General features: G+C 38.0%; 1 protein-coding gene and 1 pseudogene across 3 annotated transcripts; both read right to left on the bottom strand.

Annotated features, from left to right (window-relative positions):
- Positions 1-47,312: 47,312 nt before the first annotated feature.
- Positions 47,313-56,849, bottom strand: STEAP1 (STEAP family member 1). 3 transcript variants are annotated; one of them, XM_037837480.1, is made up of 5 exons: positions 56,598-56,849; positions 52,883-52,997; positions 50,567-51,079; positions 49,809-49,973; positions 47,313-47,675 (listed from the first exon to the last, which is right to left on the bottom strand). In XM_037837480.1, the coding sequence occupies exons 2-5, from the start codon at positions 52,964-52,966 to the stop codon at positions 47,418-47,420; spliced, it is 1,020 nt and encodes a 339-aa protein (XP_037693408.1). In that variant the 5' UTR covers positions 52,967-52,997; positions 56,598-56,849; the 3' UTR covers positions 47,313-47,417. The 3 variants fall into 3 exon arrangements, with proteins under 3 accessions (XP_037693408.1, XP_037693409.1, XP_037693410.1); XM_037837481.1 differs by lacking the exon at positions 56,598-56,849 and adding an exon at positions 51,890-51,923 and having other exon boundaries at positions 52,883-52,974; XM_037837482.1 differs by lacking the exons at positions 52,883-52,997; positions 56,598-56,849 and adding an exon at positions 51,890-52,147.
- LOC119535401 lies at positions 56,428-206,922 on the bottom strand (annotated as a pseudogene).
- Positions 206,923-288,358: the final 81,436 nt, after the last annotated feature.

Here is a 288,358-nt window from a genome sequence, read left to right as displayed (position 1 = left end):
TTCTTCAAAAGAAACAGAAGATATAAGTGAAAAAAGAAGCAGGATGTGGAACTGAGAGAGGATTAAGAAGGGAAATTTGGGAAAAGAAGAAAAGGCATGAAGAAAATGGGGCAAACAGAAAGCACATGACAAGAAGGTGGAAATAAATTTAAATATGTCATTTATTTATTCCATTTATGAATGGAATAAACTCTCCACTTAAAAGGCAAAATTTTCAGGCCAGATTAAGACACATACAGATTTTGCTATTTACAAGAATCAGATCTAAAACTCAAGGAAACAGAAAAACTGAAAATCAAGGTACAGAAGAGGTACTAGGAAAATTCCAACTGGAAGAAACGTGGTGTAAGTATATTACTATCAAATAAAATATCATTATTGGAGCTAAAGAGGGCAACCAGATAAGGATAAAATATTTAGTCCACCAAAAAGATAAAATAATTCTAAATTTGCATGCATCTGATAACACAGTCTCAAAATGTTTGAAATAAAATATGATGGAACAATAAGTAGATTAAAAATATCTACCACTAAGTAGGCGATTTTAACAAATTTTTTGACATTGATATGTTAAACAGACCCAAAATCAGTGAAGATTTTGAACTGCATTATTTATGAACTTAAACAACGGATAGATAGAGCACATCAAACCCTTAAATTAGAAAATACATATTCTATTCACATTTACAGGGAACATTTACAAAAATTAAAGGTAGGATGAAGTATTGGTATCTTATAGTCCACATTCTCTGAATAAACCAATTTAAATTAAAAATCAATATAAAAAATATAAAAAATTTCCATTGTGTCTAGAAATTAAAAATAACAAACAAATCAAATCATACTTATAATACCCCTGTATCAGAGAAGAAATGATGATGGAAAACAGAGAATATCTAGAATTGAACAATATGGAAAATAATAAAAATTTGTGAATTGTATTTCAAGAGACATTTATAGCCTTATATTCTTAAACTAAAAATTAATGACCTAAACCTCCAAACTTAAGAAGTAAAAAAATGAAAAGAACAGCAAAATAAACCTAAAGAAGAGAGAAGATTAAAAATAATAAACATAAAAGCAAAAATAAATGAAATGGATAGAGGATTTAAAAAAAAGGAAAACCAGATATCATTCTTGGAAAGACTAGTGTGCTGGTTTGGGTGTATTGTGTCCCCAAAATGCCATGTTCTTTAGTGCAATCTTGTGGGGGCAGACGTATTAGTGTTCATTAGGTTGGAATTGTTGGATTAGGTTGTTTCCAAGGAAATGTGACCCACCCAACTGTGGGTAATACCTTTGATTAGATTGTTGCTATGGAGGTGTGGCTCCACCCATTCAACATGGGTCTTGATTTAATCACTGGAATACTTTAAAAGAGAGCTACACAGGCCCAGACCAGACACTCGCTGACACTGTTGCTTAGACATGCTTGGAGTTGGGGATCCCTGATGTTGGCTGCAGCAAAGAGAGACATTTTGGAGATGATCATTGGAAGCAGACTTTTGCTACTCCAGAGTTTGCCTGGGAGAAACTTAGAGAACACCCCCAGACACCTAGATAGAAATGTCCTGGGAGAAAGCCATTTTGAAACCAGAACCCTGGAGAAGATGCCAGCCACATGCCTGTGCCTTCCCAGATGACAGAGGTTTTCTGGATGCCATAGGTATTCTTCAGTGAAGGTACCCTCTGTTGATGCCTTAACTTGGACACTTTATGGCCTTAAGACTGTAACTTTGTAACCAAATAAATCCCCTGTATAAAAACCAATCAATTTCTGGTATTTTGCATAACGGCAGCATTAGCAAACTGGAACAACTAGTAAAATAGATGAAACTTTAGCAAGTTTAATCAAGAAAAAAGAAAGTCAAAGAAAATTTTTGTAATAAAACAGTGGATATAAGTATAGATATTGTATGGGTTAAATCAACAAAAAGAAAATATTAAGAATAACATTTGGTCCACAAATTTGAAAACATGGATAAAGTAGATTAAACTCAAGAAAAGCATAATTTACCAAAGTTGACTCAAGGAAAAAAGAAAAAAACAACAAAAACCTGAGTAATTAAAATCATTCCCAGAAGGAAAAATAAAAACAACAAACAAAATAAGGGCCAGGTGGCTTTACTGGTGAGTTACACCAAACATTCAAGGAACAGAGCAATCCAATATAGTACACAGTCTTCCAGAAAACAGAATGAGAGAGAATGTTCCTTTACTCATTTTATGAGGCCAGCATAACCTTGCCTACAAAATAAGACAAAATACTATAGTTTTATTTTTTGAACATAGATGTAGAAATCCAAAACCAAATGTTAGAAAATGAAATCTAGCAAAGTAATATAAAACAGCAATACATAATGGGTAAATTAGGAGTATTCCAGGAATGCTAGATGATTTAACATTAGAAAGTCTATTAGTATAATTCATTACACTAACAGTTTAAAGGAGAAAATCATATGATTGTCTTAACAGACACAGAAAAGCATGTGATGAAATTCTATTTCTGTTCATGATAAAAACTAGTAAACTAGGAATTAAAGGGAACTTTCTTAATCTACTATTGTATCTGAAAAAATTCCTATAACAGACTTCACACTTCCTGATGTAATGTTGAAAGCTTGTCCTTAAATAAGGAACAGGACTAGGATACCCTTTATCATCATCACTCTTCAACATTTTACGTGAAGTCCTAGCTAGTATAGTAAGAAAAGGAAAAGACATAAAAGGTAAAATGATTGAAAACTCAGTAACAAAATTGTCATTATTCATAGATGAAATGATGTTACACAGAAAATCTGATAGTCCACAGATAAATTATTATATTTGATAAAAAAGTTTATCAAAATTGCTGGATAGAAACATCAAAATATAAAAGTCAATTGCATATAGCAGCAAGGAGCAGTTTAATAATGCAATTAAAAAATACCATTCATCATAGCAACCAAAAGTACCCAGCACCCACTAATAGCACTAACTAAAGATTTGTAAGCTCTTTATGGAGAAAAGTATAAACCATATTGAAAAAAAAACCACTGAAGAATATCCAAATGCATGTTGGATAGAAAGACTAGGTATTGTAAAGAAGTGATTTTCTCCCAATATATCCGTAATTCAGTTCAGTTCCAATCAAAATCCCAACAGAATTTTTTTGTGGGACTAGACACATTAATTTTAAAATTGATAATGGAAAGAAAGAAATCAAGAGTAGTCATGACATTCCCAGAGAAAAATAATATAGGGTGATTTATCCTCCCAGATATCAAGGCTAATTATAAAGCTGTAAGAATTGTATAGCACAGGGTTACATGAATAGATGAAGGGAATAGAATAGAAGGGCACAAAAACTGACCCAGGCATAGAGAGGAAAAAAAAAATGATTTATGACAGGGCAGGCCTTATAGGTCAGTGGGAAGGAAGAACTATTATTTGTCTCTGTGGAAAAAAAATAAAATTGTACTTTACTCCAAAAATTCAATTCCAGGAAAATGAAAGTCATGAATCTAAAAAGGAAAATGTTACAACTTTTAGAAGAAAATTTTAAAGAGGAAAACAGAAAAATATTTCTGTGACATTTGAGTAAGGATAGATCTGTTAAATAAGAGATACACAAATGTGAACCAGAAAAGGAAAATTTTATCCACTTGATATTAAAACTTTTTATAATCAAAAGAAACCATAAACAGATTGAAAAGACTAGTAGCTGCAAACTGGGAAAAGATATTGTCTACATATATACACAAAAGATTAGTATCCAGAAGTAAAAAGTCCTATTTTAATTAGAAAAAAACAATAACTCGAGGGAAAAGACGTGTGTACTATGCAGCCTAGCAATACGATTCCTGTTATGTGCCTCAACTATTTCTGTCTCAGGACCTCTTTACACTCTTAAAATGATTGGACATCCCCAAAGAGCTTGGGTTTATGTGGGTTATATCTCATTATTTATTTTAGAAATTAAAACTGAGAAATTGAAAAAATACTTATTTCGTTTCAAAATGACAAAATTGTCCAATTACATGTAAACATAGATAACGTATTTTTGAAAAATATCTGATTTTTCAGAATGATTGGAAAGGTTGGGGCAGCCACTCCAGCAGGCCTGGAAGACAAGGCATTGTTCCACAGATGACTCCTAGACCTGGAATCTAAATCTAATGGTGTTTGCCTTGCTGGGTTTTGGACTTGGTTGAAACCGGTGACTCCTTTTTTCCCTTCCAAATTCCCTCTTCTGAAATGGAAATGTCTATCCCCTGCCTGTCCCACCACTGTATTTTGGAATCAGATAATTTGTTTTTTAGGTTTCACAGGATATAGATGGAGAGGTATTTTACCCAGGATGGCTCACACCCATAACTGATTTTGATGAGACCTTGGACTTAGAGTAGTTACTGAAATGATTTAAGGCTTTTGGATATTGGGATGTGGTGAATGTATTTTACATGTAAGAACATGTCTTTTGGAGGTCCAAAGGGCAGACTATGGTAGATGGAATTATGTACCCCAACAAAAGACATGTTCTTAATCTTAATCCACATTCCTTTGGGTATGAACCCATTTCTAAATAGGACTCTTTGAAGATGGACTGATTTGTCCATAAAGTCTTCTAAGATCCTATATAGGAGTGGCCCAACTGAATCAAAGTGGGCCTGGATTCTTTATAAGCAAAAGGAATTGGGGCCCAGTCAGTCATAAAAAGCTACAGGAAAAATGCCAGAAGTCAGCAGAAACCAGAAGTGCAGACAAAATGAGAGAGAGCTCACCATGTGACAGAAGGCAGAGATCCAATCCAAGGAACCCCTAAAATTGAGGCAAGCTAGCACCAGACACTACAGGCTTCAGGGAGAAAGCTTGGTCTTGCTGAGGTCTTGAATTTGGACTTCTAGCCTCTAAAATCACCATAAAAATTCCTGACATTAAGCCAATCAGTGTGTGGTATTTGTCATAGCAGCCTGGAAATAAGATTAAAAAGTGAAGAGGGACTTGTTTTATATTTTTGCAAATTTTTAAAATGTCTGACTTAATAGAACATATCCAAATTCACGTCTCTTTCTACATTCAATCTGTTGCAAATTACATCACATAGCTTTTGGAAAACTTTCACTGTAAATTTGTAAGAGAATGTAAGTGAAAATTGCAAATAATATCTTAGTATTATTTTGAGAAGAGTTTTGACTTCACAGATCCCCTGAAAGGGTTTCCCAGGAGTCCTCAGGGGTTCCAGTATCATACATTGAGAACCATTGACCTAGAAAACTACCTACTTTTGTGCAGCAGGAAACATGTACAAGCATGTTCATAACTTCATTATCTGTAATATAAAAAAAAAAAACAAAACTCACAAATCTAATTCAGGGATTTCTAGCTGGAATGAAATTTATTAAGTACATATTGATTTTATTATACCCCCCAATTATTTTGTACCCATCACATTCCAAATTGTACTTTAACTTTTTGCTGGAAAGACATTCAAATTCAATAATAATCAATACCTTTTAAGTATTGTTGAACACTTGATAAAATAATGATTTCTATGCCTGTGTCCATATATTCCAGAAAGTGATATTTTATAATTTGGGTTGTATTGACTTAATATAATTACAATTTTTTTTTTATTATTTACTGTACTCTTTCATATTTTTCCCCAATTCTAAAGATGTCATTATAATGTACAACTTTCTGAAGCTAATTTTGATGATCAGTTTATAATTTATTTATAATAATCATAAAACTATTTGGATAATTGAAATTTTCCCTCTTAAGTTCAAAAGATTTTGAAAATTATTCTTGATGGTAGTACTCTAAAGTTAATGACATATTTCCAAGGCCTTCTTAAATAGATTAAATGATACATAATTTTATATTTTATCCATGGGGTAAAATATAAGAGTTATTATGAATGTAAATTACTTTATTATAATTACAGTAAATTTAGATACAAGTAGCTGTTTACTTCTCACAAAAGGCGAGTAAAGAGTTGGTGAGTGTAAAGTTTTCATGGTCTTCTGCCTTTATTCTCAGCATCAGCTTTAACTTTCCACTGCGAACAATTATACCAGCATCTAGTATCAAAACCCTTTGGAGTTGCTGTATCTAACATGCTATTAAAAGATAAACTAGTTAAAAGTTTGAAAGAACCATCAGTAATATCTGTAAATAGATTCTGTATGCAGTTCTCACTAAAAATAAAGGCATTTTAGTGCAAAGATTTTTTATATCCTTTTAATATCGCAATAACTTTTATGTTTCTATTTTTTTTAAACTCAGTTTCTGTTTATATTTTCTCAGTTAAAACCTGTAAATTAGTTTTCTAAACAACAAATATGGATTTCTTTATAATCAGGAAAAAGCACTAAGTGTTAATAAAACTGCTGAATTATTTCAGTTACGTGGTATGATTGATTAGTTTTTTTTACATGTCATATGATTTTATTTATATGAAATATCCAGTAGTATGATTAGTTTTTAATCGTCCAGACAACATTCAAGTGTTTGAATTCTATACTTCCTACTCATGATATTGACTTCCTTCTTTATTAATTCCTTTCTAAGCTGTGATTTTTATTCAAAGGGATTCTGTTTTTAATCTTCTCTTTTACTTTAAAATCAATTTAGTGATTTAATTATTTTTAACTTGATATCAAACACTGTTTTGCTAGTACTTGAAAACTTTCAAAACTTCCTGTTATCCCTAGGATAAAGATGGAATGTTAAAATTCTTCTCTGCCGTATTTTCAAATTACCTAACTTATCTTTTTACTCATAATGCCCTTTTTAAGCCCTCTTTTTACATCATTCTGTCCTAGAATATGTGGGTTGTAGTCCTATTTCCCTGTGGAATCTACTAAGTGATCTACATCTCAGTGATCTTCTGGTTAGAGTCTTCTCTTTTATGAGAACTTTCTTGAGTTTCCCAGCCCACACAAAACTCTCCCTACTCAAATGGATTATGACATTTATTATCCTTATTACTGACTTAGAACATACATGCTATTTTGTTTTGCCACCTTTTCTAGAGTAATCCCTAGATGATTTTGTATACACACAACACCTAGCATGGTGTTTTAGTAGATACTCAGTAAGAATGTAATGATGTGTGGGTTCTTTTCATTTCAAGTACATGCCAATAGTCCACCTGAGGCCATTCCATCTTTTCGTGATGAAATAGTGTAGGTTTCTGTGGTAGATTGAATTATATACCATAATTTATTCATGTTCTTAATCTTAATCCATATTCTTGTGGGTGTGAACCCATTATAAATAGGATCTTTTGAAGATGTTATTTTTAGCTCTGATATGGCTCAACTGATTAAAGTTAATCTTAATCTGGGTTAATGGAGTCCTTTATAAGCAGAAAAAGTTCAGACATAAAAAAAGAAATTCATGGTGAGGAGCCAGAAGCTGGAAGTCAGCAGAAACTTGGAAGAGACAGAAGACATTGCCATGGGCATTGCCATGTGGTGGGAAAGCCAAAAAACTGAGGATGGCAGGCAGCCAGTGCCAGAACACCAGTATTTGGCAGAAAGCATTGCCTTATTGATGTCTCAATTTTGGACTTCACCTAACCTCAAAACCATGAGCCAGTAAATCCCCGTTGTTTAAGCCAACCCACTGTGTTGTTGGTATTTGTCATAGCAGCATGGGAAATTAATTGTTTTTGTTTTTTTGGCGAGGCATCCTTGCAGGCAATAGTCTGTGAATACACTTTCTATCAGAAAAGCAAAATAGAGACTGGAAGCCAAATGTTTAAGTAATTTGGCCAAAGACAAAAATAGCCAAATTTTCTCGGAAATTGTTTCCTAGAAGCAATTTGCATTGATTGTTCTTTGGTCCAAACAAGCTCCATTAAAAGCGATAGAGCAGTGTATGGTAAATCTAATCATCATAGATAGCTAGCTTGGCTAAAATCATATGGATTATTACCTCAGCAATCTAATACATTCTGAAAAGTCACAATTCATTTTATTCAGATATGTAGTAGAATGTGCACATTGTTTTAGAACTGGAGTATCTTTCTAATTCCTGGATAGCTCCTCTTCTGGTGTGGCCTTCAATTGAAGCTAGTGTATTGAGGGATTTTTAAAAAATGTGTGTCACTTCTATAGTGACTAAAGCATGAAGTCAGTGGAAAGTTGTCATTTATCCTTAATGTTTACATTGGTCACAAAATAAGATTAGCTAAGCAGAGTCAAAAATATTCATATCTATTATTGTATAATTGTACAACCAAGATCAAATATATAAATGTTTATTAATTGTAAGCTAGGCCTTTCATTAGGGATGAAAAGAAATATAAGCCATAATCCTTGCCTTTAAGAAGTGTACAGTTTAGATAGTGTGCCAGTTTGGATGTATTATGTCCCCTAAAATGCCATTATCAATTTTTTTTTCAACAAATATTTATTTAGCATCCATCTCATGTGAGAATCTGAAGATACAGAATAAGACACAGCCCATGGCCTCAGAGAGTGCACAAGTCCAGTGGTGGGGACAGGCACAGTAAATATAAAAAGATTAAAATAAAACATGGTGAAGGGAATGATAGATAAATTCACAGGGTGTCATTAAAGGGAGGATGCTATTATCTTTGATGCAGCCTTATGGGGGCAGATATATTAGTGTTGATTAGGTTGGAACGTATTGTTTCAGCGTTTCCATGGAGATGTGACTCAATCAACTGTGAGTGAAATGTTTGGATAATTTCCATGGAGGTGTTACCCCACCCATTCAGCGTGAGTGTTAATTGGATTGCTAGAGTCGTATAAAGGAATTCACAGACAGAAGGACTTCAGAGCAACTGAGAGTAACATTTTGAAGAGGACCTGCAGCTTACAGAGACATTTTGAAGATGGCCATTGAAAGCTGACATTTTGGAGAAAGCCATTTTGAAACATAATCTGGGAGCAAAGGAAGAAGACGCCAGCCACATGCCTTCCCAGATAACAGAGGTGTTCCAGATAACATTGACCATCCTTCATTGAAGGTACTCTATTGTTTATGCCTTACCTTGGACACTTTATGGCCTTAAGATGGCAACTCTGTAACCAAATAAATCTCCTTTATGAAAGCCAATCCATTTCTGGTGTTTTGCAAAAAAGCAGCAAATGTTGTAAACACACACACACACACACACACACACACACACATATGCATGCATACACACTGACATACCTGAGACAGGGGGTACTAAAAGAAAATGGAGGCAATAGCCACAATCTCCCCTACCATGGAGCTCCTAAACTGTCTTCTTCTTGTTTCTCACTTGTTGCTTCAGATGAATTCTAATCTTTTTTGGTGCATTCCCAGTTAGGTGGACAGGCCAGAATCAGTATCAGAGGACTCCTGGTCACACCCATTGGGAATTACTTCAGTTCCCTTGTTATTTGATTCTGTGTTGTGTAATCTGGCTGTTTCACAAACTACTCAGAAAAACATAGAAAATGAATATAACCTTCTCTCCATTAGAAATGATCTTGTATCACGTAGATATTGTTCTGTATTACCCAGTAAACTTTAATTTTTTTCATTTAATTTTCTTTTTTTTGTTATTATCATCTATTCCTTATTTCAGAAGAAAATTTCTGCTTTTCTTTAATGAAATATGTTGCTTAGAGAAAATAAGGCAAAAATGTAGAATGAAGAAGTTGGATTAGACAATTGCCAAGATGCCTTTTAGTTCATAAACTTAAATAGCAAATTCTAAGTATTTTATATTTAGCATTACTGAACTTCTTGAGTGATAGTTAACACAATTTTTTAAAAATTCAGTGTTATTGAGATATATTCACATACCATACAATCATCAACACAATTTTTAACGATATAACTATATAAGCTATATTTTTTATGCTTTTTCAATAAATTATTGTAAAATTCTGTGTACATTTGAAAGGCATTTATAATCTTGGAAAAGCTAAATGTGCTTCTCTATTAAGTACCTGATTCATAAGAGGCTAAATCTTGATATTCAATAGGGTTTGTGCAACACAGCAAACAAGGAATAGGGACAGTACAAAGAAAACAGGTCCATTAGACTCTTTCCTCATTCTGCTGCTTCCCTCCCCCGACTTTGGATTTCCTGGGTACGTTTTTCTTTCAAGTCTGAAGAAATCTACTCTGCATGATTTGGTAGGTTCCTGACCTAGAGACTTGCCATTTACTTTCCATGCTCCCAGTTGAATGTTTTAATGAAAAATAGAGCCTTTCTTAGAAAATGTTTGTTTTAGCAAGTGTGAAATGATCTAGCAGAACTATAGATGATTGTAGTGATTCTCTAAAATCACACAGCAGAGTTTTTCATCACTGAAAATACACTCAACTTTTCAAGTTTTTCTTATGCCATGTAGCAATGTCAAGATGAAGCTGTTGTAATATTCACTCATCACCTGTTTGATGAAGGCAGGGGGATTTCCCATCAGCCATCTCTAACTTCTTGTACCTAACTAAAGGGACTGTTTGATTTTTTAATTCTGTTTGCATAAATAAATGCAAACAAGAGAGTATCATGGGTCAATTGGCTTCATAATTTCCCTTTCATGATGTTGTTCTTTTCCTCTCACTCTCACTCCAATTTCCCTCCTCAGTTGACAGTTCATCTTATGATAAATTATTATAATATAGAAGATACGACCTTTCAGGGTAAAGGCAAAATGCCAAAGTGGGAGGTAAAATTTTGGCAGTATTCTGGATTTTCTTAAAGACAATGTGCATTCTTCTTCCTTTGCCTAGAAATGAGAAATAAAAAGTATCACCGTCTATGGAACAAATTTAGCTCAATCCTTAGTTGATGAACTGTTCTCTTTTTCTATAGCCAACACAGGGAGAAGATTCCTGAATGCACTTTTTCCAAGAATGGTTTTTTAAAATATTTTGTTCTTTCTTTTAGAATTAATCATGAAATATACCAATGCAATTTAATAATAATGTTCCATTTTTTGTGTTGCAAATACGGTTGCTTTAGTTTAAAATTATACATTAAATTATGAAAATCAAACATTTGGTTGCCAAGGAGAGAAAATTCTATCTTGGAATTGCTCAACTCTATGGGCTTGATGTATTCCCCACTCATATTTTCCTTCCAAAACATTGTCTGGAAATCCATCCCTCTAGTAGTGATATTGTGTAAGTGTAATAAAAACCTGAAATAATTTTGTTTTTGACTGATGTCTGCTATTGAATTAGTCACACTCTCTGTCTCATTCTCTGAAAAGAAGAAAAAGATTGATTTTGTAAAGGACTATTGAAAGCAAGGAATCATGGTTTGGAATTGACTAATAGGCATTCATATGAAAAGAGTGTAAAATACTGCTGGCCCTTATTGAAACAAGTTGGTTTTAATTCAGAGGGACTATATTGCCTATAGAGATAAAGAGAATATATCATTTCTCTAGTCCATGTAATAGAAATTAAAAAAACATAGAGATTAATAGACTAGTTTGCATTTGAATTTCATACTTTTAAGACATTTTTCAATAAATTTCAAATTTAATTTGCTTAAAAAATTTTTTTTCATGGAGGAAATGGTAGCTCTTGATTTGAAAGCATGTCTCACTCTCCTGACTAGTACATGGGAGTTTTAATAATTATTCTGTGGTTGCTTTTGAAGAGGAACCACTGCTAGAGTAATTGCTTACATTTTATCTACAAGGCCTGGGACTCTGAAAACTTGAGGTGATGTTCAGAGATGAGAGAGGAAGTCATAGTGGTGACTAATCAGGATGTCAGACTCTTCGTGGCCTTCTTTCCCAATAGCAGGAAGAATTTTCCCACAAAATATTTATTAGCATCATTGAACAATGCCTGGACATGGATTTCGAAATGGCTCTTTACTCAGTACTATTGCACATCCCACCCCTCTGGTAACCTGATGCAACCTCAGAATTTACTGCCTCTGACCAGTGAGCGACTTGAGCCTGGGTTGAGGATCTCTGCAAAGGATCCATGCTCTATTTTGAGCCCATGTATTCTCTTTCAACACTATCAATGGCACAAATGCAAATCCTTCATCACAAAAGAGACTGAAGACAAGGGTTTAGGAGGATCAGTGCTCACATCTTACAAAGTCAGGAGCCCTGGGTCCTAGCCCTTGTTTTGCACTCACGAACGTGTGACTCTGTGAAAGTCTCCCCTTCCTGGCTTTGGTGTCACCTGTAAAATGACACTTCATGGAGGATTTTTTAATTTGAAATTATACTACTTAGTTCAATGTACAATTATTTTGGATTATGGATGTGTAGACATTAGGATGAGATCTGGTAAATTCTACCACTTATGAAAGATGGATGTTAGACTGGTTTTATGAGAATAGTAGGGTGATGGCATATTGATGTTTTGGCACCAGTGCATTTATAGTGGGACCAGAATTATAATGACATTATTCCTGCCAGAACGTGAGGCTTTATGAAAAAAGCGATAATTTTAATATCCTTGGTTCATTATTAATGACATCCCTTCTAGCAATGCCATCTACTGCCTAGCTTTTTTCTAGAGCCAAGCTTTTGGAATGCAAATAACCACCCAATCCCTTCTCAGTTACTTGGAATCGATATTGTTTTCTCTAAGTGAGTAGTCTTTTTTTTTCTCTTTGGAAGTTTTTAGGGGTTTTCTCTTTATCCTTGGTGGTCTGAAATTTCTGGATTTTATAGGTATGGATCTTCCTAACCCCCCCACCCCCCCCCACCACACACACACACACACACACACACACACACACACACAGAAACTAGAAAACCGGATCCACATGAATTTTAGGCACCAAGCTAACCAATCTAAAGTGTGGGGCTCTGTTATGGAAAAATCATTGGTGAATCATTAAAAGATGACAGCCAGAAAAGCTGGCCAGTGACCCTTCTGCTCAAAGACCTGAACAAGTGGCTGAAGACTTTGCTTATAAACAAAGCAAAAAATCATTGTGGAAAGGCTCTTGGCTTCTGTGATGGGGCCTGAGAAGCAGAGTTTAACAAGACAGTCACAGCAGAGGCACAGAAAGAAAAGGGATCCTGACTCAAGCTTTAGCCCCCATGAAAAAAGTGTCACATACAGGTCTCTAAGGTGGGAGCTCTAGAATAGGAGACTCCCGGAGTTTATCCGAAGTGTAGTGACTTTTCACAACTCCAGAAAGTATTTTTACTGTTTATTTATTTTCTCCTTTTATTGCTTCTATTCATCTCATCTGAAACATTTAAGCAGTATTTGAAATCATCTGGTCTCTCCCACATACCCCTCAACTTTTCTTTAACTGTTTCCACTTTATGAATTTTGCTTTGCATTCTGGGAGAATCTCTCAGTATTTTAGTTCAATAAATTAATTTTCAGCTATATTCATTCTTGGTTCATCTATTCATATTTTAATTTTTCCTTTTTTTTTCTTTTTGAAACCTGGGTAAAAAGAGTTGATTTAATCATAATAAATCATAATAAATAATAAATCATAATCATAATAAATCATAGAACAATGTTATCATTTGTCCATATAAGTACCTTGTTTCATTCATCTATTATTTTAATCTTCATCCCTGATTTGCACTCCCATTCTCCCCACGACTGCTTCTATTTAAGATATTTGATACATGTCTTTATATATGTGTGTTTTGTCATTTTCTCTGTGTGTGTTTTTCTTAGCTTAATAAACAGCATTGTATTGTACACCATATATATTTTTAAATTTTGGCAATAATAGTTTTAATTCCCAAGAACTCTTAAGTGTTTCTTTTTTCATAGAAGTATTATACTTTTGCTAATGAATGCAATATCATCTCAAATTTTCCCAAATGTATTAATTATACTTATTTTTAAATCTTACTCTGTTATTTCCTTTAACAGTCCATGTAAGCATTAATTCTGTTATTTGAATCTGATGATCCTTTTGAATGGTGTTAATTTCCCTCAAGTATTTGGTGATAATTTGGTTGTCTGTTCTTATTGCTGGTGAAGGTCTATTTCCTTGGCCATACAAAAATCTGTTTCCTTGCCTGTTATGCAGACTCCACTTTTGGTGATAAAGGTGGAGCAGTGGAATGTGTTGTCCACGATGGTAAGTAGCCTGTTCATTAGGTAAAGATGATCTTCTCATCTTTACTTTGTACAATGTCTTGCTTCTCTAGTCCCAGAAGCTACTCCAGGAGGCTCCTATTCTAGAGCTCCCACCTTAGAGACCTGTATGTGACACTTTTTTCATGGGGGCTAAAGATTGAGTCAGGATCCCTTTTCTTTCTGTGCCTCTGCTGTGACTGTCTTGCTAAACTCTGCTTCTCAGGCCTCAGCACAGAAGCCAAGAGACTTTCCATCATTTTTTTTGCTTTGTTTATAAGCAGTCTTCAGCCAGTTGTTCAGGTGTGTGGGTGGAAGGGTCACTGGCCAGCTTTTCTGGCTGTCATCCTTTAATGATTCACCAATGATTTTTCCAGGACAGCGCCGCACACTTTAGATTGGTTAGCTTGGGGCCTAAAATTCATGTGGATGCTGTGTTGCAGTTTCTCTATACTCATTTCTCTGTTAACTTGATACCATCTTCTTCTTCCCCCCAAAATAATTTTTTGTCATTCCAGAAATTCTTCAAATTTTCTGTTCCACTAATGCTACTCCATCTTGTTTTTCAGTCTGTTATGGATCCGTCTTGAACCATATATTTTATTTAATCTCAGTTGTATTTGGGTGGAAAGGGAGATAGATGTGTGTGTTTACTCTGTCATAATTGCATGGCATAAGGGGTTTATCTAAAACAGGGGTTGTTCAATTCTTTTTACAAAGAGACAGATAGTAAATATGATAGGATTTGCAGCCTATAAGGTCTCTGTAGCAACTGCTCAACACCACTGAAGCACAAAAGCAGCCAAAAGACAATATGTAAATGAGTGGGCATAATTGTGTCCCAATAAAACTTTATTTGCAAAAACAGGCATCAGGCTGGGTATAGTCTGTGGGCTGTTTTGCCACCTCTGACACCAGTGGTTCTTAAACTTATCATGCAGTAGAATCATCTGAAGGATTTGTTAAAACAGATAGCTCTCCTCATTTCCAGTTTCTGACTCAGTAGATTTGGAGTGGGGCCCCAAAATTTGCATTTGTAGTGACTCCTAGGTGATGCTGATACTTCTAGTATGTGGACCACCACACTGAGAACCACTGACCTAAACCATTTTTGTTTCTCAAACACCACTGTCTCAATCATTTGTAGAATAATACAACTACATTCCTCATTCATTCATTCAGCAAGTGTTTGTTGAATTTCTATGTGCCAAGCTTTGTTTTAGATTATGAAAATACTGTCATGAACAAGACAAACTCCCTCTTCTCATGAGGGAAACCAGACAAACACAAGTACACCCAGAAAAGATGTAATATTGAATAGTAATAAATACCATAAAAATAAAGGAAAAGGCTAGAGAGTGATAGAGGAAGAGAACTATTTTAGATAGGGTAGTCATGGGAGGTGACATCTCAGCATAGCCCAGAATGATGTGAAAATGGAAGGAGAGAGCATTCCAGGAAGATGAAGTAGAAAGTATGAAGGCCCTAAGGTAGGAACTAGCTTGCGATTGAGGGGAAGCAAGAGCAGTGTAACGGGGGCAGCTTAAGAGAAGTAGGAGATGAGTTGGGAGTGGCAGGAGATGAGTTTAGAAAAGCAGGTGGCGTCTAGATCTTTTAGAGATTTGTAGGCTACCATAGAAGGTGGTGTTTTATTTAAATTTTTATGGAAAGACATTGGAGGATTTTGTACAGAGGAGTGCCATGATAGCATTTACATTTTTGATGTTACCACACTGGTTGCTGGGTGGAAAATTGTGTGTGTGTGTGTTGCGGGGGTGGGGGTGGGGGAGTGATGTTGGAGGCAGGAGTTGGGGACAGGAGAGAAAAAAAGTAGGGAGAGGAAAAAAAAAGAATGGAAAATATAAAGAGAGAATTGTAAAAATAGGAGATAGAGTGAGAAGTTCTATTGTGAGTAATTAGAATTCTAGAAGAAGTGGAGAGAGAGAGAGAGAGAGAGAGAGAGAGAGAGAATGGATATAGCAATATTTGAAAGAAAACGGCTGAGAATTTTCCAAAACTGATGATGAATCTCAAACCAAATTCAAGAAGCCCTACGAACCCAACTAAGAGAAGAAAAAGGAAAACCAGACTTAGGCTTATTATAACAAAATTACTGAAAAGTAGAACAAATAGAAAAAACCTAAGCAGCAGAGGAGCCTCCTGGGAGCAAAAATCAGAATGAGGTTTGTCTTCTCTAATCAGAAACAACAGAACATTCTACAAAGTTCTGAAAGAAAATGACTGACAACCTTGATTTCTAAACTCAGCAAATGTGTTCTTCAATAATGAAGGTGAAACAAAGTCATTTTCAGACCACAAAATTTTGAAAATATTTGTTACCAGCAGGCAGGCATTATGCACTAAAAGAAATATTAAAGATTATTATTTTTTTCTGGTACTAAGAAAATGAAATGAGACAGAGGCTTGGAGATGCAAAAAATAAGGAAGAGCCACTGAAAGGGAAGAGGTATATATAAATATAAATGAATAATGACTGTATAAGAAAACAATAATAATTCTTTTCAAGTTTAAATATATATAAAATTAAAATACACAACAGCAATGGTCTATTTGTCCAGAGAGGGTAATGGAGTTAAAAGGATCTAAGGTTCTTGCATGATACAAAAAGAAGTAGAAATACCGATGGATATTAGACTTTGCTAAGTCAATGGTGATGGAATCTCTAGACTAACTTCTAAAAATAGTAAAAAAAATATACAACTGTTTAGAGGGGAAACTGGAATAATAAATGATTTCAATCAAACTGAATGCAGTACTGTATAGGAAAGAAGAAACAGGAAGCAAACAGTATGATGACAGATTTAAATTGAAGTGTATCAATAAATATAGAAAATACACATGGCCTAAATGGTCTCTTTAAAAGCAAATATTGCCAGATTGAATTGGAAAAAAAAAACTCAGCTATATGCTGCTATCAAAAAGCACAACTAAAAATATTGGCAAACAGAAAGGTTGAAAGTGAAGGGATGGGAAAATTTGTACACACAAATACTAACAACAACAAAAAAATCTGTGTAGTTAAAGTAATTCCAAAGTAGGCAAATCTTTTGAGGCATTTTATTTTAAAGATTAGCAGAGAAAAGGGTCAGAAATTGGAGGGTAATGTTTGTTCAAACTATCTTTTTATTTTATTTTTTAATGCTTGTGTAATGATGCAGGAGAGGCAAATTGAAGGGTATAATTTAGGAACAAAGCTTTTTGAGTAGAAAAGGTGTTTGGATCCAGTGTGTTAAGTGGAAGAGTTAACCCTAGACAGGTACAGAGATAGTTTTTCTGTTGCAATAAGCAGAGGATATGGGTACCAGATGCATGTATGTTGGTAGACAGATTTGTTGCTGAGATGAGATAGTTTTCTTCTGACTGCATCTGTTTTCTCTGTAAAACATACAAGTTGAGAGGGAAGAGGAGGATGTGTGGGTTTAAACAGAAGGGAGGTGTGTAATGGCTTTAGCAAGAGGAAAACCAAATTTACTATGGAAATATATGAGGCTTAGTGTTGAGAGCCTACTTAACATTTGTGGTTGTATGGTTTTTTTGTTTTTTGTTTTTCCAGTCAAGATCATCTTTAGTGAGGGTACGGAGTAGTGGAGAGTTCAATATGTACTGCTTGCCTTGTCATATGTTGTTACCAGGGTATGTTTGGTGGTTTGAAGCTGTATGTACCCTAGGAAAATATGTTCTTGAAGTTAATACATTCCTGTGGGTGTGAACCCATTGTAAGTAGGACCTTTTGATGAGGCTACCCTAGTTAAGGTGTTACCCACCTTAATCAAGATGGGTCTGAATCTTATTACTCGAGTTCTTTATAAGACAATGAAATTCAGACAAAGAGAGAAAAGCCACAGAAACAAGAAGCTGAAATCGACAAAACCTGGAAGAGAAGGGAGAGACCAGCAGACACTGCCAAGTGCTTTGTCATGTGACAGAGGAACCTAGGATCACTGACAGCTGGGCTTGGGGAAGAAACCTATGCCTTGATTTGGACATTTTCCTGGCCTCAAAACCGTCAGCAAATAAATTTCCAATGTTTAATCTGACCCATTTCATGGTTTTTGCTTTGAGCAGCCTAGGAAACTAAAAGCAGGCTGTGGCTGAGCTAGCTATTCTCTTCCTTTAATATGCATTCATTTATTCAGCATATATTTGTTGAGCTTCTGTTATGTACCATGTATTCTAAGTCCTGAGAATATAGCAGTGAACAAAGTCTCTGTCCTCTTGGAGCTAATATGTCTGTATGTCTATTCTCAGAGCATGGGTACACAGTTTTAATTATAATAAATATATAATAATTTTTAAAGGTGTAGGGGCAACTTTCTCTCAAATGACCACTATTTTGAAAAACTCTTAATGATTATCATGAGTTCCTTCTTCCAGATGAAATTTAAAATTATTTCTTAAGCTTTTCCAAAGAATCCCATTATTACTTTGATCAGTCAACTTAAATAAATAATATCTTTTCTAATTCAATATCATCATATGTCTTTCCAATTATTCAAATGGTCTTGTATAGTTTTCTGCAAAGATTACTTTTCTTCCTATATATTTTTTAATATTAAGATTATGCCTTGGTTTTTGTTATTTTTTTCTGAACTTACCCTCCATCCTCTCTTAAATTGCTGATTTATGAGACAGCAATAGTTTATTACAATTATTATTATGTTTAATCTGATATTTGGCAATATGCATGACTTCCTCATTAACTTAAATGTTCTTTCAGTTGATTCTATGAAGTCTTCAATGCCAACAGTCATTTTGAATGGTTTTATTCAGGAGGTCTGGTATTAGAATTATGTTTTGTGAAAATCACTCTGATTTATTTTTTTGTGGAGAAAAGTAAAAACAATCTAAATCTCTCAAGTGGGGATTATATGATGGATTATTATCCATCCTTTCAGATGATGTTTTTGAAGAATCTCTGATGCCATGGGAAAATGTTTATGATATAGTATTAATTGGAAAAAAGATTATGATGTACAACCATATAAATATTATGTTTTATATATACAAGAAAAAATATTCTGAAAAATCCAGAAAGTGACCCAGAACACCAGTTCCAGTGATGCACCAGCTGGGCAAGGTCTGCTAAATCCACAGGGACTGTGCACTTGGTGAAACTGGGAGTCTGCATTCTGGAATGAGTGAGTAAGTCGGCTGAATGTTTGGCAGCCACGCTGTGGTGTGGGGAAACCGGGTTGGCATTTGGAGGTGGATGAGTACTTTTTTTTTTTTTTTTTTTTTAATCATCATTTTATTGAGATATATTCACATACCACACAGTCATACAAAACAAATTGTACTTTCGATTGTTTACAGTACCATTACATAGTTGTACATTCATCACCTAAATCAATCCCTGACACCTTCATTAGCACACACACAAAAATAACAAGAATAATAATTAGAGTGAAAAAGAGCAATTGAAGTAAAAAAGAACACTAGGTACCTTTGTCTGTTTGTTTGCTTCCCCTACTTTTCTACACATCCATCCATAAACTAGACAAAGTGGAGTTTGGTCCTTATGGCATTCCCAATCCCACTGTCACCCCTCATAAGCTACATTTTTATACAACTGTCTTCGAGATTCATGGGTTCTGGGTTGTAGTTTAATAGTTTCAGGTATCCACCACCAGCTACCCCAATTCTTTAGAACCTAAAAAAGGTTGTCTAAAGTGTGCGTAAGAGTGCCCACCAGAGTGATCTCTCGGCTCGTTTTGGAATCTCTCTGCCACTGAAGCTTATTTCATTTCCTTTCACATCCCCCTTTTGGTCAAGAAGATGTTCTCCATCCCACGATGCCGGGTCTACATTCCTCCCCGGGAGTCATATTCCACGTTGCCAGGGAGATTCACTTCCCTGGGTGTCTGATCCCACGTAGGGGGGAGGGCAGTGATTTCACTTTTCAAGTTGGCTTAGCCAGAGAGAGAGGGCCACATCTGAGCAACAAAGAGGCATTCAGGAGGAGACTCTTAGGCACAAATACAGGGAGGCCTAGCCTCTCCTTTGCAGCAACCGTCTTCCCAAGGGTAAAACTTATGGTAGAGGGCTCAACCCATCAAACCACCAGTCCCCTATGTCTGTGGTCATGTTAGCAACCATGGAGGTGGGGTAGGCGAATACCCCTGCATTCTCCACAGGCTCCTCAAGGGGGCACTACATCTTTTTTTTTTTTTTTCCTTGTTTGTCTTTTTTCTTTTCTTTTTTTTTTTTTTTAACTTTCCCTTCTTTTTTCAAATCAACTTTATGAAAAAAAAAGTTAAAAAGAAAACAAACATACAAAAAAAGAACATTTCAAAGAGACCATAGCAAGGGAGTAAGAAAAAGACAACTAACCTAAGATAACTGCTTAACTTCCAACATGTTCCTACTTTACCCCAAGAAAGTTACATAATATAGCAACATTTCAGTGAACTTGTTCCTACTACATCCATCAGAAATTAACAGACCATAGTCATTTCTGGGCATCCCCAGAACGTTAAATAGCTTATCTGTTCTTGGATTATTGTTCCCCCCTTCCTTAATTGCTCTCTACTGCTAGTTCCCCTACATTCTACATTATAAACCATTTGTTTTACATTTTTCAAAGTTCACATTAGTGGTAGCATATAATATTTCTCTTTTTGTGCCTGGCTTATTTCGCTCAGCATTATGTCTTCAAGGTTCATCCATGTTGTCATATGTTTCACCAGATCGTTCCTTCTTACTGCCGCGTAGTATTCCATTGTGTGTATATACCACATTTTATTTATCCACTCATCTGTTGAAGGACATTTGGGTTGTTTCCATCTCTTGGCAATTGTGAATAATGCTGCTATGAACATTGGCGTGCAGATATCTGTTCGTGTCACTGCTTTCCGATCTTCCGGGTATATACCGAGAAGTGCAATCGCTGGATCGAATGGTAGCTCTATATCTAGTTTTCTAAGGAACTGCCAGACTGACTTCCAGAGTGGCTGAACCATTATACAGTCCCACCAACAATGAATAAGAGTTCCAACTTCTCCACATCCCCTCCAGCATTTGTAGTTTCCTGTTTGTTTAATGGCAGCCATTCTAACCGGTGTTAGATGGTATCTCATTGTGGTCTTAATTTGCATCTCTCTAATAGCTAGTGAAGCTGAACATTTTTTCATGTGTTTCTTGGCCATTTGTATTTCCTCTTCAGAGAACTGTCTTTTCATATCTTTTGCCCATTTTATAATTGGGCTGTCTGTACTATTGTCATTGAGTTGTAGGATTTCTTTGTATATGCAAGATATCAGTCTTTTGTCAGATACATAGTTTCCAAAAATTTTTTCCCATTGAGTTGGCTGCCTCTTTACCTTTTTGAGAAATTCCTTTGAGGTGCAGAAACTTCTAAGCTTGAGGAGTTCCCATTTATCTATTTTCTCTTTTGTTGCTTGTGCTTTGGGTGTAAAGTCTAGGAAGTGGCCTCCTAATACAAGGTCTTGAAGATGTTTTCCTACATTATCTTCTAGGAGTTTTATGGTACTTTCTTTTATATTGAGATCTTTGGTCCATTTTGAGTTAATTTTTGTGTAGGGGGTGAGGTAGGGGTCCTCTTTCATTCTTTTGGATATGGATATCCAACTCTCCCAGCCCCATTTGTTGAAAAGACCATTATGGCTCAGTTCGGTCACTTTGGGGGCCTTATCAAAGATCAGTCGGCCATAGATCTGAGGGTCTATCTCTGAATTCTCAATTCGATTCCATTGATCTATATGTCTATCTTTGTGCCAGTACCATGCTGTTTTGGCAACTGTGGCTTTATAATAAGCTTCAAAGTCAGGGAGTGTAAGTCCTCCCACTTCGTTTTTCTTTTTTAGAGTGTCTTTAGCAATTCGAGGCATCTTCCCTTTCCAAATAAATTTGATAACTAGCTTTTCCAAGTCTGCAAAGTAGGTTGTTGGAATTTTGATTGGGATTGCATTGAATCTGTAGATGAGTTTGGGTAGAATTGACATCTTAATGACATTTAGCCTTCCTATCCATGAACATGGAATATTTTTCCATCTTTTAAGGTCCCCTTCTATTTCTTTTAGTAGAGTTATGTAGTTTTCTTTGTATAGGTCTTTTACATCTTTGGTTAAGTTTATTCCTAGGTACTTGATTTTTTTAGTTGCTATTGAAAATGGTATCTTTTTCTTGAGTGTCTCTTCAGTTTGTTCATTTCTAGCATATAGAAACATTACTGACTTATGTGCATTAATCTTGTATCCCGCTACTTTGCTAAATTTGTTTATTAGCTCTAGTAGGTGTATCGTTGATTTCTCAGGGTTTTCTAGATATAAGATCATATCATCTGCAAACAATGACAGTTTTACTTCTTCTTTTCCAATTTGGATGCCTTTTATTTCTTTGTCTTGCCGGATTGCCCTGGCTAGCACTTCCAGCACAATGTTGAATAACAGTGGTGACAGCGGGCATCCTTGTCTTGTTCCTGATCTTAGAGGGAAGGCTTTCAGTCTCTCACCATTGAGTACTATGCTGGCTGTGGGTTTTTCATATATGCTCTTTATCATGTTGAGGAAGTTTCCTTCAATTCCTACCTTTTGAAGTGTTTTTATCAAAAAGGGATGTTGGATTTTGTCAAATGCTTTTTCAGCATCTATTGAGATGATCAATTGATTTTTCCCTTTCGAGTTTTTAATGTGTTGTAATACATTGATTGTTTTTCTTATGTTGAACCATCCTTGCATGCCTGGAATGAACCCCACTTGGTCGTGGTGTATGATTTTTTTAATGTGTCTTTGGATTCGATTTGCAAGTATTTTGTTGAGGATTTTTGCATCTATATTCATTAGGGAGATTGGCCGGTAGTTTTCCTTTTTTGTAGCATCTTTGCCTGGTTTTGGTATTAGGTTGATGTTAGCTTCATAAAATGAGTTAGGTAGTGTTCCATTTTTTTCAATGTTTTGAAAGAGTTTGAGTAAGATTGGTGTCAGTTCTTTCTGGAAAGTTTGGTAGAATTCCCCTGTGAAGCCATCTGGCCCTGGGCATTTATTTGTGGGAAGATTTTTGATGACTGATTGGATCTCTTTGCTTGTGATGGGTTGGTTGAGGTCTTCTATTTCTTCTCTGGTCAGTCTAGGTTGTTCATATGTTTCCAGGAAATTGTCCATTTCTTCTACATTATCCAGTTTGTTGCCATACAGTTGTTCATAATATCCTCTTATAATTTTTTAAATTTCTTCAGGATCTGCATTTATGTCACCTTTTTCCTTCATTATTTTGTTTATATGGGTCTTCTCTCTTTTTGATTTTGTCAGTCTAGCTAGGGGCTTGTCAATCTTGTTGATCTTCTCAAAGAACCAACTTTTGGTGATATTTATCCTTTCTATTGTTTTTTTGTTCTCTATGTCATTTATTTCTGCTTTAATCCTTGTTATTTCTTTTCTTGTACTTGGTTTAGGATTGGTTTGCTGTTCATTTTCTAGCTTCTTCAGTTGATCCATTAGTTCTTTGATTTTGGCTCTTTCTTCCTTTTTAATATATGCGTTTAGTGCTATAAATTTCCCCCTTAGCACTGCTTTTGCTGCATCCCATAGGTTTTGGTATGTTGTGTTCTCATTTTCATTTGTCTCTATATATTTAGCAATTTCTCTTGCTATTTCTTCTTTAACCCACTGATTGTTTAGGAGTGTGTTGTTTAACCTCCAGGTATTTGTGAATTTTCTAAGTCTCTGATGGTTATTGACTTCTAATTGTATTCCATTGTGGTCAGAGAATGTGCTTTGAATAATTTCAATCTTTTTAAATTTATTGAGGCTTGTTTTATGTCCCAGCATATGATCTATTCTGGAGAAAGTTCCGTGAGCAGTAGAAAAGTATGTGTATCCTGGTGATTTGGGATGTAATGTCCTGTAGATGTCTGTTAAATCTAATTCATTTATCAGATTGTTTAGGTTTTCAATTTCCTTATTGGTCTTCTGTCTGGTTGATCTATCTATAGGAGAGAGTGATGTGTTGAAGTCTCCCACAATTATTGTGGAAACATCAATTGCTTCCTTTAGTTTTGCCAATGTTTCTCTCATGTATTTTGTGGCACCTTGATTGGGTGCATAGACATTTACGGTTGTTATTTCTTCTTGCTGTATTGCCCCTTTTATTAGTATGTAGTGGCCTTCTTTGTCTCTCAAAACATCCCTGCATTTGAAGTCTATTTTATCTGAGATTAATATTGCTACACCTGCTTTCTTTTGGCTGTAGCTTGCATGAAATATTTTTTTCCATCCTTTCACTTTCAGTTTCTTTGTGTCCCTGTGTCTAAGATGAGTCTCTTGTATGCAACATATTGATGGTTCATTTTTTTTGATCCATTCTGCGAATCTATATCTTTTAATTGGGGAGTTTAATCCATTTACATTCAACGTTAAAACCGTGAAGGCATTTCTTGAATCGGCCATCTTATCCTTTGGATTATGTTTGCCATATTTTTCCCTCTCTCTATTAATATCCTTTATTGTACCCATACCGAATCTCTTTAGTACTGAACCTTTCTCCAAGTCTCTCTGTCCTGTCTTTGTTTCTCTGTCTGTAGGGCTCCCTTTAGTATCTCCAGTAGGGCAGGTCTCTTGTTAGCAAATTCTCTCAGCATTTCTTTGTCTGTGAAAAATTTAAGCTCTCCCTCAAATTTGAAGGAGAGCTTTGCTGGATAAAGTATTCTTGGCTGGAAATTCCTCTCACTCAGAATTTTAAATATATCGTGCCACTGCCTTCTTGCCTCCATGGTGGCTGCTGAGTAGTTACTACTTAGTCTTATGCTGTTTCCTTTGTATGTGGTGAATTGCTTTTCTCTTGCTGCTTTCAGAACTTGCTCCTTCTCTTCTATGTTTGACAGTGTGATCAGTATATGTCTCGGAGTGGGTTTTTTTTGGATTTATTCTATTTGGAGTTCGCTGAGCATTTATGATTTGTGTATTTATGTTGTTTAGAAGATTTGGGAAGTTTTCCCCAACAATTTCTTTGAATACTCTTCCTAGACCTTTACCCTTTTCTTCCCATTCTGGGACACCAATGAGTCTTATATTCGGACGTTTCATATTATCTATCATATCCCTGAGGTCCATTTCGAGTTTTTCAATTTTTTTCCCCATTCTTTCTTTTATGCTTTCATTTTCCATTCTGTCATCTTCCAGGTCACTGATTCGTTGTTCAACTTCCTCTAGTCTTGTACTATGAGTGTCCAGAATCTTTTTAATTTGGTCAACAGTTTCTTTAATTTCCATAAGATCATCCATTTTTTTATTTAGTCTTGCAATGTCTTCTTTATGCTCTTCTAGGGTCTTCTTGATTTCCTTCATATCCCGTACTATGGTCTCATTGTTCATCTTTAGTTCTTTGAGTAGCTGCTCTAGGTGTGTCTCTTCTGGTCTTTTGATTTGGGTGCTTGGGCTTGGGTTATCCATATCGTCTGGTTTTTTCATATGCTTTATAATTTTCTGTTGTTTTTGGCCTCGTGGCATTTGCTGACCTTGATAGGGTTCTTTTAGGGTTTGTAGACCAGTTGAAGTCCTTATCTCTAATTTATCAGATCTACAGCTTCGTGGAGTACACTTTCTCTAACTAACCAGCAGGTGGCGTCCACAAGCCACCTGTTCTCCACAAGCCAGATCTCCCCTGCTTAGCCTTTTTGGTGAGTGGGGGAGTGAGTCTTGTGGGGCCCAATTGGTGTCCCAAGCTTGCGTGTGTAGTTGGTGTTGCCTGCCCTGTATGTGGGGCGTGTTTCTGGGCAGTCGAGGAGGGGGGGTGGCCCTAACAATCAAATCTCCCTGATGATCCTAGAGTTTTAAAGCTACTGCAATAGTCTAATCCTTCAGTTCAGTCCTGCCACAGTTTGTCTCTGCCACTGACCCACAAGTCTTTGGTATTGGCGTATGGCTCCTGAGACTTGCAAGTGGGCCCCTCTTCCAGGCTGTGCACCCCGGGTCCTCTGTTGAGGGATGACTGTGCTATGTCACAGGTGAGTGCCGTCCCCCCAGGGCAGTTCTGGGCTGCTGGGCTGTGTTGGGAGGCTCCCAGTCTGCTCAAATGATGGCTGAATGGGGCTCTGTTAATTCACACTGCTCCCCCTTCCCAGCTCTGGGACATTCAGCTGAGGTTGCAGGGAAGGCTAATGTCCACGCCCAGTTTTGTGGTGTGTGCCTGTTATTTGAAGCACTTCCGTCACACTGGGTTGTCTGGGGCAGCTCTGGGCTATGGGGCTGGCGATGGGCAGGAGTGTTTCCTGTCCACCAGGATGGTGGCTGTGAGCGGACACCCCCCTTTTCTTGGGAAGTTGTGTTGTTTAGTGAATTTTCTCAGCCACTGGATTATTGCCTTTTGTCTCAGAGCTCTCTTAGTTCTGCTCTTGACTTGACGTGCCCAAATTTCAATTCTTTGAAGCTTTCTGTATTGAGCTTCTTAGAGTAATTGTTTTAGAAAAAGCAAAAAGGATTTAAAAAAAAAAAAAACAAACAAAAAAAAAACGGCCCTCCTCAGAGATCTAATGGGTTATTGAAATGCTAATAGACAAAGCAACCAGGGCCATTAAGGAAAGGTGCACAGGGCAGAGAGATCAGCCTTGCTTTGGGATTTGCATATGCGCCTCAAGGCCTGATCTCCGCCCTTCCCCTTTCTGTGTTCACCAGAACTCCAAAAATCCTCTGCTTTTATTTTGGAGTTTTTCGTGTTGTTTTTTTTCTATGCCTGTCTCCTCTCTGCTGGGCTGACTGCTCTCAGAGTCTCTGGTGTCTGGTCTCAGTCTATCTATGGTTGGAGTTTGAATCAGTAGAATGAGTTTCCGATAAGAGCAGCCACTGCAATTCTCCCTTCTCCTTCCCGGAGCTGACAGCCCCTCCTCCCCGGGACTGAGCCTGGCAGGGAGGGGCGCGGGTCCCCTGGCCGCAAAAACTTACAGATTTCGCTGATCTCAGCAGTTCCACGTTTTCATGAGTGTTGTATGAAGTATGCCCAAAGACAGATTGCTCTGTGGTGTCCAGTCCACGCAGTTCCTGGCTTTTTACCTACTTTCCTGGAGGAGTAACTAAAACATACAGCTCACCAGTCCGCCATCTTGCCCCGCCTCGGATGAGTACTTTTAAAAAGCACCCAAAAGCGGCTGCAGATATGGCAGAGAAAACCACACAGTGAAGAGCGGCAGGAACGGGCTGTGCGAAAATCTCAATATTTGGCATGGAAGATAGCGTTTCATGCACCCACTGCTAATTGTCTCAGAGTGAGGAAGGCAGAGGTGAGCTGAAAGGGGACAATAACAATGCTCCTTGCAGCCATCTTCCTGGTGGGCTGGGAACGCTCCTGCCCAGTGCAGGCACCACAGCCCAGAACCTCAGCAAAAAACCAAGTGTGACAAGAAGTGCTTCCAGCATCATGGCACATGCCACAATATCAGGCATGGACAATAGCCTTTCATGCACCCACAGCTAATTGTCCTGGAGCTGGGAAGGCAGAGCTGTGCGAAAAGGGGGAAATTAACATGCCCCATTCACCCATCTTTACAGCAGGCTGGGAATGCCCCTACATGGCCCAGTGGCCCAGAACCTCCCTGGAGGGATGGAATGCACTGGTGATGTAGCACAACTTTCTCTCAGCAGAGGCCTTAGAAGGGCAAGGCTTGGAAGAGGGACCCACTCGCAAGTCCCAGGGACCATACGCCAATACCAAGAACTTGTGGGTCAGTGGCAGAGACAATCTGTGGTGAGACTGAAATGAACGTTTAGACTTGCAACAGCTTTAAATCTCCAGGAACACCTGAGAGGTTTGATTATTAAAGCTGTCCTTCCTCCCTAACTGCTCAGACACACACCCCACATTCAGGGCGGACAGCACCAACAACACACCCAAACTTGGTGCACCAACTGGACCCCACAAGAATCAGACCCCCACACACCACAAAGACAAAGTTAGGGAGAACTGACTTGATGGAATAGGTGACTCGTGGATGCCATCTGCTGGTTAGTTAGGGAAAGTGTACTCCACCAAGCTGTAGATCTGACAAGTTAGAGATTAGTCGTTGAATAATCCTACATTTCTTTTAGTAAAGCAAATGCCAAGAGGCCAAAAACAACAGAAAATTTTAAAGCATATGAAGAAGCCAGACAATATGGACAAACCAAACCCAAACATCCAAATCAAAAGATCAGAGGAGACACAGAACTTGGAGCAATTAATCAAAGAACTAAAGACAAACAATGAGAGCATGGCATAGGATATAAAGGAAATGAAGAAGACACTAGAAGAACAAAGAGAAGCAATTGCAAGAGTAAATAAAAAAATAGACGATCTTATGGAAATAAAAGAAACTGTTGACCAAATTAAAAAGATTCTGGATACTCACAGTACAAGACTAGAAGAAGCTGAACAATGAATCAGTGACCTAGAGGGCTACAGAATGGAAAATGGAAGAACAAAAGAAAGAATGGGGAAAAAACTGAAAAAATCAAAATGGGCCTCAGGAATACGATAGATAAAATAAAACATCCAAATTTAAGACTCATTGGTGTCCCAGAAGGGGAAGAGAAGGGTAAAGGTCTAGAAAGAATATTCAAAGAAATTGTTGGGGAAAACTTCCCAAACCTTCTACACAATATAAATACACAAAGCATAAATGCCCAGCGAACTCCAAATAGAATAAATCAAAATAAACCCACTCCAAGACATATTCTGATCAGACTGTCAAATACTGTAGAGAAGGAGCAAGTTCTGGAAGCAGCAAGAGAAAAGCAATTCACCACATACAAAAGAAACAACATATGACTAAATAGTGACTACTCAGCGGCCACCATGGAGGCAAGAAGGCAGTGGCATGACATATTTAAAATTCTGAAAGAGAAAAATTTCCAACCAAGAATACTTTATCCAGCAAAACTCTCCTTCAAATTTGAGGGAGAGCTTAAATTTTTCACAGACAAACAAATGCTGAGAGATTTTACTAATGAAAGACCTGCCCTACTGGAGATGCTAAAGGAAGCCCTACTGACAGAGAACCAAAGAAAGGAGAGAGAGATATAGAGAAATTTAACAGACATATATAGAACATTACATCCCAAATCACCAGGACACACATTCTTCTCTAGTGATCACAGATTTTTCCCCAGAGTAGACCATAGACTGGGACATAAAACAAGCCTCAATAAATTAAAAAAAAAAAATTTGAATTTATTGAAAGCACATTGTCTGACCACAATGGAATACAAATAGAAGTCAATAACCATCAGAGACTTAGAAAATTCACAATCACCTGGAGGTTAAAAATGAGGGGGAGATGAAAACATTCCCGGATAGTCAAAAGCTGAGGGACTTCATCACCAGTAGATCAGTCCTATAAGAAATGCTAAAGGGAATTGAGCAGGCTGAATAGAAGGGACACTAAGCAATTGACTGAAACCACAAGAACAAATAAAGATTTCCAGTAAAGATCACATGGTAAGAGAGGCGGGGCAAGATGGCGGACTGGTGAGCTGTATGTTTTAGTTACTCCTCCAGGAAAGTAGGTAGAAAGCCAGGAACTGCGTGGACTGGACACCACAGAGCAATCTGACTTTGGGCATACTTCATACAACACTCATGAAAATGTTGAACTGCTGAGATCAGCGAAATCTGTAAGTTTTTTTGGCCAGGGGACCCGCGCCCCTCCCTGCCAGGCTCAGTCCTGTGGGAGGAGGGTCTGTCAGCTCCGGGAAGGAGAAGGGAGAAGTGCAGTGGCAGCCCTTATCGGAAACTCATTCTACTGATCCAAACTCCAACGATAGATAGACTGAGACCAGACACCAGAGAATCTGAGAGCAGCCAGCCCAGCAGAGAGGAGACAGGCATAGAAAAAAAACAACACGAAAAACTCCAAAATAAAAGCGGAGGATTTTTGGAGTTCTGGTGAACATAGAAAGGGGAAGGGCGGAGCTCAGGCCCTGAGGCGCATATGCAAATCCCGAAGAAAAGCTGATCTCTCTGCCCTGTGGACCTTTCCTTAATAGCCTTGGTTGCTTTGTCTCTTAGCATTTCAATAACCCATTAGATCTCTGAGGAGGGCCCCTTTTTTTTTTTTTTTTTTATTCCTTTTTTCTTTTTCTAAAACAATTACTCTAAGAAGCCCAATACAGAAAGCTTCAAAGACTTGCAATTTGGGCAGGTCAAGAGAAGAGCAGAACTAAGAGAGCTCTGAGACAAAAGGCAGTAATCCAGTGGCTGAGAAAATTCACTAAACACCACAACTTCCCAAGAAAAGGGGGGTGTCCGCTCACAGCCATCATCCTGGTGGACAGGAAACACTCCTGCCCATCGCCAGCCCCATAGCCCAGAGCTGCCCCAGACAACCCAGTGTGATGACAGTGCTTCAAATAACAGGCACAAACTACAAAACTGGGCGTGGACATTAGCCTTCTCTGCAACCTCAGCTGATTGTCCCAGAGTTGGGAAGGTGGAGCAGTGTGAATTAACAAAGCCCCATTCAGCCATCATTTTAGCAGACTGGGAGCCTCCCTACACAGCCCAGCAGCCCAGAACTGCCCTGGGGGGATGGCACTCACCTGTGACATAGCACAGTCATCCCTCAACAGAGGACCCGGGGTGCACGGCCTGGAAGAGGGGCCCACTTGCAAGTCTCAGGAGCCATACGCCAATACCAAGGACTTGTGGGTCAGTGGCAGAGACAAACTGTGGCAGGACTGAACTGAAGGATTAGACTATTGCAGCAGCTTTAAAACTCTAGGATCACCAGGGACATTTGATTGTTAGAGCCACCCCCCCTCCCTGACTGCCCAGAAACACGCCCCATATACAGGGCAGGCAACACCAACTACACACGCAAGCTGGTACACCAATTGGACCACACAAGACTCACTCCCCCACTCACCAAAAAGGCTAAGCATGGGAGAACTGGCTTGTGGAGAACAGGTGGCTTGTGGACGCCACCTGCTGGTTAGTTAGAGAAAGTGTACTCCACGAAGCTGTAGATCTGATAAATTAGAGATAAGGACTTCAATTCGTCTACAAATCCTAAAAGAACCCTATCAAGGTCAGCAAATGCCACGAGGCCAAAAACAACAGAAAATTATAAAGCATATGAAAAAACCAGACGATATGGATAACCCAAGCCCAAGCACCCAAATCAAAATATCAGAAGAGACACAGCACCTAGAGCACCTACTCAAAGAACTAAAGATGAACAATGAGACCATAGTACGGGAGACAAAGGAAATCAAGAAGACCCTAGAAGAGCATAAAGAAGACATTGCAAGACTAAATAAAAAAATGGATGATCTTATGGAAATTAAAGAAACTGTTGACCAAATTAAAAAGATTCTGGACACTCATAGTACAAGACTAGAGGAAGTTGAACAATGAATCAGTGACCTCAAAGATGACAGAATGGAAAATGAAAGCATAAAAGAAAGAATGGGGACAAAAATTGAAAAAATCGAAACGGACCTCAGGGATATGATAGATAATATGAAACGTCCGAATATAAGACTCCTGGGTGTCCCAGAAGGGGAAGAAAAGGGTAAAGGTGTAGGAAGAGTATTCAAAGAAATTGTTGGGGAAAATTTCCAAAATCTTCTAAACAACATAAATACACAAATCATAAATGCTCAGCGAACCCCAAATAGAATAAATCCAAATAAACCCACTCCGAGACATATACTGATCACACTGTCAAATACAGAAGAGAAGGAGCAAGTTCTGAAAGCAGCAAGAGAAAAGCAATTCACCACATACAAAGGAAACAGCATAAGACTAAGTAGTGACTACTCAGCAGCCACCATGGAGGCAAGAAGGCAGTGGCACGATATATTTAAAATTCTGAGTGAGAAAAATTTCCAACCAAGAATACTTTATCCAGCAAAGCTCTCCTTCAAATTTGAGGGAGAGCTTAAATTTTTCACAGACAAACAAATGCTGAGAGAATTTGCTAACAAGAGACCTGCCCTACTGGAGATACTAAAGGGAGCCCTACAGACAGAGAAACAAAGACAGGACAGAGAGACTTGGAGAAAGCTTCAGTACTAAAGAGATTCGGTATGGATACAATAAAGGATAGTAATAGAGAGAGGGAAAAATATGACAAACATAAACCAAAGGAAAAGATGGCTGATTCACGAAATGCCTTCACGGTTATAACGTTGAATGTAAATGGATTAAACTCACCAATTAAATGATATAGATTCACAGAATGGATCAAAAAAAATGAACCATCAATATGTTGCATACAAGAGACTCATCTTAGACACAGGGACACAAAGAAACTGAAAGTGAAAGGATGGAAAAAAATATTTCATGCAAGCTACAGCCAAAAGAAAGTAGGTGTAGCAATATTAATCTCAGATAAAATAGACTTCAAATGCAGGGACGTTTTGAGAGACAAAGAAGGCCACTACATACTAATAAAAGGGGCAATACAGCAAGAAGAAATAACAACCGTAAATGTCTATGCACCCAATCAAGGTGCCACAAAATACATGAGAGAAACACTGGCAAAACTAAAGGAAGCAATTGATGTTTCCACAATAATTGTGGGAGACTTCAACACATCACTCTCTCCTATAGATAGATCAACCAGACAGAAGACCAATAAGGAAATTGAAAACCTAAACAATCTGATAAATGAATTAGATTTAACAGACATATACAGGACATTACATCCCAAATCACCAGGATACACATACTTTTCTAGTGCTCATGGAACTTTCTCCAGAATAGATCATATGCTGGGACATAAAACAAGCCTCAATAAATTTAAAAAGATTGAAATTATTCAAAGCACATTCTCTGACCACAATGGAATACAATTAGAAGTCAATAACCATCAGAGACTTAGAAAATTCACAAATACCTGGAGGTTAAACAACACACTCCTAAACAATCAGTGGGTTAAAGAAGAAATAGCAAGAGAAATTGCTAAATATATAGAGACGAATGAAAATGAGAACACAACATACCAAAACCTATGGGATGCAGCAAAAGCAGTGCTAAGGGGGAAATTTATAGCACTAAACGCATATATTAAAAAGGAAGAAAGAGCCAAAATCAAAGAACTAATGGATCAACTGAAGAAGCTAGAAAATGAACAGCAAACCAATCCTCAACCAAGTAGAAGAAAAGAAATAACAAGGATTAAAGCAGAAATAAATGACATAGAGAACAAAAAAACAATAGAGAGGATAAATATCACCAAAAGTTGGTTCTTTGAGAAGATCAACAAGATTGACAAACCCCTAGCTAGACTGACAAAATCAAAAAAAGAGAAGACCCATATAAACAAAATAATGAATGAAAAAGGTGACATAAGTGCAGATTTTGAAGAAATTAAAAAAATTATAAGAGGATACTATGAACAACTGTATGGCAACAAACTGGATAATGTAGAAGAAATGGACAATTTCCTGGAAACATATGAACAACCTAGACTGACCAGAGAAGAAATAGAAGACCTCAACCAACCCATCACAAGCAAAGAGATCCAATCAGTCATCAAAAATCTTCCCGCAAATAAATGCCCAGGGCCAGATGGCTTCACAGGGGAATTCTACCAAACTTTCCAGAAAGAACTGACACCGATCTTACTCAAACTCTTCCAAAACATTGAAGAAAATGGAACACTACCTAACTCATTATTTGAAGCTAACATCAATCTAATACCAAAACCAGGCAAAGATGTTACAAAAAAGGAAAACTACCGGCCAATCTCCCTAATGAATATAGATGCAAAAATCCTCAACAAAGTACTTGCAAATCGAATCCAAAGACACATTAAAAAAATCATACACCATGACCAAGTGGGGTTTACTCCAGGCATGCAAGGATGGTTCAACATAAGAAAATCAATCAATGTATTACAACACATTAACAAGTCAAAAGGGAAAAATCAATTGATCATCTCAATAGATGCTGAAAAAGCATTTGACAAAATCCAACATCCATTTTTGATAAAAACACTTCAAAAGTTAGGAATTGAAGGAAACTTCCTCAACATGATAAAGAGCATATATGAAAAACCCACAGCCAGCATAGTACTCAATGGTGAGAGACTGAAAGCCTTCCCTCTAAGATCAGGAACAAGACAAGGATTTCCGCTGTCACCACTGTTATTCAACATTGTGCTGGAAGTGCTAGCCAGGGCAATCCAGCAAGACAAAGAAATAAAAGGCATCCAAATTGGAAAAGAAGAAGTAAAACTGTCATTGTTTGCAGATGGTATGATCTTATATCTAGAAAACCCTGAGAAATCGACGATACAGCTACTAGAGCTAATAAACAAATTTAGCAAAGTAGCGTGATACAAGGTTAATGCACATAAGTCAGTAATGTTTCTATATGCTAGAAATGAACAAACTGAAGAGACACTCAAGAAAAAGATACCATTTTCAATAGCAACTAAAAAAATCAAGTACCTAGGAATCAACTTAACCAAAGATGTAAAAGACCTATACAAAGAAAACTACATAACTCTACTAAAAGAAATAGAAGGGGACCTTAAAAGATGGAATAATATTCCATGTTCATGGATAGGAAGGCTAAATGTCATTAAGATGTCAATTCTACCCAAACTCATCTACAGATTCAATGCAATCCCAATCAAAATTCCAACAACCTACTTTGCAGACTTGGAAAAGCTAGTTATCAAATTTATTTGGAAAGGGAAGATGCCTCGAATTGCCAAAGACACTCTAAAAAAGAAAAACGAAGTGGGAGGACTTACACTCCCTGACTTTGAAGCTTATTATAAAGCCACAGTTGCCAAAACAGCATGGTACTGGCACAAAGATAGACATATAGATCAATGGAATCGAATTGAGAATTCAGAGATAGACCCTCAGATCTATGGCCGACTGATCTTTGATAAGGCCCCCAAAGTCACTGAACTGAGTCATAATGGTCTTTTCAACAAATGGGGCTGGGAGAGTTGGATATCCATATCCAAAAGAATGAAAGAGGACCCCTACCTTACCCCCTACACAAAAATTAACTCAAAATGGACCAAAGATCTCAATATAAAAGAAAGTACCATAAAACTCCTAGAAGATAATGTAGGAAAACATCTTCAAGACCTTGTATTAGGCGGCCACTTCCTAGACTTTACACCCAAAGCACAAGCAACAAAAGAGAAAATAGATAAATGGGAACTCCTCAAGCTTAGAAGTTTCTGCACCTCAAAGGAATTTCTCAAAAAGGTAAAGAGGCAGCCAACTCAATGGGAAAAAATTTTTGGAAACCATGTATCTGACAAAAGACTGATATCTTGCATATACAAAGAAATCCTACAACTCAATGACAATAGTACAGACAGCCCAATTATAAAATGGGCAAAAGATATGAAAAGACAGTTCTCTGAAGAGGAAATACAAATGGCCAAGAAACACATGAAAAAATGTTCAGCTTCACTTGCTATTAGAGAGATGCAAATTAAGACCACAATGAGATACCATCTAACACTGATTAGAATGGCTGCCATTAAACAAACAGGAAACTACAAATGCTGGAGGGGATGTGGAGAAATTGGAACTCTTATTCATTGTTGGTGGGACTGTATAATGGTTCAGCCACTCTGGAAGTCATTCTGGCAGTTCCGTAGGAAACTAGATATAGAGTTACCATTCGATCCAGCGATTGCACTTTTCGGTATATACCTGGAAGATCGGAAAGCAGTGACACGAACAGATATCTGCACGCCAGTGTTCATAGCAGCATTATTCACAATTGCCAAGAGATGGAAACAACCCAAATGTCCTTCAACAGATGAGTGGATAAATAAAATGTGGTATATACACACGATGGAATACTACGCGGCAGTAAGAAGGAACGATCTCGTGAAACATATGACAACATGGATGAATCTTGAAGACATAATGCTGAGCGAAATAAGCCAGGCACAAAAAGAGAAATATTATATGCTACCACTAATGTGAACTTTGAAAAATGTAAAACAAATGGTTTATAATGTAGAATGTAGGGGAACTAGCAGTAGAGAGCAATTAAGGAAGGGGGAACAATAATCCAAGAAGAACAGATAAGCTATTTAACGTTCTGGGGATGCCCAGGAATGACTATGGTCTGTTAATTTCTGATGGATATAGTAGGAACAAGTTCACAGAAATGTTGCTATATTATGTAACTTTCTTGGGGTAAAGTAGGAACATGTTGGAAGTTAAGCAGTTATCTTAGGTTAGTTGTCTTTTTCTTACTCCCTTGTTATGGTCTCTTTGAAATGTTCTTTTATTGTATGTTTGTTTTCTTTTTAACTTTTTTTTTTCATACAGTTGATTTAAAAAAGAAGGGAAAGTTAAAAAAAAAAAAGAAAGAAAAACAAGGAAAAAAAAAGATGTAGTGCCCCCTTTAGGAGCCTGTGGAGAATGCAGGGGTATTCGCCTACCCCACCTCCATGGTTGCTACCATGACCACAGACATAGGGGACTGGTGGTTTGATGGGTTGAGCCCTCTACCATAAGTTTTACCCTTGGGAAGACGGTTGCTGCAAAGGAGAGGCTAGGCCTCCCTATGGTTGTGCCTAAGAGCCTCCTCCCGAATGCCTCTTTGTTGCTCAGATGTGGCCCTCTCTCTCTGGCTAAGCCAACTTGAAAGGTGAAATCACTGCCCTCCCCCCTACGTGGGATCAGACACCCAGGGGAGTGAATCTCCCTGGCAACGTGGAATATGACTCCCGGGGAGGAATGTAGACCCGGCATCGTGGGATGGAGAACATCTTCTTGACCAAAAGGGGGATGTGAAAAGAAATGAAATAAGCTTCAGTGGCAGAGAGATTCCAAAAGGAGCCGAGAGGTCACTCTGGTGGGCACTCTTACGCACACTTTAGACAACCCTTTTTAGGTTCCAAAGAATTGGGGTAGCTGGTGGTGGATACCTGAAACTATCAAACTACAACCCAGAACCCATGAATCTCAAAGACAGTTGTATAAAAATGTAGCTTATGAGGGGTGACAATGGGATTGGGAAAGCCATAAGGACCACACTCCACTTTGTGTAGTTTATGGATGGATGAGTAGAAAAATAGGGGAAGGAAACAAACAGACAAAGGTACGCAGTGTTCTTTTTTACTTCAATTGCTCTTTTTCACTCTAATTATTATTCTTGTTATTTTTGTGTGTGTGTGCTAGTGAAGGTGTCAGGGATTGATTTAGGTGATGAATGTACAACTATGTAATGGTACTGTAAACAATCGAAAGTACGATTTGTTTTGTATGACTGCGTGGTATGTGAATATATCTCAATAAAATGAAGATAAAAAAAATTAAGGGCAGGAGAGTCCCCTTGAGAAACAAACAAACAAACAAAAAAACAAACAAACAAACAAAAAGATCACATAGTAAATATAAATAGCAATACGACTGTATTTTTGATTTGTAACTCCACTATTTACTTCCTACAGGATCGAAAATACATAAAGTGTAATGATAAAAAAAAATTCTGAAAGGTGTGAAATTTAGGACGATTTTCATTTTCTGTATTTCTCAAGAATTTTAGGATGAATGCTTGTATTTCTTTTATAACCCAGAATAAAACTTATAAATATTATTTTCAAAAATAAATGTTAAAATGAAGTATGATTGTAAAGTTACTCTGAGTGATGTGTAGAGAGTGAGTTGGACTCAAGACCACACTGAAAGCTGAGTGACCAGTTCAAAGATTATTGCATTAATTTACATCAGTGAACACCTACAGTCATGATAACAAAATTGTGGTCCCCTCTCTGATCTAGCTCATTGTTTACACACTTGGTTTGGAAGTTAGGAGCCCCAACAGACCCCACTGTCATGGGACTTAATCTAAAGTGAATCCCCTAGGCACTGGGGCTGGACAGGCTTGGCTCTATCACCCAACTCACCTCACCTGGCAACTTCACATGGCAGTCATCTGATGCATGTGGTTTTTTGCCCCATCTCATGAGGTCCTAGTCTAGTCTGTTCTCCAATCCTATCTACCCTCCTTTCTTCAGTTCTGGTGGCTGTGGGCATGGAGACCCATCTTTCATATATTGGGGAACTGTGGATATCAAGGGGTGGTCCTTTTCTTCTTTCTTCTTGACCATACTACCCCACCATCTCTCCACAATCCTCTTTGGCCCATTCCAGGAGCATCATAGAAGGTTCACCAACTAATGTGGCACTTTCACTATTGATAAGTCTTGTCAATCTGGAGAAGCCCACAAACTTTTTAAGCTATTCTCTTGGGGGTTTCCCACATTGGTTCAGATTGGAGCACCATTCAGGGCTCCCCCCCTTCACGGATGAAGTAGGGAAAGATGTAAGCATAATTTCTGTTCATAAACCCTACACTTCCCAGACCAAAGGAGACCTTCTCCCCTCCTAAGTCCTATGCTATATGTATTGGTGGTGAAGTGGTTAGTGGTTGTAGGGCTGACTCTGTTGAAAAGCACTTCTTAGCAAACGCCATTGCAACCCTCAGCTGGTTGGTCTCTGTAGTTAGAATGAGGACTACTTAGTACCTTTCATTCTCAGCTATGGGCCTAGGCCCCAAATTTGAGAAAAGAGGAAAGATCCCACTTTGAACTTTACAGTGTCATGTTACATCTGTCTGAAAAGACAGAACAAGCAGATGCATTTAGATTCTGTCTTACAGGGCCTGAGTGGTTAAGCCATTCATTTTACCTGAGAGTTATTAACATTCTGTTTTGTTTTATCATAGCTTCCTCTCTTCTTGAGCAAGTTTTAGTAGGTTTCTGTGCCTTGGAAATAAGCAATCCTTGACCGAAAGAGATGGCTAATCAAAATTACTCTATTTTATGGGGTTTGCTGTTGTACATTTACCAATTATTAATGGAGAAACTTGGGGTAATGTAAGTCACTCTGGGCCTCACTCTCCTTTTCTATATAAATGAGGAGGGGTTTTCAAACTGTGCATTGTGGAGCCCAGGTTGTCAGGGGGGATTTTGGAAAGGATGGAAGAAGGAAAGAAAAGGCACAACTTCTAGCCCCACCAGCCCACTTCCTTCTGACCTCTATTTACATGTTGGAGTTTTGTTAGCAGTTTCATTCACAGAAAGGGCTATTTAATAAGAAAGAAAAGAAAACCCATTATTTTCCATCTCTCACATGGTTTAACTCCATTGTGTAAATCCATTACTATTTTGCTTTTTGTGTATTACAACTTCAAGCCCAAAATCATTTCACAGTTTGTTTGCCAGAGGGTCACATGCCCAGGCACTTGTCAATCACTACAGCATGGTCATCATTACCACCTGACATTTTCACCTAGTTCTCTGACTCTCAGAAGATTGTTTCCAGTCAGGTATTCCCTGGGCTAGCCAGCTAAGGTGCAGGAGGGAGTATTGATTCTAAGAAGATGAACACGTTCCTGACCATTACAATTCTGGCAGCTATGTTCCTTTCTCTGTCCTCTCCCTTCAATGTTGTTCAGAAATACAAAAATCTTGCCAAGAGAGGCCTCATTTTAGTGGGGTCTTGCCTCTGGGGAAAGGATTAGAGAGTACAGGTGACATCATCAGTCTCTTCCAGTTCAATAATTTTATAGCTGCATGAACTAGCAACTTGTTCTTGAAACAGTTAAAATGGGCATCCATTAACCATTCCAGGAATGTCACATACTCACTAGCAGTAAATGGGAGGAAGCCCTGACCAGCTGAAGAAGCAGAATTAGCTGAGAAGAAGAAGGTACTGGACTTTAGCCTCAGGTGATGTGTAATGGTCACGAGTTAGTGATTTATTAATTTATTCAAGCACGGGATTCTTTTCAACAAATAAGAGATTGAATAATTTATTTTTATTACCTCTTCAAAGGGCCCTTTGGAAACACCTGGAAAAATTGGCAGGAAGGAAGAGAATTTCTAATAAACCAAGTAAAATTTCAGAGTCCATTCAAACTGAAAAATTTCTTACTAAGTTTTACAAAGATAGACTTCAGAAAAAGGAGCTACTACGTCTTGTTCATTTTCTTTGAAGAAAATTCTAGATGTAATATCACCAATGAAAGTTAGATATATATATATATATATTTTTAATTTGTATATTTAATTTTGCAGATTCCATGCTCAATAGGCCATAATTTCTTAGAGGATTCCTCAGGCAGGTAGTTTATGTTCTGAAAAGCAGATCAGAATCATAAGTTTCTTTTTTATTGGCTGAAGTGACATTAAGTGTAGCTCATTATTAAAATAGTAAAGACATTTTAACAGTTTTTCTTTTTTTTAAACCAATGGTTATAAGATTCCCATAGGTCAAATGTTTAAGGAAAATAAACCCCAGGTAAAATCATGTTGAGCAGGAAAGGGCACTCTCCTTGGGGAAGGAAGGAGTTGGGTTCCTGGCCAGCAGCTTTTCTAGGTGCTCTTGCTTGCACTCCAGGGAGACCCCATGTGACTGACCTCCATGACTACTAACTGTATCAGAAGTTTTCTAGATAAATTACATTTCTCAGAAGTTCAGGGTAAGACCTTTATTTTCCTTCCCACTGTGCCAAACTGTGTGCCTTCCATAGTTATGATTTTAGAAAACTGCCAACTGCATCCCTTTGCAACTGAGATTATTATTGTACAGCATACAATTTATGAGACCCCTCAGCTCTGCCAACTAACACAGGCTCCAAAGCAGGGGCCAAATATTTTTGTGTCTCTATCTTGAGTAATTAGCAAAATGTCTGCTAAATGAATATTATGAAATGGATTGGTATTTTAAAAAATGTCTTTTTAAGGCAATTGTGGGTTTACAGAAAAATCATGCAGAAAGTACAGAGCTCCCATACATGCCTCTCACCATTCCAGTTTTCCCTGTTATTAACAGTTTGCATTAGTGGCAGCTTTGTTACAATTGATGAAACAATATTATTATAATTATACAATTAATTATAGTCCATAGTTTACATTAGGGTTTACTCTTTGTGTTATATGATTCTATGTTGTTTTTTTAATTTTTATTCTGGTAGTATCTATAAAACCTATAATATCCACTTTCAAATAAATAATTCAGTGGTTAATTACATCACATTATCAACATTTTCCATTACCTCAAACAGAAACTCTGTACCAATTAAACATTAACACCCCACACCCCACTCCCACCTGGCCCTTGGTAACTGGTATTCTAGTTTCTGATTCTATGAATTTACTTATTCTAATTATTTCATGTCAGTGAGATCATACAATATTTGTCCATTTGTATCTGTCTTATTCACTCAACATGGTGTCTTCAAGGTTCATTCCTGTTGTCACATGTATCAGAACTTCATGCCTTTTTATGGATGAATAAGATTCCATTGTATGTATATACTGCATTTTGTTTATCCATTCATCTGTTGATGAACACTTGGGTTGCTTTCACCTTTTGGCAATTATAAATAAAGCTACTATTGACATGGGTATGCAAATGTTTGTTCAAGTCCCTGCTTTCAATTCTTTTGAGTACATACCTAGAAGTGGGATTGCTGGGTTATATAGCAATTCTATACTTAAATTTCTGAGGAACTGCCAAATTGTAGTTGTACCATTTTCATTCCTAACAACAATGTAAGAAGTTTTCCTATTTCTCTACATCCTTTCCATCAACTTATTTTCCACTTTTTGAACGGTAGCATTTTAGTGAGATGTGAAGTGCTATCTCATTGTTGTTTTGATTTACATTTCCCTAACGGCTAATGATATTAAGCATCTTTTGATGTACTTACTGACCTTTACAAATCTTCTTTGGGAAAATGTCTATTCAAGAGTTTCAAAATTGGGTTACTTTTTGTTGTTGAGCACACTTACTTGTTTTTAAAAACTGCTCCTCCTGTAGAATCCCCTATTCTGTTTCATGACCTCACCCTTTAAGTCATGCAAACTAAAGGAATCCTGGAAGTCACCATAAATGCCTTCTCCATCACTCTTCATGTTCTATTGGTTACACATTCCTAGGAATTCTATCATCCTACATGTCTCAGTAGCTCTCCTCTTTTATCCATTCTCTCTGTACTGACTTACATTTGGGAACTTCTCTCTGTCCTGGGATCTTGTAGTTACATCCTTAACTGTTTTTCCAGCCTCCCAACTTGCCTTTACCTTTTACCCCCCCCACCAATCAGATCCATCTCCTGGATCCTCTACAGATAGCTCTTTCTAAAATGCAAATCTCATGTTAAGCCCCTGCTTACATTTATTCAGTATGTATTCCCTGAGTTCACTGCTTTTCCTCTCTCTCTTCCTTCCCCAATATAGCACCTATTATATTATATGTAATATATTTTTTTATTGTGGTGTAATTTATACAAAATAAAATGCATAGTTCTTGGGTGTTCAGTTTGATGAGTTTATACACCTGTGCAATCACTACCCAAAACAAGATATAAAACATCTCTATCACCCCAGAAAGTTCCCATGTTCTCCATTCCAGCCACATTTCACTGTATTTTAGTTGCTTGCATACTTGTTTGCCCTGACTGTAGTAAGCTCTATTATTTCAGGAACAATGTCTGATTTTTCACAGGTGTATACCTAACCTAGGATAGTGCACGGTACATCATAACCATTTAATTTTGGCTAAATGAATATATTTTGATTACTGCTTCATGAGATCAGCCCTTTGCTTTCCATAAATGTTGTTGGTTGAGATAGTTATAATCAACTCAAGTCCTTCATTTAAAACTCTTAAAAAAAAACTCACCTTCCGAGGTAGATCTGAGTGTTCTCTGCCTTTCCCTATTTTTCAGAGACCATTCTTCATGGGTCTCTCACGTTTCTGCATATCTTACGATCACAAACACTGATTGTCTTTTCTCTGGACTATTTTTCTAGGATGTTGTTGAAGCAAATGGACTTAGCAAATAGAGACAGTATCTCTCTCTATAGCAAAGGGCAGATTTGCTTAAAGCCTTGGATGATACAGTGTTTTCCTTTAATGCAAAGATCAGACACAGTTCCTGTTAAGTATAATAAAGATAATTTTCCCTTTGAGCAAAGGGCAGGCATACTTACTGCCCCTTATAAAAGATTTGAATTTCCTACCTTCAGGATTCCTCTCATGTAATATAACGCACTGAATGTGCAGTTGTTAACTGCCCTTCTTCTCATCACCCTGTAGAAATTTGGGCTGGGGAGTCAACCGGAGAAAATGCTGATACTCAACCGCAAATGCTGTGAGTAATAAATTCCTTTAACTTTGACTGAGCAGCTCCCTTAGGTTCACATGACATGTTGGGAGATGTGAACAGATAGGAAGACTTCACTGCTGATCAATATAGCCTCCCTGATCTACATATGGGATTGAAGATGAGACTTCTGTTACACCATAAGTCCTTTGCAAATAGTGATGATAATGATGAAATGATGATATTTATTGGGCATTTACTGTATGCTAGGCACTGTGCCAACCACTTTACACGGATTATTCACAACAACCTATGGGGTAAATTTTATTTTTATCTTCCATTTAGAGGCAATAAAAGTGAGGCACAGGGAAGCTAAATAACTTTCCGGTAGAGTAAGCTTGTTAACAGTCGGCACTGAGCCAATTCCAGATCTATCTGACTCAAGAGTTGTCTTAGTTTGCTAATGCTGCAGAATGCAAAACACCAGAGATGGATAGGCTTTTATAAAACGGGGGTTTATTTCACTACACAGTTACAGTCTTAAGGCCACAAAACATCCAAGGTAACACATTAGCAATCAGGTACCTTCACCGGAGGATGGCCAATGGCGTCCGGAAAACCTCTGCTAGCTAGGAAGGCAGCTGGCATCTGCTCCAAAGCTCCGGCCTCAAAACGGCTTTCTCCCAGGACGTTCCTCTCTAGCAAGCTTGCTCCTCTTCAAAACATCACTCCCAGCTGCACTCAGTTCCCTCCCCACGAGTCAGCTCATTTATATAGCTCCACCGATCAAGGCCCACCCTGAATGGGCGGGGCCACACCTCCATGGGAACATCTCATCAAAATCATCACTCACAGCTGGGTGGGGCACATTCCAAGCAAATCTAACCAGCATCAAAACTTCTGCCCCACAAAACTACAAAGATAATGGCATTTGGGGAACACAATACATTCAAACCAGCACAAGAGTCCAAGCTCTTACCCACTATTTATATTGCTTCTCTTCTGATGATTGCTGGAGGTTCTGGAAATACATTCAGTAATATATCATTGAGTTTTTATTTTATTATATTTTAAATTTAAATTTAATTTTTATTTTTTAAATTTTTATTATCACTGTGTTTTGCCTATACAGGTATGTTTCTAGCAGAAGATACATTGAATTCCCTCTCCTTCTCTTTTCATTGATTGATATTTACTCTTCATATATATATATATATACTTATATATGTATATATACATATATATGGGCGGACTATTTCCACGTTGTGCTCTGAATTGGCCGCCATTCAGAGCAGCTCCTGAATCCATCCAGAGAAGCTCCTGGTTTCAGGGCAATGAGGCTTGACTTCTCCACCCTGTAGGTAAGTCCTATAATAAAATCTCATGTCTCAGAACATGTCCGGTACTTTCTTTAGTCCTTTGGCTACAAAAGCCCCCTTGAGCTGTGACAGTTGGTGAGCCAGCCTGGAGACTAAAGAAATCCCAGCCACTGATGACATGAACTTGGGGAAGGGAAAGGGGAAGTCCCTGGGTGGGATATCGGGGTGGCCTGTGACACTCATGTGGGGAGGGGTGGTGTTCTAGTTTGCTAATGCTGCGGAATGCAAAACACTAGAGATGGATTGGCTTTTATAAAAAGGGGGTTTATTTGGCTACACAGTTACAGTCTTAAGGCCATAAAGTGTCCAAGGTAACACATCAGTAATCGGGTACCTTCACTGGAGGATGGCCAATGGCGTCCGGAAAACCTCTGTTAGCTGGGAAGGCATGTGGCTGGCATCTGCTCCAAAGTTCTGGTTTCAAAATGGCTTTCTCCCAGGACATTCCTCTCTAGCAAGCTTGCTCCTCTTCAAAACGTCACTCACAGCTGCACTCCATCCAGTCTCTTTGAGTCAGCATGTTTTATATGGCCCCACTGATCAAGGCCCACCCTGAATGGGTGGGGTCACACCTCCATGGGAGTATCCCACCAAAGTCACCACCCACAGCTGGGTGGGGCACATTCCAAACAAATCTAACCAGCACCAAAACATCTGTCCCACAAGACCACAAAGATAATGGCATTTGGGGGACACAATACATTCAAACCGGCACAGGTGGCTACCCTCCTAGATGAATGGGGTCTGCTGAGGGAGTGTGGAGATGCATATAACTCCCTGGCTGGACTAATCACCCTCCTGCTACAGGCCACAGAATGAGTAGGATTTCATGAGAAAAAGGAAAGCTGGCAGCCTGGCCTCTCTTGGAGGCTGTGTGTGCAGCTACAGAAAAGGCCTTAACGGCTGATGTGGCAGTCTGCCGCTTAGAAGAGGAATTGAAGTTAAAAAGGGATATGCAATTGACCCACGCTGAATTGAAAGACACTCTGGATAAAAGTTTAGAAATACTGGTATGCCAGTACACTAGAGTAAGAGGGCATAAGCTGCCCAAAGGGCAAGTTAGGCTTAACCTAGCTCCCCTGACTGGGACCCTAAAGTGTGGGACTCTGTTGATTCCTCATCAAAAGACGATGAGCCCATCTGACCGGGAAATTAAAACTGAGGAAAGTCAGCATGCGCATCCTCTGATCCAACAAAGGTGCCTTCCCCCAGATGTTCTGTGGCAATAAATCAATATAAATTACCAGGGTCATTTAATAGCCCTGTCTGGCCTATAGAAAAAACTAATGGTACCTGGCAAATGACTATTAATTACATTGAACTTAATTTAATAACTTCTTTGTTTGCAGCTGTCGAATACAGCTAACTTGTTGCAGGATATGAGTACTCGATTAAGCCAATTTGACTTTGTGTTAAACTTCGTCAAAGCTTATTTTAGTATTTTAGATCCCTCCAGCCAGACTGTAGCCGCCTTCATGTGGGAAAACCAACAATGGACATTTGCTGTGCTTCCATGAGGACACCTCCACAGTCCCATCTGCCATGGACTGGTAGCACAAGATTTAAAGAAAAGGACACCCCCTATTTTTCACTATAATGATGATATCATGCTAACCAGTAATTCTTTTCCAGAACTAGAAATTGCCGCTAGCACAGTGGTGACCCACCTTGAAAGTTAAGGAGGGTGATAAATCAAAGCAAATTACAAGAGCCTGGACATTCTATCAAGTTTCTTGGGTATTGTCTGGTTGGGTAAAACTAAAGCTATTCCTTTAGCTGTTGTTGTTAAAATACATGTATATGAAGAGTATGTATGTGTGTACATTTGCATGTATATATGAACAAAAATATACACATATACATACTTATATTTGAAGACTATTATTGAAATACACGTGTATATGTGTCAGTCTCATACTTATGTCACTGTTAAAGGCAAAGGAATAACAGAAGAGCTCAGTGATCAAATTCATTATGTATCTATGTATACTTTCATTTGTTCTAATATTTTCTTTGATCTGGATCCATATTTTATTATATTTTCAATGTCTTTTTTCTCATCAATAAAGGGAAATACGCTGTGTCAATTTTATGAGAGTAAACAAGGCTTATTCAAATTTTCTCATGTCAGTAATCACAGGAGCACATGACATAAATGAGGCTAATGAATAATTGTCCTTCATAATAGAAAAATTAAAAATAACTAGAATGTCTTAACTGTTATTAGCATCATTAGCATTAACTCTCTTGTGCTTAATAATAAATCATAAATGGTTTACCTATGTAAAAGATAAAGTTTGGGTTTCCTTTTGCAAATTACAACAGCCAGTGTATAGTCTGAAAAATGGTTTAGGATGCTTTCTCTAATGTATTAATATAAGTTCAACTGAGCTGTACACAACTCAGACAGAAACAACAATTGAACTTATTTTTCTCCTTGATAGCTTGAATTTTGATTTGCTTAGATGTGTATTTGATGTTACTCTGTTGCTTTACTTATGTAGACACAGTCTGTGTGTTTTTCGAGATACGTGTTCCATGAATAAAATTTGGTTACAGGAAAATGAAAGTTCTTTAGCAATAATCACAAATACTGGATATACTTGTGTGGTAGATTCAGATAATATTTTTTCATGTTCTATGATATTCTGTGGGACAGGTAATGAGGACTAGTATTTCAAAGATTCTCATAATTTATAATGTCATGGCATCAGATAAACCAGGTGAGATTGTTTTGTAATGTCTGGCTAGAAAAATGTGCTAAAGATTCGTATTTTAATTTCTTTGAATCAAATCTGCAAGGAAATACACATATTTCAAACTCATCACTCATAAACAAAGAGATAAATTAAGACACTCAAATGGTCATTTTATTAAACAAATACAAATTTGAAATGTTTCATGATAAAATGTATCAATATTGAACAAAAATGTATTTAAATAGTACTTTTAAAACTGGGTAGATACCTCCGTTTTATTAATTTTGGTGACATCTTCCCAACCATGTCTAATCTTCAATATCTTCCTCCTGAAGCATGGCAGGAATAGTATGGCTTTACATACCAGGACAACAGTTGGAAGGAAAACTGCTATCATAAAGGTTGGAGGTGTATGCCACCCAAATTGTTTTATATCTACCCATTTATTCCAGGCAAAAATCAATGCATGTATTGTGGCCAGTAGAAGGGAAACAATTCCTAGTTTGCTCTGCAAAAGAAAAAGAGAGAATAATTAAGTTGGTGAAGGTTAGTTCAATAAGAATTTATTCTACCCTGCCTCATCTGGATCTGTTTTCATAATTATGTTTTCAAACTCATTTGTTTGGGAATCCCTTCATTCATCTGTGGTTGTTTTCTTATCACATTTATCAATAATGTTCATTCACGACTTTCTACTCTTTTTACATGTCTCTACCTCATTCCTTTACTTTTGGTTATGTCCTTGTCTCCAGGCTAAGTTGAGGAAATTCTCAACCCTCTTCCTTTCAGTCTCCAGCTGACTGACAACCCATTTCCTTCCTTTCTCCACCACTTTGCTCACCTTACCTGTGACATCTATTTTACTTTGTGCTTTAATTCTTGTGCATTTGCCTTAATTCAATCTATCAGGAGACATCTAAAGTCAGTGACTGTCTTACTCATCAGACGATCCCTGAAGAATCAACATAATGATTTGCACATCTAGGTGCTCAATAATTATTTGTTGGATTGAATGAAGATCATTGCAATAATCAATTTGGCTGCAGTGATCTTTATCACTTGTGAAGGCAGCTAAAGAGACTGACTCCGATTTTGGTAGATGAGTACTGAAGCAAGTAACCTTGGCCTCTGTTGAAGAAAAATGACACGACCCAACAAAATAGAAAAATGCCAACAAATATTTCAATGTTTGAACAAAATAGAGAAATTTGGACATGTGAAGAAATATTTCAGCTTGAATTGGGGTGCTTGGCACTATACAGATAATATTCCATAAAAATAGCACCTATGTAATTTTATGGCATTCTGACGAGGTAACATATATAGCTATTCTGGATGACTTTTGATATCTGTTCACTTTACTGGAAATGGTCATTAGCATGCCAGAATGAATCCAACTAACAATGATTCAGGAATACTCCTAAGCCCTAATGAACAATCAAATAATTACATTTAGCTTTTCAGATATGAATCTGCAGGGTAAATCATAGTGTAACCTATTCTTAGATTCCAAATGAAAAGTTTCTAGATTAGTAACTGAAAATACATGTGGATGGTTGAAAATTAATTTTACCAAATGCTTATCATGTTCTTATTATGTGTTAGAATGGACCCAGTTGTCAAGATGCAGTGCTTGAATTCCTCATTAAATCTTTCAAGTGGTAGTCAATATGTGTATGCAGAGCAAGGTAAGAAGAAAGCCATTTCATGAAGAACAAAGAATTCCAGTGGTTATCAGGCTAAACCTACAAAATTGGCAAATAGTGTGCTTAGAGAATGTGGCACCATCATTAAGTTGTGTAGGAATAGTTCCTACAGAGACATACTTTCCAGCCTAATCAGATTTTCTGATAAAATGTCTGTTGGAGTATTTGTGTGGGCATGTAGAATGGATAATGGGAAATGTCTGGCTCTGTGGGACTTTCCAAAGATGTCCATTCATATTACCTAAATCTGGTAATTAAAAAAAATCTTGGCAGTGATTCGTATGATTAAATTTAGTTCTTTGAATCTTGTTAGACATGGATCACCTTGTGAATTCTGGGAGCTCCTTCCTTAGTGTGTAAGATTAACCTCAGTAAATCTGAGACAGTTTTTGAATTCCAAGGATATCTAGAAACTTCAAGTGAGTAAACTACATAAAATAAAACTTGAAGAAAGAAGGCTTTAACATTAGATTTTAGAGTGCCTCGGGTGGCTTAAACTCCATATTTCAAGGAGAGATTTTTTTTCTGGATAGAAACCTGTCAAACTTCAAAGGAACAAATAAAATTATGTAGGAGGTAAGAGTATTTTTATTTTTTGGAAACTAACAAACGATAGATATTGGATTCCTAAATTATTAAATTTGTAGTTATTAGGGGACAGCAAATATTGCATGAAAAAAACTAACAAGTTTCAAATGTTAGAGGAATATTTTTATTTGTGTAATGCCTTTTATTCATGTCTAGAAAACCTTTTTCCTATTTAGAAGCAATAGGGAAAAATAGCAGATCAAATTATTAATTGGAAGAAGTGTGGGATCTTTGCGATCAGAAAACATTTGCTGTGTTTTGTGGGGTAAAGTCAATACACTGCAGATATCATAAGCACTGAAAGAAGCTTACCTCTCTGAGGGGCCAGCTATTTTACATATCATTACCTGAATATAGTGAAATTCTCTCCATGTCAAAGAGTTGCTCACAGAGGGAATAGATGTAACAGCCAACAGAGCCAGTATCGCAAGTCCCACAATTCCCAGAGACACATAAATTTCCATTCTCCAAACATCATGTTCAATCCAAGCATCTTCTTTATTTTGCTGGACCTATAGGTAAAAAAGAAAAGAAGGAATGCAAATCACACTTGTTTCTCTGAACATTAAACTCCTATATTCCCTCCATCTACTATGGAGGCCCTAATAACTAGGGGCCTCCACAAATTTATGACTTATCTTTGCATTCTTCCAAGAGAAATGAAATAGGGGCTATTATACTCTTTATTTGAATGTAGCATTTATATAAAGTTTAATTAATTTTTATAATAATTATTTGCTGGTTTTATTGGTTAGAATTGTAACGTACATGTTATGTGTGGTAAAGATGCAGAAAATATGAACAATTAACATTAAAAAGTATCTTATGAAGGTAGCAGAAGATTGAAATGTGGCCCTGGCCATGAATAAAATATTTGTTTATGTTGTTAAATTTGTACTTTACTATTTTAAGACTAAAAAAAAATTCCTCAGTGGAAAACTGTAAAAACAAACCCCAGTGAAGAGTTTTTAACGAAATTTTGAAAGTGCAGATTACTTTATGTAGATTTTCAACAGGGGTTTGAGAGAATGATATTAAAATAAGAAAGGATTAATTTGTTAGGTGACATAGACTTTTAATGGTATTGTCAACACTGTCATCTTACCTGTTGGTATGCCCAGTTTAGCAACTTGTATCTGTAGGATCTCCTCATTGGATAGGACAGACTATAAATTGCATGCAGTACAGCAAAAAAGAAACTGAGAAGCCCAAATTGCTTTCTTGTTAACAACCAGCTATCCAGCCAATTTGGAAATTTCTTATACTTGGTTCCATTATGAAGCTGTACTATTGCTGCTATCACACCTGGCAAATAAACTAATGCCAAGAGTGTGATGGAAACCATGGGCAACACTTTGTTGATGACTAGGATTGGAATTTTATAAAAATATTGTTGATGGGTAGTTACAAGAGGGTGAATTATTTCCCTCAAAAGAGTATAGAGAAAAGTCAGAAACGCTATGATAGAAGCTATTTTAACTGGCAAACGCCATTTTGGAAAGAGTTCTTGTTCATGTTTAAGTTCTGGGGGGCAATCAAATTCATCAAAAGGGGTTGTTTGGTGCAAATGCAAAAGCACAGGTCTTTTCAGCATGCTGGTATCTCCCAAGTCCTTATTCTACAAAGGAAAGAAAAAAAAATCTTAAAACAAAATTGAGCAAAACAATGGAATTTTTCTGAAACTATTTATAGCTCAATCATCATGCTTATCAGTGAAGAAGGGCACTTAGAACCTTGTTTTGGATACTGGTTATAAGAAGATGGATGTAGCTCTGACAAAAGGTGCACTTAGCTAGTTGGGGTTCTCTGTTAATTTTTGTTCATTTTTCGTTAACTCAAAAGAAGTACATGCTTCAAATACCTCCACCAAAGCTTACACCACTGTGTTTCTATTTTGAAGGCATGAAAGAATGGGATGATGCAACTGGGAAACCAAAATAGAAGATAAGCCCTTGGTAAAAATGATTAAAACTTGTAGCTTGTGACAGTTGTGTTTGTTTTATGATCTTTTTATTGGTACTGGACAACTCTCCCTAAAGCTCTGAAGAGTGACTTGTTCATTAATTCAAATAGTAAGGATCAGGAATAATATAATAATTACTATTAGATATAAATATGTAATTTCCATCAGTAGTCTTGTACTTTGATTTTATATTGCTAAAATAACTCATCTGTGTAACTACTGATAGACAGATATTCTATTAGGAAGTACAAAATCTATGAGTAGTCAAATCCCACAGGGATGCTCTATTAACTGAGAAAGTTCTACTTCTGATTGCATTTCTAGGTAGTCAACAATTGTAAAGAAGGTTGCATTGAATAATCTGTCATTTCCCCAACTGACTGATAAACCACCAAAGTAAAATAACTCAAAAAGAGATCTTATATTAGAGTGCTTCACACTGTGTTACTTTATGACTATACTTACTCACTCAGTATGGTATTCCTGACTTCTTAGAGCCCTATAAGAGGAACCATAACATTTTAATGCTTGAAATTATAATAGTGATTACTTGTTCATCTCATTTTATGCACAGTAACTTTAATTCACATAGTTCTCTTTTTTTTGTGCTTTAAAATGGTCTGTCTTGCCATTTGAATTTTAATATATCACTGTTATCTCCAATGCTTTTCCCAATAACTATTTAAAAGAAGTTGATGAGCATGATATAACTTCAGTCACCTCTGCATGTTAAAACAGGCTATAATCAACTGAGATCAATTTTCTGATTTAGGGTGAAGAATTATACGATAGCAAGTTAGACAGTAAACTTTTATTTTATTCACACTTAGCTTTTACAGTATGTGCTTATAATTTCTTAATTTTCCTAATAAAATAATTAGGATAAAACAAATAATTTCTGTTAAAACTACTGTTGAGATACTTTAGAGAGGTAAAAAGAGTTTGGTACCAAAAGTTTCCACCACTTTCCAGTAAAATAATATACAAAGAAACATTTAATCCTGCAGGAGGGCAAAAGTGGGAGAGATGATTCTTATCCCACGAATGAATTTACTTGATGATCTCTTGGTAAGATGCCATGGTACCTATGGAAAAAAAGCCTGCTTCTGTTATATGGGCATTGCTGCTGGTTTTTCTTTTTTTAAACTTAGAACCTTAGAATGTTAGAAAGAATTGGAAGGGACTTGGAGATCAACTGGTCCAATGCTCTCACTTTATAGATTAAACCAAGACCCTGGATTTTCAGTGATTTATTCAAGTTCATTCAGCTAAGCCCTTGACAGTCAGTCCACTACTATTTCTCTCATATACCACACTGCTCTTCGCCCATCACAGTATCAGCGATAGGAATCAGGGGAAACAACAGCACACTGGGGTGAAAAATCACTTTTACAACACTAGGAAACATAGAATGGCATTTGAATTATATTTATAGAATTTAATTAGTAATTATTTTACCAAATGAACATCTTCTTCTAGGTTTCTCCTAGGCTTCATTTTCCAGAGTTCTTCTTGATTTGTGATATCTTTTCTGCTCTCCATTAATTCTACAAAATGGTATGGCTTCAGCCACCTATGAAAATAAAAATAATTATCTTCTTTAAGTCTATTCTATTAATGTTATTAACATTTGATGAGACAATATGGAAAATTTCCTCATTTAAAGAATAGAGTGGCAGATCAAGATAGTGACTGATTTCCATATTTAACCTCATATTATTATCTGTTAGAGTCTCAAACCAGTGCCCTCAGGCAATAGTATTTGCTTTTCTTTGTTTATCTGGCCAATGAGTCACTTAGATGTCGATATGGAATTTGAAGGGTCGGATGTTGCCTTTTATTTAAGTAGAATTTAACTCCAGGTGCTCCTCAGGAGAAAACCTAACTCCCCCCCACCCCCCAAAGTAAACAGAATTAGGAATGCATTTTTTTTCAAGAGTATTAATGTTATCAGTAGAGGTTAGAGGTAGCTGATATATATTATACTTCAGGAAGTTATGTGTTTAATAGTCTTTTGTGGTTGGCACTGGAATCTGAAACAATAATTAATTGATTTTAGAGGCAAATGTATTCTGAATTTTAGACAATGAACGGAACGGACACTGTGGGTAGGGTGAATCATGATAATCACCAAAAGGTCATATTTTCAGAGTGCCATTTTCCTATCGGAGTAATGGGCTGTGATATGTCATGAACAATTAGTACAGTTCCAGTGGGGGCTGTTGTGTTGTCCTCAGTTATTGACATGTCTACTCTCCTGGTCAACCCCGTAGAAAATTATTTTATCAAATGTCTTACCCAAGAAAGGAATCTTTTCCTTAATACCCTTCACAGATCCTCGTCCAGACTTAGTGTAACATTTTTTTCAGGAAGGGAAACATACAATGTCACAATAATATTCATTTTTTCTATTAGTTCTAAATTTATTTCCAGAAGAACACATCTCCAATTAGTACTTTATGAAATTCAATGAAAAAAACAGATTAGATATTTAAAAATTTGATTGGCAGAAAACATTTCAAATGTTTCTGAATTTTAGACCACCTGTAATACTTTATTAAGTGGAAAGTTGCATGCAGGAACAGTTTTAAAATACTTAAAACATTCTCCAGCTTTTAAAGGTTTGATATCCACAAAGAGTAAAGAGGGGCCGTCTTTACAGAATGTCACCATTTTCCTTTGTTGAGGTGCTCTTAGAACATTTTTCAGATATTTATTTCAAAATTTCAGAATATTCATGCTGAGTATATTTATTGTTTTTGTCTGCCCTCATTCTTTCCCATATGTTTTTGTAATTTAAAACATCTTCTTGATTTGAAGAAATTCCTCTCCTCCATCCTATTCAATTTGGGAGGCTGCCAATTACAATAACATCCACCTTCTTACCACAGAGGTGAGCATGTACGTCATGCTTGGTCATTCATAGTCTCCTATTACCCTGATCACACTGATTGGTTTAGGGATGGGCACACAATCCAAGTTGAGCCAATTAGAGTCCTTCTCTGATATTTATATATGGAAGTGGGAGAAAGGAGATGTCTTTAAGATTTTGTTAGGTTAGGATGATATGATCCTGTCATGCGTCTCTTTCCCTACCTTGTAAGGAGGAAGATACTTTCAACAGAAAAGGAGAAAAGTAAGACAGAGAAGCAGAGCCAAGAAACGTTGACTCTTCTGTATCCCAGTGGCATACTTGGAGTTTTTAGAGTCCTGAGACCAGAACCTGAATTCTCAGTTACACAAGCCAATACATGCCCCTTTTTTTGCTTAAGCTAGAGTTGGGTGTTCATCAGTGGCACTAAAAGAGTTCTGACTGAAGCATACGCCAATCATCAAGCATTTAGGAACCCAACACTATGTTAGACACCAGGAGGAAAGAGACTTTATGTCTGCCTCCGAGGAGCTTATGGTCCCTTTCCTCAAGAAGCATTATTATTCTAAGTCATTTGGTGATTTACCCAACATTATAAATAGAGTAGCTCAGCAGGCTAGGAATAGAAGTATCATCCACAATAATCAAATCACAAGAAATAACTCACTATGTCTTACAGGATATTTTAACTCAGTGAGTTGCAGGATGGCAAAGATGTTAAGATACAAGAACATCTATATTTGGTCATTATGAACTCATTAACTGCATTGTGAACAATGTCAGGCAGCTGGAATATAAAGTAAAATGAGATGGAGCCTCCATTCTGAAAAGCCTCATAGTCTAGGAGAGAAGGCAGGCATTTCAACAAGTAACTGCATGCTAGTGCAATAAATTTATAGGAAGATCAAGTTTTATAGACAGATGGTGGTATGGGAGGGAAGGCAGAGAAAAAGGGTGAGAGATTCTCTTCAAGACCTAGTTCTGGGGTATCTAGCAAGTCAGCATGTTTGCTGACTGAGGGCCACTATGTACAGAAGCTAGGTGGAAAGCTGGAGTGGCCCTGGAGAAGTACCTAGACTTTCATCTGTATGACTTTACAGAAGAGCAATGCTAAGGAAAAGCCCAGGGTGCAAGGGAGCATGCTGACTCTGTAGCCCACCGTCAACTTTGTGTCCAGAAGGCAGGTAATAAAATAACAGCCAAGTAAAATATGTTTGCTTTCATCAGACATTAATCAAATATATAATTTAAGTTCTACAGTAAAATCTTTTCATGACAAAACATAGCAGGAAAGAGCGCAGTGTTCAGAGCTTAGGAAATGCAAAATTTGATCAGAAGTTCTCTAACTTTAAAGCCCCATTAAAAAGCCAAGTATGTTTCTGATGTTCCATTTTCCTGTAGTAGGATAGCTGGCCCCATATTCCTGCTAAATATTGACACAGTCCAAGTGACTCATGTTGCTGTCCAAGAGTCTAGAATATGAGGAAACCCAATGACTGGGATACATTGTGAGTTGCATTGCATTTCCAAACCTTCTATACTTTCAAGTGCAGGGCTGCTTTACGAAAACATTTAAAACTATGTTTAAGGGAGATGTTTTTCTTCACAGTGCTTTTTTTTTTTTTTTTTTTTTTAACCCTTGCTTCCCACTTGTGCTTAACATTCTTGCAAAATGAATAATCTTTTATTAAATGTCAGGATGTGAAGGGAATTTTTTTTTTTAATAAAAAGAACAAGTAAGGGATTTAAACGTGTACTTCGTTTATAAACCCTTCCAGTGGATTTGGTCCATGAAATATCTAAAGACTTGATTGACTATTTGTAGGGAATTTGGACCCCAACCAGATCCTGAAAAAGTGAACCAATGTTCCAAGGACTTAAAATGAAAATTTCCTGTTACTAGGAAACCAAAAGACCAAGCTGTACGATTTTAAGTACTGTGAACCAATTATTCATCAATGCGATGCAAACTGGTAGCGACTTTGCCAAGTAGGAAAATTTGCCATCAGAACCCAACCTGAAGACAAACAATCCCTTAAATCCCCCAGCTTAAAGGCTACCTTGTGAGTCACTGGATCCTAACCTCAAACCCGGACCACAACCGAGCCCTGTGCTCTGCCGAGAGCTCCGCTCAAGGGAGCTGGCCCTGGAGCTGGGATAAGGGGCGAACTGAGCCGCGCTGGTCCCAGTCCCAGGCAGACGTGCAACGCTCCTTTCGAGGCTGAGAGGCGGCGCCGCGGCCGCGCAGGGACGCACGGAGGCGAGGGAAACCCGCGAGCGTGAACCATTCAAAGGACTCACCCGCTCCTCGGCGTGACTTGACTGTAAGTTGAGGTGGCAGCGGCTGCCGGGAGGGACCAGTTCCACGCGGGGCCTTCTCGCGGGCAGCAGACTCTGCCTCCTCGATTGTCGGGAAAGCGCCGCCTGTCTGCGCGCAGCGTCCGCTTGCTTCCTGCTCCGGCTGCCTCACCGGGATAAAACGGCTTTGGAGGCCTCAGACGCCGAGCCTAAACTTTCTCCACTTGGCAACCTGGCCCCTCCCAGTTTCCTTAAAAATAGCCCAGCCTTCCGCCTAAGGTCGGCTCAGCGCCCTCCCACTCCTTGCCTTTTCTTTATCCCCACAAATAACAAACCTTTGTGCAATTCTGTAGGAGGAGTGGCTCTCAAACTTCAGCGTGTATCAGAATCACCTTAAAGCCCGATTGCTGGGCCCCAGCCCAAGAGTTTGTACTTAATAGGGCCACGTGGGGCCTGAGATTCTGTCTAAGTTCCTAGGTGATGCCGAAGCATTCCCAGATCACACTTTGAGTCTAACTGCTTTAGAACTTACACAGCTGTTCCACATGTGAGCTCGTTTTGAACCTCACAGCAAGTCTGTGAAGGGGTTCTTGCAGTTGAGAAATCTAAATCTGAATCTCTGAGACGCTAAGTGACTTGCCTCCTGAATTGTCCAAATTTTGGACCCTACACCTCACAAACGCTGCCCCCCACCTAAAGAAGCTCTTAAACTCTGGTTTACCCCTTCCCTTCCTCATTCGAGATATTACATGCAATATCCATCTCCTAGCCCAATCAAGTATTTCAAACCAAAAGCATTGTCAACTTTGAAAAGTTCTAGGTTTTTTTTTCTTTCTTTTCTTTTCTTTTCTTTTTTCTTTTCTTTTCTTTTCTTTTCTTTTCTTTTCTTTCTTTCTTTCTTTCTTTCTTTCTTTCTTTCTTTCTTTCTTTCTTTCTTTCTTTATTTTTTGGTTGTTTTTAAAATATGAGGGAGATGAGGAAGAGGAATTTGCTCTTTGTTGTTGGAAATAGCCTCAGAGTAGAATGTTTGGGATATGAATTGTAACATCTGGGGATTTGGTGTACATTCCCAAGTCTAGTTTGATTAGAAAATGCAGAGGAAAATAAATGCTCAGCCGCATTTTCTATGATTATCCATTATTCGTAGCTAGGGTGCCTAGGACTTTTCATGTTTATTATATATTTATTGTAGTCATTGACTTTACAAAGTAGTGGTAGAGCCCGTTGAAGATTAAATTACCATGGGCTGACACCTTGTGGTAGAAATACAATCTTACACTTTGTATTTCTACTGAAACTAAATAATGATAATTTAAAAGTTTTAGAAAAAAATATCTTTTTATGACACTGACTATAAAGGATTAAGACAAATTGTTGAATGTGTTTAAGAACTGTTGAAGTTTTAAAATTATCATGGGTGTTAAATGGACAAGAAAGCAATATGCTTCCATACCTTAAGATTTGGCAAAGGTCATTCCCATTTTTATAATCTGTTTTCCATATGAAAGGGGCAATGAAGTTATTATCATATTAATATAAAATGGGATGATTATAGCAAGCCCCATTTAAGCCTTCCTGGCTTCTTTTAATTAAAACATTTAAAATCAAGCCACAACTATTTTCATTTTCTAATTCAACTCTTAACAATTTTATATCTTAGCTGCTTCTTATGAAAATTTTTTGTTCAATATTTTAGTGTGATGAATAAATATAGTCTGTTCCCAAGAAAAATGATGGAAAATATTGTGTTTACTAATAAGATTGTAAATATTATGAAAGCAACACAAAACTGGCATCAGAAAAGAAATATGGTATTAAGGAACTTTGGTGAGTTGTCAGGAGTTTATATTATAGATGCAGTTTCTGCAGTTTTTTTGAATACAATTAACCTGTGATTTGGGTGTAAAATAAAGACTTTTTTTTGAGAAAGAGAAATAAAAAATGTCTGAGAGGGATCTGAGTCAGCATCTCTAGCACATACTTTCAAAAGCAGTTTGACTTGTGAAAACAATGTGATGTTATTAAAAATGTTGAAAAGCAAATTGTTAGTTTTGGTATGACTCATAAAAACTAGAGATTTACAAATGGAAATTCAACTGTGAGTTACAAACAAATGTGGATCATTCAGCTATAATAAACTTAAACTACAGTAAAAGAGTACATTAACAAAACAGTCTTTTAATGTATTTGGTGTCAAATATGACCTAGTGATTTCAGACTAAGTTGTTGTGGGGAAAAATATAATTACTTGGAATCCATGAGTATTTTTACCTGACTAATCAGAACCTGATCTTGTTCTTTAGAATTAAATGGAGTACAGTGGTGTAAAAGATTTTTTAAAAAATTGTGCAACTAAAGATAAGCACAGTGACCATAGACAGTAAATTGTAAGTGGATGACAGGAACTATATTTTGTTTAGTTTTTCTTCTTTGGAAATAAAACTGTCTCCTAAGGGGATAGTGAGTCAAATAACAATCAACACTATTTTCAAGACTGCCTTTTGTGGTGTTTAGTAAGAATTAGGCTGTTATTTTCAGGTAAAGTCCAAAGTTGCCTAAAGTTCATGGAGAAATATTTTGTCAGAATTATTTTAGCACAGATGTAGTAATGCTCTACTGGCCAAATTTTCTGATTCCATTAGCCTCATATAATAAATTCTCTTCACTAGTTCAAGGTCTGCTGGTAATGTGGTCACTTTGGCCCCTTTGTGTATAAAAATGATAGGGGGGCCTTTCTCACTCCCCGGCCATCTTGGCGGCTGCTCTTGGTTGGGGGCCATCCTGCACCTAAGGCAGGAAGATGGTGGCCGCAACGAAGACGAAGAAGTCCCTGGAGTCTATCAACTCTAGGCTCCAACTCATTATGAAAAGTGGAAAGTATGTGCTGGGATACAAGCAGACTCTGAAGATGATCAGGCAAGGCAAAGCAAAACTGATCATCCTCGCCAACAACTGCCCAACTTTGAGGAAATCTGAAATAGAGTACTATGCCATGTTGGCCAAAACCGGTGTCCATCACTACAGTGGCAATAATATTGAATTGGGCACAGCATGCAGAAAATACTACAAGTATGCACACTGGCTATCATTGATCCAGGTGATTCTGATATCATTAAGTAAATCATGTAAAAATTTTCTTTAATAAAACAGCCAGAGCTTATTTTAAAAATATTGTATCCATTTGTTATTTTCCTTTATTTCAGCACTCTTTTCTGAAGGTAGGTTTAGAGAGGGTGAGGCAGCTAGATGTGGTTGCGACTTTGAGGTTAAGAGGTATACATCTCAATTTCAGGTTTTTTGTTTTGTAAAGGGGAGTGCACTGAGTTCCTTTCCAGTACTAGATTTTTAGGAGACTTGATTTTCTTAATTCTTGTCTTGGGACGTTGTTAACATTTTTATGCTTCTGAGGCAACAAGTTTAAATAATACCAAAAGTGGCAATTGGCAGTCTAGTTTAAATCTACCAAATGAAATATATTCCCCCACCCCTGGAAAGTTGTCATAGACTAAGAAAAGCTCTAATGAACTTTAATGAAGAAGGAACTTTCATATGGGTAGGCAGTGGTAGGGGTAAATGAAATGTGCTTGGATAACTTCAGAATAATCCCAGGTATTCAATAAATGTTAAATAAAAAAAAAAAAATAGGGGGGAAATGGCAGTTCTAGTCTTGGGACTGGAGATTTACAAAATTCTTCCATATAGTTTCTCCTAACACAAAGACCTATATTGTTCATTCACTAAGAGAATCAACATCTGTTCAAGGTGGATTTTAAGAATACGTAATTTATTTTGAGGTTTGCGGATCCATCTCTGCCCCGGATACTACTCAGTGATGCTCAGAATTCTATGACAATTTATATTGTTGGCTTTAAATCTGTGGTCATCTATCAAAAGGCACTTGTTTCTGGAAATGGGATCACATTAAGCCTTACCAGTTATTTATATCTTACTCTGAATGAATATTTATATCCTTTCCTGAGAATATATTATGGCAAAGGGAATGAAATATCAAGCTATTGAAGATTTACACTGGGTTGTTATGAAGGGGTTATACCTTAGCAAAAAAAAAGCATCAGGATGGAAAGGATAGATTTTCTCACCTTCATGATGTTACTTATACTATGTAATTTCTCCTTTCCTCACATGTCCATAACATGGTTGATACTGTATTATAGTACTTTTCAGAGGCTTCCTGTATTAGAGATTTTCATATGTGTTTCTGTTTCCCTCTTTAAGTTGTGATCTCTAGGAGAGCAGTGACCTTGCCATTTTTATCTTTGTATCTCTTGTAACTTAAATATTTGATGGGCAGATTCATTGTAAATGTTTGTGGAATGTGATTTTGGTCTGGGTCTTAGTAAGTTTGGATAAGGCACACGAATGTCTAGATGTCATGTAAACCACAAGCATTTGGTATGTATTTTATAGGGAACATTCTCTTCGTGACCTTTCTTAGCACATACCTTTCTTTTTGCTTCCTGCTCCAGGAAGATGTGGGTCCAGGAATGCCACTGTTAGAGGAACTACAGGCCTTAGAAGCTGAGAGGTAGAGCTGGTTTTTAGTAATTGACCCTGCTTCATGAAGTTAGAAACATGCCTATCAATACCTAGATTTGAGTTTCCAGAAGGAAGAAGTAGAGGAAAAGATACTATCTTTATGAAACACATACTATTTGCCAGGACTGTTGTAGGTGGCTTTATAGAGTGTCTCATTTAATTCTCTCAGTGTCTTTGCTATCTAATTATTATTATCCTCAGTATATAGGTGAACTGAGGTGTAGAAACTCGATCAAGTAACTTGATCAAGTGAAGTAACTTGATCAAGATTATACAGGTGTTTTTTAAAAAAATTTTATTCTTTTCCCATATATACAACTTAACATTTCACCTTTTAACCACATTCAGATATGTATTTCAGTGGTTTGATTATGTTCACAATGTTGTGCTACCATCACCACCATCCATTAGCAAAATATTTCCATCGTCTAAATAGGGACTCTTAAATTTTGAGCCTTAACTCCCTATTCACTATCTCCACTCTGTCCCCAGTAGCCTATATTCTGGATTCTGACTCTATCAGTTTGCTTATTCTAATTATTTTGTATTAGTGAGATCACACAATATTAGTCCTTTTTTGCCTGACTTATTTTACTCAATATGATATCTTTAAGATTCATCCATGTTGTTACATGTATCAGGACCTCATTCCTTTTTAGGACTGAATAATATTCCATTGTACATATAAATTAGATTTTGTTTATCCATTCATTTGTTGACGTTAGGGTTGCTTCCATCTTTTGGCAATTGTGAATACTGCTGCTATGAACATTGGTGTAAAAATATCAGTCTGAGTCCCAGCTTTTAATTCTGTTGGGTATAAACCTAGAAGTGGGATTGCCAAGGTTGTACAGATTTTAGAAGTCAAGCTGGAACTTCAACCAAAGTCTGTTTGACCCCAACCTCAGTGCTTTTTCTATAGTATGACATTGCTTCTATTACCAAATATAATTGGTCAAAATTTCCCCAGTCTATACCAGATTGGGGGGATCAAGGAAGGTAATGGTTAACAGAAAGCATCGTATGATCCATTCAATTTTCTCTTTGCATTAGTTAAGGTATGGGATAACCTATCATTTCAAACAGGACTGAGAGAGAGTGATTTAAAGAAGATAGTTTATTCACGTGAAAGTTCTACATTGAGCACTCCAAATTGGTGGGGCATTTCTGCTCCATGAGGTCATTCAGAGACCCAAGTTCCTTCCATCTTGCTGCTCTGCTGTCTCCCATTTCACTGTCTTTGACAGTGTGATTGAAGCTATGTACTGGGCACATCATTTTCCAGCCTGCAGGAAAGGGAAAGAGTACAAGACCAGTGCAAATTATTTACTCATAAGAACCAAGATAGAAGTACACATCACTTTCCCTCGCTTTCCATTGATGATAATTTAGTCACATGGCTATCTAGCTGCAAGGCAGGCAGGGAAATGTCATCTCTAGCTAGATGGCCAGCTTCTAAGATCTCTGAATATGGAAGAGAGGATAACAAATTTTGGTGGAGAACTAGAAGTCTCCACCACACTCTCATCTCCTATCGTGATATCTATGTTCACACCAAATTTGGGTACTTTGATTTCTTCCTTCATTAGAAGGAATGCATTCTACATTCTGAAGCCTGCCTGAGAGTCTAGATACAAAACTTCTTATTCAGCAGCTCAATCTTAGACTGGAGGCTATTAGCACCAAAGCAGATTCTTATATGTTCTGAAAAGGAACATCCTCATGTAAGAGATCCTCTTACTTGACCTTCTTTCTGGCCCTCCAGATATGCCAGGACTTGAGTAATACACAGTGGGAACCCACCTTGTCTCCACCATGGAATTCCCTATTGTCACAGAATCTGCTTTTACATGTATTTAAAAACGAAATAGGCAGGTGCCACAACTGAAAACCAATATTAGGGGCATTAAGAGGATAAATCTTCTATATTTGTTCTCTCTTATTTTGATAAATTACCTGCAACAATAGTCTCTTTCAGGATCCATTCTGCATTAGGATGGCACCCATCGAGTTCCAAGCATTTCTGCCTGTCCAGGGAGAATTTCTGAACACTCTTCCAGTTTCTCACAGCACCTTGGATTCCTAAATCTTCCTGAGGACCTGAAATATGCTTTATCTTTTCTTAGCACAGAAGATACCTTAGCCCTGATTTGTATTACTTCAACAGATAAATTAGCCTTATATTAGCCAGGACACTCCAGAAAAGGAGAATCAATAGGAGGGATATGTATATGAAGAGATCAATTTTAAGTGATTGGCTCATGGGATTGTGGGCCTGGGAAGTCTGAAATCTGTACGGTGGGCCAGCAGTCTGGAAACTCAGGCAGAGGCTGGTTCTGCAGTCTTGAGACAATTTCTTCTTTTCCAGGAAAACTCAATTTTTGCTTTAAAAACCTTTAGCTGATTGGATGAGGCACACCCATATTATCAAGGGTAATCCCTTTACAAGAAAGTCACCTTACTCAAAGTCCACCCCTTAAAGTTAATGACATCTACAAAATACTTTCACAGCAACATCCAGACTAATGTTTAATTAAATAACTGGGTACTATAGCCTAGCCAAGTTAACACATAAAACTATTGCAAATACTTATTAAATGACTTGGCTCTACACAGCATTGTGCTAAATCCTGTAAGATAAGTTCAGTTTAAACAGTTACTTAACAGATCTCTGCAAGAATATTACAGTTTGAAAAAATATATCCATAATGAAAGTATAAGAAAACAAAAAGAAAGTGGCAGCATTGGCATTCTTCTTATTCCAAGTTTAATCTCTTTATTAGCTTCATTATAAAGTAATTTTTTGGATGCCATCAAGAAAATTATTTGAAATATGGATTTCTGTCCAGCATAGCTAATGACAAATCTCATCTCACTGTCTTGAGATATTACCTAATGATAGTAGTATGTGTATGTTTTTGTTAATTATGTTGGGAATGCATACATGGATAGGGTGTAAGACAAAAAATTTGAGAGACCTTTGTTGTAGAGAAAGGGGAACATGGAAAGCATCTGTAAGAGAATCAAGAGACACAGATCCTTTTTTCTCTGCCCTCTTCTTACTGTGTACTCAGCCTTCCATGATAGACTGAAAACTATTGAGAAGCAGGTACCACTTCTTTCTTTTTGGATCTTCAAATAGAAAGGTATGGGCCTTAGTATGGGCCATGTCCTAAAGTGAGAGTTGATAAATACTTATTGAATGAAGGGTACCTTGGAGAGAGTTTCAAGTAGGAACAAGTGGTCAACAGTATCAAATGCAATAAAAAGGTCTAATGAAATAGAGGACAAAAAGGGTTTGATTGATTTGACATTTAAGAGGGCTCTGCTAAGAACAGTTATTGAGGGTGGAAGCTAGTCTGCCATGCATCAAAGAGAAATTGAGGAAGAAGAGATTGGAGACAATGACTACAGAATATGCTTCCAATAATACTGAATGAGAAAGGAAAGTGAGAGAATTGGGGCTGCAATGGAGTGAAAGGAAGAGAAGATATTATGAAAAAGAGAATAATTGATGGAGTTAGGTTCTGGAGAAAAATCAACAGAGATGGAATCCAGAACATAGAGGAAAGATTATCTTTGAGCTTCTGCTCAAAGGCACCTCTTTCTCAGGACTTGGAGGGAAGAAGAAAAGTGTTGAGTTTAGATGACCACAACTTTGTGGACAATGAGTGAGTTAATGACTGATGGGATTCAAGATTCACTGACTTGGGATGGAGAGTAGGGGTTTTGAAACAGCAAAAATTGAAGTCTTGTTTCCTGCTTTTAAGGTGTGAACATTTATTAGGGGGAAATGAGGAAACAAGAAACATGAGTAATTGAATTGACTGGCAAAGAAGGCAGGGCCTTTTGGAACAAAAGGGTAGGTAATAAGATAAGGACTAGGGTGCCTAGAATTCATAGACGCAATGGAGCAATGACTTGGGATTTGTTTGGTTTGAGAAGATGTAATGGAAGAGTGGATGCTTTGAACTTGGCCACAGTGAAGGATTTTTCACTGGGGACAAGAAAGAGAAGGGTTTTATTTTCTTTCCAAAACTGGAAGTAATATTTATGGATTAAATTTTCCTTTGGCCTAGCAACATGTTTATGTACCGGAATTGGTTTTACAGACTTGGTAGTGTTCCTCCCCTAGATCTCCCACTAGTGTGGACTAACCAGGTGATTTCTGACATAGTACACTGATTGTGATTCTCCCAGGTGAGCTTCTTAAGGTGTTAGCCATTTTACTATCTCTAGCAGAGAGCCTGACTCATGGTAGCTGGTGCTCAAAACCCTTGTTATAGCCCTGTCGTTAATTCTGCTTTTTTTTTTTTTGTTCCAGTTAGCTTCTCTGAAAGCTCTTATTCTGTCCCCTTCCTTTATATGCACCTCTTTTATAGCTCTTTTCTGATAGTGTGCTAAACAGTCATGTAACATGCTTATCACTCTTATTATACTGGCAGCTGCGGAATCCTTAAGAACCCATCAGCTGTTCATGAACTTCACAGGGAGGGTGATTATATGGGTTAATTCAATAAAAAACAGAAATAGGTGAAATCCCAGATGGACAATAAGAGTGAGCTTTATGTATGTTTTCTACCGAGACAGGATGGGATTCTTCTTCCAATTACCAATCAAGGATACTATCCCAGTTTCAGACTTAACAGCTTCCTAGGAGTTTGATTTGGTAGTGGGTAGTTGTGCTATGTGGCCACAAGGTGGCTCCAGAGCCTTTTGCAGTAAAAACAAGAGCAGTAAATCAAGAGCTTCTGGTGCTGCTACTTTCTGCTTACATTGCTTTCTTTGGCTTTGTCAAACCCAATAGAGAGAAAGAAAGATGGCCATCGTTGTGTTTGGGCTGGTATTATGGTATTTGAGCATATTACAGGGTCTAGTTTTCCTGAGGTTTAGAGTAAGCACCATGCCCTGTACCTTTAGGTTCATTTCTATGGGTCTCTCTCTCTCTCTCTCTCCCCCTCTCTCCCCCTCCCTCCCTCCCTCCCTACCTACCAACCTACCTACCTTCTACCTATCTTATCTATCTATATCATCTGTGTGGTATATATATATATGTATGTGTTATCTTTACCTAATTATTATTCTTTATTACCTGTATCTGCTTTTGTATTAACATTTATTGCATGCCTAGCATGTCAAGCAATTCACCTAAAATTCACCTAAATTACCTTATTTAATCTCACAAAACCCCTGAAAATAGGTACTTTTAACCATTTTACAGATGAGAAAACTGTGACTTAGAGAGGTTAAGTAACTTACTCAAGGACACAAAATCTTTACTCTTTACCACTACAATATAATGATTCTCATAGTTCCTTTAACTTGCACAACATCTTTGTGAGTTTAAAATATATGCATGAATAACAGGAGCAGTTTATAGTCAATAGATTAGAAATGGAAGAAAGCCACTGTGACTAAAATGTTTATCTCTGGTTCCTGATCCGTTATTATCACTCTTCATGGGTGTAGAAGTATTGTCCTTGATCAAGCTAGACATTTCACACCCAAACTCTAGCCATTGCTGAAACTCCCTAATCTGTGATCTATACAGGTTATTATAGGGAGGCAGCTGCAGAAATTGCTCTCTTCCCCAAGCAGCTAAAGAATCATGAATAGCAGCAGTGAGTTGAGGCATTGTGAGAAGATCACTAATTTGATCATTTTATTCTTTGTCATCATGGCCAAGGACTTCATTCACCCTTCTTAATGACTATTATATTGTATACACTGGAAAATAGAATCTATAGGTAGAGTGAAGGCAAAACTGTGTAAGTCTTAGATTCCCAACTTGTAAAATGAGAAAATAATATTACCCTATTTCATCAGGTGGTAGGGAGGATTAACTGAGATAATGAATATAAAATGCTTGGCACAGTATCTGGCACATAGAATGTGTTCTAGGAATGTTCTTATTATTCCTATTATTCCTAGAGAATAATGTTTCTAGAGAATAATATATTGTAGTGTTGAATGAAGACAGATCATCAGTATCAGGAGAAAGGAAAGGGCAGTGAAAGGTGAAGGAAGATCAGGCAGGTGTACTGAGGGACTGAGGGGCAGAGGAGAAGAGAGTGTTTATTGCATGGATAGGCTGAAAAAGCTGCTAATTCCTTTTCTTGATTACAGCTAGCTACAAAGACATAGCGTTTCCAACAGGAGACTTAGAGGTCTTCTAATTTCATTACGTTGTAGGAAAGCAAAACAAGGTCTGGGACTTACCAAAGGTCAGCTAGTGGCAGCTCTGGGTCTGGAATCCAGCCGTCTTGATTTTAATATTGGTGCTTCTTACAACTATACACATTGCTTTATGTTAATCAAGATATTTGCAATTAGGAGGCCAAGATAGTTATTTCTGTATTATATGAGCTCACTTTAATGCTTTGAGTTGCTGAAATATAATGCCATATGGAATTGAGGGAGAGCAAGGTATTATAATTTTAAGTCAAAAGGACAACTTACATAAAGACTTAGTTCTCCTTGGCATAGTATCTTCAGGTTCACTCAATATATATCTTACTAGAAAGGCTACATGCAATGTGATTTTTTCACCGTTATGAGAGAATTATGGCTTCATTTGTGTGTGACCTCTCTAAGATGCTTTCTATTATCTTTACTTATGATACAACTTTAGAGAGACTTATTTCTCAGTTAAGTTCCCAAATAAGAATAGCAGTAACTTGATTTTATGGGCTAATATATCTTCAGTGGAGTCATGCCTTCTGAGCCTTCCTTGGAAAAGGACTTACTTGTATTAGTATATTAGCCTGTATCTATTATATACATGGGTATTGTTTAAAAGCAAGTAAAGAGTAGTTTATTGAATGGTTTCTCAAGTCTTAGGGGGTCTGTGCTGGTTTGTATATATTATGTCCCCCAGAAAAAGCCATATTCTTCAATGCAATCTTGTGGGGGCAGATGTATTAGTGTGGATTATGTTGGAACCTATTGGTTCAGTATTTCCGTGGAGGTGTGGCCACACCCATTCAGCTTGGGCCTTGATTAGTTCACTGGAGCTCTATAAAAGCTCAGACAGAAGGAGTGAGCTTGCTACAGCCAGCGAAGAGGGACACTTTGAAGAACACACAGGGGCTGAGAGAGGAGCTGGAGCTGAGACAGACATTTTGAAGACAGCCATTGGAAGCTGATGCAGACATTTTGGAGAACACCATTTTGAAGCACAACCTGGGAGCAAGCAGACACCAGCTACGTGCCTTCCCAGCTAACAGAGGTTTTCCGGATGCCAATGACCTTTCTCCAGTGAAGGTACCCTTTGTTGATGGACACTTTATGGCCTTAAGACTGTAACTGTGTAACCAAATAAACCCCCTTTATAAAAGCCAGTCCATTTTTGGTGTTTTGCATTCTGGCAGCATTAGCAAACCAGAACAGAGTCCAAAATGGAAGGATTGTTTTCTTTAAAAATTACATTAAAAATTCATTTATAGTCTTAGATATATAGGAGCTTTACCATTTTCTTGGTTCATTTTTATGTGTTGCAAATGGGATTGATTTTTCATTTCATTCTTCAAATAGTTATATTTTTAAAAAAGATTATCTCTTTTCTCCCATTCTCATAAACACACATCAATATAGGTAGAGAAGGATAATGGAATTGTAAAAATGCTATTTAAAAATACATGTATTGTGGCTTCTAATTACAAACTTACATGTTTATTGAATGAAATGTGGAAATTGTAGAACACAAAGAAGAAAATAAGAATGAGTGGTGATTCCACCGACCAAATAGAGTTAATCTGTTGAGAAATTGGTGTATATTTTTCTAGAGAATATTGACAGATATTGTTAAATGTGACTGGGATTATACCAGATATTACTACTTTTTAGCCATAAATCATCACTCAATTTCCTGGAATTTCAAAGCAATATCTTATTAAAAGGAGGTGTGGTCTAATGGGAAACAATAGATCCATACAGAATAGTGGTAAGTGTAGAAAACAGAAATAGAGTGATTTCTTTCTGATAAAAAGCTTTGGGCATGTGACTGTCTCTTGCGTGCCAGGGCTTTTAATGTCAAGGAGTTCTGTGATTTTAAAGTGCTTGAGATGAATGAAACCAAGAGACAGGGTGTAAAGAAGAAAGAGGAATGAAAATACTAGCTTTCCTGACAAATCAAAGACAGTTGTTTAAGGAACTGACTGTGTTGATTCAGTCTTTGTGGTTTAACCTACTGAAACAGTGATTTTCATCAGTATTGCCATTAAAAAACTCTCTAGGTTGCCAGTTTTTGCCACTTCAAACAATGTTGCAATAAACACCCTTGAACGGGTATCTTTACTCATTGGTGCTTTTATTTCTATGTGATAGATAGCTAGGCATGAGTTGGCTGGGTCTGAAGCTATATGAATTTTTAAAAAGTGATTTATAAAACCAGATTGCTTAAAAATTTTTTTTATTATATACAACACACAATTTCCATTTTAACCACGTTCAAGTGTGAAATTCAGTGATATTAATTACATTCCCATTTGTGCTACCCTCACCACCATCCATTACCAAAACTTCTTTTACCACCCCAAATATTCTATAGCCATTAAGCAATAACTCCCCATTCTCTACTCCCTTCTTGCCCTGATTGCTTTTTAAAAACACTTTTAGTAGCTCACATATCTGTTAGCAATGACTTCTCCAGCCTTCCACACCCGTAATAGGCTTTATAAAATAAGAAAGTTGCCAATCTGATGGATATATAATCTTATAATATGGCTCCTTTAATTTGCTTTTCTCTGATGACCCAAAAAATCAAGGATATCTTCAGAGGTTTATTGGCTATTTGGAATTGCCCTTATGTGAATTATCATTTTCTAACATTACCTCATATTTTCTGTTGGGTTATGTGTGTTTTTGTTTCAATTTTGAGAATTTCTGGTAATGGCAAGATTAACAGTTTATCTGACATATGTCATAAATATTTTTTCCCTACTTGTTATTTTTTATTATTATTTTTTAAAATTCATTTTTATTGAGGTATATTCACATACCATACAGTCATACAAAGCATACATTCAGTTGTTCACAGTACCATTATATAGTTGTGTATTCATCACCAAAATTAATTTTTGAACATTTCCATTACCACACATGCAAAAATAATAATAAAAATTAAAGTGAAAAAGAACAATTAAAGTAAAAAAGAATACTGGGTGCCTTTTTTTTTGCCCCCATTTTTCTACTCATCCATCCATACACTGGACAAAGGGGAGTGTGATCCACATGGCTTTCCCAATCACATTGTCACCCCTCATAAGCTACATTTTTTATACAATAGTCTTCAAGATTCTTGGGTTCTGGGTTGTAGTTTGATAGTTTCAGGTATTTACTGCTAGCTATTCCAATTCATTAGAACCTAAAAAGGGTTGTCTATATTGTGCATAAGAGTGCCCACCAGAGTGACCTCTCGGCTCCTTTTGGGATCTCTCTGCCACTGAAGCTTATTTTGTTTCCTTTCACATCCCCCTTTTGGTCAAGAAGAAATTCTCCATTCCATGATGCCAGGTCTAAATTCCTCCCCGAGAGTCATATTTCACTTTGCCAGGGAGATTCACTCCCCTGGGTGTCAGATCCCACGTAGAGGGGAGGACAGTGATTTCACCTGCCAAGTTGGCTTAGCTAGAGAGAGAGGGCCACATCTGAGCAACAAAGAGGCATTAGGGAGGAAGCTCTTAGGCACAATTATAGGCAGACCTAGCCTCTCCTTTGCAGCAACAGTCTTGCCAAGGGCAAGACCCATGGTAGAGGGCTCAGCCCATGAAACCACCAGTCCCCTATGTCTGTGAGCATATCAGCAACCATCGAAGTGGGGAAACCCAACACCCCTGCATTCTCCACCAGCTCCTCGGTAGGGCTCTGCATATTTTTTCATTTTTTTTTTTTAAAGTTAACTCTTTTTTTTTGAAATTAACTATATTAAAAAAATACAATAAAAAAACATTTCAAACAAACCATAACAAGGGAGTAAAAAAAAAGACAGCTAAGCTAAAATAACTACTTTGCTTCCAACATGTTCCTACTCTATCCCAAGAAAATAACCTATATAGCAACATTTCTGTGAACTTGTTCCTACCATACGAATCAGAAATTAACAAACCATAGTCATTCCTGGGCATTCCCAGAACATTAAATTTACTCATAATAGCTTGTCTGTTCTTATTGGGTTATCTTTCCCCCTTCATTAATTGTTCTCTATCGCTAGTTCCCCTACATTCTACATTATAAACCATTTATTTTACATTTTTCAACGTTCACATTAGTGGTAGCATATAATATTTATCTTTTTCTGCCTGGCTTATTTCACTCAGCATTATGTCTTCAAGGTTTATCCATGTTGTCATATGTTTCACAACATCGTTCCTTCTCACTGCCGTGTAGTATTCCATCGTGTGTATATACCACATTTTATTTATCCACTCATCTATTGAAGGACATTTGGGTTGTTTCCATCTCTTGGCAATTGTGAATAATGCTGCTATGAACATTGGCATGCAGATATCTGTTCACGTGACTGCTTTCAGATCTTCCGGGTGTATACCTAGAAGTGCAATTGCTGGATCGAAGGATAAATCTATATCTAGTTTTCTAAGAAATTGCAAGACTGACTTCCAGAGTGGCAGAACCATTATTCAGTCCCAACAACACTGAATAAGAGTTCCAATTTCTCCACATCCTCTCCAGCATTTGTAGTTACCTGTTTGTTATAATGGCAGCCATTCTAATTGGTGTGAGATGGTATCTCATTGTGGTCTTAATTTGCGTCTCTCTAATAGCTAGTGAAGCTGAGCATTTTTTCATGTGTTTCTTTGCCATTTGTATTTCCTCTTCAGAGAACTGTCTTTTCATATCTTTTGCCCATTTTATAATTGGGTTGTCTGTACTACTGTCATTGAGTTGTAGGATTTCTTTATATATGCAAGATAACAGTCTTTAGTCAGATACATGGTTTCCAAAATTTTCCCCATTGAGTTGGCTGCCTCTTCACCTTTTTGAGAAATTCCTTTGAGGTACAGAAACATCTAAGCTTGAGGAGTTCCCATTTATCTATTTTTTCTTTTGTTGCTTGTGCTTTGGGTGTAAAGTCTAGGAAGTGGCCGCCTAATACAAGGTCTTAAAGGTGTTTCCCTACATTATCTTCTAGGAGTTTTATGGTGCTGTCTTTTATATTGAGATCTTTGATCCACTTTGAGTTAATTTTTGTGTAGGATGTGAGGTAGGGGTCCCCCTTCATTCTTTTGGATATGGATATCCAACTCTCCCAGCCCCATTTGTTGAAAAGACTATGTCCCAGTTCAGTGGCTTTGGGGGCCTTATGAAAGATCAGTTGGCTGTAGATTTGGGGGTCTATCCCTGAATTATCAATTCATTTCCAATGATCAATATGTCTATCTTTGTGCCAGTACCATGCTGTTTTTACCACTGTGGCTTTATAAGAAGCTGCAAAGTCAGGGAGTGTAATTCCTCCCACTTCATTTTTCTTTTTTAGAGTGTTTTTAGCAATTCGAGGTATCTTCCTTTTCCAAATAAATTTGGTAACTAGCTTTTCCAAGTCTGCAAAGTAGGTTGTTGGAATTTTGATTGGGATTGCATTGAATCTGTAGATGAGTTTGGGTAGAATTGACATCTTAATGACATTTAGCCTTCCTATCCATAAACATGGAATACTTTTCCATTTTTTAAGGTCCCTTTCTATTTCTTTTAGTAGAGTTGGGTAGTTTTCTTTGTATAGGTCTTTTACATCTTTGGTTAAGTTTATTCCTAGGTACTTGATTTTTTTAGTTGCTATTGAAAATGGTATCTTTTTCTTGAGCGTCTCTTCAGTTTGTTCATTTCTAGCATATAGAAACATTACTGACTTGGTGCATTAATCTTGTATCCTGCTACTTCGTTAAATTTATTTATTAGCTCTAGTAGCTGTATCATTGATTTCTCAGGGTTTTCCAGATATAAGATCATATCATCTACAAACAATGACAGTATTACTTCCTTCTTTCCAATTTGGATGCCTTTTATTTCTTTGTCTTGCCGGATTGCCCTGCTAGCACCCCAGCACAATGTTGAATAACGGTGACAGCGGGCATCCTTGTCTCATTCCTGATCTTAGAGGGAAGGCTTTCAGTCTCTCACCATTGAGTACTATTCTGGCTGTGGTTTTTTCATATATGCTCTTTATCATATTGAGGAAGTTTCCTTCAGTTCCTACCTTTTGAAGTGTTTTTATCAAAAAGGGATGTTGGATTTTGTCGAATGCTTTTTCAGCATCTATTGAGATGATCATTTGATTTTTCTCTTTTGATTTGTTAATATGCTGTAATACATTGATTTTCTTATGTTGAACCATCCTTGCATGCCTGGAATGAACCCCACTTGGTCATGGTGTATGATTTTTTAAATGTGTCTTTGGATTCGATTTGCAAGTATCTTGTTGAGAATTTTTGCATCTATATTCATTAGGGAGATAGGCCTGTAGTTTTCCTTTTCTGTAGCATCTTTGCCTGGTTTTGGTATTAGATTGATGTTAGCTTCATAAAATGTGTTAGATAGTGTTCCATTTTTTTTGATGTTTTGAAAGAATTTAAATAACATTGGTGTCAGTTCTTTTCGGAAAGTTTGGTAGAATTCCCCTGTGAAGCCATCTGGCCCTGGGCATTTATTTGTGGGAAGCTTTTTGATGACTGATTGGATCTCTTTGCTTGTGATTGGTTGGTTGAGGTCTTCTGTTTCTTCCCTGGTCAGTCTAGGTTGTTCATATGTTTCCAGGAAATTGTCCATTTCCTCTACATTATCCAGTTTGTTGGCATACAGTTGTTCATAGTCTCCTCTTATAATTTTTTTAAATTTCTTCGGGATCCACAGTAATGTCACCTTTCTCATTCATTATTTTGTTTATATGGGTCTTCTCTCTTTTTGATTTTTTCAGTCTATCTAAGGGCTTGTCAATCTTGTTGATCTTCTCAAAGAACCAACTTTTGGTATTATTTATTCTCTCTATTGTTTTTTTGTTCTCTATGTCATTTATTTCTGCTTTAATCCTTGTTATTTCTTTTATTCTACTTGGTTTAGGATTGATTTGCTGTTCATTTTCTAGCTCCATTAGTTCTTTGATTTTGGCTCTTTCTTCCTTTTTAATGTATGCATTTAGTGCTATAAATTTTCCCCTCAGTACCACTTTTGCTGCATCCCATAGGTTTTTATATGTTGTGTTCTCATTTTCATTCATCTCTCTATATTTAGCAATTTCTCTTGCTATTTCTTCTTTAACCCACTGATTGTATATGAGCGTCTTATTTCACCTCCAGGTATTTGTGAATTTTCTAAGTCTCTGATGGTTATTGACTTCTAATTGCATTCCGCTGTGGTCAGAGAATGTGTTTTGACTAATTTCAATTTTTTTAAAATTTATTGAGGCTTGTTTTCTGTCCCAGCATATGATCTATTCTGGAGAAAGTTCCATGAACACTAGAGAAGAATGTGTATCCTGGTGATTTGGGATGTAATGTTCTATATATGTCTGTTAAATCCAGTTAATTTATCAGATTGTTTAGGTTTTCAGTTTCCTTATTGGTCCTCTGTCTGGTTGATCTATCTACAGGAGAGAGTGATGTGTTGAAGTCTCCCACAATTATTGTGGAAATATCCATTGCTTCCTTTAGTTTTGCCAGTGTTTGTCTCATGTATTTTGTGGCACCTTGATTAGGTGCATAAACATTTATGATTGTTATTTCTTCTTGTTGAATTGCCCCTTTTATTAGTATGTAGTGGCCTTCTTTGTCTCTCATAACATCCTTGCATTTAAAGTCTATTTTATCTGAGATTAATATTGCTACTCGTACTTTCTTCTGGATGTAGCGTGCATGAAATATTTTTTTTCATCTTTTCACTTTCAATTTCTTTGTGTCCCTGTGTCTAAGATGAGTCTCTTGTATGCAACATATTGATGTTTCATTTTTTTTTCATCCATTCTGCCAATCTATATCTTTTAATTGGGGAGTTTAATCCATTTACGTTCAACGTTATTATGTGAAGGCATTTCTTGAATCAGCCATTCTATTCCTTTGGTTTATGTTTGTCAGATATATTTTTTTACCTCTCTGTCTTAATGTCCTTTAACATACCCATACTGTATGTCTTTAGTACTGAATCCTTCTCCATCTGTCTCTCTCCTTTCTTTGTTTCTCTGTCTGTAGGGCTCCCTTTAGTATCTCAAGTAGGGCACGTCTCCTGTTAGCAAATTCTCTCAGCATTTGTTTGTGAAAAATTTAAGATCTCCCTCAAATTTGAAGGAGAGCTTTGCTGGATAAAGAATTTTCAGTTGGCAATTTTTCTTGCTCAGAATTTTAAATATGTCATGCCACTGCCTTCTTGCCTCCATGGTGGCTGCTAGGTAGTCACTACTTAGTCTTCTGCTGTTTCCTTTGTAAGTGATGAATTGCTTTTCTCTTGCTGCTTTCAGAAGTTGCTCCTTCTCTTCAGTATTTGACAATCTGATCAGAATATGCCTCAGAGTGGGTTTATTTGGATTTATTCCATTTGGAGTTCACTGGGAACTTATGATTTGTGTATTTATGGTGTTTAGAAGATTTGGGACAATTTCTTTGAGTACTCTTCCTAGACCTTTACCCTTCTCTTCCCCTTCTGGGACACCAATGAGTCTTATATTTAGACGTTTTATATAATCTATCATATCCCTGAGGTCCATTTTGATTTTTTTGATTTTTCCCCATTCTTTCTTTTGTTCTTTCATTTTCCATTCTGTCATCCTTGAGGTCACCAATTTGCTGTTCAGCTTCCTCTAGTCTTGTACTATGAGTATCCAGAATCTTTTTAATTTGGTCGACAGTTTCTTTTGTTTCCATAAGAGCATCTATTTTTTTTTATTTACTCTTGCAATTTCTTCTTTATGCTCTTCTAGGGTCTTCATGTCCCTTATATCCTGTGCAGTGCTCTTGTTTGTCTTTAGTTGTTTGATTAATTGCTCCAAGTGTTGTGTCTTCTCTGATCTTTTGATTTGGGTTTTTGGGTTTGGGTTATCCATATTGTCTGGTTTTTTCATATGCTTTAAAACTTTCTGTTGTTTTTGGGCTCTTGGTATTTGCTTAACTTGATAGAATTCTTTTAGGATATGAAAGATTATTCAGACACCAATCTCTAATTTATCAGATCTACAGCTCAGTGGCGTACACTTTCTCTAACTAACCAGCAGGTGGCATCCATGAGCCACCTATTCCCCTCATGCCAGTTCTCCCCAACTTTGTGGTGAGTGGGGGTGTGAGTATTGTGGGGGCCAATTGGTGCACCAAATTTGTGTGTGTAGTTGGTGGTGCCTGCCCTGAATGTGGGGTGTATGTCTGAGTGGTTAGGGAGGGAGGGTGGCTTTAATAATCAAGTCTCCCAGGTATTCCTGGAGATTTAAAGCTGTGGCAATATTCTAATCCTTCAGTTCAGTCTCACCACAGCTTGTCTCTGCCGTTGACCCACAGTCCTTGGTATTGGTATATGGTCCCTGGGACTTACGAGTGGGCCCCTCTTCCAAGCTGTGCCTTCCCAGGTCCTCTGCTGAGGGATGACTGTGCTACATCACAGGTGAGCACCACCCCCCACAGGAAGTTCTGGGCTACAGGGCTGTGTAGGGGCATTACCAGTCGGCTGAAATGATAGCTGAATGGGGCATGTTAATTTCCCTCTTTTCACACAGCTCTGCCTTCCCAGCTCTGGGACAATTAGCTCTAGGTGCGGGATAGGCTATTGTCCATGCCCGATATTGCGGTGTGTGCGCATGTTGTTGGAAATATTTCCCATCACAGTGGGTTGTTTGGGGCAGCTCTGGGCTGTGGCACTGGTGCCGGGCAGGAGCGTTCCCAGCCCTCTGGGAAGATGGCTGTAAGGGGAAGCCCCCTTTTCTTGGGAAGTTGTGGTGTTTATTATATTTTCTCAGCCACTAGACTTATTGCTTTGTCTCTCAGAGCTATCTTAGCTCTGCTCTTGCCTGGGCCCAAATTGCAAGTCTTTGAGGCTTTCTGTAATGGGCTTCTTCAAGTAATTGTTTGAGAAAAAGAGAAAAAGATTAAAAAAAAAAGAAAGAAAAGAAAGAAAGAAAAAGAAGGGCCCTCCTTGCAGATCTAGTGGGCTATTGAAATGCTAAGAGACAAGGAGATTAGGTCTATTATGGAACAATCAAGAAAGCAGAGAAACAGGCTCTTCAGACAAGGGACCTTGCGCTCTGGATTTGCATATGAGCCTGATTCTGTTTGAACCCTGCCCTTCTCCATTTTATGTTCACCAGAACTCCAAAATGTCTCTGTTTTTATTTTTTGGTTTTTTTTTTTTTTTGCTATGTCTGCTAGCCCTATCTCCTCTCCCTGGGCTGACTGCTCCCAGATTCTCCAGTGTCTGTTCTCAGTCTATTTGTTTGGAGTTTAGATCAGCAGTCTGAGTTTTCAATCAGAGCTGCATCTGCAGTTCTCCCTCCTCGTTCCCAGCACTGACAGCCCCTCCTCCCACGGGACTGTGCCTGGCAGGGAGGGGCACAGGTCCCCTGGCCACGAGAACTTACAGATTTTGCTGATCTCAGCTGTTCCACACATTCGTGAGTGTTGCATGAAGTATGCCCAAAGCCAAATTGCTCTGCAGTGTCTGGTCCACACAGCTCCTGGCTTTCTACCTACTGCCCTGGAGGAGTAACTAAAACCTACACCTCACCACACTGCCCTCTTGCCCTGCCTCCCCTACTTATTATTTCTTTACTGATTTTGTTAGGGTGTATTTTTCCATATAAAATTTTGTTTTTATTAAGTCAAATAGGTTTACTTAAAAAAAAAAAGCTTATTTATAGTTATGCATGTAGTTTTGACAATCTGCTTTTTGTTTTCCTTGCTCAGTTTTAATGTATTTCCATCAAATCATTTCCAAACTTATCACCAATTGTCTAAATCTACCCCCAAGATGTTCTGATATATCAGGTCTTCTGTTAATTTCATTATCTTAGAGAAGTCTGTGTGTTTTCTGATGAGCTCCAGCCTGGCCTGGTTGCACCCTATGCCTACTGCACATCTATCTTGTCATCACCTGGAGAAACTTCTTTCTTTACTCCCATATTTAATCTCCTCTTCCTGTATCCCAAAGGTTTGTCTTTCTTGGTTAACTACTTTGTTGAGCTTGAGACTTTGCCTGCATGAAAATCTTTATTCTAGCCTTATACTTGACTGATGGTTTGACAGCATGGAGAATTCTAGCTTGGTTATTGTTTTCCATTAGAATTTTGAAAGCATTGCTCCATTATTTTCTAGCTTCAGTGTTGTTTTAAGAGATCCAAAGCCATCCACATTTACTTCTGTTTTGTGTGTGACTTGCTTTTTTCTGTTTAGAACCTTGTCGATCTTCTCTTAATCCCAGTATTCTGAAATTGCACAATCATATGTCTTGCTGTGGGCTTATTTCATCCAGTATTCTGTGAATTTGTTGGGTATTTGCAATATAGGAGTTCATATCCTTTGGTTCTAGAAAATTTTCTTAACTCTTGGTTGATGGTCCTTTCTTCTTCATTTTCATCCTTCTCCTTTCATGGTCATATATGGGCCTAGGCTCTTGCTCTTTGTTGCTATTGTTGTTTGTTTCTTTGTTTGATCTGTGGCTCTGCCATTTCCCTTGGGCATTGGAGTTCTCATCTGGATCTCTGCATCTGGCCAACAGACAGGAATATAGAGGGAGGATCACCTATGGGAGGTTTTTATGGAACAGGCATAGAACACATATACATCAATATATTCATTTCCTATTAGCCAAACTCAGTTATATATGGTCACACCTATATGAAAGGCAGATTGGGAAAATAGTTCAGCATGTGCCTAGGAAGAGAGAAAAAGAGGGCTTTGATGAACATTATGCATTCTCTGCCACTTTTTGCCCTGTTCGTCTTTTAGGATCTGCCTCACATTTCTCCTACACATATCACATAGAATGTATCATCCCTACTCCAAGGCAGATAATCTGTCAAGTCACTACATCCAGTTCTAAGTTTGTGATCTTTGATCACAGTCTCCTCTATGAGGGATGGATATGACTACCTGTGAATCATTGACATATGAGCCAGAAGACAGATTGTCTGCTCTCCTGACCCCTCAGGGATGATAGACCAGGGACAGGATAAAACTAGGAAACCTCCTATTCAGAAAAGAGAAGGATGGGAGGCATACAGTAATCTCAGGTCCATAGAATTCTGAAATTATGTTAAGTAAGCACTATCAAGGCTTCTTAATCTGCGGGTGGGAAAAATTCCTTTCTTGGCCCTGATTTTGCCCTCTGAGAGGAACTCTCTTCATCATTGTTCTTCATGTAACTGGCTTTCCTTTTAGGCATTCTTTCCTTGGCTATTATCCTTTATGCTCACATCAGAAGTAGGCTTTGGGGAGTATGTCTTCCTTGGGAGTGTGTGTAGCTTTCATTGTATCATTTTTCCTGAGAGTTGTAGTAAGGCTTTTTCTAAAGTATGATGTTTTTAAACTAGCTTCATGATTTCTTTGGCATTTCCAGCGAAAGTTTGATAGTTTTTGATTTGCTTTCTGTTAGTTCCATAGCTATTAGCTATCCCCAGGCATTTTTTCCTAGACATAATTCTTAAGCCTTCCCTATTTATTGCTTCATCCTCATATCTCTCAGGTTAAGAGTGGCTATTTTGAGTCTTGACTTGGTTAGGAAGGTGCACCCTTATTCTTATATCTGCTGTGAGGCCAAGTCACTTTGCTTACCTGAAAAGTCTTACTGGGCCTTTGTTGCTTCAGGCCTTTAAAAATCTTATTTCTTGGTATTTGGGGAAAGAAGAGACAGAATTTTCAACCCTGTAAAGCATATGGACTTTGTGTTTACTCTGTTACCTTCTTTATTGCTTGGGAACCAGTCAATTCTTGCCTGATCTCATCTCTTTCTATGATACCTTGCTCTAAAGGATAGCAATAGCCAATATACATTTTCTCTCTAACACTTTCAAGCTGCTTCCCCTAGAGCAACATACTTTGTAGGCAGTGATCTGCCTTTCATGTTATCACAGAGAGAAGTTTTATCAAATGTTTTACCTGGCATTATAGGGGTTTCCTCATTTTTGTTTATTTGAACCCTAAGTAAACTCCACATATTTTTGTTGTTGTAGTAGTAATAATTACCATTTCAGGATGATAGGTTCTATATATGTTAGGATAAGAAACATTAGTTGTTATAACAAAAAAATCCCAAATTATACTGGCTTAACGCAGGAAAAGTTTTTACCTCGCTTACCTAAAATCCAGTGCGATGTTCAGCAGGCAGCCTTTGGTATGGTCATTTAGAGGACCAGGTTCTTTCGTTCTTTCAATCTATGCAACTGGTTGTCTGAAAGGAGAAAAACGTAGGTTTATCCATGGAAGGGTTTGTGGATCAGAGAAACAAATCACTCCCATGCACATTCCAATGGCTGGAATTCAGTCACATAGCCACAGCTCATTGCAAGATGCCCAGAAGGGAAAGGAAACTGGTTTCAATGAACACATGGTAACTGCCACATCTTTTGTTTTGCCTTCTTCAGAGACTAAACCTCGAGTCTTCTGCCAGTGTGGAAGAAGGGCAGTTTTCAGCCTTTTCAGAGTGGAGGTGAGATTCAGAATTTGTTTCCTAAACAGACTTTCAATCAATCCATTTTACTCTAGATTCCCATTCAACCCTTTTTTACAGAGGCATTTGATAACAAACTCCTCATCCTTTTCTGGAATTTACAGTGTAAACTGCTTTGTTCTTGGCTTCCCTCAATATTGACTAAGGATTTAGTTTTCTCAGGTCTGATGAAGGATTTACAAAGCATCCATATGCTTTCTGGCTTCCAAAATTTTGTTACTATTGTGACCTCTTCCATTCTTCCTGCCATTGTGGCTTTGTGACTTACAAAAAATTCCCTCTGAAGTCATTTTAGTCAGCTTTCAGAAGCAGGCTTTGGGGAGTATGCCTTCCTTAGGAGTGTGTATAGCTTTCTTCCTGAGAATTGTAGTGAGGCTACAAGAGCAGGAGTGGATGCATGTGTTTAACCCACTGTCTTTTTGTCCCATCAGTACTCTCCCTTTCACAATTTTCTTGGATATCACTTTCCATCTTTAGAGGGAATGCTTAATTATATTTTGAGATATTAATAGCATAGAATATACATTCAAATAAAGGAATATTAGCTCTTTTCCATGTGACTTAGTGGGATTTCCAATATAATATTAAGTGAGAAAATAAAGAGGTTTATGTGTGTGTGACTGTGTGTGTATCTGTGTCTCTGTGGAAAAATATGATTCATTATATGGCTGCAGAAAAGGATACAGTCTAATTTGTTAATATTGGCTACCTATCTAGGAAGAAGAGGGATGTGTTTGGGAGAAAGGGTGATATGGAGGGAGGAGGCAAGCAAAATGAAAGTAACTGTATTTTAAGAGAGGAGTCCACAAAAATAACATTTGTCACATAATTCCGTTGATTTAAAATTTATTTATGCATATACTATAGGGCTAAAGCCTAAGGACATACCTGAAAGGATGACTAAAATATATTAATTATGGTGTAGCAGATTAAAGGAAGCTACAAATTCCTTGACACCTGTTCTGGTTTGCTAATGCTGCCAGAATGCAAAACACCAGAGATGGATCGGCTTTTATGAAAGGGGGTTTATTTGGTTACACAGTTACAGTCTTAAGGCCATAAAGTGTCCAAGGTAACACATCAGCAATCAGGTACCTTCACTAGAGGATGGCCAATGGTGTCTGGAAAACCTCTGTTAGCTAGGAAGGCACGTGGCTGGTGTCTGCTCCAAAGTTCTGGTTTCAAAATGTCTTTCTCCCAGAACATTCCTCTCTAGGCTGCAGTTCCTCAAAAATGTCACTCTTAGTTGCACTTGGAATATTTGTCCTCTCTTAGCTTTTCTGGAGCAAGAGTCTGCTATCAATGGCCCTCTTCAAACTGTCTCTCATCTGCAGCTCCTGTGCTTTCTTCAAAATGTCCCTCTTGGCTGTAGCTCCTCTTCAGAACGTCACTCACAGCTGCACTGAATTCCTTCTGTTTGTCAGCTCATTTATATGGCTCCACTGATCAAGGCCCACCCTGAATGGGTGGGGCCATACCTCCATGGAAATTATCTCATCAGAGATATTGCCTACAGTTGGGTGGGTCACATCTCATGGAAATCTAATCAGCACCAAAATGTGTGCCCCACAAGACTGCATCAAAGAATATGGCTTTCTCTGGGGGACATAATACATTCAAAACAGCACATTCCACCCCCTGGACCCCAGAAAAACATATTCTTTCCAAATACAAAGTACATTCATCCCATCACAATATCACAAAAACTGAAATCATTTTAGTAACAATAGTTAAGTACAAGATCCCATCAAAATCAATTATAGCTGTGGTCAGTCCTAATGCATAATTTTCCTTTAGCTGTGGATCTGTGAACTTAGAACAAGTTATGTGCTTCCAATATACAAAGGAGGGACATTCATAGGATAAACATTCCCATTGACATAAGGAGAAACTGAAAGGAAAACAGGGTTCACAGGACCAAAACAGTTCCTAAAAACTGCAGGACGAACTCCATGAGATTTCAAAGTCTGAGAGTCATTTACAGAATGACGTTGCATCCTTGGGGCTTGAGAGAGTGGGAGTCTAACCCTTCCTAAGGGACTTTGTGGCAGCCCTTTCCTCTCCAAACACTGGGGGTGAGTTCTCCAACATATCCACATATTGGGGAGACAACCTTCTTGGCTCCACCCTCCTCAAACATCGGGGCAGCACCTAGATTCCCTTCCATCTCCGGGGCACTTGCTCAACCCCTTCAGAACAGTGTGGTGGCAGCCAGGCTCTCCCCAATTCCCTGGGAATGTGCTGTACCCTCTTTGGGACCTGGGGTGGCAAAACTCTTCCAGAGCATTGAGGCAGAATGCCCACCCTCGACCTCCAGGGCAAACTCACCCTTTCCGTGCGTGTGGGCCACTCAGCTCTCCCAGCCCAAGGCCTCTTGATTCCAGACCTCAACCTCCATGGCTCTGTCTTTGAAGACATTTTTCCTTCAATTTGTTCCTTGTCTGTCTCCTTCAGTCCAGATTGGCAATGGCTCTGTCTATAAAGATCTTGCAAAAATTCTGTTGGCTTCGCATGAAGCACACAGGGGTCAAAGCCATCCGACAATAGGACTTTCCACAAATCCTTTCTGCTAACTCCTTTTCCAATCTTGGCTTGTACTGAACTGGTGGCTGGGTTCCATGTTTGGTTAAATCCTCATGTTGGGCTGTAGCTTCTGGGATCCCACCCCCTGGAAGCCTGTAATTTTCCAAGCCATCAGCTTCTGGTTTCTTTGAACCCAAGAGATCAGTTCTAAGTTTATCTCTCTCTGCTCGCATTTTACTATAAGCTGCAAGGAGAAGCCAGGGTACATCCTCCACACGTAGTCTGGAGATCTCCTCAGCTAAGTATTCCAGGTTGTTGCTTTCAAATTCTTCCTTCCATCTGACACCAGGACTCAATTTTGCCAAATTCTCTGCCACTTTAAAACAAGGATCACCTTTCTTCCAGTTTGCAACATCACATTCATCATTTCTCCTCAAGACCTCATCAAAAATATCTTTAGAGTCCATATTTCCACAAACAGTCTCTTCAAAGCAGCTTAGACCTTTTCTATCAAGCTCCTGACAATTCTTCCAGAATCTTCCCCTTATCCATTTAAAAAGCCATTCCAATATGTTTGGTATTTGCAAACTCAGCAGCAAAAGCACCCCACTTCTCTGGTACCAAAATCTGTTCTAGTTTTCTAATGCTGCCAGAATGCAAAACACCGGAGACGGATCAGCTTTTATAAAAGGGGGTTTATTTGGTTACACAGTTACAGTCTTAAGGCCATAAAGTGTCCAATGTAACACATGAGCAATCGGGTACCTTCACTGGAGGATGGCCAATGGTGTCCGGAAAACCTCTGTTAGCTGGGAAGGCACATGGCTGGCATCTGCTCCAAAGTTCTGGTTTCAAAATGTCTTTCTCCCAGGAAGTTCCTCTCTAGGCTGCAGTTCCTCAAAAATGTCACTCTTAGTTGCACTTGGGATATTTGTCCTCTCTCAGCTTCTCCAGAGCAAGAGTCTGCTTTCAACGGCCGTCTCCAAACTGTCTCTCATCTGCAGCTCCTGTGCTTTCTTCAAAGTGTCCCTCTTGGCTGTAGCTCCTCTTCAAAATGTCACTCACAGCTGCACTGAATTCCTTCTGTTTGTCAGCTCATTTATATGGCTCCACTGATCAAGGCCCACCCTGAATGGGCAGGGCCGCACCTCCATGGAAATTATCTCATCAGAGTTATCACCTACAGTTGGGTGGGTCATGTCTCCATGGAAATCTAATCAAAAAGTCTGCCCCACAAGACTGCATCAAAGAATATGGCTTTCTCTGGGGGACATAATACATTCAAACTAGCACAACACACCTCCTATCATGAGGTGTGCATCTGTGAACCCACTCCTTGGATCTGGGCAGACTCTGACTGTTTTGACTGATAGAATAAAGCAGAAGTGATGCTGTGCTAGTTTCCGGGCCTAGGCCTACAGAGGCTAGCAACTTTCACTTTCTTCTCTTGGAACACTTGCTCTGAAGCCCTGAACCACTATGTAAGAAGCCTAACAACCTTGAGACCCTGGAGGATGAGAAGCCAAATGGGGAAAGAGGCTAAGGATCACCAAGGGGCCAGATATGTGAGTGAGGAAGCCATCTTGGAAGTGCAAGTATTTCTAAAGAAATGCTTGAAAGAATGCTTAACAGAATATTAAGTATGTTATTTCTAAATGCTGGGATTTCAGGTGATTTTTGCTTTCTTGTGCACTGTTTTTCTTTTTTTCAAATTCATTTTTATTGAGATATATTCATATACCATACAATCATCCAAAGTGTGCAATCAGTTGTTCACAGTACCATCATATAGTTGTACATTCATCACCCCAGTCTACCCTTTGAACATTTATCCTTGTACCAGAAAAAGTGAAAAAAAAAAGAATAAAAAATGAAAGTAAAAAAGAACACCCAAATCACCCCCCACCCTATTTTTCATTTAATTTTTTTGTCCCCACTTTTCTACTTATCCATCCATACACTGGATAAAAGGACTGCGATCCACAAGGCTTTCACAGTCACACTGTTGCCCCTTGTAAGCTGTACCACTATACAATCATCTTCAAGAGTCAAGGCTACTGGGTTGTAGTTTGATAGTTTCAGGTATTTATTTCTAGCTATTTCACTGCACTAAAACCTAAAAAATGTTATCTATATAGTGTTAAGAATGCCCACCAGAGTGACCTCTTGACTCCATTTGGAATCTCAGCCACTGAAACTTTGTTTTGTTTCAGTTCGCATCCCCCGTTTGGTCAAGAAGATGTTCTCAATCCCATGGTGTCGGGTCCAGATTCATCCCTGGGAATCATATCCCACATTGCCAGGGAGATTTACACCCCTGGGAGTCAGATATCACATAGTGGGGAGGGCAGTGAGTTCACTCACCGAGTTGGCTTAGCTAGAGAGAGAAGGCCATCTGAGCAACAAAGAGGTACTCAGGGGGAGGAGACTCTTAGGCACAATTATAGGCAGGTTTAGCCTCTCCTTTGCAGTAAGGAGCCTCATAAGGGCAAGTCCGATGATAGAGGGCTCGGCACATCATACCATCATTCCTCTATGTTTGTGAGAACATCAGCAACAATCCAGGTGAAAAAGCCCAACACCTCTGCATTTTCCCCCAGCTCCCCAGGAGAGCACTGCATATATATATATATTTATTCTCTGCCCAAATTACTTTGGGATGTGTCGCTATTTCACACTAACCTATGCAAACCTGCCAGGTCTCACTTCCTATTAAAAGTTCCATATAATTATGGTATTCGAACAAACTGTGTGAGTCAAATTGTTTAGGAAATACAGCTCTTGCACCAACTAACCATCTCTTCCCTTGGTCCCACATGGAATTTGAGGTTTTAAAACACAGTCAGTATTGTCCTTTACCCTTTGGCCTGATTTGCCCTAGTCTCTTTTGCACTGTTTTTTTTTTTTTTAAGACTGATATAGTGTAATGTTGAAAGCATGGATTCTGGAGCCTGACTACCTGGGTCCAAATACCGTATTTGTCACTTGCTAGCTGTTTAATCTGGGACAAGTTAACTAACTTTATGTGCTTCAATTTTCTCATCTGTAAAATAGGGGTAATAATAGTACCTGCCTGATGAGATTGTTGTGAGAGTTAAATGAACTAATCTATGTAAAGAACTTACAATGGTACCTAATGAACATTAACTACCATTAAAATGAATGAATTGTTCAAATTATTTTCCCTGAGCCTGTGGAAAAAAGACATCAAGGATGACAATATGGCTATACACTACCTTTCACTCTCAGTAAATTCTTTGTTAATGAACTTAGTATATAGAATTAAGGAAGTAGGAATAAAATCTTACAAACAAGGAATTTTGAGTTTTTAAAATATTATTCCTTAAATATAAAGTACAAAATTGGCACCTATGAGAGACTAAAATGTAGCTTAGTTCTAAAATACCTAATAAATATTTGGGCAAAAACAGGGAGGAGCCACTATTTTAGGAGCTGCCAGGGTGCATTAAGGAATTCCCATGGACTGGAGAACTTGCTGGGGCCTAGAGGTTGTGTTCAACAATGGAAGGGAATTAAAAGGTGAAAGTCTTCAAAAATTTAGGAGAGCTTTCCAGTTCCTAGTATTTCTGTTTGTGGGAAGGCTCTAGGGTTTAATAAGCTCTTTGGTTTGATCCCATCTCACCAAAGTTTTTATTCCAGTTTACTGAGAAATATTTTTCCTGTGATGGAACTTAAAACAGTAGAGGTAACATATGAGAAATACAGAATTCCCTCTATGGCTCAATTTAAAGTAAAGCATTATCTGTAGATTCATTTCCCTAAAACTGTGGCAGTGCAAGTGAACTAAGTGAAGAGGAAATTCTTCTGATGATACAGGCCAATAAAACCCACTCTTAATGTATTTTGGGTTTGAATTATGCACACTGACTCTGTACATTTATTTGAATGCATTTGTTAGCTGTACTACAATCTTCCCTGGCTGTACTGAAATGCACAAATTATGTGGTAATAAGATGCATATTACCTAGTTCTCAGAAATCATTAGAAGATGGAACTTTCTCCATGATATTTTAATGTCAAAGGGTAAAACATGTTGTCTAATCTTTCTCCCTTAAAAAAGCTCTATCTAGTAAGTGTAGGTCCAGATGGGGTTGGGGAAGGGTAAAGGGAAAATACAAAATGAACATGACTTTCTCTTTCCTAGAGTAGATTGAAATAATCTGCCTCAATTCTGGGTCATCATTTAATTCAAATAGGAAGATATTTGAGTGTCTACTGTATTTAAAATATTCTGAAGAATTTAATGGAAGATTTAAAGATTAAAGAGAAGTTTAAACAGTTTTGTAGGCAAATTATGTATAATTATGATAGAAGGAAATATGACATCAGGGCTATATTATTTTATTTAATACTTGTATGTATCCTCTGATTCCAATAAGAGAAATTCAGGAGACAAATAAAGCCTGTAATAGAGATAAAATCTCACAGTATTGTGGTATGAAATAATTAATTGTACCCAGGAGGATCAGAGAAAGTATTTTAGCTGGGTTCTGTGAATGACTAGGATTTGATTAATGCAGAAGGGATCATGTAAAAAAAAATGCAAGTACTTGGCACAATCAGTTAATGGCATAGAGTCTTTGAGCTACAATATATGAAGATGGATGGGGGACCCAAAGTGTGATAGCTCTCTGGGAGTTCAGGTCACTCAAAGACATGGCCCTAGGTTTTCAGGTATACCCTATGATTAGCCTAGATTAACAGTGTCCAAATTATCTTATTTGGAAAGCTAGTTCAGCAAAAAGTTTAACGGTATTACAAGAAAAAAAAAAGGGGGGTGGTGGTGGTGGTGGTTTCCAGGATTAAAGAAGTTTTGGAAATCCTGGGCTAAAACTATCTAGACAGATTTCTTTATTGTAGGACTCTTCAGAGACTTTCATATGTGAATATACAGAGTTACTCTTTCATTGTGAGTTCAGAATTATGGTGTTCTGGGTGTTTTAGAAATATTGATTTAGCTTGTTTTAAGTACCTGCTTTAATACTGGGTCCATTTAATCAATGTCATTCAAATTTTTGTTCCTTCTTTCTTTTTTTCATGTCTTTCCTTCTCCCTTCGTTCCTCCCTCCCTCCCTCTTAGTCTTCATTACTCTTCTCTGTAAATAAAGCTCACCCAAAAGGGAACATCTATGTGTTCATAACTTGCTATAGCAAGGGGGTCAGCATCATTACTTGCTTTTGGCAGAGACTCAAATTCAGGCAGAGGAGTGCGAAAGCTTTACGGGGCAGCTGGAGGTGGGTTCACTAGAAGCAGAGCATCCGATGTGATTGGTTAAGGGAACATATTTGACTTTCTCTGGTTGATACAAAGTTGGAAGTGGAGGCAAAAATTAGAGATGCTTTTGGTTACTGATCAAGTCTTCACTATTTTGGGATTGTGGTTTAGCTTCCTGGACAGGTTGTTTTATGTAGATAGTGGCCAGCTTTCTGGAATGAATGATACAGGTAGTGGGCTAGAGTTTCCTGGCCTGGCTACTGCCGATAGTGGGTCTGAGTTTCCTGGTCAATTTCTATTTGTACTTTTGGTCTCTCATTTCTAAACTATTATTCTAAGAAATTTGCAGTTAAATTATAATTTTAAAAAAATCTGTGACCCAAAAAGCTGAGTTTATTTAAAAGTGAAGTTTTTTGTGCACCTCTTTAAAGAAATTGATTCTTAAAACACTGATGAAAAATAAATATTCTCCACTGTTGAAATTACATAATTTCAGTTGTTACACTACCGTCCCTCTAGCAATGGAACAGAGCTACTCTTATCCCTTGATGTAAAAGTAGTTCTTTCTAATCTGGGAATATCTTTTTATTATTTCTTTTAGTTTTAACCTGAATGCAGCTTTTGAGTGGTGAAGAAATGGAATACTTGCCTACAACCCAGATCAGCTGAATCAACTTTGCAGGTCAGTGGATTGTCTTAGTTGAAAACCCTAAACAATTTCTTATTCACTACAGGCATACCTCAGAGATATTGCAGGTATCTCCAGAATAAAGATAAATTGAGTCACAAAAACAATGTACATACCTTAATTAAAAGATACTTTATTGCTAAAAATGCTATCATCTGAGCCTTTAGTTAATTGTAGCCATTTTGCTGGTGGAGGGTCTTGCCTCAGTGTTGATGGCTGCTGCTGCTAAGAGTGATTGTTGCTAAAGGTTGAGATGGTTGTGGCAATTTCTTAAAATGTGCCAGCAATGCAGTTTGCCACGTCAATTGACTCTTCCTTTCATGAAAAATTTCTCTGTACCATGTGATGCTGTTTGGTAGCATTTTACCCATAGTAGAACTTCTTTCAAAATTGGAATCAATCCTTTTAAACCCTTCTGCTGCTTTATCAACTAAGTTGATGGAATATTCTAAATCCTTTGTTGTCATTTCAACAATGTTCACATCTTCACTAGTAGATTCCATTTGAAGAAACTACTTTCTTTGCTTATCCATAAGAAGCAACTCCTCATCTGTTGAAGTTTTATCATGAGATTGTAGCAATACAGTCGTATCTTCAGGTTCCACTTCTAATTCCTGTTCCCTTGCTATTTCCACCACATCTGCAGTTACTCCACTGAAGTCTTGAACCCTTCAAAGTCCTCCATGAGGGTTGGAATCATCTTCTTCCAAACTCCTTTTTTACTGTTGATATTTTGACCTCTTCTCATGAATCATGAATGTTATTCAAGGAATCTAGAATGGTGAATCCTTTCCGGAAGATTTTTCAATTTACTTTGTTCAGATCCATCAGAGAAATCACTATCTATGGCAGCTATAGTATATATTTAAGAAATATAAATGTATTTCTTAAATGATAAGATGTGAAAGTCAAAATTACTCCCTAATCCATGGGCTGCAGAATGGATTTTGTGTTAGCAGGCATGAAAACAACATTACTCTCATTGCACATCTCCATCAGAACTCTTTGGTGACTAGGTGAATTGTCAATGAGAAGTAATATTTTGAAAGGTTTATTTTTTTCTGAGCAATATTTATCAACAGTGGGTTTAAATTGTACAGTAAAGCATGTCGTTTCATTTATAGAGCACAGGCAGAGTAGATTTGGCATAATTCCTAAGGACCCTAGGATTTTTAGAATAATAACCAAACATTGACTCAACTTAAAGTCACCAGCTGCCTTAGCCCCTAACAAGTGTTTCAGCCTGTCCTTTGAAGCTTTGAAGCCAGGCATTGACTTCTCTTCTCTAGCTAATGAAAGTCCTAGGTGGCATCTTCTTCCAATAAAAGGTCGTTTTGCCTACATTGAAAAATCTGTTGTTTAGCATAGCCTACCCTCATCAATTATCTTAGCTAATCTTCTGGATAACTTGCTGCAGCTTATACATCAGCATTTGGTGCTTCATCCTTGCACTTTTATGTTATTGGAAAGCTTCTTTCCTTAAACCTCATGAACCAACTTCTGCTAGCTTCCAGCTTTTCTTCTGCAGCTTCCTCACCTCTCTCAGCCTTCCTAGAATTGAAGAGAGTTAGGGCCTTGCTCTGGATTATGCTTTGACTTAAGGGAATGTTGTGGTTGGTTTGATCTTCTATCCAGGCCACTAAAACTTTCTCCATATCAGCAATAAAGCTGTTTCATTTTCTTATCATTTGTGTGTTCACTAGAGTAGCACTTTTTTAAAAAAAAGCAATTTTAATGAGATATGTTCATGCACCCATACAATCCATCCAAATATAATCAGTGGCTCACAGTATCATCAAATAGTTGTGCATTCATCACCACAATTTTATAACATTTTCATTACTCCTGGAAAAAAAGAAAAAGAAGAAGAAGAAAAAAACTGAGAAAACCCAAAACATCCCATACCCCTATTCCCACCCCCATCATTGATCGCCAGCATTGGTGTGGTACATTTGTTACCATTGAGGAAAGAATATTAAGATATTACTGTTAACTATAGTCCATAGTTTGCAATAGATGCATTTTCCCCCCCATATGCCACTCTGTTAACTCCTTGTAATAGTTTTGTCTTGGAAGAAATTTTTTATATTGGTACTGTTAATCTCAGTCATTGTCCACCACGAGATTTACCGAGTTAAACACTCCCATGCTTTAACCTCTGGCTTTCCTTCTGGTGACATTTTTGACCCTAAACTTCCCCTATCAACCACATTCACACACAATTCAGCACTGCTAGTTATACTCACAATAATGTGCTACCATCACCTCTATCCATTTCCACTCATTTAAATTCAACCTAGTTAAAAATGCTGTACATCTTAAGCAACAGCTCCCCATTTTCTAGCCTCATTCAATCTTCTGGTAACCTATATTCTACATTCTATGTCTGAGTTTACATGTTATAATCAGTTCATATTAGTGTGATCCTACGATAGTTGTCCTTTTGTGTCTGACTTATTTCATTCCACATAGCATCCTCAGGGTTCATCCATGTTGTTGCATGCTTCAGGACTTCATTCCATCTTACTGCTGAATAATATTCCACCATATGTATATACCACATTTTGTTTATCCATTCATCAGTTAATGGACACTTGGATTGTTTCCATCTTTTGGTAATTATGAATAATGTCACTATTAACATCCATGTGCAAATATCTGTTCGTGTCCCTGCTTTCAGATCTTCAGGCTCTTTTGACCACTGTGGCTTTACAGTATGCTTTAAAGTCAGGAAGCATGAGTCCTCCTACTTCATTCTTCTTTTTCAAGATCTTTTTGGCTATTTGAGGCCCCTTTCCCTTCCAAATAAATTTGATAATTAGCTTTTCCATTTCAGTAAATAGTCTGTTGGAATTTTGATTGGCATTGCATTGAATCTGTAGATCACTTTTGGCAGAATTGATATCTTAATGACATTTAGCCTTCCAACATATGAACATGGGATGTCTTTCCATTTGTTTAGATGTTCTCTGATTTCTTTTAGCAAAGTTTTGTAGTTTTCTATGTACAGGTCCTTTACATCCTTGGTTAAGTTTTTTCCTTGATTTTTATTCTTTTAGTTGCTGTTGTGAATGGAATTTTTTTCTTGATTACCTCTTTGGATCATTACTATTGTAGAGAAAAACTATTCATTTTTGTATGTTGATTTTAAATCCTGCCACTTTGATGAACTCGTTTATTAGTTCTAGTAGCTCTGTCACCACTTTGCTGAACTCTTATTAGCTCTAGTAGCTTTGTTGTATTTTTTCTAAACATATGATCATGTTGTCTGCAAATACTGAAAGTTTTACTTCTACCTTTCCAATTTGGATGACTTTTATTTCTTTTTCTTGCCTGATTGCTCTAGCTAGAACTTCAAGTACAATGTTGAATAACAGTGGTGACAGTGGGCATCCTTGTCTTGTTCCTGATCTTAGAGGGAAAGCTTTCAATCTCTTACCATTGAGTACAATGTGAGCTGTGGGTTTTTTCATATATGCCATTTATCATGTTGAGGAAGTTTCCTTCTATTTCTATCTTTCAAAGTTTTTAATTTTTTTTTAATCAAGAAAGCTCAGGTGTGATTATGGTTCATTAATTTTCTTTTGGTATGGTAGGAGTACATGGGAGGAATGAAATTATGTCAGGATATTTGTTTTTCCTACTGCTTTGCTTTATTTTGTTTGGAAATGTTTTTCTATTTGATAAATAAAGTAATTTGAAAAAAAGAAAGGATGATGGATTTTGTCAAATGCCTTTTCTGCATCAAACAAGATGCTCATGTGGTTTTCCATTTCAATTTGTTAATATGGTATATTACATTAATTGATTTTCTTTTGTTGAACTACCCTTGCATACCTGGAATAAAACTCACTTTGTCATGGCATATAATTATTTTAGTGTGCTGTTGGATTTGATTTGCAAATATTTTGTTGAGGATTTTTGCGTCTATATTCATTAGAGATATTGATGTGTAGTTGTCTTTTCTTATAATATCTTTATCAGGCTTTGGTATTAGAGTGATGTTGGCTTCTTAGAATGAGTTAGGTAGTGTTCCCTCTTCAATATTTTGGGAAGAATTTGAGGATTGGTATTAATTCTTCTTGGAATGCTTGATAAAATTTACCTGTGAAGCCATTTGGTCTCGGGCCTTTCTTTTTGGGGAAGTTTTTGACAACTGATTCAACTCCTTTACTTGTGATTGGTTTGTTGAGGTCTTCTATTTCTTCTCAAGTCAGCATAGGTTGTTCATGTGTTTCTTGCAAATTGTCTATTTCATCTAAGTTGTGTAGTTTGTTGGTGTACAGTTGTTCATAGTATCCTCTTATGATATTTTTTATTTCTCCATGATCCATGTTAATGACCCCTCTCTCATTTCTGATTTTATTTATTGCATCTTCTCTTTTTTTTTTTTGTTAGTCTAGCCCATGGTTTGTCAATTTTATTGATCTTTTCAAAGAACCAACTATTAGTTTTATTGATTCTCTCTATTGTTTTTTTAATGAAATTTTATTGAGATATATTCACATAAGATACAATCCTCCAGGAGCTAAGATGGCTGCTTTAGAGAGGAGTGGAAAACTGTTAGTGCCCCCCAGAACAATTCATAAATGACCAAAAAACTAGTAAATAACCTGGAATAACTGCGGGGAGACAAACGTGACTGTCCACTCATCATCCACCAACCTGAATAGGGAAGAATGCCCGAGATCGCAGCATAAAATCTGTAAGTAAAAACTGTGTACCCGCACTGAGAGCCGAGAGCTGAGAGCTCCTCCCTCACGGAAGCCTTGCAGTGCTAGAGAGCAGCACTCTCTAAACAAGTGAGTGGATGTCAGCCCAGATCCAACTGGGGTTTTAACATTAACTGCTCAATACAGACAGCGAATCCCCAACAAGTATACAGAGGCTTTTGGTGACAGCTGACCTTGGGAGAGTCGGGAGACATATCTGTCTCAGGACGGGGAGCCCAGAGGATTGTGTGCTATCTCTGGCTGACGGGTGAATCTGGGAGCTTTCTGTCCCTTTCTCTCTCTGTGGAGAAAACCTCAGCCATTTTCAGCCTGCAGTGCTTTGCAGTAAAGAAAGCCTCAGCCATTTTAAAATCAAAACACTTTGATCAGCAGAGTCAGAGAAACAAAGAACTTATTGATATACAGATGACATCTCTGGAGGGGGCATAGCTTCTCAAGAGGAAAGGGAGGGGCCCAGCTCTACTTCCTGCCTTACTGGAACCAGACCCCAAAGCCTGGGGGAGGAGAGCCACAGGCCACACCCTCTTACACCAGCTGGTGACAGGCTGACAGGTGCACCTGCCGGGCAGAAAAGCACAGGTTCATCAATCCTCTAAGAAAAACCATCAGGGAAACTGGATACTGAATATTTTCTTCTTATGTGACCGGAGCCTGTTCTCATCTGGGAAAACCTAGTTGGGGTGGCCTAGGAGGTCAGATGCCTAGACAACAGAAAACTACAACCTATACTAAGAAAAATGATGTTATGGCCCAGTCAAAGGAACAAATGTACACTTCAACTGAGATACAAGAATTTAAACAACTAATGATAAATCAATTCAAAAAGTTTAGAGAAGATTTTGCAAAAGAGATAGAGGCTGTAAAGAAAACACTGGACATACATAAGGCAGAAATCGGAAGTTCAAAAAACAACTTGTAGAATCTATGGAAACGAAAGGCACAATGCAAGAGATGAAAGACACAATGGAAACTTACACCAGCAGATCTCAAGAGGCAGAAGAAAACACTCAGGAACTGGAGAACAAAACACCTGAAAGCCTACACGCAAAGGAGCAGATGGAGAAAAGAATGAAAAAATATGAGCAACGTCTCCAGGAACTTAAGGATGAAACAAAGTACAAGAATGTACATATCATTGATGTTCCAGAAGGAGAAGAGAAGGGAAAAGGGGCAGAAACAATAATAGAGGAAATAATCAATGAAAATTTCCCATCTCTTATGAAAGACATAAAATTACAGATCCAAGAAGCGCAGCATATGCCAAACAGAACAGGTCTGAATAGGCCTATGCCAAGACACTTAATAATCAGATTATCAAATGTCAAAGATAAAGAGAGAATCCTGAAAGCAGCAAGAGAAAAGCAATCCATCACATACAAAGGAAGCTTAATAAGGCTATGTGTGGATCTCTCAGCAGAAACCATGGAGGCAAGAAGGAAGTGGTGTAATATATTTAAGATACTGAAAGAGAAAAACCACCAACCAAGAATCCTATATCCAGCAAAGCTGTCCTTAAATATGAGGGAGAGCTCAAAATATTTTCTGACAAACAGACAATGAGAGACTTTGTGAACAAGACACCTGCCCTACAGGAAATACTAAAGGGAGCACTACAGAGTGATAGGAGAAGACAGGAGTGCGTGGTTTGGAACACAATTTTGGGAGATGGTAGCACAGCAATGTAAGTACATTGAACAAAGATAGGTATGAATACGGTTGAGAGAGGAAGGTTGGGAGCATGTGAGACACCAGAAGAAAGGAGGAAAGATAAAGAATGGGACTGTGTAAGTTGGTGAAATCTAGAGTGTTCAACAATTGTGATAAAATGTACAAATATGTTCTTTTACGAGGGAGAACAAGCAAATGTCAACCTTGCAAAGGTGTTAAAAATGGAGAGGCATTGGGGGAGGGATGCAATCAACGTAAACTAGAGACTGTAACTAACAGAATATTGCATCGTGCTTCCTTTAATGTAACAAAAGCAATATACCAAGGTAAATGCAGAGAAGAGGGGGGAATAGGGGAGGCATGTTAGACACTTGACATTGGTGGTGTTGGCTGACTCTTTACTCTACTTTGATTTAATATTATTTTTCCTTTTGCTGCTTCCTAGCTGTCATTTTTTTTCCTCTTTCTTTTGCTTCTACCTTCTTTGACTCTCCCTCCTGCCTTGTGGAAGAAATGTAGATGCCCTTATATAGATAGTGGTGAAGGTGGTGAACACATAAATATGTGACCATATAGAGAACCATTGATTGTTTACTTAGGATGGAATGTATGGTGTGTGAACAAAACCATCTTAAAAAAAATGGGTTGATGACAAAACCTTGAGGGCAATATACTGAGTGAAATAAGCCAGACACATAAGGACAAATATTGCAGGGTCTCACTGATAGGAACTAATTATAATATGTAAACTCATAGACATGGAATATAAGGTATCAGGATATAGGACGAGGCTTAAGAATGGGGAGTGATTGCTTAGTATGAGCAGAATGTTCAACTAGGATGAACTTAAATGTTTGGAAATGAACAGAGGTGTCAGTAGCAAGATGTGAGAATAACTAACAGTGCCGAATGGTGTGTGAATGAGGTGGAAAGGGGAAGCTCAGAGTCATATATGTCACCAGAAGGAAAGTTGGAGGTCAAAAGACGGGAATGTATAAAACTGAATCCTATGGTGGGCAATGTCCATGATTAACTGTACAAATATTAGAAATCTCTTCCATGAACCAGAACAAATGTATGACAGTACAATTAGAAGTTAATAATAGAGGGGCATATAGGGAAGAAATATATACCTATTGCAAACTGTATACTACAGTTAGTAGTATATCAACATTCTTTCATAAACAGTAGCAAATGTACTATACCAAAACTATGAGTCAACAATTGAGGGGGGTTGGTTAGGGATATGGGAGGACTTGAGTTTCCTTTTCTTTGTCTCTTTTTTTTTTCCCCTTTTTTCATCTTTCACTTTATTTCTTGTCTGGAGTAATGAAAAGGTTCTAAAAATTGGACAAAAATTAAGTGTGGTGATGGATGCACAGCTGTGTGAGGGTGCCGGGGGCAACTGATTGTGCACTTTGGATCTTTGGATGATTGTATGGTATCTGAACAATCCCAATAAAAATTAAAAAGGAAAAAAAAAGAGATACAATCCTCCGAAGTATACAATATTTTGTTCATAGTATCATCATATAGATGTGCATTCATCATCACAATCAATCTTTGAACATTCTCATTACTCCAAAAAATAAAATAAAAATTAAAATAAAAAGAAGGGGAAAGGAATGTTTTGGATGTTCTTTTTCTATTGCTTTTTTTATTCTTCATTTCATTTATTTCCACTCTAATCTTTGTTATTTCTTTCCTTCTGCTTGCTGGGATTAGTTTTTGCTTTTCTTTCTCTAGGTTCCCCAGGTGTTCAGTTAGGTCTTTGAGTTTAGCTCTTTCTTCCTTTTTAAGGTAGGTGTTTAGGGCAATAAATTTCCCTCCCATTAGTGCCTTTGCTGCATCTCATAAATTCTGATATATTGTGTTCTCATTTTCATTCATCTTGAGATATTTAATGATTTCTTTTGCAGTTTCTTCTTTGACCCACTGATTGTTTAAGAGCATGTTGTTTAACTTCCATATATTTTTGAATTTTCTAGTTCACCAGTTATTGCTTTCCAGCTTCATTCCATTATGATCAGAGAAAGTGCTTTGTGTAATTTCAATCTTTTTAAATTTATCAAGGCCTGTATTTTGCCCCAGCATGTGGTGTATCCCAGAAAATGTTTATGAGCACTTGAGAAGAATTTGTGTCCTGCTCTTTTGGGGTACAATGTGCTATATATATATATCTGTTAGGTCTGGTTCATTTATCATATCATTTAGGTTCTCTATTTCCTTATTGACCCTCTGTTTAGATGTTCTATCTATTGAAGAGAGTGGTGTGTTGAAGTCTACTACTATTTTTGTAGACATCTATTACTTCCTTAAGTTTTGCCAGTGTTTGCCCTATGTACTTTGGAGCACCTTGATTAGGTACATAAATATTTATGATTGTTGTTTCTTCTTGGTGCATTGACCCTTTTATTAATACATTGTCCTTCTTTGTCTTGTAGTGGTTTTGCCTTTAAAGTCTATTTTTTCTGATTTTAATATAGGTACCTCAGCTTTTTTTTTTTTTTTTTTTGATGCTGCTTGCGTGGACTGTCTATTTCCATCCTTTAACTTTCAACCTATTTGTATGTTGGGTCTAAAATGAGTCTCTTGTAAATAGCATATGGATGAATCATATTTTAAAAACCCATCTGCCAATATGTATCTTTTGATTGAGGAGTTTAATCCGTTAACATTAAGCGTTATTACTGTAAAAGCAGTCCTTACCTCAACCATTATCCTTTGGTTTTTATATGTCAGATCTACTTTTCCTCTCTGTTTATCCTTTTAGTTACTCTTACTGATAATCTTCATTTCTATACCCTTTTCTAAGCCTCTCTCTCCTGTTTTTTTTTTTTTTTTCCCAAGCTGGCAGAACTCCATTTAGTATTTCTTGTAAGGGGGTATGTGTGTGTCTCTTGTTAATGAACTCTCTCAGCTTCTATTTATCAGTGAATATTTTAAGCTCTCCCTTATTTTTGAAGGACTGCTTTGCTGCATAAAGAATTCTTGCCTGGAAAATTTTCTCTTTCAGTATCTTAAATATATTGTACCACTGCCTTCTTGTCTCTGTGGTGTCTGATGAAAATCCAGCCCTTAGTCTTATATGGCTTCCCTTGTATTGGTGAATTGCTTTTCTCTTGCTGCTTTCAGGACTCTCTCCTCTTTGGTATTTGACAGTCTGATTCATATGTACCTTGGAGTGGGTCTCCAACTTTATTCTATTTGGAATACAGTTAGCTTCTTTAATTTGCATATTTTTGTCTTTTATAAGGGTTGGGAAATTTTCAGCCATTATTTCCTTGAATATTCTTCCTGGTCCTTTTCCCTTTTCTTTTCTTTCTGGGACAGCCATAATGTGTATATTTTTGTGGTTTGGGTTGTCAATCATTTCCCTAAGATCCTGTTCAAATTTTCCCAGTTTTTTTCTCCATTTGTTCTTTTCTTTTTCTGAATTTAGCTGCTTTGTATTCTAGCTTGCTGATCCTTTCTTCTGATTCTTGAAATCTTCTGTTGTGTTTGTCTCCAGTATATTTTTAATTTCCTCTGCAATCTCTTTCATTTCTGCAAGATCAGTTATTTTTCTTTGCATTCTGTTTTTTTAAATTCAGTTTTATTGAGCTATATTCATGTACCATACAATCATCCTTGGTGTACAATCAACTGTTCACAGGACCATCATATAGTTGTGCAGTTATCACCCCAAACTATTTTTGAACATTTTCCTTACACCAGAAAGAATAAAAATAAGAATAAAAAATAAAAGTAAGAAAGAACAACCAAATCATCCCCCCATCCCACCCTATTTTTCATTTAGTTTTTGTCCCCATTTTTCTACTCATCCATCCATACACTGGATAAAGGGAGTGTGATCCATATGGCTTTCCCAATCACATCGTCACCCCTCATAAGCTCATGGTTGTACAATCGCCTTCAAGATTCAACGGTTCTGAGTTTTAGTTTGATAGTTTCAGGTATTTGCTGCTAGCTATTCCAATTCATTAAAACCTAAAAAAAGTTATCTATATTGTGCATAAGAGTGCCCATCAGAGTGACCTCTTTGCTCCTTTTGGAATCTCTCAGCCACAGAAACTTATTTCATTTCCTTTCACATCCCCCCTTTTGGTCAAGAAGATGTTCTCCATCCCACGATGCCAGGTTTAGATTCATCCCCAGGAGTCATATCCTGCATTGCCAGGGAGATTTACACCCCTGGGAGTCAGGTTTCACATGGGGGGAGGGCAGTGAGTTCACTTGCCGAGGTGGCTTAGGTAGAGAGAGAGGGCCACATCTGAGCAACATAGAGGCACTCAGGGGGAGACTCTTAGGCACAATTATAAGCAGGTTTAGACTCTCCTTTTCCATGTATTCTTTTTTTTTTTTAATCTTCATTTTATTGAGATATATTCACATACCATGCAGTCATACAAAACAAATCGTACATTCTATTGTTCACAGTACCATTACATAGTTGTACATTCATCACCTAAATCAATCCCTGACACCTTCATTAGCATACACACAAAAATAACAAGAATAATAATTAAAGTGAAAAAGAGCAATTGAAGTAAAAAAGAACACTGGGTACCTTTGTCTGTTTGTTTATTTGTTTCCTTCCCCTATTTTTCTACTCATCCATCCATAAACTAGACAAAATGGAGTGTGGTCCTTATGGCTTTCCCAATCCCATTGTCACCCCTCATAAGCTACATTTTTATACAATTGTCTTCGAGATTCATGGGTTCTGGGTTGTAGTTTGATAGTTTCAGGTATCCACCACCAGCTACTCCAATTCTTTAGAACCTAAAAAGGGTTGTCTAAAGTGTGCTTAAGAGTGCCCACCAGAGTGACCTCTTGGCTCGTTTTGGAATCTCTCTGCCACTGAAGCTTATTTCATTTCCTTTCACATCCCCCTTTTGGTCAAGAAGATGTTCTCCGTCCCATGATGCCAGGTCTACATTCCTCCCCGGGAGTCATATTCCACGTTGCCAGGGAGATTCACTCCCCTGGGTGTCTGATCCCACGTAGGGGGGAGGGCAGTGATGTCACCTTTCAAGTTGGCTTAGCCAGAGAGAGAGGGCCACATCTGAGCAACAAAGAGGCATTCGGGAGGAGGCTCTTAGGCACAATTATAGGGAGGCCTAGCCTCTCCTTTGCAGCAACCGTCTTCCCAAGGGTAAAACCTATGGTAGAGGGCTCAACCCATCAAACCACCAGTCCCCTATGTCTATGGTCATGTTAGCAACCATGGAGGTGGGGTAGGCAAATACCCCTGCATTCTCCACAGGCTCCTCAAGGGGGCACTACATATTTTTTTCCTTGTTTTTCATTTCTTTTTTTTAACTTTCCTTTCTCTTTTAAATCAACTGTATGAAAAAAATTAAAAAAAAAAAAACATACAATAAAAGAACATTTCAAAGAGACCATAACAAGGGAGTAAGAAAAAGACAACTAACCTAAGATAACTGCTTTACTTCCAACTTGTTCCTACTTTACCCCAAGAAAGTTACCTAATATAGCAACATTTCTGTGAACTTGCTCCTACTATATCCATCAGAAATTAACAGACCATAGTCATTCCTGGGCATCCCCAGAACGTTAAATAGCTTAGCTTATCTGTTCTTCTTGGATTATTGTTCCCCCTTCCTTAATTGCTCTCTATTGCTAGTTCCCCTACATTCTACATTATAAACCATTTGTTTTACATTTTTCAAAGTTCACATTAGTGGTAGCATATAATATTTCTCTTTTTGTGCCTGGCTTATTTCGCTCAGCATTATGTCTTCAAGGTTCATCCATGTTGTCATATGTTTCACGAGATAGTTCCTTCTTACTGCCGCGTAGTATTCCATCGTGTGTATATACCACATTTTATTTATCCACTCATCTGTTGTAGGACATTTGGGTTGTTTCCATCTCTTGGCAATTGTGAATAATGCTGCTATGAACATTGGCGTGCAGATATCTGTTTGTGTCACTGCTTTCCGATCTTCTGGGTATATACCGAGAAGTGCAATTGCTGGATCGAACGGTAACTCTATATCTAGTTTTCTAAGGAACTGCCAGACTGACTTCCAGAGTGGCTGAACCATTATACAGTCCCACCAACAATGAATAAGAGTTCCAATTTCTCCACATCCCCTCCAGCATTTGTAGCTTCCTGTTTGTTTAATGGCAGCCATTCTAATCGATGTTAGATGGTATCTCATTGTGGTCTTAATTTGCATCTCTCTAATAGCTAGTGAAGCTGAACATTTTTTTCATGTGTTTCTTGGCCATTTGTATTTCCTCTTCAGAGAACTGTCTTTTCATATCTTTTGCCCATTTTATAATTGGGCTGTCTGTACTATTGTCATTGAGTTGTAGGATTTCTTTATATATGCAAGATATCAGTCTTTTGTCAGATACATGGTTTCCAAAAATTTTTTCCCATTGAGTTGGCTGCCTCTTTACCTTTTTGACAAATTCCTTTGAGGTGCAGAAACTTCTAAGCTTGAGGAGTTCCCATTTATCTATTTTTTCTTTTGTTGCTTGTGCTTTGGGTGTAAAGTCTAGGAAGTGGCCTCCTAATACAAGGTCTTGAAGATGTTTTCCTACATTATCTTCTAGGAGTTTTATGGTACTTTCTTTTATATTGAGATCTTTGGTCCATTTTGAGTTAATTTTTGTGTAGGGGGTGAGGTAGGGGTCCTCTTTCATTCTTTTGGATATGGATATCCAACTCTCCCAGCCCCGTTTGTTGAAAAGACCATTATGACTCAGTTCAGTGACTTTGGGGGCCTTATCAAAGATCAGTCGGCCATAGATCTGAGGGTCTATCTCTGAATTCTCAATTCGATTCCATTGTTCTATATGTCTATCTTTGTGCCAGTACCATGCTGTTTTGACAACTGTGGCCTTATACTAAGCTTCAAAGTCAGGGAGTGTAAGTCTTCCCACTTGGTTTTTCTTTTTTAGAGTGTCTTTAGCAATTCGAGGCATCTTCTCTTTCCAAATAAATTTGATAACTAGCTTTTCCAAGTCTGCAAAGTAGGTTGTTGGAATTTTGATTGGGATTGCATTGAATCTGTAGATGAGTTTGGGTAGAATTGACATCTTAATGACATTTAGCCTTCCTATCCATGAACATGGAATATTTTTCCATCTTTTAAGATCCCCTTCCATTTCTTTTAGTAGAGTTGTGTAGTTTTCTTTTTATAGGTCTTTTACATCTTCCATGTATTCTTTTGAATTCTTCTTTGTGCTTCCTAGTATTTCTTAATATTTTATCTCTCTAGCTATCTTATTGAAATATTTAGGAGATTTGTTTGAACATCTTTGATTAGTTGTTCCAAATTCTGTATCTTCTCTGACTTTTTAATTTGTTCATTTGACTTGGCCATATCTTCTTGTTTCTTAGTGTGTCTTGTAATTTTTTGTTGTTATCTGGGCATCTGATTATCTTGATAAGATTGTGTTGGAAGCTGGTTTCCCTAACTATCTATGAATTTGTTGTTGATTGGGTTCAGGTTAAAGGTCTTCTTTGGTACTTGGTTTGCCAGTATTTTCCAGCCAAAGCAGGGCCAGGGTTCCATGCAGGAGGTGCAGAACTGTTGCAAAGGGCCCTGGGGAGAGGGTCAGGAATGCATCTTCCCAAGACTGCACTTTCCCAACCTTGCCACCAGATGGTGCCCTTTGGCAACCTATTCCCCACAGCCCAATGCAGGTACGTGTTTTTTTTGTTTGTTGGTTGGTTTTTTTTTTTAGCCCTCTGTCCCCTCTGTTTCTGAGGTGGGTGGAAATAATGGCAGTGTGGTGCTGTGGACACCTGTCCAGAAAGTACCAAGGTGGTGGGACCCCACTGTCCAATTTTGCCCATGAACTGTTGGATCAGAGCACACCCCCCTCTTTTCCCCAGTGGGAGGCATTACCTGACTCTCCTGGTCTGCAGTAGCCAACTAGACAGGGTCTGGGCTGACCAGAAGCTGTTGGCCTTGATGGTGTGGGATGGGCACCAGGAAAACTGCAGTGGAATTCAGTCACTCACCATAGTTTCTCTGTATGTGGAAACAGTGATGCTGAGGGCACCCCAGCCTCCTGCTTGGAAGAGATTATGGCTTGTGGGACCTAGAGGGTCAACTTCACCAGCCAGTAGTTGGATCACAGCGGTGCCACATCCCCGTCTTTTCCCAGGGGGAGAGCCTACCTGTCTCTCCCAGACCACAGCAGGCAGCTGGACAAGAACCAGGCTGACCCAAAGCTGCTGGCCTCTGGGGTGGAGGATGGGTGCCAGGAGTCACAGAGGAGTTCTGTGCCTCACCACAGTTTCTCTGTGTCTGAAGAAAATGGAGCTGTGAGTGTCCTGGGTTCCTGAGTGGAAAGATTCAAGACTGTGGGACCCCAAGGGTCATCTTTGCTGGCCAACAGTTGGATCAGGACTGTATCATGTTCCCTTCTTTCCTTGAGGGGAGGGACTTCCTGTCTCTCCCAGTCCATAGCAGCCAGCCAGTTAAGAAACAGGCCAACCTGAAGCTGCTGGTCTCAGAGACTGAGAATAGTTGTCAGGAGCTGCAGTTGAGTTCAATTACTCACTACAATTTCTCCGTCGCAGTTTTTCCTTTTTTCATCCATCTCTTCCTTGTGTGTTGCAGTGGTCCTTCCCTGGTCTCCTGAGCCCCAGCTCTGCTGCTTTTGACAGTTTCTATCTGTTCTCTAGGTGTTTTTGGTGGAGGAATGAGTTCTGTGGCTCCTTTTTCCACCATCTTCCCAGAAGTCTGGAGTAGCACTTTTAATTTCCTTCAAAAACTTTTCCTTTGCATTCACAAGATGGCTAGCTGTTTTGCACAAAAGGCCTAGCTTTCAGCCTGTCTCAGCTTTTGACATGCCTTCCTGACTAATCTTAGTCAGTTTTAGCTTTTGATTTAAATTGAGAGACATGCAACCCTTCCTTTCACTTGAACACTTAGAAAGGCCATTGTAGGATTATTAACTGGCTAATTTCAATATTGTTATGTCTCAGGGAATAGGGAGGCCCAAGGGGAGGAAGAGAGTTGGGCAATAGCTGGTTGGTAGAGAAGTCAGAATATATACAACCTTTATGGATTAAGTTCGCCTGCCTTTTTGGGCATGGTTTGTGGCAGCCCCTAAACAATTACAGTAGTAACTTCAGCCAATCACAGACCACCACAAGAGATATAACAGTAACAAAAAAGTTTTAAATATTGCAAGAATTACCAAAATGTGACACAGAGACATGAAGTGAGCACATGTGCCAATAGACTTACTTGACACAGAGTTGCCACAAACCTTCAATTAATAAAAAATGCAATATTTGCAAAGTGCAATAAAGTGAGGTACATTAAAGTGAGGTATACCTGTACTGGGCTTGCTACATGCCACTGGAAATTAATCATTTTTCTTATTGTCATTCAACTTGTATAAGAGGTAGAGCTAGAATTAGAACCCAGTATCGTTGATTTCAAAACTTTCACCTTTCATTGCTTGCTGCTTTGCAAATTAGAATTTATCAGTAAAATCACCAAAGAGAGTCTCCTATTCCTTATTTTTATTCTGATAACCTATAAAATCCAAGAAAAATGTGTCAGGCTCCTATCCAGCATTTCTCAATTATTTGTTTAGAGGTAGCAATTAGCAAATAACAAATAAACAGAAAACACAGAAGCAAAATAAAATAATGGAAAAATGTAGCTTTAAATATTGTAAATAAATTCTGTCTTTGGGGCATATGAATGACAGAAACATCATAAAGTTTCATTTTCATATTTGGATTAAATAAAGTCCTTTACTGATTAACATACCCTCCAAAGAATTTAGGAGAGTAAATTGTTTAGAGATTGTAATGAATATAAAGACTATTAATAGAGAACTTTATGAAATTAGAAGATATTTTTCAGAAATGAATATTGTAGAAGTCTAATTAAGTATGTGGTAACAAAATTAAAAGTAGAAATTAATAACATTCATTTGTGAGAGGAAAAGAACACACCAGCTATAAAGTAATATAACAATGAAGAGAAATCTTTAACTGGAGCACTGGAAGACATTAAGCTGTCTCTGATGGAAGTTCAGTTGATAGCAGTGATTCCTATGTGTACTCTCCTGATTCTGTGTTGGGACTGGAAGGGTGAATAAGAAACCAGCTGACATGAAGAATTGGCTTTTTGAAAAATGTGAAAACACTTGAGGTTGACATTTTTAAAAACTTTATTCCAATAAAATGATATAACTTTTAATAAATACACAAGAACCTGAATTTCAAAAGATGAATCAATCTTCTCTTTTAAGATCTTTTGGAGCTGTGCTGTTCTCACCCATATAAGTGACTTTTTCACTCAGAAATTATTCACAACAAAAGGCCAAAGCTCTCATTTTTGTGGCAATAATGGGAAGGGAAAGTTGCTACTTGAATTATAAAAGTACTTTTATTTCATGCTTACATTATAATAAAGATGATATTTTAATCTGCAGAACAATTCCTTTTTGCATTTGGTACCTAATACACTGCACAGTTTCAATTGATCATCTTGATGACTTTAATTATTAAATATGAAATAAATTGCCCTCTTCTCCATTAGCCTATTTAACTTTAATTTTCATAATGTGATGGAGTAGAAAGGTCAAGGGCTCCCTTCCTAAAACCCAAGTGGAAAATTTCATTCTTCTCGGTAAAGTGGCCTGAACAAAAGAGCAAGTTATATAGGTGTTCAAGGAAATAGGTTCCAGAGGGCAGCAAATTGGACCTAAGGCCTTTTGGAAAGGTTTTCTAAGAATTAAATATTTTTCACACTTATTCTTGATTTCATTTCCCTTGGCAAATACTAACCCTCCTTCCAATGAGGAGACATTTTGCTACTGTGTTGGAGGGGTGGCAGGAGTCTACCATTCATTCTTGAAGCATACCATGTGTAGATAGGAGAGGTGATCAGAGTTGGTCCTGTATCAGGGTCTCATGTCTCTATCATTAAAACGGCAAGATTAATAAAAAATAATACACTCAATAGAGGGAACACACTTTGAGAACTACTGCAGATTTCTGATAGGTGGGCTATGACTTATTAATATTTCTCACCTGGGTTTCAAATGAGCTGGAATAACAACCACCTTATCTTTGGGGTAGCAAGTGGTTTCCAGGGAGGCCAGAGCCATAAGCTATTGCTTCCAGCTGAGATCAGCCTTGCCTGTTTATCCCAGCGTGCCATAGAGATACTTTCATTTTCTAAATGTGCTATGACATGAAAAAGTTGGTGATGCATGGAATTCTACAGAACTCTAAGGTTTCTAGTGATTAAATTCTATTGGGAAAAATACCAATAGATACAATTTTTAAATATTTAAAATGAGAGAAATGATTCCTGAATCACTCCCCGAACAGTTATTCTTTGCAACAAGAGAGAGGGATGAGAATATTTGTTGAACAATTTCTTTGTGGAAGGCACATGCTATGCACTTAACATGTTTTTAGGTTTAGTTCTCACAACAATGTAATGAGGTGGATATTATTTCCCCTCCCCTCCCCTTCCCTTCCCTTCCCTACCCTTCTAGCAGATCACTTAATTGAGATTTAGAGTATGTAACTTGTTCAAGGTCACAGAGCTGATAAGTGGAACCATAGTTAAATCCAGCATTCTTCTACTCAAAATTCTACGCTATATTACTTGGCCTCAAGGCCAAGCAAATGCAGGGGCCCTTTCCTCACATCATCTGAAATTGGATTGGCTTCAGAAAAGTTTAGCCAGGTTGAGGCAGAGTCTAAATTCCCAGTGAAGAGGCAATCAAGGCAAGTATTGCTTTATTGGCTTACCCAACTTCTAGTTTTAGGCTTGAAAGGGATTATTTAGCTAGTGGTTTTTAGCATGTGCTCATGCTTCCTATGTGTGTGTGTGTTTCTTCTAATGTTTAGCTGCAGGTGATACCTGTAGTGTTTTATAATTTCTAGTTGTATTATGTAGGTAAAGTGAAGTGATCAGTTGGGCAATGCTAAGATAATAATTGAGTTTGCTCAATAGTAGGTGTGGGGGACCCAAGTTTCTCAAGTAGTTTTCTTCTGTTTTCCACATCACTTTGTGGAGACTCTGTCTAGAGACTCTTGTCTAGCAGCTGTATCTCTCACTGTCACTGTTGCCAGTCTTCTCTGGGTTTTGGACTCTTCCATCATCTCATTTTTGCATACATTGCCTTTGTTGCCACCTTAATTTCTAACTCATAAACACTTGTAACATTAAATTTGTTTTTCTATTTTCCTTGAGCTTAAATTCATTACTTGTAATGCTAAAAGGGCTCATTAATTTATTTTATTGCAGTTCCCTTTATATTTATCCCATTTGAAATGTGCCCCACTCCCAATGGGGCACCTAAATAAGTGTTTTAATTGGATGCTTTATTAATTACTTTAGCTGGTTTCCCTCAATTACTTTAATTGGTGTTGTATTATTTTTATGTCTTGACTCTTCAAATTAAAAGTTGATCTTTTAATTTATTGAATACATATACAGAAAAGAAAATCCTTTGAGTGAATCAAGGTTTGTATTCTGAGATGTACTGCTAAAAAAACATGTGGGATCTTAAAAGTTTGCCATTCAGTAAGAGGTGACAGACTAACATCCAGAGAGGTTCAGAGATTGGATGACAGAACTGCTAGTGGAAACAAATTTGAAATTGGCCAGACTAGGGTCTGTATCCTGGATTTTAATTTACCAGTAACACATTTAAATAGTTTCGAACATGTCTCCTCATTTAAAAAGTAGGATTGGTAACAATAAAAAATTGGAAAAATCAGAACTAAAATATTGGCATTAGTATAGTGTTTGGTACACAGTAGGCTTTCAAGAAATGTAGCTATTATGATTTCTGGCACATGATTCAGTTTAGTTAAAATATATATCCCACTTAATGTCTTTTATTTTCATAAATTCTAGGTTCATAGTAATAAAGTTTAATTTTCAAAAAGGTAAAATCATGACTTTCATAGAAATATAAAATTAACACCTGTCAAAAGATTTAATTTAACTCTTTAATTAGTGAGAGAACAGTAAGATCTTAAAACTGATTCAAAAGAGAATTTGACTTACACAGATTTATATTCTCTACCTGACAAAATTCATTTCATTTCTATGAGAGGGATCATTTAAATTGCTACAGGCTGGAAGCATTTGCCTTAATATCAATTTTCTACAAATGAACCTCTTTCTTTATGAACTTGTAAAATGACCTAGTCAGTCAAAAAAAATCAAAGGTGCACATCCCTATGGAATCAGATATCCCAAGAGGTCTACTGGACAAATTCCAGCATTCCACTGAAAGGACACCCTTTTGCCCTTTTCCAAGTCTGGCAATTTTCCTGATAGTCTTGCCCTCCCCAACTTGTGATGGTAAAAAAATCTCCAAATATTATTTGAATACACAAAAGCCAATATTATTGGGTTTAACCTGATTATTAACATAAGTTATAGCAAGACTATTACTTAACCAGTTAAGTTTCCAAGAATTTGCTTTGCAAATCTAGAGCCAAGCAGTATTGTGAAACTACTAAGGCCACAAATTTAACCTTGGTCTTGAAGTTTTCGTAACTTTGGACTTTTAAAAGCTTCTGTTATTTGTTCTTTTATCCCAAAACTAGGAAACCAAGTCCAAGAATTTCTCTCCATAAGATTTTACCTGTAGTGCCTATAAATTTGGGTGAATTTCTCTCCTCTTGAAGTCTCTAAAATATACTGTGGTTCTTGACCGGCCAGCAAATGGCTCTCCTTTTTAACCTCTGATGCCCATTTCCTGGATTCATGTATAAAGCCAAGCTTGTTCCTTAGTAATGGCTTGTCATGCCTGATTAAATAAGGGTCATTCTTAGATATGATACTGTAGATGTGACCTTGATTTGTCTAATTATGCCCCTGGCAAAAAGGAGATATTTTTATCAAATCTATGCAAATAACCATATTGTCATAAATAGTAAGGAGGCTCAGGAAAAGCAGTTGTGAAATTGGTGTGGGGCAGGTGGTCAGTACAAATAATATTCCACTTAAAAATATTTCATTTCAGTTTTGAAAAGCAGAGTTTACTAAATCAAGGGCTAGAGATTGCTTAATCAAAAGAGAAAGGATTTCCTCATATATATATGTAGACCATTAAAACAGCATCAACAATATCCCAGACAAATATCCATAATTAAATTTCCTCATCATTTCATTCTTATGTAATTAACTCATATTCCTCTGCTCCTTGGGTCAGCTGAATGTTTTCATTAAGTCCTCTGCTTCTGGCCTGAAAACTAGCCCTGGAAATACTGACCAGGACCTTCTAAATGATGTCAGCTTGAAACACTGCATACAAAAATTTATTCTTTGAGGTATCAATATTTTATAGTACCTTGTACAGTCCTTTCCCTGAGGCTCTGGGACTGTCCTTGGTTGAAGACAAAAACTTCAGCCTAGAGCTTATAGCAGAGCTTATAAACACTGGAGTAAAACAAACTCTCTGTGGATGCCTCAAACTGAATAGCTATGATTAATCTATTCCCCATGTAATCAGTAAAATTTGGATGTAGGAGAGCAAAATTCTCTATTTTTTTAAAAATTCATTTTTATTGAGATATATTCACATACCATGCAGTCATACAAAGCATACATTCAGTTGTTCACAGTACCATTATATAGTTGTGCATTCATCATCAAAATTAATTTTTGAATATTTTCATTATCACACACACAAATATAATAAGAATAAAAATTAAAGTGAAAAAGAACAATTAAAGTAAAAAGGAACACTGGGTGCCTTTTTTTTTTTTTGACCCCGTTTTTCTACTCATGTGTCCATACACTGGACAAAAGGGAGTGTGGTCCATATGGCTTTCCCAAACACACTGTCACCCTTCATAAGCTACATTTTCATACAATCATCTTCAAGATTCATGGGTTCTGGGTTGTAATTTGATAGTTTCAGGTATTTACTTCTAGCTATTCCAATTCATTAGAACCTAAGAAGGGTTGTCTGTATTGTGCGTAAGAGTGCCCACCAGAGTGACCTCTTGGCTCCTTTTGGAATCTCTCTGCCACTGAAGCTTATTTCATTTCCTTTCACATCCCCCTTTTGGTCAAGAAGATGTTCTCCATCCCACGATGCCAGGTCTAGATTCCTCCCCGGGAGTCACACTCCATGTTGCCAGGGAGACCCACTCCCCTGGGTGCCAGATCCCACATGGGGGGGAAGGCAGTGAAGCAAAATTCTCTATTTATGTATAGAACATACAATTTTATAAGAGTTTCATCATTGTTTCCCCTGAGGTTAAAAACAAATTATGGAAAGTGAGGGCATTGGCAAATCTATGTCTTTTCCATAAAATCTAAAATTTCTGAAATATTTATATTAAAAATAGCATTTTATCTATACAAATTTACTCTAGTGAAGGCTGAATTTCTCTTCTGATTTGAAGTGATTCCTCTGCAGCTCTTCCTATAGTGTATCTAATTAAGAAATATGGAACAAATCAAACAAACCTAATTATTAATAGCATCTCTCTTTTTATCAGATGAAAGAACACATTTTTTTCAGTGATTTTCTGGCCCTATGGGAAATGTCAAATGTAGTTTTATTTTGGGAAATATATCTTGTAAGTTTTATTTATTTTTTCTTAATATAGGACATAATCTTTGAAGGCAAAACTTAAAGTTGTCAGAGGAGAGTTTGTGCATTTTTAAAGATAAGATCATGGGTGTCTGAGAAACAATACTTAGTTATCTATTTAACCAAAATGACAACAAACTATATTAAAATAAACATAAAAGAAAGCAGCATGAGTATAAGGAAACAGGTTTCCCACAAGTTGAGGAAACCTTGTTCCTAGGTTTCCTTTTCTTTTCTCTTTTAGTAAACAAAGTATACAAGTTAACATAAAACATTCTTGTAAAACACAGAATCTCTGCTATCTAGACAGATTGCATAAAGGGTAAAGAATAAGTTTTCAAATTTTAGGTGAAGGTTCAATCAGAAAAACAAGGCAACAAGTCCATCAAAAGAGAACTAAATTTGCCAAAAGTTAAATGTATTTCATAGTTTTCTTTTCAGACTCAAGTATTATAAACCAAGGCAAATAAAATTCACTTTTTTCACCTTTTGTTTTTTTACTATGTTCTTTCATAATCTGGGATGAATTGACAATCTACTTCAGCAAAACACTACTCTCTTGTTTTCTCTCTTGCAAACAAAAACAAAACCCAGTTTTATTTCTCTGTCACAATTAATAGTCTAAACCACTCATAATATTATGACTTTTATTTAAAGTATTTAATTTCTGTGTACAGAGAAAACTGACAAGTAGGTAGCTGAAAGCTTTCATATACAGTATTTTAAAATATGAATCCATGGACTTCAGGGAAGACGGGAGCTCCAGGAAACAGTTCTCCCACTGAAACAACTATTAAAAAAGCAGTAACTGTCTGACACAAATATTCCAGAGACCAGAAGAAAATGTACAGCATCCAGGGAAGAGTGGGAGGAAGAGGCTGGTAAATAATGGTGAAGAACGATAAATTGCTTTCTCTGTATAGCAGCTACTGGCTTCCACTCGCAATTCTTATGGCAGGCCACCACAGGTTCCAGTCCCTGGCTAGCTGCTACTAACAGAAAGGGACATAACAGTCCTTTTCCCCAAGAACAGGGTTGCATGGCTGATCAATTATCATGGCTTTAGATTAGTGAATTCAATTGCTGGGTCCAGCTCTGAGGGCAATCATTACTTCAACCCTCCCTGGACAGGGGCAGAGGTGGTGGGGATTTTAAGGATGCAGGGCTTCCTCAGGGCTGTAGGAGAAACTTAGCAAAAAGGCTGCATTTGCTGAGCAGACCAGGAAAGCTCAGCTTTGGGGAGCTGTCATAGAAGGGTTTGGTGCCCTTCCTGACACCCTCCACAGTACACTTTGGACCCCTTTTGTGGGTCCCTGGCCCTGTTTTGGCTGGGAAAGACCAAATTGGGAAATTCCTTCAGAGGGTGACCCTCCTACCAGATTTTCCCACCAGGCAAAAGTAGCATGAGATGATGAAAGGAGTGTAAAAAAAACTGTAGAGGCAGAGGGTCTGGAACAAAGGCCTGCCAGCTTCGGATACCTGGGGGAGGGAGGTTTGTCTCCAGGGAAACAGAGGGGCCAAACTCCTGTAGACAGGGGAACTCCAAAACAACTAACAAGCAAAAGCCCAGGACAAGACAGAGGCCCAATAAGACGGGAAATCCTACACAGTGAATTGCCTTGGGCAGACCTTCCTGATAGGAGAGATGAAGCTCAAGAAAATCTCTGGCTTATCACTAGCTTGTTGCAAAACCAGGAAACAGACATCCCAGGGAGTAAATCACAGACTGAACATTTTAAAATATTGAAATGTACAGAGTGGAACAAAAAAGTACAAGACAGAAAAAGAAAGAAAACAGGAAATGATGGCCCATCCAAGGGAAGAGGATAAAAATACAGAAAACACTGTTGAAGAAGATGAGAATGTGGACATACTGAACAAAACTTTAAAAAAAAGATCTTAAAAATGCTTAAAGAGATGAAGGGAACTACAGAAGGAAAGTACAGGCTATCAAGAAACAATGAACATATGAGAATCCAAGTAAAGTGAGAGAGATTTAAAAAGGAACTAAACTGTGGATGGATGAGTGGAAAGGTGGGGGAAGGAAACAAACAAACAAACAGACAAGGGCGCCCAGTGTTCTTTTTTACTTTAGTTGCTCTTTTTCACTTTAATTATTATTCTGGTTATTTTTGTGTGTGTGGTAATGAGGGTGTTGGAGATTGATTTTGGTAATGAATGACTATGTAATGGTACTGTGAACAATCAAATGTACGATTTGTATGACTGCATGGTATGTGAATATATCTCAATAAAATGAATTTTTTTTTAAAAAGGAAAATAAACAACTACTGGAGCTGAAGGCCTCAATAACTGAAATGAAAAAATGCCCAGGAGGGTTTCAAGAGAAGAATGGCACTGGCAGAAGAAAGAATCAGTGAACTTGAAGACAAGACAATTGAAATGAGTCAAGGCTGAGGAGCAGAAAGAAAAAAGAAATTTTAAAAGCAAAAAAAGGTTAAGAGCTCTAGTACACTATCAAGTGCATCAATATGTGCATTATGGGAGTCCCAGAAGGAGAAGAAAGAAAGGGGAGAAGGTATAGTTAAAGAAATAATGATGGAGAACTCCCCAAAGTTAGCAGAAGACATGAATATGAACATCCAAGAAGTCCAGAGAACACCAAACAGGTTAAACATAAAAAAATACAATGTGCCATATATTGATCACACTATTGAATGTAATGGATGAGGAGAGAGTTCTGAAAGGTGCAAGAGAAAAGAAACATGCTATGTACAAGGGAGTCCCAGTTAGACTGAGTGCTGATTTCTCATTAGAAACCATAGAGGCAAGAAGGCAGTGGGTTGAAATACTTAAAGTGCTGAAGGAAAACAACTGCCAACCAGAATTTATATCTAGTGAGACTTCTTTCAGAAATAAAGGAGATTCCCACCTGGGGAATTCCTGCTATTCTCTTAGTAATAGGGGGCTCCAACTCAATAAGCTAAGCCCTCAATCTAGAGGCTTGTCCTTATGAAACTTATTTCTCCAATGATGAAGCTAAGCCTACTTATAACTATGGCCTAAGAGTCACCCCCAGAGAATCTCTGTTGCTCAAATGTGGCCTGTATCCCTAGGCCAATGCCAGAAATTAACTCACTACTCTCCCCTCTATGTGGGGCCTGACTCCCAAGGGTGTAAGTCTCCCTGGAAACGTGGAACATGACTCCTAGGGATAAGCCTGGCCCTGGCATCATGGGATTGACAATGCCTTCTTGACCAAAATGGGGAAAAGAAATGAAACAAAATAAAGTTTGAGTAGCTAAGAGATTTCAAATATAGTTGAGAGGTCATTCTGGAGGTTATTCTTATGCATTATATAGCTATTCCTTTAAGTTTCTAGTGTATTAGAATAGCTAGAAGGAAATACCTGAAACTGTTGAACTGTAATGCAATAGCCTTGATTCTTGATGATTCATAACTATATAGCTTTTATTGTGTGACTGTGTGATTGTGAAAACCTAGTGACTGACACTCCCTGGATCCAGTATATAAAATAAAGACAAATAAATAAATAAATAATGGGGGTGATGGAATAAGGGTATTGGATGTTTTGGGGTACTCTTTTTTATTTTAATTTTTTTATATTTAAAAAATTCTTGTTATATTTTTGAATAATGAAATTGTTCTAAAATTGATTGTGGTGATGAATGCACAACTATATGATGATACTGTGAGCCACTGATTGTATACTTTGGATGGATTATATGGTGTTTGACTATATCTCAAAATTGCATTAAAAAACCTTAGTGATTTAAAACAATGATAAAAAAAAGTAAAGGAGAGATTAAGACATTCTAAAATAAACAAAAGCTGAGGGAGTACATCACCACTAGACCTGCATTATATGTAATGCTAAAAAGAATTCTTCACACTGAAATGAAAGGACACCAGACAGTGAGTCAAAACTGTAAAGAAATAAAGACCTGCAGTAAAGGTAATCATTTGGGTAATAAATGCCAGTGTTATTTTATTATACTGTTTGGTATGTAACTCCACTTTTTACTTACTATAGATGCTAAAATGTAAATGCATAAAATGTAATGATATGTATAGGTTTTTGGACTTACATTGTACAAAGATATGAGTGGTAACAAGTAAAACAAATGGCTGGGGACAGAGGGGTATAGGAAAAGTATATGTGCATGCTATTGAAGTTAAGTCTGTACAAATCAAATATAGTTGTTATGTACTTAGGATGTTAAATTTTAACCTTATGATAACCACAATGAAAACATGAAAAATTTATCCAGATATAAATCAGAAGGCACTTAATATGGTACAATACAAGAAAGCAAAAAAATATAAAAGTAGGTTTTAATAGAAGTGAGGGACAAAATGGTATAACACTTACAAAGGCTAAATACCAAAATGGTACAAGAAAGACCTCTATTATCAGATGTGACTTTAAATGTAAATGGATTAAACTCTCTAGTCAAAAGGCAGAGATTGGCAGAATAGATAAAAAGGCATGACCCAATTGTATGCTGTCTGCATGAGACCTACCTTAAAGTCAAAGATACAAGTAGGTTGAAGGTGAATGGATGGAAAAAATACCATGTAAGTAGTAACCAGAAGAGAGCTGGGGTGGCTTTACTAATATTGGATAAAATAGGCTTTAAGTAAACAACAGTTACAAGAGACAAAAGTGGTCCTTATATACTGATAAAGGGGACAATTCAGCCAGGAAGATGTAACAAATATAAATGCATATGCACCTAACAGCAGAGCTCCAAAATATATGAAGCAAATATAATTTGAAGGGAGAAATTGATAGTTCTACATTAATAGTTAGGAGACTTTAACACACCACTCTCAATAATGGATAGAACATCTGGTCAGAATATCAATAAGGAAATACAGGACTTGAATGAAACACTAAACCAACAAGACCTAACAGACATATATAGAATACTGCACCCAACAACAATAATACACACATTCTTCTTGAGTACACATGGATCACTTGCCAGGATAGACCATATGTTGGGTCACAGAACTATTCCCAATAAATTAAAAATATTAAAATCATAAAATATGTATTCTCCAACCACAATAGAATGAAGCTAGAAGTCAAAAACTGAGGGAGAAAGGGAAAGTTCACACAGATATGGAAATTGAGCACATGCTGTTAAACAACTAATGGGTTAAAGAGGAAATCACAAGCAAAAATAGGAAATATCTTGAGGCAAATGAAAATGAAAAGACAACATAACAAAACTTATAGGATACAATGAAGGCAGTGCTGAGAGAGAAATCTATAGCTCTAAATGCTTACATTAAAAAAGAAGAAAGACTTCAAATCAGAGACCTAACCTCAGAACTGGAAGAAATACAAAGAAAAGAAAAGTAAACCCAACATGAGCAATAGGAAAGAAATAACGAAGATTGGAGTGGAGATAAATGAAATAGAAAACAAACAAAAAATGGAGAGAATGAACGAAATCAAAAGTTGGTTCTTTGAGCATATCAATTAAACTGACAAACCATTAGTTAAGCTGACAAAGAGAAAAGAGAGGATACAACTAAAATCAGAAATGAAAAGGGGAACATTACTATTGACCCCAGTGATATATAAAGGACTATGTTTGGATACTATGAACAAATGTATGCCAATAAATTAGGTAACCTAGTTGAAGTGGACAAATTCTTAGAAACACAAATTATCTACATTGCCTCAAGAAGAAATAGAAGATCTCAACAAACCAGTTGCTAGTAAAGAGATTGAATCAGTAATCACAAATCCTCCCAATGAAGATAATTCCAAGGCCAGATGGTTTCACAGGGGAATCCTTCCAAACATTCCAAGAAGGCTTAACTCCAATTCTATTCAAACTCATCACAGAAATTAAAGAGGAGGGAACACACCCAAACTCATTCTGTGAGGCCAACATCACCTTCATACCAAAGCCAAATAAAGATACCACAAGAAAAGAAAACTACAGACCAATATCTCTAATGAATATAAATGCAAAAATCCTCCAAAGATATTAGCAAATGAAATCTAAAAGCATATTAAAAGAATTATATACTGTGATCAAGTGGGATTTATTCCTTGTATGCAAGGTTGGTTCAACATAACAAAATGCATTAATCTAACACACCACATTAATAGAATGAAGGAAAAAAACATATGGTCATCTCAATCAATGCAGATAAGGCATTTGACAAGATCCAGCACCCTTTCTTGATAAAAACACATAGAACACTAGGAATAGAAGGAAGCTTTCTCAGAATGATAAAAGGCATGTATGAAAGGCCCACAGCACACATCCTACTTAATGGTGAAAGACGGAAAGCTTTCCCTCAAAGATCAGGAAGAAGAAAAAGATGCCCATTGCCACCACTGCTATTCATTATTTTTCCTCTGTCTGGTTGATCTATCTATAGGAGACAGTGATGTATTGAAGTCTCCCAAAATTATTGTGGAAACATCTGTTGCCTCCTTCAGTTTTGCCAATGTTTGTCTCATGTACTTTGGGTCACCTTGATTGGGTGCATAGACATTTATGATTGTTATTTCTTCTTGTTGAAGTGTCCCTTTTATTAGTATATAGTGTCATTCTTTGTCTCTTATGACATTCTTACATTTAAAGTCTGTTTTATCTGAGATTAATATTGCTACTCCTGCTTTCTTTTGGCTGTAGCTTGCATGGAGTGTTTTTTTTCCCCATCCTTTCACTTTCAATTTCTTTGTGTCTCTGTGTCTAAGATGAGTCTCTTGTAAGCAATATAGTGATGGTTCATATTTTTTAGTCCATTCTGCCCATCTATTATCTTTTAATTGGGGAGTTTAATCCATTCACATTCAATGTTATTACTGTGAAGGCAGTTCTTGAATCAGCCATCCTATACTTTGTTTTCTGTTTGTCAGATATATTCTTTCCCCTATTTCCTTTAACATAACCTTACTAAATCTCTTCAGTTTTGTGCCCTTCTCCATACCTCTCTCTCCTTTCTTTTTTTCTCAACTGGTAGGGCTCCCTTTAGTATTTCTTTTGGGCAGGTCTCTTATTAGCAAATTCTCTCAGCATTTGTTTGTCTGTGAAGATTTTACACTCTCCCTCAAATTTGAAGGAGAGCTTTGCTTGTTAAAGAATTCTTGGTTGACAATTTTTCTCTTTCAGAATTTTAACTATGTCATGGCACTGCCTTCTCGCCTCCATGGTGGCTGCTGAGTAGTCACTACTTAGTCTTATGTTGTTTCCCTTGTAAGTGGTGAATTGCTTCCCTCTTGCTGCTTTCAGAACTTGCTTCTTCTTTTCAGCATTTGACAATCTGATCAGAATATGTCTCAGAGTGGGCTTATTTGGATTTATTCTGTTTGGAGTTTGTTGGGAATCTATGATTTGCATATTTATGTCATTTAGAAGGGTTGGGAAGTTCTCTTCAACAATGTCTTTGAATACTATTCCTAGTCCTTTACCATTCTCTTCCCCTTTGGGAACATCAATGATTTTTCTTTTTTTTTTTAATGCAATTTTATTGAGATATATTCACATAACATACAACCCTTCAAAGTTTATAATCACTTGTTCATAGTTGTGCATTGATCACCACAATCAATCTTTGAAAATTTTCATTACTCCAAAAACTAAAATAAAAATTAGAATTAAAAAAATCCAAAGCATTCCATTCACCTCCCCCATTGTTCATTTATTTTTTTCACACTCATTCATTGTTTTTAACTTTATCAAAAAATTAAAAAACAAACAATAAAAAACAAAATTTCATACAAAACCAAAACAAAGGAATAAGAAAAAACAAATAACCTAAAATAACTACATTGCTTCAACATGTTTCTACCCCACCCCAAGAAAATGAACAGACTATAACCCAACAAAGGAAAAAGAAAAACAAATAACCTAAAATAACTACATTTCTGCACACTTGTTTCTACCATGCCCTCCAGAAATTAACAAATCATAGTCATTCCTGAGCATTCCCAGAACATTAATTTTACCCTCCATAACTTACCTGTTCTTATTAGATTATCATTTCCCCTTTACTATTTGCTGTTTATTGCTAGGTCCCCTACATTCTACAATAAAAACAATTTCTTTTACATTTTTCACAGTGCTCATGTTAGTGGTAACATACAATATTTCTCTTTTTGTGTCTGGCTTATTTTGCTCAGCATTATGTCTTCAAGGTTCATCCACGTTATGTTTCATGACATCATTCCTTCTTACTGCCTTGTAGTATTCCATCTTGTGTATAGACCACATTTTATTTATCCACTCATCTGTTGAAGGACATTTGGGTCATTTCCATCTCTTGGCAAATGTGAATATTGCTGCTGTGAATATTGGTGTTCAGATATCTGTTTGTGTCACTGCTTTCAGATCTTCCGGATATATACCAAGAAGTGCAATTGCTAGATCAAAGGGTAACTCTATATCTGGTTTTCTGAGGAACCACCAGACTGTCTTCCTGAGTGGCTGTACCATTATACAGTCCCACCAACAATGAATAAGTGTCCAATTTCTCCACATTCTCTCCAGCATTTGTAGTTTCCTGTGTGTTTAATGGCAGCCAATCAAATTGGTGTGAGATAATATCTCATTGTGGTCTTAATTTGCATCTCCCTAATAGCTAATGATGCTGAACACTTTTTTCATGTGTTTTTGGCCACTTGTAATTTCTCTTAAGAGAACTGTCTTTTCATATCTTTTGCCCATTTTATAATTGAACTGTCTGTACTATTGTCATTGAGTTGTAGGATTTCTTTATATATACAAGATATCAGTCTTTTGTCAGATACATGTTTCCAAAAATTTTTTCCCATAGAGTTGGCTGTCTCTTCACTCTGGAATGTATCAGGCTATTACAGTAACCTGTACAGAATAACAAGATCTCATTCTCTATTCTAGGTTCCATGTAATTATGTTTAAATAAACTGACCAGACAGGTTAAATTAGATGATAGTATGCTACAGAGAATTTACATTTTGGATAAAATAAACATCTCTTCCTTTGGTCTCACACAGATGTTGAAGTTTTAACATACAGACAAAATCATAGACCATACAATATGTGTCCTTTCGTTTCTGACTTACTTTGCTCAACATAATGTCCTCAAGCTTCATTCACCTTGTTGCATGCCTCACAATTTCATTCCTTTCTGTGGCCACACAATATTCCATCATATGTATACACCAATTTTGCTCTTCCACTCATTAGTCAATGTACCCTTGGGCCACCTCCATCCATTGGCAATCATGAATAATTTCTCCATAAACACCAGTGTACAAATGTCTATTCATCTCCCTGCTTCCAGTTATTCCAAGAATTTACCTAGTAATGGGATTGCCAAATAACATGGCAACTCCATACTCAACTTCCTGAGGAACTGCCATAGTGCCCTCCAGAAGGGCTGCACAATTTGATTTCCCCACCAACACTGAATAGATATACCTCTTTCTCCACATCTCCCCCAGCACTTGTAGTGTTCTATTTATTTTTTTAAATGGTTTTATTCACACACCATAGAATTCACTCTAAGTGTACAATCAATGCCTCCTGGTATAAACACATAGTTATGCATTCACCACCACAGTCTATATGAGAACATTCCCATTTCTTCCAAGAAGAAAGATGGAAAAAAAAGGAAAGAAAAAAAATCCCTTACCCCTCCCTTATTCCCCCCTCTTATTTACTCTTTAGCTTTGGTATGTTGCCTTTGCTACAATTAATGAAAGAATGTTACCGTGAACTATAGACTTTAGTATGCCTTAATCGTATTTTTTTACATATACTTTCCCATTTTTAACACCATGTAATAGTGACATATGTTATTGTTTTTCATGTAAAAACTTTCTTATATTTGTACAATTAACTATCATCATGTCCACTCTAGGTTTTGCTAAGTTATACAGTCCCAGTTTTTATCCTCTAGTTTGCCTTCTGTTAACATACATGACTGTAGTCTTGCTGTTTTCAACCATACTCACACTCAGCTTTGTTAATTACACTTACAGAATTGTGCTATCATCACACAGCATTGTTCTGTCCATTACTGAATCTTTACAATCAACCCTATTGAACATTCTGTACTCCTTAAGCATTGATTGCCCAATCTCTGCCCTCTTTCTATCTCTTGATAACCTGTGCTAATTTAACTCTCAGAGTTTAGCTCATTGTAGTTAGTTCATATTAGTGAGAACATACACTTTTCATATTTTTGTTTCTGGCTTATTTTGCTCAACATAATGTTGTCCTCAAGATTCATCCACATTGTTGCATGCATCTTGATTTTATTCTTTTTTACAGCTGCATAATATTCCATCATATATATATATATATATATATATATATATATATATATATATATACATATATATATGCACACACACACAATTTTTTTATCCACTCATCAGTTGATGGACATTTGGGCTGTTTCCAACTATTGGCAATCATGAATAATGCTGCTATAAACACCAGTGTGCAAATGTCTGTTTGTGTCCCTGCTTTCAGTTTTTCTGAGTATATAACTAGGAATGGGATTGCTGGGTCATATGCAATTTTGTACTTCCCAAGGAACTGCCAAACTGCCTTCCAGAGTGGCTGCAACATTCTACATCCCCACCAACAGTGAATAGTGTACCTATTTCTTTCTCCATATCCTCTCCAGCACTTACAGATTTCTGTTTCATTGTGGTTTTGGTTTGCATTTCCCTGATAGCTAGTGAAGTTGAGCATTTGAAAATATGCTTTTGAGCCATTTGTAGTTCCTCTTCAGAAAAGTGTCTATCCATGTGTTTTGCCCATTTTTAAATTGAGTTGTTTGTCTTTTTGTTGTTGAGCTATAGGATCTCTAGATATTTTGGATGTTAAACTCTTTTCTGATATCTGGTTTCCAAATATTGTCTCCCATTGAGTAGGCTGCCTTTTTACTTTCCTAACAAAGTCTTTTGAGGCACAAAAGTATTCAATTTTGAGGAGATCCATTTAGTTCTTTCTTCTTTCATTGATTGTGCTTTGGGTTTAAAGTCTAGGAAACCACCACCTACCACAAGATCTTTAATATAGTTCCCTACATTTTCTTCTAAAAGCTTTATGATCTTAGCTCCAATGTTTATGTCTTTGATCCATTTTGAGTTAGTTTTTGTATAAGGTGTGAGATAGTGGTCTTCTTTCATTCTTTTGGATATGGATATCCAGTTCTCCAAGCACCATTTGTTGAAGAGGCTGTTCTGTGCCAGTTCAGTGGAGTTGGCTGCCTTATTAAAAATGAATTGTCCACAGATGAGAGAGTCTATTTCTGAACTCTCAATTCAATTCCTTTGGTCAGTGTATCTATCTTTATGCTAGTACCATGCTGTTTTGACCACTGTGGCTTTGTAGTATTCTTTAAAGTCAGGTAGTGTGAGACCTCTCACTTCATTTTTCTTTCTCAATATATTTTTAGCTATTTTCAGCAAACTGTCCTTCCAAATAAAGTTGATTATTGATTTTTTCTATTTCTACCAAGTAAGTTGTTGGGATTTTGATTGGCATTGCATTGAATCTATAAATAAATTTGGGTAGAATTGACATATTAATGTATTTAGTCTTCCAATCCATGAACATGGTATGTCTTTCCATTTATTTAGATCTTTCTTGACTTCTTTTATCAGTGTTTTGTAGTTTTCTTGTATAGGTGTTTCATGTTTGGTTAAATTTATTCCTAAAACTTTGATTCTTTTGGTTGCTATTGTAAATGGGTTTGTTTCCTTGATTTCCTCCTCAGATTGCTCCTTACTAGTGTATAGAAACACTACTGATTTTTGCATGTTGGTCTCGTATTCTGCCACTTTGTTGTACTTGTTTATTAACTCTGGTAGCTTTCCTATAGATTTTTTGGAATTTTCTACATATATGATTGTTCCAGTTTGCTAATGCTGTCCTTTTGCAAAACACTAGAAATGGATTGGCTTTTACAAAGGAGGTTTATTTGGTTACAAAGTTACAGTCTTAAGGCTGTACAGTATCAAAGGTAAGGCATCAACAAAGGGTACTTTCACTGGAAAAAGGCCATTGGCAACCAGAAAACCTCTGTTAGCTGGGAAGGCATGTGGCTGGCATCTGCTTGCTCCCAGGTTGCATTTCAGAATGGCATCCCTCAAAGTGTTGTTCTTGGGGCATTTTGTCCTTTCTTAGCTGCAGCTCCTCTTCAAAATGTCACTCTCAGTTGCTCTGAGTCTGGGCCTGTGTGGCTCTTTTAAAAGTACTCCAGTGATCCAATAAAGACCCACTCTGAATGGGTGGGGCAATACCACCATAGAAATAACCCAATGAAAGTTCTTGCCCACAGATGATTGAGTCACATCACCATGGGAACACTCAATCAAAGATTCCAACCTATTCAACACCAATATTTATGCCTGTGCCAGTCTGAATGTATTATGTCCCCCAGAAAAAGCCATATTCTTTGATGCAATCTTGTGGGGCAGAATGATTAATCTTTTTGATTAGGGTGTGACCTTTTGATTGGAAGTTTCCATGGAGATGTGACCCACCCAAGTGTGGGTGATCACTTTGATTGGATAATTTCCATGGAGGTGTTACCCTACCCATTCAGGGTGGGTCTGAATTAAATCTTTGGAGCCATATAAATGAGCTGACAAACAGAAGGAATGGAGTGCAGCTGAGAGTGACATTTTGAAGAGGAGCTACAGCCAAGAGGGACACTGAAGAATGCCCAGGAGCTGAGAGAGAAGCTGCAGATGAGAGACAGTTTGCCCCGGAGAAGCTAAGAGAGGAAAAACACCCCAAGAGCAACTGAGAGACATTTTTGAGGAACTGCAGCCTAGAGAGTAATGTCCTGGGAGAAAGCCATTTTGAAATCAGAACTTTGGAGCGACACCAGCCATGTGCTTTCCCAGCTAACAGAGATTTTCCAGACACCATTGGCCATCCTCCAGTGAAGATACCAGATTGCTGATGTGATTCCTTGGACACTTTATAGCCTTAAGACTGTAACTTTGTAACCAAGTAAACCCCCTTTATAAAAGCCGATCCATTTCTGGTGTTTTGCATCCTGGCAGCATTAGCAAAGTAGACAAATGCTCCACAAAGTTACATCAAATAATATGGCTTTTGGCAGGACATAATATATCCAAACTAGTACAACAATCTCATCTGTAAGCAGTGAAAGTTTTATTTCTTCCTTTCCAATTTGGATGAACATAGATGAATCTTGAAGACATCATGTTGAGTGATATAAGCCAGACACAAAAGGGCAAATATTGTATGATATCACTGTTTTGAAACAATTAGAATAAACAAACTTCTTATAGAGTCAGAATCTAGAATATAGGTACCAGGGGATGTTATAGGGTTAGGGAATGGGAAGTTAAGGCTTAAAATGTACAGGGTTCCTATTTAGAATGATAGAAATATTTTGCTAATGGTTAGTGATGATGGTAGCACAACACTGTGAGTGCAATTGACAGCACTGAAATATATATCTGAATATGATTAAAATGGGAAATGTTATATTTTATGTATAGTAATAGAATAAAAATTTTAAAAATATCCATGTAACTACACTACACAAATACTGAACCCTAACTAAAACCATGGACTTAATTAATAGTACAATTATAAAACTATTCCATCATCAATTGTAGCCAAAGTTTCACACCAATGCAAGTTGGTGGTGGAGTGGTGTATGGAAATCCTGTATTTTATGCATGAATGTTCTATAAACTTCTCTAATAAAATAAAATATGAATAAACATTTCACAACTTACTTCATCCATGCACAATACATTTACATGTTAGAGCCAAAAATTAACATGTTCTTTAACTTTATTCAAAGATATAGCCAAAATAACATATAAAAAGAAGAATTAAAACTATATGGGGCTTCCTGTCAACCAAGATGTTAGTGTAAGTCACTCTAGGATGCCATTACCCCACAGAATCTTTGAATAACTAGTGAAAAAGAGCAGAAATATCTTCCTCAAAACTTTGGAAAACAGTTAAAGGATTGTAGTATCTGGGTGAGGGCCATACAATAAATTGCATATGAAAAACCATAGTTGAAACTCACAGTGCCATTGCTAGCTCCTCCCCCACACCTTTCCTAGTGTGGTGTGGAGCCAATCTTTTCTCTCACTGTTGGTCTTTGGCCCTATTCTGGAGGGAGCAGAGTAACACCTATGTTCATACTGGGTTGCTTGTGTATTGGTGCTAATCTATCAGGTGGAAGCCTGAAAGGCTGAGTGAGGAAACTCATCTCAGGCTTGCCTTCCCATAACTTTTCCTGCAGAAAGAAGCAGCTATCATACAGCTAAAGCTGTGTAAGAAATAATTAAGTCAAAGTGATCTGGAACAAAGGATTAACTGCATTAAGTCATACAGCCAGGAGGGGGTAAAATTCTATTTCTTAAAGAGTAAAAGAGGCATATGAATTCCTGTAAATTGGGGAGTCCCTAAGGCCACAGACAAGTACAAGCCCAGTATAAGAAGCAGGCTCCATGCAGGCTCAGATAAGTCAGAGAGGGCCTGGAACTTTGCATTTGCCTCAGGCTGACCTTTTTGATAGGAGTACTAAGCTCTGAAGGAAACCACTTGCCAGAGAATATCCAATTTGCAAAATCTGTGAAAGGTGCTTTTTGGGTTGGTTTGTTTGTTTTTGTTAACTCCTGGTATTCACAGAAATCCCTGTCATATAGCAAGATGGATACAGACTTAAGGAACTGACAGCTCAGGGACTAAATCCCAGACTTCACACTTAAATGTAGGATGTTCAACAAAAGATTACAAGATAAATAAAGAAGCAGAAAATGATGGCCCACTAAAAGGAACAAGATAAAAACCCAGAAATTGTCAATGAAGAGGACTAGACTTTGGACACACTGGATGGAATTAAAAAAAAAATGATCCACAACATGCTCAAAAGAACTAGAGGGTATCAGGAAAACAGTTATGAATGAACAATATGAGAATCTCAATAAAGAGAAAAAAATTTTAAAAAGATAACAAACATAATTACTGGAGTTGAAGACCAAAATAACTGAAATGAAAAATTCCCTAGAGGGTTCCAATAGCACATTTGGAGCTGGCAGAAGAAAGAATCAGTGATCTCAAAGACAAGACTATTGAAATGATTCAAGCTGAGGAGCAGAAAGATGAAAAAATTTTAAAAAAGTAAACAGAGTCTAAGAGACCTGTGGGACACCATCAAGCATGCCAATATATGCATTACGAAGCCCAAGAAGGAGAATAAAGAGAGAAGAAGCAGAAGAATATTCAAAGAAATAATGGCCTAAAGTTTCCCAATTTAGTGAATATACACATTCAAGAAGACCAATGAACCTGAAACAGGATAAACTTTAAGAGAACCACACAGAGACTCATAGGAATTAAACTGTCAAATATCAATCAAAGACAAGGAGAAGTTCTGAAAGCTGCAGAGAAAAGCAATATATTATGTACAAGGAGGTTCCAATAAGATTAAGTGCTGGTTTCTTATCAGAAACCATGGAACAGAAAGGCAGTGGAGTGAAATAGTTAAAGTGCTGAAAGAAAGCAATTGCCAATCCAGATTTTTATATCCAATCAGACTTTTTTTTTTAAATGAGGGAGATATTAAGACATTACCAGATATACAAAAGGTGAGAGAATTCATCAACTACTAGACATACCCTATAAGCAATGCTAAAGTGAATTATTCATATTGAAAAGAAAGGACACTAGACAGTGTATTGAAGTAGAATAAAGAAATAAAGACCTCTAGTAAAGATAACCATATGGTTATTATAAATGCATTCTTAAGTAACCAATATGTCAAAGACGAAATCACAAGTGAAATTAGAGATTACTTGTGGCAAATGAAAATGAAAAGACAGTATACCAAAATTTATGGCATGCAGCAATCACAGTGCTGAGAGGAAAGTTTATAGCTCTAATTGCTTACATTAAAAAATAAGAAAGCTCTCAAATCAGAGACCTAACCTCACAACTGGAGGATCTAGAAAAAGAAGAACAAACTTAAACCAAAAAGAGCAGAAGGAAGGAAATAGGAAAGATTTGGCAGAGATAAATGAAATAGAGAATGGAAAAAAAAAATAAAGAAAATTAACAAAACCCAAAATTGGTTATTTGAAAAGTCAATAAAAATGAGAAACCTTTAGAAAGACTGGCAAAGAAAAAAAGAGAGAGGACACAGCTAACTAAAATCAGAAATGAAAGAGAAGACATTACTACTGACCCTATAGAAATAAAGTCTGATAAGAGGATACTATGAGCAACTAATGCTAACAAATTGGATAACCTGGAGGAAATTAAAGAATTACTAGAAACACACAAACTACCTACACTCATTCAAGAAGAAATAGATCACAACAGACCAATAACTGGTAAAGAGATTGAATCAGTAATCAGAAACCTCCTAATTAGGGAAAGCCCAGGACCAGATGGTTTCACTGGAGCATTTTACCAAACATTCCAAGAAGATCAACACCAATCATGCTCAAACTCTTCCAAAAATTTGAAGAGCAGGGAACACTTCCTACTAATTCTGAGGCTAACCTCATTCTCATACCAAAGCAAGATAAGGATACCACAAAAAAATTACAGATCAATATCCCTTATGAATACAGATGCAGAAATGCTCAACAAAATATTAGCAAACCAAATCCAACAGCAGTTTAAAAGAATTATACACTATGATCAAATGGATTTATCCCAGGTATGCAAGGGGTGGTTCAACATAAGAAAATCAATTAACATAATACATCATATTAACAGAATGAAGGAAAAAACCCCATATGATCAACTCAACCCAGAAAAGGCATTTGGCAAAATCTAGCATCCCTTCTTTAGATTAACACTTAGAAAACTTGGAATAGAAGAAAACTTCCTCAATGTGATAAAGTGTATATATAAAAAATCCATTGCTAACATCATATTCATTGCTGAAAGACTGAAAACTTTCCCTCTAAGATCAGGAACAAGACAAGATGCCTATTGCCACCACTGTTATACAACATTGTACTGGAAGTTCTAGCCAGAACATTTAGGCAAGAAAAAGAGAATAAAAGGCATCCAAATTGGAAAGGAAGAAGTAAAAATTTCCCTATTTGCTGAAGACATGGATATATATATATATATATATATATATATATATATATATATATATATTATGGGTATAAAAATCCAAAAGAAATCTACTACAGCTAATAAGCAAATTCAACAAAGTGGCAGGGTACAAGATCAACATGCAAGAACCAGTGGTATATCTATACTCTCTATATACTACTAGTGAACAGTCCGAAGAAATCAAGAAAAAATATCCATGTACTGTATCAACTGAAGGAGTCAAATATCTAGGAATAAAGCTAACCAAGATGTAAAGAACTTGTACACAGAATATGGCAAAACATGGCTAAAATAAATCAAAGAAGACCTAAATAAATGAAAGACATGGCTCATATTGTTCATGGATTAGAAGACTAAATATTGTTAAGGTGTCAATTCTGTTAAAAGTGGTTTACAAATTCAATGCAATCCCAGTTTAAATCCAACAGTCTTTGCTGAAATGGAGAAGCCAATCAACAAATTTATGTGAAACGGTAAGGGGCCCCAAATAGCCAAAGCCATCTTGAAAAAGAATGAAGTTGGAGGACTCACATTTTCTGATTGTAAAACTTATTACAAAACCACAGTAATAAAAACAGCATGGTACTGGCACAAGGATGAACATATAGACCATTGATTCTTAGACTTTACACCAAAAGCATGAGCAACAAAAGAAAAAGTTGATATATGGGACTTCATCAACATTAAAAACTTCTGAGCATCAAAGGGCTTCTTCATCATGAAAGTAAATAGACAACTTACACAATGGGAGAAAATCTTTGGAAACCACATATCTGATAAAGCTTTAATATCCAGAATATATAAAGAAATTCTATGATTCAACAACAAAAAGAAAAACAACTCAATTTAAAAATGGGCAAAATACTTGAATAGACCAAAGAAGAAATACAAATGGCCAAAAAGCACATAAGAAGATGCTCAACATCTTTAGCCATTAGGGAAATACAAATCAAGCCATAATGAGATACTATTTCTCACCCTCTAGAATGACTTCTGATTAGAAAACAGAAAATAACAAGTGTTGGAGAAGATTTGGAGAAATAGGAACACTCATTTATTGTTGGTGGGAATGTAAAATGGTGCAACCATTGTGGAAAACAGTTTGGTAGTTCCTCAGAAAGTCAAACATAGAATTGCCATATGACCTGGCAAGCCAACTTCTAGGTATATATCCCAAAGAATTGAAAGCAGGGTCTTGAACAGATATTTGCACAGTAATGTTCGTAGTAGCATTATTCACGATTGCCAAAAATGGAAGCAATTCAAGTGTCCATTAACCACTCAGTCAATAAGCTAGATGTGATATTCACACACCAGTGAAGTTGTGATACATACTACTACATGGATGAACCTTGAAGGCATCACGTTGTGTGAAATAAGCCAGGTAAAAAAGGGTAAATATTGTATGATCTCACTGATATGAAATAATTAGATTAAGGAAATTCATAGACTCAGAATCGAGAGTAGGAATCAGGGGCAGTGTGGGAGTGTGGAATGGGGAGTTCATTCTTAATTGATACAGAATTTCTATTTGGGTTGTTGGAAAATTTTGGTTAATGGACTCTAGTGATGGTAGCACAACGCTGTAAGCCTAATTAACAGCACTGAATTATATATTTGAATGTGGTTAAAGGGAGAAATTTTAGGTTGTATATATGTTACTAGAATAAAAGTTAAAAAATCATAGGACTATACAACATAAAAAGTGAACTCTACTGTAAAGTGTGGACTAAAGTTAACAGTACAATTATAATAACATTCTTTCTTCACTTGCATCAAAGGTACCACACTATGCAAAGTGTTAATAACAAGGGGGCAGGTGTAAGGGAACTCTGTGTTTTCTGCATTTTTCTGTAAACCTACAACTTCTCTAATAAATTTGCATTAAAAATATATGAACTTAAAAATTATGCTTAGTAAGCAATGTTCAGTACTCTATCTTACTAAGAAATTATATGGGTATCCAAGTGTTATTTATTAATTAGGTTAATTTAATATTAAGGCTTTATGTTACCTAAAGATCTTATAAATAATGTTTAAACTGTCACATTATAATTATTATATATGATTATCATAATTATTGATATAAAAAGTTTGTAGAATTATTCAAATTAATTGAATACAAATTTACATTTTTCATAATCTTAAATATTATGCAGGAGTAATGTTAGGGAGGTCAGATTAACTAGTTTCTTTATAAGGAAACAGCTTAAGTATGTAAAGAATAAAATGTACACTTTTATTATACTTAATTCTAATAAATTAGAGAAGAGATACAGCTTTTTTTAAACTCCCAAATTATTAAACCTAAGAAATTAAACCTTAATTCTGTGACCTTGGATGCCTTGAATATTTACGAGCTAGCAGTTTCCATACAAAGAATTTTTTTTCCTTCAACATATCGCACATTTAATAACTTAGAAGTTAGGGTGATGGTGGCTAAAACTATCTTGTAGCTATCTCTATAAACCTCATTGAAGGGAACTAATTTAAGAGACATTATAATATAAATTATTAATGCTTTCTGGGATTAGGAAAACATTTCCTACTCACACAAGAGGTCAAGACCCTTTTCAATTACAGACCCACAGGCATATATTCACACATTCATATAGAGATCCCATAGCTTAACTTGTACAATTTCATGCACAGGTCAGAAGAACACAGAAACTCAAAAACACGTGGTCCAGACCTCAAAGAGCTTTCTCCTTCTCATTGGGGATGAATTCTTAATTGATTTGGACTTACAAATAGACAAAGAGATAAGCAAACAAAAACAACTAACAAACTATATTTTCTATCTCTCACCTAATAGAGAATAGATTTCCATCATCCTCTGAGACAACAGAATTCACCAAATGATGAGACTATAAACTGAATTCCCAAAAAACAACTAACAAACTATATTCTCTCTCTCTCACCTAATAGAGAATAGATTTCCATCATCATCTGAGACAACAGAATTCACCAAATGATGAGACTATAAACTGAATTCCCAATTCTTGCTGTCACCAATGGGGAATAGTTTTTTGGTTGTGCACAAATCAGAAACAAAAACAAAACACAAGTTCAGTAGAGAGGAAACAAAAATCTTAGAGAAACAGGGTCAGCAAAGTTCTGTTGCCAATTAGGATTCACTATGGAAGCCAAGAAAAGATGTTCTGGGTTTAAGTAGCCCATGAACTACACTTCTCTGGCAACACAGTCAACCTGACTCCATAAGGTTGTCTAAGGAATCTTAGTGGATCATCTCCAAAAGTGCTAAAGAACACTTTTTCAAAAAAGTAAAAACATGACATTTTAGAAATACGAAATGTCACATTTTATTTAACTCCTTAATTAATGATGGAACCAATGTGATCTACTAAACATATTCATTTCCGTTGCTGTGAACAAGAGTCATTTGCATTACCCTGGAGAGGCAACACAGACATGACTGTCAGTTCCTTACAATTTAACTTCTGTCCCTACAGAATCAAGCAAAGACAATTGGAGGTGCATACCTCTGTGGAATCTGAAAATCCCTGGAGGGTCTGCTAGACAACATCCAGCATTCCACTCAAAGGACACCCAATAATATCTTGCCATTTTCCAATTATTTAACAAGTTTTCCTGACATTAGGAAACATCAGTAAACAAAATGACAGATTTATGCCTCATGGAACTTGCATTTTAGTTTGAGAAAATAGACAACACACAGTGAATCTAATAAATACATAAATTTTATGATACTTGAGAAGTTTTTAAGTGCTATGGAAAAAAGAAAAAGTAAAGCAGGATAAGAGGAATTGGGTTCTGACTAGGGGAATGCAGATTGGAAATGGAGTAGTCCAGATGAGGTCCTTGTGACAGTGACATTTGAGCAAAGACTTGAAGGCGATGAGGGAATTAGTGAGTAGATATATGGAGCAGGGGTGTTCAGGTAGAGAGAGTAGTTAAAACAAAGAACCTAATGTGGGGATTGTACAAAGGACAGCAAGAATGGAGGGAGTAAGGTGAAGAGGAATGCTTGGGATTTTTCCTGTGACATAGTAAGCACTCAATAAATGTTAGCCATTATTTATTATTATCTGCAGGCAAGTGAGTGTTCTAATATTGAACCCAAGAAAGAGGTACACATCTAACCTACAGTCATGAGCAGACTGGAGAATCACATGATTCTTCTGTGGGAAGGCCCTTTTCTTCACCCTAGTGGTTCACAACTCAGGGAAATGCTTCTCTGTAGGATGTACTTGGAAATGTGTGTAGACAATATTGTTTGTCCCAATAACTGGGAAGTACATCTGGTATTCAGTGTGGAGCATGGTTTATAGTCCTATAACTTGATCCATGGTTGACAGTTATTGAGATCTCATATCCTTTGTAGTTAGGCAGCTCCCAAGAATAATGGAAAAAATGAAGGAGCTGGAATGTGATGTCTAGATTCTAATTCTATTACGTTAATAATAAGTTAAGGCATGTATGCTGGTTGGATTTATTATGTCCCCCAAAACGCCATTATCTTTGATGCAGTCTTGTGTGGGCAGGAAGTGTATTGGTGTTGATTGGTTTGGAGACTTTTGATTGGATGTTTCTGTGGAGATGTGATCACTCAACTATGGGCGAAATCTTTCACTGGGTAATTTTCATGGAGGTGTGGCCCCCCCATTCAGCATGGGCCTTGATTAGTTTGCTGGAGCACTATATAAGCTCAGAGAGAAGGAGCGAGCTTGCTACAGCCAAGAGGGACACTTTGAAGAACGCATAGGAGCTGAGAGAGGAGCTTCAGCTTACAGAGACATTTTGGAGACAGCCTTTGAAAGCAGACTTTTGCTCTGGAGAAGCTAAGGGAGGACAAATGCCCCAAGAGCAACTAAGAGTGACATTTTTTGTGGAGCTGAAGCCTAGGGAGGAATGTCCTGGGAGAAAGCCATTTTGAAACCAGAACTCCGGAGCAGACACTAGCCACGTGCCTTCCCAGCTAACAGAGGTTTTCTGGACGCCATTGGACATCCTCCAGTGAAGGTACCTGATTGTTGATGTGTTACCTTTCTGGCCTTAAGACTGTAACTGTGTAACAAAATAAACCCCCTTTTATAAAAGCCAATCCATTTCTGGTATTTTGCAAAAAGGCAGCATTAGCAAACTGGAACAGCATGTTTTAGGAGAGATTGAGGAGGCTGATAGAGGACAGTATTATACTAATGGAGGTCTCACCACATAGGGAGAATTTTGAAGGGATCTGAGATTTTTCTCCATGTTAAAAATTGGTTGAAATCTGCCTTTATATTCAAACAAACTTTTGACTGTGTTCACACTCTTGAATTACAATCTTTAAAATAATTGCCCCATTGCCTTGTTAAATTTTGAGCCCAGACTTCTTTTACCTCTTTGAGTGACTTGGTTTTTTCCTTCTGTATTCTCAAACTATCTTTTTTATTTTACTAAGCTATGCATTGATGTTGACTGGTCTGAGTCTATTTTACCCTTGGAAAATAGCCTATCATTTAATGTATAGATTCAGAACTCTTGTATTTTTTTCTTGCATTGTATCTTTTAATGATGGCAATATTCCATTATTTCGGTTTGCTTTAAGGGAATTTTATTTATTTTTAGGTGGGTTCTTCTTAACTTTTTACCATATTTAAAACTTTTCTCTCTATTAGTAAATCTTTCTACATTTCTGTTTAATATTTTTAACTGAACTCTGTGCACTTGCATTTTATTTTTTCATTCTTGACTTTTTTCCTTGACCTCCTTTATCTCTGCATTGTGTGCTCTTGCTTCATACAGGCAATTGCTTCAGCAAGTATTTTAGCATGTTTGTGAAATTTTGATTAAGTTTTTCATCTGCTCCACAGCAATATTTTTCTGAGAGTGTTCTTCATTTGCTATTTGTTTTCCTATTTTTTCTTTCTCTTTATTTGTAGTATGTTTATGTGGATCCTATATTAGGTTCTCTTGGATTTTTAATCTTTGTATATTTGGATTATTTTCTGATCGTTATTTGCAAGATTTGGTTTTGAAATCTTATAATTTTGTAATTTTTGTAAACAAAAAACTTTTGTAATTCCTCATTACAGGAATTACAGGTGTGCTGGAATTTTCATTACAACTTTAGGTTTTGTGCATGGCTTTATTCGATTTCTGTTTCTCACTAGGCAATGGAAGTGGGTAGCTAAGGGACTACTTGCAGTCCAAAGTCTCTTTCTATTTTACTGCCACAGTGATATATTGATTTCTGAAGATATTTTTTCTATATGATTCCCCATTATAGCCCCACTTTCTCTACTTTTGGAAGTCAGATTTGGTCTAGAGATGTTCTTGTGCATTCTGTTCCTACTATGAGATTAAGGGATTAAGTTTTGAATTTTTGTGTGTGGCTGTATTAGTCTCCTATTGCTGCTGTAAAAAATTGCCACCATTTTGGTGGCTTAAAACAATATGAATTTATTCTTTCACAGTTCTGGAGGCCAGAAGTCCAAAATCAAGGTGTTGGCAGGGTTGTGCTGCCTCTGGAGGCTCTGGGGGGAGAAAGTGCTCCTTGCCTCTTCCAGCTTCTGGTGGTTGCTAGCATTCCTTAGCTTGTGGAAGTCAATTTCTGCCTCATTGCCACATCTCTTTCTCCTCTGTGTGTGCACAATATCCCTCTGCTTCTCTCTCTCTTTTTTTTTTTTAAATTCAGTTTTATTGAGATATATTCACATCCGTGGTGTACAATCAACTGTTCACAGTACCATCATATAGTTGTGCATTCAGCACCCCAGTCTATTTTTTGAACATTTGCCTTATACTAGAAAAAGTAAAAATAAGAATAAAAAAGAAAAGTAAAAAAGAACACCCAAATCATCCCCCCATTCCCACCCTATTTTTCATTTTGTTTTTGTCCACATTTTTCTATTCGTCCATCCATACACTGGATAAAGGGAGTATGAGCCACAGGCTTTCACAATCATACTGTCACCCCTTGTAAGTTACACTGTTATACAATCGTCTTCAAGAATCAGGGCTATTGGGTTGCAGTTTGAGAGTTTCATGTATTTACTTCTAGCTATTCCAGTACATTAAAACCTAAAAAGAGTTACCTATATAGTGCGTAAGAGGGCCCACCAGAGTGACCTTTCTTTTTTTTTTTTATCATCATTTTATTGAGATATATTCACATACCACGCAGTCATACAAAACAAATCGTACTTTCGATTGTTTACAGTACCATTACATAGTTGTACATTAGTCACCTAAATCAATCCCTGACACCTTCATTAGCACACACACAAAAATAACAAGAATAATAATTAGAGTGAAAAAGAGCAATTGAAGTAAAAAAGAACACTGGGTACCTTTGTCTGTTTGTTTCCTTCCCCTATTTTTCTACTCATCCATCCCTAAACTAGACAAAGTGGAGTGTGGTCCTTATGGCTTTCCCAATCCCATTGTCACCCCTCATAAGCTACATTTTTATACAACTGTCTTCGAGATTCATGGGTTCTGGGTTGTAGTTTGATAGTTTCAGGTATCCACCACCAGCTACCCCAATTCTTTAGAACCTAAAAAGGGTTGTCTAAAGTGTGCATAAGAGTGCCCACCAGAGTGACCTCTCGGCTCGTTTTGGAATCTCTCTGCCACTGAAGCTTATTTCATTTCCTTTCACATCCCCCTTTTGGTCAAGAAGATGTTCTCCGTCCCACGATGCCGGGTCTACATTCCTCCCTGGGAGTCATATTCCACGTTGCCAGGGAGATTCACTTCCCTGGGTGTCTGATCCCACGTAGGGGGGAGGGCAGTGATTTCACCTTTCAAGTTGGCTTAGCCAGAGAGAGAGGGCCACATCTGAGCAACAAAGAGGCATTCAGGAGGAGACTCTTAGGCACAAATATAGGGAGGCCTAGCCTCTCCTTTGCAGCAACCGTCTTCCCAAGGGTAAAACTTATGGTAGAGGGCTCAACCCATCAAACCACAAGTCCCCTATGTCTGTGGTCATGTTAGCAACCATGGAGGTGGGGTAGGCGAATACCCCTGCATTCTCCACAGGCTCCTCAAGGGGGCACTACATCTTTTTTTTTCCTTGTTTTTCTTTTTTTTTTTTTTTTAACTTTCCCTTCTTTTTTAGATCAACTGTATGAAAAAAAAAAGTTAAAAAGAAAACAAACATACAATAAAAGAACATTTCAAAGAGACCATAACAAGGGAGTAAGAAAAAGACAACTAACCTAAGATAACTGCTTAACTTCCAACATGTTCCTACTTTACCCCAAGAAAGTTACATAATATAGGAACATTTCTGTGAACTTGTTCCTACTATATCCATCAGAAATTAATAGACCATAGTCATTCCTGGGCATCCCCAGAACGTTAAATAGCTTATCTGTTCTTCTTGGATTATTGTTCCCCCTTCCTTAATTGCTCTCTACTGCTAGTTCCCCTACATTCTACATTATAAACCATTTGTTTTACATTTTTCAAAGTTCACATTAGTGGTAGCGTATAATATTTCTCTTTTTGTGCCTGGCTTATTTCGCTCAGCATTATGTCTTCAAGGTTCATCCATGTTGTCATATGTTTCACGAGATCGTTCCTTCTTACTGCCGCATAGTATTCCATCGTGTGTATATACCACATTTTATTTATCCACTCATCTGTTGAAGGACATTTGGGTTGTTTCCATCTCTTGGCAATTGTGAATAATGCTGCTATGAACATTGGCGTGCAGATATCTGTTCGTGTCACTGCTTTCCGATCTTCCGGGTATATACCGAGAAGTGCAATCGCTGGATCGAATGGTAGCTCTATATCTAGTTTTCTAAGGAACTGCCAGACTGACTTCCAGAGTGGCTGAACCATCATACAGTCCCACCAACAATGAATAAGAGTTCCAATTTCTCCACATCCCCTCCAGCATTTGTAGTTTCCTGGTTGTTTAATGGCAGCCATTCTAACCGGTGTTAGATGGTATCTCATTGTGGTCTTAATTTGCATCTCTCTAATAGCTAGAGAAGCTGAACATTTTTTCATGTGTTTCTTGGCCATTTGTATTTCCTCTTCAGAGAACTGTCTTTTCATATCTTTTGCCCATTTTATAATTGGGCTGTCTGTACTATTGTCATTGAGTTGTAGGATTTCTTTGTATATGCAAGATATCAGTCTTTTGTCAGATACATGGTTTCCAAAGATTTTTTCCCATTGAGTTGGCTGCCTCTTTACCTTTTTGAGAAATTCCTTTGAGGTGCAGAAACTTCTAAGCTTGAGGAGTTCCCATTTATCTATTTTTTCTTTTGTTGCTTGTGCTTTGGGTGTAAAGTCTAGGAAGTGGCCGCCTAATACAAGGTCTTGAAGATGTTTTCCTACATTATCTTCTAGGAGTTTTATGGTACTTTCTTTTATATTGAGATCTTTGGTCCATTTTGAGTTAATTTTTGTGTAGGGGGTGAGGTAGGGGTCCTCTTTCATTCTTTTGGATATGGATATCCAACTCTCCCAGCCCCATTTGTTGAAAAGACCATTATGGCTCAGTTCAGTGACTTTGGGGGCCTTATCAAAGATCAGTCGGCCATAGATCTGAGGGTCTATCTCTGAATTCTCAATTCGATTCCATTGATCTATATGTCTATCTTTGTGCCAGTACCATGCTGTTTTGGCAACTGTGGCTTTATAATAAGCTTCAAAGTCAGGGAGTGTAAGTCCTCCCACTTCGTTTTTCTTTTTTAGAGTGTCTTTAGCAATTCGAGGCATCTTCCCTTTCCAAATAAATTTGATAAGTAGCTTTTCCAAGTCTGCGAAGTAGGTTGATGGAATTTTGATTGGGATTGCATTGAATCTGTAGATGAGTTTGGGTAGAATTGACATCTTAATGACATTTAGCCTTCCTATCCATGAACATGGAATATTTTTCCATCTTTTAAGGTCCCCTTCTATTTCTTTTAGTAGAGTTATGTAGTTTTCTTTGTATAGGTCTTTTACATCTTTGGTTAAGTTTATTCCTAGGTACTTGATTTTTTTAGTTGCTATTGAAAATGGTATCTTTTTCTTGAGTGTCTCTTCAGTTTGTTCATTTCTAGCATATAGAACCATTACTGACTTATGTGCATTAATCTTGTATCCCGCTACTTTGCTAAATTTGTTTATTAGCTCTAGTAGGTGCATCGTCGATTTCTCAGGGTTTTCTAGATATAAGATCATATCATCTGCAAACAATGACAGTTTTACTTCTTCTTTTCCAATTTGGATGCCTTTTATTTCTTTGTCTTGCCGGATTGCCCTGGCTAGCACTTCCAGCACAATGTTGAATAACAGTGGTGACAGCGGGCATCCTTGTCTTGTTCCTGATCTTAGAGGGAAGGCTTTCAGTCTCTCACCATTGAGTACTATGCTGGCTGTGGGTTTTTCATATATGCTCTTTATCATGTTGAGGAAGTTTCCTTCAATTCCTACCTTTTGAAGTGTTTTTATCAAAAAGGGATGTTGGATTTTGTCAAATGCTTTTTCAGCATCTATTGAGATGATCAATTGATTTTTCCCTTTCGAGTTTTTAATGTGTTGTAATACATTGATTGTTTTTCTTATGTTGAACCATCCTTGCATGCCTGGAATGAACCCCACTTGGTCATGGTGTATGATTTTTTTAATGTGTCTTTGGATTCGATTTGCAAGTATTTTGTTGAGGATTTTTGCATCTATATTCATTAGGGAGATTGGCCGGTAGTTTTCCTTTTTTGTAGCATCTTTGCCTGGTTTTGGTATTAGATTGATGTTAGCTTCATAAAATGAATTAGGTAGTGTTCCATTTTCTTCAATGTTTTGAAAGAGTTTGAGTAAGATTGGTGTCAGTTCTTTCTGCAAAGTTTGGTAGAATTCCCCTGTGAAGCCATCTGGCCCTGGGCATTTATTTGTGGGAAGATTTTTGATGACTGATTGGATCTCTTTGCTTGTGATGGGTTGGTTGAGGTCTTCTATTTCTTCTCTGGTCAGTCTAGTTGTTCATATGTTTCCAGGAAATTGTCCATTTCTTCTACATTATCCAGTTTGTTGCCATACAGTTGTTCATAATATCCTCTTATAATTTTTTTAATTTCTTCAGGATCTGCAGTTATATCACCTTTTTCATTCATTATTTTGTTTATATGGGTCTTCTCTCTTTTTGATTTTGTCAGTCTAGCGAGGGGCTTGTCAATCTTGTTGATCTTCTCAAAGAACCAACTTTTGGTGATATTTATCCTCTCTATTGTTTTTTTGTTCTCTATGTCATTTATTTCTGCTTTAATCCTTGTTATTTGTTTTCTTCTACTTGGTTTAGGATTGGTTTGCTGTTCATTTTCTAGCTTCTTCAGTTGATCCATTAGTTCTTTGATTTTGGCTCTTTCTTCCTTTTAAATATATGCGTTTAGTGCTATAAATTTCCCCCTTAGCACTGCTTTTGCTGCATCCCATAGGTTTTGGTATGTTGTGTTCTCATTTTCATTCGTCTCTATATATTTAGCAATTTCTCTTGCTATTTCTTCTTTAACCCACTGATTGTTTAGGAGTGTGTTGTTTAACCTCCAGGTATTTGTGAATTTTCTAAGTCTCTGATGGTTATTGACTTCTAATTGTATTCCATTTTCATCAGAGAATGTGCTTTGAATAATTTCAATTTTTTTAAATTTATTGAGGCTTATTTTCTGTCCCAGCATATGATCTATTTTAGAGAAAGTTCTGTGAGCACTAGAGAAGAATGTGTATCTTGGTGATTTGGGATGTAATGTTCTATATATGTCTGTTAAATTCAATTGATTTATCAGATTGTTTAGGTTTTCAATTTCCTTACTGTTCTTCTATCTGGTTGGTCTATCTATAGGAGAGATTGATGTGTTGTAAGCTCCCACAATTATTGTGGAAACATCCATTGCTTCCTTTAGTTTTGCCAGTGTTTGTCTCATGTATTTTATGGCACCTTGGTTGGATGCATAAACATTTTTGATTGTTATTTCTTCTTGTTGAGTTGCCCCTTTTATTAGTATGTAGTGGCCTTCTTTGTCTCTTATAACATCCTTGCATTTAAAGTGTATTGTATGTGACGTTAATATCGCTATTCTGCTTTCCTTTGACTGTAGCTTGCATGAAATATTTTTTCTGTCCTTTCAGTTTCAATTTCTTTGTGTCCCTGTGTCCAAGATGAGTCTCTTGTATGCAATATATTGATGGTTCATATTTTTTCATCCATCCTGCCTATCTATATCTTTTAATTGGGGAGTTGAAGCCATTTACATTCAATGTTATTGCTGTGAAGACATTTCTTGTATCAGCCATCCTATCCTTTGGTTTATGTTTGTCAGATATATTTTTCCTCCTCTCAGCGTCCTTTAATGTACCCATACTGAATCTCTGTAGTACTGAACCTTTCTCCATATCTCTCCCTCGTTTCTTTATTTCTCTGTCATTAGAGCTCCCTTTAGTATCTCAAGTTGGGCAGGTGTCTCATTAGCAAATTGTCTCAGCTTTTGTTTGTCTGTGAAAAATTTAAGCTCTTCCTCAAATTTGAAGGAGAGGTTTGTTGGATAAAAAATTCTTGGTTGGCAATTTTTCTCTCTCAGAATTTTAACTATGTCATGCCACTGCCTTCTTGCCTCCATGGTGCGTGCTGAGTAGTTACTACTTAGCTTCATGCTGTTTCCTTTGTAAGTGGTGAATTGCTTTTATCTTGCTGATTTCAAAACTTGCTTCTTTTCTTCAGTATTTGAGAATCTGATCAGAATATATCATGGAGTAGGTTTGTTTGGATTTAATCTGAGTCCACTGGGCATTTATGATTTGTGTATTTATGTTGTTTAGAAGGTTTGGAAGTTTACCCCAACAATTTCTTTGAACACTCTTCCTAGACCGTTACTCTTTTCTTTCCCTTCTGAAACACCAATGAGTCTTATATTTGGATGTTTTATATTACCTTTCATATCCCTGAGGTCTATTTTGATTTTTCTAATTTTTTTCCATTCTTTCTTTTGTTCTTTTGTTTTCCATTCTGTCATCCTTGGGGTCACTGATTCACTGTTCAGCTTCCTCTAGTCTTGTACTATGAGTTTCCAGAATCTTTTAAATCTGGTCAATAGTTTCTTTTATTTCCATAAGATCATCTAATTTTTATTTACTCTTGCAATTTCTTCTTTATGCTCTTCTAGGGTCTTCTTCATGTCCTTTATATTTTGTGCCATGCTCTCACTGTTTGTCTTTCATTGTTTGATTAAATGCTCTAAGTACTGTGTCTCCTTTGATCTTCTGATTTGGGTGTTTGGGTTTGGGTTATCCATATTGTCTTTTTTCATATGCTTTAAAATTTTCTGTTATTTTTGGCCTCTTGGCATTTGCTTAACTTGTTAGGTTTCTTTTATGATATGTAGGCTGATTCCAAACACTTATCTCTAATCTGTCAGATATACACCTTGGTGGAGTACACTTCCTCTCACTAAGCAGGAGTTGTCATCCATGAGCCACCTATTCCCCTCAAGCCAGCTTTCCTCAAATTTGTCTTTGTGGTGCATTTGGGTCTGAGTCTTGTGGTGGTCCAATTGGTGTACCAAGTTTGCATGTGTAGTTGGTGCTGCCCACCCTGGATGTGGGATGTGTGTCTGAATGGTTAGGGAGGGAAGGCATCTTTAATAATCAAATCTCCCAAGTGTTCCTGGAGATTTAAAGCTGTTGCAGTAGTCTAATCCTTCAATTCAGTCTTGCCACATTTTGTCTCTGATGCTGACCCACAAGTCCTTGGTATTGGCGTATGGTCCCTGGGAATTGCAAGTGGATCCTTCTTCCAAGCTGTGCCCTCCTAGGGCCTCTGCTGAGGGAAGACTGTGCTATGTCACAGGTGCATACCATTACCCAAGGGAAGTTCTGGGCTGCCGGTCTGTGTAGGAATGTTCTCAGCCTGCTGAAAGGATGTCTGAATGGGGTGTGTTAACTTTCCCCTTTTCACACAGCTCTGTCTTCCCAGCTTTGGGACAATTAGCTGCGGGTATGAGAAAGGCTATTGTGTATGCAAGATATTGTGGCATGTGCACATGTTGCTGAAAACATTTCCCACCACACTGGGTTGTTTGGGGCAGTTCTGGGCTGTGGTGCTGGTGCCGGGCAGGAGTGTTCCCTGCCCACCAGGAAGATGGTTGTAAGGGCACCCCCTGCCTTTTCTTGGGAAGTTATGGTATTTAGCGAATTTTCTCAGCCACTAAACTTATTGCTTTGTCCCTCAGAGCTATCTTAGCTCTGCTTTTGCCTGAGCCCAAATTGCAATTCTTTGAGGCTTTCTGTAATGGGCTTCTTAGAGTAACTGTTTTTGAAAAAGAGAAAAAGATAAAAAAAGAAAAAGAAAAAGGAAAAAAAAAAGAAAAAGAAAAAGAAAAAGAAAAAAAAAGGAAAAAGAAAAAAGAAGGGCCCTCCTTGCAGATCTGATGGGCTATTGAAATGCTAAGAGACAAGGAGTTTAGGGCCATTAAGTAACAGTCAAGAAAGCAGAGAAACCAGCTCTTCAGCTCCTCAGACAAGGGTCCTCACCCTGTGGATTTGCATATGCCCCTGATTCTGTTTGAGCCCTGCCCTTCTCTGTTTTATGTTCAGTGGAACTCCAGAAAGTCTCTGTTTTTTTTTTTTTTTTTTTTTTTTTCTGTTTTTGCTAGTCCTATGTCCTCTCTGCCAGGCTGACTGTTCCCAGATTGTCCAGTGTCTGGTCTCAGTCTATTTATGTTTGGAGTTTTTGATCAGCAATAGGACTTTTCAACCAGAGCTGCAACTGTAGTTCTCCTTCCTGGTTCCTAGCACTGACAGCCCCTCCTCCCATGGGATTGAGCCTGACAGGGAGGGGCATGGGTTCTCTGGCTGCACGAACTTACAGATTTTGCTGATCTCAGCTGTTTTAGGTGTTCCTGAGTGTTGTATGAAGTATGCCCAAAGTCAAATTGCTCTGCATTGTCTGGTCCATGCAGTTCCTGGCTTTCTATCTACTGCCCTGGAGGAGTAACTAAAACCCACACCTCACCACTCCACCATCTTGCCCCACCCCCTGTATAATTCTTTTAATGTTCTGCTGGATTCTGTTTGCAAGTATTTTGTTGAGGAATTTTGTATCTATGTTCATTAAAGTGATTGGTCTATAATTTTCTTTTTTTTTTATAGTACATTTGTCTGACTTTGGTATTAGGGTGATGTTGACTTCATTGAATGAGTTAGGTATTTTTCTTTCCTCTTCAATTTTTTTGAAGATTTTGGGCAGGATTGGTACTAAGTCTTTCTTGAATGCTTGGTAGAATTCACATGTGTAGCCATCTTATCCTGGGCTTTTCTTTTTTGGGAGGTTTTTGATGATTGACTCAATCTCTTTACATGTGATTGGTTTGTTGAGGTCATCTGTTTCTTCTTGAATAAATGTTGATTGTTTATGCTTTTCTAGGAAGTTGTCCATTTCATCTAAGTTGTCTAGTTTATTAGCATATAATAAACTATTATATTATATCATTATCTCCTTTTCTCTGCAGGGTCAATAGTTATGTCTCCTTTCCCATTTCTGATTGTATTTATTTGCACTCTCTCTCTCTCTTTTGTTAGCCTAGATAAGGGTCCCTCAATTTTACTGATTTTGTCAAAGAACCAACTTCTGATTTTGTTGATTCTCTCTATTGTTTTCCTGTTCTTAATTTCTTTTATTTCTGCTCCAATCTTTGTTATTTCTTTCCTTCTGTTTGCTTTGGGGTTAGTTTGCTTTTCTTTCTCTAGTTCCTCCTGGTGAACAGTTAATGCCTTGATTTTTGCTCTCTCTTTTAATATAGGCATTTAGGGCAATAAATTTCCCTGTCAGCACTGCCTGTGCTGCATCCCATAAGCTTTGATATTTGTGTTTTCATTGTCATTTTGCCTTGAGGTATTTACTAATATCTCTTGTAATTCCTTCCTTTACCCACTGGTTTTCTAAGAGTGTGTTGTTTAGCCTCCATATATTTGTTAATTTTACAACCTTCTGCCTGTTGTTTTTTTACAACTTCATTCCCTTATTATCTGAGAAATTATTTTGTATAATATCAATATTTTTAAATTTGTTGAGCCTTTTTTGTAACCCAACATATGGTCTATCCTAGAAAATGTTCCATGAGCACTTGAGAAAGATGTGTATCCTTCTGTTGTGGTTTGTAGTGTTGTATAAATGTCTGTCAAGTCCTGTTCACTTATCATACAATTTAACATCTCTGTTTCCTTACTGATCCTCTGTTTAGATGTTCTATCCATTGATGACATCAGTGTATGGAATTCTCCAACTATTGTTGCAGATGCATCTATTTCTCCCTTCAGTATTGACAGTGTTTGCCTCATGTATTTTGGGGCACTCTGACGTGGTACATAAATTGAAATAACTTATTTATATTTTAGTAGTAATCTTAAATAATGTCCACCTCAAGCTTCACTGTGTTATGCAATCCTGTATTTAAGCCTCCAGCTTTCTTTCTGGTGACATGCATGACTCTAATCAACACCTTTCAACCAAATTCAACTATGATTCATTGCAGTTACTTACAATCCTTTTAACAAGCTACCCTCACCTCTAACCTTTTCCAAACATCTAAGTTCAACTCATTAAAAATTCTGTTCATAAGAGTCAACTGCTCCTCATTCTCTAGCTTCAATCTATCTCTTGATAACCTATATTCTGTTTTATGACTATCAGTTTACATATTCTGGTTAGTTCATAATAGGGAAATCATATAGTATCTGTCCCTTTGTGTCTGACTTATTTCACTGAGCACTATGTCCTCAAGGTCCATACATGTTGTCCTGTGCTTCAGCACTTCATTCCTTCTAATTGTGTAGTAATATTCCTTCATATGTATATACCACATTTTGTTTATTCATTGGTTGATGGACACTTGGATTGTTTCCATCTTTTGGCAACTGGGAATAATGCTGCTATGAACATTGGTGTGCAAATTTCTGTGTCCCTGCTTTCATATCTTCTGGGTATACACTGTCTCCCTTATTTTTGAAGGACAGCTTTGCTGGATAGAGAATTCTTGGCTGGCCATTTTTCTCTTTTGGTATCTTAAAAATATCATACCACTGCCTTCTTGCCTCCATGGTGTCTGATGTGAAATTAGCACTTAGTCTTATTTGGCTTCCCATGTGTGTGGTGAATTGCTTTTCTCTTGCTGCTTTCAGAATTTTTCCTTCTCTTTGGCGTTTGACAGTATGATTATTATGTGTCTTGGAATGGGTCTATTCAGATTTATTCTGTTTCGAGCTTCTTGGATTTGCGTATTTATGTTTTATATAAGGGCTGGGAAATTTTCAATCATTATTTCCTTGAATATTTTTTCTGGCCTGTCTCCCTTCTCTTTTCCTTCTGGGACACCCATCATGCCTATATTTGTGTGCTTTGTGTTGTCAATAATTTCCCTGAGCCCCTGCTCAAATTTTTTCATTTTTTTTCATTTGATCTTTTGTTTGTTAGAATTCAGCTTCTTTGTCTTCTAGGTCACTGATCCTTTCTTCTTCCTCTTCACATCTTTTTTGTGTCTCTAATATATTTTTAATTTCATCTACAGTGTCTTTCATTTCCACAATGTCTGCTAGTTTTCTATTTATTCTTTCAAATTCTTCTTTTTTCTCTCCTAATGTCTTTTTAATATTCTTTATCTTTATGCATATACAGTGGTACCTTGGTACTCATTTCTAATTAGTTATGGGAGGCATGATGAATACCAAAAATGATGAGTAGCAAACAAACTTTTCCCATAAGGAATAATATAAATAAATTTAATGTGTTCCCAAACCAAATACAATGCACATTTTTAAGGCAATATGTAAAAAGATATGGTTGTTTATTATTGTTCTGGTTTGCTAATGCTGCCCTTTTGCAAAACACCAGAAATGGATTGGCTTTTATAATGGGGGTTTATTTGGTTACACAGTTACAGTCTTAAGGCCATAAAGTGTCCAAGGTAATGCATCAACAATTGGGTACCTTGACTGGAGGATGGCCAATGTTGTCCAGAAAACCTCTGTTAGCTGGGAAGACACATGGATGGTGTCTGCTCTGGAGTTCTGGTTTCAAAATGGCTTTCTCCCAGGACACTCCTCTCTAGGCTGTGGCTCCTCTTCAAAATGTCACTTTCAGTTGCTCTTGGGGTGTTTGTCCTCTCTTAGCTTCTCAGGAGCAAAAAGACTGCTTTCAAAGTCTGTCTCCAAAATATCTCTGTAAGATGCAGCTCCTCCCTAAGCTCCTGTGCATTCTTCTAATAATCAAATAATTACAATCTAATCAACACTAATATGTCTCCCCACACAAGATTGCATCAAAGATAATGGCATTTTGGAAGATATAATACATTCAAACTGGCACAATTGTTACATGAGAATTAAACCTAAAAATTAATAAATACTTAGATTAAATAAAATAAAAACTTCTCTTTACCTGTACAGAGAAGGGTCCATGGCCTAATGTGATGGTGAAAGCAGAGTGGTGAGGAGGAGAGGTTACATGGAATGTTGCTTGGAAGGAGAGTCCCCCTCCAATAGAACATCAGGCACTTGCACTTCAGGTGTTCTTTCTCTTTTCTGCCTACTTTAGACTTGCACTACAAACTCTAACACACACTTTATCACCTTCACTAAAAACTTATCCAATGAGGGCTGCTTCTGTCTTCTTTTCAGAATTCCCCCAAAATGTGAAATTGTTTGGTCATTCAATAAATTCACATTTCTGCTTGTCAAAGCTTTGTCAAGATGGTACTTCTCCACAAAGTTTTGAACTTCTGCCCACTTTGCACACATTTCTTTTATCAAGAACTGGAGACATCCTCCCTTATCTCATCCTCACTTGTAGAATTCTGTTCAGTCACTTCTTGTTCTGTTCCTTCTGTAGTTCCTGCAGCTCCTCAGTGCTGAGTTCTTCATGATGTTCCTCCACTAACTACTCAACGTCAGCAGCACTGATCTCCAGACCCATGGATTTGCCCAAAGATACAATACATTATACAACTCTACCTTCTGTACCTGCAGGATTATGGTCAGCCTCAAATTCTTCAAAGTCTTTCTGAGTCATAGCTTCTGGCCACAAATTCTTCTGTGCCAAATTCATTGTCTTATAAGAGACTTTGTTCCAGGCCTTATCAATGAGGATAAGGCAGTACAGAATATTGAAATGCTTCTTCCAGAATTCTGTGGGAGTAAACTGGGTGTCAGAGGTGATCTGAAAGCACCTCTGGAAAAGTGCCTTGGTGTACCACTTTTTGAAGTTTGAAATGACCTGCTGGTTCATGAGCTGATGAGAGGAGTAGTGCTGGGGGGCAGGAAACTTACAGTGATGAGGCTGAACTCCTCCTGTAAGTCATCCTCCAAGCCTGGAAGGTGGGCAGGCACATTGTCCAAAATTAGGAGAGCCTTCAGAGGCAAATCTTTCTCCAGCAAATATTTTTTCACTGAGGGACCAAACACTTCATATATCCACTTGGTGAAAAATTTCCTCATAACCCAAGCTTTGCTGTTTGCCCTCCACATTACATGGATTTTGCTTTCTATGACATTATGCTTCTTGAAAACTCATAGATTTTCACAATGATAGACTAGTAGAGGCTTGAGTTTTAAGTCCTCACTAGTATTTACACACAATAGAGAGAGGCTGTCCTTTATTGGTTTGTGGCCTGGTAATGCCTTCTATTCTTTTGTGATGTAGATACTACTCAGCATTTTTTCTTTTCCCAAAAAATACAGGTCTCATCACAGTTAAAAAGTTGGTGGAGAATAAAACCCTCAGCCTCTACATAGTCTTGAAATTCACTGACAAATTCATCAGCAGCTTTTTTATTAGCACTTGCTGCCTCTCCTTGCCTCATGACACTATGGATGCTGGTTGTGATGGTTAGGTTCATGTGTCAGCTTGTCCAGGTGATGGTACCCAGGTGTCTGGTCAAGCAAGCACTGACCTAACCATTACTGTGAGGACATTTGTGGCTGGTTAATAAACCAACAGGCTGGTTGATTAAATCATCAGTCAATTTGCTGGAGCTCTGACTGATGATGTCAATGAAGGGTGTGTCTTCCACAATGACAGAATGCAGTCAGATGGATTTAATCCAATCAGTTGAAGACTTTTAAGCAAGACAGATAGAGGACCTTTACTTCTTCAGCTGACCAGTGAAGCATTTCCTGAGGAGTTCATTAAACACATTCATTGAAGTTGCCAGCTGGTTTCCTGAGGAGTTCATTGAACATCATCATTGGAGTTGCCGGTTTGCTGCCTGCCTTATGGAATTTGGACTCATGCATACCCACAGTTGCATGAGACACTTTTATAATCTTATTTTTATAGATAGTTCTCATTGATTCTGTTTCCCTAGAGAATCCTAACTAATACAACTTGGTACCGGGAGTGGTTCTTGAGAAACAGAGTCTTAAAATGGGCTTTTACAATTTGTTTTCTACTCTGGTTAGATTCAAAGGCACTATTGACTCTATTTCCAATACTCAAAAGGGCACTGACAGTCCATGGCATGAGCTGGCAATGGAGATACGCAAATAGCACTGTTTGATTCTCCTAATCATACTCTTGTATGAAGCAAGGCTCTGGGTGACAGTATTTTTGACACCTTCACAGAGTTTTGCAGAATTAAGAGGTATAATGATGTTGGCTGGCTTCTCTTAGATAAGTTGGATAAAGTTATAAGAGAAAAGGATGAGTTAAAGGCTTCAAATTTAAAACTTAAGTGCCACATGACAGTTGTAAAGGTTTCTATGTGTGCCCTAAAAGAAAATCTTATTGCTTGTGGCTGCAGACTTGAGATTTCTGAAAATGAGACAGAGACTCTTGTTGTGCGAGCAGTGGATTTACAACATAAACTAAAATCTAAAACTCTCGGTGTCTGCTGTTAAAGTAAAGGCATTGATTGGAAAAGAATGGGATCCTGAAACTTGGGATGGGGACATATGGACTGATAATAATGGCAGTGAGGACATAGAACCCTGGATTCTGCTGAGTCATTGTTAGATTTACCTGTAGAGGGCTGTCCTGAGGAAACAGCATCCCCACCTCCAGTCTTTCCTAAGGAGCCTGCCATCCAACCCCCACCTAAAGACCTTCAGGGTCTGCTAATCCTGTAATCACCTCCTCTGAGGAAACAGCCCTCACTCTTCTGTCTGGGGAGATTAATCCTGTTTTACAAGATGAAAATGCAACAGAGTATCCTGAGGTAAATTGCTTGAAGGATACTTCTAATTCTTTTCATGACCCACCCCCACAACCAGTCTTTGCTTCAAGACCTGTAACTAGACTAAAGTCCCAACAGGCCCCAAAGGGTGAGGTACAAAGTGTGACCTATGAGTAAATATGCTATACATCAAAAGAACCGTATGACTTTTCCAACTTATACAGACAGAAACCAGGGGAATATGTGTGGAAATGGATATTAAGGGTATAGGATAATGGTGAAAGGAATGTAAGGTTGGATCAGGCTGAATTTGCTGATATGGGCCCACTAAGCAGAGATTCTGTATCCAGTGTTGTAGCTTGAGGGGTTAGAAAGGGCGTTAGCAGTTTGTTTAGGTGGTTGGCTGAAACATGGATCAAGAGGTGGCCAGCATTACCAGAGGTTGAAATGCCAGAACTGCCCTGGTATAATGTAGAGGAGGGGATTCAAAGGCTTAGAGAGATTGGAAAGTTAGAGTGGATTTATCATGGAAGACCTGCTCACACAGCCCTGGAATGTCCAGAGGACACACCTTTTACCAGGACTGTGAGGAATAAATTTGTGAGACTAGCTCCATCATCTCTGAAGAGCTCTGTAGTCGCCCTTCTCTGTAGGTTAGATATTTCTGTGGGAACTTCTGTCACTGAGCTGGAATCCCTAAACACAATGGGGATAATTAGATCTTGAATTGGCAGAAGCCAAGTGGCTGACATTAATCGCCACAGGGAAGGTGGATGTGGCTACCATAATGGAAAACAGGCTCAAAGCAGCAATCAAAATAATCTGACTCACAGAGACTTATGGTGTTGGCTAGAAGATCATGGAGTACCAAGTAGTAAAATAGAGGGGGGGGGATCAGCTAAATTCTTGTTTGAACTATATAAGCAGAGGAATTTTAGGTCAAGTGAACAAAAGTCTCCCTTGAATTAAAAAAACAGAGAGTCATGGCCCCTTAATCAATTCCCAAACTTGAGATAGTTTACAGATCTAGAGCCCCTTGAATGAGGGGAAGTCTGGGTACCCTTGGGGAAGGACCCTGTTACATTGCCAAAAATTTATACTGTTAACCTTCCTCCCAGCCTTCCCCAGGGGGACCTACAGCCTTTTACCAGGGTAACTGTGCATTGGGGAAAAGGAAATGATCAGATGTTTTGTGGATTATTAGACACTGGTTCAGAAGTGACATTAATTCCAGGAGACCCAAAATGTCACTCTGCTGCACCAGTCAGAGTTGGGGCTTATGGAGGTCCGGTGATCAATGGAGTTTTAGCCCAGGTCCATCTTACAGTGGGTCCCCAGAACCATTCTGTGGTTATTTCCCCAGTGCTGGAATGCATAATTGGAATAGACATATTCAGCAACTGGCAGAATCCTCACATTGGTTCCCTGACTCCTAGAGTGAGGGTTATTATGGTGGGAAAGGCCAAGTGGAAGCCACTAGAACTGCCACTGCCTTGCAAAATAGTAAGCCAGAAGCAATACTGGATTCCTGGAGGGATTGCAGAAATTAATGCCACTCTTAAGGACTTGAAGGATTTCATCACATCCCCATTCATCCCCTGTGATCTCCTGTTTCACCTGTGCAGAAAACAGATGGGTCTTGGAGGATGACAGTGGATTATTGTAAGCTTAACTAGGTGGTAACTCCCATTGCAGCTGCTGTTCCAGATGTGGTATCATTGCTTGAGCAAATCCACACATCCCCTGGTACCTGGTATGCAGCTATTGATCTGGCAAATGCTTTTTTCTCAATAGCTGTTAGTGAGGACCACCAGAAACAGTTTGTATTCAGCTGGCAAGGCCAGCAGTTTACATTCATTATGCTACCTCAGGGTTATATCATCTTTCCAGCCCTGTGTCATAATATTGTCCACAGGGATCTTGATCATTTCTCCCTCCCACAAGACATCACACTGGTCCATTATGTTGATGATATGTTGATTGGACCTAGTGAGCAAGAAGTAGCAACCACTCTAGATTTGTTGGTAGGGTATTTGCATGGCAGAGGATGGGAGATAAATCCAACAAAAATACAGGGGCCTTCCACCTCAGTAAAACTTCTAGGTGTCCAGTGGTGTGAGGCTTGTCAAGATATCCCTTCTAAGGTGAAGGATAAGCTGTTGCATCTGGACCCTCCTATGGTCAAAAAAGAGTCACAATGTTTAGTTGGCAGCTTTGGATTTTTGAGACAACATATTCCTCATTTGGATGTGCTACTCTGGCCATTTACCAAGTGACCAGAAAAACTTCTAGTTTTGAGTGGGGACCAGAACAAGGTGAGGCTCTGTGACAGGTCCAGGCTGCTGGGCAACCTGCTCTACTGCTTGAACCATATGATCCAGCTGACCCAATGGTGCTGGAAGTGTCAGTGGCAAATAGAGATGCTGTTTGGAGCCTTTGGCAGGCTCCTATAGGAGAATCACAATGCAGGCCCTTAGGATTTTGGAGTAAAGGTTTACCATCCTCTGCAGATAACTACTGTCCATTTGAGAAACAGCTGTTGGCCTGCTACTGGGCCTTAGTAGAGACAGAATGCTTAACCATGGACCACCAAGTTACCATGAGACCTGATTTACCTCTCAGGAGCTGGGTGTTGTCTGACCCGCCAAGCCATAAAGTTGGGCATGCAGAGCAGCACTCCATCATAAAATGGAAACAGTATATACAAGATAGAGCTCAAGCAGGTCCTGAAGACACAAGTAAGTTACGTGAGTAAGTGGCCCAAATGCCCATGGCCCCCACTCCTTCCACCTTACCTTCTCTTGCCCAGCCCACAGCTATGGCATCTTGGGGAGTTCCTTACAATCAGTTGACTGAGGTGGAGAAAACTTGGGCCTGGTTTACAGATGGTTCTGCATGGTACACAGGCACCACCCAAAAGTGGACAGCTGCAGCACTGCAGCCCCTTTCTGGGATGTTCCTGAAGGACAGTGGTGGGGGGAAATCCTCCCAGTAGGCAGAACTTTGAGCAGTGCACCTGGTTGTTCACTTTGCTTTTATGGAAAACTGGCCAGAGGTGCATTTGTGTACTGATTCCTGGGCTGTTGCTAATGGTTTGGCTGGATGGTCAGGGACTTGGAAGGAACATGATTGGAAGATTGGTGACAAAGAAATCTGGGGAAGGGGTATGTGGATAGACCTTTCTGAGTGGGCAAAAAACATGAAGATGTTTGTGTCCCATGTGAATGCTTACTAGAAGGTGACTTTAGCAGAAGAAGGTTTTAATAACCAAGTGGATAAAATGACCCATTTGGTGGATACCAATCAGCCACTTTTCCCAGCCGCTCCTGTCATTGCCCAATGGGCTCATGAACAAAGTGGTCATGGTGGTAGGGATGGAGGTTATGTATGGGCTCAGCAACATGGACTTTCACTTACCAAGGCTGACCTGGCTCCAGCCACTGCTGAGTGCCCAATTTGCCAGCACAGAGACTCACACACAGTCCCCAATATGGCACCATTCCCTGAGGTGATCAGCCTGCTACCTGGTGGCAGGTTGACTACATTGGACCACTTCTATCATGGAAGGGGCAGTGATTTGTTCTTACTGCAATAAACACATACTCTGAATATGGGTTTACCTTCCCTGCATGAAATGCTTCTGCCAAAACTACCATCCGTGGACTTACAGAATGCCTTATCCACCATCGTGGTATTCTACACAGCATTACTTCTGACTAAGGAACCCGCTTCATAGCAAATGAAGTGAGGGAATGGGCACATGCTCATGGAATTCTCTGGTCTTACCATGTTCCCCATCATCCAGAGGCAGCAGGGTTGATAGAATGGTGGAATGGCCTATTGAAGACCCAATTACAGCACCAACTAGGTGGCAATAACTTTCAGGGTTGGGGCAGTGTTCTCCAGAAGGCTGTGTATGCTCTGAATCAGCATACACTCTATGGTGCTGTTTCTCCCATAGCCAGGATTCATGAGTCCAGGAATCAAGGGGTGGAAACAGGAGTGGCACCACTTACTATCACTAGGTAAATTTTTGCTTCCTGTCACTGCAAGGTTAAGCTCCGCTGGTCTACAAGTCTTTGTTCCAAAAGGAGGGGTGCTTCCACCAGGAAACACAACAATAATCCCATTGAATTGGAAGTTAAGACTGCCACCTGGCCACTTTGGCCGCCTTATGCCTCTGAATGAACAGGCAAGGAAGGGGATTACTGTACTGGCTGGGGTGATTGATCCTATCAAGGGAAAATAGCACTGCAACTACACAATGGAAGTAAAGAAGAGTTTTCCTGGAATACAGGAGATCCCCTAGGGCATGTCTTAGTACTACCATGCCCTGTGATTAAAGTCAGTGGAAGACTGCAACAACTCAATCCAGGCAGGACTACCAATGGCCAACAAACTCCAGGAATGAAGGTTTGGTTCACCCCACCAAGCAAGGAACCATGGCCAGCTGAAGTGCTTGGTGAGGATAAAGGGAACATGGAATGGGTAGTGGAAGAAGGTAGTGATAAATATGTACAGCCATGTGACCAGTTACAGAAATGAGGACTATGATGGCATGAATATTTCCTCCTTGTTTTGTTATGAGTATGTTTGTATTTATAAAGCAAATATCTTTGCTTTCTCCTCTGTCTTATCCCCTTATCATATGACATAAGCTGCATTTTTCATTTTGATGTATTTAAGCTAAAGGAAATCAGTTTAAAGAGTTAATGCCACCAAAGGACTTGCACCCTATTCTGCAGAGATTTAGTGCATTTCACATTGTATGCTGGACAGTGGAGTATTGTTAGGTGACATATATGTCTGTTATTGTTCTCTACTTAGAGAAAAAGTATGGTTTTAGGTGATATGTATAACTGCCAAGTTGACAAGGGGTGGACTGTGATGTTTAGGTTCATGTGTCAACTTGGCCAGGTGATGGTACCCGGGTGTCTGGTCAAGCAAGCACTGGCCTAACCATTGCTGTGAGGATGTTTGTGGCTGGTTAATAAACCAACATGCTGGTTGATTAAATCATCAGTCAATTGGCTGCAGCTGTGATTGATGACATCAATGAAGGATGTGTCTTCCACCATGGGAGAATGCAGTCAGCTGGATTTAATCCAATCAGTTGAAGACTTTTAAGCGAAATAGATAGAAGACCTTCACTTCTTCTTCAGATGAATTTCCTGAGGAATTCATTGAAGTTGCCGGTTTGTTTCCTGAGGAGTTCATTGAACACATTTGTCGACGTTGCCAGTTCATTTCCTGAGGAGTTCATCAGACATCTTCATTGGATTTGCCAGTTTGCTGCTTGTCCTACGGAATTTGGACTAGTGCATACCCACAGCTGCATGAGACTCTTTTATAAATCTTATATTTATAGATATTTCTTATTCTGTTTCCCTAGAGAACCCTAACTAATACACTGGTCCTCTTTTTTTTTAACTTTATCAAAAAATTAAAAAAAAATTTTTTCAAACAAAACCAAAGCAGAGGAACAAGAAAAAACAAATAACCTAAAATAACTACATTGCTTCCAACATGTTCCTACCCTAAACCAAGAAAATAAACAGAGTATAACCCAGAAAAGGAATAAGAAAAACATATAACATAAAATAACTTCATTTCTGTGACCTTGTTCCTACCATACCCCCCAGAAATTATGAAATCATAGTCATTGCTGAGAATTCACAGAACATTCACTTTACCCTCCATAACTTATCTGTTCTTATTAGATTATTGTTCCCCCTTCACTATCTGCTGTCTATCACTAGGTCCCCTACATTCTACATTATAAACCATTTCTTTTACATTTTTCACAGTGTTCACATTAGTGGTAACATACAATATTTCTCTTTTTGTGCCTGGCTTATTTTGCTCAGCATTATGTCTCCAAGGTTCATCCATGTTGTCATATGTTTCATGATATCATTCATTCTTACTTCCACGTAGCATTCCATCTTGTGTATATACTACATTTTGTTTATCCCCTCATCTGTTGAAGGACATTTGGGTTGTTTTCATCTCTTGGCAATTGTGAATATTGCTGTTATGAACATTGGCATGCAGATATCTCTTTGTGTCACTGCTTTCAGATCTTCTGGATGTATACCGAGAATTGCAATTGCTGGATCGAAGAGTAACTCTATTGTGTCACTGCTTTCAGATCTTCTGGGTATATACTGAGAAGTGCAATTGCTGGATCGAAGAGTAACTCTATATTTAGTGTTCTAATGGACCACTAGACTGTCTTCCAGAGTGGCTGAACCATTATACAGTCCCACCAACAATGAATAAGGGTTCCAATTTCTCCACATCCTCTCCAGAATTTGTAGTTTCCTGTTTGTTGAATGGCAGCCATTCTAATTGGTGTGTGATGGTATCTCATTGTGGTCTTAATTTGCTTCTTCCTAATAGCTAGCAAAGCTGAACATTTTTTCATTTGTTTTTTGGCCATTTGTATTTTTTCTTCAGAGAACTGTATCTTCATATCTTTTGCCTGTTTTATAATTGGGCTCTCTGTACTATTGTCAATGAGTTGTAAGATTTCTTTATATATGCAAGATATCAGTCTTTTGTCAGATACATGGTTTCCAAATATTTTTTTCCCATTGAATTGGCTGCCTCTTCACCTGTTCAACAAATTCTTTTGAGGCACAGAAGCTTTTAATTTTGAGCAGTTCCCATTTATCTATTTTTTCTTTTGTTGCTTGTGCTTTGGGTATAAGGTCTAGGAAGTGGCCTCCTAATACAAAGTCTTGTAGATGTTTCTGCATATTATCTTCTAAGAGTTTTATGGTGCTGTCTCTTATAATGTCTTTAATCCATTTTGAGTTAATTTTTGTTTAGGGTGTGAGGGTGCTCTTTCATTCTTTTGGATATGGATATCCAGCTCTCCCAGCTCCATTTGTTGAATATACTGTTATGTCCCAGTTCAGTGGTTTTGGGGGCCTTATCAAAGATCAGTCAACCATAGATCTGGGGGTGTAACTGAATTCTCAATTAGATTCCATTGATCAATATTTCTATCTTTGTGCCAGTACCATGCTGTTTTGACTACTGTGGTTTTATAATAAACTTCAAAGTTAGGGAGTTTAAGTCCTCCTGCTTCATTTTTCATTTTTAGTATGTTTTTAGCAATTTGAAGCCTCTTCTCCTTCCAAGTAAGTTTTATAACTAGCTTTTCAAATCTGCAAAGTAGGTTGTTGGAATTTTGATAGGAATTGCATTGAATCTGTAAATGAGTTTGGGTAGAATTGACATCTTAATGACATTTAGCCTTCCTATCTATGAGCAAAGAATATTTCCCCATCTTTTTAGGTCCCCTTTTATTTCTTTTAGTAAAGTTATGTAGTTTTCTATGTATAGGTCTTTTACATCCTTGGTTAAATTTGTTCCTAGGTACTTGGATTTTTTAGTTGTTATTGAGAATGGTATGTTTTTTTGAGTGTCTCTTCAGTTAGGTCATTTCTAGTGTATAGGAACATTACTGACTTATGTGCATTAATCTTGTATCCTGCTACTTTGCTAAATTTGTTTATTAGCTCACATAGCTGTGTCATTGATTTCTCAGGGCTTTCCACATGTAAGAGCATATCATCTGCAGATAATGACAGTTTTACTTCTTCCTTTCCAATTTGGATGCTTTTTATTTCTTTGTCTTGCTGGATTGCTCTGGCTAGCACTTCTAGCACAATGTTGAATAACTGTGGTGACAGTGAACATCCTTGTCTCATTCCTGATCTTAGAGGGGAGGCTTTAAGTCTCTCACCATTGAGTACTATGCTGGCTGTGGGTTTTTCATATATGCCCTTTATCATGTTGTGGAAGATTCCTTCAGTTCCTACCTTTTGAAGTGTTTTTATCAGAAAAGGATGTTGGATTTTGTCAAATGCTTTTTCAGCATTTATTGAGATGATCATTTGATTTTTCCCATTTGATTTGTTAATGTGTTGTGTTCTAGTTTGCTAATGCTGCAGAATGCAAAACACCAGAGATGGATAGGCTTTTATAAAACGGGGGTTTATTTCACTACACAGTTACAGTCTTAAGGCCACAAAGCGACCAAGGTAACACCTCAGCAATTGGGTACCTTCACCGGAGGACGGCCAGTGGCGTCCGGAAAACCATTGTTAGCTGGGAAGGCAGCTGGCGTCTGCTCCAAAGCTCCGGCCTCAAAACGGCTTTCTCCCAGGACGTTCCTCTCTAGCAAGCTTGCTTCTCTTCAAAACATCACTCCCAGCTGCACTCTCTTTCCCCCCACCCCCGAGTCAGCTCATTTATGTAGCTCCACCGATCAAGGCCCACCCCGAATGGGTGGGGCCACGCCTCCATGAGAACATCTCATCAGAATCATTGCCCACAGCTGGGTGGGGCACATTCCAAGCAAATCCAATCAACACCAAAACTTCTGCCCCACACAAGACTATAAAGATAATGGCATTTGGGGGACACAATACACTCAAACTGGCACATTCCACCCCCTGGAACCCAAAATGACATTATCTTTCCAAATACAAAATACATTCATTCCATCACAATACCACAAAAACTCAAATCATTTCAGTAACAAAAGTTAAGTACAAAATCCCATCAAAATCAGTTTAGGCTTGGTCAGTTCTAAGGCATAATTCCCCTCTAGCTGTGGATCTGTGAACCTAGAACAAGTTATGTGCTTCCAATATATAAAGGAGAGACATTCATAGGATAAACATTTCCATTGCCATAAGGAGAAACAGTAAGGAAAACAGGGTTAACAGGAGCAAAACAGTTCCTAAAACCCACAGGACAAAGTCCATTAGATTTCAAAGTCCGAGAGTCATTTACAGAACAATGTTGCATCCTTGGGGCTTGAGAGAGTGGGAGCCTAACCCTTCCCAAGGGCCTTTTCTGCAGCCCGTTCCTCTCCAAACACTTAGGTGAGTGCTCCAACATTTCCACACATTGGGGAGACCACCTTCTCAGCCCCACCCTCCTCAAACATCGGGGCAGCTCCCGGATTCCCTTCCATCTCCGGGTCACACGCTCAACCCCTTCAGAACAGTGTGGTGGCAGCCAGGCTCTCCCCAATTCCCTGGAAATGTGCTCCACCCTCTTTGGGACCTGAGGTGGCAAAACTCTTCCAGAGCATCGAGGCGGAAAGCCCGCCCTCGACCTCCAGGGCAAACTCACCCTTTCCATGCATGTGGGCTGCTCCGCTCTCCCAGCCCTAAACCTCTTGACTCCAGACCTCAACCTCCATGGCTCTGTCTTTGAAGAGATTTTTCCTTTAATTTTTTCCTTGTCTGTCTCCTCCAGTCCAGACCGGCAATGGCTCCGTCTATAAAGATCTCGCAAAAATTCTGTTGGCTTTGCATGAAGCATGCAGGGGTCAAAGCCATCAGACAATAGGAGTTTCCACAAATCCTTTCTGCTTAACTCCTTATCCAATCTTGGCTTGTCCTCAGGTTGGGCTGTAGCTTCTGGGATTCTACCCACTGGAAGCCCGTAATTTTCCAAGCCATCAACTTCTGGTTTCTTTGAACCCAAGAGTTCAGTTCTAAGTTTATCTCTCTCTGCTCATATTTTACTATAAGCTGCAAGGAGAAGTCAGGATACATCCTCAACACGTAGTCTGGAGATCTCCTCAGCTAAGTATTCCAAGTTGTTGCTTCCAGATTCTTCCTTCCATCTGACACCAGGACTCAATTTTGCCAAATTCTCTGCCACTTTAAAACAAGGATCGCCTTTCTTCCAGTTTACAACACATTCATCATTTCTGTTCAAGTCCTCATCAGAAGTATCTTTAGAGTCCATATTTCCACAAACAGTCTCTTTAAAGCAGTTTTGGCCGTTTCTATCAAGCTCCTCACAATTCTTCCAGAATCTTCCCCTTATCCACTTAAAAAGCCGTTCCAACATGTTTGGTATTTGCAGACTCAGCAGCAAAAGCACCCCACTCCTCTGGTACCAAAATCTGTCCTAGTTTGCTAATGCTGCAGAATGCAAAACACCAGAGATGGATAGGCTTTTATAAAACGGGGGTTTATTTCACTACACAGTTGCAGTCTTAAGGCCACAAAGCGACCAAGGTAACACCTCAGCAATTGGGTACCTTCACCGGAGGACGGCCAATGGCGTCCGGAAAACCATTGTTAGCTGGGAAGGCAGCTGGCGTCTGCTCCAAAGCTCCGGCCTCAAAACGGCTTTCTCCCAGGACGTTCCTCTCTAGCAAGCTTGCTTCTCTTCAAAACATCACTCCCAGCTGCACTCTCTTTTTCCCCCCCTGAGTCAGCTCATTTATGTAGCTCCACCGATCAAGGCCCACCCCGAATGGGTGGGGCCACGCCTCCATGAGAACATCTCATCAGAATCATTGCCCACAGCTGGGTGGGGCACATTCCAAGCAAATCCAGCCAACACCAAAACTTCTGCCCCACACAAGACTATAAAGATAATGGCATTTGGGGGACACAATACACTCAAACTGGCACATGTTGTAATACATTGATTGATTTCCTTATGTAGATCCATCCTTGCATGCCTGGAATGAGCCCCACTTGGTCATGGTGTATGATTTTTTTAATGTGTCTTTGGATTTGATTTGCAAATATTTTGCTGAGAATTTTTGCATCTATATTCATTAGGGAGATTGGTGTGTAGTTTTCCTTTCCTGTAGCATCTTTACCTGGTTTTGGTATTAGAGTGATGTTAGCTTCATAAAATGAATTAGGTAATGTTCTGTTTTCTTCAATGTTTTGAAAGACTTTAAGACTGGTGTCAGTTTTTTCTGTAAAGTTTGGTAGAATTCTCCCATGAACCCATCTGGCCCTGGTCATTTATTTGTGGGAAGCTTTTTGATGACTGATTGCATCTCTATGCTTGTGATTGGTTGGTTGAGATCTTCTGTTTCTTCTCTGGTCAGTCTAGGTTGTTCATGTGTTTCCAGGAAATTGTCCATTTCCTCTACATTATCTAGTTTGTTGGCATACAGTTGTTCATAGTATCCTCTTATAATTTTTTTAAGTTTCTTTGAGATCTGCAGTAATGTCGCCTCTCTCATTTATTATTATTATTTTTCTATTTCAGTCTTCTCTCTTTTTGATTTTGTCAGTCTAGCTAGGGGCTTGTCAATCTTGTTGATCTTCTCAAAGAACCAACTTTTGGTTTTATTTATTCTCTCTCTCTCTTTTTGTTTTTTTGTTCTGTATGTCATTTATTTCTGGTTTAATCCTTGTTATTTCTTTTCTTCTACTTGGTGTAGGATTAGTTTGCTATTCATTTTCTAGCTTCTTCAGTTGTTCCATGAGTTCTTTGATTTTCACTCTTTCTTCCTTTTTAATGTATGCATTTAGAGCTGTAAATTTCCCCTTCAATACCACATCACTGCATCCCACAGGTTTTGATATGTTTTGTTCTCATTTTCATTCATCTCTATATATTTAGCAATTTCTCTTGCTATTTCTTCTTTAGCCTATGATTGTTTAGGAGTGTGTTTTTAACCTCCAAATATTTGTGAATTTTGTAAATCCCTGGTGGTTGACTTCTAATTGCATTCCATTGTGATCAGAGAATGTTGTTTGAATAATTTCAGTCTTTTTAAATTTATTGAGGCTTGCTTTATGGCCCAGCAAATGATCTGTTTTGGAGAAAGTTCCATGAACGCTAAAGAAGAATGTTTATCCTGGTGATTTAGAATGTAATGTTTTATATATTTCTGTTAAATCAAATTCATTTATCAGATTAAGTTTTCAGTTTCCTTATTGTTCCTCTGTCTGATTGATATCTGTATATAGAGAGTGATATATTGAGGTCTTGCACAATTACTGTGGAAATATCTGTTGCTTCCTTCAGTTTTGCCAATATTTGTCTCATGTATTTTGGGGCACTTTGGGTACATAGACATGTATAATTGTTATTTCTTTTTGTTGAATTGTCCCTTTCATTAGTATATAGTATTATTCTTTATCTCTTATGATATCCTTACATTTAAAGTCTATTTTATCTGAGATTAATATTGCTACTCATGCTTTCTTTGGCTGTAGCTTGCATGGAATATTTTTTACCAGCCTTTCACTTTCAATTCTTTGTGTCTCTAGGTTTAAGTTGTCTCCTCTGGTAAGCAACATATTGATGGTTCATATGTTTTAATCCATTCTGCCCATCTGTATGTTTTAATTGGGGAGTTTAATCCATTCACATTCAATGTTATTACTGTGGAGGCATTTCTCAAATCAGCCATCCTATCCTTAGGTTTTTGTTTGTCAGATATATTTTTTCCCCTTCTCTCTTTATTTCCTTTAACATACCCTAACTAAATCTCTTTAGTTCTGAACCCTTCTCCATACCTCTCCCTCCTTTCTTTGTTTTTCTGCTGGTAGGCCTCCTTTTAATATCTCAAGTAGGGCAGGTCCTTTGTTAGCAAATTCTCTCAGCATTTATTTGTCTGTGAAGATTTGAATCTCTCCCTCAAATTTGAAGGAGTGCTTTGCTGGATAAAGAATTCTTGGTTGTCAATTTTTCTCTTTCAGAATTTTAAATATGTCATACCATTGTCTTCTCACTTCCTTGGTGGCCACTGAGTAGTCACTGCTTAGTCTTATGTTTTTTCCTTTGTATGTCGTGAATTGCTTCTCTCTTGCTGCTTTCAGAACTTGCTCCTTCTCTTCAGCATTTGGCAATCTGATCAGAATATGTCTCAGAGTGGATTTATTTGGGTTTATTCTGTTTGGAGTTCATTGGGTGTCTATGATTTGCATATTTTCATTGTTTACAAGGGCTGGGAAGTTTCCCCCAACAATTTCTTTGAATACACTTTCTAGACCTTACCCTTCTCTTCTCCTTCTGGAACACCAGTGATTCTTATATTTGTGTGCTTTATGTTGTCCATTATATCACTGAGATCCATTTCAAATTTTTAAATTTTTTTCTCCATTCTTTCTTTTGTGCTTTCGCTTTCAAGCCTGTGCTCTTCCAGTTCACTTTTTCTTTCCTCTGCTTCCCCTAATCTAGTACTGTGTGTATCCAAAATCTTTTTAAGTTGATCAACATTTTCTTTTATTTCCATAGGTCATCTTTTTTTTATTTACTCTTGCAAATTCTTTTTTATGCTTTTCTAGAGTCTTCTGCATGTCCTTTATATCCTGTGCCATGATATTGTTGTTTCTGATTACTTCTTTGATTAATTGCTCCAAGTAGTGTGTCTCCTTTGATTTTTTGATTTGGGTGTTTCAGTTTGGGTTTACATATCTTCTGGTTCCTTCATATGCTTTAAAATTTTCTGTTGTTTTTGGCCTCTTGATGTTTGCTTATCTTGACAGGGTTCTTTTAGAATATGCAGGCTTATTTGAACAATTATCTATAATTTGTCAGTGCTACAGCTTGGTGGAGTGCACTTTCCCTGACTTACCAGCAGATCACACCCCCAAGCCACCTATTACCCTCAAGCCAGTTCTCCCCAACTTTGTCTTTGCAGTGAATGGGGCTCCGAATCTTGTAGGGGTCCAATCAGTGCACCACATAGTTGTTTCAGCCAGCCCTGAAGTTGGGGGGTGTGCTCTGTGCAGTTAGGGAGGGAAGGCAGCTGTTCTAGTTTGCTAATGTAGAATGCAAAACACCAGAGATGGATTGGCTTTTATAAAAGTGGGTTTATTTGGTTACACAGTTACAGTCTTAAGGCCATAAAATGTCCAAGGTGACACATCAGCAATAGGGTACCTTCACCAGAGGATGGCCAATGGTGCCTGGAAAACCTCTGTTAGCTGGGAAGGCACGTGGCTGGTGTCTGCTCCAAAGTTCTGGTTTCAAAATGGCTTTCTCCTAGGATATTCCTCTCTGGGCTGCAGTTCCTCAAAAATGTCACTCTTAGTTGCACTTGGGATATTTGTCCTCTCTTAGTTTCTCCGGAGCAAGTGTCTGCTTTCAATGGCCCTCTTCAAACTGTCTCTCATCTGCAGCTCCTAGTGCTTTCTTCATACTGTCCCTCTTGGCTGTAGCAAGCTCTCTCCTTCTGTCTGATCTTATATAATGCTCCAGTAACTTAATTCAGACCCACCCTGAATGGGTGAGCCAACACCTCCAGTTGGGTGGGGCGCATCTCCATGGAAACACTCAAAGAATTTCAATCTAATTAACACTGATAGGTCTGTCCACACAAGATTGCATCAAAGATAATGGTGTTTGAGGGGACATAATACATTCAAACTGGCACAGTGGCTTTAAGTCTCCAATCTCTCATTCATTCCTGGAGACTTAAAGTTGTTGCATGAGTCCAACCCTTTGGCTCAGACTCCCCACAGTCTCTCTGCTGTGGGCCCACAAGTCTCTGGGATTGGTGTAGGCCCTTGGTACTTCTGTTCGGGACCCTGCCTCCAAGCTGTGCCCTCCGCAGGCTTCTGTGATGGAAGACTGTGACATCACAGGCAAATGGAATCCCCAAGGGAAGTTTTTAGAAAGTTCTTTCAGTGATTCCTGAATAAAATGCCCAACCAGGAATCAATGAGACAGGTTTCATTCCAATATTTCTTCTTCAACTCTGTGCTTCCTTTTTGTTTATTCACAGCAGGCAACCTTACCTTCCACCACCTGAAATTCAACACCTGCTATAATTCCAGACAGGTATTAGCTATTTAAGAAATAGCTACAGAAAAACAAATCTAAAAGCTTCAAGAGGCATTCCAAGTTGAAGACTGGATTGCATACTGTTTTAGTATTAGTATAAACTAAACATAGAAGACAAAGCAAAACATCCTTTGATCCATCAATGAATGAGGGGCAATATTGCAAAATGTTTTTTAATTGTGAACTCACAGCTCAAAGTTAAAAAAAAATTCACAACCAATCCAAAAATTTAGAAATATAAGCCTTAAGAGAAAAAACACAATAATAAAATGAAAACTAATGTTCAGCCATAAAATTGTTTAGATTTCAGAAGTGCAGGAGAGGCATATTTCCTAAGGTAGAGGCAGGGAGTGGAAAGGATAAGTAGAGAAAGCAGAGTGCAAGGCATTAAGAGACAGGTCATTTGTGGTTTAGGCTGACTGGTTGTATGACTTCGGCAAGTTAACTTTTCTCTGCTTTATCACATGTCTGTGAGTGCAGATAGTGGCATTTTCCCATTATTTACCTGAAGTAAATAGCTTTAGGATTAATGAGATGATACCGATGGAATGTCTCAAATTATATGGAAGAGAAATTCAACAGAAATAGGAGATATTTTCATTTTTCCTATTGGAGGTTATGTAAGAAGAGGGAGATTTGCAATGTAGCTACTTTTATTTGTGCTTATATAGGCCAGTTAGAACAGAAACCAACAATGTTTTATGAATTTGATCATTATAGATGGGCAATTATATTAACTTAGGCTGGCATCTATTATTTCATTCTTCAGTAGAAGGATTTTGGATATGAATTATTCTTATAATTTATTCCCCCTCACTTTTATTTTATTGCTTTATTTGTGTGTGAAAGAATTAAGAACAAATTCTTGATTGCTTTCTAAAGAGTGAATATTTTTCATTATATTTTGGCCAAACAATACTGGATTACCTAAGAAAAGCTGTTTTGTAACAAAGAGCAAACTGGGACATTTTATGAGTTACCCATCTTTGTGTTGCCAAAGCAGATGGACAAGTTAAAAGATAAGTGTATCCTAGACCAAGGCCAAATCTAAGTTATATTCTAAGTTAAAAATGATGCTAAAAGGCATAATTGATACATTGTTATATGTGTTTTTTTAATTAAAAATTTTTTTTATTTATTGAGATTGTTCACATACTATACAATTATCCAAAGATCCAAAATGTACAATCAGTTGCCCCCAGTACCATCATACAGCTGTGCATCCTTCACCACAATGAATTTTTTTTCAATTTTTAGAACATTTCCATTACTCCAGAAAAGAAATACAGACAAAAAAAAGGAAGCTAAAATCCTCCCATACCCCTAACTACCCCCTCTCCACTGTTGACTCATAGTATTGTTATAGTACCTCTGTTACTGTTGATGAAAGAACGTTAAAATACTACTAACTGTAGTTTGCAATAGGTATATTTTTTTCCTATATGCCCCTCTATTATTTTCTTAAATTTTCAGAATAGTGTTTAATTTTCAGATATTTATAGTCATCTTATTTGATATCACAAAATAGTGGCCATGTTATAAATTTTACAGATGAGGATATTGTTGCACAATTCTCACCATACATAGGTTGCAGAATAAATCTGAATACAGATCTACACTCCCCCTTCTTCCTCCTTTGTATATTTACAAACATGCCTACCCATAACACTTGCTATTCAAATTATTTTTATCTGAACCTAGAAACTAAATGTATTGAGATAAATTTGTTTTGTTTATAGTTGTTCTTGCTGTAAACTATACAAGCTTAGGGATCAGAGAGTAAATAGATTTTTTTCCCAAATCCTCTGTTTGAACTCAGAACCTAAAATGTTTCAGTATTCCATTAACTATGCAATAAATAGCAAATCTTGGGTCCACAATTAATGTTCTTTTGTTTCAGTGTATGAAATAGAAGTTAATAATTGCCACTTAAATTTAGTGGTTCAATGACTACAATAATAGATGTTGCTCCATATATAAATAGACATTTTCACCAAAACTGCTCCCTGTATGCCTTTGCTCTATATATCCCATGTCTATCTCCAGACAATGACATCTCATCTACACCAACCAATAAAACATAATTGAGAATACACATTTTTCAATACTCTCAAAAATTATAAGAGTATTCCTTTGGATTTTCAAAAGAAGTCTATATTTTCAGACTTAAATATAATAGTTTTTAATTATTCTTAGTCTAATTCCTGTTTTATCAATTAGGAAACTATGAGTCATCTTACAAGTTAAGTGAGATGACCACATTTATAATCAGCAAGTCAGAAAAGTGAGGCAAGTATCTTCATCTTCTGACTTCTAGTGTTTCAGAAAGAATGCCATACCATAAATTTGAGTTATCCATTTGAAATAGAGTGAAAGAAATGGTAGCATGGAATAGGATGTGATACCAAGTATGTTTTCTCCTTCATAATGTCACCATTCTGCAATGTCTGTTTATTCCTCTCTGAAATATGGAATTAAAAATAATTTAATATAGGGTTGTGTCTTATGATGACTATGATGATAATAAAGCCAAACTTATATTCAGTGGTCACTATATGGCTTAAAAAATGCATCTTCATCTAATATTATGGAAACTTTCTCCATCTCTCTCTCTCCTTTCTTTGTTTCTCTGTCAGTAGAGCTCCCTTTAGTATTTCAAGTAGGGCATGTCTTTTATTAGCAAAATCTCTCAGCATTTGTTTGTCTGTGAAAAATTTAAGCTCTCCCTCAAATTTTAAGAGTGCTTTGCTGGATAAAGAATTCTTGGCTGGCAATTTTTCTCTCAGAATTTTAAATATATCATGCCACTGCCTTCTCACCTCCATGGTGGCTGCTGAGTAGTCATTATTTATGCTTATGTTTTTCCTTTGTATGTGGTGAATTGCTTTTCTCTTGCTGCTTTCGGAACTTGCTCTTTCTCTCCAGTATTTGACAGTCTGATCAGAATATGTCTTGGAGTGGGTTTATTTGGATTCACTGGGCATTTATGCTTTGTGTATTTATGTTGTGTAGAAGGTTTGGGAATTTTTCCCCAACAATTTCTTTGAATACTCTTTCTAGACTTTTACCCTTCTCTTCTCCTTCTGGGACACCAATGGGTCTTACATTTGGATGTTTTATTTTATCTATCATATCCCTGAGATCCATTTTGATTTTTTCAATTTTTTCCCCATTCTTTCTTTTGTTCTTTCATTTTCCATTTTGTCATACTCCAGGTCACTGACTCATTGTTCAGTTTCCTCTAGTCTTGACTATGAGTATCCAGAATCTTTTTGATTTGTTCGACAGTTTCTTCTATTTCCATAAGATCATCTATTTTTTTATTTACTCTTGCAATTTCTTCTTTATGCTCTTCTAGGCTCTTCTTCATGTCCTTTATATCCTGTGCCATGCTCTTCTTCATGTCCTTTATATCCTGTGCCATGCTCTCATTGTTTGTCTTTAGTTCTTTGATTAATTGCTTCAAGTACTGCATCTCCTCTGATCTTTTGATTTGGGTGTTTGGGTTTGGGTTATCCATATCATCTTTTTTTCATAAGCTTTAAAATTTTCTGCTGTTTTTGGCCTCTTGGCATTTGCTTAACTTGATAGGGTTCTTTTAGGATATGTATGCTAATTCAGAGGCTTCTCTTCAATTTGTCAGATCTACAGTTTGGTGGTGTACCCTTTCTCTAACTAACTAGCAGATGGCGTCTGTGAACCACCTATTCCCCTCAAGCCAGTTCTCTCCAACTTTGTCTTTGTGGTGTGTGGGGTCTGATTCTTGTGGGGTCCAATTGGCACACCAGTTTTGTGTGTGTATTTGGTACTGTCCACTCTGAATGTGGGGTGTGTGTCTGAGCAGTTAGGGAGTGAGGGCGGCTTTAACAATGAAACCTCCCAGGTTTTCCTGGAGATTTAAGGTTGTTCAAAGAATCTAATCCTTCAGTTCGGTCTCGCCACAGATTGTCTCTGCCGCTGGTCCACAAGTCCTTGGTATTGGCTTGTGGTCCCTGGGATTTCCAAGTGGGTCCCTCTTCCAAGCCATGCCCTTCTAGGGCCTCTGCTGAGGGAAGGCTGTGTTATGTCACAAGTGCACGCTGACCCTCAAGGGAAGTTCTGGGCTGCCGGGCCGTGTTGGGGCATTCCCAGCCTGCTGAAATGATGGCTAAATGGGGCATGTTAATTTCCCCATTTTCACACCACTCTGCCTTCCTAACTCTGGGACAATTAGCTGCGGGTGTGCGAAAGGCTATTGTCCACGCCAGATATTGTGGCATGTGCGCGCATTGCTGGAAACACTTCCCATAGTACTGGGTTGTTTGGCGCAGCTCTGGGCTGTGGCACCAGTGCCAGGAAGGAGCATTCCCAGCCCACCAGGAAGGTGGCTATAAGGTGCATGTTTTTTTCCCCCTTTTGGCTAACCTCTGCCTTCCTAGCTCCAAGACAATTAGCAGCAGGTGCATGAGTATCATCCATGCCAGATATTGAGCCATACTTACAGGTTGTGGAGACACTGTTCCTGCTGTGTTTCCCTGTGCAGTTCTTGCTGCCATATCTGCAGCTCCTTTTGGGTTTTTAAAAAAGAACTAGTCCATCTACAAACCTCAACCCATGGTTTCCCCACACCGCAGTGTGGCTGCCGGATATTCAGCAGGCTTACTCACTTGTTTCAGAACACAGACTCCCAGTTTCACCAAGTGCATGGTCCCTGTGCATTTAGTAGACCTTGTCCATGTGATGCATTGCTGGAACTGTTGTTCTGGGTGATTTTCTGGCTTTTACCTAGTATTTTTCACGGTGGTGTTTTTTTGCCATCTCTACTAACCACAATCTTCCAGAACTCTGTATGTGTTTTTGAAAGGAAGGAACATACAATAGGAATTTACAATCCTTTTTTTAAAATAAAGAATTTTCTTAATTAATAAAAGCATAGAGAAGAATGATGCTTTATATGATGCTCTATATTTATCAGCTGTTATTACTGGGAAGTAATTAGTCCAATTTGCCCTTCAAGAAAATCTGAGCCTCTGTTCTCTCCTCTGCAAACATCAACCCTAGTAAGTAAAAGTAATAGAGTAGATAGAAGTAGTTAATGATTGCATTTATTCAGTCTATGGAATTTATTACCACAGGAGGTCATCAAGTGAGTTATGACAGCTGGATTCAAAATGAGGTTGGGAGAATTTTATAACCAATAATATTTATATAGCAAAGCAACTGACTTAAGTGTTTTATGCTTTAGGTCATAAGATCATATTTCAGTTCATAAAATGTTTGACTACAGAATTAGAAAGAAATTTTTCCTTGCAAAATATCCTTGGAGATCGCCAATAGGGACTACTTCTTCTGTTTTATGATAGACAAAAATGACCTAATAACATGTTAGGATCATCATTTGATGGCAAGTCCAATATTTATATGACACTATTACAAAGACAACAATCAAAGTGACAAGCAAAATTTGAAGTTCTGCCCAATTGTATCTACATAGTCATTAAACAATGGTTGAAAAGGGAGAAAATTCAGTTGAACAAATTATTGGTATAATGAATACATGGAAAATTCTTAAAAATAGAAATTCATGTAAACTTGCTTATATATAAATATAGCCTAAATGGATCTAAATAGTAGCAAATTAATGCAAATTTTAACCTAAAAATTACCCATTTTTATTGGTGGAGTGGGGGGCATTCAGATACAACTTTCTAGCTAGGATTGTTTCATGGTTCCTCTGGTAGTTAGATGCACAATGCAATTCTTCCTTCCTCAGAGTCAGTAGTTTAGTCAAGAATTTGAAAATTTTGAATCCAATGTCATTGACAGCTCAGAAAGTCTGACTTTTAGGGGACTATAAGATATTGTCGAAGTTCAGAGACTGTGGAAGTTACAGTGATACTCTTGAGACAGGAAGGCCTTTGTATTGACATTGACATTCAAAAGTCTTTCTTTTTTAGTTGTGGTTTGTATATACAGAACTATTGTGAACCAGAATTTGTAATTTCTCATACTGTATAGTTCATGCCAATTTTAGAAACTTTTTATTTTGAAATATTTTCAAACTTACAGGATATTTGCGAAAATAATACAAACCCCATGCAAACCTCCCAGATACCCAGATCCACCAATTTTAACATTTTGCCAACTTTACTATATCATTCTATCTATCTACCTACCTACCTACCTATTTGTCTATCTTTTTCTGAACATTTGAGAGCAGATTGCATACATTATATGCCTTGAACACACAATACTTCCATGTACATTTCCTACAAACAAGAATATTCACTTATGTAATCACCTTAAGTTCAGATATCAAGTTCAAGAAATTTAACATTGATATAAAATTAAATTCTATATTCCACTTTTTAATGTCCTAATATGTCCTTTCAAGTTCTAATCCAGTATTGCATTTGACTGTCATCTCTTTCATTTCTTTTTTATTTTAATTGGATATTTAAGACATATATAAGACATAAATCTTTCCATCCCAACCCTTCCAGAGCATATCATTTGGTGGGATTGATCACATTCACAATATTGCAGTACTCTCACCACTATCCATTACTATGACTCCCTTCACCCCAAATGGTGACCCTACACTCATTTTGCATTAACTCCCCATTGCCTCTGCCTTCACCCTTACCAACCTGTATTCTACTTTTTCTCTCTGAATTTGCTTATTCTCTGATATTTTCTTTGTGATTACTGTGGGTCTTGCATTTAATATTCTAAATTTATAACCATCTCATGTGCTTTGATATCAGCTTAACTTCAATAACATACATATACTCTACTCCCCTCACTTTTATGTAGTTCTTGTTACAGATTACATATTTATACATTATAAGTTCAAAACCATTGATTTATCATTACTTTTAGATCCCTTGTGAAATATAAAGTGGAGTTACAAATAAAAAATACAATAGCACTGGCATCTGTATTTACCCATGTCATTATCTTTACCAGAGATCTTTATTTCTTCATGTGGCTTTAGTCAATTGTTTAGTGTCCTTTCGTTTCAACCTGCAAAACTCCCTTGAGCATTTGTTGTAGAGCCAGTCTAATGGTGATGAAGTCCCTCTGCTTTTGTTTATCTGGGTCTTAATCCCTCCCTCATTTTTGAAAGAGAGTTTTGTTGGATATAGAATTCTTGGTTGCAATTTTTGCTTTCAGTACTTTGAATATATCTTGCCACTGCCTTGTTGCTTCCTGGTTTCCAATGAGTAATTGGCACTTAATCTTACTGAGGCTCCCTTGTATGTGATACATTGTTTCTCTCTTGCAGCTTTCAAAATTGTCTCTTATCTTTGGCACTCCATAGTTTGATTATAAAGTGATCCAGTGTAGGTCTATTTGTGTTTATCCTGTTTTGAGTTCATTGAACATCTTGGATGTATATATTCATAACTTTTGTTAAATTTGGGCAGTTTTTAACCATAACCATTATGTTTTCGACTATTGTCTCTGCTCCTTTCTCTCTTTCTTCTCCTTTTGGGATTCCCACATGTTTATTGGTATGCTTGATGGTGTCCCACAGGTTTCTCAGGCTCTGTTCTCTTCTCTTCATTCTTTCCTCTATCTGTTCCTTAGCTTGGGTGATTTCAATGGTCTTATAGTCAAGCTTTCTGATTCTTTCTTTTGCTAACTCCAGTCTGCTGTCATACCCCTTTAGGGAATTTTAAATTTTTGTTCCTGTGGTCTCCACTGTGTTTGGTACCTTTTCATAATTTCTCCCTCTCTATTGACACTTTCTTTGTGTTCTGCTATCGTTTTCCTGATTTCCTTTAGTTCTTTGTCTGTTTTCCTTTAGTGCTTTGAGCATATTTAGGAATATTTTAAAAAGGTCTTTGTGTGGAATGTCCAAGGTCTGATCTTCCTCACTGATGGTGTCTAATGCTTTAATCTTTTCCTTTGCTGTTTCTTTGTATATTTGGTAATCTTTTTTTGAAACCTGGACATTTTGATATTTTGATGTGTTATTGCTGGAATTTAGACTCTGAAGCATCTGTTCCTCAAGCTTGTGTCCAGCTAGTGTTATGGTCATGCTTTCCTTGAGTGCCAGGGGATAACACAAAAATGAGAAGGAAAAAAAGGAAACATCTTTCCCAGTCTTTGCAGGGTGACTTGTGTGAGTGCTCTCCTTCAGAGTTTATTTGGAGGGGCCTCCTTGGTCCTTTCTGCACATGAGTCTTGTCTTAGGCATGTGCTTTTGGTCCTAGGAATTCCCCCATTAACACAGATGCAAATGTCCCCTCTTCCCTAGGGAACAGTTTCCTCACAATCTTGGGCACTGCACTGTATGTCCAAAGCTCTATGAGCTGCCTTTTAGAAGGGGCAATTCTGGGTCAGTGAGTCCTTTGGTCCAGTAGCAGAGGGATTGGGTCAGACACACATCTTTCCAGTATATGCACAGGGGTTACTCTGCTCCCTCTGGAACCAGCACCAGGGACCGACACTGGGAGCATGGGCTGGCTCTGTGTCAAGCCAGTGAGGGGTGGGAGAGGGGCCAGCCAGGACACCACAGGATCCTACCACTTTTAAGTGGCCTTTTTCTTAATTCAGCACTTTCCCTGTTACTGTAACCTTTTAACTGTTTTCTGGAGTTTTGAGAAAGTTATTTCTGCCAGGTTTTGGTGGTGGTTCAAAACTGCTGTGGGAGAATGGAGCCTTGAAGCTTCTCATCTGCCATTTTGATCAGGGCAATGCATATCAATTTGTACTTATGAAGTGCCAGTAGGTTTCGAATAACTATTTTCAGTTTCTTCCACATTTAAGTTCTACTCTCCATTTAGAATGTGGAGACTGCCAAGCAGATATATGTTTTGGTGGCTGATTCTTCATAATATTTCCTTTCTCTACATTTGCTTTTTATGTTGCTTATACTGTTTATTTTCTGAGATTTTACTCTAAAGCATAGAGATATAAAGTGAATTGACTTGATTTAATGGTAGCAGGAATTGAGCTAATTCCCACTGAAACACAGAGTTTTAAAATAGTTTTTTTTTAATGTACATAAAATAGCATTTATACCCTCACTCTTTCATTTTACAAAATTTGGGAGTCCCAGAGAGACAGAAAGTGACTTGCTTAGTTAAAGCTGCTTAGAGCAGAGATAGGAGTAGAACCGAGATGTGAATCCACTGTCATTTACCATACAGTGCCTCCAAAAATGCCTGACATGGTGTCTGGTATGTAAACAGGTACGCAATGAACATTTGTTGAAATGATGAATGAATACTTAGTCATTTAAGAAAACATTGTGACTTTGTCTAGCAACAAATAGACAGTGTCTGCTAGTAGTTGCAAATTTTCATTGTTCATTGCTTTCTGGAAATTAAAAAGCTCTCTCTTCCCACACAAAAGGAAAGTAAAGAAAAACTTTAAAACCAGTCATCATCATATGCCTTTCTCCTGCTCTAAGTGTTAATTTACTTATCATTACACAGATTGGAGTCTCTGATGAGCCTTTTATAGGAACTCTTTGTACTTCTCATATATGGCCAGTTCTTTGCATAATGGGTAGGAAATTTAAAAAACCGACCAACTCTATTACAGTGATTACAACCTGAACCAGCCGTTAGGCACATGAGATTTATTGACCACATCTGCTAGATCTTTAGAGGTAATAGGTTCAGTCAATCTAAGAAACATCTTGTCATGAGCACAAGGGATAGAGCAGTGCTGCTCAAACTATACTGTGCATATTAATCACCTGGGATATTTGTTAAAATGCAGATATTCTGAGTCACAGGTCTGGAGTGGGGAAATGAGACTGAATAACTTAAAAAGTATCCAGATGCTGTGTTGAAACTTCTGGTTTGGGGGTCATGCTGAGTAGCAAAGGGTGAGCTGCTAGAGAATTGACTGACTGTTGTATATGATTTTCTACTTTTGCTCCCACCCCTCTTGGCACTTTGTTGAATTACCTTATATGCTGATCATGGGCATCCATATCCTGCAGCATTTAACTAAGAGTAAAGACTCTTATTTGTCTCGATGTTGTCATCCCCCCCCCAAACTATGTGAATAACGGTTTAATTTTTAAATTTGTCTTTGTATATATAGATCTAGAGTCATGTTCTATCTTGTTCTGTTATTATTTTGTGGAGCAATACTAGAATTTACAGGAAACCTTTCAGAAACAGATAAATGAGTCTGTTTTTGGAAATATGGTTAACTTAAAGATGCTTTTAATTTAGAGATAAAGCAACAAGGGTTTGCTTGATTTAAAGTGGTTATTATTGGGAATAGTTGTAGTATCACTGAAGGTTACCATAGAATGGAAGTTAACATTTTCATTGAAATATGGGCATATACACACATTTGTAAAAGACAGAGAGAAAAAAGAATGAAACACATTTTAACCATAAGGTGGCAGTAAGAAACATAAAAAAATAGGGATTTCAAATAAAAAATTATTTTAGCCAGATTTCTGAGGCAATGATTGTCAAAATAAATAGCATTTCCTTACACAGCGGTTTTCAGAAATGCCTCAACAAAGCTACTTATTTGTAGCATCCTTGAATAAACACACTTTAAATTCTAAGCTATATAAATTGAGCATCTTCCTGGAACTCAGTGACCATTTGCATAGGATAATTTTTGATATGCATGTACACACAGTATTTTTTCTTTATCTCTCTTCCACTTAACCAAGAGTGAGGGTTGTTTCATGTGAATATTCCCAGCATGTGAACTCTTTAAACTTTGGCAAATCCTCAATTCTAAACTGCCTTTTTATTTGAAGAATAAATTTGTTCAAAATTTTGAAATTATTCTACTGCTCCTCTCTTTGTGACACTACATTACTTTTTAATTTTGTCAGTAGGCCACTTTTTCTTTGGCCTTTTTATTATAGTCATGAAGATAACCAGATTGTCTACTAAAAATCAGATTGATTGTGCTGTGGATACCCTGTCAGCGTTTCATTGGAAAGGTGACTTAGATTAAGTTTACCTAAGCTGTGTCTTAGAAGAGGTTGACATAAATATGGCCAACACCACAAAAGTATCTAGATGAATGAGGTACTCTGTTCCTTTTTTTCTATGAGACTTGAGGGGTCAGGGTGGGGGATATTAGGAGAGGTTCTATGAAGGACAAAGTAAGATAGCTTGAAATATTCAATACCTGCCCCAGTTCTTTTATAACTTTTCATCAATTGCAGCTATGCGCTACATATATTCAGAACTTGAAAAGAGCTACAAATGCCAACTACAATCCAGTAGTCTTGGTAGCTAGTTGGGGATGGGAAAAGGAAAAAATGTTCTGGCTGTGATATGGATGGAATTGCTTCCAGTTCCTGAAATTGGCAGGATGTCTACATGTCAAGAGGTGCTGGGGCTGGAAGTCAGCCACAGTGAGGCTGTGGCCAAAGTGCCAACGAGTGACACCTGCACAGGTGTGTCCCTGGCTTTTGCTCAGTTAACCCCCATGCAAAGCCACAAGATCCATATTTTTTGCATGTGTTTTAGGCTCTGATGAGTGGTTGGACAGCATTATGTAAATTATATATGCCTAAATAGTGAGATTCCTCTAAAATCTGTGCTCAGGAATGAGGGAGTAGCTTTTGGAATTTATGAATATTAAAGACTTCAGTTTTATGGAGTCTCTCATACTAGAGTGCTCTTTCAATTACTCTTATTTTGGATAACAGAACACTGTTTAAATAGCTTGAAACAATTTCAACCAAGGTTATAGTGACTACCTGACAGAATTAATAAAAAATAAGGAAGGAAAATATTTGACATAGATTTAGTGAACATTTCAGGGTGTGTAATGTCACAATCAGAAGTGGAGCTGGAAGTTTGTGTTGATGTGAGCTTGAAACCACTAACAAGGATGGAGAAGTGCTAAAACCACAGTCTTTTATTTTGCAGAGATGTAGTGGTTAACAAAGCAATGAAGCCATCCAAACTTAGGCTGCATTTACATACAAAATATAAAGCTCTAGGTAAAAAAACTAAATTCAATATGTGAGGGATCATACTTCCAAGTAAAACTGTTATTATCATTTAATTTGCTATTACTGCCACATTCAGAAAGGGTGTGTTTCTTGATAAAAAATCCAGTAACATTTATTTTGCGGTCATTAAATTAGGTTGAAAAATAAATAATACGGATTTTGCTGTTTTACTTTCCCAATTGAGGTAATGAGATTAAGCTAGTAATTTAAAAAATGGGCTTGATTAAAATTTGAAATCATTGGGACAGCAGTCCTTTATGCCAACAAGGCCATTATCTGACACAAACATGGGGAACACATACAGTATAAGACTGACAATTGGATTATATTGGCCCTTATCATTTAGCCTGAATATATATCATGCCTTGCTCACAATGGACACCAACTTTAAATTTGGAGTGGTGGCAGACACTGCTATTATATCTTTAGTCCATCACATATGGACACCTGAGCATTATAATCAACGACTAAGGAAACTCATTGCTTGTCCAAAGATATCTAGGACTGGGCAAAAAGACACACTGTCTCCTGGATTGTCCATCCAGCTCATTACATTCAGAAGACAGGTGCCATCTAAATGGCAAATGGAATGTTAAAAGATCAACTAAAAATTCTCATGCCATCCTTCCTTACAAAAGCAACCAGAGGAGTAAAACAAACTCAGAGACTGCCACCAGGAAGAGGGAAAGGGCAGAATGGTAATGGCCATAAAGCTGTGGAACACCAAGAGATTTTTTCCTAACAGAGACTGACACAGTGGGACATCAGGGTTAAATGCAGCTGTCCCAGATAATTCCATTAGTTACCTTGAAAGTTTAAAATTTCTTTTTCTTGAGAATTATTTAGATAGCTTGTGATAGGCTTTGGATTGACAAAACAAAGTATAATGATGGTGGGAATTGTTATTAACCTTGATTACAGTGAAGAAGTGTTTTGGTTTTCTAAAGGTGCTGAAATACAATATACCAGAAATGAGTTGGCTTTTACAACGGGGGTTTATTAGCTTACAATTTTACAATTATAAGCCATGAAAATTTCCAAATTAAGGCATCAACAAGAGGATACTTTCTCAGAAAAAAGGCTGCTGGCAACTGGAACACTTCTGTTATGTGGGAAGGCACATGGCCAGTGTCTGCTGGTCCTTCTCTCCCAGGTTTCATTGCTTTCAGGTTCTGGCCTCAATGGCTCTTTTGGTTTCTGTGGGTCCTTTCTTACTTCTCTGGGACATTTCTCTCTAAGCTCTCAGCTTTTCTGTCTTTTATCTTCTCATAAAAGTCTCCAGTAAAGGGTTAAGATCCACCTTGAATTGGGTGGGTCACATCCCAACTGAAACAGCCTAACCAAAAGGTCCCACCCACAATGGGTCTGCACCCACATGAGTGGATTAAAAGAACATGGCCTTTTCTAGAGTACATAATAGCTCCAAACTGCCACAGGAAGTTACCTTACTTTAACAGGGAGTGAACACCTTAGTGGGAAGCAGGAAATTGTCTTGTGTATCCAATGCTATTTCCTAGCCTACAGATTAGGCAAGGGATGAGGATCCTGTGCTGTGGGTTAGGGGTGAGGGGACACCAGGAAGTATTGGTGCCAACTATGCAATTGACAACCTGATGGAAATCTGAGGATCCATTATCTCAATATTTTAATGAAGAGGTGAGGGTGGAGCTGGTGGTACTAGAATGCTAGCAGTCCTATAGCAGGAAACAGATAGCAATTAAATGCAACCAGGTCACTTGGCATTTCAAAGAATATATGTGGTATAAATATACATTATAAACACATAAATATATTTCAGGGCTTGTATAAGAAAATATATTGAAACAAAGGTCATTATATTACTTGCTCTAATAAATGGGCAACCAGAACCTACCTAATGGGTGGCATGATGACATATTTATTCAGCATTAAGAAGGTGAGGACAGCAACTCTGCCTGTTTCTGAAAATAGGAGGGAGAAGTTTGCTGTTTAGTCATGGTACAATGTATGTAAGTTATTAAAGTTGCAATGGGATGTTGCAGAAACTAGATTGAAAGTACTGTCACCAGTCTATGCCATTCACCATTTTAAGTTTGGTGAGGATCTCCAGCCAGAAGGTGGAATGTTTTAGCTCCTGGTCAACCTTGCCTGACTCGGTCCTTCCTAGGCAGTGTGAGACAGGAGATAAAGAATTTTTCAAGTCCACAGATTGTTCGTTTTTATATTGTCCCAATATGTCTATGCATCTTTGACAACTTAGTCATTATTGTATAGAAAACAATACTGGAGGCATTATAATAAATTGTAACTAGAACTCAGATGTTGAATCTAGGTGACTTGGGTTGTTAACAGTAATTTTGGCAACTATACAAGGTGATTGTGGTGGAGTTTCAGGGTGCTGTGGCTGGGAATATAAAAATCTTGGAACCCCCATTCAGAGCCTCCCATGACGGAAAGGCCCTCAACCATACATGGATCATGCTTCCGTAAGGAATATGGGAAGACTCACTCACAGGACATTCCCTAGTCTGATGTCTCCTGGTAGCTTTTTGTGATAAGTTTTTACTTTGAGTTTATCAGAGTGGAAAGCAATCTGTAAGATTATATACTAAGGTGCTTATTTTTACCAATCCTCCAACTCAGTCCTCTAAGGCATTAATTCACTCTAACCCCTTTCCAGAGAGCATGAAGGTGGGGGGAAGACTAGAAGAAGAAAGCCAGTTGGATGAGATAGGAATTTCTAGAAGTAGTCAGGGAGTCTGAGCCTTAAGCAGTTCACAGTTGGTTTATTAAAAAGTTGGCAAAATGGCAGAACTCCAGATACATTTACTAGAAATGGGAAACAGAGGCTGATTGCAGGGTCAGTAATTGAATAAGTTTCACAGTTTCTGATAGAAAGGTTGATGTTCAAGTACTGCTTCTAGAAGACTTCTTGGAAGTCACTGATCTAGGGTGCATGGCCAGAAGGTAGGAAGAAATGAGAAATATATTTGAGAAATATCTGTAAGTAGCCTTTTGTTTGCATATTTTTAATACACAATAGTTGTAAAGTCTTAAGAGGAAGGAATATTAGTTTTACTTATTTGCATCCTTTTAGGATCTGGGACTCATGGTAACAAAGAAAGGTTAACACTTCAAGGCTCAGCAGCAGCTGAGAAGAGGCATGTCAAGCCTCATGTGAAAGAGACACAATGGTCAGAAAACATCCTTTATAATATTTACACCTAAATCTGTTCTCCCCTGCATATAAGCCTGACTCCATAGCTTCCTCTTCTTTGTGATGGCCTGTCTCTTCATCTTCTGATTCCTGGCTTATATCTTCTCTATGGTGAAAAATCTGTATCTCTCATTGTCCCTTCCCTCCACTTCAGTCAGTGTAGACTGATCGGCCTTTACTTTGACATTCATGGCTTGGTCTCAGTAACTTCTCTGCTAGATACACCTAATGCTCTTGGTCAGATGGTTTGTGGTAAATTGCACATATAGTTTACTATGAACTTGATCCTCTAATTTATCTTCATTACTTTCAAAGGGAACTATCAGGTTTGAAAAATAAAATGATATTTTGTGCATTGATGGCAGATATACCTCACTTTTTGTCATTAAAATTATATTTTGTAGTTATAACATTTTATACTGGATAGATTATGCTTTTGATGAATCATATTCTGATAATCAGTACTTAATTTCCCTGCATGTAAAATGACAGATGAAATGCTTCTTTCATTGATTAGTAAAAAATTGCAGAAATGTAAACCAATACCTTTTTTGATACACTACTGAAGAAGAGATCAATTACTTTTTCCTTTGGATTTAGTCCTGTTAATGTGTTTTGGACACATTCACTCTTATTAAATAGGGATGAAATCTAGAAGTCACCTAGAGAAAAGATATTCTCTATTTAATGCAAAATTTTCATTTTCAATAATGGTAAGGTACAAAATTATACAGTAGTTTGATTTTTTATTTTTCAAAAATAAATTTGAATACAAGAGGTCCATAACCTTCCCCACACCTCTGTAAAACAGAATATGTGCTAGGTTGGAACTCTAACCTTTTTAATTAATCACTTGCAATCCACACAGATGCTCTTATATATAAGAGGATCATTGTTAGACCTAAATGATGTTACTTTTATCTAGTAATCATCAGGTGAAAAATCATGTTTTTATTAATTCGTTAGTAAACAAATGGCCCTGATTGCCATAAAACTCAGTCTTTTAGCTTGGAAGATATGGTGGAGCATAATGAGTTTTTTTTTTTTTTTTTTTTTTTTTACCTATTTCTGTTCTCAAAACTGTATCTTTATGCTAAATGATGAAATAAATGCTTTCTAGATTCCATAGTTTCTTAGAAAACATCACCAAATAACAACAGATAGAATTATTAGGTGTTTTATAAAATGTTCCCTGCATACTTTCAGATAAAAACCAGGGCCTCACTGCTCTCTACAGAGTATACTGCTGAGGAAATGCAATTGGAAAGATCAGTTGGATCCTGCATGGTATGGCTCAATTTTAATTTTTCCACAAACAAATGTTAAGTATTACTGTAAACAAGATGCTATTTTGGGGTACGGAAAGGAAAGTTGTCAGGGAAGTGGGGAGTGCAGTGAGGCTAAAATGGTTATCTGGTTTGTTCCTTTTCTTTTAGAAATGCGTTGTTCATATGGTTGACTTTGTTTATATTTTCATGGCTTCTCTTAGAAGAGATTTTTTTTTCCAAATCTGACACTGAGAATTAATGACTGGAAGAAATAGGCTAATCTTAGAATTTTCAAGGGTTTATTCTTAAAAAAATCACAGAATATATATCATCCAAGTTCTCTACTGAGAACACGCTCACTCCACTCCAACTATCCCCATCTCCGTGCTGTACACCCTTGCCAATTACACCCCCGCTCTGGAGTTTCTTGTTTCCTCTCCTGGTGTGCTTTCCCTCCTATCCCCATATCCACATGGCTTGCATCCTCCTTCCTCAGGTCTCTGTTCAAATGTCACTTTATCAGAGATGACTTCTAAGGACCCTATGTAAAATAGCAAACGTCCACTTCTCTTATTCCCTGCTTCTACCCATAGCATTGATATTTTATACTTTTTTGTTTAGTTGTAATACTTATTTACTGTCAGTCTTCTCCCTACTAGAATGTAAAGTACTTTTTTACAGGGGCTTGTCTGTTTTGTTCATTCCTAGAGTAGTGTCTGGACCACAAAGACATGGCTGCTCAAAAAGTCAACCAAATTATTCATGCATTGGTTTTATGTTTGAACTATGTTGCTTCTATCATTTTTATTATTATTTCTGGAGTACCTGATTCCTCTCTCCTCCCCCACCACCATGCATAAAAATAATGTGTTTTAGTTTCCTGGGCTGCTCAAGCAAATATCATGAAATGGGTTGGCTTAAACAATGGGAATTTATTTGCTCATTGTTTTGAGGCTAAAAGGAAGTCCAACAATCAAGCCCTCATCAAGGCAATGCTTTCTTCCCAAAGACTGGCATTCTTGGGCTGGCTGCTGGCGATCCTTGGTTCTTAGCTTGTCACATGGCAGGGCACATGGTGGCGTCTCCTGGTCTCTCCCCTCTCTTCTCAGTTCTGTAGGTGTTCAGCTTCTGGCTGCTCCCTTTGTGACTTTATCTCCCTATGTCTGAATTTCATTCTGCCTGTAAAGGACTCCAGTAACAGGATTAAGACCGATCCTGATTGAGGTGGGCCACACCTTAACTGAAGTTACCTCATCCAAAGTTTCTACTTAGAATGGTTCACACCCACATGAATGGATTAGGTTTAAGAACACATTTTCTGGGTTACATACATTTTCAAACCACCACATGTGTCTTCAACCATATTGCTAATGTCTTCTAGTTTCTTATTCATTATCTACACTTCTTAGAATCAATTATTTTCTTTTCCTTGAAGCCACTCACTTCCTATTTTAAATTGGAGTGTTTACAAAAACTGTGACTTTATGGTACAATTTTCTGCTTTTCAGAGTTTTAAATTTTCTTTATTGTTTTCAGTAAAGGCAAATACATATTGATACAAAATTCCCTCAAGAAAAGAAAATTTCCATTAGAAATAGAATATATTCTATAGCATGTAAATTACTTCATGTAATGGAGATAAAATATTAGACCTCAGAATTTGACATTTTTCATTTTATTATGTAATGAGCTCCATAAATATGGATGACTCCTTACAACTTACATGGTTCCAGACTAATCAAGCATTGTTCTCTAATCCTGGTATTTACTGTACTATAAGCAAAAGAAAAAGATGAACAGAGAATCTTCTTGGCAAAATTCCTGCTAGAGTCAAAGCCATGGCCAGAGAGGGCTCAGAACTTAGTTCATTTGCTGTTTTTGGCTGAAATACAGTAGAGAGTATAGGTCCATGACCTAATCTTTTATCGTTTATTAAATATATGAAGGTGGTTCAAGAATAAGCAACATGTCATTGTGATGATGCAAATAAAGGTTACTTCTAGAAAACATAATTTATAATTCATATCAGGCAGTTCTCATACTTTTAAAGGCAAAATATGAATTATTAGATATCCCAGAAAAAAGCCAATTTCTAAGAGTATGTTTTGAGTTGACAGATAGTATTTAATGGTTTAAAATAAATTTATGATACATACACTCTTGCACACACAAGCACATATATAAAAGGCGATTGCCACAGGGGTCAAACTGATATAATTGTGCCAGTGTAACCATCCTTATCACCTGATGATTAAACCTTTCCATTTCTCTAGCTTGCTATAATGTTTTCATTTCAAGCAGAAATGAGGGTAAAATTATGCTTAGGCAAGGGGAAAGCTTATATTGAAATAGTTATGATGACTTACAGTGTGCACTATATAGGAAGTTTGCAAAGTGCTTTTCATATGTATTTGCTCATCTCCTTTTCCTAACAACCCTAAGAAATGAGTGTTGCTATCCTAGCTTTACTTTTTTGCTGACAAAACCAAGGATCAAAATGTTATGTTATTTGTTTTCAGGGGAACTGCTGATAAGGAGCAGAGTGAAGAGGATTCAAACCCAGGGAAATATGGTTCAGACTTTTTACTAAACCATTAAATTACCTGTTTGCCAGCTGTTAATGTTCAGTATGCAGATTATACCTGCATAATAAAGGAAAGGTGCTGGATATTTGTAGATATCCAAATTACTCATACAAGGTGTTATCTCTCTCTATGATTGCTCTGCCACCTTCTAAAGGCCAGAGTGTGGAAAGGGCAGAAGACATGATCTTGGATCCTGGCTATTCCCAGTAAAGTACATGATTAAGGGGAATCACATTGTGTGTGTATCTAACACTCTATACCCCACCCTCTAGATAAATTATGGTAAAAAGTAATATTCAGAAATTTTTACCATAATTTATTCCCATTTTGAAATGGGAATGTAGTAAAAGGGTATTCCTCCTGCTTTGTCTCAGTGGTGGTGGTGGTGGTGTTTATAGATTGACTAGATATATTATTTCATTCAGTGTATATTTTTTGACTGCCTACTATGAGTCAGCATGATTTAGAATATAAATCAATAAAAAGCAACAACTAAATGATTGCAGATTTTGGTAAACAATATAAAGGAAACAAGTAGAGAAAGACAAGATGCTTTTAAGTGAAGGTATCAAGAAAGGTGACATTTAAACTGAGACCTGGAAGATGACATGGAGCCAGTCACCTGGGAGCCTGGAGAATATTCTACAGAGGAAACTGGAAGAGCAAAGGCCCTGAGATGCAAAGAATGTAGTGTCCTAGAAACTGACCAAAGAGCTGCAACAAGATTCTGTGGGCAAGGGGAAACTGAGCAGGATACTAAAGTGAAGAGGTAAGCAGGGGCCATGTCACAGAGGGCCTTATAGGCCATGGAAGGAGAGGAGATTTTTTCTTTTAATTCAATGGAAAGTCATTGATATGATTTAAGCAGATAAATGATGTGATCTGATTTATATCATGTTGGAAATAAAGCGGTACCTGTAAGGGAATAAACACTCACTCGGTTCTGGAGGAGAAAAGAATTTATTTACGATCTTGCAAGAACAGGTGCACAGCCAGAAACGTGGTAGGCTGGTACACCAGAAAAAAAACATGGTGACAGTTATATCCTACCTCTAATACGCATGTCCCTCCCATGTTTCCCCATTGGCTGGGTATTCCAGAGGTTACAGCCTATTCGAGAAAGCTAACTAGCCCGCCTTTGAGATTTTGAATTGTACAGCCTTTCCAAGAGAGCTCATTCAGTTTAAATTTCCCGCTTAGAGTTCCCACCTTTGACCATACCCCACATTCTTTTACATTCCAGTAACCCTGGTTATCTTTCCCACATAAGGAACTTGCACTGATTCTAGACTTATGTCACGGCACTCTCTCTCTTTTTCCTTCCCCTCACTACAGGGCTAGTTTAAGCCAGCTCTTCCACCCAATCTCCATTTTCTCTATTCCATGTGGTCTTTATGTGAAAGCTAAACTTAACCCTTTCTTACACATAGAAAAAAAGATTGCTCTGGACGTTCTGTAGAGAATAGACAGAGGGAGGTCTTGGGCTGAAGCAGGCAATAGCTGAGAGATTATAGGAGATAGTGTCATAGAGTAGGGTAGTAGCAGTAGAGTTGGGAAGAAATGGATATTTGTAGAATAAATGGGTGAATTTTTTTTTTTTGGTATAAAATAATAGACATAACTTCTGCCATAGGCATCAACCCTCTAGCCCTCTAGTAGCTACTGTCAGTCACAGCAGCTGCTTCTAATTCCTAAACTCACAGAGCCTAAGCCAAATGCCTAGGTTCCTTACTTTAAGCGCAACATGTTTTTCAAATTCTATGGATGCGTCTTCTTTAGAAATGAATATAACAGGAGGCAGGGCAAGATGGCGGAGTGGTGAGATGTAGGTTTTAGTTACTCCTCCAGGGTAGTAGGTAGAAAGCCAGAAACTGCATGAACCAGACACTGCAGGGAAATTTGACTTTGGGCATACTTCATACAACATTCACGAATGTGTGGAACAGCTGAGATCAGTGGAATCTGGAAGTTCTCATGGCCAGGGGACCCATGCCCCATCCTGCCAGGCTCAGTCCCATGGGAGGAGGGTCCATCTGTGCTGGGAACGAGGAGGGAGAACTGCAGTTATGGCTCTGATTGAAAACTCAGGCTGCTGATCAAAACTCCAAACATAGAAAGACTAAGAACAGACACCAGAGAATCCGGGAGCAGTCAACCCAGTGGGGAGCAGACAGGGCTAGCAAAAACAGCAAACCACCCCCTCCCCCAAAAGAGACTTTTTGGAGTTCTGGTGAACATAAAATGGAGAAGGGCAGGGCTCAGGCAGAGTCAGGCTCATATGCAAATCCAGAGGGCGAGGTCTCTGGTCTGAAAAGCTGAAGAGCTGGTTTCTCTGCTTTCTTGATTGTTCCTTAATGGCCCTAATCTCCTTGTCTCTTAGCATTTCATTAGCCCATTAGATCTGCAAGGAGGGCCCTTCTTTTTTTTTTCTTTTTTTATCTTTTTCTCTTTTTCTAAAACAATTACTCTAAGAAGCCCATTACAGAAAGCCTCAAAGACTTGCAATTTGGGCCCAGGCAAGAGCAGATCTAAGATAGCTCTGAGAGATGAAGCAATAAGTCTAGTGGCTTATCTTCCCAGAGGGCTGGGTATGCTCCTGTCCAGCTCCAGCACCACAGCCCAGAGTTGCCCCAAACAACCCAGTGTGACACAAAGTGTTTCCAACAACATGCTCACACACTACAACACAGGGTGTAGACAATAGCCTTTTGTGCACCTGCAGCTCATTGTCCCAGAGCCTGGAAGCCGGAGCTGTGTAAAAAGGGGGAAATTAACATGCCCCATTCAGCCATCCTTTCAGCAGACTGGGAACACCCCTACACAGCCTGCAGCCCAGAACTTCCCTTGGGGGATGGTGCTCATCTGTGATGTAGCACAGTCTTCCCACAGCAGGGAATATAGGAGGGCATGGCTTGGAAGAGAGAACCACTCACAAGTCCCAGGGACCATATGCCAATACCAAGGACTTGTGGGTCAGCAGCTTGTGGGTCAGTGGCAGAGACAAACTGTGGCAAAACTGAACTGAAGGATTAGACTATTGCAACAGCTTTAAATCTCCAGGAATGCCTGGGAGATTTGATTATTAAAGCCACTTTCCCTCCCTAACTGCTCAGACATATGCCCCACATTCAGAGCAGGAAGCACCAACTGCACATGCAAAGTTGGTGCCCCAATTGGACCCCCAAAACTCACACCCCCACTCACCACAAAGACAAATTTGGGGAGAACTGGCTTGAGGGGAATAGGCGGCTCATGGATACCACCTGCTGGTTAGAGAAAGTGTACGACACCAAGCTGTAGATCTGACAAATTGGAGGTAAGGGTTTGAATCAGCTAACATATCCTAAAAGAACCCTATCAAGTTAAGCAAATGCCAAGAGGCCAAAAACAACAGAAAATTTTAAAGCATATGAGAAAACCAGACAATATGGATAACCTAAACCAAAACACCCAAATCAGAAGATCAGAGGAGACACAGTACTTGGAGCAATTAATCAAAGAACTAAAGACAAACAATGAGAGCATGGCACAAGATATAAAGGACATGAAGAAGACCCTAGAAGAGCATAAAGAAGAAATTGCAAGAGTAAATAAAAAAGTAGATGATCTTATGGAAATAAAAGAAACTGTCATCTAAATTAAAAACATTCTGGATACCCATAGTACAAGACTAGAGGAAGCTGAACAGTGAATCAGTGACCTTGAGGATGACAGAATGGAAAATGAAAGAACAAATGAAAGAATGGGAAAAAATTGAAAAAATCGAAGTGGACTTCAGGGATATGATAGATAATATAAAATGTCCAAATATAAGACTCCTTGGTGTTCCAGAAAGGGAAGAGAAGGGTAAAGATCTAGGAAGGGCATTCAAAGAAATTGTTGGGGAAAACTTCCCAAATCTTCTGAACACCATAAATACACAAATCATAAATACCCAGCGAACTCCAAATAGAATAAATCCAAATAAACCCACTCTGAGACATATTCTGATCAGATTGTCAAATACTGAAGAGAAGGAGCAAGTTCTGAAATCAGCAAGAGAAAAGCAGTTCACCACATACAAAGGAAACAGCATAAGACTAAGTAGTGACTACTTAGCAGCCACCATGGAGGCAAGAAGGCAGTGGCATGACATATTTAAAATTCTGAGAGAGAAAAATTTCCAACCAAGAATTCTTTATCCAGCAAAGCTCTCCTTCAAATTTGAGGGAGAGCTTAAATTTTTCACAGACAAACAAATGCTGAGATAATTTGCTAACAGGAGACCTGCCCTACTTGAGATACTAAAGGGAGCCCTACATACTGAGAAACAAAGGAGAGAGAGATATGGAGAAAGGTTCAGTACTAAAGAGATTCAGTATGGGTACATTAAAGGACAGTAAGAGAGAGAGGGAAAAAATATATCTGACAAACATAACCAAAGGATAGGATGGCTGATTCAAGAAATGCCTTCACAGTAAAACATTGAATGTAGATGTATTAAACTCCCCAATTAAAGGATATAGATTGGCAGAATGGATCATAAAATGAACCATCAATATGTTGCATACAAGAGACTCATCTTAGACACAGAGACAAAAAGAAATTGAAAGTGAAGGATGCAAAAAAATATTTCATGCAAGCTACAGTCAAAAGAAGGCAGGAGTAGCAATATTAATCTCAGATAAAATAGACTTTAAATGCAAGGATGTTATGAGAGACAAAGAAGGCCACTAAATACTAACAAAAGGGGCAATTCAACAAGAAGAAATAACAATCATAAATGTTTATGCACCCAGTCATGGTGCCACAAAATACATGAGACAAACACTGGCAAAACTGCAGGAAGCAATGGATGTTTCCACAATAATTGTGGGAGACTTCAACACATCACTGTCTCCTATAGATAGATCAAACAGACAGAAGACCAATAGGAAATTGAAAACCTAAAGAATCTGATAAATGAATTGGATTTAACAGACATATATAGAACATCCCAAATCACCAGGATACGCATTCTTCTCTAGTGCTCACAGAACTTTCTCCAGAATAGATTATATGCTGGGACATAAAACAAGCCCTCAATAAATTTAAAAAAATTGAAATTATCCAAAGCACATTCTCTGACCACAATGGAATACAATTAGAAGTCAATAACTCATCAGAGAATTAGAAAATTCACAAATACCTGGAGGTTGAACAACATGCTGCTAAAAAATCAGTGGGTTAAAGAAGAAATAGCAGGAGAAATTGCTAAATATATAGAGACAAATGAAAATTATAACACAAAATTAGAACACAAAAGATATGAAAAGACAGTTCACTGAAGAGGAAATACAAATGGCCAAGAAACACATGAAAAAATGTTCAGCTTCACTAGCTATTAGAGAGATGCAAATTAAGACCACAATGAGATACCATCTCACACCGATTAGAATGGCTGCCATTAAACAAACAGGAAACTACAAATGCTGGAGGGGATGTGGAGAAATTGGAACTCTTATTCATTGTTGGTGGGACTGTATAATGGTTCAGCCACTCTGCAAGTCAGTCTGGCAGTTCCTTAGAAAACTAGATATAGAGATACCCTTCGATCCAGCAATTGCACTTCTCAGTATATACCCGGAAGTTCAGAGAGCAGTGACACGAACAGATATCTGCATGCCAACGTTCATAGCAGCATTATTCACAATTGCCAAGAGATGGAAACAACCCAAATGTCCTTCAACAGACAAGTGGATAAATAAAATGTGGTACATACACATGATGGAATACTACGCGGCAGTAAGAAGGAACGATGTCGTGAAACATATGACAACATGGATGAACCTTGAAGACATAATGCTGAGCAAAATAAGCCAGGCACAAAAAGACAAATATTTTGTGCTACCACTAATGTGAACTTTGAAAAATGTAAAATGAATGGTTTATAATGTGGAATGTAGGAGAACTAGTGATAGAGAGCAATTAAGGAAGGGGGAACAATAATCCAAGAAGAACAGATAAGCTATCATGGGTAAATTTAATGTTCCGGGAATGCCCAGGAATGACTATGGTCTGATAATTTATGATGGGTATAGTAGGACCAAGTTCACAGAAATGTTGCTATATTAAGTTACTTTCTTGGGGTAGAGTAAGAAAATGTTGGAAGTAAAGTAGTTATCTTAGGTTAGTTGTCTTTTTCTTACTCCCTTGTTATGGTCTCTTTGAAATGTTCTTTTATTGTATGTTTATTTTTATTTTTATTTTTATTTTTTATTTTTCATAAGTTGATTTAGAAAAAAAAAAAACAAGGAAAAAAATATGCAGAGCCCCCTTGAGGAGCTGGTGGAGAATGCAGGGGTATTCGCCTACCCCACCTCCATGGTTGCTAACATGCCCACAGACAAAGGGGATTGGTGGTTTGATGGATTGAGCCCTCTACCACAGAATTTGCCCTTGGGAAGACTGTTGCTGCAAAGGAGAGGCTAGGCCTCCCTATAATTGTGCCTAAGAGCCTCCTCCCGAATGCCTCTTTGTTGCTCAGATGTGGCCCTCTCTCTGTAGCTAAGCCAACTTGAAAGGTGAAATCACTGCCCTCCCCCCTACGTGGGATCAGACACCCAGGGGAGTGAATCTCCCTGGCAACGTGGAATATGACTCCCGGGGAGGAATGTAGACCCGGAATCGTGGGATGGAGAACATCTTCTTGACCAAAAGGGGGATGTGAAAGGAAACGAAATAAGCTTCAGTGGCAGAGAGATTCCAAAAGGAGCCGAGAGGTCACTCTGGTGGGCACTCTTACACACAATATAGACAACACTTTTTAGGTTCTAATGAATTGGGTAGCTAGTGGTGGATACCTGAAACTATCAAACTACAACCCAGAACCCATGAATCTTGAAGACAATTGTATAAAAATGTGGCTTATGAGGGGGGACAGTGGGATTGGGGGGCGCCATAGGGATCACACTCCCATTTGTCTAGGTTGTGGATGGATGAGTGGAAAGGTGGGGGAAGGAAACAAACAAACAAACAAACAGACAAAGGTGCCCAGTGTTCTTTTTTACTTTAGTTGCTCCTTTTCACTTTAATTATTATTCTGGTTATTTTTGTGTGTGTGGTAATGAGGGTGTCGGGGATTGATTTTGGTAATGAATGTACAACTATGTAATGGTACTGTGAACAATCAAATGTACTATTTGTTTTGTATGACTGTGTGGTATGTGAATATATCTCAATAAAATGAATAATAATAATAACAAAAAAAAACCTATGGGATGCAGCAAAAGTGATATGGAGGGGGAAATTTATAGCTCTAAATGCATACATCAAAAAGGAAGAAAGAGCTAAAACCAAAGAACTAATGGAGCAACTGAAGAAGCTAGAAAATGATCAGCAAAGCAATACTAAACCAAGTAGAAGAAAAGAAATAATAAGGATTAAAGCATAAATAAATGACATGGAGAACAAAAAAAAATAGAGAGAATAAATAACACCAAATTTGGTTCTTTGAGAAGATCAACAAGATTGGCAAGCCCCTAGCTAGACTGACAAAATCAAAAAGAGAGAAGACCCATATAAACAAAATAAGGAATGAGAAAGGTGACATTACTGTGGATCCTGAAGAAATTAAAAAAATAATAAGAAGATACTATGAACAGCTGTATGCCAACAAACTGGATAATGTAGAGGAAATGGACAATTTCCTGGAAACATGAACAACCTATACTGACCAGAGAAGAAATAGAAGACCTCAACCAACCAATCAGAAGCAAAGAGATCCAATCAGTCATCAAAAAGCTTCCCACAAATAAATGCCCAGGGCCAGATGGCTTCACAGGGGAATTCTAACAAACTTTCCAAAAAGAACTGACACCAATCTTACTCAAACTCTTTCAAAACATCAAAGAAGATGGAACAGTACCTAACACATTTTATGAAGCTAACGTCAATCTAATATCAAAACCAGGCAAAGATGCTACAAAAAAGGAAAACTACAGACCAATCTCCATAATGAATATAGATGCAAAAATTCTCAACAAAATACTTGCAAATCAAATCCAAAGACTCATTAAAAAAATCATACACCAAAACCAAGTGGGGTTCATTCCAGGCATGCAAGGATGGTTCAACATAACAAAATCCATCAGTGTATTACAGCACATTAACAAATCAAAAGAGAAAAATCAAACGATCATTTTAATAGACGCTGAAAAAGCATTTGACAAAATCCAACATCCCTTTTTGATAAAAACACTTCAAAAGGTAGGAATTGAAGGAAACTTCCTCAATATGATAAAGAGCATATATGAAAAACTCACAGCCAACATAGTACTCAATGGTGAGAGACTGAAAGCCTTCCCTCTAAGATCAGGAAGGATTCAAGGATGCCCACTGTCACCACTGTTATTCAACATTGTGCTAGAAGTCCTAGCCAGGGTACTCTGGCAAGACAAAGAAATAAAAGGCATCCAAATTGGAAAGGAAGAAGTAAAACTGTTATTATTTACAGATGATATGATCTTATATCTGGAAAACCCTGAGAAATTGACGATACAGCTACTAGAGCTAATAAACAAATTTAGCAAAGTAGTGGGATTAATGCACATAATTTAGTAGAGTTTCTATATGCTAGAAATGAACAAAGTGAAGAGACACTCAAGAAAAAGATACCATTTTCAATAGCAACTAAAAAAATCAAGTACCTAGGAATAAACTTAACCAAAGATGTAAAAGACCTATACAAAGAAAACTACATCACTCTGCTAAAAGAAATAGAAGGGGACCTTAAAAGATGGAAAAATATTCCGTGTTCTTGGATAGGAAGGCTAAATGTCATTACGATATCAATTCTACCCCAACTCATCTACAGATTCAATGCAATCCCAATCAAAATTCCAACAACCTACTTTGCAGACTTGGAAAAGCTACTTATCAAATTTATTTGGAAAGGGAAGATGCCTCGAATTGCTAAAGACACTCTAAAAAAGAAAAATGAAGTGGGAGGACTTATACTCCCTGACTTTGAAGCTTGTTATAAAGCCACAGTTGTCAAAACAGCATGGTACTGGCACAAAGATAGACATATAGATCAATGGAATCGAATTGAGAATTCAGAGATAGACTCCCAGATCTATGGCTGACTGATCTTTGATAAGGCCCCCAAAGCCACTGAACTGGGACATAACAGTCTTTTCAACAAATGGGGCTGGGAGAGTTGGATATCCATATCCAAAAGAATGAAAGAGGACCCCTAGCTCACACCCCACACAAAAATTAACTCAAAGTGTATCAAAGAGCTCAATATAAAAGACAGCACCATAAGACTCCAGGAAGATAATATAGGGAAACATCTTCAAGACCTTGTGTTAGGTGGCCACTTCCTAGACTTTACACCCAAAGCACAAGCAACAAAAGAAAAAATAGGTAAATGGGAACTCCTCAACCTTAGAAGTTTCTGTACCTCAAAGAAAGTTGTCAAAAAGGTAAAGAGGCAGCCAACTCAATGGGAAAAAATTTTTGGAAACCATGTATCTGACAAAAGACTGATATCTTGCATATAATAAAGAAATTCTACAACTCAATGACAATAGTACTGACAGCCCAATTATAAAATGGGCAAAAGATATGAAAAGACAGTTCTCTGAAGAGGAAATACAAATGGCCAAGAAACACATGAAAAAATGTTCAGCGTCACTAGCTATTAGAGAGATGCAAATTAATACCACAGTGAGATACCATCTCATACCAATTAGAATGGCTGCCATTAAACAAACAGGAAACTACAAATGCTGGAGAGGATGTGGAGAAATTGGAACTCTTATTTATTGTTGGTGGGACTGTATAATGGTTCAGCCACTTTTGAAGTTAGTCTGGCATTTCCTTACAAAACTAGATATAGAAATACCCTTCAATCCAGAGATTGCACTTCTCGGTATATACTCGGAAGATGTGAAAGCAGTGACATGAACAGATATCTGCAGGCCAATGTCATAGGAGCATTATTCACAATTGTCAAGAGATGGAAACAACCCAAATGTCCTTCAACAGATGAGTGGATAAATAAAATGCGGTATATACACATGATGGAATACTACATGGCAGTAAGAAGGAATGATGTCGTGAATCATGACAACATGGAGGAAACTTGAAGACATAATGCTGAGCAAAATAAGCCAGGCACAAAAAGAGAAATATTATATGCTACCACTAATGTGTACATTGAAAATTGTAAAGTAAATGGTTTATAATGTAGAATGTAAGGGAACTAGTGATAGAGAGCAATTAATGGAGGGGGAATGATAACCCAATGAGAACGATAACCGAATGAGAACAGATAAGCTATCATGGGTAAATTTAATGTTCTGGGAATGCCCAGAAATGACTATGGTTTGTTAATGTCTGATGGGTATGGTAGGAATAAGTTCACAGAAATGTTGCTATATTAGGTTATTTTCTTGGGGTAGAGTAGGAACATGTTGGAAGTAAATTAGTTATTTTAGGTTAGTTGTCTTTTTCTTACTCCCTTGTTATATTATGTTTGTTTGAAATGTTTTTTTACTGTATGTTTTTTTTAAAGTTTATTTTTTGATATAGTTAATGTTTTAAAAAAGAGTTAATTAAAAAAAAAAAGCTATGAAAAAAATGTGCAGAGCCCCCTTGAGGAGCTGGTGGAGAATGCAGGGGTGTTGGGCTTCCCCCCCTCGATGGTTGCTGATGTTCTCACAGACAGAAGGGACTGGTGGTTTGATGGGCTGATTCCTCTACCATGGGACTTGCCCTTGGCAAGACTGTTGCTGCAAAGGAGAGGCTAGGCCTGCCTATAATTGTGCCTGAGAGCCTCTTCCTGAATCCCTCTTTGTTGCTCAGATGTGGCCTTCTCTCTAGCTAAGCCAACTTGGCAGGTGAAATCACTGCCCTCTTTCTAAGGAATTGGAATAGCTAGCAGTAAATACCTGAAACTATCAAACTACAACCCAGAATCCATGAATCTTGAGGACAATTGTATAACAATGTAGCTTATGAGGGGTGACAATGTGATTGGGAAAGTCATATGGACCACATTCCCCTTTGTCCAGTGTATGGATGAATGAGTAGAAAAATGGTGGCAAAAAAAAAAGGGCACCCAGTGTTCTTTTTTACTTTAATTGTTCTTTTTCACTTTGATTTTTATTCTTATTATTTTTGTGTGTGTGGTAATGGAAATGTTCAAAAATTAATTTTGGGGATGAACACACAACTATACAATGATACTGTAAACAATTGAATGTGCGCTTTGTATGACTGTATGGTATTTGAATATATCTCAATAGAAATGAATTAAAAAAAGAAATGAATATAACAGATTTAAATAAGTTTTTATTGATGCATAACATTCCTACAGAAAAGTGCACAAATCTTAAGTGTACACATTGATTAATTTTCACAAAGTATGTAGAAAGTTCCCAGACCAAGAGACAGAAAGAACATTCCCAGCATCTCAGAGCCCTTTTCTGTCCCCTTCCAGTTATTTCTTTCCTGTCCTCCCCAACTAGCCACTACCCTGACTTCTTTCACCATCGATTAGCTTTGTCTGTTTTTACACTTTATAGGAATTAATTGTATAGTTTGTACTTTGTTGGCACTGGCTTCTTTTCCTCAGTGTGTTTGCATGATTCACCCATGTTGTTGTCAGTAGGAGTAGTTTATTCTCATTGTTATAGAGTATTCCACAGTGTAACTATACTACTGTAACAGTCCTGTAATTTTTCCATTCTAATTTGATAGACATTTGTGTTTTTTTCCATGGAAATAGAATTGAATCACACTTTGTTACATCGCAAAGCCTTGGTGATGTGTGCTTTTTAATGTATCAGCGATTTTTCTAAATTCGAATGATATGGACATTATTTACAAATATTTGTGCACATTTGAAGGCAACATTGATGAAAAAATTGATATTCTGTGTATCAGACACATAAACTTAGGGTTTAAGTGTAAGATCTCATTAAACCCTTACAACCATTATGTACCATTCCTATTTCTACTTTCTGTATGAGAAAATTGAGGCCTGGAGAAATAAGTAATTTGTCTAATTTCATAGAAATGCTTCTTCTCTTCCCCATCCCACTAAATGGTAGCCCCATTCACCTGGTGGGTCAGGACTGAAATCCAAAAGGCATATTGATTCCTCTTTCCACAATTCATCTCTAAGTTTTACATCTTTCAAGATTAATTAGTAGATGGCAGAGCTGAGATTTAAATCCAAGTTTGGGTAAGATTAAAGTCAATGATCTTAATTTCTATGTTCTATCAAAAATTGGTCCGGTCTGAGAGAACAGACATGTTGTAAGATTCTGTGGTGGGACTGTACTGGAGACAGTCGAGGAGTGGGAAGAAGGTCAATGTGTCTGAAGCACAGAGATCTGGGAGAGGTAAGAGATAAAACAAGGCTGAACAACTTGGCAGGTGAAATCACTGCCCTCCCCACCACGTGGGATCTGACACCCAGGGGAGTGAATCTCCCTGGCAACGTGGAATATGACTCTCAGTGAGGAATCTCGACCCGGCATCATGGGATGGAGAACATCTTCTTGACCAAAAGGGGGATGTGAAAGGAAATGAAATAAGTTTCAGTGGCTGAGAGATTCCAAAAGGAGTCAAGAGGTCACTCTGATGGGCACTTGCATGTTCAATATAGATGACCCTGTTTAAGGTTCTAATGAATTGGAATAGCTAGTAGTAAATACCTGATACTATCAAACTACAACCCAGAACCCTTGAATCTTGAAGACAATTGTATAAAAATGTAGCTTATGAGGGGTGACAGTGTGATTGGGAAAGCCATGTGGACCACACTCCCCTTTGTTCAGTGTATGGATGGATGAGTAGAAAAACGGGGAGGGGGTGGGGAACAACAACTAGTCTTTTTTACTTAGTTGTTATTTTTCACTTTAATTTTTATTCTTATTACTCTTGTGTGTGTGGTAATGAAAATGTTCAAAAATTAATTTTGGTGATGGATGCACAACTGTATGGTGGTACTGTGAACAACTGATTGTACGCTTTGTATGAATGCATGGTATGTGAATATATCTCAATAAAATGGAATTACTAAAAAAAAAACAAGGCTGAAGAGTTAGGTAGGTGTGATGGTTAATTCATTTGTCAACTAGGTTATGGTGTCCAGTTGTTTGGTGAAGCACTGCCCTGCTTGTTACAGTGAGAGTATTTCATAGATGGGATTTTCATCTACGATCAGTTGATTTCATAGATTTCATCTATGATCAGCAGAGGAGATAGCCCTCAGCAATGTGGGGTGTCTCCCCTTTCAATCATTTGGAGGTCTTAAAAGCCAGAACTGAGGATTTCAGAGATCATAAAAAGAATTTCTGCCTTGGATCTTGCCAGAATTTTCAGTCAGCCAGTTTCCCCTGGGAAATTTGGATTAAGGACTTAGCATCACCTTCACTGGAGTCTGCAGCTTGTGGCCTGCCCTATGGAGTTCACACTAGCCAACTCCCAAGGGGTTGTGTGAGTCAATTCCTTATAATAAATCTATATCTATCTCTATATGTTTTATATATCCATATTCTGTTATTTCTTGTTTCTGTGGAGAACCCTGATTAATAAAGTAGGCTTTTCTCAGGATCTCTGCCATATACCGTTTGTGTGATCTTTGGAAAGCTACATAACCACTCTGTGACTTTCCTTTGTAAAGTAAGCAATAGAACCTACTTCCTAGGGTTGATTAAATGGATTAATAAATGTAAAGCACTTAAAATAGTGCCTGTCACAAGGTAAGTGTGGCATAAATATTACCTATTAGTGGGCTTTTGAGAATGGTGGGATAGGGCATTGTAAACCTGCTCTTAAGCAGTTATCTTTGCCAGAGTCCTTTGTAGATCTTCATATTTAAGAAAGGAGGAATTGCAGTCAATAGAGAAGAGATGTATAATTCAGTAGTCATGTTGGGAATACTGGCCAACTCTTTAAAAAAATTAGAGAGGTTCAACTTAATAATGTATCAAAATAAAATTCAGGAGAATTAAGAATAAAGATAACACCATGAAAAGGAAGAAAACTTAGGTAACTATTTAGATAATATATGAAAATGTAGAAGACATAATTAATAGATCTTATTATATAAAAATTATAGCACCTTTATCTCTGAACCATCCTAATCAAAACTGAAGAGCAAACATCAATCAGTTTGCTATAAATATGATAAGGTATGAATAACCTAAAATATATGAATAAGTTAAATAGGTGAGCTATATGGACAATTTTTAAAAAGTGGAAAAAATGGATTTAATCATAGAAATGGAAATTAAAGTAACATGAGGGCATTTTTTTTTTTTTTTTTTTTGCCTCCTGAACTAGTAAAAATCAAAAAAATCATTATGCATAAGAGGGTACAGGAAGATAGGCATACATATGTTCAGTTTGTTTGCAGGGTAAATTGGTACAACCTTTCTAGTAAATGTTGTAGCAAAAATATATATTAGAAACTTTAGAAATCATCTTTGCCTGGTAATTTCATTTAGTATCAAAGGAGAAAATAATATCCAATTCTGACAAAGATATTCATAGCACAAACAATTGTAAAGAACCTAAATGGACAGCACTGGTGAAATGCTTGTATCTGTGAGATTACTACTCTGCTGTTTAAAATTATATCCACAAAGAATGTTGAATACCAAAGGAAAATGCTTCTGCTAAATTAAATGAGAGAAGTAGGATATATCATTCTGATATATATGTATATATTCATAGAAAAGTAACCAAATGTGGTTTTTATTATTTCTGGATGATGGAATTATGGGTAATTAATGCTTTGTTTATCTCATTATTTTCTGCATTTTCTACATCTTTAAGTTTAATTGGAACAAAATTATACAGAAAAAGAAACTGTGCTATTAAACTAAAAACAGCAAGCTGGAAATTTCAGTGCATCCCCGCTGTGCTCTGGCCATACATAATAACTCCTAGCTCTTTCCCAGATACCTGGGTACATACTCTGATCTCTGTTATATAATTCTTTCCCCTGAGGACTGTTCCTTCCAGTGTCTGCCTTGCAGTTTTCTCCACCATCCTTCTAGGTTCAAGCATTATTTCCTTTGTGCAATTTTCCCTGGCATTTCTCCTCTTTAAGACTTGGATGTACTCTTCCTAGTTGTTCCTTAGTACCTTATACATAGCTATAGGGTTGCCTTAAAGTCTGGAAACACAGACAATACAGATTAAAATATTTATTGAAAGCAAATTAAAATATATACAAAATAATTCTTATCTGTTTCCAGACTTTATGGCTATGCTTTATATTAAGATTTTTTAATATTCTATTATTTTTATATTGTTCTTGCCATACTGTAACCCCTCTAAAAGCATTTACTTTGACTTATCTTTGTACTGGAGCCTACCTAGTACAGTGCCTAACATGAAGTGGGTCCCCACTAAATATTTATGAATGAATGAATTAACTAATTGGCTTAAAATGTATTTTTATACATAATGGGATTTACCATCTCTACTACTTGTTTATTAGTATTGTTTTACATAGACTTTGAAACATTCTTATTATCTGTTATATTTTCATCCTGAAGATGTTTAATCTCTTCCCTTTAGTTTTGCCTATTTTGATTGACCTCATATCTTTTTGGTGTCTTTTGCATCTGTCTTGACATATGAATGGTGAATAGAACTGACAGCATTGTTCCTGATTTGAGAATGCTGCTCTTTGCTATTTTTCTTCTAAACTTTATAATGATGACCAACAGTTTTTAATTTAACAGCATAATGCCTTATTCCTTGCATTCATTTTAGATCATGCTTATTTATGATGGTATGTATGAGGCTAAGTTACACCTCCTTGATAACTCTAATTTTCTTTTCCTACTTTGTAGTAGTTGCCATCTATTGTCATGCAGTTGCAATTAGGTCTAGAACTTTGTGTATATTCCCCCAAACAGTTTGTTTTTAGGAATTTTAAAAATTGGAATCTAAGATTTTTCTTATTTATAAATCAGGACAAAGTTTCACTCAACTTTTCTTCTCTTTGTTTGTTGTTTTGTTTCAGCTGAGTACATACTCTTTGATCCATAACACCAAGTGGGTATTTCTTCACCCATCCACAACCAACATTCCCTTCTCAAGTCCTGGTATAATGGTGAGGTAAACTGCTATATCGTTATGACAGGGCTTGATGCATTTTGAACTCATGTCCAGTGTAATTTTTGGACTTAATGTTAACAATATTGAAAATCTCTGGTGATTTCTTAATATCTTGGTATTCATTATGATATCTAACCCAAGACCACAAAACTTGTCACTAGTTTCTTTCAGGACATTTTCTTGCTTATCTATACAGTTTTGTTCTTTTTTTAGGGGGAAATTTTTATGCAGTTTTAAGTAGTTGTTATGGTTTTAATTATTTCTGAATCTTTAGTAAATATCCAGTAGGGTGTGCTGTGCTTGAAAAACTATTATTCATTTATTTGTTGTTGATTTTTTTTCTGCAGTAGTTAACAGCAGATTGGATTATCACGTCTTAATTTGGACACTAAATTTTTTTTTTTTATATATTTTTTCCATCCCTTCATTTTCAACCTATTTGTGTCTTTGAATTTAAGGTGAGTCTCATAGTCAGTGTATAGTTGGGTCATGCTTTTATATCTGTTTTGTCAATCCCTGCCTTTTGACTGGAGAGTTTAATCCATTTACATTCAATTTACCTACTGATAATGTGGGATTTTCTTTCAAAGTACCTACTGATAATGTGGGATTTTCTTTCAAAGTACCTACTGATAATGTGGGATTTTCTTTTGCCATTTTGCTATTGGCCTTTGTAAGTCTTATTCATGTTTTTTGTCCCTCAATTCTTATGTTAATGATAACTTTCATATTTATTTGATTTTTTGCAGTGTACCATTTTGAGTCCCTTCTCATTTGCTCTGTACATATTTTTCAGGTATTTTCTTTGTTGTTACAATGGGGCTTAAATTTAACATCCTAAATCTATAACAACATGATACCAACTTAACTTCAATAGCATACACAAACACTGTTCTTATACCCCTCCATACCCCCATCTTTTTTTTTTTAATCTTCATTTTATTGAGATATATTCACATACCATGCAGTCATACAAAACAAATCGTACATTTGATTGTTCACAGTATCATTACATAGTTGTACATTCATCACCTAAATCAATCCCTGACACCTTCATTAGCACACACACAAAAATAACAAGAATAATAATTAAAGTGAAAAAGAGCAATTGAAGTAAAAAAGAACACTGGGTACCTTTGTCTGTTTGTTTGTTTGTTTCCTTCCCCTACATTTCTACTCATCCATCCATAAACTAGACAAAGTGGAGTGTGGTCCTTATGGCTTTCCCAATCCCATTGTCACCCCTCATAAGCTACATTTTTATACAACTGTCTTCGAGATTCATGGGTTCTGGGTTGTAGTTTGATAGTTTCAGGTATCCACCACCAGCTACCCCAATTCTTTAGAACCTAAAAAGGGTTGTCTAAATTGTGCGTAAGAGTGCCCACCAGAGTGACCTCTCGGCTTCTTTTGGAATCTCTCTGCCACTGAAGCTTATTTCATTTCCTTTCACATCCCCCTTTTGGTCAGGAAGATGTTCTCCATCCCATGATGCCAGGTCTACATTCCTTCCCGGGAGTCATATTCCACATTGCCAGGGAGATTCACTCCCCTGGGTGTCTGATCCCACGTAGGGGGAAGGGCAGTGGACACTAAATTTTCATTGGAAAAACACTTGATTTATATCTAGATTTCATAAAATTTCAGTTGATTAAGTAGATTCATATGCCCAAGTTGTTCCATATATACTTATACATTTTCTAATAACTGCATTGAAGATCAGTTTTAAATCCAAATTAAATATATTAATTAAAACTAAAATAATTGCAATTTAAAATTAATTGAAGGTAAATAAAAGTAAGCATTCATTTCCTCAGTTGTACTAGCCATATTTCAAATGCTCAATACCTGCATGTGGCAGGTAGAGTATTGGACAGTGCAAGTTTGCTATAATTCTAAAGAACCCTACCTATTGTTTTCCTAGCAACTTTGTGCTTTTACAGTAATATCTTGCTTCTTATTTGGTATTGTAATATCACTTTTTCTTTTCAAGTAATTTCAAGTCAGAATGATCACACTTTGTTTCAACTGGCATTATGATCTTGCCTTTATAGTTTTAGGGCCCTTCAAGTTGCTCTCTGAGAATGCGTTTATAGAGATGGCATATATTATCAATTGTCCATGAAACTGTACTTAAACTTAGGAATGACATTTTCATCTACTGACTAGATGACTAGTTATGCTCCCAATTTGAACATGCACATGCTTGCATTATTTGCTTATATATTCTGCTGTCAATTGCATACATAGAATTTGCCAGGAAAATTTAAAAGGCCAGTGTTGGGTAATTTTTATAGATGGCATTTCTCTAGCCTTCAGGTTTCATGATATATTTGCTAATAAGGAATGCACAGGTTCTGATGGAGATTTAGTGTGGAATTTACTTAGTATGTTTATACTGTTAGTCTGTGAAATGAGTCCAATCTACTTGTCATGTTGATTGTTGACTGAGGGTATTTGTGTGTGTGTGTGTATGTGTGTGTGTGTGTGTGTGTATTTTAAACTTTGCACCATCATTAAATTAAAACCATTTCCTTTGATCTAGGGGATTTTTAGGTGTCTGTATGATTGAAATCTTTGAGTGGTTTTATTACAGCAGAATAATTTTAAAGCCTTGTTGATTGTAAAATACCAAGTTTAGATTGACTAACTTTATTTTCCCTTTCATTTATCATACATTATTGGGTACCTATTGTGTTTAAAGTATTGCCTTCTCTAAGGGAGAATTCATGACCTCTCTCTGCAAATAACGTATATTTTCACTCACATATTCTATTTTCCTGTAGTTTATCTATTAAAATATTAGCCACGAGAATCACAGCACTATGCTAGATGGCCTTCTTGGTTGGGCACATCTGTTTGCTCTTGTTAGATATAAAGCAATATGAAAACAGAAGAAAATGAAAAAGTATAATTGAGCTTTGTTTATCATTCTGCCATTTAATTTTTGCATGTCCACCAAAAAACCACTTAACCTTTTTGTTTCTCAGTTTCTCTGTCTACAAAACAAGGATTATAATAAATGTCCTATCCACCATGCTAGCAAATTTTAAGGGTCAATTGTAAGACTCAAATGAACCTTCCTTGGCTGTAATCGAATGGTTTTTTTAAGAAGAAGAAAACATGGTGCCTGGACTTGAGAAGGAATAGAGGGATACACCATAGGCTAGGTGATTAAATCTTCAGCAGTCAAAACAGGCAGTCCAAGAGGTAGAAGAAGAAAGTATTAGAAGCACAAGCCATGCATAATATTAGAGGGAGAATAATTGAATTTTGTATCTTCTAAGCCCCTGTGTTTCTCCCAGGCTTTTGTTAGGTGCAAAGAGCATGTTGGCCACCGTTTCCTGTGCTCCCCAGAAAGCAGCAATTGAGACAAAAGCTTAAACTTGAGTACTTTATTGAGGGGGGCAGGCATCATCTCAGGGAGTAGAAGTAAGAGGTAATGGGTCAGCAAAGCAGGGAAGAGGGTGCATTATAGAATTAGTCATGGCTGTGGGCGACTGTTGTTTGATCCCATGAGACCATTGGAAAAGATGTATGACATGTTTCAGAACCTTATCTCTCAGTTCTCATCTCCTATTGGTCAAGAAGGGATCACCCCATCTCGTGTTTAACTACCCTGCACTCCTGGGTTGTACATGTATGGATGCTGGGCAGGTCCTGAGCTGTCCTATGCTTTAGTATAGTACTGAAGTGTGATCATTGCATGGCAGTAGTCACTTAGTCCTCAGTAAGTACAGAAATTGAAAGTAAGTGTTTAGAAACTTTTTTTGGCATTTTATGGCTGTTGAATCTAATAAAAACATTTGGCTTGTTTTTATTATGTGCATTTTTATCTTTTCTGTTCATTTTTCTAGCAATTCAATTTTATGAAAATGTCAGTCAGCAATGGATTGGAGAAAATATGATCCTTCACCAAAGATAGTTTGAAAATGGGCTCCTTAGTTTATATAGGGAAGCCCTGTGTGGGAGGTGAGCGCTGCACTGTGCAGGCATGAGGTGAGGCAATATTGGGATTTCCCTGATGAGGTCAGACAGCACACAAAGCTGGTCACTGCAGAGGTGGCTGAAAAAAGTGGCCAGAGGACCTGGAGAAAAGTGTGGCTGAGGGGATCTGAGGAGACACCTAAGAGGTGTTGATATTCATGGTTATCTGGATGATCTACAATAGCAATTCTCAAACTTTTTGGTTTCAGGATTCCTTTATAGTCTTAAAAATTATTGAGGAACCCAAACAGCATTTGTTTATGTGGGTTGCATCCATCAATATTTCCATATGAGAAACAAAACTGTAAAAATTTTTAGAAAATATTTATTTATAAATTTACTTGTAACTATAATAAATTCATTGCAGGTTGATGTAAATAAAATGATTTTAATGTATGTTACAATATAAAATGTTTGATGATTGTATTTCTAAAACAAAAAATTTAGTGAGAAAGGTGACATTGTTTTGCATTTTATTAACTCTCTTTAAATGCCTAGCTCAAATGAAGACAGATTTCTGTTTCTGCTTCTGAATTCAGTGCATCATAGAAAGTTATTTTGCTTGAGATATATGAAGAAAATCTAGCCTCACACTGACATGTAATTGGAAAAGGGGGATCTTGTGAATCCCGAGTCCTTGGACCAGAGTTTGAGAACTTTTGGTCTATAATATGCTTGTTTGATTTTAAAAATTAATTTTAATTTTTATCAATGTAGTACTTAAATATAGATAAAATGCCAAATAATACTTTACAACTTAAAAATGAGCAGTCTTCTGCCCCAACTCTCCCTGTTTTGCCATTTTGCTCCCTAGATGCAACTACTTTCAACTATTTAGCTCTTCTTTTGTCTTTTCATAGTTCATACTGTCATTTAAAAATTACTCTTGCACTGCCGTTTCTGGATTTACTAAATGTAAACATTATTTATTGATTTCCTAGTATGGTGTATGGACCATTCCTTTTCCCTCTCTCCATTACATTTTCCTTTCCTTTTCCTCCCAATATAGTCATAACCTGATATCTTGTTACATTACTATTGAGGATATACATTGGTATGTCTAAGCAAAGGTTTCTGCTACTGAGTCAACTATTATTCTAGAATTATATTTCTTTTCTTTTCTAAATTTTGTTCTACTTGGCATTAATCATGGCCTGATTTTTCTTGTTTTCTTGATTTTCGACACACCTATTACTAATTTTTTTTTTCAGTCTCTTTACAAGCTTGCAGTGATACTATTTTCCATGTGATCAAAGTTTCCTTTTTTTCTCCTTTGGAGACCTTCTCCCTGGAGCTTACCACACTTCTCTTTCAATCTAGTCTGGTTGTCCCCTAAGGCCTTGTGGATAGTTAGTATTCTGGAACTTTCTTTTTGAAATTTAAATCCCTTTTTAAAATTTACTTCATCATTTTGATGGAATAGTCTCCACTATATTCTTGGGAAAGAAGACTTCACAGGTAAAAATATTCATAGCCCCCATTTCTGAAAATGTTTATTTTACCCTCAACTATTTGATAGTTTAGGTTTTGCAATTTTAGGTTAGAAATAATTTTCTCTGAATTTTGATGGCATTGAACCATTGTTTTCCAGCTTCCAGTGTTGTGGAGAAGTTGGATGCTGTATTTAGTCCTGACTCTTTGTAGATGACTTGTTTTTTTCCTCTGGGAACTTTTTAGGACCTTGTGGTGGTTTGAAGCTAAATGTACACCAGAAAAATATGTTCTTAAATTTAGTCCATTCCTGTGGGAGTGAACCCATTGTAGGTAGGACCTTTGGAAGAGGTTACTTCAGTTAAGGAGTATAAGGTACACATCACTTGGGATGGTTCTTTTTTTCTTTCTTTTTTTCTCCCAGGATGGCAGGAGATGGTGTGTTTTATTTTGTCTTGTCTGGATATAGATTTGATTTGCTCTTGAATGTTCCAGGATGGAGTGAGACTAAGAGAAAGCACAGGATGTAGAGGCTTATTCGGTGTGATCTTCACCTCGTTTTCATCTTCACCACCAACGGAGAGCAGCATACTTCCTTGCAGAACTGAAGTTAGAGGATGGATTTTCTTCAGTTTTCTTGGCTCAGGTGCAGATCTGGAGTCTTGATCCTTTTTGCCATCTTTCCTATCAGACTCCTTCCAGTGGTCTTTGCTTCCTCCATCTCCTGGACCATGGATGGAGTTCTCACTTTGGCCTTTTGGGACACTCACCCATCTACATTGTTTTCATCTTTTCTTGCTGGTCCTTTCTCAGATGGTTGAACTGAAGCTATTTTTCCACCACTTGTAGGAGACTGCTGCTCTGTTTCTGAGCTCTGAGATCCAGCAGGAGGATTAGAACTTTGCTTTATCCAAGCATTCTCTTTTGGTGGAGGGGCTGGCATTACCTTTAGAGGCTGATCAGATTTGGGAGGCTTAGAAGTTGGAGAATGACAGTCTTTTTCCTTACTGAGTGTTTCATTTTCCAGAGACTTCTCACTTTCTCTCCCTCATGCATCCTGATCTGACTTATTTCTGCTAGATGTGGCAGAGGTCCCTCTTCCTGTCCTCAACTGTTCCCGTTCCTGAGTTTCTTCGCTTCACCAATTTGGGTGTCTTTCCTGAGGCCATCATTCTAGTTTTGACTCATCCAACTGACGCTGCAATTTCCTTGTTCCTTCTGCAGCCATTCCTCTACCTCCCTCTACCTCCTGTTCTCTAGCTGCCATGTCAGTAGGCTTTGCCTCTCCAAAGACAGAAGCTGCTCTACTGGATTGGGAAATGCTAGCAGAGGAAACAACTTCCTTAGGAGTACTCCGAGGCTTTAGATTCAGTTTGCATCTTGGGGGGAGGTGGGGACCTCTATCTTCACGCCTATAATTATCTGGGGAGTAATCATCTCTGTCGCTCCATGACTGATCATCCCATCTGTCCTATTGGTCTTCATAGCGGTCCCCGCCTCCTCCGGTCATCATCCCTGTGGTACTCACTCCCAAATGCTCTTCTGCTTCTGCCTATCCTGGAGTCATAGCCTCTATCATAGTCTCTTCTGCCTCAGTCATCATAGTGATCCCAGCCTCCATATCGACCGACATCCCCGTGTGGGCCGTCACAATAACCGTCACGATATCCATCACAATACCCGGTCTGAATCATAACGATCACGATACTTGTCTCCAAAGCTATCGTCACTTTTTCTAGGTGGGTAGTCAGCAAAGCTGTCTGTGGCAGGATGGGCCCTCCAGTCTGTATCTGTTTTGTCAGAGTCCCAATTTCTATCTTGGCCAAAAGAATGATCATCCCTGTCCTTATCCTGTGCTTGATCAGCAACGTCCACTCAAATTCTCCTGTTGCCTAGAGACTCTTCATTGAGGCTCAGGGCACTGAATAGGGAATCTAGGTCCACAAACTTGGCATAACCAAAACATTTCAACCTCCCTGGATTGCTGTGTACACATGATAAATGCACTGCACTGATATTTAATCCTCTAAAGAATTCCTAAATGGAGTCTTCTGTCACATCATAGGGCAGGTTCCCTAGAAGGGCAGTGTAGGATGGTGATTTGAGAAGACAGCTCCAGTGGATATTGGGTTCCTGAGCAGCCCGTGGAGCAGTGGGGAGGAAGGAATGGTCAATTGGAGGTACCCTATACACATCATCATCATTACTGTGCCAAGTGGTTGAAACATCTCCTTCTAGGTCATCTGTTTCATCAGCCCAGCTGACTGGCTTCCTCCACCAGTCCCCCCATCCTCAGCCAGGAAGTCTGTTAGGGAGATAGTCTTCCCCTTCTTATTCTTTTACACTGAGGCTGCCATGTTGGGAGAGGGAGGTAGGAAGGGTTTTAATCCTATTACTGGAGCTCTTTAGAAGAAGAATGAATTCAGACATGAGAGAGAGAAAGCTACAGGAAGTAAGGAGCTGAAATAAACAAAACCCAGAAAAGAAGGGAGAGACCAGGAGATGCTGTCAGGTGCCTTGCTATATGACAGAGGAGTCAAGGATCACTACAGCTAGCTCCAGAATGCCATGATCTTTGGGGAAAAAGCCTTGCCTTGATGATGCCTTAATTTGAACTTTCTTTTATCTGCAAAACCACAAACTAATAAATTCCCATTGTTTAAGCCAACCCATTTCATAGTATTTGCTTAAGCAGCCTAGGAAACTAAAGCAGATTTTAATACCAGGAAATTGGGGTGCTGCTATTGCAAATACCAAAAATGTGGAAACAACTTTGAAATTGGCTAATGGGTAGAAGCTGAAAGAATTGTGAGATACTTGATAGAAAAAGCCTTGATTGCTTTGAAGACACTGTTGGTAGAAATATGGATGCTTAAAAGTATTTCTAATGATGCCTTAGAAGGACATGATGAATGTGTTATTGGAAACTGGAGAAAAGGTGATCCTTGTTTTAAAGTGGCAGAGAACTTGGCAAAATTGAGTTCTGATGTCAGGTGGAAGGCAGAACTTGAGAGTAATGAACTTGGGTATTTAGTTGAGGAGAATTCTAAGCTAAGTGTGAAAAGTGTAGCTTGATTTCTCCTTGCAGCTTATAGTAAATTGCAAAAGGAAAAGAAAAAGCAGAGGACTGAACTCCTGGGCACACAAAAAACGACATTGATGTTTAGGAAAATTCTGAGTTTCTGCAAAGAAAGTCCTCAGAAAATAGTGCTCCATGGTTTAACTGGACATGGAACCAGTCAGCAATTTCCTTGGGAGTCAGGATCGCAAGTGTAGTTGTCCAGGAAAGATCTGTGGAAAGTTCTTTTGTCTGATGGTTTGGACCTCTGTGAATTACAGGCTAAACTGACTATTTATTTGTGTCATTTGTATGAATGGAACCACTGTCAGCCTGGATTAGAAGGACAGAGAAGGGACAAATTGAAGTAAAAGTCACTTCAAGGGCAGAACTATGGAAGCTGAGATTTGGACCAAAGATCTAGAGAGTGGGCCCACCCATGTGTGTGGAAAGAGTGAATCTGCCCCAGCACTTAAAGAGGGTGAACCTTCTGCTCTGTTGTTTAGGAAGACTGCTATCACCCCAGTGCTCAGGGAGGGTGGACCAGTGCCCTGGCATTTGTAGAGAGCCTGGCCACCATCCTGATACTCGAAGAGAGTGGAACCTTCACCCCAGTGCTTGGGGAGAGTGTAGCTGCTGAGAAAGTACTTGGAAGTGGTGGAGTTGCTGCTCCTTCAGGCCCAGAAGACAAAACATCATTCCAGAGATGACTGTCAGACCTTGAAATCTAATGAAGTATAACTTGCTAGGTTTTGGAATTGTTTGGGATCTGTGAACCCTGTTTTCCTTCCAGTTTCTCCCTATGGAAATGGGAGTATTTATCCTATTCCTGTCTCTCCATTGTACATTAGAAGCAGATAACTTGTTCTCTAGGTTTCACAGGTCCACAGACAGAGAGAAATTGAGCCCCAGGAGAGACCACACCCATAACCAATTTTGATGAGACTTTGTACTAAGCACCATTTCTGAAATGACTTATGGCTTTTGGGATAGTGTGATGGAATGAATGTATTGCATGGGATGAATGCATATTTTTCATATAGAAAGGATATATCTTTTTAGGGTCCAGAGGGTATAGAGTAGGGGTTTGAAGTTGTATGTGCCCCAGAGAAACAGGTTCTTAAATTTAGCCCATTCCTGAGGGTGTGAACCCATTGTAAGTAGGACCATTTGGGGAAGTTACTTCAGTTAAATTGTGTGTGGCCCAGCCCAATCAGACTGGGTTTGACCCTATTACTGGATCCTTTAGAAGCAGAATAAATTCAGATATAAGAGAGAGAAAGCTATGGGAAAGCTGAAATCAACTAAACCCAGAAGAGAAAGGAGAGACCAGGAGATGCCACCATGTGCCTTGCCATATGACAGAGGAGCCAAGGATTGCTGGCAGCCAGCCCAGAATGCCACAGTCTTTGGGGAGAAAGTAATGGTGATGCCTTGATTTGGATTTCTTTTAGCCTCAAAACTGTAAGCTAATAAATTCACATTGTTTAAGCCAAACCATTTCATTATATTTGCTTAAGCTGCCTAGGAAACTAAAACAGACCTTTCCTTTTTTTTTTTTTGGCATTATTCTCAATAATGTACATGAATCTGGGGTTCTTTTTCACTTGTGCTGGGAACTTTGTGGATTCTTTAAAAAACAGAAACTCATATCCTTTAATCCTGGGGAAATTTTGTACAATTAAAACCCTCATTCTAACATGCCCCAGAAAAATGAATTCAGATATAATGCAGTTGGCAATAGACTCCCACCTTCTTCCTATTCTCAAATGAGAGAGTGTCAAATTTCTTTTCTTCTGGGTAAGGGAAGTGGGATGAAGAGGACAAGCCAGGTGCATAAAAGTCAAGGAACTCCATTATGGGAAATGGGGAGGCAGAGGGTGGGCTTCTGTGGTTTGGATATTTTCCAAGTTCAATTGGGCCAAGACATTAGGCTACAATTAATAGAAAGATGCCTGTAATTGATAACTGGGCTGGAAACAAGTCCTGAACTTGAGATAAATGGGAGTGTATAACTGCTGTTGCTGATCAAAGCTACACCTTAGCTAGGTCTTGGTTATATTTTAAACACATAGTTGGCTCCATTGAAGTGCGGTCTGTTAGCTGCACAGGCTCATGGTGATTCTAGTTCTGATCCTATTGGAGTTCTGTGAGTTGGGCTAGCTTACTTCTCTTTGGTTTATTCCTCTGCGGTCTCTTGTATTTTATGAAACTGATTGATTAATATTATTTTAGAAATGAAAACACAAAATTAAAAGATTCTCATAGAGACTTTGAAGATACCCATGCATTTTTTAGAGTATACAGACAAGCAAGTCCGACATGTTGGGCAAGAATTAGCAGAATAGTTGGCAAAAATAGTAGAACACAAAAATAAGTAGTATCAATGATAAAGGGGGTGAAGAGGAGGTTACAGTGATACATCCTTCAACTTGAAGTGGTGCTAAAAATAGGCAAGAAGTAAGGCAAATGGGGATCAAAAAAGGAATAATAATTTGTAAGTTCATTTGTTTACCAACCCAACAGCCGGTTAAAAGATTGTCCAAGTGTCAGACACTAGGCAAGAGCAAAGGGTAGTAGTAGGTGAACGAATAGGGTGAAATCAATCATTTCTGCGACTGTTTTATTATATGTTGACAGTGAGATCCACAAATAGGGTGGGCAGAATTTCCTGTGTGGACAAATATAAGAGCCCCATAGAACAAAGTGTTGAATTTAGAGTATTTCTTATATCTATCAGTGGATCCTACATTTATCCAATTGATAATTATTGAACAATTACCATGCAGTATTGGCTATGGTAAGTACTGATGATTCAACCATGAAGAAGACCCCATAACCCTCCACTTGGATTTGAAAATTTAGTGGGAAGAGAAGATTAAAAATTAAAGAAATCACAATATGATATGGTAGGTGCCCAGATCCAGGCAATGTTCTGAGGGACCAGGTGGGATGGCCCTTTACCTGGAGGAGAAACTCGGTGTGATGCATGACAGATTATGTTGAAGTTTAGTGTAATTCTGTTTAAATTTTAAGTCTGTAGAAGGGTCAAAATTTTGGCAGGTGTGAGAAGCATTCACATTTCACTAGCTCACATTGAAAGGCTGGTAGAATGAGACACCAAGAATTTTAGAAACTAAAAAAGGATTAAAACAAAATGAAACAAAAAACAACTACAGTAAAGAACTGCTGAGGAGACTGGTAGAGCAGACAAAGATAGAAAAAAGATAAACAAGAAGTATTATATAAAGAAAAACTAGCATTGACCTAGACTGCGGATGGGAATATTAGAAAGACTTTTTAAGAGGCTACAGGGATTTTAAAAACTAGGACAAGACAGATGTCATGTATAATTTATTACCTAGAAAAGTAAAAGAGTGATATAAAATTCCAGGATAGGAGAATCAGGTGTGGAAAGAAGGTGCCCTGCAAAAGTTAATGTGCTAAAGCAATATGCTTTCAAAGTCAGTTAGTCAAGATTATTGAGAATAATGGGAGATAGAGTGGACAGCTCTAGTTAGAATTTATGAGGCTGTAATAAAAAAGAATAGAAAAAGGAAAGCCAGAAATTTTTGTTACAGCAAAAATTGAAGCTTATAAAAGTTTCAAAGAATAAGAGACAATCTGGCCTGAAGGGTAAAACACATTATAGAAAAGAGGAAATGAAACAAAGTAAAAAGAAACACTGACCATTGAAGATTGTTACTTTGCTATTTATTTTTACTTAAAAATTTCTATTTTATCATAAAATAAAACTCTGTATTAATAAATTGATTTTTAAATGTTTCAGCACTTCACCAAGGAAATGGATGTCACCATGGTTGCATTTGCTTCCTGTGCTCTCTGGGTCTTACATGCTCATTATGAAGCATTTCAAAAATGTAGGAAATCAACCGCAGTGCCGTTTAATTTAACATTTAATATTCTTTTCAGTTTATTTAATGCATATTTTTCTTTGTTATTACTTTAAAATATTGATAAACATCTTAATTACTGTAGGCTTTGGTCATAGGACAAAATTATAAATATGAATACTTTATATAACTTATAAATAAAAGCTATGAGGGTCAAATGGAGCTATGAATAAGTTCTTTCTCATACCATAACAACATTCGTGTAAAGCTCTGTAGAAACCATTTCAGGTGTTCACCCTTGAGCAAGGTTAGCTCATTCTAGCAAGCAAGGAGGAATTTTCTAGTGGATTGTGGTAGTTATGTGTAGAGTGGGTTTATTGTCTGGACTTTCTTTCAGCAGGGATCATGGATACTTCATAGAAAATCAACAATGTTGCATATTATCCTTTTACGAATCTTTTCATGACCCTTTTAAATAACAACTTTTAGATCTGTGCTTGCAAAGAAAGGACACATCAAAGTTCATCAAAATCTTGGTTCTGATTCTAGTATCAACAAGTGACTCAGCTTGGAATGGGAGTCATCTCTAAGCTCTGATCTCTTATTTCAAAAGGCCTTTTTTATTTTAAAATACTCACCTGCATGTCTCTCCAGCCCTCCAGAACATCCTTTCCCCATGGAGGAGCACTAGATTCCCTTAATCATATCCCATACACACTTTTAAATGTTTTTGTTTCCTTAGTAATAGTTCCTCTTCAGCAAAAGTTTGCACTTTTCCCTGGATTCTCATTTTAATGCCTAGTGCTGTATGTTCCCTAAGGTCTGAATTTGGTGTGAAAGGATTTATAATGTGTGATGATTCTAGACCAATTCCTGCAATCTTCCATGCCTTAATTTTTTTTTTAAATTCACTCTATTTAACACAGTATCTGGCATGTGGCTGGAACACAATAAAATATTTACTGAGTGGATGAATAAGAGTTTTAGTTTTCTCTTGTTAAAAATTTGGGAATAGTCCTAAATAAATATCAAGTGAATTTTTCAGAATTTTTACTTTGAATCTGAATTTTGGACTTTTGTCTGATCTTGTCTCAGCCTAAATTTCTAATAGGGTTTCTCAAGCCACAGTGTGCATTAGAATTACATCTGGGAGCTTCTTAAGACATTCTATAAGTCCATGGATAGTAGTTTTGGCAGAAGCATTCCACATAGAGAAGGCAAACCCATATCCAGAGTATGCATATATCCCAGTTAAAACAAAACACTGCCCCTTCCATGAGGAAGTGGTTCAATGCAATCAACCTGCCACCAGGTAGCAGGCTGATCATTTCAGGGAAGAGTGCCATTTTGGGGACTAAGTGTTGGTCTCTCCTGTTGGCAGATTGAACACTAGGCAGTAGCTGAAGCCAGCTCAGCCTTGGTGAGTGGAAGTCCATGTTTCTGAGGTCATGCCTAACCTCCATCCCTACCACCATGGCCACTTTTTTCATGAGCCCAATGGGCAATGACAGGAGTGGCTGGAGAAAGAGACTGAATGGTAGCCACAGAACCAGTCATCCTATCCACTTGATTATTAAACTCTTCCTCTGCTGAAGCAATCCTTTAGTGAGCATTCACATGGGACACACATATCCTCAGGTTTTTTGCCCACTCAGAAAGGTCTATCCACGTATCTCTCCCCCAGACCTCATTGTCACCAATTTTCCAGTCATGTTTCTTCCAAAAGCCTTGACCATCCAGCCAAACATTTGGCAACAGCCCATGAATCAGTATACCAACATACCTGTGGCCATTTTTCTGGCCATTTTTCCTTCCAAGCAAAATGAACAACCAGGTGCACTGCAGGACTTCTCTTCACCACCGTCCTTTAGGGATGTAGTGCTATAGCTGTCCACTTTCAGGTAGTACCTGTATATGGTACAGAACTATCTATAAACCAGGCCTTAGTTTTCTCTTCCTCAGTCAACTGATAGTAAGGAATATGCCAAGACACCATAGCTGTGGGCTGGGAAAGAGAAGGTAATGTGGCAGGAGAGGGGGGCCAAAGGAATTTGGGCTACTTCATGTAACGTACTTGTGCCTTCAGGGCCTGCTTGAGCCCTGTATCGTATGTACCACTTCCATTTCATGATGGAATGCTGATGTTCATGCCTAATTTTATGACTTGGTGGGTCAGACAACACCCAGTTTATGATGGGCAACTCAGATCTCATGGTAACTTGGGGGCCTATAGATAAATGTTCAGTCTCTATAAGGCTCCAGAAAGGCCAAAAGCTGTTTCTCAAAAGGAGAGTAGTTATCTGCAGAGAATGGCAAGGCTTTGCTCCAAAATCCTAAGGGTCTGCACTATGATTCTTCTATGGGGGCCTGCTTAAGGCTCCAGATAGCAGCTCTGTCTGCCACTGGCACTTCTAGCACCATTGGATCTGCTAGATCATATGGCCTAAGTGACAGAGCAGTTTGTACAGCAGCCTGGACCTGTTGCAGAGCCTTCTCTTGTTCCAGTCCCCACTCAAAACTAGCAGCTCTTTTGGTCATTAGGTAAATGGGGTGGAGTAGCACACCTTAGTGAGGAATATGCTGTTCCCAAAATGCAAAGAGGCCACCTAGGCATTTTGCCTCTTTTTGGTTGTAGGAGAGGCCAAATGCAACAGCTTTTCCTTCACCTTAGAAGGCATATCTTGACATGCCCCAACATTGCTTTCAACATTTATTCATAGCAGCCCTGCTCTAATCTTTCAGCCTCCTAAAGACAATTTTGATACCCAGTCACTGAATTTTATTCATTTCTTGATGAGTATCTAATCCAGAACTGTCCCCTGTTTCCCTATTCTCTCCTTAAAATCATCCAGTTTAAAGCCCCTCTGAACTTCCCCCACATTTCCTTTGGGGTCTCCCTTGCCATAGCAAACTAAGTAAATCTAAATTTGCTTGATAACAGATATATTCTTAGTGGTCTCTGGTGGGTACCCTTAAATACATATTAAAATCACCTGGAGAGATTTTAAAATCCTAAATGTCCAGGCTCCAGACCATCTAAATCAGTTTGTAGGATTTAGACCTGGGCTTCAGAATTTGTTAAGCCTTCCCAGATGATTCCATTGTGCAGTCAAGTTTGAGAACAACTGGTTTAAATGATTATGTTGGATGTGGAGGGTGCATGGTATAATTACTGAGTTACTTGCAGCCCTGTGATTTAATCCTGATACAGTTTTACATTGGTTCTGCCTATTGATACTTAGAAGTTGTCTTAGTCTATTGAAGAGAGGGAGCTTGATGAGCTGGAAGAAATGCTTTCTTGATGATATTCATGATTCGCCTGCAAGGAGGTGAAGTCAGATAGTGACAACATTCATATTTTGTTCTTGGAGTGAAAGTAAATGGGGTTATTTGAAAAGCTCTTTCAATATGACTAAAATGGCAAGAGGCATATGTTCTCTATTCCCATTACCTTGCTGGACCATCTAAATGTTAATGTTTTGATTTAACTATCACTTCTTTTAATCTGTTCTCTTAAAACTTATGGTTAAACATTTAAATATGTTTGTTTCTAAGTATTTCTGTTAATAGTGTGAATTAATTTCTCCTTCAGGGTAATAGAAATTATGCCACAGAAGTTTAAGGAGGAGCATCTGAAACATTTATATTAATACCTTGTAATATAATGCTTAATTAACTCCTGCTTGCCAAGTGTGGATTTAATGTAGTGGAGGAGAATTGGTGAAAGTGGCAGAAAAACAGAACAATCGGTTCTATAACATATGCCGCAAGCTAGAACATTAAGATAAAACCAGACAAAGTCTAACTTTTTTCCACTTTAGTCCTGTCTAAGGCTTAAGAAACATGCTTGTTTTGGGAATACTGGACTGTCTTCCAGTGGAACTGAACCAAGCAAATTCACAGACATGCCCTTTCTTGATCAGGTAAATCAGATACAGAATATTTAAGCCAAATATTTAACATTTTCTATTAAATATAATTTAAATTAATGATTGACCAAGGAATATTCTGCCTGTGCAAGGAGGCAGACTGAAACATGTGGTCCTACTTCTGGCCAAGCTATGTTTGTGCTGCACCTGGAAACTTAACTGACCTGCAGACTTATTTATAGAATGATCAGTTTATCAATAAGAGTTGAACAAGGGTTGCAAGAGATGAGGATGCCTTTTTTGTTCACAATCTTATTCCACCAAATACATTTTGTTTATTTTTCTACTTTAGAGATTCAATAAAGCTAAATAATCCCAATTTAGCTTTATGCCTTGAGGATTGGGTTGGAGTAGAGTGTCATTTGATACATTTTAGGTTCATCTTTGAAAGGCTGACAGTTAATATTGTGATAATGGCTATACAGTACTCTGACTGATTTAGACCTTTTTTATAACCTCTGTTTCTCTCTAGTGGTTGTAATTCCTAAGAATATATCTAAACCATGTCACCTCTAATTTTACATTCAGAACAGACAACATGTCTTTATATGAGTAGTTTAGTGATGTAATGAAATAAAACCAGAAAAATCTGATACATATTATTGCACACTGGTTAACCGTTTAAACAAATACCTATAATTAGTACTACTTTTTATAACCAAATCAAATTTTATTTTTAGTTTTCTCTCCTTGTTAGTTTTCATGTGTCTATAGGAAGTGTCACTGACAATACATGTCCCTAAGACCATGTACTTTAATTAACCTCTTTCTTCCCCTTTTTGCCCCCCCTCTCCCCCATAAATTCTAGGCTCCCAGAACTAGGTTCTCAATGTCCAAGGTATCAATCAGCCAAAGAGAGCCAGAAACTGGGAATGAGGTTGTGACTGCCAGCCTGGTAAGCATAAGCCATCTAAGGGAGTGAGGATGAGACACCATTTCAGTGGTTGTTAACCCTGGTTGCATATTAATATTAGAATCTCCTGGGGAGCTATTAAACATTACTAATGCTGTGCTCATTCCCAGAGATTCTGAATTAGTAAATCAGGGATAGGGCTGTGGCTGAAGGATGTGTTATAGCAGTTCTATACTCAGGTGTGGTAGCTCCAGGACTCAGTACTGGGAGAAACTGGTGCCTCCTGTCTACAATGGACATCAGCTTCTGTGTGAGTCCATGTGGAAAAGTGGGCAGAATGCTGCCTGAGAGTCCAAGAAACCTGGTTCTCAAACTGGCATCACCATCAATAAGCCCTGCTAATCTAGGCATTTCATTTCAACTTTCTGACCTTAAGTTTCCTCATATGTAAAGTTAAGAAGTTTAAATATGCCTTTTAGAGCTAAGATTCTGTGATTTTAACTTTTCATTAAAAAAAACTTTACATATTTCTAGAGTATATGCTAAAAACAACCCTCAAATAATTCAATATATTTGAAGAGTGATCCTACCAGTGCTAAGTTAGACGAGAAGGTTTAAAATAATTTAATTTTAATTTATAATCAATATTTAAATAAACTCTAACTCTGGTGGAATTAGTTAGCTATCCTTAGAGATGAGGTTCTGGATATATGAATTCTTGAGTTCTATCTCTTCCAAGAAAAATGGGAATTAAAATAAATGATTACATAATTAAACTGACTGTTCCATGAGGCATATAATTTTACAGTGACAGATTTTGCAATTATAGATGATTTTTTTAAGTTGATTTCTTCCTCAGAATTGGAATATACTTTAATAAGTTTTAGATTTTTTGGTTTTCATTGTAGGGAAAGAGTGGAGGAGAGTGTTATTTAGGCCATTATATTAACACCCATTAAACATTTGAATCAGATGTTTTTTCTTTTTTAGCAATATCTTTAAAAACAGAGAAGAAGCAATTTGACCTTTATTTTAGAAAAGGACAGGGATGGGGTGGTGAATATCATTCTGCCTTCCTTGGCAAACAGAAGGAAAAAACCTTTAAAAATAACACACCAATTTTCAACCATTATATTTTAAGCCACAGGAGATGGTGAGTTATCTTTCATCTTGGTTCTATCACATAACCAGAGAAATTACTCAGCATCTCCCAAAGGAGAGGTCTAGCTGGGAAGCAATTCAACAAAAATGTATTATAGAAATGTGATTGTTCAGTGTGTCATTATAACAGTTATTCATCTTTACCCCTTAATCTACAGTTTTCTCACCCTTCTACTCACTTTATCTTTTATGTGTCTGTATTTTTCCATGGATGCCTGTGTCAGAAAGAATGCTTATGAGACAGTGACCCCTGAGGAAGAATGTTCAAGGAATTTATTGGAATTAAATATTACTAAGTAGTAGCTACAATACCTCTGCAGAATGAAAGCAGTCAAATTTGATTATTCTTCTTCACCCCAACACACACCTTTTGATTTGTATCCATGAAAGGAAAACAAACTGATTTAGATTTAGGGGACTTTATTTTAAAACTAGACAATAATTCCCTTTCTAGAAGATGAACAGTGTTCATTCATGTCAACCATCATTACAGACTACATTTTGTTACTTACTCCCTTGTAGGACTATATTTCCAATTTAAAAAATGACATGCATTTAAAATAATTAGAATAATTAAAATCTGAATTGTGTTGCAAAATTAGGAAATATGATAACTTAGTGTATCAGTTATCTGTTGCTGCATAAGAAACCACTTCAAGGCATCCTAGACTCATTCCAAAGGAAGAAGAGATCACTTATTTACATTAATTCATTCATTACTGATCATGGACCATGTACCTGACTCTTTTTTAAATGCAATTTCATTGAGATATATTCACATACCAGATAATCATCCAACATGTACAATTAATGGTTCACAGTATCATCATATAGTTGTACATTCATTTTCACAATCACTTTTTGAACATTTTCATTACTCCAAAAAAAAGAATAAAAATAAAAGAAGAACACCCAAAACATCCCATACCCCTTATCCCCCCATTATTTATTTATTTTTGTCTTTATTTTATTACTCATCCACCCATGCACTAAATAAAAGGAGTGTCAGTCTCAAGGTTTACACAATCACATGGTCACACCATAAAAGCTATATAGTTATACAATCATCTTCAAAAATCAAGGCTGCTGGATTACCATTCAACAGTTTCATGTATTTCCTTCTAGCTATTCTAATACACTAAAAAACTAAAAAGAGATATCTATGTAATGCATAAGAGTAACCTCCAGAATGACCTCTCGACTCTATTTGAAATCTCTCAGCCACTGAAATTTTATTTTGTTTTATTTCTCTTCCCACTTTTGGTCCAAGAAGGCTTTCTCAGTCCCATGATTCCAGGGTGAGGCTCATCTCCAGCAGTCATGTTCCATGTTGCCAGGGAGATTTACACACCTGACAGTCATGTGCTACATAAGGGGGAGGGCAGTGAGTTTACCTGAAAAATCCACATCTGAGCAACCAAAGAGGTTCTCTGGGGGTGACCCTTAGGCATATTTATAGGTAGGCCTAGCTTCTCCTTTGCTGGAATAAGTTTCATAGGGGCAAGTCCCAAGCCTGGGGGCTTGACCTATTAAATTGGTAGTAACCAGTGCTTGCGAGAATATAAGGTATTCCCCAGGTAGGGAAGTATAATATTTCCAAATTTTTGTCCAGTCCCTCAATGGATTTGCAAATACTTTTTTATCCTCTGCCCAAATTACTCTGGGATATATCAGGTCATCACACTAACCTGTACAAACCAACAAACTCTCATTCCCTATTCAAGGTTCCAGGTAATGTTGATGTTCAAAAAAATTGACCATACAAGTTAAATTAGATAGTGTGCTACAGAAAGTATGGATTTTGCACCAAATAAACATCTCTTCCTTTGGTCTCACACAGAGTTGAAGTCTGAAACACAATCAATATTATCCTTTACCCTTTAGTCTGATTTGCCTTAGTGCTAACCAGATCATCTTCATTCATATCTCTAATTGAACTCTGAACTCTTTTTCAGCTTTTTAAATAGTTGCTGTTTGGGGTAATGCTGACCTTCATAGCTGCAGAACTCTAGCTCTGAGTCTCAGGTGTCACACAGATACCTGAAGTTCCAGGAATCGACCAGGTTATACCCAAAGATCTCAGCATCTCAGAATTTAGAAATAACTGTAACAACTCAGGAATAGATGTGACTGCTGTAAAACCTTACATTCTAGGAAACTTTACTATAAGCCTTACCCTGATAACCTATGCTCTTGAATTCAATTCTCAGAGTTTGCACATTATATTTAGTCCATATATGTGAAGTGTCATAATATTTGTCTTTTTGTTTCTGGCTTATTTCACTCTACATAATGTCCTCAAGGTTCATTCACCTAGTTGCATGCTTCACAACTTCATTCTTTCTTGCAGCCACTCAATATTCCATTGTATGTATACACCACAGTTCACCCTTCCATTCATCAGTCGATATACTCTTAGGTCACTTCCATGCATTGCAAGTCATGAATACTGCTGCCATAAACACCAGTGTGCAAATGTTCATTTGTGTCCCTGCTTTCAGTTCTTTCAAGTATATACCTAAAAACAGGGTTGCAGGATAATATGGCAACCCTATACTTAGCCTTCTGTGGAACCACTACACTGCCCTCTAGATGTGCTGAACCATTCTACTTCCCTACCAACAGTGAATAGGAACATCCCTCTATCCACATTTTCTCCAGCACTTGTATCTTTCTGTTTCTTTTTTTAAACAGTTTTATTCACACACCATACAATCCATCCTAAGTAAACAATCAATAGTTCCTTGTATAATCACATAGTTGTGCATTCACCACCACAATCTATATGAGGACATTTCCATTTCTTCCTCAAAGAAAGAAGAGGAAACAAATGAAGAATAAAAAATTAAATAAAATCAAAAATAGAAAGGAGAAACAACAACAGCATGAAGAGTCCCATACCCCTCCCTTATATCCCCCTCTTACTGAGGTTTGGTTTTTGTATATTGCCTTTGTTACATTTCATGGTACTGCACTACAATGCTACTGTTAACTATAGACTCTAATTTTCATTGATTATATTTTTCAATATACCATCCCATTTCAACACTTCGCAGTGTTGACATTCATTTGTTCCCCTTCATGTAAAATTATATTTGTACATTTTATTGTAATAAAATGTAATTATGTTTGTACAAATTATATATGTACATTTAATCACCACCATTTCCACTCTAGGGTTCACTAAGTTATATAGTCCCAATCCTTATCTTCAGTCTTTCCTTCTGGTGTCATACATGCTGCTAGCCTTTCTCTTTCAACCATACTTACACTCAGCTTTGTTTGGTGTACTAACAATATTGTGCTAACATCAGGTAGTATTGTGACATCTGTTTCTGGATCTTTACAATCAGTCTTGTTGAACATTCTGTACTCCTTCAGCATGAAATGCCCAATCTCTATCCTCTTCCTATCTCCTGATAACATGTGTTTTCAACTTTAACTCTTAAAGTTCACTCATTAATGTTAGTTCATATTAGTGAGACCACACAGTATTTGTCTTTTTGTTTCTGGCTAATTTCACTCAACATAATGTCGTCGAGGTTCATCCATGTTGTAATATGCTTCATGACTTTATTCTGTCTTACATTGTATGTATATATGTCTACCATTTTGTCTTTTGGATTTTATATGTCATATATATTTTTTTCTCTTTCTCTCTGTTTATTCTTACTGATACTCTCCATTTCTACACTCTTCTCCAAACCTCTCTCTCCTGTCTTTTCCTATCTGCCTGTAGTGCTCCCTTTACTACTTCTTGTAGAGCAGGTCTCTTGTTCACAAACTCTTAGTGTCTGTTTGTCTGAAAATATTTTAAATTCTCCCTCATTTTTGAAGGACAGTTTTGCTAGATATAGAATTCTTGGTTGACAGTTTTTCTCTTTCAGTATCTTAAATATTTCATACTACTGCCTTCTTGCCTCCATGGTTTCTGCTGAGAAATCTGCATATAGTCTTATTGAGCTTCCCTTGTATGTGATGGATCATTTTTCTCTTGCTGCTTTTAGGATTTTCTTTGTCTTTGACGTTTGACAATCTGATTATTGAGTGTCTGGGAGTAGGTCTATTTAGATCTATTCTGTTTGGGGTGTGCCGCACTTCCTGGATCTGTAATTTTATGTCTTTCATAAGAGATGGGAAATTTTCTGTGATTATTTCCTCCATTATTTTTTCTGCCATTTTCCCTTCTCTTTTCCTTCTGGGACACCCATGACATGTATATTCATGTGCTTCATGTTCTCATTCAATTTCCTGAGACCCTGCTAATATTTTTCCATTCTTTTCCCTATATGTTCTTTTGTGTGTAGGATTTCAGATGTCTTGTCTTCTATTTACAAATCCTTTCTTCTGCCTCTTCAAATCTGCTGTTGTATGTCTCCATGATGTTTTCATCTCTTCTGTTGTGCCTTTCATTCCCATAAGTTCTGCCATTTGTTTTTTCAAACTTTTGAGATCTTCCTTGTGTTCAGCCAGTGTCTTCTTTATATCCTTCATCTCTTTTGCCATATCTTCCCTCAACTCATTGATTTGATTTTTGAACTGATTTAGCATGTTTGTTTGGACATCTTTAATTAGTTGTTTCAGCTCCTGTATCTTATTTGAAGTGTTAGTTTTTTTTGTTTGATTTGGCCATGTCTTCATTTTTCCTAGTGTGACTTGTAATTTTTTTGTTGGTGTCTAGGCATCTGGTTTCCTTGATTGGTTTATTCTAGAGGTCATTTTCACTCTTTTACTTAGGGCTTTATTTTTCATTGGCTTTGTTCTCTATCTGTTCTTTGGCATTCAGTTCAGCTGATTCTAGACTTCTAGTATAGCTTCTGTTTAACTGATCAGAATTTTTCAGCTCCTGATATTTTGGCTCTTGCCTTGCCTATATGGGACCTTTTTTTTTTTTTTTTTTTTTTTTGAGGAAGGTCTACCCAGATATGAATGACCCCAATCAGATTTGCCCAGACCACACAGGGCCCAGGTCTCAGGAGGAGGGTGTAATCAGTATCAAGTTTCCCTGAGGATGAGACCCAGAAGGTTGTCAGACTTTCCTGTGATGCCCCTAGACTCTATGCTTTTCCTATCCTGCCCAGAAAGTGGCACTTGCCAGCCCACAGCTCCCCACTTGCATAAAGAGGTGTGGTGCCTTTAAATCTCAGCAGATCCTATTCATGCCAGGGGCATTATTGAGACAGAGGTGGAGGTAGAACTCAAGCCTAAGCTGTTTCTGTTTTTTTTTCCCAGCCCCTTGGGTCTGAATTCTCTGAAGGAGGGCTGCCACTTCAGCTGGGCCCTGCCTCCCTTTTCCTGTTGAAGATAAGCCTTAGGGAATTATCTCATTCACTTGACTTCATACTTTGTCTTTCAGACCTATCTTAACTCTACCCTTGTGTTCTGGTTTGCTAATGTTGCCCTTTTGCAAAATACCAGAAATGGATTGACATTTATAAAAGGGGATTGTTCTAGTTTGCTAATGCTGCCAGGATGTAAAACACCGGAAATGGATTGGCTTTTATAAAGGGGGTTTATTTGGTTACACAGTTACAGTCTTAAGACCATAAAGTGTCTAAGATCACACATCAACAATCGGGTACCTTCACTGGAGGATGGCCAATGGCATCCAGAAAACCTCTGTTAGCTGGGAAGGCATGTGGCTGGTGTCTGCTCCAAGTTCTGGTTTCAAAATGGCTTTCTCCCAGGATGTTCCTCTCTAGGCCACAGCTCCTCTTCAAAATGTCATTCTCAGTTGCTCTTGGGACATTTGTCCTCTCTTAGCTTCTCTGGAGCAAGAGTCTGCTTTCAACAGCCATCTCTAAAATGTCTCTGTAAACTGCAGTTCCTCTCTCAGCTCCTGTGCATTCTTCAAAGTGTCCCTCTTGGCTGTAGCAAGCTCGCTCTTTCTGTCTGAGCTTATATAGTGCTCTAGTAAACTAATCAAGGGCCATGCTGAATGGGTGGGATGCACCTCCACAGAAATTGTCCAATCAGTTATCACTCACAGTTGGGTGTGGTGCATTTCCATGGAAACAACCTAATCCAAATGTCCCAACTTAATCCCCACTAATATGTCTGCCCCACAAGATTGCATTAAAGAACATGGCCTTTTCTGGGGGACATAATACATTCAAACTGGCACAGGGGTTTATTTGGTTACACAGTTACAGTCTTAAGGTCATAAAATGTCAAAGGTAATGCATCAAAAATTGAGTACCTTGCCCTCCCCCCTACGTGGGATCAGACACCCAGGGGAGTGAATCTCCCTGGCAACGTGGAATATGACTCCCGGGGAGGAATGTAGACCCGGCATCGTGGGACGGAGAACATCTTCTTGACCAAAAGGGGGATGTGAAAGGAAATGAAATAAGCTTCAGTGGCAGAGAGAATCCAAAAGGAGCCGAGAGGTCACTCTGGTGGGCACTCTTACGCACACTTTAGACAACCCTTTTTAGGTTCTAAAGAATTGGGGTAGCTGGTGGTGGATACCTGAAACTATCAAACTACAACCCAGAACCCATGAATCTCAAAGACAGTTGTATAAAAATGTAGCTTATGAGGGGTGACAATGGGATTGGGAAAGCCATAAGGACCACACTCCACTTTGTCTAGTTTATGGATGGATGAGTAGAAAAATAGGGGAAGGAAACAAACAGACAAAGGTACCCAGTGTTCTTTTTTACTTCAATTGCTCTTTTTCACTGTAATTATTATTCTTGTTATTCTTGTGTGTGTGCTAATGAAGGTGTCAGGGATTGATTTGGGTGATGAATGTACAACTATGTAATGGTACTGTGAACAATCGAAAGTACGATTTGTTTTGTATGACTGCGTGGTATATGAATATATCTCAATAAAATGAAGATTAAAAAAAAAAAAAAAAAAGACATAATGCTGAGCAAAATAAGCCAGGCACAAAAAGAGAGATATTGTATGTTACCACTAATGTGAATTCTGTGAAAAATGTACAATGTTTTATACTGTAGAATGTAGGGGACCTAGAGATACCAATTAGTGGAGGGGGAATGATAATCTAATAAGAACAGATAAACTATGGAGGGTAATCTCAATGTTATGGGAATGCTCAGGAATGATTATGGTTTGTAAACTTTCTTGGATATAGTAAGATCATGTTGGAAGCAATAGAGTTATTTTAGGTTTTTTTTTTCTCTTATTCCTTTGTTTTCTTAGGGGTTGTTAATTTTCTTGGGGTATGGTAGGAACATGTTGGAAGCAATGTAGTTATTTTAGATTATTTGTTTTTCTTACTCCTCTGTTTGGACATGGTTTATTAATTTTCTTGGGGTATGGTAGGAACATATTGGAAGCAAAGTAATTATTTTAGGTTATTTGTTTTCCTTAATCCATTGCTTTGTTTGAAATGTTGTGGGGTTTTTTTGGTTGTTGTTTGCCGGTTTGTTTTTAATTTTTTGATAAGCAAAGTTAAAAAATTGAAAAAAAATCAGTAGAAAAATGGGAGTAAAAACTAAATGACAAATAGGGTGGGATGGGGGGATGGTTTGGGTATTCTCTTTTCACTTTTATTTTTTATTCTTATTCTGATTCTTTCTGATGTAAGGAAAATGTTCAGAAATAGATTGTGGTGATGAACGCATAACTATATGATCATACTGTGAACAGTTGATTGTATACCATGGATGACTGTATGGTTTGTGAATATATTTCAATAAAACTGAATTAAAAAAAAAAATTGAGTACCTTCACTGGAGGATGGCCAGTGGTGTCTGGAAAACCTCTGTTAGCTGAGAAGGCATGTGGCTGGCATCTGCTGATCCTGGGTTGTGTTCTAGCTCCTCTCTCAGTTCCTGTGGGTTCTTCAAAATGTTACTCTTGGGGCATTTGTCCTCTCTTAGGTTCTCCAGAGCAAAAGTCTGCTTTCAACAGCCATCTTCAAAATGTCTCTCAGTTGCTCTCAGGTCCTCTGTCTGTAAACTGCTTTATAGGACTCCAGTGATCCAATTATCACCCACCCTGAATGGGTGGGGTAACACCTTGTACCAGTTTGTATATATTATGTCCCCCAGGAAAAGCCATGTTCTTTGAAATAATCTTATGGGGGCAGACATATTAGTGTTGATTAAGTTGGAACATTTGGATTAGGTTGTTTCTATGGAGAAGTGCCCCACCCAACTGTGGGTGATAACTGTGGATAATTTCCATGGACGTGTGGTCCCACCTATTTATCATGGACCTTGATTAGTTTACTAGAGCACTGTATAAGCTCAGACAGAAGGAGTGAGCTTGCTACAGCCAAGAGGGACACCTTGAAGAATGCACAGGAACTGAGAGAGAACTGCAGTTTACAGAGACATTTTGGAGATGGCCTTTGAAGGCAGACTTTTGCTCCAGAGAAGCTAAGAGAGGACCAATGCCCCAAGAGCAACTGAGAGTGACATTTTGGAGAGAAACTGAAGCCTAGAGAGGAACGTCCTGGGAGAAAGCCATTTTGAAACCAGAACTCTGGAGCAGACACCAGCCACGTGCCTTCCCAGCTAACAGAGGTTTTCCGGACACCATTGACCATCCTCCAGTGAAGGTAACTGATTGTTAATGTGTAACCTTGGACACTTTATGGCCTTAAGACTATAACTGTGTATCCAAATAAACCCCACTTTATAAAAGCCAATCCGTTTCTGGTGTTTTGCATTCCAACAGCATTAGCAAACTAGAACACACCTCCATGGAAATTATCCAACCAAACATTTCATTTGCAGTTGATTGAGTCACATCTCCATGGAAACAATCAAAGAATTACAATCTAATCAACATTAATACATTTGCCCACAGAAGACTGCATCAAAGAACATGGCGTTTTGGGGAACATAATACGTCCTAACTGGCACATTCCATCCTCGGACCCCAAAATGACATGATCTTTCCATATACAAAATACATTCATCCCATCACAATATTACAGGAACTTAAATCATTTCAATAACAATAGTTAAGTACAAGATCTCATCAAAATCAGTTACATGTGTGGTCTTGTCCTAAAGCAAAATTCCCTTCTAGCTCTGGACCTGTGAAACTCAGAAGAAGTTATGTACTGCCAATATACAAAGGAGGGACAATCATAGGATAAACATACCCATTGCCATAAGGAGAAACTGAAGGGAAAACAGGATTCATAGGACCAAAACAGTTCCTAAAACCCGCAGAGCAAACACCATTAGATTTCAAAGTCTGAGAGTGATTTGTAGAATGACATTTTATCCTTGGGGCTTGAGAGCTGGAATCCAACCCTTTATAAGGGCCTTTGTGGCAGCGCTTTTCTCTCCAAACACTGGGGCATGTGCTCCAACATATCCACACACTGGGGAGACCACCTTCTCAGCCCTACCCTCCTCAAACATTGGGGTCCTACCCAGAGTCTGTTTCTCCAGGGCAAAGGCTGTTCCCTCTCTGAACAGTGGGGTGGTGGCCAGGCTCTCCCCAGTTCCTGATGAATGTGCTCCAACTTCTCTGAGGTCTGGAGTGGCAGCACTCTTCCTGAGCATCGAGGCCGAAGGCCTGCACTTGGCCTCTAGGGCAAACTCACCTGTTCTATGTGCATGGGCTGCTCCACTCTCCCAGCCTGAGACCTCTTGACTCCAAACCTCAATTTCCATGGCTCTGTCTTTGAAGAAATTTTTCCTTCAATTTGTTCCTTTTCTATGTCCTCCAGTCCAGACAGGCAGTGGCTTCGTTGATACAGACTTTGCAAAAATCTCATTGGCTTGGCATGAAATTTACAGGGGTCAATACCTTCAAACAACAGCATTTTCCACAAATCCTTCCTAGATAACTCCATCTCAAATCCTGGCTTGTACTGAAATGGCAGTCAGTTTCCATATTTGGTTAAATCCTCACCTGGGGCTGTAGCTTCTGGGGTCTCACTTTCTGGAAGCTCAGAATTTTCTGAACTATTCCAAACTATTTTCTGGTCTCTTTGAACCTGAGTTCATTTCTCAGCTTATCTCTGTATTGTCTCATTTTACTACAGGCTGCAAGGAGAAGCCAGGCTGCACTTTCGATATTTAGTGTTGAAATCTGTTCAGCTAAGTATCCAAGTTCGTTGTTTTCAAGTTCTGCCTTCCATCCAACAACAGGACTGAATTTTGCCAAATTTTCTGCCACTTTAAAACAACAATTGCCTGCCTTCCAGTTTGCAATGACACATTCATCATTTCTGCTCAAAGCCTCACCAGAAGTATCTTTAGAGTCCCTATTTCCACCAACAGTCTCTTCAAGGCAGTCTATACCTTTTCTCTCAAGCTCCTCACAATTCTTCCAGAATCTTTTCCTTATCCATTTAAAAAGCCATTCCAACATGTTTGGTACTTGCAAACTCAGCAGCACCCCACATCTCTGGTACCAAAATCTGTTCTGGTTTGCTAATGCTGCCCTTTTGCAAAATACCAGAAATGGATTGGCTTTTATAAAAGGGGATTTATTTGGTTACACAGTTACAGACTTAAGGCCATAAAGTGTCCAAGGTAATGCACCAACAATCGAGTACCTTCACTGGAGGATGGCCAATGGTGTCTGAAAAATCTCTGTTATCTGGGAAGGCATGTGGCTGGCATCTGCTGGTCCTGGGTTGTATTCTAGCTCCTTTGGGTTCTTCAAAATGTTACTCTTGGGGCATTTGTCCTCTCTTAGCTTCTCTGGAGCAAAAGTCTGCTTTCAATGGCTGTCTTCAAAATATCTCTCAATTGCTCTCAGGTCCGCTGTGAACTGCTTTATATGACTCCAGTGATCCAATTAACACCCACCCTGAATAGGCAGGGCCACACCTCCATGGAAATGATCCAATCAGAGTTATCACCTACAGCTGGGTGGGTCACATCTCCATGGAAACACTCAATCAAATAATTACAATCTAATCAACACTAATACATCTGCCCACACAAGACTGCGTCAAAGAACATGGTGTGTTTAGGTACACCTTGCCTGGGTCAGCACTGACAGTTGAAAATGCCTGAGGCTTTCTCTATTGAGCTACTCAGAACAGTTTAAAAACAGAAAGAAAAAAGAAATCCCCCATTACAGAGCCAGTCCCAGCCCCTGAGTTTTGCCAGTCAAGAGCCAGAGTTGATACTCAGCTCTAGGTATTCCTTTTCTTGGGGCACAGCCCTTTTCCAATATTCTGAGCTTGGCCAACTCCAAAAGCCTATTTATCTATCTATCTATCTATCTATCTATCTATCTATCTATCTATTTATTTATTTCTGCCCCAGAAGAGACTTCAGGGTTCCTTTCCTTCTTGCTCTGGACTTATTTGTGCTCATAGCTTGTATTCAGTAGTCCAAATTTTTTATGTTCATTAAAACCTCATTTGGAGCTTGGTTGAGAGATCTTCCCTTTTCCTAGCAGAGACTGCTTTTTTTTCCCAAAGGGGAGTGTTCCAACTCAGCCTGCTGTGCCAATTGGGGGAGTGGTGCCAGCTCCACAGTTTGGAGCTTTACTTACAGTTCTGTGCTGCAATTTTGGCTCTTCCACCCATTCCAGATTGGTGTACGATGTATGTTCGGTCATGGATGTCCCTGAAACAGTTGTTCCAGGTAATTCCTGGCTATTGACTAGCTGCCCTAGAGGACTGATTAAATTCCACACCTCCCTATGCTGTCATCTTGATCCACCCTTGTACCTGACTCTTTGATAAGTGCTGGAAAAGGTTAAATGCTAGAGAAAACTCAGTCCCTCAAGGTTAAAAGCCCATAGGAGACATAACCTTGTCTACCATGGGTAAAATTTTCTTTTTATCTCCTCTTCTATTTTGTATGCTCCATTCTTGTGTCCTTCCCACCTTCCCATTTCCTCTTTCTGGCTTATATTTAATGCTACCAATGATCTTAGTTGATATGTCTCATCTCTGCTTCATGTGGCCCTTTATCCTCTAACTGGCTATATTGGGTTTCTTCATGGCAGTCTCAGGGCAGCATTCTAGGAGGGCATGAGAAGAACTTGCAGAACTTTCTCATGCCTAAGATTTGGAACTCCCATTAAAACAATAGGCACGCTCAGATTTATGGGGTGTGAGGAGTGACAAAATTAAGTTGCAAGGGAACATACATGCAAACAGGGTTTGGAGAATTTTTGTAGTCATCTTTCCATAAAATCTACTATTATCTGTCCTCTGACAACAGTAATACCTATCACTCCCATATGAAAATACACTTACCCCACAAACAAAAGACTCATATCACTATGGAATCATGCTTGAAGTTCAGGATTTCATCATTTAAATTGGGTCCAGATATGGATGAAGTTCCTCTGGTGCAGTTCCTTGATTGTGGCTCTTCTTGATCTAGAAACCTGTGAAATAAGAGGCAAATTTGTTTGTCTATACCAAACATACAAGGGTGATACTGGGAAGGATAACTGCAACATACATTTCTGTTTAAAAAAAAAGGAAGAATGGGGGCACATAGGAGTCAATTGCCCATAGCAATTCTGAAATCTAACTGGGCACAAGTTGTCAACTTTCACTATTTTAGGGACTGAGAATGTTTCTTGTTTAAGAGCCAGTTCTACACCATTGGAATTATTCCATAATCCATTATTCTTGGCACTTGGCACCACCCTCTAAAATCTTTCCTTTTCCATAAGAAATGGCCTGTGTTTGTAGCTGAGAAGCTTTCTTAGCCTGCTTCTTGCCCATATAATGATGGAGGTCCAGAAGCCCTTTTAGTAGAAGCTGGAAGTGCTTTTGTTAGTAAAAGCTGGAAGTGCTTTTACTAATACAGTTGTCTTAAAAACTTGTGCATTTCCCATGAATCTTATCAGGGTTTACTACATGTCCCAAAAGTCATATTCCTAATTTTGAAGCATATCACTCTTTATTTTGGTGTATCAGTATGCTATGGAGCAATACCCATAATATTCTCAGAAGGTCTCTGTCTAGCTAAGAGGGTCTATTAAATATTTCTGAGGTCATAACAAAGGGTTTTATACCCACACCTTTCTTTGATCTTTGTCTGAAGTAATTTCTTAACTCAGGAATCTTATGCCAACTGGAGAGACTGGGGATTAGAAATAGGTTTATTTTCCAACTCAGCAACATCCTCTAAATTCTGCATGCAAACAGTAAGTTCCTTCTTTCATTCATCCTTCTTTCTTTTCCCATTGCCTTGTCATATGCAGCTAAAATCACCCAACATTCTCACTTACAACATTCTAACTAGAGATCTTCTTAGCAGTAGCAATCTGATCATTAGGCACATTTTCTAACTTTCAAGTTACTTTTTGTTTTACCAGTTTTTCTGCCACTACATGACAAGGATCAGTCTTTTTTCCAGACTCTTCTTCACCACTTTATTTTCTTCACCTCTTTTAGTCCTTCACTAACAATTTCCTCAAGACTTTTCCAGCCTCTGGATACCTCCCAGTCCCAAAACCAGTGCTAAATGTTCTAGGTTTTACTATGTTAGCTTCCTACTTACAGAAGCAATTATGTAACAGTTATCTGTAGCCATATAATAAACTAGTCCAAAACTTAGTGGCATAACATAACAAGCATTTTATTTGCTTATTATTTCTGTGGGTAAGAAATTTGGGCTGGACAAAACTGGATGTTTTTTCTTATCTCACCTGGAGTCACTCGTGTGGCTATTGTCAACTGGCGGCTTCACTGGGCTGAATGGTCTGAGATGGCCTCACCCACATATGTGCAAGTTGTTGTCTGACTGTTGGCTGCTGGGTCTGGAGGGCCTCAGCCAGGATTGCTTGTCTCTGCACCATGTGGCCTGTCATGCACCTAAGGTCTGGTCTTTTTCCCATGGTATTTTCAGTGCAGCACACTAAGAAAGCAAGAACAGTAGCCAAAATGTTTGTTGAGGTCTGGACTTGAGAGTCACAAACCATCACTTCCACCACATTCTGTCACAGGGCCAGCTCAGATTCGAGTGTGGGGAAATAATCTGTACCACTTGATGGGAGAGACTGCAAAGTCAAATTGCAAAGGGATGTGCACATAGGGACAGAAGGAATTAAATTAATTGAATTTCTATAGATGTTCCATCCTCTTTGATAACTGTGATGAGAAGATAGTTCAACATTACACAGATTAAAAAAAAATCCTTTTTTCTTTGGAAGATGAAATATGGAGATAAGTGATTCAACAGAATAAAAACTGGGCTAGAAGTAAATGAGCATGTATTTTGCTGTCCATTTTTAGTCACAGTAAATTTATGAAAAATTTTCTCCCTTTTCTCTTTAAAGCTAGGATTTTCAATCTATTCTTTGAGTACATACCTTTAAAATTGCAGTCCCTTATTTTCCCAGTGATTTTCTTTCTTCTCAATAGCTTGACATAATATGGGTCTTGGTTATCTCTTCATCTGTTGGTCTAGTTTTCCATGAATCCAGACAACCTTCTTCTAGAGTTTCAGGATAAGCATACCATTTACTTTTGAATAGTTTAACATTAAAAACATTTTCCATGAGACTTTGAAATAAGGATGTGGTCTTGTGCATTTAATATATGATATGTTTTTGTGAGTCACTCTTGGGAAACGCTAATTGAAATTTGTTTTTGAGGTAATACATTTACTGATTTAATAATAAAGCTAGATCTTCATAGTTAGAGAAAAAGCAACACCTTTTAGAAAGTCTTTTTATGTTGGATACACTATATACTTACATGCCCTGTTCAGCATAAGGTATCCAAAAACTGTGCTTTTATAAAAGGGCTTCAAGAAGAATAGGTTGGAGATAAAGAGAGCCCTTAAAGAAAGTAGATTTTTCTAAAAGTGGCTGCAATGAGAAAGAGAAAAAGAAGAGCAGGGCGAAGCTGAAAACTCTGTGGTAACAGTAAGTGGTAAAGACTTTGAAAATGCTTTGATGATAATTCCAAGGAAGCAACTGGGCAGGGGGTGGGGGGTGGTTTGGGGGATAAGTAGGTTTTATTTATCCTTTTGTAATGATATACATACTCTAAAAATGCTCTTAGTTTTGAAGGTGATAAAAGCAATTCCTGTTGAACTAAATAACTAAACTTACTTCATGCATCTTAGCCTTATCTCTGTTTTAGCTTCTGTACTAAAATACCTTCAAGTTAGCATCAGAGAGCTGGCACATTTTGCTGAGATGAGAAACTCTGAAACGTCAGCTGCTGTCTTTTCTGGGAATGTAAGGCATTTAATCCTTCATCTTATAACCTTGCAATTTTAGGAAAACTATTTAAGAAAACGAGAGAATGGAAAACTTTATAAATTTTAATATTCCAGCACAAGTAACCTTAAATAATTGTTGCAGTCCTAGAAATGGTTTATTTGTAATCATTTATTATGTTTGATGAATGCAATGAAAGTCATGAAAGGGGCAACCTTTTTATTTCCTTACCCTTCCATAATTATATTTACTGTTTGCACAGCGATCATTCAATTTTCAGAGATGCTCACCACCTTCCCCTGCTGATTAAATTCCTTTTTGGTTTCACTGCCAAGTCTGTTGGATTAAATTAACAAATTCTGTTTGCTTTATTGGGAATGACCTGTACCAACCTTCAGCTTGTATAAAATAATCTCTTCAGTGATATATTGATTCAATGTTCTTTATCTTCTTTTAAAGAAATGTGCCGTGAAAACGTTATTTTCAGCTTGCTAGAATTTGCAGGCCTATATTGCTTATTTTAAAATATTGGAGACCTTGATCTTCCACACCTAGCAACTCCTTTCTCTTTGCTCTTTTAAACTCATTCTGTTTATCTAAATGATTACCAAATCTTGATTACTTCAGGAAGGACTTGAACATGATCCTTTAGTCTAGAAAATGTCACACTCTTGAAAATTATCTACATCAAAGGGCCAATTTAGGAAGATTAATACCTTTCTTATTTTTAAAAGTAAATCCAATTTTTATTGAATTGCTTCCTTCTGTTCCTCTTATTTGCTTTATAACAACTAGGAGGTATTGAGAAATTTTTGAGGAAAATGAATTAAAGTTTTTGATATAAAAAGATTTGAAAGTATAAAAAGATTTTATAAATTTTACACAAATCCTAAGCCATTGCAAGCATTAGAGCAGGTATTGGAAAATTAAAGTGACATCCTTAGAATTTCAATAAAAAAGAATGGTAATGGTAGAATAAGAAATCAAGATCGAAGAGAGAGTGTTGAAAAAGAAAGTAATGGCTGCTAGGTATCTGCTATGTTCCAGGGATAGACTATGGTATGTGGTTTGTGTATATTTTTAAATTTATTACTTGTATCCCCACCACATTATTTCTTTTTCACAGATGAAATAAATGAGGAGCAAAGAGATTTACTAACTTGCCCAAGACTACGGTTAGCACAAAAGTGAACTGAGGACTCCACCATTCAGCTCTAGGTCAACTTAGTTCTAAAACTCATTCCCTTTTTAACAAAATATACTCCCTCTCTGAGAAGTAAGCACTTCCGAATTCTCATCCTCTATTCTACTTTCAGCACAAAATCATGACCCATGATTCTTCATACCATGTGATAATCACATAACATATTACTGGGGAAATGTTCCCCCACAGAGGTTCTTGCTTATTGTATTTTACTTTTAATCTAAAAGTTTATGTAGTTCAGTGAAACTCAACTCTCTATTGTCAGAAAAAAGTGAGAAAAACGATTCAGAGAGTTCTCCTAATGGGTATGGAACTCAAGAAGGTGATGCTGTGGAGTGAACCTGAAATTGAAGCTGTGTGACCTTTGCTCCTTCAGGCAGTCTCACTCCCCCAAGTGTGAGCATCTAGCTGAGCCAAATGTGCTTCTGATGGGAGCTTTTGCACAACATAACCCTTTACCTCAATCCATGTGCTTCATCTGGGTCCCAGTGGAAGAAATAATGGTTGATTCCAATAATGGAGGAAAGCTTACTTGTTTGGATTTTCTGAGAAATCATATGTTTGTAGGTGAACCTGATGGGCAGTTAAAGGGGTTTTGAAGAATAATTGTAATGTATTAGCTTTTTTACCTTGTGTGTTGACTAAGATACCCCTTGTCTTGATTCACCCAGCCCTTCCTGCCTCTCTAACTACCTCTCTAATTCTTCATGCTATACTTGGGTGTGGGGTTCTTGGGTGAGGCACCTTACTCCACAAACTGCTTCAATTGGCCTTCCCTCTGAGGTCCAGCCACATTTTTAGTGAGTCAGAAACAGGTCCCCATCTTTGAAGATATCCACAGACCTATTTTTTTAGCTAGTTTCACAGAAAGTTGTACTTCTTCAAGTTTCTCTTTGGGTCCATTGGTCCTTTCCTCAAAGAATCCCTGCTATATACTTTTCTTGAAGCAAAGAAGCACAGGGTCTTTCTTCTGTTTGAATTGGGGAAGTAAAGGGAAAAAGGGAGGAACAAAATTTTAGATTTAAAAAATCTACCTTCTGTAGTATAAAGGTCAATCACAATGTTTCCCCGTCACAGCTATGCAGTGTCCTGGATTTTCTCGTTTTGTGTCATGCTGAATGGGTAAATCACCTTTTCTATTTTTAACTCAGAAGGAGTGATGTTCATCAGTGACATCAGTCTGTGGGGGAGTAGACTCAAAATCAATCCTAGGAAGATAATTTAATAGCAATCAATGGTACCCTTCCATTGTAGAATAGGCTGCAATAAGAGGTCAGGAAGGGATTTAGACAGAGTGGCAGTTAGGCAATGGGATAGCCCTTTTTTTTTGTGCCCCTCTGACAAAAGTGTAAAACTTTGATGATATCTTCTTAATCAATTTATGGGTTATTGCCTGGGATGGATTTCAAGTCCTGGATTTGTCTTTGGTTTGTTAAATTTCTAAGTATTTTATTGCCTCTTACTGGCATTAATAATCTCTCAGGACTTAAATTTTTCTTTTTAAGAATAAGAGTTGTGTATTCATGCACTGTGAAAGAGTGCTGAAGTTATTAAGGTAACACTTTTCCAAGGCCCAATTTATTAGCATTCTTCCACTATGCCTTGGGTTATCTGCAAAAGAATTTCAATCGTTCAACCTTTCTGTTGTACTTGAACATAGCTCTTGAGAGTATTTCTTTTTCTCCTCCCTCAAGTTAGTAGCGCTTTTCACTTCCTTTTTCATTCACACTGCATCAGTATCAAAGAAATAATTTCCAAGCGGTCCTGCATATTGAGGTTTCCAATTGATCTTTGCAGTTCTTTTCCTGCAAATTGAGGTTGAGGAAGAAAAAACAAACAAACAAATGAATAGTTGTAATATGTTGAAAGCAGAAAGCAAAAGGCCTGCTTATAACCAATGCTGTAGTCTAACCAATTGATTTGGGACTGACACTGATGGAAGACAACATTCTATAGTAAAGAGTGATGAGGTAACCAGCTATTTCTCAGATAGCAATGTTTTTGTAGTTTATCGCTGTCTGTGAGCAATGATAAGGATAGAGGCAGCCTTCCAAACTATGCCATAGCCTTTGTAGTGATTGCTAGGCCTTGAACAAGCTATCTTCCAGGTTGCCTATTCATCTCTTCAGAGAGAACTAAAATAAACCTGGACAGGGTTCTATGTTTAATTTTTGGTGAGGGACTTTTGCATTAAAAACACAAAATGAAAATAAAAGAAAAAATTACCCCACCTATGAAATTATCAAAAGGAGCTGTGATGGGTTTTTTTCTTACTTAAAAGAAGAGACTCAGTGTCAGAATTTGGAGGTGGTATAATAGACTGGTATGGCTTTGATTTGCATTCAAATTATTTACATCTGTTTTTAGATAAGAGCTCTCTATTGATAATTTTACAGGAAGTCAGTGGTAAAATGCCAAAGAGCTATTAAACCTCCTGCTCTGGCAATATTGGTTGAGATGGGCAGGTGGATTCTTTGATGTTAGGCCCTTTACCTTCCTATTATTCCTAAGTATCTTTGTGTTCAACATTTTAGTCTTTAAAGTTATTAATTCTTATTATCAATTTTGATGCCAAGATTGAGAACAATTTTTACTGTAATGTTATATACAGTAGATAATTACTGAAATAATATATAGCAGATTTGTGTTCTGATGTGAGTGAACAAGGACCCTAAAATCCATTTCTATCATTGTGATCCAGTGCCCTACCGACAAAGATGTATGGTCCAGGGTTTCCCTAGGTGGCTAAATCACACCTCAACATTTTATGCAAGTGAAAAATTAACTTTATTGATATAAGTATCTATATCAAGAGTAACTGTAAGTGGGAGAAATCATAGAGGGGCAAAATATGTGCATGGCAATTTCCTTGATATTGGTACCTGAAAACCTGAGTACTTCTAGTAACCCTCTTTTCATATGCTGCTTCCCAGGCCAGGAATGTTTTGGTGAAGGCACGGCATGCATGTGTGTGGTAGTGGCAGGAACAGGGCCTGATCTAGAATGATGATCCTTGTTGCCTTTCCAATGACTTCTGCTTCTTTGATATTCTCAATGCAAGTTTTGGGTACTTCAGGTCCTTCGTTTGTAAAGGATAAAAGAAACATATAAAAGCATCTGGAGAGCTAATGATGAAAGTTACATCATCTGCAGTTAATTTCTTTACTGATAAATGAAATGTGTGCTCTTAATTTTTCTGTGATGTAGTCTAATTTTACTTTTGATTCTTATTACTGAATTTAAGTGAATCTGAAGGGTAAATTCCTCTTTAGTTATATAGTATTCTCTTAGTGCATGGTATAATTTTACATAAAATGTTTTCTAGTATTTAAAAAGACATTTCTAGTTTTCTTAAATTTTAGTTTTCCCACTAATCAAGCCTCCAGTGGACAAACTGGGCATTTGCATGGTGTCCACTGGAATACTGTGTGTCTTTCATAATTTCTTTTTTTATAATAGTGGTTTAGAATCACAGGACTGTGCCTTGGCTGCTTTATGAGAGTAGATTAGCCCTACTCCAGAGATTTGAGAGGCCAGACATAGACATTTTCTTAATGCATCACGCTTGTCTTAGTTTCCTAGTGCTGCTATAACAAAGTACCACTGATGGTTAGGTTCATGTGTCAATTTGGCCAGGTGATGGTGCCCAGTGGTCTGGTCAAACAAGCACTGGCCTAATCATTACTGCAAGAACATTTCATGGCAGGTTAATAAATCAGAAGGCTGGTTTATTAAATCATCAGTCAATTGATTGCATCTGTGGCTGATTACATCTATGATTAACTAGGGGAGTGTCTTCTGCAATGAGAGAATCCAGTAAGTTGAATTTAATCCAATCAGTTGAAGACTTTTAAGGGAGAAGAGAGAACTTTCATTTCTTCTTTGGCCACCGAGCCTCTCCTGGGGAGTTTATCGAGGACCTTCATTGGAGTTGCAAGCTCAGGGTCTGCCCTATGGAATTTGGACTCATGCATCTCCACAGTTGTGGGAGAAACTTTTATAAAATCTCATATTTACAGATAACTCCTGTTGGTTCTGTTTCCCTATAGAACCCTGACTAATACAACCACAAACTAGGTGGCATAAAACAACAGAAATTCATTGTCTCACAGTTCTGGAGGCTACAAGTGCAAAATCAATGTCTCAGAGCCATGCTTCCTCTGAAACTTGTTGGGGAGAATCTTTCCTTGGCTCTTCAAGGTTCTGATGTTTGCTGGCAATCCTTGGTGTTCCTTGGACTGTAGATGCTTCTTACTCTATCTTCACAAATTCTTTTCCCCTGTGTTTGTCTGTTTGCGTCCAAATTTCCTTTTCTTATAAGGACAGAAGTCATATTGGATTAGGGCTCAAACTAATGCAATTTGGCTTCATCTAAACTAATAACATCTTCAAAGACCCTGTTTCCAATTTCAGAGACCTATTTCATGGGTCTGGGGGTTAGCACTTAAACATATCTTTTCAGGGGACACAATTTAACCCATATCAATACTCTAGTGAAACAATCATTAGTGGAACATAAACATATCTGAACCTTATTTGAACATTCTTTGATATTTGGTCTATTTTAGAACATAAATTCAAAATACTTGCTGTGTTTTTATTTGTGAGGCTTATAAGCTTGACCAGAGGTTATTTAGCAAAGTACATAAATGAATTATAATTTAAATAAGTGCAATAAAATACCCGATTTTCTATTCCCAATTGGGAATAGAAAATTAATCACTGGCGAGTATGAGTAAAACATCTACTAGAACCAAAGACTCTCCAGACTTGCATTTTTAATTGAATAACATAACACAATGTTATTCTCCTAAGGAAAGGAGAATTTTCTGAAATCTTGATTGAGTGAATGTGTCACCACTTCCAAACTCTATGTTTTTCAAACCTACTGAAAGAGGAGATTGAAACTGAAATTTTCACTTTCGAAATTGGTATTTTTGCAAGCTAAAGGGCTAGTTAAAATTTGGTGAAATAAAATGTGAGGCCTTCTATGTGTCAGAGACTATGCTAGGCACTATGGGGATGAAAAAAAGATGAATAAAATAATAATCAGACATTCATAATATATGGAATATAGAGTATTCACAAATATTACAATATGATGGGACATGTTATGTAATAGAAGAATATGCTTGGTAAAGAACAGAGTGATATCATAGAGGGAATGATTAACCAAGACTCCTCTAGGGAGTGGAATGTCCAGAGAGGAGCTTGACAGAGGATACGTGCCTGAGCAAGGGAGTAGATTTTATCTGTTGACACTCAGTGCCCGTTTCCCTCCACTTCAATGTCCCTATTCTTTTACTGGACTTGAAGGCTAAAAACTGAATGGAATGCACTAGTGCAAAATTTGCAAGGCACAAAGGAGGCAGAGGCCGTTTGTCCTGTGGCAGTGATGGCAGCTGATGTATAGGCTCCGAGAAACATTATTTGTTTTTGCAGTGACCAGAACCCACATTTCAGGGCCAGGTTACCAGCTTCAGGGATGTGGGGGCAGCCGCGACATCGGCAATAGTTTTTGCAGCTTTTTGACCTCTGGCTGTCAGCAGTTTCCAATTTCTGGGTCACAGCTGCAGTTGAGTGCCCGGAAAGCTTATTGGTGGCACCTGACTTGTGCTTCTTTAGTCCTTTTAACAATTACATTGGCACTTCTTTCCCTGCATTAAATGCCCTTCTGAGAAATGCCACTTTCTAGGGGAATGATTTTCGTTTACATTGGTGCACACTGGATATATGTTTTGTCCCTCTCTGTTCCATGAATGCTCAGATCTTTGAAATCCCTGTACTTTTCATTAACTACAGTGGTGTGAAAGATGTGGCTCCTGTATTCTTGGAAATAAGAAAAAAAAAACTTTCAGGCCATGATGACTCATCTCTAATACCTCTCTCTCCCTCCACAATGCCAAAGCTGTGGACTTTGTAATTCATATGTCAGGTTATCAATAAAGGCTGATCTATAGCAACTTGGGTTACTCCTGTGGTAGCTATACTCCTTTGTACAGACAACTTGCTATTCTCCAATCATTGCAATTTATTTCCTTCCTTCTTGATCACATAGTTCCCCCTGCTAAGAGTGCCTTTTATTCTCATTTCTTACTTGTCACAGTGAAAATCAAGTTAAAAGTCTTCTTCCACCATAAGCCTTTGCCAATAAGTACAGTCTTAAGTGATCCTTTCCTCCTTCACAAGCCAGAGTCCTTAATTTTACCAGAGATGCTATCTGCATGAATTTCCTAGGGCTGCCATAAATTACCACCAACTCGGTGGTTTAAATAACGGAATTTTATTCTCTTACAGGTGAGGTATCCAGAAGTCTGAAATCAAGGTGTCAGCATAGTTGGGTACTTCTGGAGGCTCTAGGGAGAATCTGTTCCTTGCCTCTCCCTAGTCTCTGGTGGTTGCTGGCAAACCTTGGCATTCCTTGGCTTGTGGCCCATCCCTCCAGTCTCTGCCTCCATCTTCATATGTCATTCTTCCTAAGTCTCTGTGTCCATTCCTCCCATAAGGGCACCAGTCATTGGATTTAGGGCCCATTGTAATCCAGGGTGACCTCAGCTTAACTTGATTACATCTGCATAGATCCTATTTCCAAATAAGGTCACATTCATAGGTACCAGGGACTAGAAATTCAACATATGTTTTTGTGGACTCAGTTCAACCCACAACAATATCCCAAGCTATAACTTTTGCTTCCTTGCTTTATCTCCCTTATTATTTTATATAAATATATATTTATATGAAATAATAATTAGATTATTTATTATTGATTTGAAGTAGCTATCTCTCTTATTAAAGTTAAGCTCCTATTGTGTTAAATCACAAACAGATAAATCCCGGTATCTCAGTAGATAACTGAAGTTTATTTTTATCCTTACACTTCACTATGGTTTCTGGAAGACACTCGTCTGTGTGGTCATGTAGGAATCCAGGCTCCTTCCATCTTGGGGGCTCTGCCATCTTCAACATAGGGCTTCCAAGGATGCGGGTACTGTAAGTGGAAGAGAAAGTGTAGAGAGCTTCCTGCTTCTTGAGCCTGTTGGCTCAATAGAGTCACATCTCTTCTGCTTACATTCCACAGGTCAGACTAGTTACCTGGCCACATGTAGATGACAAAAAAGACCAGGAAACATGGTGTTTGGCTGGGAAGATACTGCTACTTCGCACACACTATGGGGTGGGAACACAGACCTTTGTCGAGCCGATAGCACTGCCACAACCTTATGGGCTGACACAGGCCTTTATGACTCCCGAACCCCACAGGAGGTATTTAATATAGGTCTGTTAATAAATAAATAAATGAATAAATAAGTAAATAAATATTATATATCAGGTCAAGGGTAAAGGTAATTGGAAAGTCAGAGCATACTTTCGCATGTTTTTTGTGGCTACTGTATTTAATAGTTTATAGACTTAATGTGGATGGGAAAGCAGCTATTTTCTCTAAGGGAAAAATAATCAGTTTGGGTTTTATCTAGGTTCATCTAACCGTTCCTTGACACAAAGGTCACAGAATAGTCTAAAGAAATAGTGACTATATTTCTGGAAATGTATATTCATCTTTTTCTAAGTACATTTTAAAAATCTTTTATGCTCTTTTAAAAATCATTTATTTGCCCAAAGAACATTCTAGAATGTTTCTATTTTGCAAAATAATTGCTCTCATTGTTGGATAAATATCCATTTGTTCTAATGGTTAAAGAAGTGTTCTATCACCTTGGGAAAGACTCGCGTTTTTAATAGGCAGAGACAGAATCACGTATTTTCTGAGGGAATTAGTTCTGTTTTTTTTCCATGGGAAAGATTCATTGGTACTGCTTTTGTTATTTTTTTTTTTTTCCTATCAAGAGGCAATAGATAGACTATTCAAAAATGTATATGTTACAAAGTGACAAGATGTCAAATGCACAGGCTAGGGAAGAATATCTCAATGCAACATTTTTCTGAAGCCTCTAGTATCCATTAACTTGTACAAGTGAGCAAAACTGATAGCTGTTAAAAAATGTGAAGCATCAGCAATGGTATGTCTGCAAGTAAAACAAAACACTTTAGATCTGAACTTCCACTTCATTTTTGATATGTGTTTACTCAGGAATTGTTTTGCCTTATCACTTTTATTGTTCTTTTATCACAGCAGTATGAAAAATTACAGTTGGAGCAGTATTCACATTTTTACTAAAATACATTTTATTTCATGCTATGAAGCAGATTGCTAATGTTTGCTACTTTTATTATACCTGCTGCACAACTCACTCTACTCCAGTTGTTTGTGTCAGTATTTCTATGAAAAAATCCTTTTTATTTATGTATTTGTTTTTATTTTATGATTGCTTTAGCTAAGCAGAGGTGAATCTCAGAAGAACTCATGCTAAATAAAAAAATTGGACAAATAAAACCTAAGCACCAACACTGACTATAAATTCCACCACAACAATACTGCATCTAAAATGGAGATAAAGTTCAAAGAAGATTATTTCCACAGCAATTGATAGAAAGTGACCTTTATATTGTGACTTAACCACTCAAGTTCTTGAAAAAGAATGAAAATATAACACTCCAGATTTTAAGAAATTAGGTGAGCTGTTAGTAGTGTAAGGATTTTTACCTGGAAGCACATGTAAAACTTGAACTGATGGGTCTTCTAGCTGAGTAATACACTTTGGATAGGGAATTCCATTTTCATTTTCACCACTGTAGTTAAGAAGGTGTATTGTTCGTTTAGTTTTGCCTGAGAAAGGACCACTGTTAATGCTTGAGAGCATCATTTTTAACTCTCTTTCTTGGCATAGAAAAGGCTGATGCTGTTTTATTTTTATGTAAGTCAACCTGCTCAGCACCCAGCTGGTAAAACAACTGGGCAATGTAATTTAATGAGCATAAACATTTTATAGTTTCAGATGAGAAAATATTTTGTCGTTGTCTATTGATAACCCACCATCCACAAATATGGACAGGGACCTACATGTTTTCAGAAAGTGAAAAAGTGTCCCTGAGGCAATGGTCTAGGAAGCTTGCAAGTGTGAGAATTACCAGAGAAAATGCTTTAGTTGCTTTGCTAATATTTTCATTCCTGTTTTACTTTTCAATCAAGTTCTTTAGTTTTTTTTAGGCACATGGATGTGGAAAATAGTATTGAGTCTGGACTGGGCCAGGCTTACCTGAAGCCCCAGTTCCTTGACTTCCTTCTGACCCTCTGAGGGCCTAATAAAGAATAGGAAAAGGCAGAGCACAGCCCTGAGATTGAGGCTCAGGTGTCTTCAGCAATCTGTGATCCTGAGTCATGAAGACTTTGGGAATGTCACCCCAACCCAGCCCTCCAAATAGTTGCCACCAATTAATTGGTTTTGATGCCTATTTACTATCTTGACTAGTCTAGTAGCATCACATCTTATGACTGTCTTGACAGTATAGATTATTGTATTGCCATCCCAACACGACTAGAAAATTGAGCTCCAAAAATGTCCTGGCAGCACCATCTCCAAAACTAAGGCAGGGCTGTGTGAAAAGAAAAGTTTCAAGTGCTGTGCCACAGCTATGGTGCATTTATTCAATTATCAAACATTTCTTGGACACCTAAACAAATAAGACTGATCAGCAAGAATGTGTACCACATGTGAGGAATCTGGAGAATTTGTAGTTATTTAAAATGATTGTGGGTTGAAGTCTAAAACAATAAACATTTCAGAACATTAGAGGATACTCTAATAACTGTGATCAAACATAACAGGGTGGGTCACTTGCAATCCAAATTAGATTGTTTTCTAAGGCAAAAGGAAATCAGGTAGACTAAGGCTATTTAGGAAATCACCATAGCAAATATAGATTCATAGCTGAAGAAGTCATCACAGATGCATGGAATGCCTTCATTTACATGGGAAAAAAAGGAAAAAATTCTGTTTGCATTTCCAGCCCATCTCTCTTGGACTTCCTTGCATCTACACAGAAAACACATTGCATCTGAGATTTGCTCTGCAGATTACAGAGGGAAATAATGCCCCCTGCCTTGAGGCTGTGAATTGAACATTACAAATAGATGCATCTGGGCTGTGTTGGAAGAAGATACCCTCAAAATTGTCCATGGAGACAGTGAGAAGCCCATCTGTGTATAAAAGCCAGAATTGGGCTGCTTTTGCTTTTGTGCTTGTAAATATCCATTCTGTCCAAATCCTAGCTAATGAAAATATGTATCCGTAAATAAAAAATAAATCAAGAGAATGTATTAGTCCTGTAGCTTCTGTCCACTTACTTTCCATTTTAAAACTATCTTTATTTTCCTGTCTGAAGGTTCTTGCTATTTAGCAATATGATGACAATTTTAGGGGGACAAAAATAGCAATATGATGACAATTTAAGGGGGAAAATAATTATTGAAATCTATTTATGTGCTACAGCTTTGGCAATAAAAGCAGCTATGTGGTAACTATACAGTCATTTGCTTTTGCAATTGTTTGGATACTTGGGGTCAGACTCTGACCCTAGAAACCCATTACCTGACTGTTTAAACTGATGTATTCTGCCCATGCTATTAATTAATTTGTTTCTCTGAGCTAGGACTGGCATTGTGCATAGTTCAGCTAGGCAACCTTCCATGTTTTACAATTGAAGAAGAATAGAAAGGGCCTCTGATAAAAAATTTCCCCACTTGCATTCCATGGTTGGTGACTAAAATGTCTGTTTTTAAAATTGTGTTAGGGTATTATTTTCTCTGGGAAGGATAACATATTAGCTAAAATTGTATCAAGATTAATTTATCTTATTTATCTATTACAGTCCATTTTAATTAGAAATGAGGCAAGACCCCAAAGAAAAAGAAAACGAGATGTAAGTTCTGATGAAGCAAGAGGAAAATCAGGGAATGTTGAGATCTTTGAAAGATCATCTCCCCTGGATGGTTGCAGGTTCTTACTGATCATAGCATATCTCCCATTGCTAGAACTACCATGTGATGAGGGCAGGGATGGATGTGGTGTTATGTTAAGAATGACTTTATTATAGCAAAGAGGAGATCTACAGATAGGATGTCTGGCTAGAATATAGTAAAAGTGAAATAGAATGAGCAGCCTTAAAATAAAAAATCCCCCCCAAAAGAATAGTGTCTAATATTGAACTAAAAAGTTTATAGCTTTAAAATGTCAGTAAGAGTAAATGGATTTTTAATACTGAGTTATTTTTTGGGGGGGGATTTTGGCAATTCATTTATATATTATGAAATATTTATATGTTAGTCTTCTCCTGTATTAATACTACTAACAGAATCTCTTAATAGAAAGGACTCTGTCTTCAAATTCTCAGAGACAAATTCCAGTGGGAAATACTGACTATGTCTTCTAATTTTACAGGATGGATATTTATTTATTTCTTGTGCCATTAACCTACGCTTGGTTTTGTTATTGACTAAAACCCAACAGAGAGGAAGACTGTGACACTCAATAAGCAGTTAATGCACAGGAGCAGTCTGTTTTAATTTTCCTGTTTTTGAATCTGCAAAATAATTGGTAGATCTCTCATTTGAATAGCTCTTGTAACTGGCAGTTGTCATCCTCATGGCTTGAAGTTTTTGTTCTGGTGAAATTTTCAAGTGTTTAGAGAAAAGTCAAGGGTTTCTCTTAGCATCTTTTCTCTTAATCCCTTTACTTGCAATTTTGGATATCCCTGGAGATTTTTATAAAGGAAGAACATTAATTTCTTTGCACAAAATTTCTGTCTTGTTCTTTAGTATCTCATTTTTCATGGTGGCCACAGCTGCAATACCTTTTATTCTCTGTTAAATTTGATTGTGCCCACCGTGCCCATGTTCCTGAAACAAAAGGATTGATGGCAGTATTTTGCATTCACCTGACTGTTCCTACCATCTCTACCAATCCATTTTCATTTTTGTCTTTTCATGAGAAGAAAGCAGAGGAAATCAAATAAACTTGCATAATTTCATTTTGAAATCTGTCTGATTGTTCTCAGTTTGAAGGATGTTAATTAGACAACGGGAGGCAGCTGGAGGCAGTCCAGGGTATATTCTGGACATTAGTGGATTTTAAGATATGTTTAGTACTTAAAAATATATTTTTAAATTTTTTTATTAGAGAAGTTGTAGGTTTACAGAAAAATCATGCAGAAAATTTCCATATACCTCCTATTATTAACCTTGCATTAATGTGGTAATTTGTTACAATTAATGCAAGAACATTATTATACTTGCACTATTGCCTATGATCCCTGGTTTGCTTTAGGGGTCCCTGTTTGTGTTGTACACCCTATGGCTTGTTTAAAAAAAATTATTCTAGTAACAAATATACAACTTAAAATTTCCCCTTTTAACTTCATTCAAATATATAATTCAGTGCTGTTAATTACATTTATAATGTTGTACTACCATCACTATGATCCATTACCAAAACTTTTCCATCACCCCAAATAAAAACTATACAATTTAAGTATTAACTTCCATTTCCTACCCTATCCCAGCCTATGGTAACCTATATTCTAGTTTTTGTCTATGTGAATTTTCTTTTTCTCATTATTTCTTATCAGTGAGATCATATTGCCCTTTGGTGTCTGGCTTACTTCACTCAACATGAAATGTCTTCAAGTTCATCTATGCTATCTCATGTATTAGAACGTTGTTCCTTTTTATGGCTGGATAATATTCCATTGTATGTGTATAGCACATTTTGCATATCCATTCATAGGCTGATGGATACATGGGTTGCCTTCATCTTTTGAAAATTGTGGATAATGCTGCCAGGAATATGGGTGTGCAAATATCCATTCAAGTCCCTGCTTTCAATTCTTTTGGATATAAAACTAGAAGTGGGATTGCTGGGTCACATGGTAATTCTGTACTTGGCTTTCTGAGGAACTGCCAAAGTGTCTTCCACAGCCACTGCACAACTGTGCATTCCCACCAGCCGTAAATGAGTGCTCCTATTTCTCCATAACCTATCCAACACCTGTAGCCATTCTAATGGGTGTGAGATGGTATCACATTTTGGTTTTGATTTGTGTTTCCCTGATGGCTAATGATGTTAAGCATATTTTTTGTGCTTTTTGGCCATTTGTATGCTTCTTTGGAGAGATGCCTATTCAAGTCTTTGGCCCATTTTTAAATTGGGTTTTGTTGTTGTTATTGTTCTTAAGTTGAAGGATTCCTTTATATATTCTGGGTATTAAAACCTTGTTGGAAATGTGATTCCAAATATTTTCTCCCATTGTGTAGGTTGTCATTTTACTTTCATGATAAAGTCATTTGAGGCACAAAATATTTTAGTTTTGATGAGGTCCCACTTACCTATTACTTCTTCTGTTGCTCTGCTTTGGGTGTAAAGTCTAAGAAACCATCACCTAACACAAGATCCTGAATAAGCTTCCATACATTTTATTCTAGGAATTTTTTATTTCTGCCTCTAATATTTAGGTCTTTGATCCATTTTGAGTTGACTTTTGCATATGGTATGAGGTGGGGGTCCACCTTCATTCTTTTGTAAATGCAAATCCAGTTTTTCCAACACCTTTTGTTCAAGAGACTATTCTTTCCAACTGAGTGGTCTTTATCCTTTTTCAAAAATCAATTGACCATAAATGTGAGCATTGATTTCTGAACTCTAAATCAAACAGTACCTAATACTATTTTTAGAGGTCTTTGGAAATCAGAGACTGGGGCAAAGTGTAAGTGCTAATACTTTATTAGGAAGTGCAATCCCAGGGAAAGAGAGTGGGCAAAAAAGGATGTTTAATTTAGGAAAGGATAGAATGCAAATACAAATACAAAGACTACTGAGTTAACCTATGTTTCATGAAGAGTGCAGCTGGTCTCTAGCTGTGACAAGATGTTTCAGTCAGGCTGTATCAAAACACCTTGCCTCAAAATTGTCTATTGTAGGGGGCATTGTTAAGCAACTTTATCTACTGGCTGCATCAAGTCTCTAGTCTGTCACGGGTCAAATTCACCTTTTGGAGAATTATTGTATAGCTAGAGAAGCCAGATTCCTTGCCCTGGAGCTATTTCACCCGAGTCAAGAAGTGGTGGGAGGAAGTATAGATTACAGGCTTTGCCAGCTGCAGGTGGCGGAACCACACAGCTCCCCAGGTCCTAGAGTTGGTCTATGAGGTTGACTTAGTGGAATAGGCTGTGGGCCCTGAAGACAAGTGAGATGGAGAGAAACTGAGGCTGTGCAAAATATGTATCTAATATGAACATATTCCATCCTTATTAGTTGTTCTTTTCTATGTACAATAAAAAAGTGTTGCTTCCTTTCACTACTGCTTACTTTTTATATTGATTTCTCCTGCAGTTTTGATTATTTAAGTTTTTTTTGTGTTTTTATTTTTCTACGTTGGGATAAAATGTCTTTTTCTTCTTTTGGTCCTTTGAAAGTTATGAGTGTACTATGCAATGAAGAAAGGTCATTGCTTGAAATAGAAAGTACTAAGTTGATAGTATTCAGTAATACATAATGCATTTTTTCAACAATTCAATAAAGTTGTAGTTAATTATACTGAATTTATTTGTAATATGACAGCAAGTATAAATGGTAAGTTGAACATTCACAATTACTGAAAGTGCTTTGAGATCGTGTATACAAAATAAGTAGAAAAATTATAAACAAGATATGAGAATGGTAACAATTGGTAATATGTTTAGACCCAAAATCATGTGGGGGAAGATGTGAGATGATTTGTTTTTGAGCTAATATTCCTAGCTTACATCCTTTGGATCCAAAGTCCAATTCTGCTGCTTACTAGTTTTGTGAGTTTCATCAGTTATTCACCTTCTCTAAGCCTTTGGTTTCCTCATCTGTAGAATGAGAATACTAGTAGCAGTTTGGGTGCTCCACAAAGTTTATAGTTTTTTTAATCATATTTTTTACTGTAAAATATGACATATTTACATAGAAGTGATAACTTTCCAAGCACAATTTAACAAGTAGTTAGAGAGCAAATTTCAAAGAATATTATATGTTATAGTTCTGAGACTCTATAAAAGTTTCACTGACAAAATTTATTCTTCATAAACTGAAACACTTCAGAGAACTCCTATGCCAACTAAGTTCCAAAACCCAGAGGCGATAGCCTCTTCAAAAACATCAACTAGATGCATCCCCTTTCTCATAAAGTTGACACCCCTTTTCAATATGAACAAGTTAGGGTGGTCACTGCCTAGACATCCCTGAAGATCAGGAAAGTGATTACAGTAGAGGAAGGGGTAGCAACAGACAAGATGGATTTTAACAAGGGATTATGAATATTGCATCTCTATGTAATTTTCTTTGGAAAAAATTGAAATGGTGCAACTGTAACATATAGCATCCTTTGTAATTTGTTCTATAGCTACTTATTAAATTGTAATTTGAAAGCTATCACCTTTTTGTATATATGTTATATTTTACAGTAAGGAAATAACTGAAACTATGGTATAACCCATAACAATTTTGGAAGTTTCCTATAAACTACTTGTTAAATCAGACTTTGTAGTTTTTAATAGTAATATAAAGAAAATAAATGTAATGGCTTGTATAAATAGAAATATTTTAGCATAGTCCTTTCAATATTTGAAACATAAGTGGCTCTTAGTCTCTAAGAGATCCACAGTACCTTTCTTCCATACCGTTTTTCCCACTCTGCTAAGAATTGTAATTTTTGAATAATGATGTATTCAGATTACTCTTTGACATATTTCTTGCTTCATTTATCATGTAGTTTGCTGCCCTCTTTCTGACAGCAATTCAGATTTTCATGATTTTTTTGTATGAGATTCTCTAACAACTCTATTAGTCTCTTTTTGGTTTATGATTTCCATCTTAAGAAAAATTCTACTGAATATTTTATTCAATAAATCAATTGATAAAGATTTATTGAGCAACAACTTTGTGCTAGGCATGATTTAAAGCATTTGACATTTGCCAGTGAAAAAGACAGAGTTCCTAATCTCCAGATTCTTATTCTATAGACAGACAAATATATAAAGAAATACATAGAATAGGATAATTTCTGGTACTGAAAGCTAAGATAAGGTAACGTGATAGTGAATGATAAGAGGTGCCACTTTAGGGTTGTTGGTGAAAAACTCTCTGCAGAGATGACATGAGTTGAGACTGGATAATGAAATGGAGACAACCTCATAAATAAATAATTGAAAGATCATTCCAAACATAAGGAATAGTGCAAAGGCCTTGGGATTGAAATGAGTTTGTTCTATTTCCTTCACGGAAAAAAGGCCAGAGTGTTTAGAACTTATTGAACAAAGGCAAGAATGAAGGGAAATGAGGTCAGAGAGCTTGGGACAGATCTTGTAGGACTCTAGACAAGGTAAGGGGTTTGGATTTCATCTAAGTAGAATGACATATTGTTCATCTATTGCTGCCTAACAATTATCCCCAAATTTAACAGCTCAAAACAACAGACATTTAGAATCTTACAGTTTCTATGGTTCAGTAATTTGGGAGTGACTTAGCTGGGTTGATATGACTTTGGGACTTTCAGGAGGTTGCAATCAAGATGTTGGCCAGGACTGGTCATATGTTGGCTTGACTGGGGCTGAAGGATCTGCTTCCAAGAGGGCTCTCTCACAAGACTACTGGAAGGAAGCGTCAGTTTTTTGGCACAAGGGCCTCTTCATAAGGATGCTCTAGTGTCCTTATGACATGGCAACTGTCTTCCCTCAGACTGAATGATCCAAGAGACAGAGCAAGACGGAAATCACAGTGCCTTTTATGACCTGGGCTTGGAAGACATACACCACCACTTCTGCCTTATCCTATCCACTGAAAGTGAGTCACTAAGTGCAACCCACACTTAAGGGGAACATAATTAGGCTCCACCTTTTGCAAGGAGGGTCAAAGGATTTGTGGACCTATTCTAAACCATCAAAAATGGGAAGGAATTAGAGGTTTTTAAGTTGTAGAATGAAATGATCTGATTAATGATTTAGAAAGACTATCCTGGTTGCTTTATGGTGAACATATTTTTGGAGGACACAAGAGGAGGAAGGGAGATGAATTAGGTAACTATTGCATAGGCTCAAGATGTTGGTGGTGATGAGGCCCATTCAGTGGGGATGGACAGAAATGTTTGAATTTGAGAATATTTTGGAAGAAGAACTGGTAGTGTTTACTTATGGATGTGTGATGTATGAAATAAAGCTAGGAATCAAATGTTATTCATATTTTAAATATTTTTGGTGAATAAGTAATGTACATGCAGTATAAAATTCAAACATTTCAAAGAAGTACTTATTAAAAATAAAAAATCATGTCTTCCTCATTACGCTGTTACCCATCCATTCAGAGGGAGTAATCGTTACCAGTTTTTTATAGTCTTCAAGATGGAACTCATTCTTACCCTAACCCTAATATTAACTGTAATCTTAATTCTAAACTTAATTTTAGGTGATCAGATAATCAGGAAATTTAGGAGTTGGGACAATTCTTCCTTTGTTACTAGAGAAGAAGCAGAGCACCTGTTGCAGATAGGTTTGTGGTGTTTACTATGGTAAGATGTGTCTGTCTCCAAGGACTGAACTGGAGGTATTTTCTCTATGTAGTTTGTAAAGTCAGCAGCCAACAGTTAGACAGGGAAGGAGTGAGTATGTTGGAGATTTGAGTAGAGAAAAGTAGATGTGAAACAATCATTTTTATTGTATGTAATTTGATTCTACTAAAGAGGTTAAGTGTTAATTTTCCACTATAATTCATTGGCATAAATTTGGGGTAAGTCTAGTCAGCCTGGGTGTCTGAATTTTCTCCACAACATGTAGTTGTTAAGATGACAGCACTTAATAAGTGGATAGTTTGTTTTAATGAGGACTGGGATTTTGACAAGCATGTATTAAGGAGGAAGTACAAAGTATAGGATTAAGGGTATTTGCAAAGGAAAGGTCATAGCTGTGTACCATCAAAGAGAAGGAACATATAATGAACATGTAATGGGATGATAAAAATGTGATATGGATGATTAAAATGTGTAGGGATGGAGGATCAAAGTACTTGATGAGTTTAGAGGCTTGGGATTGAGAGTAGTGGCCAGAGGGGAGCAGGAATGTGGTCCTGAATGATGAGTTGATTGTTAGAGACCTGTCTATTTGAAATCAGGACTTTGGAAATGATGTAATTATTAATGATAAAAGATATAGGGTATTGACATTGCAACTAGGGTGGAGAAAAGATTCATTGGAGCTAAAGAAGTTAAAGAAGTTGTAAGCCATAGTGATGGATGGATTATCTATGTTGATGCTGGAATTGTCAAGAACAATGACAAGAGTAATGGTGGATAGGGAGATAGTGAATCAATTGCTAAAATAATTTCCTGAAAGAAAATATGAGTACCTGAGTGTCAGTGAGTAAGCTTTAAGGTGAGATAAGGATGAGAAATTCTGAGAATATGGATATAAAAGAACTGAGAGTTTGAAAGAGGAAGGGAGAGTTTTTGGAAGAGGGAATATACAGCATTAAAAACACCTACCCTAACACCAAGTGGAGAAAATGAAGGCTCCATTTGCAAGGTATGTAGACAAAGCATGACTTTAGTTGAAGTTGCAATTAGAGCAAGAGGGTAAAGAAAAGGTTCAGAGAAGGGTTGAGAACATAGAAAAGTTTGAAGACAGAGACTCTGAGTTCCAAAAGGCACTGTAGAAGGGTGGGGTAGGAGTGGCAGTTAGATTAGAGAATGAATAGACCTGTTATAAAATAGTGGATAATCAGGGAAGTTGGTGGCCGAGTGGGTAGGGATGTGGTTTGAGGCCTGATGGCATTCGCATGCAGAGTTGGAAGATTCTGGGCAGTTGATTTGGAGGTGGTGGTAGTGAGAACCTGAGATGGAAAATCTTGAGGGGTCTGTCAGCCCTGGGGAAGGGGCTGGCTGGCCAGCATGCTCTACCCTTTAGGGAAGATCTTGGGTAGATAGTGTTTGTTTCTAGTACCTGGAAATATCTCTGTCTCTAATTTGACATTAGACCTTCTAAAGTGGTTTTTGAGAATGAGTTTATTCCATTTCTCTCATTTTTTAGCTTTAATACATGTTGTGCAAAATTAAACCACTGAGTCAGATAATTCCAGTGCCATACATATGTCTTTATTATAGGCTGACAGGTTTTAGTAGGTCAACTTCAGAAATATTCAGTTAATGATTTCGCTAATAATTTTACCCAGGGCCTCTGTCTTTAAATTAAAGAAACAGCACATACTTTAAATACATGTCTAACATTTAATAATAAAGGTAATAATTTGTTTTAACATGTTAATAAGTGATTTCAGCTGCCTATTGTTATATCTTGGAAACATATCCTTTGGCTGTTGTAGTATGTAACTGGACACTATTTTAAGTTATTAACATAAGATTTTTTCTTCTTTTTTATACTTTATCCTTTTCCATCCCTACATTTAACCAATTAGTTGGTTCTGGACTTTTTGTCCAAGGGCAGGTTTGGGCAAAGCAGAAAGTGAAGAAGCTGTAAGTCTTCCCAACCATTCATTTATTCAAGAAATGTTTATGAGGCCTTCTAAGTGCCAGGCACTGCTGTGGGTGCTGGGGATACAGTGCTGAACAAAACAGGTAAAAAAACCCTGATCTGATAGACTTCACAGTTTAGTAGACATTATTTTTTAGAGATTCTCAAAACATTAGAAAAATGTAGGGGCAGTTGCAGAGGAGTGAAAAGGAAGGAAATCCATGACATGAAGGATTTTGGTCAGAAATGTGAAAGCAGAAGGTTTTTTTTAAGACTGAAAATCTAACCCCTCCTTTGGGTTCAGGGGTGATGATAGTAAAGGAGAAGTAGGAAGGAGGATTGAATATAAGATGCAGGTGTGTGGGGAAGAGTGTGGCGCTGATGCTGGGGAAGTTGCCCAGGAGAGTGGCTTCTGCCTAGGAGCACTAAGAGGTCCACATGGCAAGCAGGGACATAATTTGCACGTACAGGAACTATGTGGGGACCAGATGACACCTCCCAGCTTTCCTCAGAGACAGCCCTATGAACTATGTTAGTTACTTTTGATGGCAAATGGAGAGGATTTCACTTTGTCAGTAGCTGGCACCTTCCTTGCTGTCCACTCTGTTATTGCCTAAGACTTGATCGGTTTCCATCTGATTCATCCCACCTGTACATCTCACCTTAGAAACCTCTAGAGCCCATATAAGCCTATGTAAAGGATGCCTAATGGTAAAGTGATGAGTGGAAGTCCTCTACACATGTCTTGATGGTGGCTATCAAACCAGCTTGGGACTGATGATATAGGGAAATCATTAATGACACCCCAACTACAAGCATTACAGCATATTTTATTTATGAAAAATTATACCAATAAGTGTTTAAATACTTCTGAACCATACTTTGCAAGACACCTTAAACTTTTAGGATATATTTGGACAAAGGAAGAAAATCTCCTGCAGTTAATGAGGTACATAAGAGATTAGAAACTGTTAAGATATGGAATGTGTCAGAGAGAGAGAGAGAGACATCTAAAGAGATGTCAGTCCACTCCAATACAAGTGTCATCATCACCAGCAGAAGCATGACTCACAAAGGCTCTCATTGAAAGACGTTTTACTCACATAGAAAAGAATCTGAGCAAGGTCAGTTTCACTAGTGTCATTCCCCATAGCCGGCAGGTCTTAATCCACGGCAGATGCTGGGAGATGTTCTATGCACAGCACCCGTCTCTTGTATTCATGTGCTGCCACAGTGGAGGAACCCCGTTTACCTCCCCTCCAGGGACCAATATACCACTGGAGTCTGAACTGGATGTCACAAAACATGCCCACCAGTGTCAAAGTGTCCCCAGTAAATGTTTACATATGCTCATGATAACAGGAGAAGAAATGTGCCGGCAGTCCCTTTATCTACTAAGAGGTTTGTGTTTTATCCTGCCAGGCTGACAAACCTGGTACTGAGCAGGTTTTTTGTGGGTCTCAGGGAAAGGTGTCAGGCTGCACTACGCTTGCCCCCTACCACAGAAATCATGGAGTACTTAGTCTTTGGCCATTTATCAAAAGTGCAACCTTCAAGACTTTGCTGATACCGTGAAAATATTACCTTGGTGTGTTTTTACACAGAAATGATCAGGAAAGCTTGTTTGTGAGAGATTTTTTGAAATGCAAAGCTGGGAGCCATGGCCAGGTGTTCCGGTTTGCTAATGCTGCCATTATGCAAATACCAGAAATGGATTGGCTTTTATAAAGGGGGTTTATTTGGCTACAAATCTACAGTTCCATGGCCATAAAAGTGTCCAAACTAAGGCAACAACAAAAGGATACCTTCACTGAAGAATGACCAATGGCATCTGGAACTTGCCTGTCAGCTGGGAAGGCACATGGCTAGTGTCTGCTGGTCCTTTGCTCCCAGGTTGTTTCAAAATGGTTCTCTCCAAAATGTCTCTGGGTTTCTCTCTTAGCTTCTCTCTCTCAGCTCCTCTGCATCCTTGCTTCTTTCTCCCAGGGTGTTTCTCTTTAAGTGACTGCGGTCCTCTCTTAGCTTCTCTGGATCAAACTCTGGGTTTCATCTCTTAGCTTAGCATCTCCAAATGTCCTTCTGTCCATAACTCTAAGCATCTCTCAGCATCAGCAAGCATCTGGGTCTGTGTCGGCTCTTAGCTTCTCTCTCAATGAACTAATTAAGACCCACCCTGAATGGGCAGGGTCCACACCTCCATGGAAATAATTCAATCAAAGGTTCCACTCTAATAAACAGACTAATCAGTCTGCCCCCCACAAGACTGCAAAAAAGAATATGGCTTTTTTGGGGGGCATAATATATCCAAACCAGCACACCAGGGCCAGTCTGGGATTGCTTGGATGGTTACCCTGGGTGGGGGTTAATACAGTCTGGCAGTTTATGGTATCCTTGGCCAAGGTTCTCAAGCCTGACTGTGACAGGGATATGAGTGTACAAGGTCTGGACATCCCTGCTGTGAGGAAATCTCAGTAGTTCCCAGGATGTTGGGAAGCTGCACCATTGGAGAAGCTGGAGGAAAATGAAACTTCAGGAACAGAAAATGTCCTCATTTTGCATTCAGGAAGATTTACCACCTTTTCACATTGCTCCCTTATATTTTCTAATCAGCTTAAAATGATTCCTAAAGTGCTCTTTGTTTGACATGCTATAACTGGCTAGCAGTGAGAAGTAGGCTATTAGATTTATAGCCAACTCTTGACGTTCACCAGGAGGTTGTATAGCCATTTGAGAAAGTTTCAAATTCTCAACTAATAGTATAGCTGTGAGATTTGTACATGATGAGGAAAAGCCTACGCAGCTATGCTGAGAGGCATTTACCTCTAGGCTTGCTAACTCTTTATCATAGTGTTTCTCAAAATGTGGTCTTCAGAGTCATCTAGGGACTTGTTAAAAATGTGGTTTCCCTGACTCCACACAAGACCTACTGAGTCAGAGTTTCTGCATTTTTTCAAAACTTTTGGGTGATTTTTATGCACCCTACAATTTTAGAAGTACTGTACATGTTATTAAAATTTGTATATAAGAAAAATTATGAGTTTTGACAAGTCATAGACCTTCTCAGGGTTATTCTCAAGCAGATACAATTATGAATGTAAAATATGAAAATGCTAGGTTCTAACGATTGCAATTTTTGCCAGCAATAGAGGCAGCAGAAAGGACCTAGAGAAGTCTCTTTTCACTGGCCCATTCACTTCCCAAACAGGAGTCATAAAAGAAACAGGAAAAAGCAAGACAATTTTTAGAAAAGAGTTTGTCTTGCACTAAGTAGAGTAACTTAAGAACTTCACAAAACCTTTTTTTAACTTCAGGTGAAGAGAACTGTATTGATCATAGTACTTGGCTAATCACACATTATCATCATTAGGCTGTTTATGACACTCTTTTCTCTCTCTCTCTTGCCCCTGAAATCACTGCTGAGGGAAGAATTAGAAAATTATCAGTAACTTACATTTACGTCTGTGTGCGTCTCTAATTCCATTCCCATACAGCTATATACCTGCTATGCCAATTTGAATTGGTATTATGTCCCCCAAAATTTTTGATGCAGTCTTGTGTGGGCAGATGTATTAGTATTGACTAGATTATAATTCTTTGAGTGTTTCCCTGGAGATGTGACCCATCCAACTGTAGGTGATAACTCTGATTAGATAATTGCTATGGAGGTGTGGCCCTACCCATTCTGCATGGGCCTTGATTAGTTTACTAGATCACTATATAAGCTTAGACAGAAGGAGCAAGCTTGCTACAGCCAAGAGGGACACTTTGAAGAACGCACATGAGCTGAGAGAGGAGCTGCAGATGAGAGACAGTTTGAAGATGGCCTTTGAAAGCAGACTTTTGCTCCAGAGAAGCAAAGAGAGGAAAAACACCCCAAGAGCAACTAAGAGTGACATTTTTGAGGAGCTGAAGCCTAGAGAGGAACATCCTGGGAGAAAGCCAGAACTTTGGAGCAGACGCCAGCCATGTGCCTTCCCAGCTAACAGAGGTTTTCGGAACACCATTGGCCATCCTTCAGTGAAGGTACCAATTGTTGATGCCCTACCTTGGACACTTTATGACCTTAAGACTTTAACTTTGTATCCAAATAAACCCCCTTTATAAAAGTCAATCCATTTCTGGTATTTTGCAAAACAGCAGCATTAGCAAACTGGAACACCTGCTTTAGAGATATATGCTATCCTAAATTTTTTCATCCCTTGCTTTTTTATTGGGGGGGTGCCATTTCCTCCTTTTTAAAATGCAATTTTATTGAGATATATTCACATACCATACAGTCATCCAAGGTGTACAATCAGTTGTTCACAGTATCATCATATAGTTGTGTAGTCATCACCACAATCAATTTTTTGAACATTTTCATTACTCCAAAAAATAAAAATGAAAATAGAATAAAAATAAAAGTATGAAAGAACACCCCCAAAAATCTCCTAATTCCCCCGCCACATTATTCATTTACTTCTTGTCCCACTTTTTTCTACTCAACTGTCCATACACTAGCTAAAGGGAGTGTGAGCCACAATGTTTTCACAGTCACACAGTCACACCATATAAGCTATATAGTTATACAATTGTCTTCAAGAATCAATGATACTGGATTGCAGTTCAACAGCTTCAGGTATTTCCTTCTAGCTATTCTAATACACTAATAACTAAAAAGTGATATCTATATACCTATTCTAATACACTAATAACTAAAAAGTGATATCTATAAAATGCATAAGAATAACCTCCAGAATGACCTTTCAACTCCATTTGAGATCTCTCAGCCACTGAAACTTTACTTTGTTTCATTTCTCTTCCCCCTTTTGGTCAAGAAGGCTTTCTCAATCCCACAATGCTCATCCCGGGGAGTCATGTCCCACGTTGCCAGGGAGATTTACACCCCTGGGAGTCATGTCTCACATGGTGGGGAGGACAGTGAGTTTACTTGCAGTGTTGGCTTAGATAGAGAGGCCACATTTGAGTAATGAAAGTAGTTCTCTGGGGGTCACTCTTAGGCACAATTATAAGTAGGCTTAGCCTCTCCTATGTAGTAACAAGCTTCATAAGGGCAAGCCCCAACATCCAGGGTGTTGCCTACTACAGTGGTAGTCCCCAGTGCTTGCAAGAATATCAGGAATTCTCCAGGTGGGAAAGTTTAATATTTCCAATTTTCCCCCAGTCCCTTGAGGGGGCTTTGCAAATACATTTTTATTCTCTGCCCAAATTACTCTGGAATGTATCGGGGCTTCATGGTAACCTGTACAAACCAACCAACTCTCACCCCCTATCAAGTTTCCATGTAATTATAGTGTTTGAATAAACTGACCACACAAGTTAAATTATATATCATGCTACAGAAAATATAGATTTTCCACCAAATAAACATCTCTTCCTTTGGTCTCACATAGAAGTTGAAGTTTTAAAGCATAATCACTACATCCTTTTCCCTTTAGCCTGGTTTACCTTAGTCCTAATCAAGTCCATTTGGTTCATATCTCTAATTAAGTCTGATCTTTTTTCCAGCTTCTTTAACATTTGCTGTATGGGGTAATGCTGGCATTCATAGCTGCTGAATTCTGGCTCTGAGTTTCAGGTGTCACACAGATACCTGAAGTTCCAGGGTCTGACCAGGTGACACCCAAAGAGCTCAGCATCTCAGAATTTAGAAATAACCATAACAACTCATGAATAGATGTGACTGCTGTAAGAGCTTACAATCTAGGAAACTTTACCATAAGCCTTCCTCTGATAACCTCTTATATTCAATTCTCAGAGTTTGCACATTATAGTTAGTCCATATTAGTGAGGTGTTATAACATTTATCTTTTTGATTCTGGCTTATTTCACTCAACATACTTTCCTCAAGGTCCATTCACCTAGTTGCATACCTCCCAACTTCATTTCTTCTTGCCACTGCTCAATATTCCATTGAATGTATACACTACAGTTCCCCATTCTGTTAATTGGCCAGTGTCCCCTGAGGTCATTTCCATCCATTGCAAATTGTGACTATGCCACCGTAAACACCAGTGCAATGTCCATTCATGTTCCTGCTCTCAGTTCTTCCAAGTATATACCCAATAACAGGGTTGCAGGACCATAGGGCAACCCCATAGTTAGCTTCCTGTGGAACCATCACACTGCCCTCCAGATAGGCAGCACCATTCTACTTCCTACCAACAGTGAGTAAGTACATTCCTCCCTCCACATTTTCTCCAGCACTTGTATCCCTCTGTTTACTTTCTAAACAGTTTTATTCACACACCATACACAATCAGTGATTCCTGGTATAATCACATAGTTATGCATTCACCTCCACAACCTATATGAGGACATTTCCATTTCTTCCACAAAGAAAGAGGAAAAGGAGAAAAAAATGAAGAATAAAAATATACAATATAGAAGAAAAATAAAAATAAAGTAAAATACAATGAAAACGTCAGACACCACCACCACCACCACCAAGAATCCCATATGATTCCTTTATAACACCGTCTACAGACATTTAGTTTTGGTATATTGCCTTTGTTATAATTAATGGAAGCATCTTACAATGTTACCATTAACTATAGACTCTAGTTTGCATTGATTGTACCTTTTTCCCCTTATACCCTCTAATTTTAACACCTTACAATGTTGACATTCATTTGTTCTCCCCCTTTTAAAAACATTCTTATATTTGTGCATTTAATCACCATCATTGACGATTATAGTTTTCACTAAGTTATACAATCCCAGTCTTTATCTTCTATCTTTCCTTCTGGTGTCATACATGACCCTAGCCTTCCTCTTTCAACCATCCTCACACTCATCTTTGTTCAGAGTACCTACATCACAGAGTACTACCATCACACAGTATTATGCTATCCATTTCTGGATCTATACGATCAATCCTTGTTCTGGTTTGCTAATGCTGCCAGAATGCAAACTACAAGAGATGGATTGGCTTTTATAAAGAGGGTTTATTCGGTTACAAAATTACAGTCTTAAGGCCATAAGTTGTCCCAGGTAAGGCATCAACACAGGGTACCTTCACGGAAGGATGGCCTATCGTGTCCGAAAACCTCTATTAGCTGGGAAGGCATGTGGCTGGCATCTGCTTGCTCCCAGGTTGCATTTCAGAATGCGTCCTCTAAAATGTCAGTGTCAGCTTCCAACAGCCATCTTCAAAATGTTTCTCTCAGCTGCAGCTCCTCTCTGAGCTCCTGTGCATTCTTCAAAGTGTCTCTCTTGGCTGTAGCAAGCTCGCTCCTTCTGTCTGAGCTTATATAGTGCTCTAGTAAACTAATCAAGTCCCATGCTGAATGGGCAGGGCCACATCTCCATGGAAATTATCCAATCAGAGTTGTCACCTACAGTTGGGTGGGTCACATCTCCATGGAAATACTCAAAGAATTACAACCTAATCAACACTAATATGTCTGCCCCCAAAAGACTGCATCAAAGAATATGGCTTTTTCTGGGGGACGTAATATATACAAACTGGCACAATCCTGTTTATACTTATGTACTCCTTCAGCATCAAATGCCCAATTTCCAACCTCTTTCTATCTCCTGTTAACCTGTGTCAACTTTAACTCTCAAATTTTGCTCATCAATGTTAGTTCATATTAGTGAGTCCATAGAGTATCCGACCTTTTGTTTCTGGCTAATTTCACTCAACATGTCTACTGTCTACCATTTTGATTTTTGGAATTTATATGTCATATTTTATTTTATTTTGTTTTTCCCCTCTCTCTATTTGTATTCTCACTGATAGTCTTCATTTCTATGCTATTCTCCAAACCTCCCTCACCTGTCCTTTCCTATCTGCATGTAGTGCTCCCTTTACTATTTCTTATAGAGCAGGTCTCTTGTTCACAAACTCTCTCAGTGTCTGTCTGAAAATATTTTAAACTCTCCTTCATTTTTGAAGGTCAGTTTTGCCAGATATAGAATTCATGGTTGGCAGTTTTTTTCTTTCAGTGTCTTAAATATATCATGCCACTGCCTTGTTGCCTCCGTGGTTTCTACTGAGAAATCTGCACATATCTTATTGAGTTTCCTTGGTATGTGATGGATTGCTTTTCTCTTATACTTTCAGAATTCTCTCTTTGTCTTTGACATTGATAATCTGATTATTAAGTGTCTTGGCATAGGTCTATTCAGATCTATTCTTTCTGGGGTATGCTGAGCTTCTTGGATTTGTAATTATATGTGTTTCATGAGATGGGAAATTTTCAGGGATTGTTTCCTCCATTATTCTTTCTTCCCCTTTTCTCTTCTCTTCTCCTTCTGGGACACCCATGACACAGATATTCACATGCTTCATGTTGTCATTCAATTCCCTGAAACACTGCTCATATTTTTCCATTCTTTTCCCTATCTGTTGTTTTTTTGTGTAGGATTTCAGATGTCCTGTCCTCTAGCTCCTGAATCCTTTCTTCTCCTTCTTCAAATCTGCTGTTGTATGGCTCCACTGTGGTTTTCATCTCTTTTATTGTGTCTTTCATTCCCTGAAATTCTGCCAATTGTTTTTTTAAAACTTTCAAGTTCTTCCTTGTGTTCACATGTCTTCTTTATATCCTTCATGTCTTTTGCCACATCTTCCCTCAACTTGTTGATTTGATTTTTGAATTGATTTAGCATATTTGTTTGAATATCTTTAATTAGTTGTTTCAACTCCTGAGTCTCATTTTAAATGTAAGTTTGTTCCTTTGTCTGGGCCATATCTTCATTTTTTTCTAGTGTGAATCATAATTTTTTGTTGTCCAGGCATCTGGTTTCCTTGATTACCTCAATCAGATTTTCCCAGGCCAGATGGGCCCAGGTCTCAGGAAGAGGGTGTAACCAGTATCAAGTTTCCCTGAGAATGAGACAGAGCAAGTTGTCAGACTTTCCTGTTAGACCACTAGATGCTGTGCTTTTCCTATCCTTCCCAGCAGGTGGTGCTTGTCAGCCCACAGCTCCCCACCAGCATAAAGAGGTGTATTGCCTTTAATTCTCAGTAGACCCTCTCTGTGCCAGGGGCTGAGAGCATCAGAAGCCAAGCTTAAGCTGTTTCTGTCTCCCTAACCCCACCCCAGGCCCTAAGGTCTGAGTTCTCAGAGGGAAAGCAACCATTTAAGCTGGGCTCTGCCTCCCCCTTTTCTTAGGGAAGATAAGCCCTTTAGAGATTTTTCTCCTACATTTGACTTCTTCCTTTGTCTCTCTAATTACCTTAACTCTACCCTTGCTGGCCAGCACTGACAACTGAAAATTCCTGAAGCTTTCTTTAATGAGCTACTTAGAATGAGAGGAAAAATGAAAGAAATTCCCTTTTCAGAGCCAGTCCCCAGCCACCCAGTTACCAGTCAAGAACCAGAGTTGGTGCCTAGTTCTCTGTGCCCCTTTTCTCGGTACATAGCCCTTTTTTCAGTATTCTGAGCTCAACTGACTCCAAAAGCCTCTGTTTTTATTTATTTATGTATTTTTTTTTTCCATCAGCCCCACTACCTGTCTGCCGGGAGAAACTCTGGATTCCTTTCCTGCCTGCTCTGGTTTTATCTGTGTTTGTAGCTTGTATTCAGTAGTCCAAATTTGTTAACTAATACCGCAGTTGGAGCTTGGTTGAGCTACCTCCCCTTCCTCCCATTAGACTGCTTCTTTTTCCCACAGAGAAGTGTTTCAGCTCAGGCTGCCATGCTAATGGGGGAGGGGTGCCAGCTCTGCAGTTTGGAGAGCTTTACTTACAGCTTTTATGGTGAGATGTCAGCCATTCCACCCATTCTGACTGGTGTATAATGTGTGTTCAGTCACAGATATCCCCCAACTATTTACTAGTTGTTCCTGGCTATTTGCTAGTTGTTCCAGAGGACTAACTAAATTCCACACCTCCCTATGCTGCTATCTTGCCCTGTCTCATCCCTTGCTTTTTTGAAAAATATATGCCCCACATATTTTTATGGCCAAACAATATATTGTTAGTTTTATTTTGTTTTAAACTTTATAAAAGTGGTTTATGGTTTTACAAGTCTACATTGTTTTCTGGGACATGCAGTTTTGACTATTATGTTACCCAAATTCATTCCTGTTGTTGCTTGTAGCTGTAGTTCATCCATTTTCATTATTGTGTAATATATTATGACATATATCACAATTTGTTTTTCTATTTGTTATTAATGAGAATTTTGCATGTTTTCCAGTATTTTAATATTTTGAACAGTGTGGCAATGCATGTGACTCCTGTATGAAAATTTCTGTTGGTATATGCCTGGCAGCAAAATTACTGGGTCATAGATTATGAGTATATACACCTTTATAAGATAATGCCAAATTGTTTTCCAAAGGTGTTGTACTACCAGAAATGTAAAGAAATCACATTGCTCTCTATTGCCTCCATTAGTTCATATTATTAGATTTCTTGTTTTCCCCCAATCAAATTGGTTAGTTCTTAATATAATAATAGATCTTCTTTGCATTTTGCTATTTACTAGTGTTTTTGAGCATTTGTTCCTATGTTGAGTCTCAATGTGTCTCATTCTATAAAACATCTGCTTATATTATTTTGCCTACTTACACATTTTGAGTTTTTCCTCACTGATTTCTAGGGATTCTTATATATTCTAATGCTAGTCCTTTGTCAGTTTTGTGGGTTGTTAATATCATTTCCAAGTTTTAGCTTGACTTTTCCCTTTTAATAAAGTGTCTTTGATGAATGGAAAGTCTTAATTTTAATATAATAACATTTATCTTTTTTTTTTTTCCAACTTGTTGAAATTATCCTTCAATACTTCAAGGACAGAAAGATATTAACTCAGATTTTCTTCTAGTTTAGAATTTTCAACATTAATGCTATTAATACATCTGGAGCTGACTTTTATGTCTGGTATGAAATAAAGATCTATTTTCAATTTTTTATATGAAAAACCAATTTTTTCAGCTCTATTTGTTGCACAGTCCCTCCTTTCTGTAAGATTCAGGCATGCCACCTTGTCACCTGTCAAATTCCATATATGTTGTGGTTTTATTTCTGGGTTCTGTTATTTTCCATTGGTCAGTTTTTCTTTCCCCTATGCTAATATCATATTTGCCTTTTTCAGTACAGTTTTATAATAAGTCTATATATCTGGTGGGGCAAGAGTTCCTTCTACTTCTTCTGAAGGGTTATATGTTGGCTCTTTGCTCTTCCAAAGAAATTATAAATCAGTTTGGGGAGACAATGTGACCTCCCCTCCCCCACCTCCTTTTCTATTGTGCACAGATGTTTCAGTCTGTTTCCATTCCATAGCTGGGGGAGATATTAAGTCTAATGAAAAGGCATGGCCATACCTTAAATCCAGAAACCAGGAACAAGTAGCCCCAGATGCTTATCAGGGCAAAAACTCTCAGTGGCCGAGACTCCTCTTCCTGGGATAGCCCCAAATGCCATCACATGCACCCTCATAAGAGAAAGGCAGAGGGAGTTTTGAGACAGCCACACAGAGGAGGAGACAGTGTGACCATGGAGGCAGAGGTTGGAGTGATGTGGTGACAAGTCAAGGAATGCCCAAAGCCACCAGAAGCTGGAAGAGGCAAGGAATGGATTTTCCCTCCCTTCGGAGGGAGCCTGGTCCTACTGACACCTTGACTTTGGACTTTTGTCCTTCAGATTTGTGAGAGAATAAATTTCTGATGTTTGAACTACCAAATTTGTGTTAATTTGTTACGGCAGCCACAGGAATCAAATACAGGAACTTCCAAAGTTTACAGAGGTGTTTTCTCGCTAAAGAGTGAATTACTGCTTCTCCTTTGAGTAATATAAAGAATTTTGACCAATAAAATTTTTAGTGTTAAAGTTTAACTCCATAAGATTCACCATGAAGAGGCTATTAGTTTCCTAGGACTGCTGTTACAAATTATCACAAACTGTGTGGCTTAAAACAACAGAAATATATTCTTTCATACTTCTCTCACTTTGGGAGGCCAGAAGTCCAAAATCAAGGTGTTGGTAGGGTTGGTTCCTTCTGGGGGTTCTGGAGGAGAATCTTTTCCATGTTATGTTTCCTAATCTCTGGTGGTTGCCAACAGTCCTTGGTGTTCCTGGTTTGTAGCAGCCTCCAGTCTCTGCCTCCATTCTTCACAGAGGGCCTCCTTTCCTCTGTGTCCTCTGTGTCTTCAAACCTAACTCTCCATATAAGGACACCAGTATATAATCTAATTTGACCTCAACTTAATTTTATTATATCTGCAAGGAATTTATTTCCAAATAAGGTCACATTCATAGGTACTGGGAGGTTATGACTTCAACATGTCTTTTTTGGAGATACAATCCAACCCGTAACGACAGGCAACAACATGGAAAAGAACAACTGGGAAGTAGGCCATGACATCTGTTCTTCAGTGTGTTTTCTGCCATTTTCAATAAGTGGGAGGGTTTATTTGTTTCATTGTAAAATTAAACAGCCATCTTCTATTGAAGCTTCATTAGGTGACTCATTTTACTTTTTTTGTGTACACAAATTAAAGGACAAAAGAATTAACTCACATATGACAAGATCTGGTCTGGAAAATAGGCACCAGGTATTCTAACAGAGATAATTTAATATAAGGAATTAGTTCAGCAGATATTGGAGGACTGAAAAGACAAAAGTGAACACTGAGGTAATACCAGGACAATACCTGAAGGAAGCAGCTACCCCTCTGTAGAGCTCAGGGAACAAAGGGGTGCAAGGTTGAGGCTGTTAGAACTGGGAGGTCCAGAGGAGGGACCCTGTGGAGCTGATTTTGCTGTCTCTGAGCAAAAACAATGTGGCTGGTTCTTGGAGAGTAGAAACAAATCAACTATGGAATCAACTATAGCTGGAACCAACTCCTACTCCCAGGCTAACCATTGCGGGGTGTTGGCAGAACCATGACAAACACAGAAGCCCAATTCTCCCCTCTTCTCCAATATCTAGTCTACTCTCTAGCACCCATTACTGGCAGTGTTGAAGAGTCAGCTAGCAGAAGTGAAGTGCAGTATGTCACAAAGCTGAGTGTAGAGGGGTACGTTTGAAGCTCAGAGTCCATAGCTTAATAAACATCTGACACATAGAAGCATCATGTGTAATTGAAAACTAATGAGATGACCTGAAGTCATTTTTTACTGTAAAGCTCTGTGTCCTGTTTTCTTTTGAGTTCAGAAGCATCATTTAATTCATTTGGAGTTTGAAAAAGGCAGAGTGCTCAGGAACTGATGTTTCTTGTTTATTGAGAGGAGAGAGGGTTGTCAATCTAATTGCTCACATGACTCATTGGCTGGACCATTGAGGTAACATTACCAAAAATGAAATGTCAGCTTTCCTCAGTCCTTTGGGGCCTATTGGTGTGAGATGGAGGGATGCATGAAGTTTTAAGGATGTGAGGGTAACTGCATTAAAGGAAGATGCTTTTGCACAGAAGGAGCAAGCAGCTATGCTTAGTCATGGAAATCATTTAGAACTGCTGCAAAGGGCTCACTAAGTCATAAAAATGGATGCCATTTGAGAAAATTATGCTCCTGGCAAGCTGTTTTACTGGAATCAGAGGGTAGTTTAGTATTTTTTAAATACGTTTCATCTTGAATGGAGACTTTTTATTAAAAAGGTTTTCTGCAGACACATCTGAAGATATACTTTTCTGTCATCCCACACTGCCCCTTACCTTTGCATAGAGGCCAGCTTGCTATAACTCCTCAGTGTATGGTCTCAGAACATATCATTTATGTTAATTTGTTACCTTTGCCCTAAACCATTTTTCTCTTGTCCCAAGTACATTTAATTAGGAAGGTGCAGAGCTGCAGCACCATGAGAGATTCTGCAGATACTCTCCAAGAGAGTGGTGTACTTATGTGCAACCTGTAGTTCTTTTGGAACCTTTCAAGGTGCCCTGGATGCCTGGATTTCCAACATCAGCTGGGGTGTCCTAGAAGGTGTGGATCTGTGGCTATATATTAGCTAGTCTAAGCATCATTTTCTCCAAAGGTGGTCTCTGCCATTGTGCTATTCATGATCTCCTTAGAACCTGTGCTTTCTGCCACTAGTTTACCTTCTCCCTCCTTTCATATTCAACCTTCTGTGTTTGATATTGGCTGGGGAAAAAAGGTGTCCCATTCAGACTCTCACCCAGCTTACATACACCATGGGACAGGGAGTATAAACCCATTAAGCATTTGGGTTAGAAATCCAGCTCTTCCACTTAGTAGTAGACAGCTTAGGCAGTTACTTAACATCTTTGACTCATGATTTCCTCATCTTCAAAGAGGGATAGTGGTAATTAGTACCTCATGGAGTTTTTAATTTAATATATATTTTTAATTGGAGAAGTTGTAGGTTCACAGAAAAATCATGCAGAAAATAAAGGGTAAACATGTAACATCCTGTTATTAACACCTTGCATTAGTGGGTACATTTGTTAAAATTCATGAAGGGACATTTTTGTAATTGTATAGTATTAACAATAATCCATCATTTACAAAAGAGTTCACTGTGATGTACAGTCCTATGTTTTTTCTATTAATTTTTATTCTAATAATGTATATAGGACTTAAAATTCTCCCCCCCTTTAACCATATTCACACATATAATTAAGTGCTGTTAATTATACTCACAATGTTATGTTACCATTATCACCATCCATTTCCAAAACTTTACAATCAACCAAAATACAAATCTGCACATTTAAGCATTAACTCCCTATCCCCTGTCTCTAACCCAGTGCTTGATAGCCTATATTCTGAATTATAACACTACGAGTTTGCTTATTCTAGTTATTTAAGATCAGTGAGATCATAACAATATTCGTCCTTTTGTGTCTGGATCATTTCACTCAACATGATGTCTTGAAGGGTCATCCATATTGTTACATAAATCAGAACTTCATTCCTTTTTAATGCTGAATAATATTCCATTGTATGTATATACCACATTTTATCTATTCATTGGTTGATGGACACTTGTGTTGCTTCCATCTTTTGGAAATTGAGAATAATGCCAATATGAACATTGGTGTGCAAATATCTGTTCAAGTCCCTGCTTTCAAGTCATTTGGGTATATACTTAGTAGTGGGGTTGCAGCATCATATGGTAATTATATACTTAGCTTTCTGAAGAAGTGTCAAACTGTCTTTCACAGTGGCTACACCATTTTACATCTCACCAGCAATGAATGAGTCCTCCAGTTTTTCCACATCTTCTCCAACACTTGCAATTTTCTGTTTTTTAAATAGTAGCCATTCTAGTGGGTGTGAAATGATCTCATTTTGTTTTGATTTGCATTTCCCTAATAGCTAATGTTGAGCATCTTTTCATATGTTCTTTAGCTATGTGTATATTCTCTTTGAAGAAATGTCTATTCAAGTCTTTTGTACATTTTTATTGGGTTTGTCTTTTTATTGTCTAGTTGTAGGATTTCTTTATACATTTTGGATATTAAACCCTTATCAGATATGTAGTTTCCAAATATTTTCTCCCATTGAATGGGTTGTCTTTTCACTATTATTGTAAAGTCCTTTGAGGCACAAAAGTTTTAATTTTGATGAAGGTTCCAATGATCATTTTTCTTTTGTTGCTTGTACTTTGGGTGTAAAGTCTAAGAAACCATTGCCTAACACAAGATTCTGAAGATACTTCCCTGTATTTTCTTCTAGGAGTTTTATGGTCCTGGTAATTATATTTAAGTCTTTGATCCATTTTGAATTAATTTTTGTATATGGTGTGAGATGGGGGAGTCCTCCTTCATTCTTTTGCATGTGGATATCCAGTTCTTTCAGCAGCATTTGTTGAAGAGACTATTCTTTTCCAGTTGAGTGGCCTTGGCAGTCTTTTCAAAACTAAATTGACCATAAATGTGAGGGCCTATTTCTTAACTCTCAATTCAATTTCATCAGTCTATATATCTTTCCCTGTGCCACTACGATGCTGTTTTGACCACAGTAGCCTTGTAATGAGATTTAAAGTCAGGGTGTGTGAGCCCCTGACTTCATTCTTTTTTTTAAAAGATGATTTTGGCTATTCAGGGCCCCTTACCCTTCACATTACTCCTGTCTTTTCCTTTCAACCTGAAGAATTCCCGTTCTAGTTTGCTAATGCTGCTGGAATGCAAAACACCAGAAATGGATTGGCTTTTATAAAAGGGGGTTTATTTGGTTACACAGTTACAGTCTTGAGGCCATAAAGTGTCCAAGGTAATGCAGCCACAATTGGGTACCTTCACTGGAGGATGGCCACTGGTGTCTGGAAAACCTCTGTTAGCTGGGAAGGCATGTGGCTGGCGTCTGCTCCAGAGTCCTGGTTTCAAAATGGCTTTCTCCCAGGATGTTCTTCTCTAGGCTTCAGCTTCTCTCCAAAATGTCACTCTCAATTGCTCTTGGGGCATTTGTCCTCTCTTAGCTTCCCTGGAGCAAAAGTCTGCTTTCAACGGCCATCTCCAAAATGTCTCTGTAAGCTGCAGCTCCTCTCTCAGCTCTGTGCATTCTTCAGAGTGTCCCTCTCAGCTGTAGCAAGCTCACTTCTTCTGTCTGAGCTTATATACTGCACCAGTAAACTGATCAAGGCCCATGCTGAATGGGCAGGGCCACACCTCCATAGAAATCATCCAGAGTTATCACCCACAGTTGGGTGGGTCACATCTCCATGGAAACACTCAAAGAATTACAATCTGATCAACACTAATATGTCCACCCACACAAAATTGCATCAAAGAACATGGCTTTTTTCTGGGAGACATAAATATATACAAACCAGTACAACTCCCTTTAGCACTTATAGGGCAGGTCTCTTGTTGGCGAACTCTCTCAGTTTCTGTTTATCTGTGAATATTTTAAACTCTCCCTCCTATTTGAAGGACAGTATTGCCAGATAATGAATTTTTGGTTGGCAGTTTTTCTCTTTAAGTATCTTAAATATATCATGCCACTGCCTTCTTGCCTCCATGGTTTCTGATGAAAAATCAGCATGTAGTCTTATTGAAAATCCCTTTTATGTGACGAATCACTTTTCTCTTACTGCTTTCAGAATTCTCTGTCAGATTCTTTGGCATTCACACTCTGATCAGTGTGTGTCTCAGAGTGGTTCTATTAGAGTTTATTCTGTTTGGAGTATGTTGAGCTCTTGGACTTGTATATTTATATCTTTCATAAGAGTTGGGAAGGTTTTGGCCATTATTTCCTCAAATATTATTTCTGCCACTTTTCCTTTCTCTTTTCCTTCTAGGACACCCAAGATGCATATGTGTGTATGCTTCATGCTGTCACTCAAGTCTCTGAGACACTGCTCCATTTTTTCAATTCTTTTCTCTATTTGTTCTTCTGACTGTATGAGTTTGAGTGTTCTGTCATCTGGTTCCTTGATTCTTTCCTCTACTTGCTTATATTTGCTGTTGTATGTGTTTTAAGCTAGCTTAGCTGTAAGACAGAAGAACATACCAGGCATGGAGTTAGACATGAGTTTAACAGGACTTACTTACAGGAGTTATGGTTCAATGGCAGCAATGGGCCAGGAAAGATGGAAGTTAGTGGTCCACAAAAGCAGTGGGTACCAGGGGATGATTTATAAAGATTAGGACAAGGAGGGTGTGAGAGTAGTTTTGACAGGGTCTTGTGAAACAAGAGTGTGGAAATTTGTTGTCAATGGTGATCAGAGGAGGGCAGTCTCAGTGCTTTGTTTACAATACATTTTTTTTCCTCCCCTGGGGAGGTCTGGTGACTTTTAATATCTGTGCTAGTCAAATAGGCAGCTATGTGAAATCACTACTGCAGGGAGGTGTCCAGGACCCTGGGTCCCCATGATTCATCCCCACATAGGAGACTGCATTGAACATAGGACAGACATTGCATTCACAGACAACAGAAAACTAGAAGTCCCCCCACAGAGATAACAACTTCATCAAAATATGCCACCAAAGCCAAGGAAGGGAATTAAACCATCTGGACAAGGAGTCTACTGATAATTGCTGAATTTTGCCAGGCCAGCAGGGTATTCCACATAGCCAAATTCACAAGGTCACTGTCCAAAGAAGACAAGTAACACCTGAAGATGGCAAATCCATGCAAACCTAACATTGGGCTCAATTGTGGGCATGAGTCACTGAAGCTCACTGTAGGAGGATGTTTGCTAGGTGAAAAGAAAAGATGTTTATGGGGAGCAGTAAGGGCTAATTACATGCTAGAGATCTATTGGTTGATAACAAGGTACCAGACATAGGAATGTCATGGGGAGGTTTTAAATACCAAATATTCTCCCTCTGCAAATTTTGAGAGTTTTCTACCATTACATCAGTTGTTAATCTGGGCATAAGAAGGGTACACATAGTCATACATAAGGTTCCCATGGGAATAGAAGGCCCTGGATTGGTGATAAAGATTTTAGCAGTCATTTAGGTCTTATTACAATATTTTGGGTAACTCCTATTCTCCAGGGACTTAGGATTCCTAACCATCGTGGCTGCATAGGCCAGCACCAAGGCCAATTGACTCATTTTCCCCATTTTGTATGGTCTGAGACACAGGCAACAACAGATTATTAGTATTTCCCCACTTAGGCTGTAAAGTGGCTGCCCTTTTAACTTGGATTCTCAATGCTTGCATTGGTCCTGCTGTTAGCATTTCAATGGGAGCTTCAATGGAGTTCAGGTGGGTTAGGGCCTGATAAAACCTTTTTGTTGTAGAGATTTTATAGTCCATAGCCCATGCTTGGGTCATTTGTTCAGTGAAAGAGATCCCCCCATCACTGTCTTATTGTGTAGGTATGTGTAGGTAGCACATACCCTTTCCAAACAGCTGATAGTGGCCCACTGGTTTGCCTTTCCCACCAGGAAAGCTAACAGAAGTCCCGTAGCTGTGTCCACGGCAGTAAAGGCATACCTTGAGAACAGGAGGGGACTGATGTAGTCCATGTGTCCCGTCTGGTGTGGTAGCCTATGTGTTTGATGCAGGGAGCACAAAGGGTACTCTTTAGTGATGTCCATTAGCTGCTGGCAACAGTTACCTTTCATTATTGGCAAGCATCCCAGACATCTTTCCATAATTCTTGTCAGTTCAACAGCTACCTCAGGTGCAGCAACTTTAGCTGTTGACTCCTCTGTATAGGACATTGGCCGAAGAATCTTGTGCATTTCTGCATTTGGAGGGCTGGTATTGAACATGCTGCACTGTAGCAGGTAGGCTTTCCACTTGGTTAGTGTATGCTCAGTTGGGCACTGCCAGAGTGTAGCTTTGAAGCTGTGTCAGTTGTCCACCTCTGAATTTGGATGGCTGTTTTTAAGGTGATTGGGCATCTTGAGGAGTCCCTCCACTTGCAGTAAGGCATTATATGCAGCACACAGTTGCTTTTTCAGGGGCTGTATCTCAGTTCTGCCCCTTTTCATAATTGTGACCAAAAGCCAAGGGACATTCATTGAGAATGTTGCCTCTGCCACAGACCCCACCTAAAGCCAATATTAGTACTGGCTACATCCAATTCGCAGGGCAAGTTTGGATCTACACCCCCAGTGCTTCTGCCTGTGCTATTGCCCTTTTTGCCCTTTTAAATGCAGCTTATTGGGAGGTGTTCCATTCCCAGGGATAGTCTTTCCTAATCAAGACATTCAAAGTTTTTAACATTTGGGCTAAGTGAGGAACAAAGGTTTCTAATACTCCAGCAACCCCAAGGAAGCCATTAGTTGCTTTGGCATTTGTGGTGTGGGGAAACATTGCACCTCAAAGAGAGTTACTGGTTAATGAAATAGAGTTACACTTGTGGGACTTTTCCATTTAGCCAAGTCCTTTGCCACGAGACTGTGGCAGATGGTTGGGCTATGTACATAGCCTTGGGGAAGCACAATAAAGTCCATTGTTGGCCTCCCCAAGAGAAGGCAAATGCAGGCTGGCTTGATTTTCCTTGGGGGATACTAAATAAAGCATTAGCAAGACCCAACACAAAATGATTTTGACACAATTGGGTACTAATTTCTTGTAATGAACCAACCGATGTTTGGGACTGTGGCATATAATGGTGGTGTTACCTAGTTTTAGTTATCTACTATTATGCACCACATTTTGACCATACAAGACTATTGAAAGGCTATGGGTGGGTATTATTATCGCTACCCACTCCAAATCTTTGACAGTGGCTGAGATTTTTTTGTTCCCTCCTGGAAATTTATATTGTTTTGTAGCCATGAAACTCAGAGGCAAGGGTACTTTTACAGGGGATCATTTTGTCTGCCCCTTTAAGACTATTTTGATCACTCTGCATCAGAGATGGAATTCCTCTATAGTGGGCTGCAGTGTGTCATTCTATAGAAGATCAATTCCTAAAATGTATTCTGGTATAGAGGAAATATAGACCATATTAAAAAATAATAATTTTAGCAAACATGGCCTACTTTGCAGCATTTTTTCTAAGTCTACCATTTTTAATTTCCTGGCCTGTTAAAACAAAAAAGAATTTTAAACTACACCTCCCCTGTCTTTCTGTACCCCTAGCTTCGCCCATAGCTACCTTAGGTGTTTAGGCCTTGGGGGCAGGGATAGGTAAGACAGAAAGAAAGAGGCTTATCTTGTTGAACTTGGATTTGAAAGTTTTAAATCAGAGTGGTGGGATTTGGGAGTTTCTACACCTTACTTTTAATTATTTCCAATTATTGAATCTAGTTCATTTAAAGCTGTGATCTGGACAATTGGGAAAGGTTTTTGCCTTTTCAGAGGTAGCCCTCTGGCAGCCTTCTTTGCCTTAGGGAAATTCCAGGGGTGGTTTCCTTTTAATGTCCAGGTTTGTTTACAGTAATTACAGAATTAAGACTTTGAACCCTACTGCAAAGAGGGTTTTTTTTTTCTTTCGGGACTCCATGACTACTAATATATATACTTTTTTAAGCAATTCAAATTGAGCTCTTTAAAAATTTTTGTTAATTTGTTGTTACCATCTGGAGGTATAAGAATATGCATTGAACAGGCAGACATAACAATACATTGAACAGGCAGACTAGACACAAATAGAAAGTTAGTCACAGGAAACAGAAACACAGGAATACTTCTGAGAGGGAAAAATACGAGATTGAATATACATTATTTCATCCCATTTCTACCTTTTTCAGAACAATTCTAATTATAATACAGTGTTCTTTCCATAGTCATTTCCCTCCTGATTTTAAATCATCTAGAGGCCAGATTGTGTTACAAAAATAAACTTTTTTTCATAGGCTCTTAACTAAAATCGTTCCAATTTTTTTAATGCAGCAAAAAGTTCCCATTCTTCCTTCCCTTCCTCTTCCAAGGAGGAATCTATGGGGAACCCACACTTTGGGATCCTCTCCCAGAGTAGCTAAAATTCTTCAGATTTGAGCTCGTGACAACTTATTGCCTTTGACTCATGCACATCTGCATGACAGAGTCTCTAGCTGATCATCCACCCAGAGCACACTATTAGTCAGAGAGTCCTTCATTTCTGCCTGGGCAAGGCACATATCTCTTTCTGCTTTTACTTTGTCTTCTAAATAGCATGCAGTAGCTTTCACTGCTTGTTCTACTTTGGCAGCCATTCACAAGGCTTCTGTGCCAGTTTGGATGTATTAGGTCCCTCGAAATGCCATTATCTTTGATGCAATCTTGTGGGGGGGCTGATGTATTAGCGCTGGTTGGATTGGAACATTTTGATTGGATGTTTCCATGGATATATGACCCACCCAACTGGGTAATGACTTTGATTGGATAATTTCCATGGAGGTATTACCCCACCCATTCAGAGTGGGTCTGAATTAAATCACTGAAGCCATATAAATGAGCTGACAATCAGAAAGATCAGAGCAACTGGTGACACTTTGGAGGAGCTGCAACTGAGACAGACATTTTGAAGATGATGCTTTGGAGAACACCATTTTGAAACACAACCTGGGAGCAAGCAGATGCCAGCCACGTGCCTTCCCAGCTAACAGAGGTTTTCTGGATATCAATGGCCTTTCTCCAGTGAAGGTACCTGATTGTTGATGCCTTACCTTGGATGCTTTATGACCTTAAGACTGTAACTTTGTAACCAAATAAACCCCCTTTATAAAGGCCAATGCATTTCTGGTATTTTGCATGACAGAAGCATTAGTAGACCAGAACAGCTTCTAACAGAGGCCATACCTTGGCTACCACTCTTTGGCAGTCCCTTTTCTTCTCACTCAAATCTAGTTGTCCTGCCATCTGTTGCAAAATACTTAGCAACCACACTGGAGTTTTCAGGGTGTCCCCATACTCTTGCAGCAGTCCACATTTGTCCAGGAGGGCAGCCACCCCTCCCCACGTGGAAGACACAGGCCAATATGATATTTCTCCATGGATTCTTTCTTCCTAGAATTTGTGCCTGTTTTGGCTGGCAGCTCTTCAGTCCTCCTGGCTGTGCTCACCAATTGTTTTAACCTAGCTTAGCCCTAAGATTGAAGAACACACCAGACACAATTAGACATGAGTTTAATAGGACTGACTTACAGGAGTTATGGTTCCACAGTGAGCGTGGGCTGGGAAATCTGTAAGTTAGCACTCTGCAAAAGCATGGAGTGCCAGGGGCTGGTTTATAAGGGTTAGGACAAGGAGGGTGTGAGAACAATTTTGGCAGGGTCTTGTGACACAAGGATATGGAGATTTGTTATCAACAGTGATCGGGGAGGTTAGTTTCAATGCTTTGTTTACAATATGTATTTTTTTCCTCCCCTGGGGCAGTCTGGTGACTTTTAACAACTGTCCTGGTCAAGTAGGCGACTATGTGCAATCACTATGGAGAGGAGGGGGGCCTGGGCCCTGGGTCCCCGCAGTATGCTTCTGGTATATTTTTAATCTCCGTTTTTGTGCCTTTCATCCCCAAGATTTGTTAAATTTCTTTTTAAACTTTCATATTCTTCTTTATGTGCACATACGGTCTTATTAATATCTGTTATCTCTATATCCATCATTAGTTTATTTCTATCCGTATTTCCTTCATCGCCTTAAATTGATTTAGGAGATTTTTTGAAGTTCTTTGATTAGTGCTTCAAATTCTGTGTCTCCTCTGAAGTTTTAATTTGTTCTCTTGACTGAGCCATATCTGTTTTTTTGTACTTGGCTTGTAATTTTTTTGCTGGTGTCTAGTCATCTGTTTATTTTGATGTGTTGTCTTTGAAGATCAGTTTCTCCCTGTTGCTTCAGGTTTTATTATTGATTAGCTTTGTGGTAAGGCTCTTCTTTGACCCCTGGTCCAACTTATTCTGGATCTTTAGAGTAGCCTGTGTTTAACTGTTCAGGTTTTCTCAGCTCTTCTGCACCTGATTCTTGCCCGGAATATGCAGTGCAGTTTTTAAGATTGCCCTCCAGGAGAAAGTTCCTTTCCTCCATTTCTTCTCTGGGAATCGATATGTTCTCTTTGTTTTGTACAGAATTTTCTCCCTATCTCTTATGATTTGTTTAAATTCTGTCCCTCACTCAGTGCCCCCTTTTCATTATACTTCTCAGTTCTTGGACCCACCCTGTCTTACACCAGTTCAGTTTTCCCATGAGGCTTTTCTGCCTCTGGTTTCTTCTGTTTCTTCTCTGCCTCTGATTTCTTCTCCAGAGAAGTCTGTGTGTTCAGGTGATACAGCAAACAGTGATTGTATTGAATGTGTGTACCTCTTGTCAACGGTTCTGCCATGGTCTCTGTTTTTCCCTGGGGCACTTTTGTATGTGGCACTCCTCAGCCACTTGTGCTCCACCCTGGGTTTCTGCGGACTTGGGTCCCTGCATATGTGTGGAATTCTAACTCACTTTTGTGAGTGGCTCTATGGTCTGCATCCATGACAGAAGGGACCTGGGCTGTGCTTCATCTGTGTAACTCGTAGGTTGTGTGGGACGAGGTGAGGTGGAGGGGTCTGAACTGGTGGTTCTGGGACAAAAATTTCCTACCTGATTTTGGTGTTTCTTTCTCTTTTTCTTCAATTCAGCAATTGTGGAATCCTTCTTCAGCCTCTATTGTGCCCCAGTGTTCCAAGAAAGTGGGATTTGTCCTTTCATTAGTTGATTCCTTCATGGAGTTTATTTTATTTTATTAAAAATTTTTACATAGTTTTATCAATGCACCATACAATCCATCCTAAGTGTGCAAGCAATGGCTCCTGATATAATAACATAGTTGTGTTGCCACCACAGTCTTTATGAGAACATTCCCATTTCTCCCAAAAAGAAAGGAAGAAAAAAAATCTCATACCCCTTCCTTATATCCCCCTCTTATTGACATTTAGCTTTGGTATAGTGCCTTTGTTACAAAATGAAAGAACATTACAGTATTACTGTTAAATATAGACCTTAGTTAATTGTATTTTTCCCATATATGCCCCATTCTAACACCTTGTAATAGTGACAGACATTTGTTTTAGTTCATGCAACAACTTATATTTATACAATTAACCACCATCATTGTCCACTCTAGGTTTTGCTAAGTTATACAGTCCTAGTTTTTATCCTCTATCTTTCCTTCTGGTGTCATACATGCCACTAGCCTTCCTCTTTCAACCATACTCACACTCAGCTTTGTTCTTTATACTTACAATATTATGCTACCATTACACAGTATTGTGCTATCCATTTCTTTACAATCAACCTTATTAAACATTCTGTACTCCTTAAGCATCAGTTCTCCAATCTCTATCCTCTTTCTACCTCCTGATAACCTATCCTCTCAAATTTAACTCTCAGAGTTTGCTCATTGAAGTTAGTTCATTTTAGTGAGACCACACAGTGTTTGCCCTTTTGTTTCTGGCTTATTTCACTCAACATAATTCCTCAAGGTTCATCCATGTTGGTGCATGCACCAGCTCATGGGGTTTTGTATTAAATAAAATTTTAACAGGCACACCAGTTAGAACTTTTGCCTGGCACATAGCAAATTGTTAATAAGCATTAGCTATTGTTTTCATTCACTGTCTGCTAAAACAAATAGCATACAATTAACAGGAATTTATTGACTCCTGGTTTCAGAGGCTATAAGGCTCCTCCTGGGGTTACTATTTTCTGTGTTCCATTGACTTCTAGCTTCTGTCTGCTCCTGTGACTTCTCTCTCTCCATGTCTAATTTCCTTTGTTTAAAGATCTTCAGTCTTATTGAATTAAGGCCCACTCTCATTCATTTTGGACACAACTTAACTAAAAACATCTTCAAAGGTCCTATATACAAATGGGTTCACACCCACAACTAGGGGTTGGGACCTGAACATGCCTTAGGTGGGGGACATGATTCAATCATCAACAATTTAATTATTGCCAAATTCCAGCTCTATAACCAGATAATGGATTTCCTCTTCTATTTGATTTGGGTTCAAGTTCACCTTTTAAGCATGGCTGAAGATGAAAACAACCATACTGCCTTCCTTTTCTGAAACAAAGTTCCTTAAGAGATTAAGGGATGCCATATATAATATGAAATCACACCTGGCCTTGATTGGGGTGGGAAGTGTCCCATAGTTGACAGAATTCCTGCTGTGGCTGCTGGCTTGGCTCTGCTTGGGATTCTCTTTTGAGACATCAAAGAAAGGTCCATCTCTTTGTGCAGTCACCCTTGGTCCCAGTTGCCTACTTCCAGAGGCAAGACCCAGCTATGAAGATGCATGTCAGGCTTCTGTTTCAAATGGCACCCAGACCAGTACTTCTAACTCCAGAGGGCAGTGTCTAGTGCAATTTCTGCAAATCCCAAGCCTTAATTCAATGTCTGTTTCTGGCTGTAGCAGAATCATAGAGTCTTAGATGGGGAAAGTTTACTGAAATATGTATGTCACATCAGCTTTGGGATTTGGAGGGAAGAAAGAGATGACAATAACACTGGGATGTAAACTGAAGTTGATCTTCCCCATTGGTCAAAAGCTGTTAAAGAATAATTACGAATAAACTCTTCAGAATAGTTTAAGCTGCTGTAAAGAAGAGTTCAAGGCCTTCCTTATTTCACCAGGTAGACAATCCCCACGTTATCTGCATTGCTAAGGGCATGGATTGAATTTCCTGGGTAAAAGTAGCTTCTCTACTTAGTGGGGCCAAAAGAAAAAGGGTCAGTGTGACTAGTTATCAAAACACAAGTATTCTTGTCTACCCACTTCCACCTTACTACTCCTACCCCAGAAAAATAGAAATGGAGAATTTATATGGCCTTTTTTGTTTCCCTTTCTCTTTTTCCTCCATCATGTGAGAGTTCTGCTAGAGTTTCATTATCAGAATTGGGAAAATCTATGCCACACAGTATTTGATACAAGAGAGCCCTCTCCCAAGAAAATGAGGGGGAATACAAAAACAAAACAAGCAGAAGTCAGGCAAGCTGAAGCTTCTAGAAAGGTGGGGATGAAGAGTAAGGGTTGAGAGAGTTTGAGGTTCTCATTGGCTGTGGCTACAGCAATAGTTGGAGAGGAGATAAAAAGGAGGCTCTAAAAGGTGGTACTGTGCATTATGGATTGAATTCCTTTTGATGTTCTTAGAGAGACAATGATGAAGATTGTAATTACGTGGTAATCCATGTGAGCAGTCAGTGGCGATGGTACTCCTCTCTCTGGAAAGCTGCTGCATTTTCTATTTTCTTTTTAATTAGACATTTCTTCAACAATAGACACTATTTACATAAAGCCATCCACCCACACTTCTGTTCAATGATTTATTCCTTTGGGACCTTGTAATCTGACAGGACATAACTATAAATTAATCTAAATCTATCTATATCTCTGTCTCTTTATCTCCTATCTGTAACTGTATCACCTATTTATATCTATATTTCATAAATGATTCAAAGTTAAATTTCTTAGAAATGCAATATTTCCAGAAAATTTGTAGCCATGACACTTGTGTGAATGCCCTGCTCACCCCACCTAGGTTTCAATACATTTCTCTCCCACACCTAACTCCACCAAGCACACCACTTCTAGGACAGATGTCTAGCTTGCTCTGTCACTCATAACGGTTTTAGTATTGAATTTTCAGGAAGAAGGGAGAGGGCAGAGAAGGAAAAGGGAAGTAAGAATAAAAAGAGGAAGAAAAACTAACACAGAAAGATTTTTGAGGCATTTTTTTCCTTCTTTTAAAGACTGTAAAAGAATGGAGCTAGAGGTAGGCACTGGGGAGGCAGAGGAGAACTCGGACTGAAAAGGAAGAAGTAGAGGGACAAGAGATGACAAAGACCTCCATCGTAGAGAGCTGGAAAATGGATGAGGACTCAGTTCCAAAAAAACTTGTGTGGAGATAGGCCTTAAAGTGAAGTGCCTCATGTTTTCACCTAGGTAGAATTGGACAAGCAATTGTTGTTACATAGATAACCTACCATCTGTCTCTCTTCTTATGCCCTTGCCTTGGATACCGTGGCCTATTCTTATAATCAATGTCATGCATTCGCCCTTATATTTTTTTGACTCTCTTTTTCATTTACACACTTGGCAAAACTGAACCCTAACTGAACCCAATTATATGTCCATTACATTCCTGCACTCAAGTATAAAACACTGAACTCTGATGGTTGGTTTGAATTTAAATTCATCACCTCAAATCTCACACAGGTAATTAATACTGCCTGTAATCCCTCTATACTCTTCTATTATATTTGTTTTACCTCTTCCTGTCTCATTCTAAATTGATGCACTTGTCTCCCATATTTCAATAAGAAAAATGGAGTAATCAGATTTGTCCTCTGTTATCATCCTGTGTTAAGTCAGGGTTCTCTAGGGAAACAGAACTGACAGGAGATATCTGTAAATATCATGAGATTTTTATAAAAATCTCTTGAAACTGTGGGGATACAAAAATCCAAATTCAATAGGGCAGGCTGTAAGCTTGGATCTCTAACGAAGGCTTTTGATGAATTCCCCAGGAGAAGCTCACTGGCTGAAGTAGAGATGGAAATTATCTCTTCTGACTGCTGAAATAATCACTTTTTCTTTTAAAGGCTTCAAGTGATTGGATGAGATGTCTCTCTTTGTTAAAGGCAGCCTCCTCAGTTGATTGTAGATATGATCAGCCATACATGTAATAAACTTACTGATGATTTAAATACATGAAATGTTCTCACAGTAACAATCAGACCAGTGCTTGCCTAACCAAACAACTGGACAGAATCACTTTGCCAAGTTGACACATGAACCTAACTATCACATACTACCCCTCGTTAACTTGGCAGCCATATACATTACCTGAAACTATACTTAGTCTCTAAATAAAGAACAATAATAGTCATATCTTGCACCTAACAATACTCAACTATCCTGCATGCAACTGGAACCACACTGACTCTCTCCAGAATAGGGTGAAAGTCCCTGGGTATAGTCACTCTTAAGCTTGATATTCTATAACTTAAATACTATCACATGAAGTTAATACAACTTATGTCTTATGATAAGGGAGTAAGATAGGGAAGAAAACAAAGATATTTGCTTTATCTACACATACAAGCATACACATAACAAAACAAGGAAGAAATATTCATAACCATTACAATCCATTTCTTTTCTTTTTTTTTCTTTTCCAGAAACAGCTTGTTTATTCAAGCCCATGTTTGCAGCAGCCTCCAAGCTGGCATCTGCATGCCAGGCCCTCCCCCTGGCCCAGCCCACCCTGAGCCCACAGCCCTTCCCCACACCTCCCTCCAGCTCTGATTTGGGCATGGGCCCTGGAGGTCTTCTCTCAGCTCCAGAAGGTGCCCACCAGTGCCTTCAAGGGCCAGGTACCCAGGCCCTTTTGGTCAAGGAATGCACCTTATATTTATAACTACTTTCTTTCACTACCCATTCCATATTCCTTTTATCTTCAACAAGTACCTCAGCTGGCTGTGATTCTTTGTCTGATGGGGTGACCCAAACCTTCATTCCTGACATTTCTGGGCCATTGGTAGTCCTGTTCAGATTGTGTTGTTGCAATTTTCCATTGGCTTTAATCACAGGGCATGGTAATACTATGAGATGCCCTAGGGGATCTTCTGCATTCCAGAAAAACTCTTCTTTACCTCCATTGTATAGTTGAAGTCCTATTTGCCCTTGAAAGTCAGAATCAATCACCCCAGCAAGTATAGTAATTCCCTTTTTGCCTGTTGATTCAGAGGCATGAGAAGCCCAAGGTCACCAGGTGGCAGTCTTAACTTTCAGTTCAATGGAATTATTGTTGTGTCTCCTGGTGGGAGCACTCCTCCTTTTGGAACTAAGACCAGCAGAGCTTAAGGTTGTAGGTACAACAAACAAAAAGTTTTCTAGTGGATCACTAGGGGTGAGAATGAGTGGCGCTACTCCCATTTCCATCCCTTGATGCCTGGATCCATGAATCCTGGGTATGGGAGAAACAGCACCACAGAATGAACACTGATTTAGAGAACATACAGCCTCCTGGAGAACGTTGCCCCAGCCTTGCAAGGTATTGCCACCTAGTTGGTGCCTTATTTGAGTCCTCAAAGGGTTATTCCATCATTCTATCAGTCCAGCTGTTTCAGGATGATTGGGAACTGTGTAAGGCCACTGAATTCCATGAGCATGTGCCCATTCCCACACTTCATTTGCTGTGAAGTGGATTCTTTGATCAGAAGCAATGCTGTGTGGAAGACCATGACAGTAGATATTCTGTAAATCCACTGATAGTAGTTTTGAGAGAAACATTGCATGCAGAGAAGGCAAACCCATATCTGGCGTATGTATCTATTCCAGTTAGAACAAATCACCATCCCTTCCATGATGGAAGTGGTCTAATATAATCAAGCTGCCACCAAGTAGCAGGTTTATCACCTCAGGGAATGGTGCCATATCAGAGACTTAGGGTTGGTTTCTGCTGCTGGCAGTTTAGGCAGTCTGGCAGTGGATATAGCCAACTCAGTCGTGGTGAGTGGAAGTCCGTGTTGCTAAGACCATGCATAAACTCCATCTCTACCACCATGGTCACTTTTTTCGTGAGCCCATTAGGCAGTGTCACAAGTGGTTGGAGAAAAGGCTGACTGGTATCCTCAGAACAGGTGTGCCAGTTTGGATATATTATGTCCTCCACAAAAGACATGTTCTTTTAATCCAATCTTGTGGGATATTTGAATTAGGTTGTTTCCATGGAGATGTGACTCATCCAACTATGGGTGAAACTTTTTGATTAGATTATTTCCATGGAGGTGTGACCCCACCCATCCAAGATGGGTCTTAATTAGATCATTGGAGTCCTTTAAGAGGCTCAGGAAGAGAGAGAGAAGTGGAGCCAGAGCCAACAGAGATGCTTAGAGATGCTTTGCCTTGTGGCAGAAGGACATTTGGAGATGCTAAGCTAAGAGATGAAGCCCAGAGTTTGCCCTGGAGAAGCTAACAGAGGACCCCCCCTATGCTTAGAAAGAAAAGCCTTAGGAGAAGGAAGCAAGCAAAGGACCAGGCTTCACAGCTGACAGAAGTGTTCTGGATGTCATTGGCAGTTCTTCAGTGAAGGTATCTTTTTGTTGATGCCTTAGTTTGGACACTTTTTTGGCCATAATACTGTAAATTTGTAGCCAAATAAAACCCTTTATAAAAGCCAATCCATTTCTGGTATTTTGCATAACAGCAGCATTAGCAAACTGGAACAATGGGTCTGCTGCTAAAGTCACCCTCTGGAGAGCATTTATGTGGGACACAAGTATCTTCATTTTTTTTTTTTTTTGCCCACTCAGAGAGGTCTATCTACATATCTCTTCCCCAGACCTCTGTCACCAATTTTCAAATCATGTTCCTTCCACGTCCCTGACCATCCAGCCAAACCATTGGTGACAGCCCATGAGTCAATATACAAATGCACCTCCAGCCATTTCTCCTTCCAAGCCAAATGAACAACCAGGTGCACTGCTCCAAGTGCTGCCCATTGGGGGAATTTCCCTTACTACTATCCTCCAGGGACATCCCAGTAAAGGGCTGTGGTACTGTAGCTGTCCACTTTTCAGTGGTACCTGCATATAATGCAGGACCATCTGTAAACCAGGTCCGAGTTTTCTCTTCCTCAGTCAGCTGATTATAAGGGACTCCTCAAGAGGCCATAACTGTGGGCTGGGAAAGAGAAGGAAATGAGGCAGGATTCAGGGCCGTGTGCATTTGGGCCACTTCCTCATGTAACTTACTTGTGCCTTCAGGGTCTGCTCGAGCTCTGTCATATATATAGCACTCCAGTTCATGATGCAGTGCTACTGCACATGACCAACTTACTTTATGGCTTGGTTGGTCAGACAACACCCAGTTCATGATGAGCAACTCAGGTCTCATGGCAACTTGGTGGCGCATGGTTGAGTGTTCAGTCTCTACTAAGGCCCAGTTGCAGGCCAAAAGCTGTTTCTCAAAAAAAAGAGTAGCTTTCTGCAGAGGATGGCAAGGCTTTGCTTCCAAATCCTAAGGCTCTGCATTGTGATTCTTCTGTAAGGGACTGCCAAAGGCTCCATACAGCATCTCTATCTGCCAGTGACACTTCCAGCACCATTGGTTCTGCTGAATCATATGATCTAAGTGGCAGAGCAGCTTGTATAGCAGCCTGGACCTATTGCAGAGCCTCATCTTGTTCTAGTCCCACCTGAAAATTAGCGCCCTTTCTGGTCCCTCAGTAAATGGGCCAGAGTAGCACGCCTGAATGAGGAAGAGGAATATGTTGTCTCCAAAGTCCAAGGAGGCCAACTAGGTGTTGTGCCTCTTTTTAAGTCATAGGAGGGGCTAGATGCAACAGCTTATTCTTCACTTTAGAAGGCATATCTCAACATGTCCCAAACCATCACACACCTAGAAATTTCAGAGGTGGAAGGCCCGTATTTTTGATGGTTTATCTCCCTTCCTCTGACATGCAAATGCCTTACCATTAAGTCCAGACTAGTTGCTACTTTTTGCTCACTAGGTCCAATCAACATGAGATCATCAATATAACTTACCAGTGTGATGTCTTCAGGGAGGAAGAGATGATCAAGGTCCCTGAAGACTAGATTATGACATAAGGCTAGATGTTGATATACCCCTGATATAGTACACTGAAGATGGATTGCTGGCTTTGCCAGCTAAAAGCAAACTGTTTATGGTAGTCTTTAGTAATGGCAATGGAAAAAAAAGTGTCATCCAGATCAATAGCTGCATATCAGGCACCAGGTGAGGTGTTGATTTGCTCAAACAACAATATCATATCTGGAATGGTAGCTGCAATTGGAGTAACCACCTGGTTAAGTTTATGATAATCCACTGTCATCCTCTAAGACCCATCTGTTTGCTACATAGGCAAAATAAGGGTGTTGAATGGGGATGTGTTGGGAATCATCACCCCTGCATCTTTCAAGTCCTGGATGGTTGCACTCATTTCTTTAATCCCTCCAATAATCCATTATTGCTTTTGATTTACTATTTTGCTAGGTAGGGGCAGTTCTAGTGGCTTCCACTTGGCCTTCCTACCATAATAGCCCTGACTCCACAAGTCAGGGAGCCAATGTGGGAATTCTGCCAGTTGCAGAAATATGCATTCTGAAACTGGGGAAATAACCACAGAATGGGTCTAGGGACCCACTGGACTCTCTGTGAGACAAACCTGAGCTAAAACTCCATTGATCACCTGACTTCCCATAAGCTCCTACTCTGACTGCTGGACCACAGTAACATTTTGGGTCTCTTGGAATTAATGCCACTTCTGAGCTAGTGTCTAATAATCCTCAAAATGTGTGATCATTTCCTTTTCCCCAGTGTAGTTACCCTGATAAAAGGCCATACATATTTTTGGGGAAGGCTGGGAAGAAGATTAACAGTATAAATTTTTGGCAGTGTAAGAGGGTCTTTCCCCAGAGGACCCAGCCTTCCCCTCATTCAAGGGGCTCCAGGTCTGTAAACTGTCTCAAGTCCAGGAATTGATTAAAGGTCATGACTGATTGTTTTTGTAATTCAAGTTAGACTTTTGTTCACTTGAGCTAGAACTCCTCTGCTTATACAGACCGGGTAAGAATTTAGTAGACTGCCCATCTATTTTACTTCTAAGTACCCCATGAGCTACTAGCCAGTGCCATAAGTCTCTGTGGGTCAGACTCTTTTGTTTCTTAAGTCTGCTGTCCATTATGGTAGCCACACCCACCTTGTCTTTGGTGATTAAGTGCTGCCACCTGGTTCTGCTAACCCTGTATCCAATCATCCCTATTTTGTTTAAGGTTTCCCAGTTCAGTGACAGCAGTTCCCATAGTAATATCTGACCTACAGAGAAGAGTAACCACAGAGCTCTTCAGGTAAGATGGAGAGAGTCTCACAAATTTATCCCTTACAATCCTGCTGAAAGGTGTGATTCCTGGAGTGGGTGTGCATGACAAATCCATTCTAACATACCAGTCTATCTAAGTCTTTAGATACCCTCATCTTCATTATACCAGAGCAGTTCTGGCATTTCAACCTCAAATAATGTCAGCCACTTTTTGATACATGTTTCAGCCATCCACACAAATTGTTAAAGCCCTTTATAACCCCCTGATGTACAACATTGAATCCAGAGTTTCTGCTTAGTGGGTCTATATCAATTGATTCAACCTGATCCAACTTTATATTCCTTCCACCATTATCTCACACCCTTAATATCCATTCCCATACACATTCCCCTAATTTCTGTCCATATAAATTGGAAAATTCAGGCAGTTCTTTTGGAATTTAATGCATCTCCTTGTGAGTCACACTTTGTACCTCACTGTTCTGGTTTGCTAATGCTGCCATTATGCAAAATACCAGAAAAGGATTGGCTTTTATACAGGAGGTTTATTTGGTTACAAATTTAGTCTGAAGGCCATGAAAATGTCCAAATTAAAGCATCAACATGAGTATACCTTCAGTGAAGAAAGGCTATTGGTGTCTAAAAAACCTCTGTTAGCTGGGAAGTCATGTAGCTGGTGTCTGCTGATCTGGGTTGTGTGCCAGCTCCTCTCTCAGCTCCTGTGCATTCTTGGTTCTTTCTCCAAGGACATTTCTCTTGAATCACCTGAGGGTCCTGTCTTAGCCTATCCTGGGGCAAACTCTGGGCTTCATCTCTTAGCTAAATGTCCTTCTGTCTGCATCCCCAAGCATGTCTAAGCATCAGCGTCAGCAGGTGTCTGGGCCTGTATGGCTCTTTTTAAAGGACTCAAGTAAACTAATCAAGACCTATGCTGAATGGGTGGGGCCACACCTCCATGGAAATAATCCAACCAGAGTCATCACCTGCAGTTAGGTGAATCACATCTCCATGGAAACAACCTAATCCAAATATCCCACAAGATTGGATTAAAAGATCATGACTTTTTCTTGGGGGACATAATATATCCAAACCAGCACACTCACCTTTGGGGGTTTTTTGGGAATTCAGTCTAGTTTTTGGTCTGGAAGGGAAGAGGGCTGATGGGGGTGGATCATGAGAAGAATTAGAAGTGCCTTGCAAGCTAATTACCTCAGACATCCCATTACAGTTTCATCTATTGAAACAGGATTAATTTCTTCAGACAGAGGAGTGTGGGCTGTTTGCTCAGGGTATGTAGTTTCTCAGGCAAAGCAGAGTTAATCTCTTCAGGTGGAGGTTGGATGCCAGATTCCTTAGGGCAGACAGGAGGTCAAGAGGTTGTTTCCTCAGGGCAGACCACTACAGGTTTATCTGGCAATGACTCAGCAGAATCTAGGGTATCAGTGCCCCCATCCCCATCATTATCAACCCATATGTCCCCATTCCAATTTTCAGGATCCCATTCCTTTCCACTCAATGCCTTCACTTTAACAGCAGTCCCCCTGCAAGGCTGGAAATTTAGTTTACATAGTAACTCAGCACAATGAAACTCTGGGTCTGGTTTTCAGAACTCTCAAGTGTGTGGGTACATGAAATAAGATTTTCTTTCAGGGCATACATAGAAACTTTCATGTCCTTCATGTAGCACTTAAGTTGCAAATTTGAAGCCTTCAGCTCATTCCTTTCTTTTATGACTATATCAATATATTTAGGAACAACCAGCCAACATCACTTGATACCTTTAAATCCACAAACTCGGTTAAGGTGTTAAAAACACTCTTACCCAAAGCCTTGCCTCTTATAAGCATTTGAGCAGCCATATTCAGGAGTGGTATTTTGCATATCTCTATTGCCAACTCAAACCATGGTTATCAGTGCCATTTTGATTTTTGGAAATAGAGTTATTAGTGCATTTGAATCTAATCATATTAGAGAATCAATTCCACAAACCCCAGAACAACTTCAGAAATCTCATACTTTAGATTCTGTTTCTCAAGAGCCAATCCCAGTACCAAAACCGTATTAGACAGGGCTCTTTAGGTAAACAGAACTTACAGGAAATGTTTATAAATATTATTAGATTTTTATAAAACTTGTTTCACATGA

Source organism: Choloepus didactylus, chromosome 5 (genome assembly GCF_015220235.1).
Source record: "Choloepus didactylus isolate mChoDid1 chromosome 5, mChoDid1.pri, whole genome shotgun sequence".
NCBI lineage: Eukaryota > Metazoa > Chordata > Mammalia > Pilosa > Megalonychidae > Choloepus > Choloepus didactylus.
Note: the sequence above shows the minus strand (reverse complement) of the source record. Positions and strands in the feature narration are given on the sequence as shown.

Excerpts from the sequence above, each read along its gene's own strand:
- STEAP1 (XM_037837480.1), bottom strand. The coding sequence starts at position 52,966 with ATGGAGAGCAGAAAAGATATCACAAATCAAGAAGAACTCTGGAAAATG. Across the intron at positions 51,080-52,882 it reads TAGAAGAAGATGTTCATTTG|AATAAGGACTTGGGAGATAC; the intron begins GTAAAATAATTA and ends TTTCCTTTGTAG. Across the intron at positions 47,676-49,808 it reads GAGAATTTCACTATATTCAG|AGCAAACTAGGAATTGTTTC; the intron begins GTAATGATATGT and ends TTTCTTTTGCAG.